The 265819-nt window shown below is 41.8% G+C and overlaps 1 protein-coding gene and 1 long non-coding RNA gene across 8 annotated transcripts; one reads left to right on the top strand and one right to left on the bottom strand.

Annotated features, from left to right (window-relative positions):
* The first annotated feature begins 12369 nt into the window (after nucleotides 1-12369).
* Nucleotides 12370-26741, top strand: LOC122462153. The gene is made up of 3 exons (XR_006284537.1): nucleotides 12370-12400; nucleotides 12896-13052; nucleotides 26616-26741. It is a non-coding gene; the product is annotated as an uncharacterized LOC122462153 (long non-coding RNA).
* Nucleotides 26742-48653: 21912 nt separating this feature from the next.
* Nucleotides 48654-254923, bottom strand: ERG (ETS transcription factor ERG). Of its 7 annotated transcripts, none has more exons than XM_043538222.1 (11): nucleotides 254646-254923; nucleotides 184137-184221; nucleotides 91427-91644; nucleotides 77271-77422; nucleotides 71692-71895; nucleotides 70664-70744; nucleotides 67584-67655; nucleotides 60786-60854; nucleotides 59300-59356; nucleotides 53642-53689; nucleotides 48654-50570 (listed from the first exon to the last, which is right to left on the bottom strand). In XM_043538222.1, exons 2-11 carry the CDS (start codon nucleotides 184173-184175, stop codon nucleotides 50050-50052), a joined length of 1461 nt encoding a protein of 486 aa, XP_043394157.1. In that variant the 5' UTR covers nucleotides 184176-184221; nucleotides 254646-254923; the 3' UTR covers nucleotides 48654-50049. The 7 variants fall into 7 exon arrangements, with proteins under 7 accessions (XP_043394157.1, XP_037759822.1, XP_037759834.1 ...); XM_037903894.2 differs by lacking the exon at nucleotides 254646-254923 and adding an exon at nucleotides 253673-253969; XM_037903906.2 differs by lacking the exons at nucleotides 70664-70744; nucleotides 254646-254923 and adding an exon at nucleotides 253673-254133.
* Between the last annotated feature and the right edge of the window lie 10896 nt (nucleotides 254924-265819).

Here is a 265819-nt window from a genome sequence, read left to right as displayed (position 1 = left end):
TGGCACCTTAGAGACTAACAAATTTATTTGAGCATAAGCTTTCATGAGCTACAGCTCACTTCATTGGATGCATGCAGTGGAACCTACAGAAGGATGATTTTCTATACACAGAGAACATGAAAAAATGGGTGTTACCATACACACTATAACGAGAGTGATCAGTTAAGGTGAGCTATTACCCCAGCAGGAGAGAAAAAAAAACTTTTTGTAGTGGTAATCAAGATGGGCCATTTCCAGCAGTTGACAAGAACATGTGAGGAACAGTAGGGGGGAAAATAAACATGGGGAAATAGTTTTACTTTGTGTAATAACACATCCACTCCCAGTCTTTATTCAAGCCTAATTTAACGGTGTCCAGTTTGCAAATTAATTCCAATTCAGCAGTCTCTCGTTGGAGTCTTTTTTTGAAGTTTTTTGGTTGTAATATTGCAACCAGTTGGAGAACACTTCAATCTCTGGTCACGCAATTACAGACCTAAAAGTCGCAATATTACAATCAAAAAACTTCAAAACCAGACTCCAACGAGAGACTGCTGAACAGGAATTAATTTGCAAACTGGACACCATCAAATTAGGCCTGAATAAAGACTGGGGGTGGATGGGTCACTACAAAAAGTAATTTTCCCTCTGCTGATACTCACACCTTCTTGTCAACTGTCGGAAATGGGCCACCCTGATTGCATTGGCCTCGTTAGCGTTACAAAAGTAATTTTCCCTCCCTTGGTATTCACCCCTTCTTGTCAACTGTTGAGAGTAGGCCACTTCCACCTTAATTGAATCGGCTCATTAGCACTGACCCCCCACCCCACTTGGTAAGGCAACTCCCATCTTTTCATGTGCTATGATATAAGTGCAGTGGAGCCCTCGCAGCCAAACCCCAAGAAAGGATTTGCAGTTGAGAATCCCAAGCAGAGGAAGGCGCCTCCCTGGAGCCTGGATTTAGGACTCTAATTTCCTGAGACAGGGTCGGGTTTAGGACACGTCCCCTGCCTCGGCATCTCCCATTGGCTAGTTTATCCAGGGAGCCACTTAATGTGCTGATTTTTGTGATTCCTGTTCTGAGGTGCCTATCTCTTTTCATTCAGTCTCTATGACCTGAGGCACCTATACCAGACTTTGTGAATCCCAGTGACTTTCTAGGCACCTAAATGTTGAGTATGGTGATGCTCAGCATCACCAGACCTAAATTCCTTTGTAAATCTAGCCCTTCAAGCTCAGGAACCTATTGGCTTGATTTTCCTTGCTTACCTCTACAAATAAATCATAGAGAGACACTAAGTTGATTTTTCCTCCTCTCCACAGCACTTGAGAGACAAAAGCAGAGGCACAAAATTTGGCTGGAGCAATAAAATATTTACGAACAACAGCTCAGCCAAAAAATAACTGAATCTGCTGGCTGGTGATTTTAAAAAAGGCTCTGATCTCCAAAATGGCTCTCTTCTGAAGCGTTGATTTCTCTGTTCACTTACAGTACTGAACCCACTGACCTGGACAAATGAGCTAAATTTGGGGAGGAACCAAACAGAACTTGCTTCCAGTGTGATTTCCCAATTCCCCCAGTTATAGATAACACTTGAGTTCCCCAGGCTTTTTCAGATTGTTGGTAATGGTTGTAGTTCCATTTATTGAAATGTTCCTTCACAGGAAAGATGCACTATTACTACATGATATTGTGAACAATGGTTCCTTATCCCCTGCCTGTGAGGATTAATTAAATTGACATATGCTCAACATACCAAGTCAAATTTCCTGGGTGTAATGCCACTGAAGTCAATAGGCCAGATTCTTGGGCTCACAATGGTCCTTTTGCACTGCTCTGGTGGTGCAAAGGTGTAAAGCCGTCGTAACAGTCCAGCTGAGAATTTCGCTGGCATAGATCAAAATAGCATGAAGACTATTCTGGGTCCACTGAAAAATGGGCCTCATTTTGATTAAAAAAATATATGCCTCAATTAAATCCTGTGCAAAAAATGAGTCCACAATTGAGATCATAACTAAATATGAAATACACGTCAGATAGTTTTGAATTTAATAACAAATATTTTGCCTAACTCTAATTCTTTCCTATGATGATAAATTGATCACAGATAAAGGTTTATCTAAATTCTCTCTCTTATGCCTTAAATGTAGATGTTTAGCTAGTATTTGAATTCAGATCTCTTCAGTGCTACTATTTAGCAGATGAGTAAACAAGAGTTGCTGTAGTCTGATAGTAGCCAGAAATGATCTGCAAGTGATATTTTCAAACCTGACCATCTGCTATCAGCATCCAGTTGTCCAAGTACCATTGTGAGCCCAAGAGGCTTGTCCAAGTACCCAGCTGATACCTGAATGCAGTTGCTATTTAATAACAATGCCTATTTCTTACATATCACTTTTCATCAGTAGATCTCAAAGCACTTATTAATGGGGTCAATATCATCATCCCCACTTTTACAGAAGGGGAAACTGAGGCACAGAGAGACGTGACTTGTCCAAGGTCACCTAACAGGCTGTTGGCAGAACTATGATTAGAACCCACGTCCCTAGCTCCCAGTTCAGTGCTCTATCAATTAGGCCATGGTAGGTATGTGACATTGTTGCTACTGTCTGTACTGCACACCACTGGAATCTGCTCTATCAGTAGATCTGGATGTTTCTATTCCAGTCCCTGTAAGCAGGGATATGTCTCTATTAAATACTTATTTTGTTTTGCATCATTTCTATCATCACTGCCAACCAGCATAGCCTCTCTCTTTTGCCATTCTTCTTCCACATGTTCCTGGTCAGCTCCGGTCCCTGAGCTCCCTTCCACACACACTAAGCTGCACACAGGCAGGCAGGAGAAGAGACACTCTCGCCCTCCTCCTGCAAACACTGCAGGACTAAGGGAGCCGTTGTGGCTTGCTGTGAAATTCTTCAGCTAACAGTCTGACTGGGGAGGTGGCTTGCTGACATTCTCTAGCAGAGCTATTCTGAACCCATATGTGATTCCCATAATGTGATTTTGGGATCCATTCCAAAGCATCTTAACGTACAGTTTTTGTAAAGCTTCACGTTGCACTGGGTCTGGCTGCATTTCTTTATCAGCTACAATTAGAGTAACTGCTTCAGTCACACAAGCTAGTGGCTGTAAACGTCTAACAATATTTTATAACAATGAGATCTACAAATAAAAGGTGTTAACTGGTAGTTAAAAATACATTTTCTCTCTCTCTCTCTCTCAGTTTCTTTTCACACCTAGCTTCTACCTAAGAACTTGTTTTGGGAAATTATTTTCATGGATAGGGTTAAAGAATAGAGAGCTGGTGCAGTGCAAGAATGCATTGGCCCATAATCGTATCTTTTCCGATGAAGCGTGATTCAAAATAGCCTTAATTTTTGTGTGGCTGCTGGTGAGCAATGTGTTAGGTGATGGGACAACACTTTGGCAGTAACTATAATGCAAGCAAATGGATGGTCTAATTATTAAATGGAATTACTCTAAATGTGCATTGACTAGTTATTGACCTGACCCTGAGATACAGAAATAGAACCACTAACTACTGGGTACTCCATTCCCACTCCTGCACTGGTCTGGGCTGCAGTACTATGTCTGGTCAACATGATGGTCTAGACCAGTGTTTCCCAAACTTGTTCCGCCGCTTGTTCAGGGAAAGCCCCTGGTGGGCCCGGCCAGTTTGTTTACCAGCCGCGTCCGCAGCTTCGGCCGATCGCGACTCCCACTGGCCGCGGTTCACTGCTCCAGGCCAATGGGGGCTGCTGGAAGGGGCGGCCAGTACATCCCTCGGCCCTCGCTGCTTCCGGCAGCTCCCATTGGCCTGGAGCAGCGAACCGCGGCCAGTGGGAGCCACTATCGGCCGAACCTGCGGAGGTGGCAGGTGAAACAAACCGGCCCGGCCCACCAGGGGCTTTCCCTGCACAAGCGGCAGAACAAGTTTGGGAACCGCTGTTCTGTAGGAATGGGAGGCTGCATCATTCATTTCAATAGCTGATGCGGTAATTACATTTTCATGCCCATCAGCACATAGACTACATTCTGTGCCCAATTACACTGTGAAGAAGGTTTTGCTTTTTCCCTCAATTATTTTTAAATGTGTTCTTGTGTTTCAGTGCATTGCTGAAACATTAACCATTTGCAAGTATACTTTTTATTCTTTTCCTTACATTTGTGAATCATGGTAGCCCCCTCTCTGTTAAACACTGGCAATAGAATAGCGTTGATTACATGATTATGATTTTCATGGTTTTCATTTAGTGGACTTTTAATAGAGGAAACATGAAATCATGTGGCTTGTAAAAGTTCTGCTTGGATATAATATGGGACTTTAGTAGACGTAGCAGAAATGTAGAGTTGTCTAAATACTGACCTTTCCAGAACAAGAGTCTTCATTCTGTGCATATATTAGAGGCACTGGTTTAGATTCACAAAAGGACTTACCGAATTGCTACACGAACTATTGGTATGCACAAAACCCCCACGCAGCTGCTGCTGAACCTGTAGGCACCGAAACTCACTTGGCACCTACATTTTTGCAGTAAACGATCCCTAGCGTTTCTGCAGTGTTTCTGCTTCGAGCACGTGCACTGCTGCCTCGCTCGAGGCACCTGAATTTATATCTCCTGGCTGAGCCCCAGTGTGCTCACAAACCTGTGCAAGATAGATAGGAGCTCCTCCACCTATCTTGCCTGGGAGGTGCAATCCAGTAGGCAGGCTCAAAGCATGCCTAACCCCCCCTCCCCCCGACAAAATCTGTCAGCCTAACTTCCATACCTGGAAAGATACAGGAACAAATTATTAAACCATCTGTTTGTAGGCATCTAGATCAGTGGTGGGTAACCTGCAGCCTGCGGGCCCCTCGCAGCCCGTCAGGGTAATCCGCTGGCGGGCTGCGAGACAGTTTGTTCACATTGACCGTCTGCAGCTCCCAGAAGCTCCCAGCTTCGCCATTCCCGGCCAATGGGAGCTGCGGTGAACTACAGCCACTGGGAGCTGTGGGCAGCTGTGCCTGCAGACGGTTAATGTAAAGAAACTATCTTGCGGCCCGCCAGCGAATTACCCTGATGGGCCGTGTGCGGTCCACGGGCCGCAGGTTGCCCACCACTGATCTAGAGGATGGTGAATTGGTTTGAAATCAACAAGATAATATTCAATAAAGACTAGTGCAAAGTTCTCCACTAAGGAAGGAAAAATGCACAACTACAAAATGGGGGGAAACTGTCTAGGTGATAGTGCTGCCGCTGAAGAGGCTTTGGAGGGTTACAGTGGATCACACATTGCATATAAGCCCATGATGTGATGCAGTTGCAAAAAAAAAAAAAAAAGACTAATATCATTCTGGGAGGAATTAACAGGAGTGTTATATGTAAGACACAGAGATAATTGTTCTGCTCTACTCAGCACTGGTGAAGCCTCAGTAGGAGTATTTTTGGGCATCACACTTTAAGAAAGATGTGAACAAACTGGCAAATGTCCAGAGGAGAGCAACAAAAATGATAAAAGGGTTAGAAAATCAGACAGATGAGGAAAGGTTAAAAGAACTGCGCATGTTAAAGGCTGATGTAAAAGGATGGTGATCAGTTGTTCACCATGTGCACTAAAGGTAGAACAAGAAGTAATGAGCTTAATCTGCAGCAAAGGTTACTTAGAAAGATTTTTCTAATATCTAACCTAACTACTTAACGAGCTTGGCCCCTTTAAAGCCTTACCCTGAGGCAGAGGAAGTGCTGGTTGTTTCAGAGGAGTGGAAAGAGGGAGGGTGATAGGGTGTGTGTGTGTCTGGAGCTCCAGACAAGAGGGCTGCAGCAAGCAGGGCCTTCACAGAGTGAAGAAGCCGAGAACCAGCCTGAAGCCTGGGATGGAGAGGGCCAGGGCCAGGAGGAGCACTGTCCCAGGGAGGAATCACCCAAGAAGACCAAACCAGAGCTGGACCCAGTATCACTGCTGCCCAGAGCTGTATGGGGCCGTGAGTACTGGGGCTTGTGACTTTGCACTGGGAATAAGGAGGGAGGCTTGGTGTCTGCCCTTTCATACTGTGGTACCACTGGGTCTGTGGGGCTCATTTTGGATATAACCCTATTTTACCGCTCCCCTTATCTCCCCCCACCCCCTGTTGTTTTTCTCCATTCAGCCCTCCGTAAATAAATATTTCCTTTTCCTATATTCAGTGTACTAGTCCAGTGTGTGTGTTCTCTCGGGGGGAGGGGATTGGAACTGATGCCCCTGGGGTGGAAGAGAGTTTCCCTGCTGCGTTCCTGTGTGTACACCGTCTCTTGGCCAGAGCTGCCTACAGAGCAGCCTCCATCTTGGCCACAAGGGCGCTATAGTTACACTATTGAGATAGTTAAGTACTGGAAGAGGTTGCCAAGGAAGGCTGTGGAGATTTTAAGAACAGGCTATACAAACACCTCTGCAGGGGTGGTCTAGATTTACCTGGTCCTGTGCCAGCACAGGGGGATGAAATAGTAGATCCCTCGAGGTCCCTTCCAACCCTATGAGTCTAATTGTTAATTTTGTAAACCATGTGTGATATTTACTCATGTGCAGAGAGTTTGCCCAAGACCCATCCAACATTAGACGCTACTTCAGCAAAGCAGTTAAGCACATGCTAACGCTGAACCTGTGAGTGGTTCCAGTGAAGTCAACAAGACTTATGTGCTTAACGTTAAACATTTGTTGAAGATGTTTTCTTGGAGCCAGGCTTTAAATCCCACTTAATCTCTCAAAATAGGTTTAAGTGAGACTGAAGTCGAGCATTGTCCTGGTGCTGATCCTCTGCACTGGGATGAATTCAGTCCTAAGTACATAGTCTGGCATTCACAACAATTCACAACATTCAGATCAGCAATGCCACATGCTTCCTAGTAATGTTCTTCATTTCACAATCCCGTGCTGTCATTAAAAAAAAAATCCTGTTTGTTCCTTCATCTGTTCAACCATGCCTCCATTTTTCATTAGCTATACTATTTTGCTGTAAGGGAAAGTCCCAGATCATATTGCCATCCAGACCAGGCTCCGGTCTCTAATTTTTCTGAGAAAAGCCTTGGCCTAGCAAACATTCTTGCCACTATTGATTGGAATTGTGCTTAGCTGAATAGAGTTCATAATGTGTTTGCTCGCTCTTTTTCTGAATCAACTGTTGGTGCTTAGGAGAGGCTGGTCTAAATCCCAAACTCTAACATGCATCCTGCTAGCTCAGCAGATGAATATTTTCCATTACTCTTCAGACTTACAAAGCCATGGACTGAAACATTCCTTCTCCATGCCCCCTTGCTGCAAAACATGGGGGCAGATCAGCCCTAAATAACTAGCTAATAGGCTCATCTGCCATTTCCTTTGTCTGCAGTTTTCTTCCCTCCCCTGTTCTCTATTCAGTATTGACTTGGTATGGTGCAATCTTAACATGTAGCTTGGATTGCTAGCAAATTACCTGTAAACTAGCTGAAAGAGGAAAAATCACTCCCAGGGAGATATAGCCTAATCCAGCTCCCATTGAGTCAAAGCAAGGTCTCTCATTGACTTCCATGGGCATTTGACTAGGCCCCTAGAAAACAGGCAGAGACTTTTTATGCAAATTGTGTTTGCTGAATGAAGTCCCCCACTGACATAATAGCTGAGCAAAAGTGCACCTGGTGCATACAATTTCCACAGTACATTTCCTGTAGGTTCCTGCATTTTTGCTAAATGTTGTGGAAGCATGAGGTAGGTTTTAGGTAGCTCACATTTCATTGGGTGAAATACATCTCTGAGCAACAGACCACCTGCAAGAGGCCCATCCACCTTTTAAGCCCTGAAAATAGGGTTAAATGGGACTCTTAAACAGTGGGAAAGCCTTTGTGCAGTCCCTCTGCACAGAGGTGAATTTCAACCTATTTTGAATATTTTGCACTGTTCTACCAGACACTGTGAGGGCAAATTCTTCCTGTGGGGAGCAACTCAGTATTGGAATCTCAGATGGAAATAGCTGATACTCTCACTCTTTTCCCAGGTTTAATGTTTCAGGTTTTGAGTAAACATTTTCTGCTCTGACCTGGCAACTGCCTGCACAGAGCTCCATGTTTGCACGTATTCTGAACTCTCTGACTCCAGGGTCAGGAAGCTACAGGCAATAAATTAAAGGCCAGATTCTGCCACTCTTACTCACAATGAGTAGGTCCATTGACTTCAGTGGTATTGCTCAGAGAGTAAACTACTACTCAGTGTGAGTAAAGGCATCAAAATCTGGGCCTCAGTAACCAAATACTACTACATGCTTGTTTTACCCACAGGCTGTTCCATGGCGATTTTAATGTACCACGGAGAATTCCAAAATTCAGCTTTAGAATTTTTTGGTGTTATGAATGGGTGAAGAAGCATGCTTGAATCCAGTTGGGGTTTAGGCGGGCATTGTGGCTCAAGGCTGACTGAGGGTAAAGTGCAGATCCATAGTTGAGGGAACAGCAATCGTATATGTTCATCTGATGAGATTCCTTACCAGGAAGCGGTCCTCGTGAGATTTCAGTCCCCGAGGAAGCAGGGTCATGATCCTACAGGGTCCTGAGTACTTCCAGTGTAATGCTGCGTACCCTCAACATCCATGAATTTCAATGGTATGACTCCAGCACTTTGCCAAGTCAGCCCCTGGAGCTGCAATACAGGACCCTTGTGTTTCTAAACCCAGTCCAGAACTAGAACCATAGAAGCAGATTTGGATTTGAGAACTGAATGTGAAGTCCCTGGAAATTCAAAAGAGATTCTGGTTTCAGGCCCATGTCTTGTTATGCCCAGCCACGTAAACATGCATTGTTACTTATTTAGAGCTTGATTCTGCAAGGTGCTGAGCAACACCAGGAGGTGCTGGGATCTCTTAACTCCCATTGACTTCAGTCTCAGTCGAGGATGCTCAGCACATCCTAGGGTTGCTCAGTTGCTTACAGGTTCAGGCCCTTCTTGGACAATTTTTCCTCAATATCCTGGGATAGTTTAATTCAAAAGTAGATTCTGTCCTTAAAAGTGCCTACCTTGGCCCCCTCTTATCTTATACAGTAAATGTACATTTTAGCAGGAACAACAAATCCTGCATGCAGACAAGCAAGTTCATTTGAAATACGTACTAGACCTTCCCACCTGATATGCTTCATATCACAAGCTGATGCTGCCATTAACAATGGCTGATGCTGCCGTTGGTTTGCGCTTTTATCTTTGCAGTGCATAGCACCAATTTTCCATTACTTTCACTACCTTTTGCCTTTAAAATGGTTATATTGAGTTTGCATATTCCATGCCCAGAGCACAAATATGGCTGGAGCATCTTACAGTTGTTTAAGATCTTAAGTGAAGTTTTGCTAGGACCCAACATGTACATTCAAAAACCAGGAGTCATGCCACCAGAAATCAGAAGATTGGCTTAAAAGTCATGAGACATTTACAAATACTAAGTGTTTTTGTGCCCTTCCCATGTCAGTATTGGTGCACAGGGCGGAAACCAGTCACTTCCTTTCCTCTCGGTCATTGGCTGCTGCTGTTTCCTCTTGCTCTAAACATACACACCCAAGAGTTTACAGTCCAAACGGACAAGACCACCAAAGGGATGACGAAAGGAAGGATTATCAGTCCCAATTTTCAGAGGAGGACCTGGCGCACAGAGACTTGCCCAAGGTCACACAGGAAGTCGGTGGCAGAATGGGAACTGAACCCAGATACTGAGGATGTGTTAACACTGCAATCCAAGGTGTGACCGCATCATGTATAGACATACCTGAACTAGCTTTACAACCTCCTTCTATCCATAAGCCAAACAAACCATAGTGATTAACCAACCAACAGCAACCTCAACCTTGTCACAGTATAGCTTCTCTACACATAGGACCTGGTATAAAAATGGTATAAATAAAGTAGGCTTGCAAATCTTGGAGGTTGGCCAGCACAGTCCCTGTATGGGGCTGAATTACATTCTGTACAAGCCTCAAGTGAGCCTCAGCACAGCATTTGGCTCAATACCCATAGTTACATGCCTGAAGAGAACAGGTACTAAGACCTATGGAGCAATTTCATCTGTGCGTGCGAAATATTGTCCACGGGAGAAGCTGTTGTTGAGATCAATTGGTGAAGGCCTCCCGCAGCCTGGTACAGCCTCCCACAGGTGGTCGAATGAAATACCTGTATCAGTCTCTGGTTCAATCAGAGGCAAGGTGACTCAGCACCTCATAGGAGGCACTTGCAGCATCTTGCAGGCTCAGGCCCAAGTCGGGGACTGCTGTCTGGAGTCGCTTTCCTTGGTTGTAACATTTGAGGAGATGCCGTGTTACACTGAGAGAAAACTTCACATTCTCACAAACATCAGTGTATGCTATACCAAATGGAGACTTTCGGGATTCTGTTTCAATTGACATTCAAGGAAAAGCTAATGAATGAAGTGGTCTAGATGAAAGTGTCTGCACTATAGCCTTCGCAAGTGATCAGAAAGTTGAAAGGGTCTGTGATGGAGGTATTCACCCTACAACATTCCTGAAGGGGTGAAGGTAGGCTAGACAGGCCAATTAACCAGCTAGGCTGAACTTGGAGGGGAACCAGGGATCAATAACGTTTTATTAAGGATGAACTCACCTGGGCAGGAACAGGTAGAGCTTCTATAAAGCGAAGAAGCTGAAACCAGAAGGAGGCTGCAGGGGGAAATAATCTGCAATCACTCCATGACAGGAGGGAGGTTTGTTAGAGATTACAGGGTCTGACACGAAGCCAGAGGGGGAAGTAGCCACAGGGAGTGGAGGAAGCTTGGGTGGGTGCTAAACCCAGAGAAAAGAAAGAGGGGGTAGGACAGAGCCCAGGGAAGTAACAACCAGGTCTGGGAGTCAGCAGAACCATAGTTGCGGAGTATAGGGTGTGTGGGCTGGAACCTGGGGTAGTGCGTGGGCCTGGGTTCCCCTACCAGCCACTGGGTATGTGGCACAGCTTTGGATGTAGAACAGAGGACTGCTTGAAAGGGCAGAGGAATAGCTTGTCCAGAGAAACATTGACAGACCCTCTGGAAGGGGAGAATTAAAGTGTCCTGGCCGGAGGGTCGAGTAACAAAAAAGAAGAATACCCAGACCTGGAGGGTGAGATGGGGACAACAAGCTGAGTGACCGCAGGAAGGGGTGTCTGACCAGTAGCGAGTTAATCCCCAGATGAGTCACGAGGTGGCACGCCAGCAGTGACTAGCAACCCCATTACAAGGTCCAAATGATTAGGTCCCCCCGTAACCTGAGCTAGAAGTTGGTAACTACCACTGATGTGCCTAGTTTTGAGTTACAGTGGAAAATAAACAGGAAATAGTTCAGTAACTGGAGCATGACTGGAACAAACTCTACTGTGGTTAAAAGCCTGTGCATTGTGGATACATAACACTACTCTTCAGGGTTGGCAGGCGTTTTGCTTTGATAATGAAAAATGTTTGAAACTCCCCATAGTTTAAAGAATTCATATAATCTATCAGAAATTATAACCAACCTTTGAGCACAAGTATAAAAAGACTATATTATGTTTGGCATACGCAGTAAAACCTTCCCACCTACAGTCCCCTAATGCAACCCTTTACCCTCTTGTATAAAGAACTACTGATGCCTCTGTCACTCTGTGAGAGAAGTAGAGCTGATACATAGACTCATAGATATTACGGTTAGAAGAGACCATTATGATCATCTAGTCCGACCTCCTGCACAACGCAGGCCACAGAATCTCACCCACCCGCTCCTGCAATAAGCCTCTCACCTATGTCTGAGCTATTGAAGTCCTCAAATCATGGTGCAGACTTCAAGGTGCAGAGAATGTTCCAGCAAGTGACCCGTGCCCCATGCTACAGAGGAAGGCGAAAACCCCCCAGGACCTCTTCCAATCTGCCCTGGAGGAAAATTCCTTCCCAACCCCAAATATGGCGATCAGCTGAACCCTGAGCATGTGGGCAAGATGCACCACCACTGTTATGAATACTGTTGGACCTGCTAGGTAAGCATTTGAGAATAGTGGTATGTAGCCTAGCTGTTATTGAGGGAGGCTGTATAATTTATAATGGGGTAGTAGCATAGTTATTGAATGCAGTAGGGGCTGCACACAGCACATCAGGGTAATCCACTGGCGGGCTGCAAGATAGTTTGTTTACATTGACGTGCTGGGCCCCCCAGCGGATTACCCTGACAGGCCACAGGTTACCCACTGTAGCAGGGCAGTTACCTCACTCCAGTAGAAATAGGGCTAGGCTGATTGGGGAAGCAGCCACAGCTGGGGCCATGCCCCAGTCAGGCCACACCTCGCCCTGTTATAAGGGTTCAGGGAGGAGCTGGGTCTGTCTCTCTCTCTAGCTGAGGAGAGAGAAGGACCTAGCTGCCTGGGAGCAGGGTACCAGGTGCAGAGCAGTGCTGGGGAAAGGCAATAGGAGCTTGGGAACTCCCCAGGCTGAGGCCTTGGGTAAGGCCAAAGAAGGTACTGGGGCTACAGAGGTGCAGCCCAGAGATAGGCAGAGGCAGCTGGTCCAACCCCCTTGCCAATGGTGAGTGGCCATTACGAACTGCAGTTTGCCCCAGTGAGAGGGGGCTAGATGATGACTGGCAGTAGCCAGTGAGGCAAGGTGGGTGTAGAGGTTTGGGGTTCCCCTGGGAGGGGAGACTTGGCATGTGGGGTTACTGTGGTGGGCAGAACCCCAGGGTAAGGGGCACTGGGGTCTGGGAGGAACACGGGGGTCCTAAGGCAGGCGAGACACTGGCCTGCAGAGGCTGCTCTGGGCTGGACAAGAGCTAATTCCCAAGATGACCAGCAGGAGGCGCCGCACCAGTGAGTCTTTGCTTTGCTACACCCACCACTGATCTAGGTGCACTCTAGAAAAACAATGAGTCAAGCTGTTAGCTTCAAAGAACCTATGTTGAGTCTCCCAACACCCTGTAAACATTGTTTTGCTGGAACTAGGAGGCTGGAGAGCAAATGGAGACCGAAGAGTTAAAAAGCACTTCCTGAAGGTGAGAAGAGGAGTCACTTATGAGCAGCCATCTAGGCAAACAGGCTGGCACAGACAGGGCTGTATGGAGGAGTCTGAAGGAATTGGGCCTTCTAGACCCAGGGAATGGTAAGTCTTAGAAAAGAACTAGGTATGTGTACAATAGGCTTTATTATTTTTAAGATATACTTTCTCTGAAATGCTTTTGTTCTAAATAAATGATCCTTTCCTTTAAGGAGGCTGTTTGGTCACTAATGATCACTATTATTGCCCCAGGGGAATGGAATTGCATAAACCAGACCTGCTGAGGTGATCACAGTTGAGACTCAGGGGACTGCAACCCACCACCTGATCTGAGAGTGGAGAATCATGTCATCCTATCCCAAGAGAGGAGACAACCCAAGTCCTGAGACCTAGAGGGGTGTGCACTGAGAGACCAGGAAGGCTCAGAGGCACAGTTTACCTGGTAACTGTTAAAGCTTTATGGGCAGTTTGGAAAATAAAACTGAAAGCAATCCTGTGGACACACTGCTAGATCTTGTCAGCACTCCTCCACCCTTTATTAACAATAAACACTCTCCCATCTCCGGCTTACTGACTAACTCAGGGACGTTCCTTGCAGCCAGCACCCTCTGCTCCCCACATCCACACCATCTGCAGCCTATTGCAGCTTCATGAATTTGCATGGTTCTGGGTTCCCAAAGAAGTGGATTAGGTTTAGCATTTGCTTTCTTAAGGATTTTAACACACTTTGTCACTGTAGATTACAAACAAAGCTGACTCCAAGTCAGTTTCTTTTAGTTTTGTTAACATGCAGATAATTTTTCAGAGTTGAGATAGCCACTGTTGCCTGTTGAGCTACGGACTGTAAATGCAGCTCCCTTAGGTGGAGCGGGGGCCCATCTGTGGAGCAAGGGGCTGGGGTGGGGAAATCGGGACACAACAGGGCGGTGGGAGGTCCCCAAAGCAAGGGGCTGGAGTGGGGAAATCGGGGCATGGTGGGGGGGTGGGGGGGGCAGACAGGTTACACCTGCTTGGATGGTACTGGTATCTAATTTGGAGCCCAGTTCAGAAGCCAGCCAGGCTGTGGGGTGGGAAAAGCAGCAGCTGCTAAGCAGAGCCGCTCCTCCAGCAGCGGCTGCTGTTCTTCCCTCCCTGCACCCCCGGTGGCGGAGGCTGATTACTGCAGGTAACCGGACTGCTGACCAGATGTTGTCAGTTTCCCTTTTTGGCCAGATGTTCTGGTCAAAAGCTAGATACCTGGCAACCCTTGAACTAGTATATGCAAATGTCTCCAGGAGGTGGCTTCAAAGGGCTGATGACTGAAAGAATTACATACAGTCTCACAATAACACATAAACAACTGAATTTTTAATACAATGGGCCCCAAAGGCATTAAATTCAATTCAGTAAGGTTTAACTCATTTCAGTAAGGTTTGTCCAGGATATTGTTATATCTGTCACACTACACTCAGTGGACATGGAGAACAATGGATCAACACTCTCTTTATTACAACTTTTTACAAATTTGTAGACTGTTGTCCTAGAAATGCTTTGTAGGGTTGGGCAAAAATGAATAAGTCCCACTAGCAAAAATGGCAGAAAATAATATTTGATGTACTGTGTAATACCTATGTAAAGAAATAAATACAAGGGGTCCCCAGATTTCCCTGCTCGTATGAGGTCCAAAGCTCACTGCAGTCAATGGAAATACACTCATGATTTCAAAGGGCATTGGATCAGGCTCACAGAGGTCTGTGGAAATGAGCATTGTTTCTTCCACAGTGGTTGCAAAGGGCCACATCCATGGGGGAAATAGCGTGGATCTACTGTACAGGGTTGGGTAGATGTAGGACTTGAGGACCCAAGGCAGAGTGTGCATTGCACCTGAGCGGTACAGCTCTGTGAGGAGCATTGTTGCTCACAATGTTTTGGGGCAGGGGTAGGCCAGGGAGGAACAAGAAAATGAAATTTACAGCAGCTTAAACAGCTCCCCTAGAGCTCTGAACTGCTGGAGGGTTTTTCATTACGATTTTAGAGGGACAAAGACTGATCTCCAATAAATTCTTCTAATTCAACAACATGACTATAATATGGCACATACTATACCTTTTCCATTCTGCAATCACTCCGTGCTGATAATTTCCAAAGGAGTATTAGTCCAGCAAAATTGTTACAAAATAAACCTCAGTCGGTTTTTTTGTTAACCTACATTCCTTGAGATATCAACATTCTGCTGCAAGAACTGTTCTTTAGAATTAGCTAGGCAGCTATAACCAGGCAGGTCCAGGTTTCTTTTCAAATGCAATCCAATCCCAAACCCATGCAAAATGAAGATTATGGTGGTGGGCAGAGGAAAGCACTCTGAAGTGTTTGTAGCGATGGTGCAGTCTCCTGTGGATGAAGGAACACAGCTACAACTGGTCAATTCAGTCCATAGTTTAGGAGGCTCCTGGATTCCTCACTGACACTGAGATCTCACATGGCAGGACCCACAAATAACTCTCTCCATGATCGCTGGTTGGCTAGGAGATTGCATCCCATCCTGATGGATGATGACTTGGTCTGGGTTATAGAAGCGCCGTTATCACCTGCTGTTTGGACTACAGCAATTCATTATACCTAGGAATGAAGCCATCAGCTCTTAGAAAACTCCAGCTAGTACAGAACATTGCAGCATATCTCCTCAGCAAGATGGATTATCATGAGCAAATCAGACCTGTCCTCCACCCTCTGCATTGGCTTTCCATAGACTATCGAGTCAAGGTCTTGGTCCTTATTTCCAAGATGCTCAATGGCTTGGGCCTGGCATATCTAATAGATGACCTAAAGCTCTGAGATGCTGACTGTGGTTGACAACTTCACTCCTCAGGCACTATGAACTTTCCTCCATAAAGTTAAAGCCGGTCTGTGCGAGAGACAGAGTTTTCTCAGAGGCCAGTCCAAGACTGGTAAACCAATTCCCACAGGAAGTAAGGACCATCACAGACTTCACCACCTTCCATTCCAAGTACAAGATGCACTCCTTTGACCAAAAACAGAGAGCAGGGTGTGTATAAGAAAAAATCCAAGCCTACCACATCAAAACGTTCCACTGCATACACAGTTGTCCCCGGGGAGAGGATCAGAACAAGAACGAACCACGCAAGAGATATTAATTATGTCGCTTAATGCACTACTGGAAAGCACTCAGATAGCGTGGGGATGAGGGCAGTATAAGAATCTATAAAGAACAGAATGCTCATTGAAGGCAAGAGTGTCTTTCCATTACCTGCAATGGATGTTGGCTCAGGCCGTTAGAAAAAAGGGTTTTCTGGTGGGCGCCATTCCCAAAGCAGAACCAAACCTGCAGCCAATGGGGGAATGAGCTATATGAAATGAAATTTGGCTAAAAAAAATAATCAGCTTTTGCTATGGCTCATTCTGGTAGCATCATTCAAAGATCAGACATGAAGAGAAAAGAAAACTTGTTACTCAAAACATGCATCACAATATGTATGAAATGTTAGGTTTTGCAGTTGCAACGTGTATTAGCAGAATGAAAGATGATAACTTCCTATGTAGTAATGGGAACAGGATGAGAGCATGGTAGGCCTATTATCTGTGTAAATGTAAAACACTCAGACAATGACTCTGAAAAGCAGCTGAGCCCTCCTGTTTCCTTTGATGAATAAACACCTCTGCTTCCTCTTCATTCACAAAAACAAATATTTGGCTGACAAATGCCTCAATTTCCTCATAAGAGATGAAGAAAGCCTAGGTATTTCCCAGTTGCGTACATTCCCCAATTATAGAGCTGGCATGCATCAAGGAATCGTTTCCTCTTGCAACAGCTAAAACTTCACACAATGGGTCAGGTCCTCAGCTGGAATAGATCAACTTACTTGCACCAGCTGAGGCTGTGACCCAGTGTGTAGATGGGAAAATTCAGAACTGCATTGCTCCATCAGTGATAACAATGGTAGAAGCTCTAGTCTAAAGGGGGCTCAGGTGTTTCTGTCACCATTTAGTCTAGCCCCAGTCATGCTGTTGAATAATAATTCATTCTCAATTACTCTTATTCCCCCACACCTGCCTCCCCATTCTGAATAGGGTTAGACAGTAGTAAAATCTCCCATGCCACATCTTCTACCACTGCTACCACAAATAAAGGTCCATTAGTATCTAATTACATCTGATTTTTCCTAGAGCAGACAATAAGAAAAGCCCTAGGATTGTTAGAAGCAGCAGCCTTTGTTAGCAATCTTCTGGCAGAAATCAGAGTCCCTGGTCCCCATTCCTCTCTCTACTTGAGCAAATCTGACAATCCCTGACAATCATAACAAAATTGTAGGTTTATAGGTTAATTATAGGTTTCAGAGCGGTAGCCGTGTTAGTCTGTATCAGCAGAAAGAACGAGGAGTACTTGTGGCACCTTAGCGGCTAATGATGAAGTGGGCTTTAGCCCACAAAAGATTATGCTCAAATAAATGGGGAGTAGATGGCCAGCCCTCTGTGGAGAAAGAGGTGGTTAGGGACTATTTAGAAAAGCTAGACGTGCACAAGTCCATGGGGCCGGACGAGTTGCATCCAAGAGTGCTAAAGGAATTGGCGGATGTGATTGCAGAGCCATTGGCCATTATCTTTGAAAACTCGTGGCGAACGGGGGAAGTCCCAGATGACTGGAAAAAGGCTAATGTAGTGCCCATCTTTAAAAAAGGGAAGAAGGAGGATCCTGGGAACTACAGGCCAGTCAGCCTCACCTCAGTCCCCGGAAAAATCATGGAGCAGGTCCTCAAGGAATCAATCCTGAAGCACTTACACGAGAGGAAAGTGATCAGGAACAGTCAGCATGGATTCACCAAGGGAAGGTCATGCCTGACTAATCTAATAGCCTTCTATGATGAGATTACTGATTCTGTGGATGAAGGGAAAGCAGTGGATGTATTGTTTCTTGACTTTAGCAAAGCTTTTGACACGGTCTCCCACAATATTCTTGTCAGCAAGTTAAAGAAGTATGGGCTGGATGAATGCACTATAAGGTGGGTAGAAAGTTGGCTAGATTGTCGGGCTCAACGGGTAGTGATCAATGGCTCCATGTCTAGTTGGCAGCCGGTGTCAAGTGGAGTGCCCCAGGGGTCGGTCCTGGGGCCGGTTTTGTTCAATATCTTCATAAAAGATCTGGAGGATGGTGTGGATTGCACTCTCAGCAAATTTGCGGATGATACTAAACTGGGAGGAGTGGTAGATACGCTGGAGGGCAGGGATAGGATACAGAGGGACCTAGACAAATTGGAGGATTGGGCCAAAAGAAACCTGATGCGGTTCAATAAGGATAAGTGCAGGGTCCTGCACTTAGGACGGAAGAACCCAATGCACAGCTACAGACTAGGGACCGAATGGTTAGGCAGCAGTTCTGCGGAAAAGGACCTAGGGGTTACAGTGGACGAGAAGCTGGATATGAGTCAGCAGTGTGCCCTTGTTGCCAAGAAGGCCAATGGCATTTTGGGATGTATAAGTAGGGGCATAGCGAGCAGATCGAGGGACGTGATCGTTCCCCTCTATTCAACATTGGTGAGGCCTCATCTGGAGTACTGTGTCCAGTTTTGGGCCCCACACTACAAGAAGGACGTGGATAAATTGGAGAGAGTCCAGCGAAGGGCAACAAAAATGATTAGGGGTCTGGAACACATGACTTATGAGGAGAGGCTGAGGGAACTGGGATTGTTTAGTCTGCGGAAGAGAAGAATGAGGGGGGATTTGATAGCTGCTTTCAACTACCTGAGAGGTGGTTCCAGAGAGGATGGTTCTAGACTATTCTCAGTGGTAGAAGAGGACAGGACAAGGAATAATGGTCTCAAGTTGCAGTGGGGGAGGTTTAGGTTGGATATTAGGAAAAACTTTTTCACGAAGAGGGTGGTGAAACCCTGGAATGCGTTACCTAGGGAGGTGGTAGAATCTCCTTCCTTGGAAGTTTTTAAGGTCAGGCTTGACAAAGCCTTGGCTGGGATGATTTGTTTGGGGATTGGTCCTGCTTTGAGCAGGGGGTTGGACTAGATGACCTTCTGGGGTCCCTTCCAACCCTGATATTCTATGATTCTATGATTCAAAGAAAGACACCCAGGGAGCGAAGAGATTCAGATCAGCAGGGGTACTCCAGCATGCACATGTATGTATCCTTGTTGACTCCCTCCATTTTAAAGGAAGGTCAGCTGTGTATGGGATGTCTTTCACCTGTCTCCCCAGAGAACAGTGGCATGAGTGGGCAATGGTGTGCTGTAGATGGATACACTGCCAGAAGTAAGGGATGGAGTGAGTCCATAGAGAGCTTTGACAACCAGGAGGGTCACTCCAGGTTGGAGTAGAAGACAGGTGTAAATGATGAAGGATGGGTTTATTATTGTCTCACTTCCTGGAGGAAGATGGAGTAATATGATCTCACTTCCTCAGTTTGTGGATCCCCTGAAGTTTTTTGGCACCATCTATGCTACAAAAATAATCATATTTAAACAGTGTTGGGGATCAAACACGTTCACATTCATTCTTGCCTCTGTGGATGAAGATGAGTTATAATCACATGAAGAAACCACATTTAAACTTTGGTTAATATATGTTGTTGTATGTTTTTTCTGTCTACTCAGGCAAGAATACACCATGCACTAACATGGTTTAGCCTCAGCTATGTTTCATAACACAGTTGAAACAGAGCTGTTTGTGCAGTGTGGACAGGCCCTTAGAGAGTATAGATTTAAGCTTGCCATAAAAGAGGGACTTGCAATAGGTGAGTGAAGAAGAGAGTGAGGATGTTAGCAGGAGGGTCAAGGTAAGGTCAATTCTTGAAATGTTCTGAAAGTGGTAAGAGACTCCTATAGCTAGGGGAGATTTGGGAAGAAAAAGAAGACAGAAGCAGTTAACAAGTTTGCCTTTTGTCTGGGGCTAAAGCTGCTGTTGTACCCCCTATATTGGCATAAATGCAGTGGGTGCCCTGGAGCTGAGGAATTTACCAGTGTGTCATGTATTGCACCTTGCCTTCATAGAACTTCCCATAGTCAGCACAGTACAGAACACTCATGAAGTCAAAGTCTATAGTTACTCCAGCTGGCTAAGTATTTGACTAGCTGAATATATAAAGCAGCATGTCATTCTCAGTGGATCAAGTAGGAGGCAATAGTGACAAGGTAGAATTCCAGTTTTTATTGCACAAATGTAAACAACTTAGGTAGATAATGGAAGTGTCATAACAGTTGAATAGGTCAGAATGTGGGACTCCATTTCTGGACCGTATTGTTATTATACAACATGTTCTGCAGGGACAGAGAGATCAGTGGTAATAAGGCAAATAATTGTTCCCAGTATAGTCTGGTGGAGAACAGAAACTACAGAAGCAAAGGGGAAATACAACTCAGAAGCTGTAGTAGCAAACAGCAGCAATACACTGCAATGTGCAAGGGAAGCATGGACACTGCTACACTTCTTTAAGGGGTGCATCGTACTCCTTGTCTTGCACAGCTGGCTAGCTCCACCCCTCTCTGTCCCCTTCAGTCCTCCTCTTACTCACCCTGGGTATAGCTACTCAGATTCAGTTTAAAACTAGATGCTTTAAGATGTAGCCTCCCTTTGCCTGTCACCTCCCCCGGCCCTTTGATTGCATAACTCCACAGGTGCCTGGCTATCAGTTTAGCCAAGCAAAAATATCTTTTTTTTTTTTTTTTGAGGGAAGAAATTTGAAATGTGATTTTTTTTTTCACCATCTGTGAAAATATGAAGTAACTAAGTAAGCCAATTTGACTACACATGTCACCTTCCTCCTCCTGATGCATGGGCAAAAGTCTCACTGAAGGCAGTGGGAACACTTGCGTGCATCTAAATGCAGAATATGGCACCACATATATAATATCCTTCACACAGCTGTAGCCGAGGCAGAGTTAGTTGCCGTTTCACTTTTTCTTTAGAACATTTCCTCTGTTATCAAAAATGACCCAGCCTGGAAACCAGCGAGTGAGTGGAGTGTTTACTTGATTGCTGAATGCTGATCAAGTGCTGGCTGATGCATGATTTTTGGCTGAAGTCAGTGGTTTACAATGTTGTCTGATTCTGAGATAGCACCAGAAACCATGGAACAGGTGGCAGTTCTTGAACAATAGTCAATTACACTTTTAGTCAAATATTTGTTCACATGTCCAGATAATGTTTTCTTGTGGAAATGGGTTTACACTGTGTCCTTGACATCCCATAACGTGGACAGAGTTACGTGCAGTTTTGGAACAGTGTAACAACACACACATTTACTTCTTGTTTCAGACAAAAATCTAGCTACTAAAAAAATAAACCACCCAGGAGACAAGAAAAATGCCATTGAAGCAAATGGTAATTATTTAATTTTTACCTGTAAAAAAATCCCCAGAAGTGTCAATCTCCGTGTTTTAATTAGAAGCACCACCTCCTGCTTTAGATTGCATTGGATTGAATTATTATTTACAAAAAATGATTTTGTGTTTAATGCACTGAATTGGGACCCTGGGTTTAATTCCTACATCTACAATGTGTTTCCTGTATTACTTTGATCAATCAAAGTCTCTTAGGGATGGATTTTCAGACGTACCTAAGTGACTAAGGAGTACTAGTAAATGGGATTCGACATTAATCTCTCTATGACTTTATTCTCTGCTTATAATATGAAGATAATAATACTTCCTTTCTTCTACCCTTTGTCTGCCTTGTCTATTTAGAGTGTTGAAATACTGAGATGGGAACTTGCTTTCTCAAGTGCACTAATGTGTTGCACATTAATTAGTCTGTAGGTCCAGATGGCACACAATAAAGTTTCCCAAGGCTGCTTTAATGTGGTATTGCTTCCAACAGCATTACATTAAAGCACACAAGCAGGGTCCACACAGCCCAATTAATGTGCAACACATTTGTGCCCTTGAGAAATCACACCCCCCGGAGAGTGCATTACCCCATGGTGTAGACAAGCAAGCCCTAAGTTGTTTTTTTACCCCAAGCACTTAGCGCAACGGGGCTTTAATCTTTGTTGGGACCTCTAGATAGTACTATAATGCTACTAAAAAGTGACAGTCTAGCTCTTTTGGTTGCTGAATTATTCACAAACTCCTCCTCCTTTCCTATGCATGTATTCCTTATTAAATATTTGCTGAATATTTTGGATAAATAATTTTCAGCCTATAAACTATTCACTTCAGCTATTGGCAATTGATTAGTTATGAAGTGTGTGGGTCACCTAAGTTACAGGGTATATTTTTTTCTGCTTCCTGAGTGGAAGACGGATACTTTTTAAATGGGATAATAACAAACAGCAAATAAACTATGCATTGGATGAATTTTCAGATGGCTAAACATTTGTGCTAAAGTTGGTGAAACAAGGAATCTGTGAAAATTTTCACAGCTACTCTGCAGTTGTCTGAATACTCATAAATAATAATATGACCCCGTGATTACTGGTCTCAATACAGGGGTAACTGGATGAAATGCTCTGGCCTGTGTAACGCAGGAGGTCCAATTAAATGATCGAACAGCCCCTTCTGGTCTTAGAATCTGTGAATCAGAACAAGCCAAACTCACTTCCCTTTTTACAAAAATATTCCTGAGTCACTTTTTTTACCCGTCTAGATGTACTCCATAAGAGTGGCTAAATTGCTGCTGCTGCAATCCTGATGGTGAAATCAGATTTTAGCTCAATCGTTATTTTATGTCTATTCATGCAGGGGATGAGGATGAGCAGCATCAGGGCTGGGAGGAGCCTTTGCAAGGGCTTTCCTAGCCCGTTCCCTGCTCAGGAAGTTCTATCAGGAGCTGTAGCTCCCTCCCTGTGCCCCAGCATAGCAGGCGCGTGTGGCCTCCCCATCACAGCACAGGGAAACGGTGACTCATTGAGCAGCTCTGCTCTAGTGAGTGACTGTCAAGCCCACCTCACGGGGCCCTGGAGTCATCGTCTCAGTGGCACAAATGCCTCAAACGCCCAGGCGCTGGGAGTCATGCTAAGTCATGCTAAGACATGATGCCAACCTTGTAGCATCAAAACAAGAATGATTCGTCAGGCCACATCCTGACCTCTAGTATCCACCCCAACTGTTCTATCACCTTCAGCTCAGACCCACAGGTGACCCGTGTACAGTCACATCCTCTTCCCCCTTATCACCTTTGGGTCCTGCCCTAGGTGAGGCCCACACAGCCCTAACCCCATTGCCTTCATTAGATTGCCCACGTGTAATCAAGAGCACGTGGCCCAGCTAACCATCCTGCTGGTGATGTGGGAGCCAGACAGCCTCTGGTTTCCTCTCCTGTCACTGGGCTGAGTCTATGGGGCTAACAGGAGGTTTTGTTTCCCTGGGAGCCGGTAGCTCTGACTGTTACCTCCAAGGGGCATTCTGTGGAGCACAAAGGGGCTGTTCTGACAGAGCTAACTGCAACTGGTAACGGAGCTGACCTCTTCCCCTCCTTTCTGTAATGCCAGGCTTTTGGGAGCACGTGGCCCTGGTAACCCCCATGTCCCCTCTCAGCAGTGCTACATGGAGGTTCCTTTTACCCCTTGGGTTTCAGCATTTCCAGACTCTGGACGTGTTTTTGTCGGGTTGGGAGATTGACTCCTGGGAGGGGGAGATGTCTAGCTTGCTAGCTTAGAGGTTTGTCCTGCTGTCCATCACCTTAGTATCTGAACGCCTTCCACATCAGATCAATAGCAATAAGGAAGTCCCTAGTGACAGGCAGCCTAAGTAGGGAGTTAAGTAATGGGCAGGCCCCAGGGGCACCCTCACAGGTGAGGATCAAAGCAGCCATTCCATAACAGATCAGTGGACTCCGTATACTTCATGAGCCCATCCTGGCCTCCAGCGTAGCAACAAGGAGACGGGGAAAGAACACACCCTGAGGGACTGGCCCATGGTTTGTGGGGGCTGAAGAGATGGGAATTAATGATGGTGGGTAAAGGGCCCTGGTGAGGAGAGTCTGTACAGAAGGGGAAAATAAATAAAATGCTCTAAAAATAATGGGCCGCAAGCCCAGGGTCACTTGTTCCTGGGGTGGGGTCTTGCGGGAGTCCAGGGGATCTGGTTTGATAGGGAACTCTAACAATGGTATTTTAAAAAATATACCTGCTTTGGGACCCGCCTGTTGTCAGGCTTCCAAACTGCAAGAGTCCCTCATCACAAGCCTCCTAGCATCCATCCCGTTCACTTGTTGTGTTGGCTTTTAAGAATGATTGGGGCCATCCTTTAGTCTGTGATTGTGATGTCTATGTAGTCTCATGAAATGGAGCCCTGATCCTGATTTAAGCAAGGGAACCACAGGGTTAACCCCCTGCAGAGCCAGAGAAGAAGAGATGCTGAGATTGTGAATCACTTAAGAGCTGCCCAGGGAGCCCGGGTTACCGAGGGTGGGGGCCTGGGAGCCCTGAGAGGAGCCCCCAGCCTATGTCCCTTCCTCCCAGGGCACACTGCCCAGGGCAGATGGAGGGTCCAGGGCTCCCCACAGCGACCCGGTCTCCATGGGCAGCTCTTACCACGGCTCGGCTCAAGCTTCCGGCCAGGCCAGAGGGTGGGGCCTTGGGGGGAAGGGAAGGAGCAGAGGGTGGGGCCCTGTGACTGGGGGTCGGGGGGCAGCCAAATGTTCTTTATGCCCAGGGCCCCAATAAATCTTCACCTGCCTCTGCTCAGCTCCCCAAGAGGGACAGCTGCCTCCTCCCCATGTCTGGCCACAACTGAGCTGCAGGCCCCTCCACTTCCTGAGCCCATCAGGGGGAGTTAACCTCCCTCTGTACAGGAAGGAGGCCACTCTGCCTCACTACAGACTTCCACCCAATCTTCCTGTGAAATCAAGGAAGACCAGAGCTGGCATTTCTAACATTTATAAAGTGAAAAATAGCAGATAAAAGCCTTAAGAAATAAAAGCCAACCAAGCTGTCAGACCTAGTTTCTACATCATAAAGAAACCGAAAAGCACACAGGCCTAATTATGTAAATGCACTTCTCTAGTTGTCTTTGACCAGAGAACCTGTAGATGCTTACAGGAGGTTTAACTAGAGATGGGTCTAAGAAGACACTGGTGTTGGATCCAGTGTCAGATTAGGGTTAGGCTTCGGTTTTGGTTCAGGTTACAGGCCCAGACAGAGCCAGGGTTTGAGGATGGATTTGATATTGCCAAAATTCTCCTGAAAGGTTCTTATGAGATTTGGCCACTTTCCAACTTGATGCCAGCTTACCCCTCTTTTACACGTTGAGTAATACCTTACTTTGTGGGTTTAATAGGGCAGTTCACAGGAGAAAGGGAGTTTTCAGGGGCCAGAACCTGGATCTTTATCTGGAAAGTAGGAACCTTCCACTTTTGGCTACTGGTAAATTCTTCTATGTCTAGGAAGAGCCTAGCACTCTACTGGCAGTATACAAATACCAATGAAGACTAACCAGACCCATCGGGTAGTTTCAGCTCTAAAGATTCAAAGGGATTTGGATGTAATGTTCTGATTTTGGCCACTCTTGCCACTAAGCAAAGGATGGCCTAACAAATGAATATCAACCTTCTATTTATGTTTAAAATACATGGAGAATATTTTCCAGATAGAAGGTGGGATTTTCAGACGTGCTTAAGTGACTTAGGACAGTGAGTTGGATGAAAAGTCAATGGGACGTGTGCACCTAATGCAGACTGGCACATTTGTAAATGGCATCCACCTAGCTGGATTGTGCCCTGGGTGCAGGATGGATGCAGGGGGGGCTGCTCAGGCCCAGTTCAGTGCCAGATCATTTGTTTCAATTATTATGATAATTTGTTACCCTGCAGATTTTCAGAGCCCTTGATATACTGTTCAACATAAGGAAACTCTTCTATTATAATAATATTTGAGTGTCCCCATACTCAATTGCCTCTGAGCAATTAACAAAATCTAACTAAAATATATATTCCATTAATTACTGTACTTTGGAAGAAATGCAGCTATAGAAATGACTGAAAGAAAAGGAGTACTTGTGGCACCTTAGAGACTAACCAATTTATTTGAGCATGAGCTTTCGTGAGCTACAGCTCACTTCATCGTAGCTGTAGCTCACGAAAGCTCATGCTCAAATAAATTGGTTAGTCTCTAAGGTGCCACAAGTACTCCTTTTCTTTTTGCGAATACAGACTAACACGGCTGTTACTCTGAAACCAGAAATGACTGAGTATGCCAAGGCAAAGGTATTCAATCCCCTGTGCCAAATCTTGCTTTCAGTTGCTTCCATGGCACTACATTAAAAGCTCTAGCCTGCAAAGGGCTGAGCAATCCTGTGAGGTGCTGAGCCTCTCTTCCCATTAAAGTCAATGGGAGTAGCAGGTGCTCAGCACTCCCAGCAGTGTGCTCAGCACCTGCAGACCAGCTCTTTGGCCATGATTCAGTAAAACAATTCAGCGTGTACTTAGGTAGAAGCAAGTGCATAGTCCCATCAAAGGCAATGCGCCTTACACACGTGCTTAATTGGTTTGCTGAATAGGGCTTGATTTAAGCATATGCTTAAAATTAAGAATGTGCTCCTGTGCTTTGGCCTCAGAGCATTCTTATTTGACTCCTATGTTCAGATTAACTTCCGTGGTTGAAAGAGGACAGGCCTAGGAATGATTAAATGCAACTATATCCATTTTGGCCAAACAATGCAACGGGAGTGTGGTGCCTGCTGCGGGTTTGTGTTTGGGCTGTAGAGTTACGGTGGATATTTTTGTTTTTAGCTTCTGTGCAACGGTATTGCTAAGGAAGGGGAGCGAATGAGAGCAACGTCTTGAGCCACGATTGCACGCAGACATCATTGCAAGCAGCTGCTCACAGCTCTGCCGAAGGACCTCAGTCCAGACCTGCAATGCACTGCTAGTTCAGAGCCTGGCTTCTCTTCAGCAGAAGCTGACACTTCTGTGCACAGTCTTGCCAAATTGTAGGATGGTCCTGAAATGTGCATAAAATGAGGTTTCCCGAAGTGAAAGGCTCACGTTCTAACCCACTGTACCATCTAGTGTCTGGACACTTTAAAACACCCACACTTTTGCCCCCAGAGTGTACCTTGTACTCCCAAAATTTACACCCTGAATTCAGACTCCTTCCACGTGCTGTATATGCCTGAGTGGTTTGAAAATATGCTTTATAACCTTAGTTATCTATCAGTTATCTGCACATATGGATTTATCAAAGTCAACAAACCTCTGACCTCTAGAAGGGCTGTAGAAGTGATTCTGATGCAATGAACGATTATCCCTAGAATAGGGCAGACCTCTCCTTGAAGTCTGCACCACTGTCATCAATATCGTCTTCTTTGTAGTGATCATTTCCAGTGCCATCATTATGCATGACAAATGTAGAGACATATGAGAAGACCTATTCCCTGCCTTGAGGAACTTAAGGTCTGTAACAGCTTTGCTGAACATAATACACAAATTAACAAGATGCTCTGGCTTATTAAAAAAAACATGAGCATTTTAGTAATAGGGCAAAATGTATCTTGCATCTCAGAATCAAAGTAACAGTGCTCAGGTGTAGTAATGTCAACTGAGTAGTGCGTGACATCTTTAAGACTATACTCTTAAAATTATGTATCTATGACTGGAAATTCACATTACTGCTGGCGCTGTATTCACATATTTAAGGACCCCTCATACTCCGGGTTTAATAATAGTTCACAGATCACGTTTCACATTTATGTCTCTAATAACATGCAACTATTTTAGTGACAATTCTTAATCATCTTGAGAGATGAGTCTTTGGGCTTATTTCTGAGTGCTAGTGTGCCAATCACATGTACATTATTACTCCTGGGGGAATTCTGTGCCAAAAAATTAAAAATTCTGCTCACAATATTTTAAAATTCTGCATATTTTATTTGTGAAAATAACACAATATAATCACACCAGTTTCAATTATTTTGGTAATTTATTTCAAAATACATGTCAGTAAGTATGTTAGGAAGTATTTCTTCACACAACACACAGCCAACCTGTGGAACTCTTTGCAAGAGGATGTTGTGAAGGCCAAGACTATAACAGGGTTCAAAAAAAGAACTAAATACATTCATGGAGGATCGGTCCATCAATGGCTATTAGCTAGGATGGGCAGGGATGGTGTCCTTAGCTTTTGTTTGCCAGAAGCTGGGAATGAGTGACAGGGAATGGCTCACCTGATGATTACCTGTTCATTCCTTCTGGAGCACCTGTCATTGGCCACTTTCGGAAGATAGGATACTGGGCTAGATGGACCTTTGATTTGACCCAGTATGGCCATTCTTATGTTCTTTTGTCTGTAACAATATAGACAAAAAAAGATTCAGGAAATGTTTTTCTGACAGAGTCCTTACTAAGCATATTAATACAGAACTCTGAGTAATAATTCATTTAAACTACAATACAGAAATGTATTTCCCACACCCCTCAGAAGCAGTGCAAAGACTTGGTGGAGATAGGGGTAATGGAGAAGCTGAGGGAGAGGGAAGTAATTGCTGGGAAGAAGCCTGGGTATGAACTTGAAAGGTTGTTGGGTATGGGTGGGGAAAGTATAGAACAGGGGTTTTTTGGGGGGGCGGAGGGAGAGGAGGGATTGTTAGGGAGCTTCCCCTGTGCAGACCCTGGCTGACTCCCTAGCCTTTCCCATTCAGTCAGACACATCTGCCCCTGTACCCATGTGTCTCTGTGCCCCCATTCAGCCATCCCCCTTCCGCCCTGTAGCTCTGCACTCCTCCCCCTCTGCCCATGTGGCCCTACACCCTCCCTCCACCCTGTGGCCCTGCGCCTCCACTCCCATTCAGCTGCTGGCCCAGTCTGTCCTCCCCCACTAGCACTTAGGAACCCTTGTCTGACCCCCCAGCAACTGCACACAGTCTTTCTCTGCATATCCCCTGTCTCCTGACCTGACCTGACAGGTGCTATGAAGAAGGCAGGCTCTTTCTCTTCCCTATCTAGCTGAGGCTGGCCAGGAGTAGCTGCTCTGTTCTAGCGCCAAAGCACCCTCTGGGGAGCAGAACTGCAGCAACTTTTCAGCAGAAGCTATTTTCTGCAAAAAAAAAAAAAATTAAAAGTATGCGCAACACATGAAATATGCACACACAATGGTGCAGAATTCCCCCAGGAGTAACATTATCCTCGCCTTTTGAACCCATGTGAGTGGGATAGCTACCTTTCAGAAGATACCAGCCCACATTTGTAAAGTACAGAGCACTTATCCTGCAAGGAGTGTCTATAGCTTGAGGTTCCTAATTAATAGTTGCCAAAGCAAACAATAGTATATGAATAGCTAGGACTGGGACCGCCCAAAGATCTAGTGTTTCTGCATCTATGTTGGCTGTTGAGCATCACTCTAAGGTGGATCTTTTCTACAAAGTATGACCTGAATTTTTAAAAATGTTGAGACAATAGAATTGGTGGTACAGTGTATCAAACACATCTTTTTTCAGCACAACAAGGAGTCTGGATAAACCTTTTCTCATTGCCAGAGTTATGTTCTTGTCCACTTATCTTTTGAATGTTCCAAAGTCTTTCTAAATACTATGATGAGGGGTATTGCAGTTATATGGGTTGGCATGGAAGTTGGCATTTATTCTGTCCTTACAGCTAAAAACTACTGATTTACTAAACTTAGTTTATACTTTACAAAAACTGCAGGAGAGTGCAAGTCCCCAAAAATATTTTATTATTTTAATCATGAACATATTTTATAAATACTATTATGTAAAATAATTTGCGTTTTCAGAAACTTAAATCTTGGGCCTAAACTACCAGACAGACCCTGTCACTTAAACTACAGGCTTATGAACAGTGATGCTATAATAAAACTACTCAGTACAAAACCTCGTAGCATTAGTATTTTGTAGCAGATAAGAGCAGATCTCAGTAGCCTGATTCTCACCTTCCAATATAATATATTTCTAAATCTCACATATATTTCACATTTTTTCTGCCTTATAAACAAAGTTCAGATATCGTCAAAAACAATCAGTTCTTCTCATATCAGAGAAGAGATCCTTCCTCTGTCATGTATTCCTCTGTCTTACATTCCTCAGCATATGTAAATCTCGCCCTGTCTTACTCTGTCATTATTAGCCATAACTAAGGGCCCTTTAGCTATGGTTTGTCCTGTTTCAGTAATTCTATTTCTTGCAGGAGATGCTTAGCTATCTGTTTTATTGGAGGTGGAATTGTGGAGAGGGCAGTCCAAGGGCACCAATGGAATTTTTGCACAGACATAAAATCTTCAGACAGGAGATTCACTCTTTTTCAGTGAATCCTAGTGCCATCTTTTGGGGGAAAGTTGTATATGCCGTGACAGATGAAGAGAACACAAGTAGCAGAGTTATTCCAGTTATTTTATCTCCCAGTCTATTTCGCATGGGACCAGGTTGTTCCTGGCCCTTGAACTGGTGCCTACTGAGGAAAGGGTGCAAGGAACCTCATCACTTACATGCCCGTGCAAGGGTGCAGAACAATTGCAATCCCTTCACTAAAGGAGTCCATGGACTACTCCCTCCATGTGAACCCATGGGCACAAATCACACCCAAGGTGGTGATGGCTGGGAACAGGGGGTCGGGCTATTTAATTTGTCTCTCCCTCCTAAAAATAGTGCAGTTTGAGCACTTTCTTTGTGCCACTGAGGCATTGTGAATCAGCACTCCTGCCTACTCTGGGCTGGGCCAAAAGGCACATTCTAGATTTCAGGACAGGCATTTCAGGATTATTAGCTCAGGTGACATCTTAAAACAAACAATGTGACCTCCTTTCCCCACTGTCCAAGCTTTGCTCAGCCCAAGGAGGTGGGGAGATGGGAATGGGGAGGGAGGTACCAGAGAGATGGTTATGCCTCCTTTTACAAAACCTGATCCTCCTAAAATCTATATTCCTTTAGAATATTAAATAATAGGTACAACACCAGTAAAGTGCTATCAGGGAAAACACAAGTCAGATAGAGTCTCTCAAGTGACTTGATTAGCAAGTGTATTAGAGGAATGTAAACAGAGTAACTTCTGACTTGCTGCTCAGAACACCACACTCCTAGGTGTAGGGCAGAGGCTGGCAAACTACAGGCCACATCCGGCCCATGGGACTCTCCTGCCCAGCCCCTGAGCTCCTGGCCCGGGAGGCTAGCCCCTGACCCTTCCCCTGCTGTCTCCCCTCCCGCACAGCCTCAGCTCACTGCACCGCTGGTGCAATGCTCTGGGCGGTGGGGCTGCGAGCTCCTGCCAGGCAGCACAGCTGCAGAGCCTGGCCTGACCCGGTGCTCTGTGCTGTGCGGTGCGTGGCTGGCTCCAGCTGGGCGGCGTGGCTGCCTGTCCTGGTGCTCTGGGCAGTGCAGCTCTAGTGCCGCAAGGGGGCAGGGAGCTGGGGAGGGGGGTTGATAGAGGGCAGGGAAGTTCGGGGTGGTGGTCAGGGGGCAGGGGTGTGGACAGGGGTCGAGGCGGTCAGAGGGCGGGAAACAGGGGGGTTGAATGGGGGGCAGGGGTTCCGGGGGGGCAGTCAGGAAGGAGAGGGGGGTGGGATGGAGTGGCGGGGGGCAGTGGGGACAGGGAGAGGTGGATGGGGCAGAGGTCCCGGGGGGGCCATCAGGGGACAGAGAACAGGGGAGTTGAATGGGGCAGGAGCACCGGGGGGGCTATTAGGGGGCGAGAAGCAGGGGGGGGGCGGATAGGGGGTGGGGGCTGGGCCACGCCCAGCTGTTTGGGGAGGCACAGCCTCCTCTAACCAGCCCTCCATACAATTTCCAAAACTCAGTGTGGCCCTCAGGCCAAAAAGTTTGTCCGCTCCTGGTGTAGGGAGTGTAGCGATTGTGATATTACTGCTACAAGAGCTCTGGCAGGCTTTGCATGTGGAAAAGATACATCAAGGGGCTACAGAGGGAGCATGTGGGAGTGCAGCTCACCCCCTTTTGCTAAAAGCAGAAGTAAAGTTCCCCCTCCTTTCCCTCGCCTGTACTTGGGGGAGCTCAGCGCCCTCAGATTTCCTCCTCCTCCTAGCCTTTTGCTGACTGGTGAAATGAGACTACATCTGGCAGAAATATTGGCAGTGGGAGCAGCAGGAGGAGCTGTACGTGGCTGGCCACAGACTCTGATTAGCCTGTGTGCACTGGCACAGGGCCCCATTTCAGGGAGGCCCTTGCCCATGGGATTTAGGAGGGTGGTGTTAGGACCTGATGCGTGGGATTGCAGCGCCATTCACATTTGGCCTGGCCACCTCTCCATCATGATGGGGGGCAAATTAGAATGAAGGTGGGAGCCCCCTAATTTCCACAGCAAACAGGACCCAAAAATTCTTTAATCCAACACCGGAGGGAGTTAATGGGTTTCCAGGCACCACTAGGTGGAACAGCACCAGCAGCTGATGGGAGAAGAATTGTACAAGCCTGGGGACCCCATCAACTCCCACCTCCTTTTTCCTTCCGGAACACCTGTCCCTCTACTGGTTCCTGCTTCCCCTCTAGAGGAGAAAGAAAGGGGGAGGCAGAATCTGCCCCCTCCAACAGTCTGTTCCCTCCAGGGGAAGAAGGAGATCCTGCCATTGCTTTCCCTCCCCTAGACAGAATGCAAGGGGAGAAGAATGGCCTTGTCAGTTCCCTCAGCCCTCTTGGCTCTCCATTAGGGTTTTTTTTTGGGGGGGGGGCGAGGGGGGGGTAGATGTCCCCCTACAGAGTTCCAAACTGTGCATTTGCCTGTGCACATACCCCGTTCTCCATTTGCTACACACACACGCACCTGGTGGCTGGCTGGCTGGCTGTGGGCCTGCTTGAAGACAAAGACTCCTTTCAGAAACATGTATGGCCTTGTCCCCATGTCTTCCCCTCACCATGTCCCTTTGCACAAGACGCTGCAGGGCATTTCATCACATCATCCCCTATGACGGCAGAATTGGTGAGCACCTCCTTCCTATCCTGATTAACTGTATCCACTGCTACGGACCCTGGCACCACAAAAAGTTCTCAGCCTTGGCATCATTCCAGCCAGCTAGAAGTGCTGAGCGGGAGACCTCCTAAGAATCTGGCTCTTCCCATAAATTTAGAGGTGCTAATACAGTGACATCCCAATGGCCTGTGCCTTGACAGCGACCCAACGAGCTTCAGGTGCTGAGCCAATGAGCTGACAGAGGCCTGTACTTTGCCATCAGCCTAAGAAGCTTGAGGTGCTCCGCTCAGAAACCTGTGCCTTGAAATTAGACCAGCATGACAGAGGGGCTGAGTTCACAGGTTTGTTTCTTCACACTGGCCCAGAACGCGAAATAAGCTGAGCCAGAGACCCCACCGAAACTTGTGAAATTAAAATCAGCCGGCAAAGCAGAGGTGATCCAATGAGCTCATAAGTCTTGTGCCTTACCAACAACCCATGAACATAGAGTTAGTAAGTCACAGGGCTTTGAGAGGCATCACTAGCCCAGCCAACTAGAGATGCTAAGCAGGGGCTAAGTAAGGGGAAGTGCAGCTCCTCCTCCTCTGCTCAAAGAGGGAGTGGAAGGCCCTTCCACTGAGAATTTAGAGTATCTCCATGGAGGGCTCTGCCCCCAGCCATACACATGTACCAGCTGTCAGCACGGTCACCTTAACTGGCCTCGGCTTCCTGGGTAGAACATGAGGAAAGGCAGTCACTGAAGACACAAACCAGGTAAGACTTCGGAAATCAAATCCAGCCCCCTTGATTTGTACCCCAAAAGGAGTTGGAGCTGGTGAAGAACTTTTCATCAAAAAGATTTTCTGACCAAAAAAAGTCATTTTTGCAAAATCAGCATTTTCCACATGGAAATTTCAGTTTTCCTTCAGGAACATTGAAATGGCAGCTTCCCAGCTGCAGGCCTCCAAGGCTTTTGTTAATTTCACTTTCTACAAAAGCTTTCCAGGAGGGATGCTGGCGCTGAGTGGCCTGATTTTCTGCCTCCATGCCTTTCAGTCTCCCCATCAGCTTCAGGGCTGGAGAGGCAGAGAGCTGAGCGCTCAGTCTCCCCGCCTCTCATGTTGGAGGGTCCAAGCACCCCGGGCTTTCTCTATTTCCAGGAGCCAGGCTGGAAATTGACAAGAGCCTTCCAGGAGAGGAAGTGGGAAGCCAAAAAAATTCTATTCCAGGTCTCCCACCGTGGATTTTTTCTTAAAATCCCTTCCTGAAAAAAAGCCATGGTTTTCTTTTTTTCACCCCAAACCAACATAAAATGTTTTTCAAATATGTAACATTTTTCACAGAAAGGAATTTTCATTTTCCAGACAGCTCTAGAAGCCAGTGCAGCTTATGGAGCCAAGGTATCCTATGTTTTCCCCATGAAATGTTGAAGAATAAACTACAAAGAAGGGAATTTGGGAGTCACTACAAGGGAAGAGTTATGATTGTTTAGGTGACCTCTGCTGTGACTTTCCTTGGTCTCATGCATATAGGTTTCAAATTTTAACCTTAACTTATAATTTCCTGTATTTTTAATTTTAAAAAAGCTACTTTTCTTGTAACGTTGACACTGAATTTCCTGTTTTTCTTGGGTTTTTTTCTTTTAAATAACTCCAATACTCTTGCAACACTCAGTTTTACCTGGGGAGTTTCCCTTTTCGCAAAGGTACTGCAGTAGAAGCTGGAATCTGCTCTAGAGCAAGGGAAAGATTGTGCAGTGTGAGATCTGGGGCCCACAGTCCTTTGTTCCATGTAAATACTATTAGCTCAGAGGCAGTGATTATTTTACATTCTGACATCTGTCTCTCCAGGAGCATGGCTAGAGTCAGGATATTCTGATATCCAGTCAGAACCATCATTCCATTTTGACATTACTATTTAAAATCAGAGCTTAGGGTAGGTTTTTCAGTAGTGCTTGAGTGACAGGTTCACAAGTCCCATGGAAAGTCAGTGCAACTTGCGCACCTAAGATACTTTGGTGCTTTTGAAAATCTCACCGTCAATCAACTAACCTTTGGTTCTGGGCACTAGCCCTTGACTAGCCGAATCTAATAAGCTGCTTTAATTCTCTCCCCTTCCTTTCCATATTTATGTTACACACTGGCAAAATGAAAGCTAAAAGACATTTTGGACTCTGATGAATATATTTTTAGCATCTTAGAATTAATGAAATCATTGCCTGATTTGTTTCAGACTTGGCAGAAAAATTCTAGAATAGCCACAGACAAAATGTGCCAATTCTCGGCCAATATTCAATTTGTTGTGCATTTTAGGGAATTTAGTTTGTAATGGAACCTAAAATGCCACATTAACTATAAGAAGTCTGCAGTGGCTCCATAATGAATTCCATCTTTACTAAGCAGTACAAGCAGCATCCATGGTATTTACTATGCATTCTCCACAATCGACACAAAAAACAAAAGCAGTGTATAGTTTCCCCCTATCTATTGCAATGTTAAAATTCTTCATCACAATTGTGAAAAAGGAGACCATGTTCCTTTGAGGAGAACACATAGGGTCTGGCAAACAATGAGAGATATGCCATTGTATATGGTAAACTCCACAGTTGTTTGGTATACAGTTAAAATGACAAGATCGACCCAAGCAATTTACTGAAGGCTGAGTCAGTATTTTATACAGCTTATGACAAAACAACAAAGCTGTATCAGCTGATGCTTTTTACAAAGTCAGGACTGATTTATTATGTACTCTAAAGGTAGCATTGCAATACGACGTCTAATTGTTATGATAGGTTGTTAGAAAAATGAAAAAAAACCGTTGTTTAACTTATTTTGCATAGAACTCTTCAGTGGTTGGTAACTGATTAGTAAATTTGCAGTGGAAATTATCCTGCACTGGGAAGGCTATTTTAGAGCAGTTCTGCTTGCAATCTGCATTGTAATGAAATTGCGACATGAAATGTTTGTGGAAATTATAATGAAATGTTAGATGAAAATACAATAAAGTGGCCAGTGAAGAAAGAGAAATCATGTATAACTTTTATAGAATCTTCAATCTCGTCAGCTCACGCAGGTTCAGATATCATTTCTAGGATGATGACTTGCAGATATCCACCGCTAACTTTTCTCCTTCTATCCAATCTTGTATCCGACCTTGTCTCTCCTGTTGGATGTTGTGTCGTCATCTTAAGCTGATCTTGGCCAAAATGGAATTCCTTATCTTCCCAACAACCCTTTTCTACTCTCTGCCCACCCCCTGTCACTTTCAAAAGCGCCAGCATCCTCCTCCTCATTGACTTTCACTGCCTCAGGGAAAGGCTCTAGCAGTGGGGAGGCAGTCTTGGGATTATTTTTGACGTCTCCCTCTCCCTTAGTCGACACACCCTGCTGCGCCTTCCTCCTCCTCACATCTCCAAGATCCTTCCCAGACTTTTCATTCCTACAGCCTCTGTCTCAAAGTTCCCAGGCTTTTCCATCCATTTATTAGTTTCTTGCACAATCGTCTCTGTAATTTCTTCCATCCAGCCCCCTATGTATGGTACAGCAAGGCCCCTACTCTGTCCAAATTTGAGTCCCTCTTAAATACTTGCTGCTGTGCTGCTACAGGAAACGGAGTTGCTTTCTGTATAAATTGCTATTGTTGTTTCCCTTCACCTAACCTCTGTTAAAATAGCAGCGTAGATGGAGTGGCTCGGGTGTGTAGAGAGCTGTGAATGGTGTATACCGTAAGGTTCTGGCATGACTTTACTCACCTAAGCAGTGCCTCACTATCTACACTGCTCTTTACACCTGTGCTAAGGCAGCCTGCAGTGTAAGTGCTCCACACGCCACTATAAGGAGTGTGCAGTGTAGACACACCCTTTTTCTCCTCCTCTTGTCCTTGATGCTTTCCTGACACCCATTACCTATTGAATAGGTTCCCAGTTACTATCACTGTGTGCCTGGTGTGGATCACAGCTGAATGCCAAATTCAGGACAGACTGATAAAAACAGGGCAGACACCCTAAAACTGGTTGCTTATTCTATAATTAGATTTCACCAAGCCAGTAAGTAACAAAAGAGAGCTCCTGCGTCACCACTCTGGTTTAACAAGAAGCTAAAAACACAGTCCCCTAGGCCTCCAAGCTCCTATCACCACCCAGACATCTGGTCTTTATTCTGAGAGGTTACTGGAAACCAGATTCATCATCCATAAAGTTCTTCTAATCCCAAAGGATCGGCCACTTCCCAGGTCAATATATATACACCTTAGATCTTACCAAATACCACGGTTGTAGCTAATTCTGTAGTAACTAAAAACTAAAGGTTTATTAATATAAAAAGAAAAGAAGAGAGTTGTTGATTTGTTAAAGGAATCACATACATTACAATTGATTTCAGAGTTTGCAGGTCAGGATAATAGCAGTGATGTTAAATTGGCTAGTTTCTAATAAGTCTCTCTGGTTCATCCATCAGATTGGGGATCATTAGTCCATTGGTCAATGTTCTCCTTTGTTAGAAATCATGTCCAGAGATGTGGAGCAGGAATGAAGGCAAAGAAGTGATGTCACAGCCTCCACTTCTATATCCTCAGCCCATGTGCATGGAAAGTTACTGAAAAAAGAGGGCGGCTTAGTTCACATGTCCTTACATGCCTTGCTGAATCACGGAGCAGTATTGCCTCAGTGCCCTCTGAAACAGCTCCATTAGGGGATCTCTGGGCAAGCTTATTGTCCTTAATGGGCCATCAAGCAGGCAGGCGAGCCTTGATGTAAATCTGTCTTGGGGCGTCACCCAAGAAAATAACATGTTTGAGATAAAAACACATAGCCAATATTCATAACTTCAGATACAAAGATGATACATGGATTTAAACAGGATAATCATACTTAACAGATTATAATTTTTCCATTGATACCTTACATGAAATACTTTGTACAAGATTTATTGCAACTGTGGTGACTGAACTAGTGATCTTTCCTTTTATACAACATCCCAGTTACTGTATGAGGAGCCATCTCTCTCACCTTCATAACAGTTCTGAGGACCAATCTTTTCCATGGAACACTGCAGCTTGGAAGGTTATGGTGGGTCACTGATTTGTTCTGAATCTGCTGCCTTTTGACTGTAAATTCTGTTTGGCAGGGACTCTGATTTGCTTGGCACAGTTCAGCTGTTGCAGAGAGCCACTTACAACCACGCCACTATGAAAGGCATGAAAAATAATAATTTATAGAAAACAGAAAATCCAGTCCAAGGAAGGGCTGTGAACTATCTAGCTAGGTACTTATATGGTCTCATCACCGCAGTATCTGAGTACCTCCCAAGTATTTTCTGGATTTATCCTCGCTACCCCCCGTGAGATAGGGAAGTACTATTATCCCCATTATACAGAAAGGAAAAATGAAGGCAGCCCATTCAGTGGAGCCAGTGCCCCAGGGAGAGCAATCTGTTCCAACCTGGAGAGGCTAAAGAGCACAAAATAGCCGCTGAGCAAAACATGTCTGCCAGACTACCACTGATTTTGGATCAGGCCCAGTATGTCTGCCATAGGTACAATTTTTTCAGATGCTCCTCCTGGAATGTGCAACTTCACCCTACCCCTTACCTAGGGCAGTGTCATGAATGCCATAGTTTTAGTCCAATAATAGTTATCTAAAAAGCAATACCAATGGAATAAATTGGCTAGCGTAAGTGAATGCACAGGCACTCACAGTGAAGGGCGCCAGTTCCAAAGGTTCTACAGCGACTAAATAGGCAAGAGGCAAACTACTGACGTGTAACAACAAAAACCACAAACAGGTATAAAGCTTTTCAGAAATCAGCAAGGGACTGTGTTTAATGATCTTTATTATCGCCATCACCATGCAGCTTCCCTGAAGATGACGTGATGCAGGGTTAAATGCTGTGGGTTAGCGTCTGTGTGTAGGATTTAATGTGATTATGGGGCAGACAGCAGTCTCCCTTTCAAATATGTGGCTTTCCTGTTCCAAATAGTGTAAGTTTCCAATTCAGCATATGTCTGGTGAAAGGGAATTGACATCTACCCTGAAAAAGGGCCACAATTTATGTAAAAATATGGGGAATTTTAGATTAAAGGTAGGATATCTACAATTGCAATCTATAAATACTTTCACAAGTGGACGTTATCATTGGCAATGGGAGGCAAAGTTTAGACTGCAGCATATCTTGAGATATGGAGCCAATAAGCAGATGGGTTTCAGAGTAGCAGCTGTGTTAGTCTGTATTCGCAAAAAGAAAAGGAGGACTTGTGGCACCTTAGAGACTAACCAATTCATTTGAGCATAAGCTTTCGTGAGCTACAGCTCACTTCGGTTAGATACACCAAGGGAGTGTGAATAGCAGTGCACACCAAAATGCTGTGCTGTAACTCCCCCTTGTGGATGCCGCAGGCACAAACTTTAAGATCCCACGTTTGCACTAAGACTCATACTCACTAATTAAGTCCCACAAAGACTCTTCAACTAGGACTACATTAGTGTAACCTTTTAAGTTCACAGCTCTTTGGGGGAGTTACACTGCAGCACTTTGGTGTCCAATATTATTCACACCCTCTTTGTCTGAACTCAGGGCAGTGTGGACATGCCCTCAGACACTACAAACTCAGATACTACTGAAAAGAACAGTCTTGTGGTTACCATACTGCACAATGACTCGGGAGAGCTACGGTCAGTTCCCAGCTCTCACAGCCTTTTTGTGTGACCTCAGGCAAGTCATTTAATCTCTCTGTGCCTCAGTTATCCTTCTGTAATATGGGGATAATAATTAAAGTTGGCTGGAAGTTAGTTTGTTTTTTCTGCAGAAAATTTCATCTGTTTGGCAAAATATGGAAAACCAAAATATTTTGTCTGAAAGGCAAATAGTTTGATTCAGTGCCTCATGGGAGCTGTAGTTTGGGTGCCTCATGCTCCCATTATCCTCTGTAGGCTGGGCTCTCACTAGTTGGACTACATCTCCCAAAATGCTCTACAGCCTTCCCTCTTGGTGAGGGGAAGCAATATAGCATGGGAGCCCCTGGCTGTAGTGTATCATGGCAAATGGAGTGCAGCCAAGGAGCTTGACCCAAGGAGGAGAATGGGACATGAGACAACCAAACTACAAAAAACAAAAGCAGTGTTTTGCCAAATCAAATTATTTCAGTTTTCATCTGGAATATTTTGGTTTGTGGCTGAAAACTGAAAACTTCAGGTTTTGGGAATTCAGTTTTGATGAAAAATAAAAAAATTCCAGATACTTTTTGCGAAAAATGTTGTTTACATGGAAAATCCATTTTTCTGTTGAAACACAATTTCAATTAAAAAATTTCAACCACCATTAGTAATAATACCTCCTTTCTTCCAACCTTTGCTGGTCTTGTGTATTTAAAATGTAAGCACTTTGAGGCAAGGACAGGCTCTTACTATGTGCATGTACAGCACCTAGCACAATGGGGCCCTGATCTCAGTTGGTGCTTCTCAGTGCTACTGCAGAATACTACTAATAAATAATAACTGCAGGGCCCAGGGTAGGATAGATAGAATTTTAGTTCTATTTTAAATTGACGTGCATACAGGAAGTAGTTTTCACTGGGCCTTCACTTATTTTCCACTTTTGTGGATGCAGGTTTGAAATTGTGAATTACTGTTGCCTGTGTTTTTGAGGGCCTAATTATTAGTACTTAGATGTCTAAATACCTGGCCTGAGAGTACAAACTGACAGTTATACATATTGCTACAAATATCTGTATCTACAATTCATTACAGATGCAAAAATGGGGTGTGTAAGTTGCACCCACAGAAACAGAGTGCATTTTGAAAATCACGCCTATAATTTTTAATTCAGTTCTCATATTTTCAGCAATACGTAGATTTGAAGGCCAGAAGGGATCTTTATGAGCATCTTGTCTGACCTTCTGCTGGTTAAAGGGAAATGGTGCCCTTTTCCTCAGAGCAGCAGTGAAATTTCAAGATAAAGGAACAATTCATCATGAATAAACTCATTTACATCATGATTAAATTCATCATGAATAAACTCAGTTTATTTGGAATCACTATTTTATCTATTTGTGCTTTACAACAAAATAAGAATACACAGTCTCTGCCTCAAGGAGCTTACAATCTGGTTGGGATGCAGACAAAAGAGGTCAGAAATGAACAATACATGACATACTAACATGAGCTGGAGGGAGCATAAGGATCTTGCAGTAATCACTTGGAAAAGCTTAACAGAGACTGTGCTGGGAGGAGGGATTTGAAGAAGGAGAAAAAGGTTGTTTTGTGTACAAGAAAGAGTCTGTTCCAGATGAAAGGGGTGGCATGGAAGAAAGCACAGGTATGATGGGGGTGGTTACATCTACAGCTGAGTTACTCTGGCTACTCAGAGTGGAACATTCATAGAGGCCAAAAGGAGTTCTGTATATGGTGTAGCCACAGGATCAAGATCAGCAGCATTAGCATGAAAGCCACAAAGGACGAGGCTATAGTGAAAGACGAGCAGATGACCAAGTCTTGATCAAGTGCAAAGCCAGCAAAAATCATCATTAACAATTATCAGGAGAATAAATGGGCTGCTTTGCAAAGCGAAGTATGTCTAGTTTGCCTAAGTGCCAGTCAAGGGGGACATGCTAACATAAGAATGTCCATACTGGATCAGACCAATGGTCTATCTAGCCCTGCATCCTGTCTTCTGACAGTGGCCAGTGCCAGACGCTTCAGAGCAAATGAACAGAAGAGGGCAATTATTGACTATTGTCAATCCAAGTTGCTGGCAGTTGGAGGTTTAGGGTCACCCAGAACATAGAGTGAAACAAGATACAAATATTTGAAAAATGTGAACATTAAGGAGGGATAAACAATTATTTAGTGTGATGAATGGAGGCATGGCCGGGTGGTAGTATTGCTGAAAAGGATCTGGAGGTTATGTTACCCGGGGTTATCTGAATCTAAATCTATGGTAATGAATCTCTATTTTCCAGGTAGTGTCAAGTGTCAAGACATAAATCAATGAGGACGCAGCACTGCCATCAGATAAAAGAGTGCTTTCACTCAAAAATCTTTTTTAATGAGTCTAAAGCACACATAAAAACCTAGCAGTTGTCTCAGAGCACCCCAAAATATAGTTACCCAAACTCTGAGGTGGTATGAGTGACAACAGCAGCTCTCAGGTGGCCAGCCTTCTGCCACACTGGGGAGAAGGGTGTCAGTGTATCCTGACTTGCAGAAATCCAAAACTTCTCCAAAGTACACGCTCTGACTAAACTCTTTGATAGATAACTTAAAACAAAACTACAGCTCATAATAACCCCTAATGGGCTGACTGTTTCCCTAGCAACAGCAAAGAACTCATAATCTTTCTTTAGCAGCAAAAGCAACTTCTCAGCAAGAAACTTACAATCAGAGGCACAGAGACTCAAAGTTAGCTATCCTTGTTAGTAATACTGCCACTGCAGTGGTTTTTGTCTGCCTAAGCAAGGCCAAATTCTTTCTTGCTACGTGGTATCCTCACTTCCAGCCTGTGGTGGCTAGTTGAGTAGACAATATGGCTGCAAGTTATGTCAAGTCCAGGTCATTTGAAATCCAGGTTCTCTTGTAACAGTTATAGTGGATCACAAATTGAATATGAGCCAACAATGTGATTCAGTTGCAAAAAAGGCTAATATCTTTCTGGGAGTATTAACTAGTATTAACATACGTAAGACACAAGAGGTAATTGTACCGCTGTATTCGACACTGATGAAGCCTCAGCCGGAGCACTCTGCCCAATTCTGGGTGCCACACTTTAGGAAAGATGTGGACAAACTGGAGAGAGTCCAAAGGAGAGCAATAAAAATGATAAAATATTTAAAAACCTGCCCTATGAGGAAAGGTAAAATCATTGGATATGGTTAGTCCTGAGAAAAGAAGACTGAGAGGAGACCTGATAATCAGCACACTTAAACTCTGTGGGTCTGAGCCTGGGTCAGCTGACCTGGGCTCTAAGGCTCAGTGCCGAGGGCTTTTTATTGCAATGGAGACATACCCTGTGAGACTAGGGGAGGTGAATTCCAGAGCCCAAGGTCCTATACTGAGACTGCCTTGCGTAAGTGAGAGTAACTCCTCTCCTGTTTAACTCTGCGGGTTGTAAGCTCCAGCACCTCAGATGCTCTCAACCACCTTGTATACAATTAAGGCAGTGGCAGTTCCTAAGGCATGCAAGAGACTAACGACTAAGTACTTTACATAGATCAAAACATGCACTTGAAAATGAAATGGAGGCCAGTGCAGTCTTCAGCAAAGTGTAATGTGCTTCCTGTGAGAAGCCCTGCGAGCATGTAGGCAGTTGTGTCCCGCTGTAGCTGAAGTTTTGGAGTGGCCTTCTCCTATAGCTCAGAGAAAGCAATGCAGTAATCCAGTCTGTAGGTGACAAATGCATGGAGAACTGGGGTGAGATCCTCCTCCTGAAAGAAAGGATGCAACCTCTTAGCTAAGAAGAGAAGACCAAGTGCTCTTGGCCGCTTCTGAATTTGAGCAACTAGGAGCAGCCAAGAATTTAACTAGCCCCTGAAATTGCAAACCTAAGTGACAAAAGGCAGACAAAACATTACCCACACTACTCAAATATTACCCACACTAAACTACTCAAATACTCACATCACTACTCAAATATTACCCACACTATTTCTACCAAGTGTTTCTGCTAACCTAACTGCATTATTTATCTTTCCCTGATGGTAACTCATTCTGCCAGTTCTCATTAAAATCTCCATTTTGGCTAAACTCAGAGCCTCTGAACTGCATAATTCCAGTTTTGTGACATGGGGACATCACACGTGGGGATAAGAGCATTGTCTGCATACTGAAAACACTACAAATCATATCACCTCTGTGTCCTCAAGCAGCTTCTCATACAGGTGAGCAAGATGAGTAGTAGATAACAATAGTATTGAGAGGTGTGAAGCGTCCCATTACTCAGAGAGAGTGGTTAACGCGGAAGACCAGTGATGATAATTGTCAACATTTTAAATGATTTCATTCCTCATGAAAGCAGGTAAAAAAGCAGATCTGCACAATCTACTGTGAGTGATGGATCAGTTTGGTACCACAAGTAGTTGGCATTTGGGAGAATGCCACCACTTTTCCTCCCCTCCTGATCAAGAAGCAGCCCAGGTCAAGGAATCTGGCAGAATGGAGCCCAGAGAGCGTGCATGATCATATTTTGAATATCTCCACAATCTGCTATGAGGAGCACCTCATTTGGCAACTAATGTGACCTGAGTTTATTTTGTACGAGGCGCTTGGAAGATTCTTGTTTCAAATTCACCCTGTGTTAGAATGAAAAGAGAGGTGTAAAATATACAAAGGCTCATTTAAAGGTTAGGTTTTGTTTCTCTTGCTCTGTTTAGAAGTTTACACAATTTAAGCCTAATTGTAAGAGTTTCCTTGCTCAGTTCATATTGTGCTAAATGTTCAGCACTCACTCAAAATCACTGAGTCCTATGCTGTGCATGTATATACCTCCCTAATGTATGTTCCACTCCATGCATCTAATGAAGTGAGTTCTAGCCCATGCAAGCTTATGCCCAAATAAATTTGTTAGTCTCTAAGGTGCCACAAGGACTCCTTGTTGTATTTGCTGATACAGACTAACACGGCTACCCCTCTGAAACCAGAGTCCTTTTGTATCCATGCAGAATATACAAAGAATCTAGGGCTTTAGGCTAAGAAGATCTGCAAGATCCAAATGGTGGAATATGCTAGACACAGAAAAGGAATATAAAGGTTGCTGAGGAAGCTCTTAGAAGTTGGTAATTGGAACCATCTGTGCTGTGGGCTGAAATGGCATTTAGGAATCATCCACTGAATGCACTGGCCATACTCCTTATCCTCTGGCCACGTCACTTACACCAGTAACAGAGACAGAGGGGTGGCATTGCTCCTATACTGAAGCAATCTTCCTATGGCCAGTTCAACTGGATTTACAAGCAGAATCCCCTGGGAAGGCACACCCAAGGATCTTGCTCTTAATTGTTAAGATGTGCAGCCTACACTGGCCACAGGTTCCAACATGTGACGTGATGCTCCATCTTGATCCAAGCAATCTCTGCAAGCATCAAAATGGAGGCATTAGACCCTTCGTTCCTGTTGCAGATGAGAGCAGCAAGGAGACATATTCTAGAACTCTATGGGCACTATTGTGATCACTCCCTCACTCCCACGCCCCTTCCAGATGATTTCTTTAAATACAGCTGCTGTTTTATTTGGATTTTAAAAATATTTAATTAAAAGGTGGTTCAATAATAAACATATCTTTTTTTTTTTACTCTAGAGTGCACAGTGTAATATCAGACATTTGTAGAAATGAGTTTCCACAGAAAAGCAAACTATTATTCTTATATACAGAATGTAGGTGTGCCTGACTTGACTTTCTAAAATAGCAAGTGACTAACCTTTTCCAGTAGCATAGTTCTGGTAACCTTTCAGTTAGTTTTTCTTTTTTTAAGAGCTGTGTGCTCTGAATGGATCTTTTCCAGGCTACTACTGTATGACTGATCGTGCTGTTGCTTTCAATCTGAGTAATGCTCAAAGTCTTAAATGTAATCCAACATTTACAGACTATTGCCAAGTTACCCAGAACATGGAGGTCTGGCAACTAAGTTCTTGTTGCACTGCAAGGATGAACAAAATGAAAAATGGCTATGCAAAATATTCACAATATGAAACCATACCCATTCTAATTAAATGATGCAGAAGAAAAGCAAAGAAGGGGATATCATTTGAAGTCTCAATTGCATTTTCCACAATAAACACTGTCTGCTATGGAGAGCCATTCATAAATGACAAGGCCAGCTCCTCAGTTGGTGTAAAAAATGGAGTTATGCCATTACAGACTAAATGTGGATCTGGGCCCCCACGTACAGTGTGGAAATACTCTAAATCTAGAATATAAAGAAAATAGTCTACCCAGTGTAAACACTAAAGATGGATTGTAATGACAAACTGAGAAGCTATCATTCACTCAATTTTGAAGTGAGGAATAATGGAAGTTATTCATTCTTCATTTTATTTACTAATAAGAACATAAGAACGGCCATACTGGGACAGACCAAAGGCCCATCTAGCCCAGTATCCTGTCTTCCAACAGTGGCCAATGACAGGTGCTCCAGAGGGAATGAACAGAACAAGCAATCATCAAGTGATCCATCCACTGTCACCCATTCCCAGCTTCTGGCAAACAGAGGCTAAGGACACCATCCCTGCCCATCCTGGCTAATAGCCATTGATGGACCTATCCTCCATGAATTTATCTAGTTCTTTTCTGAACCCTCTTATAGTCTTGGCCTTTACAACATCCTCTGGCAAAGAGGTCCACAGGTTGACTGTGTGTTGTGTGAAGAAATACTTCCTTTGGTTTGTTTTAAACCTGCTGCCTAGTAATTTCATTTGGTGACCCCTAGTTCTTGTGTTATGAGAACGAGTAAATAGCACTTCCTTATTTACTCTCTCTACACCAGTCATGATTTTATAGACCTCTATCATATCCCCCCTTAGTCATCTCTTTTCTAAGATGAAAAGTCCCAATCTTATTAATCTCTCCTCATATGGAAGCCGTTCCATACCCCTAATCATTTTTGTTGCACTTTTCTGAACCCTTTCCAATTCTAATATATCTTTTTTGAGATGGGGTGACCACATCTGCACGCAGTATGCAAGATATGGGAGTACTATGGATTTATATAGAGGCAATATGGTATTTTCTGTCTTATTATCTATCCCTTTCTTAATGATTCGCAACATTCTGTTCGTTTTTTTGACTGCCGCTGCACATTGAGTGGATGTTTTCAGAGAACTATCCACAATGACTCCAAGATCTCTTTCTTGAGTGTTAACAGTTAATTTAGACCCCATCATTTTATATGTATTAATTGGGATTATGTTTTCCAATGTGCATTACTTTGCATTTATCAACAGTGAATTTCATTTGCCATCTTTTTGCCCAGTCACCCAGTTTTGAGAGATCCTTTTGTAGTTCTTCGCAATTTGCCTGGTCCTTAACTACCTTGAGTAGTTTTGTATCATCTGCAAATTTTGCCACCTTACTGTTTACCCCTTTTTCCAGATAATTTATGAATATAATGAATAGGACTGGTCTCAGTACAGACCCCTGAGGGACACCGCTATTTACCTCTCTCCATTCTGAAAACTGACCAATTATAAGTCTCTTTTAACCAGGTACCAATCCATTAGAGAACCTTCCCTCTCATCCCATGACAGCTTACTTTGCTTAAGAACCTTTGGTGAGGGACCTTGCCAAAGGCTTTCTGAAAATCTAAGTACACTATATCCACTGGATCCCCCTTGTCCACATGCTTCTTGACCCCCCTCAAAGAATCTACTAGATTGGTAAGGCGTGATTACCCTTCACAGAAACCATGCTGACTCTTCCCCAATGAATTATGTTCATCTATATGTCTGACAATATTGTTCTTTACTATAGTTTCAACCAGTTTGCTCAGTACTGAAGTCAGGCTTACAGGCCTGTAATTGCCGGGATCACTTCTTGAGCCCTTTTTAAAAATTGGCGTCACATTAGCTATCTTCCAGTCATTTGGTACAGAAGCTGATTTAAATGACAGGGTACAGATTACAGTTAGTGGTTCTGCAATTTCATATTTGAGTTCCTTCAGAACTCTTGGGTGAATACCATCTGGTCCTGGTGACTTATTACTATTTAATTTATCAATTTGTTCCAAAACCTTCTCCAATGACACCTCAATCTGGGACAGTTCCTCAGATTTGTCACCTAAAAAGAATGGCTCAAGTTTGGGAATCTCCCTCACATCCTCTGCTGTGAAGACCGAGGCAAAGAATTCATTTAGTTTCTCTGCAATGGCCTTATCATTCTTGAGTGCTCCTTTAGCATCTCGATTGTTCAGTGGCCCCACTGGTTGTTTAGCAGGTTTCCTGCTTCTGATGTACTTAAAAAGTTTTTTGCTATTACTTTTTGAGTCCTTGGCTAGCTGTTCTTTAAATTCTTTTTTGGCCTTTCTAATTATATTTTTACACTTAATTTGCCAGAGTTTATGCTCCTTTCTATTTTCCTCACTAGGATTTAACTTCCACTTTTTAAAGGATGCCTTTTTGCCTCTCACTGCTTCTTTTACTTTGTTGTTTAGCCACAGTGGCACTTTTTGGTTTTCTTATGTTTTTTAATTTGGGGTATACATTGAAGTTGAGCCTCTATTATGGTGTCTTTAAAAAGCTTCCATGCAGCTTGCAGAGATTTCACTTTTGGCGCTGTACCTTTTAATTTCTGTTTAACTAACTTCCTCATTTTTGTGTAGTCCCCCTTTCTGAAATTAAATGCTAAAGTGTTGGGCTGCTGTGGTGTTTTTCCCGCCACAGGGATGTTAAATTTAATTATATCATGGTCACTATTACCAAGCAGTCCAGCTATATGTACCTCTTGGACCAGATCCTGTGCTCCACTTTGGACTAAATCAAGAATTGCCTCTCCTCTTGTGGGTTCCAGGACCAGCTGCTATTGTACTGTAATGATACAGTATGTGTTAATAGCAAGATTCTATGATAGTTCAACAAACTCTAATATAGTAGTAAGATGTAGGCTGGGATTTCTCATATGATGATGAAAAAAGAATTTCTGGATCACAACCTTCTCCCAGTTCTAGACTTCATTTTCATGTTTGGCCACAAAGTCATCAAAAAATTTGGCACAGTTTACAATCTCCACTCAAGAGAAGCTCAGGACAGGAACAAGAGAGGTGCTGTACGGCAGAATTCAGGTGTATTAACAGAACTGTGTGGATTTGTCCCTCATTTGCATGATTGCTAAAATTCATAAATAAAAAAAAATTTAAACCGAATATTTTAAAATATTGAAACCATTTAGGAAGAAGATCTAATAGGCATCTTGGTCACTACAAATGCAAATACAAATACAGACTACAGTGTAAATCTGAATTGCCATGCTAGGCCAAGCTTATTTTATTACATACATTCTGCATTCTAAGTACTAATAAGTTCATAATGTAAACATTAAGCATACAGAGTTAAAATTCAAGGCCACAATATTTTTGATTGTCCCTTTTTTGTGTCTTTGGTTGGCCGAGATCAACTCGTAGTGTATAAATGCATAAGTTATATAATTATTATATAAAAAGGAAAAAAATAACATTGACTTGTATACTTCATTCTGACAAACGCACAGCGTTCGCGACTCGAAAAAGAAAAACTGGCGCCCGCCTAACAAAAATACTTACATGATATCTGATTTTGGCAGTCGGGGGTTGTCTCTTACCTTAAACCAGTAGAAAACAAGCTCCCTTAATAATGATGAGGTCCTAAATGTTACTTTTAAATATCAGACAATTCCAGTTTTCCCTTTTTTAAAGAGATGCATATTCTGATTTCTGAATTCTACTGCTTTTCCCTTTCTCCACTTTAAAAAAAAAAATCAAGTCTATTCCTTCTATAATACTGGGAATGGTATAATACTGATCAAAATATTTCTCAAGTCCAAACAAGTAATTCTTTATAGTCCCAACACTACCAAGTTTTCAGTCTCTTCAGTATCTACTGGTAAAGAAGTTTCTTTTCTCCCATTCTCGTCTTCGTCCTCCTCTTCCTCCTTTCTACTTCCTGTATCAGATGCAGGCCCTTGATCTACAATCATACTCTTGCCTTTCAGTACATTCTCAATTCCAATGTTTGGCTCAGGGTTCCTGTAGTATTGTCACGGAATCTTAAAGCTTGGGTTGTCTTCACAGTTTGAAATAGCTGATACCTTTACAATGAATGGAATGCCTTTTGAGTTTAACCAAAACCAACGCTGTTGTATTCCAAATCAACTTCCATATTCAACCAGTCTTTTTGATATGTTTCCATTTTTTTAAATACAGGTGGTTTTTTTGGTTTGGGGTTTTTTTTTTGTTTTGTTTTTTGTTTTTAATGAATGCATATACTGTATGTTAGGTCACTATAGAATGATCCTTATATTGCTGTAGTATAGTCCCAGTTTGCATTAGCAAGATATCAAACTTTACACAGAAGCTTATCAAATTTTTAAGACCACTTTCTTTTGTAGGTTGTCCTTATCATTTCATGCTTTTACCTACAACAGTCTTTTGTTGTTTGGTCCACAGATTCGATGCCCATATACATTACATTTTAGCATCTTTATACTTCTTGAATACTTTCCCTACTACAAAGCGTCTTTTGACATTTTCCCCCCAGTCAAACTTTTTCATGTCACTTTTAGGCATTTTTAATTCATGTTCTCCAAGATAGTTCATCATAATTAACTGGGTACTATATTCCATGGAGAAGTGTCTCTTATTTTTTTCCTCCTTAGTAGTAGGTGCCAAGGTGAGAAGGCATATGGGTGGCTGGAAGCCTCGTATTAGGGTAGATGCTTCCAGTTGGTGAATTCCAGTATGTAGAAGGGGCAGCAAAAAAGCTGGAGGAAGTTACGGGTAAAGCAGGAGGATGTGGAGCTACAAAGTTCATCTTCTGAGGGTGTGCATGGTAGGGGCTCATGTAGGGTAGGTCTGTTGGATACTTATACATGGATGACTCTGGAGGATGAGGCTGGAGGGCCTGAGCTATTCCATGGAAGTCAAACTTGTAGGCATAACGCTTACCATGGACTTTAGTCATAATATTTTTGTCATAGTAATAACGGAGTGCACGACTGAGTTTGTCATAGTTCATGTTGGGTTTGCTTTTCCTTTCTCCCCAGCGCCGGGCTACTTCATCAGGGTCAGTCATCTTGAACTCTCCATTGGTGCCCTCCCAGGTAATGCAGTTGGAATTGGAGCTATCAGACAGGAGTTCCAGCAGAAACTGCCACAGTTGTATCTGTCCACTCCCTATGGTTGGGGGGTGAAAAAGTGAAGAACCAATGACTAACAACATCAGGACATCAACACTTCCCGACTTTCACATATGAAATCCAAGTGCATTTTCACCACAGAGCCCTAATTAGGAAATGTTGCAACCTCTGCGCCTGTCTCCCAGTCTAACTAATGTCTCTCTCTCAAAAAAAAATCGGCACAGCAGGGGCCATAATTTAAAGTATTGTTTTCCCTATTTTGAAAGGCAAAATGCCATTATGTGCATATTTAATAATTACCTCATGTCATTTACTTTGGAAAATTGATGGTGAAATAATACAACACAGATATAGGAAACTAATACCTAAAGTTCAGGACAAACAGCTTTCGCTTGCATAATAATTCCCACAATATCATTTTGCAACTACATTTTCTCCATTATGGAATAAACCTACACAAAATGGAGAAGTTTAGAGAAAGCTGGATCTTTTCCAAACCATATCGCCCATTTCCAATAGTTAGGGAAATGTAGAATGGAAACTCATTAGATTGCTGTTGCATTGCATCTGTCTGCCTTGCACAGCATTTGAGAAAGAAATTAAAAGGTCTATAAAGTGAGTTCTTGTAATTGTTCTCTGTCAAACAGGAGTGAAAGCGACTGCTGAAGTTATGATTCCAAGCACTGGTATTTCTCCCTTCTTTGGAAATTAAATCTTAAAGAGAAAGAATTTGTGTTGTTGTTGACAACTTTGCAGTAGGGCTCTACACAACATCATAAAAATAAAACACAAACCTTTTAAACAGTTGGCAGTAGTATTAGATGGGTCCTGCCACCGACATTCATGTAAAAAAGTAGTATTTTATGACAAAGCAGCACTGATACTCTGTAACAGCATTCAGTGCTCTGTATATTGCAGTCGCAATGTCAGCAGAATTTGCCAAACAGATTTTTGGTGCTAACGTCTAAGTACTGTATATCTCTGTCCAAAAATTAGATTTTTTTTAAAAAGCAGATATATGGGTCTAATAAATGAGCATTTCTTTAGAAAGTTTATAAGGGTGGACTATCATATCAATCTAAAGTCACATCTGAAATATATTAGCAGTTTATACTTCAGTGCAACTGAAACTTTTATTCCTTTAAATGATATTTATGCAAACTGTTCTTAATGAATTTCTTCTGTTCCATTAACATGTTTAAATAAACAAACAAACAAAAGAATCCGTGGTATGAGCAAAGCACGCACTTTTAATACATGAAATATAACTAGAGGATTAGAGTTGGAAAATCAATAAACAGTCCAGCACTGGACAAAACACAAATTTCTGAATAAACAATCCGACATATGTTTTAATATAAACACTTGCCTTCCAAATGTAATATATAGTCATAGGAAAATAAATGGTTTCTGTCAATTTCCTTTTAATGAGAGAGTAATTTCACCATTTTATAAATACACAAAACTTGTTAAAGTGCAGGAATAATAGTTTATAGAAATTCCATACCCGTGGCTCTCCCCAAATGTTAACATGTATCTCTATCCAGGACATATCACATTAGCTCTTTTCACAATGCCATAGGCACAAGGCTAGCAAAAGTTGATGCTATATGTGCTACGCTGGGATTTGCAAAGCAGTTTAAGGGAGTTAGATGCCCAATTTCCAATGAATTGTAATGGGATTTGGACACCTAACTCCCTTAGCCCTCTTGAAAACAGCTGTAATTCTCATTTGGTTTTTTATGGCATACAAAAATCTTTATCTTAAAATGCAAACTAAACTATAACTTTGATGTAACTATACCATACAGCTAAATGACAGGGAAAAAGAGCCATTAGTGTTGAAATACTCCTAACCTAAACAGGTCACAACAATATCATCAAAAGAATCATCATGATGAATTGATCATTCTTACAGAACAAAATCTTACTAACAATAGAAAAAGGGAGTAGAGAGAAAGGAGCATTCTACCCTTTGGCTGCTAAAGAAGGGGTAACAGTATTTGGCATATGCATTGCTAGTCTGTTGGACCAGATTTTGATCTCAGGTATATTGTTGTAAAACCAGACGGACTATAGTGGAGTCAGATGAACAGTTAAATCAGTCTGGTCCATAGTATATCAATAACAGTTTACCAGGAAGCTCCCTGACCTTCTCTCCCTCCCCCTGCCCTCGCCTTTTAACATTATAGGCCATAGTTCGGATTGCGTTCAATAAGATATTCCTGGATGGAATTCCATATTTAAACAACATCTTCTGATTTTTCTTGGAACTATAGCCTTGGGAGAATGTCTCTGAGACTTCTAACCCAGTTGTTTCTTTCCAGAGGGGATTCTGCTTTCCCATTTTACTGCTTGTCAATTCATAAAGTTGTCTGTTTAAAAGTCTCTTGTATTTGTCTAGTCTAGTATGCGGCATCATTTCTGCAAATAAATAAAATTGGTGTCAAAAAGAAAAGCTCACTTTAGTGATTTTACTTGTGACATGAAACCAATATTTTCATAGCTGAGGACATCCTGGGCCAGATCCTCAGTGAGGGTAAACTGGATGTTAAGCTTCACCAGCTGAGGATCTGGCCCCCTGTATAGAACATTTGAATGAAATGAACTGCCATTATTTAATAATTTGAATAGCATTTTTTATGGATTAAATATATTTCTAATAATGAAAAACACAGTTTGACTATGTGGACAGGGCCTAGGTCACTGGAGAAATCTGTCACGTTACACACTGGCCAAATATTCACTGCTCTCTCTTCCTTTCTAATCTAATAATGGGACTAATTTTACTTGCCTTGTTCTCTTTGGATGAAATTCAGCCCTGTGCAATGGGCCACTGCAAGTCCAATGCACTGCTTAAATCCCACTTAAGCTCTCAAAATAAGGCTTAAGTACTGCATATGCCTTGCACTGACCCTCTTTGAATTCACTAAGACTACTCATATGATTACAAATCTTGCAATCCACTAGCTGCCATCAGACTCCACTGATTAATTCCTATTGATTTCACTGCATTCTGAACCTTGCCTTCAATCTAAAACAAGTGATAGAGATAAAATGTGAAATTTGAAGAAAAATCATCCCTCGGGCAGCAAAACTCCTTCTCACCTGGATTTGCAAGACGGCTGCTGGTTGGTCCAAGAATCTGATAGGGATCTACAAAAATATGGACAAAAGAAATGAATTAAAAGGTTGTAATTACATAAATCATTTTTGAAATTCCGATCTTATTACAAAAAAGGCAAGAAACCCTACTTCAGAGTCTTGTTAAGTTGCAATACTCTGCATTTGTTTGCCAACAAAAGGACTATTAAAAACTGAAAAAAAGTGAAATTATCACCCAGTTGTATTAAAATGATAATTGATTTACTTAAGAAAATTATTTAATTATTAAATAAATTAAAATTATTTAACTCCCTGCTACAGCACGGGAACAAATCTACACAGACACACCCCTAGAGCCACGACCAGGGGTATTTTATCTGCTACCCAAGATCCATAAACCTGGAAACCCTGGACACCCCATCATCTCAGGCATCAGCACTCTTACAGCAGGATTATCTGGCTATTTGGACTCTCTCCTCAGACCCCACACTACCAGCACTCCTAGCTATCTTCAAGACACCACTGATTTCCTGAGGAAACTACAATGCATTGGTGATCTTCCTGAAAACACCATCCTGGCCACCATGGATGTAGAAGCTCTTCACACCAATATTCCACAAGAGGATGGACTACAAGCTGTTAAGAACAGTATCCCTGATGAGGCCACAGCACACCTGGTGGCTGAGCTTTGTGACTTTGTCCTCACCCACAACCATTTCAGATTTGGGGATGACTTATACCTTCAAGTCAGTGGCACTGCTATGGGTACCAGCATGGCCCCACAGTATGCCAACATTTTTATGACTGACTTAGAACAACGCTTCCTCAGCTCTCGTCCCCTAGCACCCCTCCTCTACTTGCGCTACATTGATGACATCTTCATCATATGGATGCACAGGAAGGAGGCCCTTGAAGAATTCCACCTGGGTTTCAACAATTTCCACCCCACCATCAACCTCAGCCTCGGCCAGTCCACACAAGAGATCCACTTCCTGGACACTACAGTGCTAATAAGTGATGTGATGGTCACATAAACACCACCCTATACTAGAAACCTACTCACCACTATACTTACCTACATGCCTCCAGTTTCCATCCAGGACACATCACCAGATCCATTGTCTACATCCAAGCCCTAAGATACAACTGAATTTGCTCCAATCCCTCAGACAGAGACAAACAAGATCTTTATCAATCATTATTAAAACTACAATACCCACCTGGGGAAGCGAGGAAACAGATTGACAGAGCGAGACAGGTACCCAGAAATCGCCTACTACAGGACAGGTCCAACAAGGAAAAGAACAGAACACCACTGGCCATCCCGTACAGCCCCCAGCTAAAACCTCTCCAGCACATTATCAACGATCTACAACTTATCCTGGAAAACGATCCCTCATTCTCACAGATCTTGGGAGGCAGGCCAGTCCTCGCTTACAGACAGCCCCCCAACCTGAAGCAAATACTCACCAGCACCTATACACCACATCACAGAAACACTAACTCAGGAACCAATCCCTGTAGCAAACCTCGTTGCCTACTCTGTCCTCATATCTACTCTAGCGACACCATCAGAGGACCCAACCACATCAGCCACACCATCAGAGGCTCATTCACCTGCACGTCTACGAATGTTATACATGCCATCATGTGCCAGCAATGCCCCTCAGCCATGTACATTGGCCAAACCGGACAGTCCCTACGTAAAAGAATAAATGGACACAAATCGGACATCAGGAATAGTAACATACAAAAGCCAGTAGGAGAACACTTCAATCTTCCTGGACATTCTCTAACAGATTTGAAAGTAGCTATACTTGAACAAAAAAACTTCAGAAACAGACTTCAAAGAGAAACAGCAGAACTACAATTCATTTGCAAATTTAACACCATTAATTTGGACTTGAATAGGGACTGGGAGTCGCTGGCTCATTAGAAAAGCACCTTTGCCTCTCCTGGAATTGACACCTCCTCATCTGTTATTGGGAGTGGACTACATCCACCCTGATCGAATTGGCCCTGTCAGCACTGGTTCTCCACTGTGAGGTAACTCCCTTCTCTTCATGTGTCATTATATAATGCCTGCATTTGTAATTTTCAGTCCATGTATCTGAAGAAGTGGTGTTTTACCCATGAAAGCTTCTGCCCAAATAAATCTGTTAGTCTTCAAGGTGCCACCAGACTCCTTGTTGTTTTCTTGTGTTCTGAGTTCATTTTAATGAAAAGTGTTTTTAGAATAAGTTCAAAATGGCAAAACAAAGGATCAGATTTACAAAACATGGTCTGGATTGAGTGCACACAAATATGCATGCACACCTCTTTGCACATGTAACTGTCACAGATACATACACAAATGCTCAGTCTACCTAAGGACCTGCAAACTGTGTGGTATCACATGAGATCTCCCTGTCCAAGTCCAGTAGTTAAAGTACACTGAAATAGGAAGGCACCAGCCAAAGAGAAGGAAGAGCTGTTGAGGGAGTGCTGCTTATCCAAAGCAAGGAGAGGAAGGCGAGTGCCCTTCTAGATTTAGCAGAAAAGGAGGAGTTGCCCCCTTCCCATCCTTCCTTACTTTACATCAGTGACACTCAGACTTTGCGAGCTGCAAGTGGCTCTTTAATGTGTCTCCTGCGGCTCTCTGCAGCACATGATATTAACACACTCTGTGGTTTAATCATTAACCAACCAGGATGCTTTTACTGTGTTATTAGCCAATTGTAGCTCATAAGATAATAATACTTGGTCAGTCATTTTGCTGTGAGAATAATAGATGTGATGCTGTCTAGCAGTTGCCAGCTCAGATCAGAGCCATAGGCCAATTCACTTTTGTGTGACTCTCAAAGAAATGTTATGTGGGCTACTAGGCATAGGCCAATTCACTTGTTAGAATAGAACAAAGGGGTTGTTATCACTTACATTTACATAGCATATGCCACGGTAATTACATTTGCTTTAAATTAATGAAAACCAGTGAAATGCTAATGTTATTGTCTTCACTTATCTATAACCAGTTCTTGGCTATTACATAATGTATATCTCATGTGTCCCCTATGATTAGATAAACTTAGATGTAAGTGTGTGTCGATGTCAAATGTTTGATGTGAACCTCATGAAAACTAATGAAAGAATGTTATTTGCTGTTGCTCCTCAAAGAAACATTGCATTTGTTAATGAAGGACTTAATGGATGTAAATGAAGAAGCTTGTTCACTTCAAAGCCAGGGCCATTAAGTAACAATGGGAATTCACAGACTGTCTGCATTATTTATTCTTCCTCTAAGGAAGGACCTACATGGGTGAAGACACCTGTCAATTTGTCTTCTGGGTGAAAGATCTATAAATACTGGTTTAAGGGAATGATCCTGCATCTCTGAACTGTTTTGGATTCTAACAGGGTGGAATACTTAACAAGTGGACAGAGATGCCCAGAATTACACTGGGCAACTCCGAGGAACTTTTGGAAGTCTAGCAAATTACTACAACTCTCTTAACATTTTGGACTTATAAGCTTTGACTCACTGATTAATAAATTTTATCTGCTTTAACCTCTCAATTACTCTCATTTCTTTTTTTAGCTAATAAATCTTTAGTTGGTTTACTAGAGAAATTGGCTTCAGCATTGTCTTTGGTGAGATCCAGACTGCCAATTTGACCTGGACTAAATGACTGGCCCTTTGGGGTTGGGAGTAACCTAATGTGATGTGGTATTTGGCATAACATGACCAGTATCAAAGTCTAGTTTGTCTGGGTGGCAAGATGCACTGGAGAGCCTCAGAGAACTGTTTGTGACTCTATGGTAAGACTAATATAGTAATACAGGAATGCACATTTGTTACTGTCTTGGTGAAATCTATTATAGAATATACCACCAGTTTGGGGTGTCTGCCCTGTTTTCTGACAGTCTGACTTGAGACTGGCACTCTCAGTTCTGAGCCATTTATACTAGTTTAAACCTGCATGTGATCCATGTCCCACACTACATATAACAAAGTGACAGATTCTGCTCTAATTGGGCTGTGGCCTCTATTTCTGTGTGACCTAGTTTGTTTCACATCACTCATTTTTGTGCACTATTTTTGAATAAACAAATAGCAGAATTTACGAATGCAAAGCAAAACCTTTAATGTACAAAAATAGCACCCACTAAGTGCTTTTCAAGTACATAGCTGAATGCATGCAATGGAGGTTGGGTTGAATCGCCTATGAAAATTTGATCCATTAAGGAATATCCTATATAAGACCCATGGGTGGGATTTTCAAAGAAGCCAAAGGGAGTTAGGCACCCAGCTCCCATAGCATTTCAATGGCTCTTGCATGGAATTCCTTTAGGCTCCTTTGAAAATCCCAGCTCAAATCAAGAAACAAACAGAAAAGGGATTCTGTTCCACAAATATCAAAGCCAAAACTAGAGGGCAGTAGAAGAGCTTCAAGTCTTTCTCAAGGCCCTGAGTTCTCTGACCACTTGACAGCTGCTCTCAGTTGGCTTCCAGTTTTACAGCCAAGAGAATACTCAGACTGTGTTCTTTATAAATGTAAAATACTAATCATAGCGCACACACAGCAATTAAATGTTCTCAAAAAGTTTACATAAATTACCAATATATTTCTTGAAAGCCTTTGGAGGCACAATTATATTAAACTAAAAAATGCTATTTTGACAAACAGCAATAATAATACTTCTCAGACCACATACATATAAATAGTTCAAGCTAATGGAATGCAGTCATGCACATATTCTTATTTAGCTATAACAAAATCCAGAATAATGAAAAGTCCATTTCAAAAACATAGAATCCGTGTCCATCTGAATCCAGATTATTCTGCAGGTGTACTTCATCTCCCATTTCTATCATTTTGCCATTAGTAAAAGCCATTAGTGCTTTTGTGATGTACTTTCTCATTCAAGGGACAATCTAACTTAATACTATGGGTTTCTGTCCCATATAACGAACTAATTGCTTGCCAGCCACAAAACTCTTCTGCCTTTCAAGATTACTTGAACATAATCTGATAAAACTGATACTTTCTCCTGATGGTTACCCAACAGAATGGAAATCCTTCCAACTTTCAGCCCTGTGTTTCAGTAGTCCAGGATTTCAAACTCTAGTAGGATTATGTGAGGAATTCTAGTTCTATCTATATTTCTCCTAGATATTTAAATCTTCACTTCTGTACATTTTTCTGATGCTAATACTCCAATCAGCCATTATGAACAGAATTCTTTGAAATCCTTAGATTCCACATTTTTGTACTTGAACTGAATATGTGTGCTTTGCTTAATAGTTCATTGATCCCCTTAAAGGCAACAAGACCCTTGTAAGAATTACTAAAAGGAAGTCACAATGAGCTGTGACAGCATGTTGGCAAATTGGAGGTCCACCACATCCAACTTTCCAGCAAATTGTTAATTTGTATTCTTGAATCTTTGATTTGTAGGTCATGGGGGTCTCAGTTTGAGTTAACTGTATACACAAGACACGAATACACAATTCAGCCACCGTGCAGGATGCTACAATGAGCTCAGCCACTATGAGGGGTTCTCTGCTAATTGCTTGTGTCTGCTCTCGCGGTTGGCTATTTGTTGGCAGACTACAGTGCACTTCAGATCACTTTCAATATATTCCATTTAACCCATATCCAACTTAAATAAAGTTACACACACCTAACTGAGGTCGCTGGTCTTCTGTTTTGGGTACTGTTGATGATGATGGTTGGGTAACTGAAAATAGAAAAATTTATACATTTATCTATTTTTTCTAATTTGAAAATCAGTCACCAAAACTGTCTTACATTGAATGGGCCAAAGTCATCACTGGCATAAGTAGAGACAACTCACTGGACTTCAACAGCTCAGCACTTGGTGATGTCAACTATGAGATTTGCCCTGATATGCCTTTATCAAAATAAACTGATCTGACCTGATCATGCTCCTATTAAAATAAATGCCAACATGCCTGCGACTTCAATAAGAGCAGGTTTGGGCCCTACAATCAGTACATAGTTGTTACTGATAATTACATCTCGCATAATATTCACATATTTATTGCACTTGTCTGCTAAGACAGTGTCAAATATGAGAAATTCTAAAGCAGAAAGTCTTCAGCTTAAGGCAAGTGCTGTCACTGTTTGACCTTTTCCAACACTACATATATCTGTTGGTTTCTGTCAGAGATACTGATGTAGGGTGGAAAAGAAACAATGAATTTCTCCTAAATAACGTACATGTAAAGTTACTTTTTGGAAGGAGCATATACTGTATAACTTGCAAAGAAAGGGCTCCGTTCTTCCTTATATGTGACTAACCCATGCAGGGGAGAAGAAAATCTATGAGTTCTAATGATTTACAGATAGTGTTTCTTCTGAATTCTTCCATTGTGGTAGAGGAGGGGTGTGAGTGTGGTTTTCCTCTCCCCCAGTAGAAGAAGCTAGTGTTTTGACCAGTTTTTCTTTGTGGATCTCATGGCATCCACTGGTGATAAGGGGCTTGCACTATGTTCTCCTGCAAGTCGGGATGGGGAGAATCCAGAGAAGTCCAACTGTGGCCTGCTTCCTCCAACTTCGTGGAGCTAGAATCCCAGATAGTCCCCATGAAGGAGCTTTCTTGCAGTAGAAAGGGAAGGGGACCATACCACAGAGGCAAAGGTCCTCCCACCCACGACTCCTCTCTGCATGCAGTCATAGAAGAGAAAATAGGACCCAAAACCTTAAAGAACAAACTTTAGAAGGAATACTCAAATCACTTTTGAAACATTTCAACCACTCAGTAAGTATTAATCTATTTTTTCTGCAGAGTCTACAGTGCTTCTGCTCTATATCTCTGTTTGATTTATTGGTAGAGCTAAGGATTTTACATTGATCCAAACTCTTGTTACTTTTCTTTCTTTGAGTGAGCTATATCAAAAATAGGCCTATTGTAGGCAGATTTTCAAATTTGGGTGCCTAAGTTTAAAACACCCAAATCCTTATTTTAATTCTCAGACCAGTCCTTTGATACCCAAGTACCAGTTTCAGACACCAAATAATAGTTTGAATACCCAAATGCAGAATTCTGTGGCATAACATAGGTGCTCAAGTTTGAATTCCATTTCCAGAGGAGATACACCTGACATGAATTGGGCCCCCATGCTGGAAAGTAAGCAGGTGCTTACCTTTTGTTTGAGGAGCAGGGTGACTATGACTTGTCCATGCTGACCTTCTGGCTTGTTCATACGATAAATCTGTAGAGAAAAATAAACTGTCTCAAATATATACGGCATAAAGTGTGACACATTCTTAGTGGCTAAATCACTGGACATGGGAAGGTTACTGAAATGAGAAGGATCCCCATTGCCAAGCCCCTGGTCCTTTTAGTCATCTCTCACCCTGACAGCTGCACCCTGGCCTCCCTAACTACCTGCCTCTTTCCTTTCTCCTCTGCAGTCTACTCAACACACCACTGCAAAAAAAATCTTCACCCTCCCCCACTGCTGTGGCAATGTCTCTTCTCTGGCTTCTTGTCTCCTTCCACCTCACATTCAAATTTATTGTCCTCACCTTCAAGTGTCTCCACAACTCTGCTCTTGCCTTTAATCTCCCCGTATCTCCCCCCCCATCCCCCCCACCAACACACTTCCACTGGGATGTAGGTGGGGGGACAGCGCAGGCACTTTGATAGCTCACACTAGAGCCTGGCTGACTAGAGTGGGTTCAAGGATCCATGGAGGTTGGAGGCAGGAGTAAGTGTTAGTTACTTGGGTAAGATCTCCCATCACAGTGCATCAGATGAAAGTCTCTTCTACAATTCATTGTTTTAAGAAAATGGACTTTGGAATTTTTACTGCCTTGTTAGTCTGCTGCTGTCACTCCTTGAGATGTGGAAGGCTTGAGAGCTACGTATGGTCCCATCCAGTGGGGATATTAGTGGGGACAGTATAGCACTGGTTTTGTTATTATGATGTTCCACTAAGTTACTACTAAGACTTTTGATAAACTTCATTTTCTTTTATTTAATGTTATGTAACTTTTTAATAAATAAATTATTTATTCTTATTAATCACAGAGCATTTGGAAGGATCTGCTCTGTAGCTGAGGCAATCACTAGTCCTGATATCCTTTGAACCCAGTGAGGCTGTACTAAATATCCTGTACCTCTGCTATACCCTACATCTCTGCCCTTGTCTGCTACTTTTCACTTTGCATGTGCCCTTTACTCTGTTAACTCCGCTGCTTTCATTTGCCTTTTGTTCTCCCACCTATGGATCCTTCTTTTATTCTTACACTTGATATAGCCTCTCTCACTCTCCTTTTTCAGAACCATTCACAAAACCCACCTCTTTCTGGCTAACAGTTAGCTGATGGCTTATACTTGAGCATTCCTCATTGCCATTCCCATAAAAACAATTTCAAATAGTTGCTAAAAGAAACTGAAACACCCTACAAGTTAACATGACAATGACAGCTCATGTGTCTGTAACCCTCAGAGTGCAATGCCACCCAACCGCTTCAGAGGGTGGGAAACAATGAGCCAGCAGTGATTGGGACAGCCCCAGTTGAACGGGGGTGGAGAACACACAATGAGGGGACACAGGAGTGTCCAACCACTCATTGGCTAGCTTGGGGATGAAGGGAGTGGTCCCTCGTCCTCCCCTTTCTATAATTTCAACCTTAGTCTGGGCCATGTGGAGCCTCTTTTTGCACTGCTCCAGTAGCTATAATATACACAATATACTAATTTTGGGCCTCCTTTGAGATCTCAAGAAAGGGAATAAAATACACCTGTTGCCAAATCAGTGCTGTATTAAGGTAGAAGCATAGACTCCTTTGAATGGATGGTAGATTCTTAATAGTGTCTTAGCTTTCTTTTAGAAAGGTTGTTTGACAGTCTTTAAAAATGAAATCAGGTAGGAAGTTGTGAACCCAGTTGAGAAGGCAGTTTGACTCTGAGTGTGGCTTTTGTATATCTACTCATTTTCAGACACTACTGGAGAGAGAATGGAATGGAAACAAAGTGTAATGTGTAATTCACAACCAAATTGCCTTTAATTTATTTAGTCTGTTTGGCTTGCGTGTATAACTGGCATTGCCATCGCTGTGGTCTGATGGAATCTTACACTCTCAAAATTTCGTTTTTGCTGGAATACACACTTTTTGTTCTGTATTATATTTTAAGTAACTGTGCCTTTTTATCCTTGATTTTTCTACTTTTATACCACATTCTTCTCTTGTGGAAACATGGAGAATTGGACAAAATAGCGCTAACTGTATAGGTATTTATCCCTGATCTGAGTAACTGTATAGGGTACTATTATAATTATTTATTATAGTATAGTCGCACCCAGAAGCCCCAATCAAATTGGGATCCAATTGTGCTCAGTACCATTAAAGCATATAGTTAGAGATAGTCTTCTCCCTGGAGAACTCACCATCTAAAAGGAAAACGAAGACAGACGAAGGGTCAAATTGTGTGCTGTGTGCAGTTTCTACTGCACACAGCAGAAACAGAGGGTGTGTTGTCAAGGAGCTGATCCCGATCCTCTGCCCAGCTCTGGATGACAATTAGAACAGCCTGGGGGCTACTCTAAACAAGCACTAGGTGGCTATGGTCCACAATGGATCATAAGCAGCTGAGGACTGTCAGAGTGCATGGTGGGAGGTGCACAAGCTGGCTATGCTGCACCTGATGAAAACCCTTCCATGCTGTGGTATTCCCAGCTTGGGGGTTGTGACCAGTGTGTGCAACATCTTGAGCTGGGCCAAGAATCTAGCCCAAAGGGAGGGGGAGTAGGACACAATATACAAGCAAAGGGGGGAAAGAGTGATGTCAGGTGCACATGTCGGTAATTCCAATTTTTCCTAACCCTTCACTCTCCCACAAAGGTAGAAAAGAACAACATGATACTGATGAGATATGTGCCTGTCACTAGCCAGTCTGCACTCCTTCCCATTCTTCATTTGTTTTTTTGAGAGGGATGGGAAGTGGGGCTCAGATTGTAAACTCTTGTGTAACTGTATATTAAGGGCAGTTGCATGGCACTTGTGCATTTGCATACTAGTGCTAGTTGTTAGGATTTTATTTTTAAAATACCACATACCTGAAATTAATTACGAAGTATAAATTTAGTACTGTGAGAAAACTCTTGAGTCAAGAGGCAAAACACATCATCATACAGTTGTGTGACTACGCCCTCTTTTAAAGGAAAGATCCAGCTCTCAGCCCTACTTGAAACAGCATCAAAATTAAGACTTCATTCTTAGTTCAGGATCTGGGAGTTTATTTGGACAATGATTTGTATTTTGTTAAACATATTGCTATCACAGATAAGCAGGTCTGTTTTTACTCATGAGAAATTGGTACAGTATGTCCTTATCTAGAACAGATCTTGTAATTCACTCTCATTTGATGAGACATTTAGGTAATCCCATATTAGTCCTTCCTGAGCTACTACAGTGTATCACTTTTAACTTGCAAAAAATTCCTGGTATTCTATTGTCAGGACAGCTGAAGAAATATGACTTTGCCTTTCTAATTCTTCAGGAACCTCACTCACTTCCTATTCTCCATTATATTCATTTAACAATGGTAATTGTTTAATTTTGAGTCACTATCTGGAATTGCTTCCCAATGTTTGGCTAATGCATTTTTACTTTAGCATCCTCTATCCCTCTTTTTCCTTTTACTTGTAATCAATGACTGCCTCGAGGACAATCATAGCTACTCCTGTTATTAGCAAAAGAGCATTTAGTTATGGAATAGCTTCCCTGTAAAAGTTAGGCTGTGTCAATTCTAGTTGAGATTTGGACCTTGTCTGAAAACTAGAGTTATCAGGAATTTTCTGCTGAAAGAAAACTAAGAAAACACCTGTACCCAGGAACCCTTGTACCCAGATTTTACTTAATTGTTTTTATTTTCTGTTGGGAAAATCAAAATTAAATCTTACATTTTAGGTCAGCTGGACCCAGACTGAAATATTTTGGTTGGTTGAACTGACCCAAAACATTTCATTTTGAATCAGGTCAACATTATACTGCATCTCCCTTTGGTGTTGCATAGCCTCATGGGAGCTTTAGTTCTCTCCTGGACACCCTGGCTAGAAGCAATGTAGTTTCCCTTCTGACCAAGCCCTGAGGTGTATCATGGGAGAAGGGGGTCACATGACAGTGGGCATAATAAAATTTTATTGTACAACTCGTGTATGTGTTGTTTCAGGGATCATATTAATGTATTTGATCACATTTTAAACATACCTTTATCAAAATTCTTGATTCACAGAATGAACAACAAATAACTAATAAAAATAGAGATAGAAAGGAAATACATATATAAGAAATTACTTTAATTTTATGTAAGGAAATTATATTTGATTCTTCTGTATTAAAAAAAAATGATGAATGAACCATCCAGAGGAGTATGCGCTAAGGATAGGTACATAGGAATTGTCATACTGGAAAAGTCCTGTGTTCCATCTAATCTGCTATCCTGTTTCCAACTATTCAGAGGAAGATTGAAGACTCCACACAGTAAGCAGATTTGGGGTAATCTTCCTACTAGAGATAGGATTAGTTAGAGATTAGTGAGAGCTCTGAAGGATCAGGTTTCATATCTGATATAAATTTGTGTTGGTAATTACTACTCCAACTGAATATTCTTGTTATCCATATAAATGTCCAATCTCTCTTTGGATCTTGCTAAGCTCTGCACTTCAACAACATCCCATGACAATGAGGTCCAAAGTCTACTTATGTGTTGTGTGAAAAAGTATTTCCTTTTATCAGTTTTGAATTTGCTTCCTCTTGATTTCATTGAATGTCCTCTCATTCTTGTATTGAGACACATGGAAAATAGAAGTTCCCAATCCACCTTTTCTAAGCCTCTCATTATTTTATAATAATTTTATCATGTACCTCTCATTGGTCATCTCTTATCTAAGGTAAAAAATCCCTGATTTACCAATTGCTCACCAGAGGAGAGCTTTTCCAGGGTTTTAATCATTCTCATCACTTCTCTCTGAATGCCCTCTAATTCTGCAAATATAATTCTGGAGATGGGGTGACGAGTACTGAACACAACGTTCCAAATGAGGCTGCACTGTTGATTTATATAGTGGCACAATAATCTTTTCCATATCATTCTCCACCCTGTTCCTTATGCAGCTTAACATTTTGTTAGTTTTTTTGACAGCAGTTGTACACTGAGCAGAGGTCTCCATTGAGCAGTCCATAGTGATGCCCAGGTCCCTTTTCCTGAATTAATAAGGTTAATTTAGAACTCAGTAAGGTATAGGAATAGTTCAAATTTTCCCCTCCAATTTGCATTATATTGCATTTATCAACATTCACTTTCATCAGCCATTGTATTGCCCATTCACTTAGCTTGGTTAATTCCCACTGAAGTTCCTCACAGTTCTCTCTGGATTTAACTAATCTAAATAATTTTGTGCCATTTGCAAATTTTGCTTCTTCACTTTTGTCACAGATTTTGTCACCATCCTTTTCCAGATCATTAAACATCAGTCATCCTAACTGTATTGTGAGGCGCCTACTGTTAACCTCTTGTCACGATAAGAGTTGATTATTTGTTCCTATTTTTAGTATTATGTCTTAGCCAGTTTTTGATCCATGACAATATTTTGCCACTCATCCCATTACTACTCAATTTCTTTAGTAACCTCTTCTGAGGCGCTTTGTCAAAGTCCTTTTGAAAGTCTAAATAAATTATGTCAACCGGTTCTTCAATGTCTAATACTTTATTGATATGTTCAAAGAAGTCTAATAGAACAGCGAGGCATGATTTTCCTTGCAGAAATTGTGCCGGTTAGACCCTATTATATTATGAACTTCTAGGAAAAACCTTCTAGAAAAACCTAGAAGATCATAATATAATAGGGTCTAATTGGCACAATTTCTGCAAGGAAAATCATGCCTCGCTGTTTTATTAGATTTATTGAACATATCAATAAAGTATTAGATATAGAAGAACCAGTTGTTGTTCAAATTTTAAACTATCATTTCAACCAGTGCAAGATGTACTGGTGATTAATTTCCTGGATTACTATCTAGAGCATTTTTAAAATATACATACACCATTTGCTATCCTGCAATCCTCTGGTGCACTAGCTGTTTTAGTGAGAGATTGCATATCTTTACTAGCAGCTCAGTAACTTCAATTTTAATTCTCTTCAGTACTCCTGGATATATACCACCTGAACCTGGTGACCTATTGCTTTTTAATCACTTTCTTCTGTTGCCTCAATCCCTGCTAGTACTTCCTCTTTATTATTGGAAAAGCAAAGGTCCAGGCTAGGTATCTTCCCAACATCCTCAGCGGTGAAGAAATCCTCTAGCTTCTCAGCATTGTTCTTTTCTTCCTTCATTGTGCCCTTTATCCCTGGTGATCTAGCGGACCCACATATTCTGTCATTGGCTTCCCACTTCTGATATACTTAAAGAATCTCTTGTTGTTTGTTTTTATGCTTTTATACCCTTGCATCTAGTTATTTTGTCTCAAAAATAAACAGTAAACAGAGAGAGAAGAAACAAATAATAATACTAATACCACACTCTTACATAGCACTTACTCCAGTAGATCTCAAAGCACTTTACAAAGGAGCTCAGTATCATTATCCTCATTTTACAGACGCGAAAACTGAGGCACAGACAGGTGAAGTGACTTGCCCAAGATCACTCAGCAGGCCAATGGAAAGTGCTGGGAATAGAACCTAGGTCTCCTGAGTCCCAGCCCACTGCTCTATCCACTAGGCCACACTGCCTCAAAAATAGATGGCTATGGAAAAACAGACTCATTAAGCTGCTCTTCCATCCCACTTCATCCCACACAGGGGACCATATATACCTATAGATATATATTATTCAACATTTATATACTGTGCTATTTTATAGGAGTCTGAGAAAGAGAGAGGGATAGTGAGAGTGAGCAAGATTGCATCACATAGTAAGATCATCATTCATACCTGGCCTGGTTGTAATTCTTTGTGTCGCTTCTGGATAAACTGAAGTATTTGGGAAAATAAAAGCTGCACCTCCTGCAGGAAAAAGTGGAGACAAAACACATAAGGACTGTTTTTTCCACAGTCAGTGCTGTCACTGGTAACTCTATTTCAGCCAGTCAGTATATTTGAATGAAGCATATGAATAAATGTTTTGTCACCCAGGAGTGAGGTTTATAGGGCCTGATTCTAGTCTCCTTTACATCAGTGTAAATCCATTCAAATTAGTGGAGATACCCCAGTGTAAACCAAGGTAAGTAAGAAGAGAATTAAGTCCATATTTTTTTAAATTTAGAAAAACTGGCTCCAGATTTCAGCAGGTTTCATAGCTGTTGTGAAGTGCAATTTATTTTGCCTTATCTTTATTTAGTGTGTACATCTCCCTAACCTGTGCATATTTTCAGCAGATAACCTAGGGCCTGATCCAAAGCCCATGGAAATAAGTAGGACTCTTTTCATTTACTTCCATAGGCTTTGGATCAGTCTCCCAGAGAATTAATTCTTGGTGTATAGTGAAACATTGTAAAAATAACCAGTTTGATGCAGAAAATGATGTCTGACTATTTCAGGAATTTAAATAGCTCTAACCATGCTAACAGATTTATAGTTATCATGGTTGGAAATCTGAAAGAAATCTAAGGGGATTATGTGACTTTTAAAAGAAGTAGGACACTAATCCCCTCAGGCTCCTTTGAAGTTCCCATCCCACATTTTTATACAAACAGAACCAAACCAAACAAATATTATTATTTCTTTTTCTTTCATACTGTATGATACTGCGGACATAAATGCTGTCTATGTAGCTGCAGTGTATCAATAATCCCAGTGAAGTAAATGCAGATTATTTTGTTTTGGGCAGAGAAACTAAGAAATCTCAACACCATTGCAATTACACAGAAAAAGGTAACAGGGATTCATTGAGAAACTACTGGATAACTGTGCGGGGAAGTTCTCTGCTAAATTAGGACTGTGACTCATAGAGATGGAAAAGACCCTCAAATCCATCTACTTTTAAAATGAAATTTAAGGGCTGTTCCAAAGTCCATTGAAGTGAATGGAGAGGCTCCCACTGACTTGAATGGACTTTGGATCAAACCTACCAGCCCTCGATAGAGGATATATTGGATATGAAACATTTGATCTTAGCAAAGAGCATTTAATGTTTGAGTAACTATGCTGTAAGTTTGCAGGGAAACAGTGCTAATTATGACAGTGAAAGAAAATTTGCAGAATATTTCACATTCTTTTTTGATATTAGCTTTTCCATTTCTTAAATAGTTGTTATTTCTGGTCACTGTAGGTAACTAATACCCTCAGGCATGATAACGTGCTGTTCAAAACTTGTATTTAATCAAATTATAATATATAGCATTCCATGTCACCCTCTGTTATGCAACTACTAGAACAAAACAAAACTTCCACTGATTTTTTTCATAAATATTTTGAGTGAAATTTTGTAACATCATAGAATTTTGCAGAAGAAATATACTTTTAAGGAGTGTTTCATATTCATCTCCTACTTGTCCTGGGTGGCTCATAGGAGGGTAAGTAGTAACTTTTTTTTTTTAATTTTAAATAAGATCAAACTTTGCTGAGACTTGGTGAGAAGCCCCATATTATAGACAATGTATGTGATGGAGGGTTATGTGCGTATCTATAAAGCATTGTACAGAGAGAAGAATCAGCACTTAGTAGGACTTCAGCACAGAACAAGACTCAGGGAAGCAGCATGAAAACCTGGGGACAGAAAGCAGTCCATAAAATACATTTTCTCCCTACCCCCTGACTTTCAAAAGGCCCAAGCATAGTAGTAGTAGAGGATAATGGCCTAGCATGGTAAAAAGGGATTTTTGCTTTAAAAAAAATCCCACACATCTTTTACATTTTGTGAGGTTATAACACCCTTTTTAATTTAGCATGTTTCATTTTATTATTGGTACAGTCTAAATTAAAAAATTAAAACTGGAAATACTCCACCAGCAAAATAGTCAGTATTGTCTTCTAAAATGGGGAAAAGTAAAATCCCTGCTTATCCAGTTCTTTTTGTGATAAAATAGTATTTAAATAGGGTTACCATATTTGAACATTCAAAAAAGAGGACACTCCATGGGGTACGTGTGGGGGGGTGTTTGCTTGCGCCTCCCCCGGCCCTGCCCCAACTCCACCCCTTCCCGCCCCCATTCCAACCCCTTCCCCAAAGTCCCCGCCCCAACTCCACCCCCTCCCTGCCCCATTGGGCCCCTTCCCCAAATCCCCGCCCCGGCCCTGACTGCACCGCGTTCCCCCTCCACCCCCCTCCCTCCCAGCTGTGCGAAACAGCTGTTTTGTGGCGAAAGCGCTGGGAGCTAGGGGGAAAAAGCGGGCACTCTCTCGAGTGATCAACATTCACTCTCTTTCTCAAATGATCAACATTCACTCTCTTTCTTGAATGATCAACTCTTCTTTGGGGAAAAATAATAATGGCAAAATCCCGGATGTTTTTAGATATTTAAAAATTCCTCCCGGACGGCAATTTAAGAACCAAAAAGCAGGACATGTCCAGGAAAATACAGACGTATGGTAACCCTAATTTAAATATCTGATACAATATACTGCATGGGAGAAATAAACCAGACTTAGGCACCAACACTGCAAGCTGATCTGTGCAGGTGGACTCCTGAGCCAGTACAGTGCTCCATTGACTTTAGTAGGGCTCCATGTGGGCAAAAGGATCCACCTGTGTGGATCTGATAGGATAAGATCAGAGCCTTAGAGACTAAGTGCAGTTTGTTGCATGTGGGTGGACCCTTGCGCCTCTGTGGGTACAAGAGTTAAATTGCACACAGGGATCCAATTGTAGAATCTGGTCCTAAATGATCTCGCCTCTGTTCAGTGTGTGTGTAGAAAACTCCCATAATTGCTAATATGAATCTTACACAAATATCAGGGGAGAATACACTGTCTCCCTGGTGATTTACCATTTCCATTTTTTAGCATGCAACTCAAACAGGAATCCTGTGTTTTTAGAAGATGACCTATAGGAATGGGAGTGATGCCAGCATTACCTGTGTTTCTAGCATGCATTAACCGTGGAGAGTTTTGTAAGGCCTTATCAACATCATCTGAAGTCAAATGTGGAAGAGGAGCTACAAAACAAAACAAAAAGCAACACCAAAATGAAAAAAAATTGAGAATTATCTTCTAAAGACATTTTTCCCCCGATAGGATTGTTTTAAAGCAAGTCTAGTAACAATCAGTTTAGTTCTGCTATTTGTGGGGGAGCTGTGTGTGTTAAAGCTTAAACTAGGGTATTCATTTAAATAATATTATTAATACATAATATTTCATTCTGATTGTGTGTGTGTGTATGTGTATGTAAAAGACTGCACCACACTGGTGTTGCAATGTTTGTTTGTTTTTAAAACCATATTCACTAATTTTAATGTTTTAAATTGTGCAAATTATGCCAAAACTACAGCCTTCAGATCAGTAATTCACTGTTCCCTTCTTCCCCCTTAGAATGTTAGTCATCTGCTACAAATCCTTTGGTTTCAGATTTAGGAGATTCTGTTCTCTTCTCCATGAATGTACATAACTCCTATTAATTTAAATGAGAGCTATATACACCTATGCAGAGTAGAACAGATGATATATGTTCATAGAATCATGCCTGGAATTTTCTTTATAAATCAATGTTTTTACTCTCATTTAGGGTTCTCAAACCTAAAATGGAAAGAAGAGTACGTGACCAGAAAAAACATCATCACCAAAAGTCCCTTTGATTTTCTTCCTACAGTATTGTGGATGAACAGGCTGGGTTTCAAATTAATTTTTGCCTAATATGGACATTTGGAGATATTCTTAAGATAATTTCTGAAAGTAGTCACAATGAGCCTGATCTAAGGCCCACTCCAGTCAATGGATGTTTTTCCATCAACTTAAATAAGCTTTGGATCAGGCCCTACATAATATTTTCTGAAGCAGTAATATTCGAGATAGGGAGATTTGAAATCCCAAATTGAAAAGGCACTACAACTGGAAATGCTGTTGATAGATTTGTTCTAACCATCATAAAGAATGGAAATTGTCTTACTCTCTCTGAGGTAGTGTAGATGTGAGAGGAGGATATCTGCATTATAGCTTGGGGTGAGTCTCTGGAAGTCATCTTTGGTCATTTTACACAGTTCCTTCCCATCAATGTTCTGGAACAACAAGATGTCAACGTCTGGAAGACCATATTCCTTCACGGCCCATTCCAACCACTGACGTACATGGTCTGTACTCCATAACGTAGGATCTGAATGGTTTCACAAAGCATAAAATTAGAATCATAGAAGATTAGGGTTGGAAGAGACCTCAGGAGGTCATCTAGTCCAATCCCCTGCTCAAAGCAGGACCAACTCCAACTAAATCATCCCAGCCAGGGTTTTGTCAAGCTGGGCCTTAAAAACCTCTAAGGATGGAGATTTCACCACCTCCCTAGGTAACCCATTCCAGTGCTTTACCACCCTCCTAGTGAAATAGTGTTTCCTAATATCCAACCTAGACCTCCCCCACTGCAACTTGAGACCATTGCTCCTTGTTATGTCATCTGCCACCACCTAATACAGCCTAGCTCCATCCTCTTTGGAACCCCCATTCAATAGTTGAAAGCTGCTATCAAATCACCCCTCACTTTTCTCTTCTGCAGAATAAATAAGCCCAGTTCCCTCAGCCTCTCCTCGTAAGTCATGTGCCCCAGCCCCCTAATAATTTCCATTGCCCTCTGCTGGACTCTCTCCAATTTGTCCACATCCTTTCTGTAGTTGGGGGCTCAAAACTGGATGCAATACTCCAGATGTGGCCTCACCAGTGCCAAATAAAGGGAAATAATTACTTCCCTCGATCTGCTGGCAATGCTCCTACTAATGGAGCCCAATATGCCGTTAGCTTTCTTGGCAACAAGGGCACACTGTTGACTGATATCCAGCTTCTCATCCACTGTAATCCCCAGGTCCTTTTCTGCAGAACTGCCACTTAGCCTGTTGGTCCCCAGCCTGTAGCAGTGCATGGGATTCTTCCGTCCTAAGTGCAGGACTCTGCACTTGTCCTTGTTGAACCTCATCAGATTTCTTTTGGCCCAATCCTCCAATTTGTCTAGGTCACTCTGGACCCTATCCCTACCCTCCAGCATATCTACCTCTCCCCACAGTTTAGTGTCATCCACAAACTTGCTGAGGGTGCAATCCACCTCATCATCCAGATCATTAATGAAGATGTAAAAGAAAACTGGCCCCAAGACCAACCCCTGGGGCACGCCACCATTGGGACCAATACTAAATTAACAAAGTACATTATTGTCAAACTGGAAGATGATAATCCGTGATGCACTAACTTCAGTGTAGTTATACAAAAAATGAATTTGGCCTATTGGGGGAAAGAAGACCTGAGAAAAAATGGCTGTCCAAAGTATGGTGGTGAGGTGGGACTGCTGTTTATTATTTATTACATACTTATTTTACTGTTAACTTGTCCTCCCACATCACTGATCTTCACCTGTTATGTCTCATCATTACCCTACACTATTGTTCACATAGTGATGTGAACCCCTGTCCATATGCAGAGGACCACTGGGTACAGGTGTTTGTATTTGCAGCACCTGTTGCAGGACAGAAGCCAATAACTATCATTTTCAAAGGTTTCTGGTGAAGTTCATACTGCTTACTCAAGCAAAATGCTCAGTGAAGTCAAGAACAGTTTTTTCTAAGGAAAGACTGAGTAAGGACTTCAGAATTTGCCCTGTTATTTAATAAGTTAGCATAGATTCAGTTAGATAGAGCATTCTTTTCCTAACCTTAAAAATACAAAGTGAAGAGGAGAAGAAAACATGCACTCACTGGTTGCTCAACCCTTACTCAAATGATCTAGAGCTTGAGCTTTTTCCAAAATGTATCAATTTTCAGCATTTATAAGATATTGTGACATGCAGGATAAGAGTGCTCTTGAAATCAGCAAATTTTTTCATGACAAAGATCTGAGTAATGTCTTCCCGAATATTTTCATTGCATTGAGACTGTATTTGAATGTACCCATTGCCAGCTGTGAAGCAGAGTAATTGTTCTCTAAGCTTTGTCTGAATGAAAAGTTGTCTTTGGTGAGCTATGGTAGAAACAAAATTTAATGCTCTTGCAATCATGTCAGCTGAATGGGATTTACTTCATTTACTGTCATTTGAGGATTCAAAACTGAATTTGAATCACGTAAAGCTCACAAGATGCCAGTTTAAACCTACAGCAATTCATTTGACGCTTAAAGTTTTCTATTTTTATGTTTATCCAGGCAGTATGTAACCTGTTCATTGTCTTCAATTTTCTTTTCATGTTTATTCAGTAATATACATGACTTGTTGATTGCCATAAGCTGGGTACGCTTTTGTTTTCATTAATACAGGGTTCACGAAAACGGGGCTTCAGAAAAACGTTAGCCCTGGGCCTGCAATCTCATTAATCTGGCCCTGTCCTAGAATGTTGTGATGTACTGCTGTATGCTGATAACCAGATCCTGTCTTGCACTTTAGAGAGTGTAGCTCACGAAAGCTTATGGTCTAATAAAGTTGTTAGTCTCTAAGGTGCCACAAGTACTCCTTTTATTTTTGTGGATACAGACTAACACGGGTGCTATTCTGAAACCTGTCTTGCACTAGTTTTTGTTAATTATATCAGATACTGACAAATCTGGCTGTGGGGAAAAAATGAACTGGTCCAAATCTTTGCCCATTCCTCCAAATCTTTGCCCATTCCTCTCCTGACCCGCCCCCTCCTTTTTTTTTTTTTTTTGTAAGAGCTGAGCAAAATTTGTGGACAAAAGTTGTTTCACCAAAAACTGCAAATGCATGTTGACTGAAACATTTTGCAAATTTGTGTTGAATTCGCCAAATTGCTTCAGTTGAAAAAAACCCTCAAAAAATAAAATTCCCCCCCAAAGTCAAAATATTGAAACACTTTGACTTTGTGATTTGAGAAACTTCTTATTTTGACTGTTACTTTAATTAGATCTATATAATTTTAAAAAGTTTAAAAAATCAAGATAAAGAAAAAACATGTTGCTTTGGGGTGAACAAAATATTTAGTATGAACCAGAATTAAATTCTTTCAACTTTTTTGATTCCCCCAAAATTTTCTAAAACTTTTGGTTTGAGTTGCCATGAAATGATTTTTTCCTCCAATTTTTCATTTCATCCACTGAACAAAAAAATCAGTTACTTACACAGTTCTAACCCCTAACTCCAACTCTACCATCGCTCTTCCCTCTGAATTCCCTCCTTCCATTACCATCCCACAGAATCCTATGCACGTAGCCCTTGACCTCTCTCCTCATTATTTATTTGTATAATAATAGTGTCTAGAGGCCTCTACCAATATTAGGTCCCATCAAGCCATGCACTCTACGTACAGATAGTAAGAGAGAGCTCTTGCCTTGAAGATCTTATATTTAAACAGACAAAAGATCATATAAAATACATTATTCCCAAAGATCGGGAACTGAGAAGAAAGAGATTATGTGACTTGCCCAAGCTCACACATTAATCCCATGGTAGAGCTGGGAATTGAACTTTGATCTTCTGTATGCCTGTGCAGTGAGTGTCTTAACCTCAAAACCTCCCTTCTTCTCCTAATCAGTCTTAACCCATTCTGCTCCCCAAAACCATTCTCAAAGGTCTATGGTGCTCCTCAAAGTCTTTCAGACTACGTGCACCTGCTCACTTCAACTTCCATGCATCCTGGGCTTCCCGTTTAGTTAGGCTACATCCATTTTAAGACTTTGAAGGTCTGAAGCCCTTAGCTCTCGGGAACTTTAGAGACTCTTCCTATATTTTGAAGCAGCCCGAGACAGAATGATCAGATTACTGGGAAGTGTGAGGCAGCCCACAGCCTAGTGGGCATGGATGATAGTCTGAGGGACCTTGATGATCTTCATGGATAGTGGGTCTGGTTACTGAGGGAGGAAAGGGTGCGTGGGTGGTGTGGGGCGCTAGAACTAGTGTTCATGATGAGAGGATCAGTAGTTGCCCAGTCCTGACTGGGATAAAACAAGAAGTCCATCAGTTAAATTCAGTTTAAATTGAAGTGAACATCCAAACCTTCAGAGGTTCGCCAACCATTTTATTATATGTACAAATTTTTGAAATGCTTCTTATTTTTGGTGATGAATTTGAATAGGAGTTCTGAACTCTTGTCATTAGCTTAACTGTGAGTTATAAATCCTGTGTTCTGATTTTCCTAAGCTTTGCCACATCATCGTGTACACTGCACTTGTGGAAGAGAAATGAAAACACCTCTAGCTGTCTGACAGATGAGCTTCACCCAAGTATTTTTTGTACAGTTTACAAAATAACTGGCTGTAACTATGATCATCTTGCTCCCTAGCTCACATTTAGATTCATCTCAAGGGAGATGCTAAAAGGAAAGACATCTTTATCACCTTTACAAGCCTATGGTAATTAAAAGATCAGAAAAGTCAAGAGCTACCATTGAGAGAAGTGTTCATTTTGCAAAGTTACATATGAATGCTATCATGTTCAGTGCTGCTTGTTTCCAATTTTGCAGAAGACTTTATCACTGAAAGAATCTCTTTGCTACAGTTCAGAAAAAAGCCCTGTCTAAATACATGTGGAGGATTGTGCAATGTGTGTGTGTATATATATGTGTGTGTGTGTGTGTATGTTGCTTGACAAATAACTGATGTAATTACAGCTTGCAAAATTAGCCACAGCTAGTACTCTTGCAGACCTTAGCAACTGAATAACTGTAAAAACATTATGCAATGTGGTAGCAGCAGGAATGTTTCACACAAAGTCATTTCTGCAGATCAATAACTAATAGCAAATTATACTCTTCTGTCTACGTGATGCAGATGTCCTGTGTATATATTTACATTGTAACATGATTGTCTGTTGTTTTGAGTTTGGGCGTGTGCATGCTGATCATTCTGTAATATGAAGCATATTCCCAGCATTTGAGGTACCCAAAGAAGACAGGGCACAAAGTAGTGAATGCCTCCCTGTCCAATTACCTTCTGAATTCCATAATAAAGGTTGCTACCAGCTACTGAATGTAACAGCCATGCCATTGTCTTGCAGGGAGTTGTTAGTTTGCTTATTAAAATTTATTACACTGCTCAAACACAGAGAATAATCTAGACAAATGGATTCTTATACATTGTTTAATTTTGCAAATTGGGCCTCTTTTTATTATGCTTAGGACCAGACTGCCTCTGTCACTTGCAGAGGGGCGGAATTGTGCAAGGAACATTTCCTCCTCTTGTGTATTCTGCACAAGAATCAGTGACAGTTGTAGCCTCTATGGTTGGGAGAGAGCAAGGGGATTCTAGGAAAAGCACCCCAGGCAGGAGGCATCTGAAACCTCCAAAATGCGGGCAGCATTGGCTGATGAGGTGGCTTTATTGTTATATTTCTCAACTCATTCTTCATAACAATTCTGGGAGTTTAGTAGTCTTTCTTCCTAATCTCTCTTATCAGACTGTCTTTGTCTTTTACATGTAGCATATCTAGTTTAATAAAAAAAAACTTGGGTAATCTTTCAATCTTATCAGGTTAACAGATTTCCTAGTAATATCAGTAACAGATTTTGCTACTTAAAAGTGTGTGTGGGGGGGTCTTTTAAAGCTTCTAACCTGCCGGAACAATCACTCTTCGTTCATTAGTTGTCATGTTTGGTGGTGGAACATGTTTCTCTTCCATATAGCTTCCATAGTTCATCCCGACATTGTCTGAGCCACTGACCATCTTCCCTCCTTTTGCCACACTGCAGTCATCAGGGGAATTCCTAGAAAAACAATCACAATTTGCCTACATTATTATAACACCGTCACTAATATTTTTATTAGTATTCAAATTGCATATGAGAGAGAGAGACTTTATTGTAAGGGCTGAGCAGTCATCTGGGAAGACCCCGCTTCTGGTCCATTAATTGATTTTGCTCTGAAAATATGATTGACTTAAATGAAACTACACCAGTTTACACCAGCTGAGGATCTGGCCCTATATTTGCAAACATACTATGGCCAGTAATTAATTTATTTTAAGAGGTGAGGCCTGACGATTTAGACTGGACTATTACAGGCAGTGACCCTGCTTCTCTCTCTAAATATAAGATATAGAGAACATGGCAAAATAGACAGATATACTTAAAGCCAGAGTTATTACTCAGCTTTGGAGAACTTTCTACCTCCATGGTTGCCATTGTTTCACTAGGTATGTGCTCAGTTCCATTAGATGTATATCACGTAGTGCAATGCAGACACTTCTATGTATGCCCATATAAAAGGGGCTTTTGCCAAAGCCATGATTCAAAATACCACATGCATGACTGGGAAAGACTTTCAGCTCCTGCCTAACACAGTCTCCATGGTACTGTAGTCAAGCAGTGGACGTCTGCAGAGGATCTGCAACCAGACACCTTTTTACTTTTGGCTTTGCTTTCTGAATAGAGCCTTTAGAGTTTAACGTTCCATAGGGGGTTCCTTAATGGCCTTTTAATGGCATCACAATTTTCTTCCTGCCAGACACAGGCATATTTGACCCTTAATTTAATGTCTTCAATGTGTTTCATCATATAGACAAATATTGCTTCAAAAAATCAAAAGAAAGAGCATAACCACAGGGGAATATCTTTAAATGTAAAGAGGGTGGGTTTTTTAAAGTTATACAGTACTAATATCTTAAGCATTCATTTAATTCTGCTATTGCAATAATGCATCTGTACTGTGGATGTATGTAATAGGCAGCAGGTCAGGTTGATTAGAGAGACATTCTGTTTACATGAAAATTACACTCTTAAAAGATTTTCTTTTCCTGGACATTTTAACCCCATAAATATAGTTGCACCTCAATCCTGACTTCTCCCAAACCCGATCAGTTTACATTCCACAGAACCTACAGTGTCCTCCGTGTATTAAATCATGGGGGTCCATTTCAGGATAGGGCAAAGTGGTCCTGTGATATGGTCCATGTGTTTTAGCATGATCCCTTCAATCTACCCATGGACACTGTGTGCCCTCCCCAATTCGGATTATTTATGCTTCTGGTACAAGCAATTTGCGTGGGTGTCAATGCAGAAGATCACACATGACCAGATTATGCACGCTTTCACACCTCTATTTTGCATTTGTATGGGGACAAAAGTTGGAAGAGGACCCACAATTTGGCCCAGAGTCTATACACCATATGTAGGAGAATGAGTTAAATGGGATAGTTCCTAAAGGTTATCTTAATGTGTACCGCTATATGAAAGTATAATTTTCAATTAAGGATTCATTTAAAAAATGCTGATATTTTTAATGTTCAAATATCAATTAATATCTAAATAAAAGTCCAACTATGAGGTCCCAATTCAGCAAGTTGCTTAAGCACATGCCTCACTTTTCGCTCAGGGGTTCTCAAACAGAGGGTCATGACCTCTCAGGGGGTCACAAGATGGTTACGTGGGGATTGCGAGTGGTCAGTTCTGTGCGGTTGATGGTCCACAGCCCCCATTCAATTAAATTAAATTACCCCTCCTCATTTTTAATGTAGAAGGATGGGGGGGTCATACTCAGAGGTGTGCTACGTGAAATGGTCACCAATACAAAAATTTTGAAAACCACCGGGCTCATAAATAGTCCCACTGAAGGCAATGTTAGGCATGTGCTTAAGTTCCTTGCTGAACTGGGGCCAGTATCGCCAAATTGTTTCAGTGGGTATAAAAAAAAGTTTTGCGCTGAACTAATTTAATGCTTGGTGGACCTATTGTTTTGCCATTACTGTGCTGTGGCTATGTCATTACAATATACAGTCTACAGCATACAATTCAGCAAGAGAGAAACTTCTTGAGATAAGGCTTTTGCTTTTGCTACTTTTGTTCCATTCAGTTTGGAGCTCTTTTAGGCTGGTCCTGGACAGGAAATTAGGCCATAAAAAGCACAGATTAGGCATTCAACACACTTCTCAAAGCAACTTTTGTGGCAGATATTTTACCCTATGTCTAAATTTCACAACCAAACTATTAATATAGGTTATCTATATGTACTTTATAATAATCTCATGTGTGCATTTCAATAATACCTAGCAATTATATAGCATTTTCCACCATAAATTTGACAGAATTTAACCAAGAATGATTTATACAAGAGGAGAGGAGGTAGAAAGAAGTTATAGCCCAAATTTTCAAAGTGTCCACAAGTTATTGGTGTTTCCATTTTTATTTTATATTAAATTGCATTTGTGCAGTACTTGAATATGGCATTTGATTTTCCAAGATGCTGAGTACCCACATATCCAGTTGAGGTCAACTGCTATTGTGGGTTCTTGCATCTCTGAAAATCAGGCCCTCACATACATGTCTCAGATTGCGGTTTCCCATAACAAGATACACTTCTGAAAATTTTGGCTAAAGTGACTTGCCCAAGGTTATATACTGCCAGGAAAACCCCTCCAGTCCTCCTGACTTCCAGTCCCATTTTGTATCCATTGGAACATATTGTCTTCCAGATCCCGGAATGTGATTTCAGTAGATCTTGGGTGAATTCTGTAGCTGTTTCTTATTTAATAGATAATCTTTCAGTAACAGCGCAATAATCTGAGCCTTAGATAGAGGACATTGCTTTAGCTGAACTTCCTATTTTTTGACAGATGCACATGCCATGCAGTAAAGTGCTAGGTTCCCGCAACCACTATGCCAGGCCACGGGCCTGAATAACAGCTATGTGTGTGGATGTTGGAGTTTCACAGCAGCTCCTCACCCAGGCCTCAGGTTGGGTGATGGTGGATTTTACCACCGCCCATACACAGTCAGAATACTTGGGCATTTTTTAAGAGAGTAAATTTCTCCCCCATGCACACCTCAAAATATAAATTGAATTAATTACTGCAGCCTGTTAAACATTACTTCTACTACACAGAGGCAAACAGACCAAAAAAAAAAAAATATTCCAGACATAGTTACATGTTGTGAGAAAGTTTCTTAGAAAATCTTTTTGTGGCTGAAATGTTGGCTTTTTCTGTTTACCGATAACAAATAGAAATGGCACCTATGTATAAATGAGATTGCACACTTAACTACATTTATAGTCAGAAACACAGGCCAAATTCTGCCCTTAGTCATCGCTGCGACCCTATTGAAGTCAACGGCATTACATGGATGTCAGTGAGGGCAGTTTGGCCTGTTCATTGATTTTTTTGTATGATGAGATTATTTTCAATGGTTTTGTGAAACAGACTACAAGCCACATCCTCTGGTCTAATTTGCAAAGTTACTTAATTTTCTTTTTCTATAAAAAGAACTTGGAATGCAAAAGGATTTAAGCAGATTGTTGTATCTATAAAACACATCAGTTTTAGCCTGCACCATTTCCAAAGGCAATCATGCCTTAAAAAACTACTGTAAACACTAAACAATACATGATGTGAAAGATCAAGTAGCAGCAAAAGGCTTTTGGCAGACTGACAGGACTGCTCGGGTGGTTCTCTGATCTGACTATAAACAGAGCGGGGGCGGGGGGGAGATCACAATTTAAGTTAGCATATTTCATTAAAATCCAGAAGCAGATGGTCAAGAGTTTGGTCCCTTACTCGACTGGATAAATGACCGAAGCCCCCATTCAGAAAGCATTTAAACCCAGGCTTAACTTCCAGCAAGTACCGACAAAGCTAAAGGGACTACCCAAGTCCTTAAAGTTAAGCACATTCTTTACTGCTTTACTGAACCGGACCTAATTCAGCAAATTAAATTGACTTTCATAATATGAAGAGTAGACCTGAAAACATAAGCAGGGCAGCCACCAGAAGAAAATATTTTTACTACACAGAACAACAAGAGAGGGATTGTCTTTAAAAGGTTTTTTTTAGGACATTTTGTAAGTCTGCTTTATTTCTGAATCATCAGGGGACTGAGGGCAGTGGAAAGTTGCCTTCAGAAAGTGTGCCCAAGTACAAATGGTGCAGCTTTGCAGTGATTCATTGTGAACTGCAGGCTTGAACTGAAACCTGAGATGTTTTTCTTCACAGCTGCATGTTATTTTTACCCTTTGTAAATATACTTTGTTACACCTGGAATTTACAAAAGCCCCCAAAAGGCTACAATCGTAACAATACTCACCAAGAACAGTTAGCAGAGCTCTTAGTCTTTTGTTAGGGACTGAGCTAATTCAATTCTTACGTTCTGCTAAATGTTTGTTGAGAAAAAATTTCTCCATAGGCTTTTGGAACTGGGACTATTCCCTTTATTTAGGAACATTTAAAATCAAGATGATTTTATAGGGGAGATTTAGAGCCCATTCCTGCTCTCATTGAAGCCAGTGGGAGGTTTGCCATTCATAGATTCTGATGGAAGCAGGATTGAGTCCATAAATAAATATATGAAGTACAATTTTTATTCTTCATTATTCAAGGAAATATTTATTTGTGACATAAAATACCTATATTGTGTGTAAATGCAAGAGATGACAAATGAAATATAATGTATGTAATTTTGATTATAAACCCATCTCCTTGTAGCATTCTGATGATTTGAAAAAACAACAACCTATCTTTCATTTACCAGAGGGAAAAAATAAAACCAACTGTATTATGGAAATATCTGTATAGTGCTTGGTTTGATTAATTTAATAACAGCCTGGATTATTCCCTCCCATGGCTATTTGCATGGGGGGGGGGGGCCTCACGAGAGTAGAATTCTGAGAATCTCCTTGCAGAGCTTCCTGTCAGAACATCCCATGTGCTGGGAAGCAGGGGGTTTCTCTCCCCTACATTCTATGGCATGAACCATGGTTCCATCCCAATGTTTACAGATCCCCAGGCTGCATTACTCGCTCTGCTCCCAGCTCACCCTTCCCCCTTAAAAACCAGGCCCACCTAATTCCTGCTGCAGGCTCACATAGTCCACACTCCCTCTTTAGGCTGTCCCAACACCTGAAAGAGCCTTCCACAGGCCTCCTTTCCCACAGAAGGCAGGGGCCATCCATGCAAAGAAGTATCCCTCAGAAAGGCAGGGCCAATAAAAGTCAATTATATTTGACCAAAATTACATCATTTGAAGATCAAACTATATTTAGTTTGTTCCAAGCTATACTCAGTTTATTCCCCTCTCTCTGCACAAACGTAAATTCTACTGCATAGAGGTGCTCAACATTTTTTCAGACAAAAGCATTGTCTTTGAAAAATGGCCTTTTTACAAAGCAATTGTTCCCTACCAGTGTTGATTTTTTGACACTTTTCCCAAAATTTTTCACGACATTTTTAATCAATATTTTTCATTGCAACAGTTATGTAAACTATATGGCCAGTTATGTGTCTAAATCTCACACACATGCATTACTGTGGAAACGTCCACGTCAGCTGCGAATCGCCTTAGCAGATGAATTTGAAAAACACTGCTGGGTACCAACACTGCTTGGGACACCAGGAGCAATCAGGGAACCAAAGCTATTCCCATACTGCCAAAATCTTGCAGAAAGGGTGAAGAAACAGCTAGAAACTTTGCAGACCCCAGAGGCTGGCTCCATTGGCATGAACTGCAATTCCTTTGCATGTGAACTGAGACTATGAAGCCAGACTTCAGTAATGATATCAGAAGATCAAACTAGTTGACACAGTACAATTAATGCCATCTATGTTCTTTCCCATGTCAAGCATAACTGAAGTTATGGCTAATTGGTGTTATATGCGCATAGGTAGGCAAATACTGTGGTTCTTATTCAATTCTTACTTGAGCAAATTCCCACTGAAGTTTGCTGGGTGTGAGCTGCATTTGGCTCATTGAAAGAACACACTCCTATTTTTGCATAGCCTCTTTCTTACAAAAGCTTCATGCCATTCTTTACACATGATTGTAATATAACAAAGACATGAAAATACCAAAAAATGCATGTACGTTATAATATGTCCTACCAAGCACTCTGAGCCCATCCTGTTCCCACTGAAGTTGATGGGGTTTATGCCACTGAATTTAACAAGAACAGGTTTGCGCCTTGTATAAAAGTGCTTTAAAAAAATTTTCCCTCCTCCATACCTTACTAAACTATTTCCCAGGAAACATCCTTCATGGTAGTTCCACTGCTGGCACTTTTCAGTGCCCACAGAAAAGAATACCATCAATGGACTCATCCACTATTTACCATTAACTTAGTATTATTCCTCTAAAATGACAACTCTTGGCTCTGCACACTCTCTGGCCAATGCCCTTTGCAGGTGAGCATTTCATACAACTATGCTTGTACACTTTGATTCGCCGTGTGTTTGTTTTTTGCTAACCAGGATAAGTCTACCCATTTTTGGAGCGTATCCCAAATAAGAACATGGAACTCAGGGTGTTGCTATAACTGGGTCAAATCAAAACCTTCTGTTATTTCATATAGCAGAAGGATAAAGCAAACTCCACATATCAACACATACAACCTCATTGACATTCTGCAGGCAAAACAAAAGATGCTAATTTACCAAGATGTATATGCAGCAGCCATACATTTTCAATCAAACAATAACTTTTTGCTAATTGACACAATCTCCCCTCCCCCACCCCTGCCTTTTTCTGGCTATCTCACAATCCACAGCTGCTTCAAGCCTTAAGGCCATCACAGCAAATTAAGGCAGTCAGCATCTAGCTCACTAGAGGCCAGGCAAGCTATAAATATTACCAGCCCTGCTCTTTGTGTTCACAGTGCAGGGAAACAGCTGGTTTAAGTTTGACTGCACGTTGTCATTTCTCCATTAGTGCAAACACTTCAATATTTCTTATGTGTGAGGTTGGAGTGAAGAAAGGGAAAGGAGAGGGGGGCACTAACAGCCAAAGCTAAGAAATGATGTTGTGTATATACATAATTTACAATTAGATTACTGCCAGGGAGAATTCTGAAGTCTGATACAGTGTTAGTCAAGCCAAAGCCACAATAACTTCCCAGTTGGCCTATACCTTTCAGGACCCATTTTCTCTTGTTTTTCTTTTATTATTTTTATAGAAACTCTATTATAATGGTAATGGATTACATTTCTCAAATTGTATTTCATTTCAAGAGCTTATAAGCCTGTTGTGTTTGCGGTTTCATAAAATACTAGTGTGTTGGAAGTTGGGGCCCTTCCCAAAACACATATTCCTTCTATTGTGGGCAGGGATCATATAGAAAGCTAGCAATGTACAGAATGCCATGCATACATAGAAATGACATCTTGTATGGAAACCACAATCCCCAGTGTCTGTGGAATGTCTGCTGATTTTAGTGATTAGCATATTTGTGCTGTGAAATTGATGTGCACAAACATGTTAAGTTAAAAAAGATTAACCCATTTTCTTTATCTTAGTAAACTTAAATTCATAACTTGATTAGACACCAAAAGCCATGGACTTAACACAGACACTGGTTTTATGGTTCATTACAACAACTTGTAACACACCACACTGCCTCCCACCCTTAACTGACCACTTCAAATCCTTTATACATAACAATCTAACTCCAAATTGCCCACCTCATTTCAACTGATTGCCTCCAGCATGTGTTACCCCTTCTGCTTAACAATCTCTCTCAATTTATATTTACCTCAGACACTCTGCTTCCTTCCCCTCACCTGAAGGAGAGGCCTGTGTAGCTTGAAAGCTTGTAACTTCCACCAACAGATGTTGGCCCAATAAAAGTTATTACCTCACCCACCCTGTCTGTCTCATATCCTTTGACCAACACTGCAAACATAAAATTCTTTCTTTTGTCTTTAAAGTACTATTATCTATTTCTCATTAAACACAGTAGATACTATTTATATTTTATGGATTAAACTGTAAATGTTCAACAACACACTGTATTGGTATCAGAGTAAGGTGCCACGTGTATTGGTATGAGCCAGCAGGGTTTTACACACTTTAAGGCCCTACAGTTCTCTACTGGCGAAACTGACCCTGGTGCTGAGGGCTACCACAAGGCCTATACATCACTTAAGATTTCAAAATACGGCATCAGTGAGATTTAAATGCTGCATAGGCCTTATGCTGCACCTCTGACCATGGGTGCATACGACCCAAAAGGAATGATCATGAAGGGGTTTACAGAGCTTTAGTTCAAAATTTTCAGGAGACTGCGATTAAGGTCATAAATCTAAATGTAGGTGCCCATTTTTGAAAAATCTCAGTCTAAATTTTCAAAAGTGAAAAATGCAGGCATATTTAGCTACTCTTCTAAATTTTTATTTCAGTAACAATTGTCAATCTGAGATACATCTGTTTCAGTTTAAAGTAAACCAGTCCTATTGGATTGGAGAGTCAAGTGATTTCTTCACAGTTCGCACCTGCCAGACCAGAACCACATCAACCCTGCTAAGAAGACAGTGTGGTGACATAATTAGCTTCTGAGCTGCATCAACCAGCCAAAACCACACCAAAAACCCTACTCTAAAGATGAGCTGGCTAGACCATTTTTTCCCCTCCTTGGCAGTTTGTTTGTGCCAAAACCACAGCCAAATCAGAAACAATGCTAAACTGGTGCTTTTCAGAGCAATGAGCTGCTTCATAAAGCGGACAAACACAAAGCTCTCTGTGAAGAAGATACTGAAGTTTCAGTTTTCTCTGTCTGGCCCACAGCCACCAACATCAACCACCCAGTCAGTGGGAATAAAAAGGTATCTGAGTAGGGATATCCAAGACCAAATCCCTTTCCCAGGATTGCAGCTGCCTTATGGAGCCTGCTCAAATAAATAATATTAGATAAGTCATCCCATTAGATAATTCTCTCAGTTTTGTTGTGAAGTGAAATAGGACCTGATCAGCCTGTTGAAGTCAGTGGAAACACTCCCATTGATTTCAGTGGGCTTTGGATCAAGTTCATAGTTTAGTCTGTGCCAAGGTTTTAACCAGAATACTAGTACTGACTGCCAGCAATAAACTACCCAATGATGGAAAGGACGGCGTCAGACACCAGCTGAGTGGCTGTACTTCAGCTATGGAAAAAACATCCCACTGAAAAATGAATGGTATTAAAATTATTTCTGCCAGGTGGATTTTTTGTTGTTAATATTTAAGATGGATAAAAAGTATCTAAATAATAAAATTAGATCTACCACCCAGTCAACTTAATCCCAGTTATTCTCTTTCTATCCTTTTTGTATGTAAAGTATCAAACAAACAGCTATTATTCAGAAGATCTTAAAACAAGGTTCTAAGGATGATAAGAATGTGAGGCAAAATACTGGGGACTGTAGATTAAGAGAAGTCTTCCATTGTACAGTATGTGTTCAGACTTGCCAAGATGTTTGAGGCAAATGTATATGTAAGGATTCCCAAAAGAGCCAAGCAAAAAGATGTATAAAAATGACATTTTCAGTTTCAAGTGTTTTTCAAGCAACACTAGAACACAACTGGTGATATCTGAAAAATAATACTTTGCAAACGATATAGACCTTAATGCCAAATAATTATTTCTGGCATTTGTTTAAAGCAACTAAATCAGCAAAGCTAACTCTGGAAAACTTCTGCTGGGATTTCACTACAGCTAACTTTCATAATGCTTTTTAGGAAATCATTACATTTCATAATAGGTGGAATTCATCCCAGCCCTAAGGGTCACAGAAGATACTATACAACACCTAGGCCCCATTTAAAAAAGATAGGCCATTTATCAGGTACCTTAAATCCCTTAAGTAAGAATATAAAGAGGCCACTGAAGAATCAGGGGATTTAAGTGACAGGTTTCAGAGTAACAGCCATGTTAGTCTGTATTCGCAAAAAGAAAAGGATTCAGAGTAACAGCCGTGTTAGTCTGTATTCGCAAAAAGAAAAGAGTACTTGTGGCACCTTAGAGACTAACCAATTTATTTGAGCATAAGCTTTCGTGAGCTACAGCTCACTTCATCGGATGCATACTGTGGAAAATACAGAAGATGTTTGTTTTTATACACACAAATCATGAAAAAATGGGTGTTTATCACTACAAAAGGTTTTCTCTCCCCCCACCTCACTCTCCTGCTGGTAATAGCTTATGTAAAGTGATCACTCTCCTTACAATTTATTTGAGCATAAGCTTTCATGGTATACAGGTCCTTGTACACAGGGCCATCAACCTATTTTTATGTTTATTATAAATTATGTATTATAATTATAAATAATAAAATGATTTAAAATAAAAATATGCAGATTTCCATGAAAATTAATTTATACAGGCCACAAAACTACATAGAGGATGAAATTTACTCTGGTTCAAATTTCCTTGCTTCATTTGGTTTAAGGTAAGCCCTTAGGGCTAAATTTTCTAGTGTTGTGGACTGGGATTTAGTCTTACAAATACTGTTATTGTTAAAGGAAACTGCATATCTAATTCCCTGTGCAACACACTGCAAATAACTCCTTAGTGTTACTTTAATGTAGTTTCTTTGGTATTTAACAGTAATAGTTTTGGAAGCCAAATTTTTCCAATATAATCCACAAGTGCCCTTATAACAGGGACCATTTTGTATTGAGGTTGAATGCAGTGTAAGTACAGCAAAGTTGCTGAAGCATTATCAGGGAAAGAAGAGTTAAAGTGGAGTATATTTCTTTTTAGAAAGCATACTTTGTTCTTGTGTTGTTAGAGTGTCTGTACACGCTTAACATTTTATATCCTCATCCAAACGATAGATTATATGGTCAGGAAGATGTATAATATCATGAGAAAGAACTTTTCAATGATTGTCCTGCTACACACAGAACAATATGAAACTAACCACATTGTTTGTGCTCCTTTGTAGCATCTTGCACTCTCTTTTGCATGCTCTACCTCTCATGCTATACAGACCCAGTCTCCCTTTTGGAGATATAATTATTAGAGGATATTCTGAAGATCCCAGATGAACCACTTAAGAAACATAATCCATAAATAAATAAGCACATTATATACATATACAATCTTATTCTCACATACACTACAGATTTACACTGATCTGGTAAAGTGGCCTTTAAGTGGGTGTAACTGTAACTAGAGCAGTGTAAAGGGCTTCCATGTAAATGAGAAACAGAACCATGCACTCCATTTACTATGCACATTTATTTTTTGTATTTATTTGGATTACTTTTAAGAACTGGATAATTAAAATAAGGAAACAAACCTCTGGGCTGCAAATCAATGTGGAGAGAAAAGACATCTGCAAAAGAGTAAGCCCTGGTCTACGCTACATGTAGGATTCCCGAAAGAGCCACGATATAACTACATTGCTCAGTGGTGTGGAAAATCTACTTCCCACAGCCCCCATTGGCCTGGAGCGGTGAACCACGGCCAGTGGGAGTTGCGATCAGCTGAACCTGGGGACAAGGCACGTAAACAAACCGGCCTGGCCTGCCAGGGGGCTCATCCTGGCGGGCTGCGTGCCAAAGGTTGCAGATCCCTGATCTAAGTAAAGGGGCCATGATTTTCAGAGGTGCTGCTTTCTACCTTATCTGTTAGAGAATCTCTTCTGCAGTTATGCAGTGATATGAGAAAACAACATGTAGCTGGTTTTCTCTCATTTCTTTCAAGCATCCCAAAATCTGTGGGAATTCTAATGCAGAATTTTGGTTTGGCCCATCATAGAAATGGAACTAACTGCAAAATTCAGATGGACTCATATTATCCAGATTCCTTCTCACTGTGGGAGTGTTTGAAGCTAAGATTTTGCAGCCCTAGTTATTAATAATACCACAGACAATTACAACAAATCTAAATAATCACTAATGCTATTTGTTTACTCTTGAGCATTTCACTGAGCTTGGCCAGAGAAACTATAACCACCAATGCTCATAAAGAATCTACTAAAACTAACGGGGAATATTTAACTGTAATATTTGGGAGGAGGAAAAACTGCTTATTTTTTTAATTGACAAAAACATTTACATTCTTATGTATGAATAAACCTTTTTAATACACAAAACTAGAAATTTGTCTCTAAATGATTGGACTTACAAGAAGACTACATATAGTTACCATTGTATAACTTATATTTCAGTTAATTGTTTGTTAATTTCTGTTACACAAGTTTTTGACAATTTAGTGGAAATTCAGATTTGATCTGAGGCAACTTTTCTCTCCAGTTTTGAAAATGTATTTTATTACATTAATGATACACAATTTATTGTACAGAATTCCCCTCTGAGTATCCATGGCTGCTGGACTGCTTCATCATACCTATGGCACTGATGTTTGGCAGTGCAGCAAATATGACCAGAACCACAGTACATGTGACCTTTTGGAGGTGGGGGGGAAAAGAGTGTTTTGTTTTTCATTTTAGATTTTGTTTTTTGTTTTGAATAATTTGAGTGTAGGAGATCAGATTAATGTGTGAATAAATGCAGGTGCTTTTTTACAAGGTGATGGGAATTTGTACCCTCTATTTATACACAGTTAGCAATTTTGCATAAACTGTTTCTGGAGTGAGGCACTTTAAACATGAGGCCTCAGGTCACCCCGTGCAGTCTCATGGGAACGGGAGTAAAGATCAACAGCTCACTCTGCTTGTCATTATAAGGACTTGCTTCTTGCATTGTCCTGTTACATTTCTGGCAGAGACAGCAGCTCAAACACCTAGCTATTTGTTACCACCATTTTCTCATAACAAGATCAGGTCCCAGACGTGTTAGTCTGTATTCGTAAAAAGAAAAGGAGTACTTGTGGCACCTTAGAGACTAACCAGTTTATTTGAGCATGAGCTTTCGTGAGCTACAGCTCACTTCATCGGATGCTGCATCCGATGAAGTGAGCTGTAGCTCACGAAAGCTCATGCTCAAATAAACTGGTTAGTCTCTAAGGTGCCACAAGTACTCCTTTTCTTTTTAAGATCAGGTCCAGATCACAAACCCAAGAAAACTCTTCCAGGGCCCCTTTTGGCCCAATGTAACCTTTTAAAAATAACACAAAGACATTTTTAGCTAGCCTGATTAAAATAAGATACTACCTGTAATAATTTAACCACAAAAATATACTGGATGAGACACTTATCAATACAGCTGGACAAAACTATTCACTGGAAATAATTAGCCTGTTTTCAAATGTGGCTTGCAAAATAGTCTTTCAAAGTCCAATCAGCCAATCATAACTTTTAATTTAACTACAGTGACTTTAATTGGATGAGGACAACAACAGGTGGCTTTTTGGTGGGACACCTACTCCTTTTTTTAAAGTTCACAAACTTTTTGCACAGAAGTGGCTTTGTAAATAAAGTCTCAGGGGGTAGCAGTGTTAGTCTGTATCCACAAAAACAACAAGGAGACCGGTGGCCCCTTAAAAACTAACAGATTTATTTGAGCATAAGCTTTCGCGGGTAAAAACCTCACAGGTGCATCTGAAGAAGTGGGGTTTTTACCCACGAAAGCTTATGCTCAAATAAATCTGTTAGTCTTTAAGGTGCCACCGGACTCCTTGTTGTTTTTGTAAATAAAATCCTTTTTCCCAAAATCCCATGATGAAAAATTATGTGAAACACATGGGCAAAACACTCTCCAATTTAGTACAGCTCTATTTATCAGACAATAAAAGTTCTTAAAGGTATATTCTCCCACTAAGTCCCTTTAGTGTCTCAAAAGACACTTAGTAAATACATTGTATCAGATAGATTTGCTACATCTACCATCACAATACTATGAATAAAACTCGAGTCAGTAAAACAGCAAAAACTACACAAGCCTCACATTGTTGTGATGTCTTTTCCCCTAAATTCTATTTTTGACATGGATTGATATTTCCACATTATATTGGTGGAAGATACTAGGAGCTCAGATCCTACAGTGGTAAGGACCATATAAGTACCTTGACAGGTAAGATACACACAGTAGTAAAGCATCATTGCTAGTAATTTTAAACTCTGGCCTCATTACCTTGAGCCATTAATCTGATTTGGGTTACATTCCATCTTGATGGTGACTCTGGCTGGTGGTTGCGATAACCAGTCTTGCTGGGGGACACGTGGACTCATCTTTGACGTCTGCCCATATTCGCTGGAAGAGGAGGCAGTCATCTCTGTCTTAGTAAGATGTGGTGTTCCGTAGGCACACTCAAACAAGGACTGGTCTTCGCTCACTACTGATAATGCTTCCTGAAAACCAAAGCGGAGAAATCAACATGACACTGTGTCAGAGAAGACATACAGATACTATAAAATCCTTTAACAGAATGAGATAGGTCTCAAAAGTCTTGTGGGGTATATACATCAATTGTTTGCATGCTTATTATTATTTATTTGTTTTACAGTAGCAGCTATAGGCCAGGGCCCTATTGTGCAAAGCACTGTACAAATCTATAACAAAAAGACAGTACCTGCCCAGAGAACTTACCTATTTGACGTTTCCAATCAGGAACTAAAATGCGCCATGTCCAAGGCTTTATTAAGAGTTCAGAAAAGATGACAGAAAGCTAACGACTAAATAGAACACTGCAGGAGTAGCACTGAACTTAAATCTTTTACTTCTAAGGCTTGAACTTAGAGGCCAGATTCTCAGATGGTGTAAACTGACATACCCTGCACTGACTTCAACAACTTTACACCAAATTATGATCTGGTCCTTGAAACTTCTACTCTTGGAATCCTGGTGTCTTCGTATCCTGGCATTCTCATATACCATGAATGGACTGGATGGCTTAGGGGATGTGTAATGGAATACTGAGCCTTTATCTGTACAATAGGTCATCAGATCACCTCTGTCCCAGATTAAGTGACCAAAAGTCATTACTGTCTGCTCTGTTTGGAGGTCTTTCTGAAATGAGTAAATGGTCTCTATTCAGTTGCTATAATGAATTTTTGACATCAGAAAAGCTATCACCACAACTGACAATTTTTTTGGTCTCAGTAGAGTGGCCAAGGATTGGAGATGCCTGGAGAATATACTACATTGTTGCCCTCAAAGTGCTTTCTACATAATGATTCAGGCACTGTGATGGGATGAGTGTGGTGGGGAAACATGCTCTGCCACTGTGCTTTTTGGTAGAGAAACAGAGAAGTTCAGTCTCCTGAGTTGTTTAACTAGCATCTTTAACCAACACTGAATTAATTAAACCTTTAACACATTTAAAATAAAGAAACTAAAAAGCCATCTTTGGAGAAAGAAACAATGAGTACCATGCATTAACTCCCCCTGTAAGATGAATAAGGTTTGGTTTTGCTGACTCCTTGGGAGTTTCTCTTCATTCTTGCCTATAGAATTAGGACCAATTTCTTTCCTAGATAATACAGTGATGGAAAGAAGAGATATAGCTGGCTCCAACCTCTGTTTCAGGGATCCTGCTCTTCCTATGAGTAGAAACAAAATGCAAGCCAGCCTAGCACTTGTTGCTGGCTGCAGAATGGGTGCTAACCAGCTGGTGGGCTGGACACCACCCCTAAACCACAAACCATACCACCTTGAGGATGTGGCATGTTGACCACCCCCCTTACCCATCTCTCTCTCTCTCTCTCAGAACGCTTCCTCAAGCAGTGTATATAGATCCTACTTTGCTGCATGTGTGGGAAGAGATTCTCTACAGTCTCTTCCCCCATTGTGGTGACAGCGTGGTTACTGCACCTTTATGGCCTGCAACGTTCTGGGTGGCAGAGTTCAAAAGATTTGTCATTTTGAAGGCAGCTGCAGCTCTAGTAAGTTGGAGACTGAACCCAACAATGAAGCAGTGCTGCATGTAGTTTATAAGCAAAGACCGTCTCTCTTACTGTGCCATTGCAGCTAATGTGGTTACTTTATTTCTTCTTGTTGTTATTATGAACTAATTAAAGTCACTGTAGCTCAGTTAGAGGGCATAATTGGCTGACAAGACTTTGGGGGACATAATACCAACTTTGTGCACCCTTACAGCCCAGGGCAGGTTTGAACCCTTTAGTGCCAAATTCTGCTCTGGCTGATACAGAACTGAAGAGCACAGATACTGCCCAGTGAGTCCTTTGCCCCAGGGATCAATGGCAGGTTAGCCCAGGATTCTAGACAGAGATCCAAGGTACCAAATGGAGGTGATTGCTAGGCTGATCCTTTGGACATTGAGCAACACACAACCCCAGCTGACAGCAGCATATGAGCTACCCAGCTAGCAGTTCCTGGCCAATGGGAGTCTGTAGCTGGTGCTCGGCGTGGTGGCAGCACGCGGAGCACCGTGCCCCCCAACCTAGGAGCCGGATCTGCTGGCTGCTTCTGTGGCGCAGCGTGGAGCCAGGACATGTAGGGACAAGCCTGCCTTAGCTCCGCAGCACTGCCAACCGGACTTTTAATGGCCCGGTTGGCAGTGCTGACTGGAGCTGCCAGGGTTCCTTTCTGACCCAGCGTTCCGGTCGAAAATTGGACACCTGGTCACTCTAATTTCTGCTGGGAAAGTCTGTGGAGGGCTCCCGCCTACATGCTGTTCCTGGAGTGTGGGTTATCTGCTGGGGCCTTCTGCCCTCAAAGCCTGGCTCCACAGGGGTTGGGCCTGAGGGAGAGCTCGGGGGAAAGGGTTGCGATCCCTTGATGCTGGCTGCTGAGTCAGTTACTAAATTAGCTAGGGATCCTTAAATCCAAGTTTTTTATTTTCATATAACAAGATTTAAAGTAATAAAGTTACTCAGGAGAAAAAATATTTTGTTTTACAAAGTTCTGAGTAATTTTCCATGAAAATATACACACCCCTGACCACGTACCCGCAGCACTGAATGGACTGACATCCAGTGTCTGAGACTGTTTTCTACCCGCTTCTTTCTCCTCTGCTCCACTGAGGAGTCAGTACAGGGACTAAATAAGAATAACATTATGTAATGTTAACTTTGGCAATACTGATTACCATAAATATGTATAAGAAAGTGTGAATTATACAAGAGAAACCAGAAGCAAAATTGCAAATATGGCAAGCCAAGATGTTGTTATATGTTGCTTACAGATTAAGCTATCTTCAGAAGTGGCATCAAAATGTCACTCGTTGATTTTATTTACTTAATCTCCCACCCACAATTGAATAAAAAACATGATTTATTCAGCATTAAAACAAAATCTGGCTCTAAATCACATAAATGAAGACAATTTTGGACTAACTATAGAAAACAAATGGAGATGGTAAAAGATGAGATTTACTAAATTTGCATATATTGGGATAAATAACTGCAATACAATAGTATCTGCCTCACATCTTAATTATTTTTCAATATGCTACCAATGCACAATCTAACACATTATATCACACAAAGGAAAAAAAAGTACACGTATTTCAACTGTGTGTGCAGGTTATACTGACCACCGGAAAGACTATGCCAATTAGTTAGGATTACAGTGGATAATTGAGAGACTGTGACAAAAAAACAAACAAACCAAATAACCCAACCCACAAACAAACCCAGGAGACTGAGTCTAGCTTCATATGTCAAGAAAATATTCAATTATATATGATTTCAAAAGAAAACATCACAACTCACTATAGGAATTCCTCATCTAATTTAGCAGTCTATACCCCATCTTGTGATTTAGCAGTTATTACATTTGTATAGGACTATGGAGGCAATGTGGGAATATCTGTGCTTCTGTCATCGTCTGAGACTGGCTGCTGGGGTACCTGATGTGGAGGGCTTAGCGGCAGAGTGAGCTCTCCGTTACAACTATTCAGTCTCTACTGGCTCCCTTGATGTTTTCCTATTGAGCCCTGGGTGACACCACATGCCTCCTCTCTCCATTGGGAAGGATGTAGGGACACAGGTGGACAACAGAGTCAGTCTTATTTCATCTCTGAGCCAGAATAAGTTGCACAGGTTGACAAAGCATTTCCATGAGTCTGTGGAGTCAACATATGTAAAAGCATGACCTAAAACAGACTATCCTTACTTCCTCCATGACTCATCATCCTTCTCCAGCACATCAATGGGGCCAGGATTTCACCCCAGAGGTCGATGGGAGTTTTGCCACTGACTTCAGTGGGGCTTGGATTTCACCTCTGGAAATATGCAATATGCTTAACTGCCATTCCACAACTCCTCCCGTCTGCCAGGATTCATGCAATCATACTTTCTGCCATCTGCTTCTTTTCAAAGTACAGTGGCTGCAATTGAAATTTCATGATGTGTCAACAGCTACCACACAATTATATCTGAGACTACCACAGCTTTTCCCTGTATTTTAAGTAGAAGATACCTGTGGTACATGTGTGGGCACTGTGTGGTGAGAATTGGCAAATACTGACTTTTTAATGGCGTTTGTTGTAAGCTAAATCCCTGTGGTGGTTTGAGCAATTAATGGCCAAAGGCACTTCAGCATTTAGCCAATCCTCAGATACTGCACAGACGAAGCAATACCTAACAATTTAAGGATGGTTCACAATAATAAGAGAGACAGCCTCATATTAAAGACTAATATTCATACTGTAGAAAATACAAATATTATATTAAGAAATATGGAAATTGTCTCTTGATTACATAAAATCTTCTGATTCAACAAGCAATATGGTATATAAAAACAGACAGTAAATAGCCTTCATCTGTTCCTCCTATACTTCTGCCCATACTATTTATCCTTGATTTCTCTCTGTTGACTAAGATGGTGATCCTGAATTTTTATGTTTTCTCCATTTTTAAAAAGCTCTATAAATGACTAAATAATAGTAATTAAAAACATTATTCACTAATTCCTTCCTTGTCAAAGAGGTTATTTGGGAACAGACTTTTTATTATTTAAACAGCTCTAAATTGCAATGAGTAAAAATGACTTTCATATGCCATTCACCTCAGTCATGAAGGCTAGGAAAGGAATACTCTAACTGCAATTTCTCATATTTGATGTAACATACTTTGTCATTATTTTGCAAATACAAATGTAAAGTAAAAAACTTTAAAAGTTTAAATGTAAAAAATTCACTGCAGACTAGACTGTGCAACCTTGATTATATTGGTGAGCATTTACTCACACAAGCAGCCCTGTGTACTCAGCAATGTGAATAACAGTTGCATGATCTAGCCTTACATGTATAAATACTGTAACTGATCAACAAAATGTAATTTTGACTATCAGTTATATTTCTATTAACTATTTTCATTGCTCATTTTCATGCTAATTTTTTTCACACCCATATGTTGTTACCCAACCAGTTTAGCATCTTCAAGGAGGTCAGTGGGGTAAAGCAAAATAAATATTAATATATTCGTAAACAGACCCATTAATAGACTTCCTTTAAAGTCGCCAAGTTTTGTACCCTTATGGGAACAGATACTGTAATGGATGGATCATCTTCCTGGATTTCATGACACCTCAGAAGTTAAAGCTCTCAATTCCAGTAACTAGTGGTTGACATGACATGGCATGAAGAGACACACGCTACCATGGCAGACAGGAAAGATTATTCACATATGTGCATGAAATATAATGCTTTGATAAATTATGAAAAATAAAATTCATATTAGACAAATATTTTCAATTTGGGGGGCATAAAGTCCTATGAAAGTATCACCAGCACAAAAGAAAATACATTTTTTACAGAGAGATTTTTTTTCCCGCCAACTCCACAATACTTGGCTTTTTGCTTCTCCCTTGGACTTTTTGTTCTAGTGATAAAAGCACTAAATGTCTTTTTGTATTTGTATTTGGGTTTGGTTTATACTTTGCTGACAAGTGAAAAAGACAGAATAACAGACTGACAAATAACTAGAACAATAGATACAGTAATGCCTTTAAAATAGGATAAAATAATTAGGACAAAGATGTTTATTTAATCAAATGCATAATTACTTGGCCTGGAAAGTAGAATATAAAGGAAACGTGACTGAGATGCTCAACGTTATGAAGGGTATATACAAACTGATCAATTCCTTCTTTTACTCCAATCTCAGAAATTGAGGACACAGGGAAAGATTTTTTTTAAACCAGTAAAATTTAAAACCAATAGAAGAATATACTTCTTAATGTAGCATACCATTAACCAGTGTAATCTACTAATGCAGGAGATTATTGAAAAATATACTGTAGCAGGATGTTAAATGAATTTGGGTAATGTTATGAAATAATGGTATTATCTTTATACCAGGTACAGAACATACCCCTCTTTTTCTGAGACTCATTTATGCAGTCTGCTCCCATATCATCATATGGTAGACTGTTCAACATTCCAATAACATACTAAGGGCCCAGTCCAACTCCTATTGAAGTCAGCTGTAGACTTTCCATTCACTTCGATAAGAGTTGGATCAGACATAAGAAAAGGAATTCTTAATATTTAGCTTCACTCTTTCCTCCCATTTTTTCCAAATATGGCCATGATTTGGACCCCCTTTATTACAGGTAGAACAGATATCCTAGATCTTTTTTGGCCCCTTTAGCTACCTGAAATCTGTAAGGAGATGATTTCTCATTCTCCTTATGTCCCAGAAGAAACATATTAAATCTTTTGAGCCTTTTCTTGCAACACAGACCTCCAGAACCACAAAATGAATTTGTTGCCCTCCACTATACTTTTTCTATAACCTGGTCATAATTTCTTAAAGTATATCAGCAAAATGTAAATAATATTCCAAGTGCAGCCTTTTTTAGCCCCTTAAATATAGGAACTGATTGCTTTTAAACGTATTGACTTAAATACATAAACTTTTTGTGGCCCTATTTTCATGATATTCCTCACCATCACTATTAGTTCCTTTTCCCCTCATCTAACTTGAATCCATATTATAATGCTTACTTACTTGGATATTCTCAGATGCAACAGCTTATATTTCCCAATATTGGAAATCATGTTCTAGACATTTTCCATTTCCCTTGCTTATCTAAACACTACAGTTGGTCAGAAAATGGAATTTCTGTTTTGCAGGAAATTCTGACATTTCAAAAAAAAATTTTTTTTTGCTCTGAATCAGAACAAATAGTTGAAATTTTTTTTTCACAAAATGGAAATTCTGAAAAAGTGACTGAGAGATCGAAATTTTTCATTCCAATAATGTCAAAATAAAACATTTTGACAATACCAAAATATTATAAGACAACAGAAAATATTAAATATCAATCATATACAAATATAGTATAGTATTAAAATTAGTATTTTAATATAATGTAAAATTCTAAACTAAATGAATCAAAATAATAAAGTAAATATGAAATATTTCATCTATGAAAACCAAACATTTTGTCGTTATCAACATGAAAAAGTTTAAATGATTTGATTTGACATTTTCCCAATGAAAATGTCACCATTGACATGATCCGGAGAAATGTTTCAGTTTTGACAAACTGCATTTTTCGATGGAAAACTGTTCTGTCAAAAATTTCTTGACCAGCTCTGCTAAATACTTCCTGTTATTCCACTCTTCACTACACTAATCTTCTTACTTACATTTTACAACATCTGAAGATTTGGACAAATGTTTCCGTAGCTCCATTTTTCATGTACTAATGAACATGTTAAGTAGGCTTTGTCCCTGCACTTCACCTTATGAAACCCCATGTTTGCATCTTCTCTCCATTCCCCCATCCATCTGTCTATCTAGTAGAATTTATAGATGGTTTAGGTACAATAGTGATAAATGATGTATATGAATTCAAAAACATACAGATGTATGTGAAGAGTCAGTTCTCCTTCTTGCTTGAATGTTTAAAAGGATCTAAAAAGGAGCCTTCCAAACCTTTCCAAAAGAAGCTTCATGTTCAAGAGCCAGGTAGCAATAAGATATTTCTACCCAGTCACTTTCTATCTTCCCCATTTTTGTGGGTGGGAGCAAGATAAAAATGCAGTGAAAATGAAAATGTTTTCAAATGTTGGGGCAGATGCTCAGCTACTGTAAATTAGTATTACTCCACTGATTTCAACGGAGTTACATCCGTTTAACCTGGCTGAATATCTGGCCCACAATAAGTTAAATATCATTTTTCTGAATCAAGAGTCATTGCATGGAATTGTGGTCATAAAAATGAGTCAAACAAAGATCAGCCCATGCTAGGATACGAGCACACTGTACAGACTAATGTAACCATTTTAGGAGATTTTTAGCAAAGCTTTCAGAAATTCATCACTCGATCTTGCTACTTTTATTGCGTTCTTTTACATACGTTCTTTTTTTAAAAGTTTATTACACAGCTTTAGGAAGTAGTTCATTGGGTAGTAAAGCTTCATCTCAATCAGGCTAAAGAATGTCATTTCTACATTGCAACAGATACCATAGGAGGGGCCAGTGGCCAAACAGTCAATGATAGCTCACAGGACATTGGGCAATCTTTCAGGCTGACAACTCCACACTATTCAGGTCTGAAACATGCAACACAGGGTGCTGGAGTAGAGCCCTATGCAGGACTATATTTTTAATCCAACTTCTGTCCCAACCTGCAGTACCCATTCCCACTCACTACCGCATTGTTTCTTGCATTTTTATCTTGCTCCCACCCGCAAAAATCTTAGATCCTGCAAATCCCACGAGAGAGAGAGAGAGATTCCCCCATGCTGCTTTAAAACCAAACCAAACCACACCAAAAAGGTCGGTTAATATATTATATATATAAATTTTACCACTAAAAGAAAACAAATCTTGCTTAAACCACGTAAAAATACTTTAACTCCTGTTATAATAGACATCAAATCTCTTTCTAGCTCTCACTTAAATGTAAGTATTAAAACCTTTATTTAAAAAAAAAGAAAAAGAAAAATTGCTTTACATTGCTGAAATTATATTTATGACAAACTGACGAGAGTTTTAGTGTTTTCCTGCAATTTCCCACAGTCTGTTTTTCTGCCCACCCAATCCTGCCCACAACATTTTACCCGCTCCCTGTATTATGGCAGCGGGTCCTGCGGGATCCCAGTCCTGCTGCAGGGCTCTACACATGCTGAAGGCGTTTCAGCCTAAACTTGCAGCCTAGTTTACAGCCAAATCTTTGAGCCTTGAATTCATTGCATAAGGCAATAGTAAGTGAAACGAAAGTCTAATGATTAATGCTGAAACCTTGCTACAGCTTATTAGATCATGCCATTCTTACAACTCTATTCTGACCATCCTCAAAAGAAGCATCATCAACAGATACACAATAGTCTGTGAGGAATATGCCTGAAAAAGTTACAACCTCAAATACAGCCACCTGCTTCAGGAGCTGCAGCACACATCTGGAATGTGTTTTACCCATACACCTCTGAGACTTGGGATCATTTGAGCAGACTGAAATCCACAGATTATATTCATGAGAGTGTTCAGGAACAACAAAAAGCCTTGGCTAGTACAAGATAGGAAAGACAGGTGTCGTCCTCACCTCCACCCATGAGAATCTTATTTCCAGTTCAGTTAACATCCTCCATCTATCTGAAAAGGGCACTTGAGAAGCCAGTGGTAAGCCAAGTAAAGGCCTGGTGCTGCCACTTATCTAATTTCTTGACCTCTTGCTGGGAAAAATACAAAGGATATTTTGAAAGCAAGGGAGAGACATTGCTACAGTCCCACTTGTAAATAATAATAATGAAAATAATAAAATCCAATCCTAAATCAAAACATGTTTATGAAATTTAAGGCCAGATTTATCTAAGAGAAAAAGCCCTGGGTAGGTGAGGTCTGATCCTGCAGCCCTTATTATGTGAGTCATTCTCTTCACGTCACTGGAACTAAGATTGTGGTAAAGGCTGAAAGACTAAACTAAGGCCTGGGCTACACTATGGGGGGGTTCAAACTAAGATACGCAACTTCCGCTACGCTATTCGCGTAGCTGAAGTCGAAGTATCTTAGTTCAAGTTCCCTGGCCGTCCTCATGGCGGCGAGTCAACCGCAGCGGCTCCCCCGTCAACTCCGCTTACTCCTCCTGCTGAGGTGGAGAACAGCTGTCGATTTGGGGATCAATTTATCACGTCTAGATGAGATGCGATAAATCAATCCCCAATAGATCGATCACTACCCGCCGAGCCGGTGGGTAGTGAAGACGTACCCTAAGAGGTTTTATATTTTGTATTGTAATGAAAATATTGTTTCTCTAATTACTAGAAATGCACAAAGCTTCAGTATAAATTATCAGATAATTTTATTGTACAGAATATCATTTCCAGAACATCCGCAAGCCCCATTTTTGCCAAAGACACTGCTACACATGATTTTGTCTTAACATCTTCTCCCTGAGATAATATTTATAGCATCGGGCATTCACCTATAGCTCTCAAAAGTTCTTTACAAAGAAAGACAATTATCATTTATACCCATTTTAGAGATGGGGAAACTGAGGTATAGTGACCAAGAATCTGGGACTAGATGCTAGGTCTTTCTGACTCCTAGTCTAGCACCTTCTATTGGGCCATTCCTGTCTCCAGTACATAGAGACAACAATATAACATCCAGGAGATTTGTGAACAAATCATCTCCATAGATCAGAAAGTCTAAATGATTGCCTGACTTAAAGACCTCCTTTTTCACAGTGCAGTGTTCCACAAACCACCTGAGAATAATTTTAAGCAACATACACATTTTTAAAAACTAAGGTCCCAAACAAGAATTAAATGATGGAAATAGAGAAACCGTTTCACTCATGCCATGTTCATCATACAACATAAACACTGTCTCATAAACACAGTGTACGGCGTTGTTATGTTTTCTTATAAGATTATACAGCAGTCTTGTTCAGCTACAAAGATTAAAGCCCCAATCCTACAACTGGCTTGGTATAGGCAGACACCTGTAGAGCCCAAATGATCTCTTAGCATGATTTCAATAGGGTGCCCAAGGGAACAGGGTTCTGCTCACACAGAGCAAGTGGCAGGATCATGGTACGAGGCATTACATTAGGTCTCTGATAGGGAGCTGACCTCAGAATTCACAAGACTGGGGAATAGGCATCCCATGATAAAACAAGACATTCTTCCAGCTATGCACAGGTGGATCTAGTGCCTTCATTTCTTCCACACAAACAGCAAGGTCTATTGGTCAATCCTTAATGGCTCAGATAGCTCTAACCTTCATGTATTAATTGGCCACTTTGCTATTCAAGCAAGTGGCACATTGCGGCTTGTGACTGGTTCAACCCTGCAGTAGTATCATCATCATCTTACTACATAAAATCTCTAAAGTGGGCAAAGGTTTATGGCCTCGTGCACTGATGTCTGTGAGCACAAACATGTTTCCTATACAAAAACAAATTGCTGATTATTGAGCTATTCTGGCCAAATATCAATGACATGACAATGGCCGAGTATTCAGATGTTGCCTGCTCATCTAATTACATGATATTTCAAGAATAAGAACTAAAAAATATAAAATACAGCAGAGGAATAAGGGGCAGGTCTTATCTTATTACCATGGATTATAATAGTTATAAAGATACTAAATGGAAAAATTAAAAACACACACCTCAGATACTGAAAAGAAAAATTAGAGAGATTTTCAAAGGCAAAATGAGAATTAGATACCCAACTCCCATGACTTCCAATGTGAGTTAGGCATCTCACACGTTTTTAATCTCTCCTTTAAGGAACAGAAAGCCTAAAATCAACATAGTTAGACTGGTTCAAATCTGGAGTAACACAATGATCAATCAGGCCCAGAATATTTATCGCTAAACAATTAGGTCCACACAAACTCGAGTGCCAAAAAATACAGTTGTATTCTTCAGTAGTCCCATTGTATATTGTATGTGTAACATTAAAGAATATCTCGCTTTGAATGTTTATTTTAGTACTTCCATATTGTAAAACACTGTAACACTGAGGCATGTAGGGCTATTTCTTTAAGCGATTTAAACAGATTCCGATATTCCTTTTCATTCTGATATTATTCTCAGCTATGAACTTTGAAAGCCATCAAACTATTTTACCCTTCAGTTTTGTTGATAACTTTTGGGACTCCAAAAAAGCTAAAGAACTGAGAGTACTTGGATCAAAAATTCCTTTTAATCTGTCGGACCAGTGCCAACACGCTGCCTCTCCCGCACTACTCCAGCATTGGACCTTATCAATCTGAAAGAGCAGCCAGCCTTCTACTTTGTTAAAAAGTACAAACATCTGTTTTTGTCTCAGTCTTCTTTCAAGCAAAGATTCGTTTGGCAAAATGGGTGGCAGGTTTTAAAGTGGGCCACAGCCCAAAAGGAAATGAGCTTAGGCTGCATGCCGCACTTGCAAAGAACTTTTCTTGCTATTAGATCAAAATGATATTGTGAAATTTAGTCTCTTGGCCAAAATAGCTGCACTACCCTATACACAGATATCATTCTAGTCTTACAATCCTATTCTTTCTGAGCGTCTATACTGCATTGTTGGAAACAACAGGTAGCTTCAACAACCTAAATACCATGTCTTGAAGAACTGTGTTTTATCAAAGCTACTCATCTCAATATGGAATTACAGTTTGTATGTGAATGCAGTTTGAGACCTTGTGTTTTTGAATTTGCAATATTTACCCAGGAAATCTCAAAACAAAGACATCATGTGATTTCTTTTATCTTATTTAAGATTCCAGTGAAGCTGATTAAGCGAGGAGGGGTTCCAGAGACATGCTCAAAGTTACATAAGATTGCAAACATTAACAACTGTTCTTTCCACCACTTAACCATAACCTACGACCACTTATTATATCCACTATGGGTGGGACCCACAAAGGGACTTAGGGGCTGCAATGCTGAGCATCACGGTGCCTACTTGTAGGTGACTAGAAAATCACAGGAACAACATTGCGATCCACAAAGCCTGAGTTAGGTGCGTAGGGTCCCTATACAGTAAATGGGGAAAGGTAGGCGCCTTAGAACGTGATCTGCAAAAGCCAGTATGCTAGGTGGGGGCTGCCTAAGGTAGCCAATGATAGATATTGATGAGAGGGGTGTGAGCTAAGCCCTGCCCCTCTCTCAGAGATATGTTTCTAAGTGTGGACTGCAGCGAGGTGCCTAGCTCTGCTTAGTGATCCACAAATGGAAACCAGCTTGGAGTCAGGCAGGTTAGGTGCCTCAGCAGTTTCTTGTAGGAATGGGTTAGATGCCTGCCTCACGCTGCACAAAATGGCCAGAGGAGGCGTAGGTGGTGGTGCCTACCTTATAACTTTTAGCCTAATGACTATTTAGGTATTTATCCAAAGTGAAACAGTCATTAGGCCAGAGAGAGAGAGAGAGAGAGAGAGAATGACTCTGTAGTCCAGTAGTTAGGGCACCCATCTGAGAGATGGGAGACCTGGGGGCCAATGCCTCTTGGTGCAATCACTCTTTCATTATTTATGGAACAGCTTCAACAGGGGAGATGGAGAGAGCCCTGGAACAGATCATCTCATAGCTTAGTGGTTAGAGCACCTGCCTGAGAGAAGGAAGACCCAGGTTCAAATTCTTTCTCCCCTTCGGGCACAGAGGGGAGGAATTGAACCTGGTCTCCCCCATCCCTGGGGAGTGAGGTGAGCACCTCCCTCTGTGGTCAAATTTTGAATTGGACGGGATCTGGTAAGGGGCCTCTGAGCATGCCTCCTGGATTGGGGATCCTTAGGCGGCTGTCTATTTTCCCCAGTTCATGACCATTCTGGGGCTTAGGTTGGAGATGTGTGTCCAGACACCTAGAGGGAGACAGCAGTGCACTTGCCCGGGGCAGAAACACAGATGCCAAGGGAAATTTTACCCTGAAAAATTAGGCGCCGAGTGAATTTAGGCACATACAAGGTTTGGTGGGAGTTTTGTGGATTGCAGTGGAGCTACAGCTGGGACACAGGTACCATCCTAGACCAGCAATCGGGGAATCACACACAACACCTGCAAAGGAGGTGTAGAAATGGCCCTGAAGCATTCTCTAAAACCAGAATGAATTTTTTAAGTGGGCCCACTGTATATGTGCAATATGACCGCCTGTCATGATAGCTTTCACAGTATATAGCGTAACATACCCTCCCACAATAGTTTGTAATCAGTATCTTAATTTGTACTTAAGTACATTTTAACTTTGTCTTTGGCTCTGATCAAATGAATATCAAGTCCAATGCTATAACAGTAAAGACCTGATTCAGCCACAAACACAATTAAGTCCCAATAGGACTTCAGCACATGCATCAAGTCAAACAAATGCTTAATAGTTTTGTGCGTATAGATTTATGCATGTGTTTAACTTTAAGCAATAGTTTGTTGAATCAGGGCTTCAGTTCAGTACAAACATTTTTTTTAAATGTAGCCAGAGTACAGTTAGAGGGTTATCTACAGGATACAACTGGGTGAGATCAGGTATTACATATATGACTAATTAAAGAGGTCTGGCTTGTAAATATATTGTAGCATACATGTAAAAGAAAGAAAATGTAGGTATAGATGATCACTGCACCAAGAAATGGATATGAGTAAACCTCAGCAAGCTGTGCATATTTGTATCCATAGCAGATGTAGACAAGCATAGATTAGCTGAGCTTCTGATGCTTGATATAGTCAGTTCAATTCGAAGAATTGTCTGCAATTCTGCTTCAGAACGTCTTACCATTGCAACATCACTAACCTCTATAGTCAACAGAAAGGACCATGTACTGCTTTAGACTGACATCAGTGATTCAGTTGTGGAATGAGAGAAATACATAGCCCAGAGCATTTAGATATTTATATTAGAGTAGGGAACATTAAAGGTACTTCTCCCACCCCCCACAACTCAGGGCACAATGGAGAAATTAGAAATGTAGTAAAACTAGATGACTAATAGTCATTTGTATGTGAAATGAAGCAGTATTCATACAAAGCTTAAGATACTTCAAAAGAAAATACTCTGATTTGTTTATCTTCCACTTGTTTTTATAAATGCCACAGAAAATATTGCATGTTATACATTAAAACATACATCTGGGAGGAATGCAATCAGTTGCTCTTTTATTGTTTCCCCAAACAAACCCATTTCCTACAAGCTGTTCCCATATCTTTTGTGCCATATCCAACTTCCCAGAAAAACAGCAGGAAAACAAAGTGTGAACTCAAAACAACCCATTTCCACAGAACAATGCACTATACCAAGAAGAGAGGGGGAAAATAAAACAAAAACAAAGCAAAACAAAAAACCCGCTGTTTTGGTACCGCCAAGGGACTTGAAGAAAAAAGGAAGGAGGAACTTTAAAAGTCACAAAGAGGAAGAGTTGTGCAACTGCAACTATGCAGTAAGCATATTGCCAACTATTTCAAAGGATTTGAGGTTTCAAAATCATCCAGAAGCTTAACTGATTTTCACCTTCGGTTTTAAGGTTCCAGGAACACCTTTATATGTCCAAGAGCCAGAAACGGCTGTATCATTTTATACAATGTACAAGTCATGATTTCAATTGCTTCAGTAATGAATGTAAACAAATGCAGTTTATGCTTCCAGCAAAAATAGAAGTTCATAACATAATGTACGGCAAACGACACACATCATTCTATAAGAAGAATACAAAACATTTAATTAATTTAATTTATTTCCTGGATGAACTGTGTAATCTTTGAAGTTGATGAGACCCATTTAAACGAGGAAAACCCAAGCACTGAGCTCCTGCAGGTATTCTGCACATAGTTCATGGAGACACATCTGATAAAAGCCAGTGAGAAATGTCAGTGTTGTTTCTAACTCCTGTTTCCATATCTGGGTTGTCAAGGACATAAAAACAGAAAATAAGGAACAGAATTAAGTGACAAAGTATTTTAGGTGCCCTACCCAAAATAGTGTTGCAAGTCAGAAGACTCCATTTTTAGAACAAACTTGACAACCAGTGCCAGCACTAGGCATAAGCAGACTAAGCAATTGCTTAGGGCCCTGAGCAGCTCAAAGGGGCCCCCATTCGCTTTTTAGTATGTGTTGTGCGGGGGAGGGCACAGAAATATTCCTGCTTAGGGACCCCAATGGGTTAGCACTGCCTCTGTTGGCAACTATAATACACTTTCCCCATTAATTAATCTGTACACTCTGATAAAGGACTTGAAGTTGAGCCCATTCTGTTCTTTCAGTTAAGAAATGTGGTTGATATTTGTTTTCTATAGATAGAAGGTGTAACACAGATTTTGTAATCATTTGCAATGAAAACCTATTGTCTAAAATAATACCATGAATTAATGCTAGCTTGATATGTATGTGAAATATGTACTCTTTGGGGAAGGTGATACAGGAATTCACCCAGGGTATATGTTGACTTCCCACTGTGGACTTTTTAACAGCATGGGTGTTGTATCTAGAAAGAGGCTTTCCTCCTTCTCTTATTATTAATCATGATTATTATAATAGTGTCTAGGGACCAACCAAGAATGTGGACACATTGTGGTGGGCACTGTACAAACACAGAGTAGCAAACAGTCCCTGCCCCAAAAAGCTTACAACTGAAATAGACAAGGCAGACATAGGGTAGGGGAAGGAGTCTACCACACAAGCAGAGAGAACAATGTGATGGCAGCAAATGGCACATTAGTTTTAATTTTTGTCTTTTTAAGTGGATTTAGTTTGGAGGGGATCAGTTAACTGGAAAGAAAAAGGAAGGAAAAGGGGACATTGAAGGGAAAGGGGTGAGGGAGGCAAGGCATAGGAGAAGAGGGTAAGACGGGCAAGCATGGAGAGAAGCTGAGCTGGAAAGACCTTGGGTACATCTACACTGGAAAAAAAGACCTGCTGCATGGCCATGGCTGGCCAGGGTCAGTCGACTCGGGCTTGCAGGGCTCAGGCTGTGGGGCTAAAAATTGCTGTGTAGATGTTTGGGCTCAGGCTAGAGCCTGAGCTCTGAGACCCTCCCCCATTCTGGGATCCCAGAGTCCAGGTTCCAGCCTGAGCCCGAATTGCTACCCCACAATTAAACAACCCTGTAGCCTGAGCCAGCTGACACGGGCCAGCCTTGATGTTTAATTAGGAAAGAACTGGAGCAAACAGTCAATCAGCACAGGGCAGAAAAGGTCATCTCAAAACTGCAGAAAGTTCTCTGATTCTGAATGTCTGAAGCTGCCTGCTTTGGCTGCTTCTGCAGCCGCTCCTACTGGCTGGAGCCACTGGCTTGTTCTTCTCTGCATTTGCTCCCAAGGCCACAGGGCAGGGCACAGGGGAGGTACCTCCTCCTTCCTGAGCAGCCTGCAGCTGGCCAACACCACCTTAAAAATGGCTGATGCTATTTGGTGGGAAGGGTATGTCTGGTTAGAGCAGCTGGGCGATGCATTAATTCAATACATGCCATTGGCAGTTACTCCTTATAGCACTCTTCCTATGGAATCCCGCACTGAGATTAAAGCTCCCCTCCCCTAGCAGAGATTGCAAAGAAGTGCAGGTGGCAGCATCCTGGCCTGCACTTCCTGGAGTGAATTTCCCAGCCAGCACATCTATAAAAGTTAAGATGTTTCTACACTTCACCTGAAAGAATCCCCATCTTTTAGTGTAACTGCTGACTTGACTTCTTAGAAAGTAATGAACCAACCAACACTGAAAACAAACCAAAGGCTATTAGTCAATGAAAGCTAGAGTGTTTTTGTTTGTTTGTTTGTTTGCTTGTTTGAACCACATTTCTTTCCCATGACAGCCTGAAGGTTGAAATTTCACAGTGTGAATTTTTAGCAGGAGTTTTCCCCATATAGTAAACAATTCATTTAGAACAGGTCAGCGGTATCTGTGGGTGCTTAACAAGTTTGCAATCAAGCCACCACTTATATATGCCTAAATATGAATTTAGGTGCCTAGCGTTAGGTACCCAAGTTTGAACTAAGCATCAAGCATAGGCCTAAATTCATTAGGGCTATATACTGTAGAACATTTGGTGATAAGTAACTACTGGTGATATAAATATAAAGGATTACAGGCCAATCCTGCTCCTATTAAAGTCAATGACAAAACGCACACTGACATCAGTGAGACAGAATTGGACTGTCTGGGTGTCTTTTAAACACCTGAAAGCCATCTGAAGCCTTGGACCCAAACACATCTCCTGTAAAACTGTAAAAAAAGAGTACTGCCTTCAAAACAAGGTATTTTGTAAGACAGAGGCAATCAGATCTGATGCTTCAATGAGACAACTGATCACTCTGGGTTAACAAGGATAATTTTGCTTCCTCACATACAGAACTGCACCACTGCCCACATACATTATAGACCTGTCACGTTCCTCTGAAGCATCAGGTAAAGGTCACTATTGAAGGCAAGACGCTGAACTTGGGAGTGCAACTCCTGTTGTTGGTTAGTTGTCACTGGAATAAATAATTTGCCTTAGCTACAATGTGCTGTAGCTCCCATTACAATGTTAAACATTTTTGGTCTCAAGGATGTCTACGTATGCCACTTACTTAATTTCTGCCATGCCTTGCTGTGTTTGTGCTTTCTCTTACAACCATTTTGCATGTTTCATGTACTACATGCTAGCAGAAAACTTACATACACAAATACATATACTATAAAATTAATAATCTGAAAATCAAGTCCTGGGTTCTGCGTTTCGCCAGCTACAATTCAAGGCATCACTAACACCAAATGCTCTGATTAGGTGTTAGCGCTGAAATCAACTCTTGCAAAGAAAACCATATTGCTGATCTCAAAACTTGGCAGTTAAAACATCTTCCATTTTGCCTTTAACACTTACTCTTGTGAGTATTTGTATTGACATTAATGGGACTATTCTCAAAAATAATTATTAATAATCCTCTGTATTTGTATGCTTCTCAAAACACTTAATAAATTAAACTTCATGATGGTCTGTAAAGTATCAGTATCTGAGTATTATTATACCTATTTTTACAGATGGGGTAAAGTATAGAAAAGTTAATGCTTACACTGACTTCAGTGGAAGCTGTGTATGTTCAGCACCTCTGAAAGTCAGGCAGTAGATGTCTCAGGTTGAGCACTCAAAATTAGTGGACACTTGAAAATTCAAACCTTGGTGACTTGCCCATGGTCAAACAGTGAATCTGTGATAAATCTGTGAATATATTCCAGGAATCCTGACATCTAGTCCTCTGCTCCAACTACTAAACCTGTATTTAGATAACCTATTTTGACTCATGAATTTAAAAAAAAAAATCTACCTGCCTCTATTGCATTACGCAACCTATTAATTAAAATACAAAATGTTCCATGTTCCTGCCCAAATTAATTGCCAACAGTTATATGAATTCATCTCTAAACAAAAATATACAAAGGTTAAAAGACAACTAATAAGTAGCAGGTTAATGAGTTAAAATATTGAAAGATGTTTTGGGTGGTTTGATCTATTTTTCTTTTGGCATTACGATTGCTCGGGTGGGTGGGGGGAAAGAGACCTAGCTTAGTAAACAAGCTCCTCTAAAAAAATATGTCACCTAGATGCTAATCCTAGATCTAGGGTAAAGCTAGGTAAACTGTGTTATTGTGTATATGTCGGGAGCAGTGGGGGATGGTTAGAGGGACTGATTGTGTAAGACCAGTATAGTCCTGCAGAGGCAAGTATTAAGAAGCCCAGAGAGGCTAAAGGGAGATGGAGATTGCAGAGCCAGAAAGCAGCTAAGGAAAGAGGTGAATTGAGAAAGAATCTGAGTAATTTGGGTGAGACAGGAGACAGAGGTGGCAAAATCAAGTCCTAGAAGAGATCAGAGTGATTTGGAGAGGCCCCAGAAGGTGATTAGAGCGCAGGCTGAAATCTGTGAGACTGGAAAGTCCCAGTAGGGAACAGGATATTAGAAAGACCTTGAGAGTGAAGAAAGGAGATCAGAGGGAACTGCAGAAATCAGAGAGAGTCAAGGTAATATCTAAGTGGATTTTGGTGCATTGGAGATATTCAGAGCAAGCCAGGGAAAGGAAAAAGGAGTTACATGAGAGTCTATTTGTTAGTACATATTGCAAAAACTCAGCATGCAAACAGAAAGCTTGCAAACCATAACCACCTTCCTCTGCTGCTCCCTAAAGTTTCTTGGAGAGGTATATAAGTTTACAGGCTTCTGCATTAAAGTTCCCTTGGGCTCCAAAAAAATTATGGAATTGGCATTTGGTATTTTAGAGTAGTATTGCATAACAGAGTAGAATAGACTTGATATGGTTTTAATTTCCATACTGCACTGCTAGAGAAGATAAAGCATGAGAAAAATACAAGTAATTTGTGAAATAAATTCTTCAGCTCAGATTTCTTCTGCTCTTCAGATAGACTAGGAAATCATAGTGCCGTCTCTACTAAACCAGTTATATTAAGAAATGTCCTTGTTATGATATGTGAATCTCTGTTCTACTGGCACTTTTATTAAATGATCAGTCTACTACAAAAATTGGAACTGAAATGGTGTGTTCAGGGAACACAGCATGCATTAAAATCCATGAAATTAGGACTCATTCTGTGTATTTTGTTGAAGTTTAAAAAATCTGTCAGAAACCACATCCAGAGAATAATAATATGTAACTGATCCTCATACAAATATGTTTAGCATACACCAGGTTTAAGTACTATATTGTTAAGAAGACTCTGAAAATGTGAATGTGAGATATTAGACCAGATTGTGCCTGGCTGTTCCACAGCTGGGTAAGGGTGGGTGCAAGAAACCTTCATTGCCCTCCTGGGCAGCAGCTGGGCACAACTGCAGGTCCTATACTCCTAGGGATACAAGCACTACTCCCTCTGCTCATCTGCTGGGGCTCAAGACACCCCAAAGCAGGGAGGGTGGCACTGGAAGGAGGCAGGGCCATAGCTCTAACCCTCACATACAGGCCAATGAATCAAGGGGGAGTGGCAACAAACATACTCCTGCATGCTAGTGGGCTCCCCTAGTGCTGTGGTGGCCCCATCCCACCCTCAGTGCAGGACTATGATTAAGCAAATAAGACTCACTCTATGAGACAAATCTTTTTTAAATGGAGACTCAAGGTCTACCCAGCTGCACACACAAAAATACAATCACAAATTGCTAGTTAGGTGCTTGACCGTTGGTTTGCTCATGGATTTGCCCGATTTACACTGATAATCGTGAATCACAGGCATAATTTGCGTGGCTCCTATTTGCTTGTGGATATACACCTTTTGAAAATTTAGCCCTCTATTTTCTCTGTGTCTGTTAATAGATTCTCATACACACTGGTCCCATTACAGCAGTCTGGCAGCATAAACACGTCTTAGAGTGGGTGAGACTGTAATTTACACTCACTTTAGTGTAAATGAGAATTCAGGATTCAGGCTATAGCATCTTCTTTCCCTTTTTAGATGTCTGCTCTGTGGTAGGGTGATAATTTCAGGTAATTTTTTCTGCAAAAAGTCCAAATCCTTTCCCCCCCTTCAACATGGGGATGATTCATTCCTTCTCCCAAAAATTCCCTTGCTAGGTTCTTTGCTCCCTGAATAATCGCTCCGTGTTTAACACCACTGTACTGAATTTATCAGTGATCGCTCCAGTCACCTGAGCAATCTTTTGCACATCTTTTTTAAACAAGTTATGTTGTTCCTCTTCCTGTTTAGTCTTGAGTTCTAGTGTTATCTGCAAACTTGGACATTTCATTTTCAATACGATCCAAATTCTATTTTATATATCCTACTGTATTCTATAACAAAGGTCTTAAGAGGCTAATTCCTAGGAAACCTGACATCCAACTTGCTAAGTTTCCACATATGGCTATTTTTTGACTCCTGCTATAGACACTGCAGTGTAGCCAACTCTCATGATTTTATGTCTCACAATATTTGGTGTTTTTCTTAAAGCCTAAGTTTCTAGAGTCAACTGAATACACGAAGCTTCATCCGATGAAGTGGGTATTCACCCACGAATGCTTATGCTCCAATACGTCTGTTAGCCTATAAGGTACCAGAGGACTTTTTGCTGCTGAATACACGAGAATCTCAGCTTTTACTTCAAAACAGCCCCAGAAAGCAAAGGTACTTTGAATGGAACTGAGTATGGTATATACTCCAAAAAGTTTACTCATAGTATGTGATGACTGTTCTCAGAAAAGTAAAGTGAATCTGGAGAGTACCATGATGTATAATCCAGGTAGCTTGGAGAGGACCTAGGCACCATTATGAAGCACGGGGACTGAAAAATTAAATGTCTGTGACTTGAATATAATTTTATAGATGATACTATATTTAAAAAGGTATTTAACATCTATAAACACATATTCAAAAGGGAAGGGTCTATACCTGCCCAATCTCCAGCCTACTTGCCAGCTCCGCAGTTTCAGAATTTATAGCCTACTGCTTGTCCCTGCTTCAATCCTGATCAAAATCAGGCCACTTATCAAGGTGCCTAAATATGGCTTTAAGAACCTAACTTCAGGCTCCTATTTTTGAAAATATTGGCCACTGTTTTTAAATACATCCTAACCACCCTGAATTCTCAGGCAAGCAACTCTTACAATACAGTTAGAGATGGAGAGGTTTATCAGCCACTTTTCTTACCTTAATAGAACCAGAGATGGCCCCAACCTGTAAAATTTGGACCTGGATCTAAGCTTCTGCAGAGTTCTGCAGAGTTAAACTCAGGCCCATATTTAATTTCAGCCTGGCAGTTATAAAAAATAAATGCTTGAAAGCCTAGAGATTCTAAATTAAGGTTAAATTTGTGGGAAAAAAATCCCAAATGTTTGAAACTCGAAATACAGGGTTAAGATTCCACAAATAAACTTAACTCCATATCGATACCAGATAAACCTATACAACCACACTTTGCACTCTTTTATCAATTTCTGTATGAGCCACATGCTCCCACTTTAATAGCCCATGCTTTACCTAATCATTGCAGCTGGTTAAAACCAATAATCAAACCTTCTTTGGATGAAAACTGGCTTTTCAACAAAATGGAAATTTTTGTGAAGAAAATTCTGATTTTGTTTAACTTTTTTAAGGGAAAAGAACATTTCTGACAAGCTCTGCTAACACCATGTGAACTACAACCTCACTGCACAGGAGCCCTACCTTCTAGGAAGGAGCCATTTAGAGTTCATCATCTTGCTTCTTACCTACCAGACACAGGGCAGGTCTACACTGGAAGTGCTACATCGGCATAGCTGCTCTGCTGTAGCGCATCTGGTGAAGACACTCTATTCCGACAGGAGAGTGCTCTCCTGTTGGCATAATTACTCCACCTCTGCAAGCGGCGGAAGCTATGATGGCAGGAGAGCATCTCCTGCCGACATAGCGCCGATGTGGACAGCGCTTAGGTCGCTGTAACTTCTGTCGCTCAGGGGGGTGTTTTTTACACACTTCTGAGTGACATAAATTAGATTGATTTAAGTGATAGTGTAGACCTGCCCACAGATCAATGACCAAACCCTCCCACTCCAGTTAGGAGACAACGCTTTTTTCATATCTCACCATGTACGTATGATCCGCAACCACCTGTACTAGCTAACATTCCACTACCTTTTTCATACACATTACAGACACCACTGTACTTAAAAGTGTACAAGTAGTGTTTGTCTTGTTAGTTCGATAAAAATATTTAGGGAGCAAAACCTCGTGTTTAAATTCCATGGGCTTTAATACAGCAAATCATGGGAAGCATGTAGTTAACTTTAGGCATCAAGAGGACCATTTAAATTTTAAGCATATGCTTAAGTGTTTTTCTGGATCAGAACTATAATGCCCATGCACTCACAAGTCTCCCTCCTTAGACCCTCCTCAGAGCTCTCGTTTTAGCTGGATCTACAGCACTGAATGACCCAAAGCACTAGGAGTCTCATTCAAAGCCCATTGTAGTCAATGGAAAGACTCAGCACCTTAAATGGACAGGGATTTTGCTGATCAGAAGCCAGGACAGGAAGCTCTGAGGAAACATAAGAACTACCCTGTTTGTTGGTTTGAATATTTGTTTTTTGTTTTGGAATTTACTGATTGTAAATCTGCAAGGAAGAAACTTGGTAACCAGAGACTTTGCCAAGTTGTGTTATTTTGGTTATATCAGAACTCCTGAAATAAACCCAAACTCCAGAGAGTTTTCTGTGTTTAGATCTGTGCCTCCTGTGAACTCACTCACTCTGTCTAGCTGCTCAGAACCTCGCTGAGTTTCCCACACCATTACAATGCTGGATAAAATGGAGATTTGGTTACGTGTCCAAGGCTACATTACGGGCCTGATTCTCCTCTCACATCCATTTTACACCACTGTAGCCACTTTTACTTCAATGGATTTAATTCTAATTTAGACCAGCATGAGGGAGTGGAAAATCTGATTCAATGAGTTTAGTTGGCAGAGTCAGAAATAGATTCCCAGAATTTCTGATTTTGAATTCCGTACTCTCACCACTGCGCCACATTGCCTCCTGCTTAAACAAATATTGATTGAACCACTCAAACTTATCATTTGTTTTCTTAAAGAAAAGGGTCTGATCAAGCTTATTTTGAAGTCATCTTTATAGAGTACAGTAGCACACCACAGACAATACACAACTCAGAAATATCAAATTGTTCATCTGAAATGTCAACAAAGAGATACAGTTTGGGAACTTAAAAAAATCATACATTTAGAAAAGGCCTGACATGCAAAAAGGGGCCTCTGGATGAATCAGCTAGTGTTTGTGTTCATTAAGAGCATCAATTCAAATACTCCTGATTGTTTCAGTTGTTTATGAATCTCGACCTTCGTAAGGCACGAAAATGTGCTGTCCCCTAAAGATGTTCCCTGCCGATATGACACACACTTTGTATTGTTTTGCTGCACACAAGCATTAATATCCCAGAGGTAATCCACCCTTCTTTTAACGGCCGATGACAGGTCCAATGGCTGAGCAAAAATCAGTTGAAGGAAAAGGAAGTCTTGTCGGAAATGAGATTAATCTTGTAACGAGTGTTCAGCCCTGATAACCCATCTGTGCAGAGAACTGCTTTAACTGGAGAGCAATTAACCTTCACCTGACAAGCTCTATCCAACCGTTATAAACAGCATTAAAGGCACAGGATCCCCTTTTCTTTCTGTGTAGACTAAATAATCAGGTTTTTCATTCCATGAAAACTGTATGTGCAACAGTACACCCATGCCAAATCTCAGGAAAAATTATGAAATGGTGGTGGGCTTATGGATTCGCTGTGAACTGTATCTTTGACTTTTGCCTTAGGTGGCCGGTCTAGTTAGCAAAAAGAAATCATTCTGACCACTTCCAGCAGCTATTGTACCAAGGGACTATCCTACATATAAGTTATCAGCGAAGTTGGTGTGAGTATATCAAAGATTAACAACAACAAAAATCTTTGCAAGTTGACGAGAGTTAGCTCAGTCTGCTTATGTTAAATCCCTTTTAGTTTAACAATCCTGGCAGGATGGATTGTGTCATTGTACGACCGTTGTGCTCCTCAAGGCTCACATTTAGAAACAACTAGTTTTTTGCCCTGCGGACTGGTGGAGTTTAGGTATGCTCCAGAAGTTAGCAGGTTTGAGGTTAATGTAACTGTGAAGATTGCTCAGTACATGACTGCCTTCTTCTGCCAGATAATACCAACAGATTGGTTGGAGCAGAGGTTATGTTTGAAAATGTCTATAAGTCTAACTCTAAGAGCTGGAGTTAAAATGCCACGGTCTTTTAAAAAGTAATATTAGTTTAAATAACTGTCCTTCTAAACATGACATCCATCATCATGGTAGCAGTTTAGGGGTAGCAGAACTTGGGTCTATTTTTCAAAGACAGGGCCACAATGCGTATGATATAGATTAAACAAGCTCAGTGGCATAGCACTGCTCAACCTTGTAGGCAAAGGCTAAAATACTGGTCTCAGTTATACTGGCAGTAAACTGGAGTGATTCCTTGGAAGTCAATGAGTTACTGGCTGAACAATTATCAGAATCTGGTCCAAAGACAGGAAGCAGGTTCTAAATCCCAAGGCCCTGAACAATTAACATGAAATCCTTGGCCTGTTGAAATCCATGGCCAAATTCCCATTGACTTCAATATGGCTGGGATAGCATTCTAGGTTTCTAAAAGATTTGTCCTTTCTATTCATGTATCTGAAATTACTTACCTAAATATTACTATTACCATTTGAGTTTTTATGCCTTTGTTTCTCTTTCCCTTGATCCATGTTTCTCTAAAGTCCAGACTTGCACGTCAGTCATTGCCTAATTTGTCTGCCCAGTAAGGCAAAATTTCCATTTCAGTTAGTTCAAATGAGTGTACCTTGCATAGTAGATTACAAGTGCCATCTATAACTGAGTAATGTATCTAGAACGTGCCCTAAGCTACATATTGGACACGCCTGTGTTAGCTCTGGTTAGAGGTGTTAACTGGGTGGCAGAAGCACATAAATAGGGAAGGTAGGGAGTATCCCTTCCAAGTCTCCTCAGTTCCTCATTCAGTCTACCTGGCCTGCCACCAAACCACCCATCCCAATGCATAGATCCCCTGCTCTACAGAGGGCATTCCATGTGGCTGCTCCCTTCCCATTTCCACATGGGCAGGGAAGAGCCTTTGATCAATACAGAACCCATGAGAATAGATGTTCATGTAAGAAATGAGTACATAGAATCGTAGACATCAAGGAAGGAAAAGATTCTTCTAGTCCATCCCGCCACCAATGAAAGATTGTTCCTACAGTATACTTTCATAACTTTGTCCACATGTTTTTAAAGATTCAAGATCTCTAACCCATGAGGTAACGAAACAGAATAAAACGCAGTCTTGGTATTATTACTACCACAGCACATGGGTGAGGGTAGGGGGGGTTTCAAAGAATCCCAAAGTACTTTACAAACATAGCACAACATACAGGGCCACCAATGCGATAAGACAGAATTTGTAGTTGAATGCAGTAACGGCCGATCCCTGGTCTTTACGTAAACCAATCTGGTGCACTGTGGTTTAAATTGAAACAGCGATAGCTAGAGAATTCCCATTATATTGAACACTTAGTGGTTAGTTCCTTTTAATGAATTAGATATTAGCAGATAGGAAGTTCCTATTGAAAGCATTTCCTGTATTGGTACTCCCTGATTTGGCAAGTTATCAGGGTAGGAAATGAACACAGGAAGTATCTGTCTACAGACCTTTTATCATCAAGGTAATTGCTGTGGCAGCATTTTAATGTTTATCAAGGTAATAAACATATAGTCTAAAAAAAGATGTTTTTCAGCTCTAAAGAACAAGGCTTCAAAAAAAATCTTATGTGATATCACTGTATTTAATCATAAACTTCAAAATAGAGCTCAAATACCATCATCTCTTCCCTTTCAACAAAATTGCAAATGGTGATTAAAGTGAGAAATTTCCTTTTTCTAGTGGGAGTGTGGTTTCTAGGGGGAGTGCACTAACGATTAGGGAAGAGGACTGGAATCAGAACTCTTGGGTTCTCTTCAGAGCTCTGGGGCTGACTCTCTCATTCTCTCTCTCACGGTTGTAAAGTCCTTTATGGCCACATTTTCGGGTGATACCTTCTCAAATAATCATTCTCCCTCCTTGGAATTTACACACTCCAAATACTTGTAATTTATCATCTCTCTCTTAATCAAGCTATATATATTCTGCTCTTAATAAACCATTTTTTTAGCTGGTGTAAATTGGCATAGTTCCATCAAAACCAATGGAGCTACACCAATTTACACCAGTCAAGGGTTGCTGTTCCCATCAATGGAGTTATGCCCTGGATGAACTTAACCCATTATATCTACTGCATTCTCTCCAGCCACTGATTTTCAAATTCTATTTAAAAAACAATTTAATTTGTCTGGCACAATGCATTCTTTACACACTACTTAGTGCCCAGGGTTCTTGTAATCTTTAGATGTTTAATGATGTTGTTTTTATGTTAATATTTGTTCCATTATTTTACTAGTGAGAGAAGTGAGACTTGTAGGATGATCATTTCCACAGTGTCTTTCACCTCTAGGTCACTAGTTCAAACTAAGCACAGGCGAGCAGATTGAAAATCATTACCAATATCTATATCATGATCTTCATAAAATAAGTTATTGTTCTCATTTCTGTTCCTAATGGGATTGGTATCCACATAACAAAAACTGTCAGCACTGTTCTCAAGGGAGCTATGCATGCCAGGGGAGAGAGAACATGGAAAGCAGTATGAAGAGTCTGCCCCTTGTGTGATGGGAACTTTCTCTTACTATTGATTTCCAAGACAAATCTCACCAAATATCCTGCAGCCTCTATTTCCCCACACAACCTGATGGGTATTACTATGGGACTGTACAACTCCCTTAATTACTAAAGTAAGGTGGGGGTGAGACAATTATCCAGTCTGAAAACAGTTTATTCACAATGCTGCAGACTAGGTCCTGACCCCATACACACATATCCCATACTTAGGTATAAGATTCAGCAACTGTACATGTAAACTCCTCATGGCCACTTCTCTGTTCTGTACAGTGATGAGCACACTCAGAAATCAACAAATAATTTAGAAATAAATAACAATAGTAAAATAATCAGAGTATATGGCAATTTGCTCAGGCCATTAGCATACACCTTGCCAATGCTGACAGTTGAAATAACTGCAGGTATCACTCACCCTATTCCATCACTATCCAGCAAAGGCTATGAGGCTGATCCAAAGCCCATTGGAAAAATTCCCACTAACTTCAATGGGCTTTGGATGAGACCCAGTGTGCCCCACTATTTAATTTTACCTTGCTAAAAATGATAATATAAGTGACGTAAGCCAATTTTTTTCCATTTAACTGATTTCCTAAAGGAACCTGCTGTGTTGCTTTAGAAAGCTAAATTATATGGAGTAATCCTTTTTAAATGAATGGTATGATATATTCTTATTGGATTATGTATTTGCCACTTAAAAATTAAAAATTTTTGTTTTGCCTTAACATTTCATTAAAATGCCTCTGCATTTCACAGCAGAAGATCTCCAGTGTGTTCAGAATGTTTAATTCTACCAACATTACCGCTTCAAAGGCCTGCTGAAGTCTCATGGAACTTTTTCAAAACCATGCTGTTTAGAGATAGCTTAGCTTCTGTTAAAACCAAACCAAACAAAAAATCCATTAGGTATTTTTCATCCCTTCTTCTTTACTCAAAGAGTCATTTATATAGAAACTGTATCTTTGGATCAAAGTCAGGCTTGACGCAGGCAGGCATAAATCAAGTGGAGTTACAACAGGGCTGAATCTGGTCCTTTTTTGTTGTTGTTTATTTTACAAGATTTAATCTGCTTCGACTTGATGTCATAACTTTATGTTTGTGGCACTATACTTGTTTGTTCTGGAAATAATTGTGGGCCTGATCCTGCAATCCTCATTTGAGCGAAACTCCAATTTAAATCAATGACAATTTTGTCTGAATTAAGGAGTACAGTATCAGGCCAAAAGACTTTAAGGCCCTGATTCAGCAAAGCATTTAGCTGTGTGGTTAACTTTATGCAGATGAGTAGTCCCATGGAAGTCAATGGGGCTATTTACTTGCTTATAGTCAAGCACATGCTTGAATGCTTTGTTGGACTGAATCCAAATGAGAAACAAGCAACAAGGACCAATGAACTTTTAATATTTTGTTTTCATGCAACTAACAGAAATACACAATACTACACAAATGATGTTTGCTGTAAAGTAATCACACCCATCTCTAAGCAGAATATTTCTCAAAGCTTTCCACAAGACGTCAGTCAGCAGGGTTTGAAACCGCCTTCAGTTTTGCATGGTTTCAAAAATATTTGAAATCAGTATTTTGCCTTTCAAAGGTGGGGAGGGGGGCAACAATGCTATATAGAGTAGCTTAGAGTTGAAGACTAAGATTTCTGATGAAAGGTTCTTGTATTGTATATATTGATTTAATCAGTACACCAATGGTCCGCGGAGACCTACAGAATTTGTAACACAAGCCTTGGCAACCTCAAGTATTCCAAATTCTTATATCAAATATGTAGACACTTTATCTCACAAACAATAGCTTCCAAGTCAAACCACACAAAGGAAACTAGTCATAAAAAGGAGACTGCAAATATATTTAGAGGTAGATTAGCTTAAGAGAACTGTCCACATGTGTAATTGATAAGCCATTATAAAATGTCGATTATTAATTACTCAATAGCTTTTTCTTATTCAAAATAACTGTAATTGCACTGGCAGGCAAGGAGAACAAAATAAGTGGGCCTGCTGTAGGTTGTGGAATTCAAATTCCCGTTGAAAACAGACATTTTTGCTTTTGACATTCCTTCCATTACTGAAAGGTGATAGAAAAAAAGAAATTCAAGATAAGTATGTTAATATCAACCACAAGGTGAGATTGGATTATTTTTTCATGTCATTCTGAGAAAGAAAAATAGAAGCCTACAATCAATGGTACTTTATTTATTTTCTAGCCCTCATTTTCTGTACATTGTGTTCTGCATGCACTGCACACATCTTCAGGTTACAATTTGCGCTGGAAGAAAACACTGCTTCTTAGTATTTAATATCCCAATTGTCAGGAGGACTTCTCTGCCTGATGGAGCATTTTATCCTTCAGATGCCAAAAAAGATTTAGCCATTTATATGAATAATGAGAACATCCATAGTTAGACGGGTAACATAAATAAACAAATTAGAAATATAACCCCTCATGCTTCAGGGTTTAAACCAACTACTAAATTATGGGGGTTAGGAAGAAACTTTCTCTGAACGCAGATTATTCTATACTTTTCTATTACATAGAGTTTCTTGCACTTTCCTCTAAAGCAGCTGATATTGACCACTGGTGGAGACAACATACTGACCAATATGGACAGCTGGTTTGATCCTGTATAGTTATTCCTCAAGTACAAATGAAATAATTTATTCAAAAGCCCAGGATTGCTGGCAAAAAAGCTTATGAATCTATTGAGTTTTGCCAGTTAGTTTGACAGCTCATCCCAGGACATTGTGCTTTCCATATAATCGGGGGAGAGTTATTATGAGATACTAGAGAGTTAGAACTCATGAGCGCATCCACATATTATTAGCTTATTTACAGGATCACAGAGATATCACATTCGTGACATGGGCCCCTGATCCTGGAAACATGGACATACATAGTTAGCTTTAAATATACCAACTAGTCCCAATAAAGTCGATTGGACTACTCCTGTGCTTAAAGTTAAGAGTGTTAAGTGTTTTCAGGATTGGGCCCTTAGGCATTTTAAAGAAAAATGAATCAGTGAATTATACTGAAAGTCCATCTCTCTGTGTGTATAAATCAATAACAATTTCTACTCAGTTCTAAATAAAAACAAATATTCTGAGCCAAACTCTCACCTTTGATGAACGTGTAAGGCTCCCATAGAAGTGACTAAAAGCCACATGCATAGATCCAATTTGGACTATTTAGAAGGCTTTCAATCTTTGGCCCAGATCCTCCACTGGTGTAAATCAATGTAGTCCATCAATGGAGGTACACTGATTTACACCAGCTAAGGAGCTGGCTTGTTATTCTGAAATGGCAAAAAAGTGAGAAATTATACAGTTCCTTTTTTCATTTTAAGCCTATAGACAGAAATGTTTATTTCTGATTACTCTCTGAGTCAAATACTTGCTTCTACTTTATCTAGAACAGAAGTTGAACCGCTTGGGACTGGAGATGATCTTCATGTTAAATATACTTTCTTAGTTTAGAGTCTAAAACTTTTATAATTTCTCCCCCAGTTAATTTACATTGTGGACAGACATAAATGAAATCCTGGCATCAAAACTAAGGACTTTCCAGCAGAATGGGGCCAAAATCCTACAGGCCTTAATCAGGCAAAACTCCACTGTAGGATTTGGCCCAAAATGCGGTGGCAAAAGCTAATTATTATTTCACTTAGGAGATCTTTACTCTCTCTACTGAAGCTTCAATTTAAGGAACTGCAGTGTAAAATGCAACTAGTTCTTATCACTGTGCTGGAAGGCAGTAATATAACAGCAACATAATAGTGTTATAATAGTTGTTAACATTGACCTCACTATAAATATACTAAAGAAAAATACAGAAATAAAAAAAACCAAAAAACCTTATACTGCATCTAGGCATAGGTTTTAAGCAAAATTTTTAAGCAAATTTTTAAGCAGTTTTTAAGCAAAATTTCCCACTCACATCAGGAGGACCGTCCTGCTTAAAAGAAATGTCAGTTCACCATTACTAAATGAATACACAGCACTTTCTCTTAGCAGCAAACATGCTGACTCAAAGAACCTCAAAATTTTCATATAGAACCTGATTCTGTAAAGTGCTGAATGTCTCCTGCCAGGTGCTGAGTGCCCATAAATTGTCACTGAAATCAATGGGAACGCAGCTGTTGCAGTGGGTACTCAGCATATGACATGTATTGGCCCACAATGCAAAGTAGATTCATATTTTGATCTCTGTAGGTAGACTCTTGAAAGCATCCCTCATTACAAAAGGATAAGAACAGACAGCTGTATAAATACAGACACACACATGCATACAATTCAAATAGTCCTCAGGCAAGATTTTCGTATTACAAAATTTTAAACAAAAAGAGCATCAAACACCTAACAAATTCAAACAACAAAGCAGAAGGTATTCAGGAATCAAACATCAGCTTCAATTATTTAGTGGCCTAGCATTGCTGCTGTCCTATATCATTTACTATATCTCCATCATAATTGGAAAAGTATAAAAATACATAATACCTCAAAGCGATTAAATATCTCGGTTCTGTATCTGAAACCTCCCCCCACCCACTAATGCAGAGTCCTTATTGTATGTGTAGTTTTGTACTTCACATAAAACTGGTTTCATTATCACCAGGCATTCAGTTACAGTTAGCTTTCTTCTGCAATTAATCATAGCTATTGCTATATCTGTAACTGCTATCTATTGCAACATAATACAGCAAAAATTAGATAGATTTATTCAGCTATCTGAGCAAAGAAACCTGCAAAACTCAGCAAAGCAGTCATTTAAACAGCTGTTAAAATAATGCTTACTCATAAAAGTTAGTTATGAACCAATGACAGATTTTTATTGTCCAAAAAATAAAGACAAAAAGCACGCACCAAGCAGAATGCCACCACTATTAAACAACATTTAAGAAAAATCCTGAACATCAGTATAGAGTTTCCACAAAAATAAATCTGTAACATCTGCATGACTCAAAACAAGAGCTGATGTCTCTTCATTTCCATTTGCAAATGTTTGTGTCCCTGTCAATACGGGAAGCATTTAAAAGTATCCAAAGGTTCAGCATTCTGAGGAACCCTTTTTTCTTTCTTTCAGTGAACAACCTATCCCCTTACGGCAATCCAGATACACATCCAAGTTGTCAGAAATGATACCTACAAGAAAATTCGAAGCTCTCATAAAAGGGCTTTGCATATGCAATCCACAGCACTGAACAGTGAATTTAAAAAACCCAATTTTTTTTCCGAGTTAGAAGTTTTTAAGCCTTGCGGATGGTTGGAGTAGGAAAAAGGAAATTTACTAGGCAGTACAAAGGAAATCTTGTTGTCCTCTATTGTGGCAGTGGGGGTGTTGCCCAATTCTAACTTATCTGTGTTGATAAAGGAAACCAAACAACATATTATTGAAAAAAGGTCCAATAAAAATGTACCCCTTTCTTACCTTAATAGTGCTTGCCATAATTTGATTAAGATTATTGATCGCTAATAATTGTTAATAATAATTATTGCTTCGCTCTGACCAGAAAGAAGTTTTGATGAGGTTGTTTAGAGCGGATGAGATTGTGCTAACTCTGGGAAATGAAGTCAGCCAATGGCAGGAAGAGGTTTCTATTGGTCCTGGCTACTGCAGCTCGAAGAAACAGGATATTTGGGAGCGAAGAGATAAGAGGTCCTAAAAACAATGTTGTTTTTCTTGATGATATGCGGCTACCAGATTTTTTTTTTAAACAAAAAAAAAGTCAATTGCCTATGACAGCTTAGGCAGGTGTGATCTGATGTGCAGTAAGTGTGACATGCCACTCTGAAGCAGGATGCAGATGTCAGATGAAATGGGCCAAATTCGACAGGGTTTCATATAGGCTATCCCCTGGGGATTTACCGATTCAGGGCCAAAGACAAACTTGGTGTATGCGGGTGCAACTCCATTGACATCAGGGAAGTCTAATCTGTTTACACCATATCTGAATATGTGCATTAATCTCATGCCTAGTTACCTGAGGTACTGTATTGACAGTTTATATCTTGTCTGATCTATTATACTGTTATTTTTAGCTATAAAGCAAATGAACTGGAGCCCATAATTTATTCCCCCTCTCAACTGAGTGTGTACATGATGCTGCTTTGTTCTTAATTATTATTTGTTATATTATCATAATGCGTAGGAGCCCCACGCATGGCCCCAAACCCCTTTGTGCTAGGTGCTGTACAAACACAGAAAAAAAGACAATCCCTGCCCCGAAAGGGTTGCTCATGAGTGCTGAGCTGCTGGCAGTTTTTTTTTTTATGGCCTTGGGGAGGATGAAAAGGTTATACAGTATGGACAAAGTCAAAAAGCATGTACACAAACACTCAACCTCAGTGTTCCCACTCTTGTGTTTTTATTGTAAGTCTCAAAACATTTGATGTTTTTGTTAAAGCCCCAGCTCCTGGAGGCAAGAGGTGATGTGAAAATCTCAGCTTTCATAAAATAAAAAATAATACCAAAAACAAACAACCCAACAAAAAATAAGCTTCTAGCCTCCATGGTTTAGGAGACAAGCTATAAAATATGACTCATAAAGGCTCAAAAAACAGAAGGAAAAATAATAAGCACCCAACATAGATTACTTTTAAAACTCATGAATTTTTGAGCCAATCTCATGGTGTTTTGGAGTCCTGACTCATGCTTTCTGAATGCTTGGGATGACAATATTGAACTACGGAAATGTGCAGTTTTTTTAAAAGTAAAAGCTGAAATTGTTTTGGGGACTATCGTTTTGCCAGTTTCCCCTTTGTTAATGACATTGGGGGCTGTACTGTAACGAGGAAACAGATTTCACCTTTCACACAAGGAAAAATATGCTCTGCCCCGCTGTTGCGGACATTGTAGCAGATGCAGGCAAAGCAGAAGAACTGGTGTGTAAGGAGGGACAGGATTCTCAAAGATATGGCACGGAGTTTCTACCAACTATGCGCTATGGAACACAGCTCTGTAGGGTTGACTGCATGTGTTACAGGGGCAGGTTGGTGGCTCTGTGACCACACTAATTCACACTAGTCATTACCCTTGTGGAAGGCGAGCAAAGAGCCCATGGAAGCTACTACAGCCTCACAGCCACTCCATGGGCTGGGAACAGGATTCCTCCTCCCCTGGACATCTCAGATCTCTCCAGTAATTACCCAGGCTGAATGGTGGGAGCAGGATTTACCCCATAAGGCATATTTTAAAGGACTGAATAGATTAAAGGACTGATGAGATTACTGGTTCTGTGGATGAAGGGAAAGCAGTGGATGTATTGTTTCTTGACTTTAGCAAAGCTTTTGACACGGTCTCCCACAGTATTCTTGTCAGCAAGTTAAAGAAGTATGGGCTGGATGAATGCACTATAAGGTGGGTAGAAAGTTGGCTAGATTGTCGGGCTCAACGGGTAGTGATCAATGGCTCCATGTCTAGTTGGCAGCCGGTGTCAAGTGGAGTGCCCCAGGGGTCGGTCCTGGGGCCGGTTTTGTTCAATATCTTCATAAATGATCTGGAGGATGGTGTGGATTGCACTCTCAGCAAATTTGCGGATGATACTAAACTGGGAGGAGTGGTAGATACGCTGGAGGGCAGGGATAGGATACAGAGGGACCTAGACAAATTGGAGGATTGGGCCAAAAGAAATCTGATGAGGTTCAATAAGGATAAGTGCAGGGTCCTGCACTTAGGACGGAAGAACCCAATGCACCGCTACAGACTAGGGACCGAATGGCTAGGCAGCAGTTCTGCGGAAAAGAACCTAGGGGTGACAGTGGACGAGAAGCTGGATATGAGTCAGCAGTGTGCCCTTGTTGCCAAGAAGGCCAATGGCATTTTGGGATGTATAAGTAGGGGCATAGCGAGCAGATCGAGGGACGTGATCGTTCCCCTCTATTCGACATTGGTGAGGCCTCATCTGGAGTACTGTGTCCAGTTTTGGGCCCCACACTACAAGAAGGATGTGGATAAATTGGAGAGAGTCCAGCGAAGGGCAACAAAAATGATTAGGGGTCTGGAACACATGACTTATGAGGAGAGGCTGAGGGAAGTGGGATTGTTTAGTCTGCAGAAGAGAAGAATGAGGGGGGATTTGATAGCTGCTTTCAACTACCTGAGAGGTGGTTCCAGAGAGGATGGTTCTAGACTATTCTCAGTGGTAGAGGAGGACAGGACAAGGAGTAATGGTCTCAAGTTGCAGTGGGGGAGGTTTAGGTTGGATATTAGGAAAAACTTTTTCACTAGGAGGGTGGTGAAACACTGGAATGCGTTACCTAGGGAGGTGGAGGAATCTCCTTCCTTAGAAGTTTTTAAGGTCAGGCTTGACAAAGCCCTGGCTCGGATGATTTGATTGGGGATAGGTCCTGCTTTGAGCAGGGGGTTGGACTAGATGACCTCCTGAGGTCCCTTCCAACCCTGATATTCTATGATTCTATGATTTCCCAAACAGCTATTTTAAGTTTGAACCAAAAATCTGATGAAACAAGAAACATTCCCACTGTTAGGATGTTAGCTAAGAATGGCCTCAATCTTGCAATAGGCAATCGGCATTGCAGGTTCGGGGCCCAACAGGATAACAATAACTGTACACAGTCTTTTTGCCACCTGAGCACATAGTGCCTCTCATAATGGGGCACAGAGCTCTGCTTGGGGCCTCTAGGTGCTACCCCAATTAACAAATAAATAATAATGTGGTGGCAGGAAAGTAGATTGGAAGCTTCTTGGTCGGTGCACAGAAATATCAGACAGTAGAGAACCAAACAGCCAGTGCCTGCGAGCCCATCCTCTCTCACTGCCCCACTACCCTCTCATTTATGAAACAAAGGGAAAGTAAAGCTTCACTGTGTAACTGATGACCATTTGCTTAGTACTGCCCCCTTTGGCATTTTTCACAACACAGTGCAGCACTAGAGAAGTAAACAAAAGGGGCCAATTCATGGTGCGGGATTTGTTCCAGGCCACACTGTGGGAAGATGGTAGGTGTTCAGGGGAGTAGGAGGGATTGTTGTCAGGGTAGCCCTGTACCTCAACTAATGCCTGAAGAGCCTCCGGGCTGCCCTAACAAGAGTTAGAGGCTGAACAAGCCTTCATTACCCTCCCTCCCCTGATGGGCTCTGCACCAGCAGAGGGATAAGTTCTGCCCATAGTTTTAGTTATGATTCCATCTTTCACCTAAGGGATTCATACAGAGCCCCATATTCCTTCCAGCATTTCCTACCTGGCTTTGATTACTCATTCGCAGGCCTCTCCTCTGCTAGACATTAAAAGCGACCTGCAAGCAAGCTGCAACTGTAGACAGGTGACACCAACAGGCTGGTAGATGTGACAAAAAGAATGAGGGGATGATTTAATGTTCGTGCAGCATGTCTACTGGTAACATCAGAATAGTTCAGAGTTAGTCTTGTGATAAGATAATGTACTGTCTGCCTATGGTAATTTATATATATAGTCCAATTGTACTGCACGGTATCTTTTCACAATCTATGTCAATTTAATTTCATTATTGCGCCTGTGCAGAGTAGGTAAATTGTGGTTACTTTCCCATTTTCGTTATGAACAGTAAGATAAGAAAGCAATTTACAGTAATTGTACTTCAGGGGAATGTTGATTTCCTCCCTTTTCATCTCCAAACAATGAGCAAGACATCCAAAAGATTAGAACCTTTTTGTTGAAATTTTCAAAGCATTGTACAATGCTTGCGCTGGGTGACTTCCCCTCTAATTAACTTCATAACTTAGTTTACGTTTGTGCTCAAAAATATTATGTAGCTTGAAATATCAGTTCCAGCTCTCCAACATGCGTAGAGTCTGAAGAAGTTCCCACGCATCCATTTAAAAGCATGTGTCAGTAATAATCCCTCTCCAGCCTACCCTCTTCATTCACCCAAACCTTCTGTTGACTTCAGTTCATTTCAGTGCACAACAGATGAGAGATTAGATCTTACCAAGTTCTACTATTATGTAACATTTGTTATAGAATCCATAGCGTGCTAGGAATTTTGCAGATTTAAATCTTCACCAGAGAATTTACGATCTACTTTACAAGCTAATAAGCACAGGCAGAGCCCTGAGCCTATGCAGAGCCTTTGACTTCATTAGGGCTCCCCACTGGCACAGGGATCTGCCTGTGTGGATTTGATTGCAGGGTTGGGCATTGGTATTGAACAGGCAGGAAAATATTGGCCCATCAAATCACAGCCCACACAAAACAAAAACAGTATAAACATTTTTATTATTTTTTTTCTGAAATTGTTACGATTAAATAGAAAGTAAGTTATGTTACATTATATATTATTTATCATTTTCAATAATGGTTCAAAGATTTTTGAAATGGCAGCTTTTGTCAATGAATAAAATAAAGACATAAAAAAGTGCTAGATGGGGAAAGACTGCTAGGACCAGCAAATACTCCCACTTCAGATTTCTCTCTTAACCCTGTCTCGTCTCTGTGTTTTTCTTTTGAAGTTTTCATTCACATTGAAACCTGCAGCTATAAACCCCAGCGTACCAAAGCACTTAAGCATATGCTTAACTTTAAGCATGTGCCTAACTTTAAGCACATGCCTAAGACCCTTGACCTCAGTGGGATCTAAGCACATGCTTAAAGTTAAGGATGTATGTAAGTGCTTTCCTGAATTGGGATAGACATAAGCATTTGCTTAAATGCTTAGCTGAGTCAGGATCATAGTGAGTAAGCATTGATGCAGTCTTTTCTAAACTTAAACTTCTTATTTATTAGAGGGGACTCAGAGACCTGACTTGACAAAGGCTCTGACCTTGAAAGTTACTCCAGATCCTGGTAAAGCCAGTGGAGCTTTACACATGCCCAGGAATCTAACCATGCAAAGTTATGTGCAAGACTGAGACCAAGATGGGTAAAAAAAATTCCAAAATAGAAATAGGTTTCATATCTTACATGTCTCATAACATGGACTGCACATATTTTTAAAACACATCGAACCAGCTGAATAAAGTGTACAGTTAAAACATTCCTAAACTAGGGTTGCCAATCCTCCAGGATTGTCCAGATTAATCTTTAATTAAAGAGTATTTGGTGTGATGAAAACTCCAGGAATATGTACAACCATAACTGGCAACTGTATCCTAAATTGACTGATTTTCACGCTATAGGTAGGATTGTTTCAGACCCTGGATTCTATAAATCATGAATATGAGAGTGTTAGAATGTGGGAAATATATATTTTAACATGAGATGACACACATGTTTTAAATAGATCTGCAATTTGTCTTCTTAAGGCTGCTGTCAGGGAGTTTAACCAGGAATGTTGTCCTGGGCCCAGCCTGACTAGGAGGCCTCAGATGAGCTCTTTTTGCCCTCTTCAGGGAGGCGGTAATACCACAGCACACTTTCCCTTCACACTCGCTGTTCAGCTGTTTAGCAGGGAGTGGGAGTAATGCCCCCATAGATAGCACTGTTTTTATGGTGCTGTTAATTTCTGGATATAGCTTTACATGTCAGTTTTGCATTTCCACTTTTAGCTGTCTCCAAACTCCACCGTCAACCTAACCCCGCCCCCCGGCCTATTAGATCCCACTCTTACACAACATCTTCCCATTCTCGACTCAGCCTTAATTAATATCTTTTGAGAATGATAGGCATCTGCTCTGTGAATGATACTTATCTAAGAATTCAGTCAGACAGCTGAGACATATTTCATCATGAAAAATATAGACAGAGTCTATGTAATGACTCTATAGTCTGGTGTGCCAAAGGACTAAAGTTTGCAGAAGGTGATACATGATTTGCACAAATGCTGATTGGTGTAAGGTGGGGTTTTAGTGCTCACAAATCTTCTTACTGGAGTCAGATATCAGCCCTAAGTAAAGAATCCCCTATCAGCTAATTTAAGGATTTCTTATATATATATAAATAAAATTAATCGCGGTTTAAAATGTTAATTGTGATTCATTGCACTGTTAAACAATAGAATACCAATTGAAATTTATTAAATATTTTTGGATGTTTTTCTACATTTTCAAACATATTGATTTCTATTACAACACAGAATACAAAGTATGCAGTGTTCACTTTATATTATTTTTATTACAAATATTTGCACTGTAAAAAGATAAACAAAAGAAATAGTATTTTTCAATTCACCTCATACAAATACTGTAGTGCAATCTCTTTATTGCGAAAGTGTAATTTACAAATGTAGATTTTTTTTGTCACATAACTGCACGCAAAAACAAAACTATGTAAAACTTTAGAGCCTAAAAGTCCACTCAGTCCTACTTCTTATTCAGCCAATCCCAAAGACAAATAAGTTTGTTTACATTTACGGGAGATACTGCTGCCTGCTTCTTATTTACAATATCACCTGAAAGTGAGAACAGGCATTCGCATGGCTCTTTTGTAGCTAGCACTGCAAGGTATTTACGTGCCAAATATGCTAAACATTCATATTCCCCTTCATGCTTCAGTCACCATTCCAGAGGACATGCTGATGATGCTATTTAAAAAAATAACGCATTAATTAAATTTGTGACTGAACTACTTGGGGGAGATTTGTATGTCTCCTGTTCTGTTTTACCCACATTCTACCATATATTTCATGTTATAGCAGTCTCGGATGATGATCCAGCACATGTTTGTTTTAAGAACACTTTCACTGCAGATTTGACAAAACACAAAGAAGGTACCAATGCGAGATTTCTAAAAATAGCTATAGCACTCAACCGAAGGTTTCAGAATCTGAAGTGCCATCCAAAATCTGAGAGGGACGAGGTGTGGAGTATGCTTTCAGAAGTCTTAAAAGAGCAACACTCAGATGTGGAAATTACAGAACCCGAACCACCAAAAAAAATAAATAAATACTCAGATGAACACTGCCACAGATGATTAAACTGAACATGCGTCGGTCTGCTCTGAAGGGACAAATGAATCTTTAGCGCATCTGGCACATAAATATCTTGCGATGCCAGGTACAACAGTGCCATGTGAACGCCTGTTCTCACTTTTAGGTGACACTGTAAACAAGAAGCGGGCAGCATTATCTCCTGCAAATTGTAGCCAAACTTGTTTGTCTGAGCGATTGGCTGAACAAGAAGTAGGACTGATTGGACTTGTAGACTCTAAAGTTTTACATTGTTTTATTTTTGAATGCAGGGCTTTTTTTTTTGTATAGAATTCTACATTTGTAAGTTCAACTTTCATGATAAAGCGATTGCACTATAGTACTTGTATTAGGAGAATTGTAAAATACTATTTTTGTTGTGTACAGTGAAATATTTGTAATAAAAAATAAAGTGAGCACTGTACACTTTGTATTCTGTGTTGCAATTGAAATCAATATATTTGAAAATGTAGAAAATATCCAAAAATATTTAAATAAATAGTATTCTATTATAGTTTACCAGCACGATTAATCGCACAATTAATTTTTTTAACTACACGATTAATCACGATTAATTCTTTTTAATCACTTGACAGCCCTAATATAAATAAAAGTCCGTCTTGATATGGGTAGTTTTAAAGCATCTATAGTAGCAAAGTCTCTTCTACCAGTCAATCTACTGCACCTGGGCATGATGCTAAGTAACTTATGGTTACTTCAAATTTTGGGTTGAATTCCTAGTTAAATGAAAGGACATTCCAAAGTTCAATTTCATCCAAAATTTAAATTTTGTAAAAACAAACTTTTATAAAACCTAAGACTAGCAGAAATGAGTCCACAATTTTTTAAAACAGTTTTTAAACAGTTTTTTTAAACTGTTGTTTTAAAACATATAATCATTCCTGTGCAGTGTTTGAAATCAAGTCTATCCCAAAGGTGCTGAAATGACACCACTGAAGTTAACAGGAACTTTGTCATTGACTTCAGTTGGCAATGGATAAGGATCCAAGAAATTAAGGCTCCAATCATGCAAATTACTAAATGCTGATTAATTATATGCCTGGGCAGAGCCTCAGTGACTTCACTGAAGCTCTGTAAGAGCAAAGCAGTCCCCCTCCACATGCTGTCAATTGTCAGTATATCCCAAAGTAGCATCAGACTGCATACAAAACAAGTAGAAAGGAATAAAAACAGTTTTCATTGCATTATGTTTTAGATGTAGATTTTCATAAACAGAAGGATTTTTTTGATCCAATGCATGACACATCTGGTCATTCCATCACAGCAATATGCTTACTCAAATAATTTTTTGTAGAGTTTTTGTTCTTTAAAAAAGCACAGTATTCTGATTAAACGTAGCTCTGAGCCTTTCATTCAGTTTGGCCAAGCTAAACCTACACATTGAGTGAGGGAAAAATGTATTTTTATCAAGTTTTCACCAAACTCTCCACCAGGACTTCCTCTCTCTAACTCACTGTTTTCCACTGACTCAAAAAAACAAAAAACAAAACCAGTAAATCTGTTCACAGGAGATTAAATTCATCCCCTCACAAAAATAAAACTCACATAAATGGGCTTTAAGCAGGGAATTAAGTGGCGGTGCATCAGAAAATAATCCACCTTCACAAACCAGGGACAAACAGCAGGGCAAGCCTTCCATGCCTGTTACTTCAATCTATAGTCTAAAATGGTAGCTGCTGTCCCTCCATACCCCCACGCAGGTGTTTCCAGCCACTGGATCCATGCAACTTCAGATCCAATGTAGCTCTATGCCTACATTTTCCATAAAAAGTTTCACATTTCTAATTTACTGCATTATCAGATTTTAAATAGCAGAGAGAGAGAAAGAACTCATCAATCTCCTTTTGACATCTTCTCCCCAAACACAGAGATTTTGTTTGTAATACCAAACGATATCCTTATAAAAAGGAATATGCAGTGTGGAATTGGGACGGCATGCAATGAATGCCTTAAGTAGCGTGCACTACTTGTTTGTTTCAATTAGATTACACTGAACTGAATGTGAGCTAGATGAGAATTCTGGCTAGTGTTTTTTTGTTACAGTAATTGTCACTAGATGGTGCTCAGTGCCCCTCTAAAAGAAATGCATTGGTTTGTCTCATCAGGCTACTTGCATTGTTTGGTACACAATTATAGGAAGTCTCTCTACCTAATATCGAGGATTACACAAAAGAGAATGTTCTACCAGAGCAGATTTCTTCCCATCAAAGAATCATATTCAAGCTCCTTGTTTTTGCCTTCAATGCTAATCACAAATTAGCTCCTTTCTACCTTTCTGTCCTTGCCTCCTCTCTTGCCCCCTCTAAACCATCTTCACTCATCCCAGCTTGCTTAGCGGACCGCTCCGTTCAAATCCTTCTCCTATGCCCATATGCCTTCTTTCATGCTAACCGTATACAAGGAACTCCCATCGTCACCTTATCTGCCATACCTCTGCCCTCTCCTCCTCTGAATCCTTTCTTAAAATCCACTTTTTCAAGGGGGCTTCTCAGTTATAGTTTTTGATATATATATATTATATATATATATATATATATATTAAAAAAATGCTGATATGAGAACAGCACCCTGTCTTACTGTCTTCATCCTTACACTCAGCCACTCTCAACTGCTTACAGGCCAGCTCTCTCTCACTCATGAAAAATAACACAGGTGTGGGAGTCCCGAGTATATCCCCAGCTCTGTGTACCTTAGCTACTTGTACAGCACCCATTATTGTTGTAGCTGAGCACCTCACAATGTTTTAGGTATTTAGCTCCACTATGCTCCTGTGATATAGGGAATTTCTATTATCTCAGTTTTACAGATGGAGAACTGAAGCACAGAGGGACTAAGCGACTTGCACAAGGTCAGAGGAGAGGAGAATTGAAGAGGGACTCCCAAGTCCCAAGCTAGCAATGTAATAATTGGACCTTTTTTCCCTCCCAGCTTTGCCACAGACGTCCTTTGTGATCCCGCATAAGTCACTACGGGTATGTCTACACTGCATTGTAAACACATGTCTCTGGGTCCTGGGCTTGTGGACTCAGTGTTTCTAAGCCTGCACTTGAGCATCCACACTGCACTGTAAACCTAGGTTTACAATTGCTGGACCTAGCAGTCTCACAGCCGCACTAATGTAACCATCTTGCACTATGCAGACTTCTGTCATGGGTCCGTGGCTTGACATGCATCCACACTGCAAAGTGACAGGGCTTGGACTGAGTCACAGGGGGACTTGGGCTCTGACCCACCCCGTCAAGGAGGGTCCTAGGACCCAGTTCCTGAGTGCTTGCTGACCTGAGTCAGACTGATTTATATGTGGACAGAAGGAGTAGCCTGGGCTCAAACCTGAATTAGATCCCTGGCTTAGTGTGCAGTGTAGACATACCCTTAGCCTTCCTCTGATTCCTCTTCTGCCTCAATTTCCCCATATGTAAAACTATGACAATTATACCTCCCTATTTCAAAAGAGTGCTGTGAGGATTAATATTTATTAAGTGCTTTTAGATCCTTGGTTAAAAGACACTGTAGAAGTGAAAGCTATTAGTTATTATGTTAGATGTTAATCTAATGATTTTATATGTGACAATCATACCACAAATCAAAAAAGCAAATTTTATGCAAGAAGAAAAATAACAGTGAGGTCAAAGGTAATGATTTTTGTCATTTTTTCACAAATATTTTTTTAAATAATTAGGTTGGATTTTTTTAAACTCAAATATAGAACACAATTTGAATATTTTAATATTGAGCACTGCCCTTCAGGTCTTTTCATCCCTAGATAATAAGCCATTTCACACAGATAATATGGCTGGCATATTGGATTTCAATACCATATTAGTGAAGCTGTTTCAAGATTTTCATCAAGAATGGAACCCATTAAACTGTCTCGTGTATTACTTTGGCTTTTATGGCACACTTCGTAGAACTGCAGGACTCTTTTTCTTTCCTCCCCAATCAGGAAATCCCTAGAAAATGCTTTCAACGGCTTTAAATGACCTTTCACCTCTGGGCTTTTGCCTAATCTATATATTTGAATACAAGGTATGGCTGTACTTTTTTTAGTAGCTAGCTCAGTTCCTTAAAGGATCAGACATGCATCTAAAATTGTGACTGTGTACATATTGTGCTTCTTTGTTAGTGACTGTGAACAAGAAACAGATGTGAAATATCTGCGTTTGGAACCTAGTGACCCACAGAGACTGGGGCTAATCCAAATCATTCTTAATAACTCAAAACTGCCACCCTTTGACCACCTAGACCTACCTACCTACCTACCTTTTTCTTTCTCTTTCTCTTTCTTTCTTTCTTTCTATTCAAATGCTAAGGGACTTGCACAATGAGCATTTACATCCATTGCTATTATCTATGTACCCAGAGCTGGTCAGATTTAAACCAAAAGTAGGTGGAGTCTTCAGGGGCATGAAAAAAATATTCCAACCTCAGAAGAGCCTGTTTCAATTCATACAACTATCTTCAAAGAGAGACAAACTTTTCAGTGGTGAGAAAGAGACACAGAAATAACAGAAGCCATAGGTGCATACAGACAGTGTTGCCTTCCATTTTATGTCATGCATATGGCTATATTATATGCTTAGATAAAACGTGTACACTCCTTCCTGACTTAAAAAACACAGTTGTGGTGGCCTTTAGTGGTTGTGTGTAGGACTTGCAGCTAAAAAAAGGTGATTGGATGATACATTTACTAGCCTCCCTTAAAAGTACACATTTTTCTGGTCAAAACCATAATGTACAAATTTTAGCTCCATGGGGAGCCATTCATGTCCCTGTATTCCCAAACACTAAACACATGTTGCATACAGTAAAAGTAGAACCTCTTCACGTATCTCATAACCGCAAAATGAGTGCATTCCAATTAGGAACATATTTACTCACTGTATAAACTACAGTGATACAATTAACTGGAGTTTTTTAAAGCATGGAAACAGGAAGACAGGATAGCCATTGCACAATTCTGTTGTGGCAATGTGATGAACACAAAGTAAATTGAAAGTCTGCACCCAGCCAGTAAATGTGACAGTAGCTTAATTCTTCTAGGAAAGATGCCTCAGGCCAGACTTGTGTGGCCCACAAAGAAAAACATTCACAATTTTCTAAAATTCTCTAATCCGGTTTCTGTGCTACTGCTGCCTAGCATGTTTTGCTATCCCTCCCACTGCGAGAGATTCAAAGCCCCTGTGCCACCATGTCACTTGTGATCAACCAATCAATACTAATGAACACACCTCAAATTCTGAACATCAAGTAATGAGCTAAACTATTACTATTCATGATCTATCCATAGAGCAAAGCAAAATAAATTGGTCGAGTCACAAACAAAAAGTTTGTGGAAATCGCAATTTGCTTATGGATACTTCAGGACCAGGAATAAGTTATGTGCTGCAAATTATTCACTGCCTCTACTCTAAGTAAAATCCCATGTGTTGGAGCTTTATAATATATGTGTACGGCTGCCCATGTCTGCCTTGTTCACATAGCATAAAGTGCTTTTGTTTGGTGATTGCGGTAGTTCACTGTACTCGGCATCACCCAAACAGTTTACGAAAACATTTTATACTATCAGTATGGAACATCCCAGGGAACTCTTATAAGTTTGTAATAACATGACATCGTGGGTGTGTCAGACATAATAATAATAATAATAATAAATACTGAGTGCTTCCAGCATCTACGAAATGTCACTTTGAAAAAGTTGTTCCTGACCTGATATGTGTATGATCATTTTACTAAAACCTCAGTGTATTTGTAAACACATTTTAAAAATAGACAGAAGAACATCATGTGACTATTTTAGGAAAGTCATGGTGAAATGAAATGCTTTGGTTACCACAAAATAGAATATCTGATCATAATGACTACATGGATCTGCAATGAAAGGAGTAAAAAGATGGCTAGAGTTCTTGATCACTTGAATGGAAGTAGTTGAATATAGGAGGTTTATCTGGTTTAAGAAACCAATGCACCCAGTTACCTGCCATTGTAATTATAATACAGGGATTTTCGAAAACTTGGAAATTATTATAATTTTTTTGCATGTTTATAAAGTATGGGTAGCATACCCGATGTTTTACAGAAAAGTAAAAACACACAAATAGACGAGCTGACATCCTGACCCCGTAGAAATCAATGGCAATACTCCTGTTAACATCAGTGAGCCCAAAATTTCACTCAGGGCATATCTACACTGCAATTAGACACTCACGGCTCGCCCATGCCAGCTGACTCGAGCTTGCAAGGCTCAGGATGTGAGGCTGTTTAATTACAGTGTAGACGTCTGGGCTTGGGCTTGAGCCCTGGGTCTAGGACCATGTGAGGGTCCCAGAGCTCAAGCTACAGCCCAACCCCAGAAATCTACACTGCAATTAAACAGCCCCACAGCCCGAGCCCCATAAGCCCATGTCTGCTGGCATAGACCAGCCGCAGGTTTTTAATTGCAGCGCAGATATAACCTCAGAGTCCTTGCCATGAAAATCTTATTATCTAGGTTAGACAAGTATATGCATATATGCACACACAATGCACATACACACACCTGGTATGAATAAATATATATATACTGCATATGTGTGCAAATATATATGCATACTTTTCGCTGACATGTCAATGGTAATATAACAATATTGCAGCTTTTTAGGAAATAATCCCAACATATTGGAAGTTAAATGGAAGTTATGCCTCATAAAGACTATCAAATCAAGTGCAAAATTAAGTCTGAAGGGATCAAAACAAATTGGATACAAAGACAAATATGTTCAGCAGAAACTAAAATTCAGGCTTTCCATAAAACATTGCAACAGAAAACCACATAGGATAAACACACTGCCCATTTTTCAATCTATTCTTGTGAATTCCACCAGTCTCATTTCCAGGGTCAACCTGGAAACTAAAGTGCTGCCAGATACCTCCACTGTAATAAGATTACCAGGTTATTACATTTTTTTGTGACTTGTAAGGTTAAGATGAGCAGAAATGGATAAATCAAAGAGTCAGTAATCGATAGAGTTTAATGCGTGATCTGAGGCCAAAGAATACATCCCTAAATCCTTCTTCCAATATGAATGGCTCATCAGACATGCTAAAACACATCTGCCAAATTACCTCACAGCCCAGAATTTTCCAGCAATCAGAACTAAGAAAGAGATGCATAATATTTAGTTGGGATAAAATGGAGCTGAAGTTGGATTTTATATTCTATATCTACTACGCGCTAAGAACAGCATATATACTAACAGGTTTGGTATTTTGGGTCTAATCCTGCAAAGTCCTGATAACCCTCAACTAATGGCCCTCAGCACCTTGCAGGGTCTAATCCATAATTGCCAGATTCTCACAAAACTCTACATACCAAAAGTTTCAAACACCATTTTCCTTCTTTGCTTGGGGCCTGCTCCTGCTTCCTCTGATGTCAATAGTAAGTCTTCCATTGACTTTAACAGGTGCAGAATAAGACCCCTTTCCACTAAAATGTTAGATTTTCGTTACTCCACAAAAGAAAGAAATTATATTTTTAATAATCTTTACATAAAGTATTACTTCACATCTCCAAAAACAACTGAAGACACACCATGCCAGTAAATATTCACGTAAAGACCACGCAACATTCTGTTCTGTACAATATTGTATAACCATTCACGCCTTTAAAATTTTAGGCAGGGAATCTGCTATTTGTTTGATATGTTTTTCCTCCTTATACAGCCTCATGTACACTTATTGCTTTCTGATGGAGAGGCAATAGCTTCCATTTACACTTACTACCAGTTTCCATTATATAGTCCTATTTTAGTCTAGAAACTTATGCTTGAAAAATTTGTTTGGCTTGTGAACTACAAAACTTGCTCTGAGCAAGAAGGAGAGACACATTAGTCAAATCAGTGTCAATTTTAATGACCTGATACCCAAAAAATGGTTTGGCCAGTGTTCTTCAATCTTAGTGGGAAAATTTTCCTTAGAGTTCAAATTAACCAAGATTTATTGTTTCCTTAACTATTAATATTTCATTGCTTCTAAGTTCTTAAGTTTAGTAAATGACATGACAGGTAACTGCATTGTTGTCACTTAGAAACATTAACTGTACTTTTTAAAAAAATTTCTTTTGGGGATTTTGGAAATACTACAGTTTTAGGCTTGAATCCAGAAGAGACTTACACATGTGCTTAATTTTATACAATGTATTTTTGACACGACAATTCCACTGATTCAATGGGACTGCTCACAGTGTACAAGGTTAAGCATATGAATACGACTTCACATATTAATAAGGCCTTAGTTGTTTAAAACAAATTAGTGCCAAATTTTCACCCATACCACAACTGGGCCTCCATTCAGGCAACCCCAAATTGAAGGTGCAAATAACTGAAGACACTGTTTTGCACTCCCATTTTAGGTCATCTACCTACTTGATTTATAAGTGCCATCAGGTACTTAGATTTCCAAGTGATCAAAACTGCTGGTGCAAAACTGGCGGCAAGATTCTGAAAATCCAGACCTTCCCTGGCTGATTTGGAAAGCAGTGATGTATTTTTCCGAAGTTAGAAAGATAAAGATAACACAGAGGAAAAACTTTAAAACAGTCTCCGTATCAGCTTTTTAAAAATTGTAATCACGGTAGAAAGAGTTAATTTTCCTAAATTTGATATACATTTCTCCACAATTATTTGTATCTGAAATTAGTGACTGGGTTTTTTGAAAAACACAAGAGCCCCTTTCAAATCCAGTCCTGTATAGATATGGTAGTGCTGTCTTTCTAAACTGAGTTGAGCTACTAGTAATAGTCTCAGTATCTTACAAGATAATGACACCGAATATACATCATTTTCTTAGTAGTCACTGGAAATGTATTATGTATTTCGATTTGATCGCACCAATCTAAAATGCTTGCAGCTTCAGACAATTTAAAAACAAAAATACCCAACACGAAAACAGCCAGACATTAAAAAAACTGTAGAAAAATCCCAGCTCAACTCCGCACACCCCAATTCAAACTCAGATATTAATGGTCTTTTACACATATTGAGCTGAAAGACCAATTATCTACATATAATCAGTATTCAAAGAACATACAGTAATGTAACAGCTGGAAGCAGCTAGGCAATTTTATGTCTCTTAAAGGTACTTAGTAATGTGTTATGTCAGGTTTATGCAATCTCTCTTCTGGATCTTCTAAACCTAAGATCAAAATCAGTCATTGAGAAGATAGCCTTCTGATTCAATACGCTATCACTCGAGCCCAGTGCTTTGTCCAAGGGCAAAGCTCTGGGCACCATCTTGCAAACTCTTCCCATATGGATAGTGTTTATCAGACCTTAGTAGGGCTGCTATAATGAGTAGAGGCTCTTTTGTGGGAAGAATTTGCAGGATCAAGCTGCATATTTGTACAGGTTTTGTTTTTGCAACATAGTTGAAGGCAGAACAGTTTCAACCAATCCAGTTCTCTGTCATTTATCTTGTAGCGAAGTTGGGGGAGAGTTGATATTCTTCATTTCTTTATAGGAAAACAAGCTGTTAGGTGATTTGAAATTATTAAGCAGTGCACATAGATAGCCCATGTAATACCATTATCCTCTGCCCCAACCACAACCAAAATGTGAGATGCAATGAGTAACAAAAATGAGGTGAAAAAAACAAGGAGGAGTCCTTGTGGCACCTTAGCGACTAGTGCCACAAGGATTCCTCGTTGTTTTTGCTGATAGAGACTAACACGGCTCCCACTCTGAAAAATGAGGTGCACAACAAAGATATTCGGGCAGGAAAGTTAAAATGCTCCAGTGGTCCTTCCTTGAATTTTTCTGTAACCTCAGCTTCATCATGATCCTTTGTTTCTGATATAAATGATTTTGAACACTAGAAGTGGAACATAAGGAACTTTAGGAATGAAATGAGTGACATCTCTTGGAATGAAAAATATTTGACAGGTATGTGTACATCCTTCCTATTGGTTTGTTACACTCCATTGGAGACTTCTCCTCCTCCTACAGAAGTCAACGGCAAAACTCTTATTGATGCCAATGGAGTTAGGTCAGGCCTTTCTTGTTCTGGGTTTCAAATTACGCCCTGATTCAGGAAAATACCCCTGTTCAGGAAGGGCACTTAGGCACATGCTTAAGTGCTTTCCTGGATCAAGGCCTTAGATTGTAAACTCTTCAGAGCAAGGACCACATTGTCTTATGTCTGTACAGTGCCTAGCACAATGCGGCCAAATTGTTTCTGGGGGCCTTTGGGTGCTATTGCAATACAACTAATAAATAACAGTAATAATACTAAGAGTATTTCTCTAGAAAGAATATTTGAGCAGGCTTCATTCAAGTCAACCATTTGCAGATCACAGCTGTTTTTCTATCAATATCAAAAGCATAATCCATTCTAGGCAGTGCAAAGTTTGTCAGTTCTCTCCATGACAAAAGAATTTGAACGTAATATTTCACTTAGAACCACATAACAGCAGTGTCAAAAATCTTGCCAAGTGGTTCTAATCAACTGCCAAGAAGTGGGGCTTTCCAGCTTGAACTTCTATTAGAAAAATAAATTAAAAAAATGCAAGAGTAAAGTATATATGCTGTAGTACCTTTTAATCTGAAAACAGCTGGCCACCTTGGAAATAATTAGCCTGTCTATGAAAAAAATCTAAAAGCCAGCAAATAAAACTCCACTCCACTTAGCTGATTATTAATGAGAGGCGCGTGCACTAAAAAAGTGGTTCTCAAATTAGGGCCGCCGCTTGTTCAGGGAAAGCCCCTGGCGGGCCGGGCCGGTTTGTTTACCTGCCATGTCTGCAGGTTTGGCCGATCGCGGCTCCCACTGGCTGCGGTTCACCGCTCCAGGCCAATGGGGGCTGCGGGAAGCGGCGTGGGCCGAGGGATGTGCTGGCTGCCCTTCCTGCAGCCCCCATTGGCCTGGAGCGGTGAACCGCAGCCAGTGGGAGCCGCGATCGGCCGAACCTGCGGACACGGCAGGTAAACAAACCGGCCCGGCCCGCCAGGGGCTTTCCCTGAACAAGCGGCGGCCCTAGTTTGAGAACCACTGCACTAAAGCACTCTGTAATTGACAGCTGTATGTGTATACGCAGCTATCTTGTTTCGGGCAGGGATCTCAACAGTTACCTAGAGTCAAAACTGGTCAGTACGTGGATAGAAAATCTCCAAAGAAAATTCAGAACGTAGCAGAAAAAAGGTTAGTGATCCAGTAGGTGGCACATATCCTTCTGAATTAGATATATACATAGTAGAACCTCAGAGTTACGAATGCCAGAGTTACGAACTGACCAGTCAACCACACGCCCCATTTGGAACCGGAAGTACACAATCAGGCAGCAGCAGAGACAAAAACAACAACAACAAACATAGTACAGTACTGTGTTAAACAAAAAAAAATAAAGGGAAAGCCGCATTTTTCTTCTATAGTAAAGTTTCAACGCTGTATTAAGTAAATGTTCACTTGTAAACTTTTGAAAAACAACCATAGTGTTTTGTTCAGAGTTACAAACAACCTCCATTCCCAATCTGTTTGTAACTCTGAAGTTATATTGTATTTGGTTGAGTTTATATAGTGTTAGCGAGCAGAGGTTTGCTGAAGTAGCTATCTTTCAAAAGACATCAGTTTGAGTTATTCTTTGCTGCCTATGTAAATTTCCCTTTTGTTTTCAACAGGACAAGATATTATTCATACCTTGCTCTAAACTGCAATGTAGTGTCGCTGTGCAGGGCTGAACTGCTGCTACTTTTGACACCATAGATTTCTATATTTCAGTGGCAAGTTAAACCTACATTTGTATTTGATGTGGTGTGGGAAAGATTACCTGAATGCGGTTGTGACGGGTTCCCCCTGGAACTGGGGTGTCACTGAGCCCCCCAGCGGTGCAAGTAGAAATAATTTTTGCCAGTACACTGAACTCATGGGAGGGACACAAAAGGGGGGGACACATGACCTCCCCATGTGACTCTTCCCTGCCCCACCCCTAGTCCAGGGCCCCCGCACTCTCCCCATCTCCTCCCTATGATCTACATCCGTCCCATGTTACCGGGGGTGGGGGTAGGCTCTGTCCTCCTCCTGCTGTGCCGCAGACTTCTGCTGTACAGACCCCAGGCAGGAGGACTCAGGAGATGCAGCCGTATGGAGGGGCCGGGGGCCAGGCTGGGGGAGGTACAGCAGCCATGCTGGAGGAGCCTCACGTTCTGCTCCTTTCGCCGCTGGGGTTCCTAGGAGAGCCCTGAACCACAGGGCTATTCCAGGAACTGCAGCAGCGAAAGAAGCAGAATGTGGGGCCACCGGGCAGCCCCATGCCAGCAGCTCCTCTGGCACGGCTGCTGTACTGCCCCTAGACCTGTCCTCCGGTGGGGTTGCTGTACAGATGTCAGGCAGAAGGATGCAGGAGACATAGTTTGTGGAAGGGCTGGGAGCGGGGCTGGTGGCAGCTCCTCCTGTGTCTTTCTGGTACACCGTACCAGCTATAAATATCTTACTGGTACAACGTACCGTACCGTACCACCATACTTGCACCACTGGATCCCCCTGACCACCAGGCTAAATTCCCTCCCACACTGTGCTGCTGAGACAAGCTGCAAAGCCCTCCAGCCTGAACTTTCACCAGCATTCACACAGGTAGGGACATACCCAGCTGCAGTTACACACAGGCTCTCTAACTACCAACTTCCAAGCCTGGGACCCCAGAGCAGTACCATCCTGCCCTGGTCAAATCTGGCCAGTATATAGGTTTTTATATCCAGTCCGCCTCTCCCTGAATGTGAGGAGAACAATGCACACTTGTAGTAACCAAACAGAGATTTTCCCCATGCACTCTAGTCAAAGCTCACTGGTTTAGATTAAAACAAAAACAAGTTTATTAACTACAAAAAATAGATTTTAAGAGATTATAAATGATAGTAAACAGATCAAAGCAGACTACCTAGCAAATAAACAAAAAATGCAAACTAAGCTTAATATACTAAATTGGATATGAATTAGCAGATTATCACCCTAAGAGATGGTACAAGCAGGCTGCAGATTCTTAAGGGACAAGCTGCACTTGCTTTACAGCGTGGAATCCCCAAGTGTTTCATTCACAAGCTAGAATGCCCTTTAGCCTGGGTCCAGCACTTTCCCCAGTTCAGTCTTTGTTCCTCGGGTGTTTCCAGGAGTCTTCTTATGTGAAGAACCACAGATGATGTCACTCCCTGCCTTATATAGCTTTTGCAAATGGTGGGAATCCTTTGTTCCAAAGCTTGGTTCCCAGACCAGTCGGTGGAAAAATACTGACATTCCAGGATGGAGTCCAGAATCATGTGGCCTGGTCACACATCCTTGTAGAGTCATAGCAGCCATTACTTACAGGCTGTTTGGAGTGTTCTCAGGAAGGCTCCCCAAGTGGGAGATAAGCTTCTTCTAAGGCCTATTGTTTTTCCTGATGGCTCATTGTCCTGAATAGGCCCTTCCCAACCAGCTATCTAGAATGAAAGCACCTTGCATAGTGGGCATTACCCAGGTGTAACTACATTTGAAGTACAGATACATAGTCAATATTCATAACTTCAGATACAAAAATGATACATGCATACAAATAGGATAATCATATTCAGCAAATCATAACTTTTCCAATGACACCTCACATGACTTATCTTGTACAAAATGCATCATAATTATGTCATAATCCTATCATAATAATATCACTGTGAAGAATGTAAGGTGCAGTGTCACAGTGGTATTTCTATGATTTCAGAGGGTTACATGGTGTGTTCCCTGCCCTAAAGGGGACAGAGTGTAGGGCATGCAGGTGTCTGTGGCATTTCTTGGTTTTCTAATGTTTGTGTTTTGTTGTATACATTTCCTGCTTCTTAGAGATTTCAGTTTTCATCTGCCAACTTCCATGTTCTGGAAAGGTAACACAGTGCTACTAAGCAACATCAAATCTGTGTTAATGATTTTTGGTACAGCATTAGGAAATGAAAAAACACCCATGTTTCTAAGTTGAAAACTGTTGGAATGATAACACTTGAGCATAGGCAGAGGCAAATCAAGTAGGCTGAAACTGAGGGAAAGTAGTGGTTAGTTTAGAAAAAGGATTGGCAACCTTTGGCATGTGGCCCATCAGGTCCGCAGGTTCAGCCGATAGCAGCTCCCACTGGCCGCAGTTGGCCCTTTCAGGCCAACGGGGGCTGCGGGAAGCGGTGCAGGGATGTGCTGGCCGCCGCTTCTCGCAGCCCCCATTGGCCTGGAACGGTGAACCATGGCCAGTGGGAGCTGCAATCGGCCGAACCTGTGGACGCTGCAGGTAAACAAACCGTCCCGGCCCAACAGCGGATTTCCCTGACTGGCCGCATGCCAAAGGTTGCTGATCCCTGATCTATAAAGACAAGACAATGCACTCAGGCCCCGAGTCAGGAAAGCATTGCTATTTAGGAAATATATGCTTAAATTTAAGCACACATTTAAGTCCCATTCAAGTCAGTGAGAATTAAGCACAAGCTTAAAATTAAGCATATGCTTAAATGATTTCCTGAACCCAGGGTTCAGAGAGTACAAATGGAAGCTGGGAAGTAGACTGATAATGATAAGCTTAGAAACAAGTGAAAAAAATTCAAACTAGGATTAATGGAGGATGATAAAAGATATTAGGAATGTTCCCAGAAAATCCATAAAAAAAAACATGATTGCAGCTAGAGGAAGTAGAAATTGAAGAAGCCCCTGAAGAAAACCTTGGAGAATGAGATTAGAGAGAAGTGGTTGATTTGCTCTCCTAAAGAAGCACAAACTAATGAAAAGGAACAGAGAGCAACAAAACAGAACAGAAATACATGGTGCTGCCCCAACATGATTCACAGGAGAAATTAGTACAAACTCTATTAATCTACTTTTTTGATGTTGTGAAATGATCTGGCAAAAATCCTGGCAAGTCACTTAAGTTGAAGAAGAACCACTGAGCACAGAGAAAGGTGCATTAAAGTTTGTGGACCATATCCCAAGAGGTGCTGAGGATTTGCACTGTCCATCAATTCCACTGAAGTCAGTGGGTATTGCGAGTCTTCAGCATCTCTCAGGATCTGGCCCACTAAGAGTTACAGCTGGATGCCTCAATAAAACAACAACAAAAGTTGCAGCTTCATAAAAGCAAGGCAATCCTTATAAACAAGAACATTTTGTTGGAAAATACCCAGATCCGACACAAGTTTGGATATCCTCCAACAATGCTTAGAACAGCAAATCAATCATTTGAAGCCACATAATTCCGAGGAAAACCAGCTTTGCCGAGTCCAAAGCTTAACATAGCTGGTGACCAATGGTGCAGAGTTAGCCAGCCAGGATGCCAAATAATCGTTATATAAAGAAATGTAGAAATCAGGTTCATTAGAAAATTTTGTGTGGATACAAATCAATCTTTTGATCTGTAACAGGCAACTTTTACATCTTGGATAAATACTCTTTCCATTAATAAATCGTTCTGATAGTTGCTGGTGCTACTGGAAGGATGAATATCTAGTTAAAGAACAAATACAAAATATTTAAAAAAAAATATTGACTACTGAAGACATCGAAGGCAGTGTATCCAATCCAATAGCTCCCTGTTCATCTTGCTAGCTATGTGCAAGTATTGATGATAGAAATGGGCCTGGGCAATACAATTCAGCTCTGGATTCAGATTTTGAATTCCACAAAGTGCGGCACATTTAGGTCTTTTTAGGTTTTGCCCATTGCCCAGATAAGGGCTGGCCATGATTCTGTAGTCAACCCAACTCCCTACAAATTTCAATTGTGTCTGAAGGATCCAAGGTTTTAGTCTGTGCCCATCTCTCTCATGGATGTGAAGGCAATGTATCACCAAACACGAATACAAGGCAAAGGAAGAAACATAAACCAAAAATACTGTGTAAATTTGTCTTAGATTTATTGGCAATGGGCCTTATCATGCCCTCTCACTGAAAACCCCATGGGCAAAGCTCCAGAGATAGCATGTTATCAGTTGGGGGCAGGAATGTGTGCGTGCGTGAGGGGTGCTGGGAGCGGGGGGCAGGGATTTGTACCCATGAACAATGCAAGAAGAATGGTTCAGTTCTCCAATCCTGAAGCATACTGAGATCCAAAATACTGTATGTCTGCAGAGGGCTGGAGCATTTGCTCAGAGGCTGCACTAGTCCTCAGGCTTCACCTGTCTTTTATGGTAGCCTGGTTCCGTCAGGAATGGGGCTCCCTGCCTGCAGCTAGAACTTATCTCTGCGTGCCCAAACCTCTCCAAGGGAGATGACTGGCACAGAGTGGAAACAACAGATGTTATTTCTGTCAGAGCTATTCAATTATCCCCTAAGGTATTTTCCTCTACCTTAGTAGGTTTACTGGGGGGATGATGCTATACAGAGTGGCCAACCCCAAGCAACATGCTTCTGCCTGGCAATGACCTCACCTTAACTTGCAGAGAACGATTGCATGATATTTTCACAGAAGCCCTTCCACGGGATCAAAGGGAGGGGAACGATACAACATTCTGAACAGGGACCAGCTACTACTCCATACAGTGCCTAGCACAATATATACCTATTCTTGGTTGGCCACTAGGCACCACTGTAATGAACATGATGATGATGATGAATAATACCACCATCCATGCTGGGGGGCTCTCTATTTGTGGGTTTCATCCTCTCTGTGCCTGAGAAAACCTGCTCTGCTGTACCTCAAACTGCTGATATGGGTTAAACATCAAAAAATAATTATAGTGTTCTTGTGATTTGCTTAGGACTGAGAAAACTTTAATTCAGTTTCAGTACAGCATAATGCAACATGTGATACAATAGAAGTTGATGAAATATTAATATTTTATTTCCTCAACTGATCTTATCACACACGTTTTAAACTGCTTTTGTGGCTCCAAAATCATTAAAAGCATACCGAGAAAAATAAATGATTATGTGGGTATTTTAAACTGAGACCGAACTTTAAGAGGTATAAAATAGAATATCATTTTCCTTTCTAAAATTAGTTCTGTTGCCTTGATAAGAACATAAAGTCGGATCATTGGCCCTGGTCAGCTGATTTATGCTCTAGCAGCAGCACAAAGCAGCCAAAAAGCTGCTTTAAAGGGGTAACTGAGGATTCCCTTTGATGTAGAGCAGGGGTCTCAAACTCAAATCACCACGAGGTCCACATGAGGACTACTACATCAGTTCAAGGGCTGCATCACTGACACCTTTTCACACAGTGATACAAAAGTAGTCAAAAATGAAAAAAATGAAGAGTAATATAGCATGCTATTAAAAGTCAATGTATTAACTTTTTAAAAACTTGCAATGCAAAGAGGAGTTTTAATAAAATATAAACACTTAGTAATGCACCTTACTCAAATGACAAAACACACATTTACTTTTAGAATTACTTCGGTTAAAGCCCCCCCCCCCGCCCCCACCCCTACCCCTACCCCTACTCTACCCCTTCCATGAGGCCCTGCCCCTGCCCAGCCTCTTCCCACTCCTTTCCTGCCCCCATTTCAACCCCTTCCCCAAAGTCCCACCCCGACTCCACCCCCTCCCTGCCCCTATTCCAATCCCTTCCCCAAATCCCCACCCTGGCCCCGCCTCTTCTCCGCCTCTTCCCCTGAGCATGCTGTGTCCCCGCTCCTCCCTCCCTCCTGGAAAGTCCTGAGTGCCGCCAAACAGTTGTTTGGCAGCTGGAAGTGCTGGGAGGTAGGCGGAGGAGCGGGGACGCAGCGCGCTCGCGGGGGAGGGGGGAGAAGGGGGTCAGGGGGAGAGGGGAGCTTGGGTGCCAGTGGTGTCAGCGCCTATGGCGGGCCACAGGAAATAACTCTGTGGGCCGCATGTTTGAGACCCCTGATGTAAAGGAACCTTCAAGTAGCATAGAACCAGCATCTATTGATCCACAGCTAGCCCAATGGTTCTTATGGGATCGCTGCAGCTGGTGCAAGTTAGAGTATCCCATAGGCTGTTCTAAGTTACTCCTGCCACCATTTGGGAACCAGCCAGCCCAGGATCAGGTGAGCAGGATGGCAACTTATAGACACTTTCCCTCCTCCTTCAGCTGTGCTGAGCAGTTAGTATTGAGCCCATAGGGTTTAGTACAACTTCTCTGGCTCTGTACCAGCAGCAACCTAATAATGGGTTCTATTGTGCAAGTTGTTGAGAGGAGATGAGCACCTTGATTCTCACCGACATGGATGGGTGCGGACGTTGCTTAGCATATTGAGAATTCTGGAGCTTACCATGTCCCAGAGCTATGCTGCCATGGGATGATACTATTGTGCAAAGATGTTCAGACGAGACAAGGTGCTATTGGTATGTAAACTGACATGGGTGTTCAGAGAAAACAGAAGAGATCACAGTCTCTCTACTTATGCACAAGGGAGAGAATATCCCAGTTTTGTCAACTGGAAAAGGACACGACTGATTAAGGGGGAAAAAGCATTTTCAGGTTGATAAAAGTATGACAAAGAATTGACATAATAAAGACCAGTTTGTCCAAAGTGCTCAGCATCCACCACTAGAACCAGATTTTAAATGAGCTCAGCCTGCATCTAGGCACCTAAATGAAGTGTCCAGATGTTCATGAGCGTTCAGTACCAAACAGGGTTGTTGGGGTTTTTTTGTTTTTGTTTTTTTGTGGGCAATGGGATCTTCTGGACAGTAAGCTCTTTGGAAACCTAGGACCAAAAAACTGTGTAAGGCTCTTATCTGTGTGAAGGGGATTTCATTAAATAAAAAATGCTGTCTTGTGCTGGCTCATGTCAGCATTTGTTTTATTTTAAAGAGCTGCTTCATAGACAGTTTACCTCAGGATGCTTCCTGCAGTGACCAGAGTGCTAGATTTTCAATATTTTACAATGAGACACATTGTAATATAAAGGGGTACATTTGCAAACTATCTCCTTTTAGGTCAAACCCCAAAAGAGGTCACCAAAATGATCAAAAGGTACTTTTTCGTGGGACTCCCAAATGTACATACCATCAAGATCTGGTACACAGAAATAATTTGAAATGAATCTTCTAAAAAAGGTTTTGAAGATGCTTGCCAGTAGAACATTGTGCCTCACAGCTATAATATCAGAAAAAGCCATTCAAGTTAAATTAATATATTTGGCCAGACAGCTATATTAAAATTCTTGTTGTTTTTTCTGTAATAATGGTAACCTGTGGTATGACTAGCCCTCTTCAAAAATCTGTATCGTTTTTGCCTCTCTCTTGCCTAGGGTGCATCATATGGTTTTGATTTCAATGAGCTGCATTGGGCTACCTCATTAAAACGAACACTTATGCAAAACAAAAGGCTGTGTATCATGACATAGTGTATGTAAGCCAGCTTTGAAGACTGCAATGTTTCAAAGTGTGTTTCAAAAGGAAAATGTCCATCTACCCAGCTCCACTTGTATGTAACATTTGTGGATGGTGTCAGAAACATTCAGTGCTTCACTAGATCCTACAGCATTGGCAAGTGTTCAAAATAACACAGATTGCAAATGAGCTAGTTGAAAGGGGGCAGGAAAGTGGTAGGAGAGCATTTCTTTCTCACTCTCTCTCACTCACACTCACTCCCCACCCCCCCCACCCCCCCCCATGTAACAGGCTGTTTGGTTTCTATATCCCCAAGAAAATTTAGTATCTTTTGTCTGCACTGCTGGACAGCTCCACTTTTTCTACAATTGAACATAACACAAGGAAACCCCTTCCCCACACACAAAATTTTAAGGAGTCACCATGCCCCCCTACCCCTCAAAACTGAACATCTTTGGAATGGCCCCCTCTGCAGTCTCATCCCAAATAGCATTGCCTTCTGCATCTTTGCCATGTAGGCCCCCCTTTTCACAGTGAAACACTGCTCATAGAGTTTTTTTTTTTTTTTTTTCATGAAACTATGAGGGTCCTGCTCCACGTGAATTGTAGCCAATGCATTGGTGTAGGGAAAGCAGCATATATCAAGAACAATAATTTTTGACTTAGAGAGAGCTGTTTTAGGATAGATCTCCTTATAGTGTCTGTAAGATGAGGCACTACAACTTTTTAAAGGCTTTTTACAGTGCTTTGTCTACAGCCATGCCACCTCTGGCTCGAACCCTATCTGACCTCATAAGACAAGCAGGGTGTGGCTTGGTAAATGCATTGATGGGAATTTTAAAAGGAATACACAGCATCTGTAAGAGGTGCACGCTTTTTTTTTCCTGAGTCAATTTAAACCAATGTGCCACCAAGGTACTGAGCAAACTGTTGTGAATGTTGGGACTAAGATTTTGAAAGATGCCTAGGGGATTTGGATGCCCAGTCCCCATTAAATTTTAATGAGAACTGGGCATCCAAATCTCTTTGGGCCAGAGTGAGATGCCCTTATCTTTATTATTATTTGTCTTGTGGTAGCACCAAGAATCCCTAGTCAGGGACCAGGACTCCATTGTGCTAGGTGCTGTACTAACACAGAACAAAAAAGACGTCCTCCCTGCCCTAGAGAGCTCTGATTAATACCTCGTAGGCACAAATTGTTGAAATGTGTGACTTTTCTGTGTGTACATTTTTGGTGGTTTGTTTATAAACTGTAGCGCAAAGGTTGATATTTTTCATCCAAAGCCCTCAAACTGTTTACAAGGCAAATTACATCATTGCTACTACAGGCTTAACAGTGTTTACATCAGCTGGATTTTGGAAGATCATCAAGATGTAATAGAATCTCAGTGGTTATCGCAGTTGTTTAATATGTTCCTGATGTTGATGCAATTTCATTATGTGTCAAAATACTTAGATTTACGCAGGCAATGATACAAATATTTGCATATTTTAAAGAATGTTAATTGTGGGATATTTCTAACACACAGTCATTTTTGATCACTTTGAAATGAAGTTCACGACTCTGCAAGCAAATTAAGGAATTACTACTGGACAAAACTCAGTAGGACTTTTGTCAATTCCTTTAAAGCATGCTACTAATGGAGACACCAATGGTAAATCAATAATAGTAAGAATTACCTAGGAAGCCTGTGTGTTAGGCCCTTCATTAGAAAGAACTATTGCTGAGCAACATGCCCCAGTAATTTTAAAATCAGACACATTTTTATTTTAAGTCATTGCCATAAGAGTATAAATAGCTTAGTGAAGTGGTTCTCAATCAGGGGTACTCGTGCCCCTAGGGGTATACAGATGTCTTTCAGATTCCAGAATCGTCTAGATTACTATTTCTCAACCTGGGCATCGTGACCCCCAGGGGGTCATGGGACAGGATAGGAGGGTCACAAGTGCAGGGCTGGCATTAGGGGGTGGTAAGCAGGGCAACTGCCTGGGGCCCCATGCCAGAAATCTAAGTTACATGCTTCAGCCCCAGGAGGCGGGGCTCACACTTCAGACTCCTGAAAGAGATACAGTAATCTGGAAAGGTTGAGAACCACTGGCTTAATGCATTTGGAATCTGGGGGTGCAAAGGAGGAGTGTTTCAAAGCCTAGCCCAGTGTATGTCCTCCTACCCTCACAGATGCCTTCATTCTTGGAAGTTCTGTCCCAAAAGAGGATTAATTCTGAAAATGGCAGGGAATTGAGCAATGCCACTTTTGTTTCTGGATGAAGTGTTTATAGAATTTCAATCACCTATTCAAGAAACAAAAACAATACCATGTGATTATGGGGACCAGTCATATAGCTTGAATACTGAATTGTAACTATCATAATGAATAGTTATGAGCAATCCATAGACAGAAATTTGCTCACACAAAATTTTGAACAATTTCAGAGAGCAAATACATAGAAAATTGCTGTATGTCCACAGACAATTCACAAACAACGGAAAAAAAATAAATGTACTGAATACATTGTTGTCTCAAAGTGTTTGCCCAGAGCTAGCCTAAGCCCTCTCTCACCTGTTTCACTTGTTATCCTCTGGTTTAGTCTCACTATCTCTTAATTTTAATTTAACAGTCCTTATTAAGGCAGATTTTGAGTGTTCTTCTTACACTTAGAAGAGCATGCTTAGTCTCTCTTTTCAAATTCAGCAATCTGAGTGCAAAAAATACACACTATATCTTTAAAAACAACTGAACATTTTTAATGATAGGTCTTGTTAAAACACAATGAAAGCAATTTAAGTAATGCAATTCACCATCTGTAAAGCAATAGTCATTTAGGGTGAAATCCTGGCCCCACTGAAGTCAGTGGGCATTTGTACAAATAGCTAGGGTGAAATCCTGGCTCCAGTGAAGCCAATGGCAAAATTCCCACCCACTTCAATGGGGCCAGGATTTCATCCTAACTATTTATACAAATGCTATTCCTTAACTAGGGTGACCATATTTCCCAAAGAGAAAATGGGACATCCTCAGCCGCTTGCCCAAGGCCCCTCCCCCATTCTGTTGCTGGCTGGACCCCCTCTCACAGCAAGGTTGTTGCTCGGTCGCTACAGGGCCCCCTCAGGAGGCTGTTGCCCAGTTGCTAGAATCCTGGGGCGGGGGAGGAAGATACTGGAACCCTGCTCCCCCTCCAGCCCTGCCTCCCCCCTGTGGGAGGCTGGCATCTCCGCTCATCTCTTCCACACTGCAGTGCACTTTTTTGACAAAAGTGGGCATTTTTCCCATTTGCTTTTGCCAACTGATCAAGTCAGCAAGAGCAAACGGGACAAATGCCTCCTTTTGGGAAAAAAGTCAGGACGGCTAGGACAGGGCTTAAAAAAGGGACTGTCCTGGCCAAAACGGGACGTATGGTCACCTTATCCTTAACTAGTAAGGAAGGACTTCAAATTATAATTTTGGGAGGAGGTTTTCAAAAGTGCCTAAGAGAGTAAGGCAGCAATCGATCCAGTGGGGTTCTAGTATAGACATGATAAATCGACCATTGAGCACTTCCGTCCGATCCAGTGGGGATCTAGTATAGACACGATAAATCGACCATTGAGCACTCTTCCGTCGGCTCCGATACTCCATCAGAACAAGGAGCGCAAGCGGAGTCGACAGGAGAGCGTCAGCTGTCGACTTACTGTAGTGAAGACACCACGGTAAGTAGATCTATATACACAGACTTCAGCAACGCTATTCACGTAGCTGAAGTCGCGTATCTTCGATCAACCCAGCGAGTTAGTGTAGCCAAGCCCTTAGGACCACAAGCCCCATGGTGCTTGACTCCCTTAGGAAGCATGGAAAATCCCACCCCTCAAGACTAAGTTAGGATCCTAAATCCTAATGTGAGCACATAAATATAAGTGGCCTGGCCTGATTTTCAAAGAGTACCCAAATATCCTAATGAAGGCAATGGGAGCTTTGAAAATCAGAACATTTATATTTATATTAATTACGAGCCAAATTTAGGCACAACATTTTGGCCATAAACTATAGTACATTGTGGGAAGAGGAGAATGCCTTACACCATGAAAAATGAGCATATCCCTTTCCTCTTTTCTCTTCCTCACTTAACACAGGCAAAAACAACAATGTAAAGCCAGATCCTGCAATTAGATTCACACAGGCCCAGGAGTACACTCATCTGGATCCGAGTGCAGAGCTCAGTCTTTAGGGCTCATTGCTGCAAGAGGCTGGTTGTGGTGTTGAGGAATCACCGAGTGCTTAGGTCCTTGCAAGACATCTGCTTTACTCAATGTTTGGTTCTAACCAGCTGAGCCTAACAACAAGAGCTGCAGGGTGCCCCACCCAATTTCCATTTGGGAAGCTCAGCCCTTAAAGGCACAGAGCCCCCAATACCACATTATTTACTTCTGCTAGATGCTTAGTGCCATGAACTCCCATTGCAATCAGTGACAGTGGAGGACACTCAACAATGTACGAGAATGCTCTGCATCTTGCAGAGTCAATCTCTTAATCACTTAGACCTTGATCTTGCAACATACTCCATGCTGCATTCATACCAAGCGGCCTCTGTGTAGGCACAGAGCTCTGTTTGGGCTAAGTTCATTGCAGGTTCAGGGCCTTAGTCAATCAACTTGCTGGATTACTTCCAAAAAGCATTGGCACACCCACCAACTATCAAAAAGCATAATTACATAATCCAATTCACTTGTGAACAGGCAAGAGGCATTAATGTAGGTCTCATGTGACTATCTTTTTACTGTGAGATGTTAATCAATTTTATTAATCATTTATTTTTTTAAAATCATAATTATTTCCTCCTCTGGGTTTCCTAGTGCATTCTGTCTATGTTGTGTCTATCCCATCACAGGACAGAACTCTGCAGGGCAGGGAACTCTGTATTTTGTGTAGGTGACACCCCCGCCACTCTGGGGTCACTATGGTCCTGGAGGAGCTTCCTCATCCCCCCACCATGTGGCTTGGGGGAAAACTGCAGAGAGCTGCCGGCCAGAGACTGGTAGGACCAGAAGTAGCCTAAGTCGGGACCTCCCGATTGCTGGACATTCCAGTCAAATGGAAGACGTTCCATTTATAGAAAGTTCTTTGCCTTTCTCTGGCCTGTGCTGATTGGCTCTTTGCACCAACCCTTCCTACCTCCTCACTGTGTCCTCTTTCCAGTTAGCCAATCTCTTCTGAAGTCAACACACCAATAAATAAATAAATAAATCATGCAACTAAACGTGATATTTGCCACCATCACACTGCTTACTCTACCTGTGTGTTCTATCCCTTCCCCCACCATGATTGTCTTGTCTATTTAGACAATACTTTCTCATTTTTCCTTGTACTCCCCTATCCACCTGTCCATACCCATCTGTTATCTCTTGTCTTAGACTTATATTGTAAGCTCTTTGGGGCAGGGACTGTCCATTTTTCCAGGTTTGTACAGTGCCTAACACAATGGGGTCCTGGTCCATACCTAAGGCTACTAGCCACTACAATAGAAATAATAAATTATAAAAGTGTGTGTATTATGCAGCACTGAACACATTATCAGATCTTAATAATAATAATAATTTTATGCTCAGCATCTCCTAAAGAATCCATCATCTTTGATTAGCTTCTTTAAACAATGAGCTACTCAGTTCTCATATTTCTAGAAATATTTCTTATAAAGTTTTATTTTGTTTATAAATGTAACTATATAGGAATATGAGGTCAACCTTTAAATATTTCCACATAGACAGAACCTAAAACAATGAAATCCGCACAATACTTCAATGCCCAACCTTCAGTCACCACTTGAAGATGAAGATCTTTACTATTGGCCCCTAGAATTAAACTGACATGTAATTATTAGGGCTGTTGATTAATCTCAGTTAAGTCATGTGATTAAGTCAAAAAAATTAATTGTGATTAAAAAAATTAATCACGATTAATCACACTGTTAAACAACAGAATACCAACTGAAATTTATTAAATATTTTGGATGTTTTTCTACATTTTCAAATATATTTATTTCAATTACAACATAGAATACAAAGTGTACAGTGCTCACTTTATATTACTTTTTATTAAAAATATTTGCACTGTAAAAATGATAAAAGAAATAGTATTTTTCAATTCACCTCATATAAGTACTGTAATGCAATCTTTTTATCATGAAAGTGCAACTTACAGATGTAGGTTTTTTTTGTTAAATAACTGCACTCAAAAACAAAAACAATGTAAAACTTTAGAGCCTACAAGTCCACTCAGTCCTACTTCTTGTTCAGCCAATCGCTAAGAGAAATATGTTTGTTTCCATTTACGGGAGATAATGCTGCCCACGTCTTAATTACAATGTCATCTGGTAATGAGAATAGGCATTCTCATGGATCACAGAAAACCCCTTGGGAACTGCCAACTGATGTGCTGAGACTTCCCCTGAGCCTGTTTCCCCTGGCAGTTTGGGACTTCAGTCCCCTGCCTGGTTTGAGCAAGACACGCTCGCTTGCTGCAAACCCAGACCCAGGTCTGAACCACATCCCCTAAAAGCTGAAGGCTTAACTGAAAATGGCTTAAGAAGTGTTCTTGTCTTCAACACTCAGATGCCCAACTCCCAATGGGGTCCAAACCCCAAATAAATCCATTTTAGCCTGTATAAAGCTTATACAGGGTAAACTCATAAATTGTTCACCCTCTATAATGCTGATAGAGAGATATGCAAAGCTGTTCTCCCCCCCCCCCCCAGGTATTAATACATACTCTGGGTTAATTAATAAGTAAAAAGTGATTTTATTAAATACAAAAAGTAGGATTTAAGTGGTTCCAAGTAATAACAGACAGAACAAAATGAATTACCAAGAAAAATAAAATAAAACATGCAAGTCTAAACCTAATACAGTAAGAAGCTGAATACAGATACAATCTCACCCTCAGAGAGACCAGTAAGTCTCTTTTACAGACTAGCCTCCTTCTAGTCTGGGTCCAGCAATCACTCACACCCCCATGGTTACTGTCCTTTGTTCCAGTTTCTTTTAGGTATCCTTTGGGGTGGAGAGGCTATCTCTTGAGCCAGCTGAAGACAAAATGGAGGGGTCTCCCAGGGGTTTAAATAGACTTTCTCTTGTGGGTGGACACCCCTCCCTTCCCTCTGTGTAGAATCCCAGCTACAAGATGGAGTTTTGGAGTCACATGGGCAAGTCACATGTCCATGCATGACTCAGAACTAACAGGTAGCAGCCATTGTTCACATGCTACCTTGAACGTCCTCAGGTAGACTTCTTATGTGGATTGGAGCCTTTCAAGATCCATTGTCCGTTAAGTGTTTCTTGACTGGGCACTTAACTTGGAAATTCCTTTCTAAAGAAGCTGCCCAAATGCCTTACTAAGGCTACTTAAAATCAAACAAGTACATAGCCAATATTCATAACTTTGAATACAAAAACGATACATGCATACAAATAGGATGAATATATTCAATAGATCATAACCTTTGCAGAGATATGTTACATGGCATATGTAGCATAAAACATATTCCAGTTATGTCATATTTACATTCATACGCATATTTCCATAAAGCATTATGGGGTGCAATGTCACAGATACCAATGTGAAATTTCTAAAGATAGCTACAGCACTCGACCCAAGATTTAAGAATCTGAAGTGCCTTCCAAAATCCGAGAGGAACGAGGTGTGGAGCATGCTTTCGGAAGTCTTAAAAGAGCAACACTGATGCAGAAACTACAGAACCCAAACCACCAAAAAAGAAAATCAACCTTCTGCTGGTGGTATCTGAATTATGATGATGAAAATGAACATGCGTCGGTCCGCACTGCTTTGGATGATTGTCAAGCAGAATGCGTCATCAGCATGGACTCATATCCCCTGGAATGGTGGCTGAAGCATGAAGGGACATATGAATCTTTAGTGAATCTGGCATGTAAATATCTTGCGACACTAGCTACAGCAGTGCCATGGAAACGCCTGTTCTCACTTTCAGGTGCCATTGTAAACAAGAAGTAGGCAGCACTATCTTCTGCAAATGTAAACAAACTTGTTTGTCTGAGCAATTGGCTGAACAAGAAGTAGGTCTGATTGGACTTGTAGGCGCTAAAGTTTTACATTGTTTTATTTTTTAATGCTTTTTTTTGGGTTAGAATTCTACATTTGTAAGTTCAGCTTTCATGATAAAGAGATCGCACTACAGTATTTGTATAAGGAGAATTGAAAAATACTATTTTTATTGTGTACAGTGCAAATATTTGTAATAAAAAATAAAGTGAGCCCTGTACACTTTGTATTCCGTGTTGTAACTGAAATTAATATATTTGAAAATGTAGAAAACATCCAAAATATTTAAATAAATGATATTCTATTATTGTTTAATAGCGCGATTAATCATGCGATTAATCACAATTAATCTTTTAATTGTGCTATTAATCGCTATTAATCTTTTTAAATCCCTTGACAGTCCTAGTAATTATTGACTCGATCATCACTTTGCAATCTCTACACATACTAAACAGACAGTTTCTTGTGTTCATTTAAGTGAGGTATTTCACAAAACAATCCTACGAGAACTTTGCCGATGGACAGAGGTCTCTATATCAACCGGGTGCGTAATTGGTTTACGCCTACACACGTGACACAGATCCTTAACGTCAATGTTCAAGTAGATTTTTTTCTTTTTTGCAAACTATTTGCCTGTCATAAATGAAATAATGTCTTAAGTTCTACCACATGTAGAGTGAGACAGATAGAGGAAATTCTACCGCCATCCAAGTAAGTCACACTTTTGGCTCTAGAACAATTTTCCTGAGTCTATAAAGCCAAAAACTCAAATACTAGCAGTCCTACTGCTATAGGCAGGAATTCCAAGATTGAATTCTCATTAAAATAAAGTCATTCTAACTCACTCAAAACACACACACACACAGAGTAGATTGTAAAGCTTACACTAACTGTAAAGCAAACAATAGGTGAGCATACATACTATATGAACATCAGTCAGGAGAGGAACAAAGAGCGATTTGTTCATCAAGATCACTAGCAATATACAATAAAGCATCTGAAATCATGAACTCAGACTCCAGTTTCTCGTGGTGGGCCGGGGGGGGGGGGGGAACACTTATATGCACATGTCCTATTCAACACAACTCCACTCACTGTGTGATGGTCCTCATTCTTGAAGTCTCTCGCAATAAAAGCCTTCAGAAGAGGACAACTAGATCCAGTGGAAAGTTCCTGGATTATAGGAACTCAGAGACTAAAAATATGTTTTGGAGAGCTTTCTGTCGTGTTATTTATTTTACTAGATCATAAGACTTCGCATACTTTTTAGAATAAAAACATCATTGCTGAAAGGGAATTGTTGATTCATTTCCTCAGAATACAATTTCCTTAGCATAGAGCCCAAAGTTTGTAGCATCTATGCAAATCGTTCAAATCATTCAGTCTTTACTCAGATCCCATTTATTTTAATGGGAGTTTTGATGAAGTGAGGAGTGAGTTAGAACAGCAGAACTGACCAGTATTTGCAGACATTTGAATGAATAACAAACAAAAACAAAATAGCCCTCTGGCAAACCAACAATCCAACACTATCTAGGATGCCTAAACTACAAAATCACAAATTTCTTTCATATCTTAAAACAGAGACAAAGCCAAAAACTACCAAAGTGCCTGTCATGGCAGTTTTTGAAATCTATCCATAGAACTTATACAATCTTTAATGCATTTATCCTCACAACACTCAGGCAAGTTAGGGAGCACTGATATCCCCATTTTACAGATGGGACTGAGGCACAGAGAGACTAAGTGACTTGCCCAAGGACACACAGGAAGTCAGTGACAGAGCAACAAACTGAATCCATGTCTCCCAACTCCCACACTAGTGCCCTAGCCACTGGACCATCCATCTAGTCTTCTCATTATCAAACATCTTTTACTTAAAATCAACGTAAAGAGGTCACCCTAGTTATGCCCCCTTCCTAGCCTCTGCTGTCTACTTTCTGGGCTGGGCTGCCCTTCTACGTGTCCACTTGGTGAAAGCAAGGATATGTCTGCTTTGTTTTCTGTCATCCTAAAACGAGCCAGTGTGGACTCTGAATGTGGCCCATTTTTTGTAAAGTGCTATAAAAGTGCAAAGCATATTAAGGTCAGACAGTAGCAGAGGTGAGAATAGGAGTCAGGACGTCCTGAGCTGTGTGCTCATTCCTCGATGTTGCAGCCCTCTTCTTCTGGCAGCTGCTGCATAATTCACAAGTGTGAATTTGAATGGAAGTGGCTTCTGAAGTTCTTGAAAACCTTTATATAGTGAAAAAAACACTTAGGGACAGCTTGTCAGCTGGTGTACATCAGTGTAACACCACAGAAGTCAATGACACTAAATGCCGGTTTACACCAGTTGAGGATCTGGCCCTTAATGGGAACTGTCATCAAAAATGTTGAAATTCTGTATAATTGTTCCAATTTAGCAGAAGTTTTGCAGCTTAAATTATTGTTGAACACTTGCCATGTTAGACCCCAGAACTGGCTCCATTTCCGTGATGAGTGAAGTGATTCCTATAAAAATAGTTTGTAAAGCAAGTTGGGATTCCTTCAGGATAAAAACTACACTATAAATGTAAGTTATTCACCATATATTGCAAATAGCCAAGAATGCTTTGCCTCCTTGTCCACAAAAATTTCACATCTGTAGGAGGCATATGAATACTAGTTAGCAATGATACCATCAGTATAAATAATGAGGTTGTGAATTTGAACCGCCTTTAAGAGAAACTTGGTTCTTTCTTTTTTTCGAAGAACTGATTCACATGTATTTACTTAACAGGCTCAGCCAAGCACTGACACAGCACTAAAGCAGAACATTCCAGACTCTTAGAACTACAGGATGGTTATATATGCTTTCTAAAATTGCTTGTAAACCTATAAGTACTAGTGAAATGAAAATTACTATATAAAATAGAGTTCTGTAACTTTAAAAAGTATCATGTCCCATGAGACCAAAAGCTACATTTTTCACATTCCCCGGAATCATGAAAACACAGCTGCCATCTTGAATTTTGTAAACCTAAAAAGCTAATTCCTGTGCATTTGAAAGCATCACTGTGTATTAGAACCACAGATTTTATTGTTCAAAACACATTTTAAAGCTGTAAAACTTGATTACTCAGATGGACCTAATCCAAGATAGTAGCTGTAAATACATTTGGTGAGCTTTTTCACCATCTATTTTTTTTTTTTTGTTATGGCTGAGGGTAGTAAGTGTCTATTCCTTTTCAACATAGAAGCCCCTTAAAGAGTGACTCTCTCTCTCCACTAGAGAAGCAGTCAGCCTAGATGTATGCAAGTCATTTAGAGTCAGGTTCAGGAAACAAGTATTTGCAAAGAACAAAGAGAGACTGAGCTAGAGAGGGCTTCATAACTAAAGACCTTACCTAAGGGACATCATGAACAGATAGAACTAATCAGAGATAAGGTTTCTCACTGTAGAAAGTGAAAACCTTTACTCTAAAGCAAGAAACAGCTGCATCTTAGAAGGATGGTGTCACTGAGTGGACAGTTATAGCCATATAGCCTCACTGATTCAAACCAAATTAAATAACATGGATGATTTGACTCAAATCACTTAGGTTGAACAGATGTAATCGAGAGCAGAATTTGGCATGGTCTGCATAAACTAATAGTAATAGAGACTGAAAGAAAAGTGTGGTATCGGTATTATGTGGGTTTCTTAAGGAAAGATATGATATTGGAGCACAGGTTAGCTTGGGAGACTGGAAATGGGACACAGCCTTCCACAACGTTATTTTAAATCCAGCTCAGTGCAGTATTGATCAAAAGCTGTTACCAGCAGATGGCTGGATATTCACTGGCTTATACAACATGCATGTGACCGTCTTGGATCAGTTAAAACACCACTATACATTTAAAAAACACCACTATACAAGTATGATTCTCTGTAGCAGTAGCTAGTTCCATACCCATCCCACTCAACAAACCATTAACAACCAGATAAACGTAGAACAGACAATGATAGTGGCATCAAAAGCAAGTATGGCATTATTATTATTGTTATTTATCAGGTGTAACTGCAGTGTGTGGGTGAGTGTAGTTTTTTGAGATGGGGAGACCGGATGGCCCCAAGTACTTGTAGTCCAGCTTCATGGATGGACAGGTGGATCACAGGTTTTGGGTGGACAGCCAAACCTTATCCCCTACCTTGAGGTTGGGGGTTAGCTGACTGTGTCGGTTGGCATGGCACTTGTACGCTGTTTTCACCTCTTCTAACTGGTTCCTGAGTTCTTGATGTACTTGGAAGATGTGCGCAGCAATCTCAGCAATGGTGGGTATTAGCAAGTCAAGGGGGATTTGGGGGTGATACAGATTGTAGAACCCATACTTTATGAAGAAAGGGGTCTGCTGCATCGCAGCATGTGTGGAATTGTAGGCAAATTCTCCATGGAGAATGAGTGCCAACCAATTGTCTTGGTGGTAATTTAGGAAGCAGCATAGGTACTCCTCCGGACCTGATTGACGTTGTCTGCCTGACTGTTGGCACTTGGGTGATAAGCAGTTGAAGTACAAGGTTAGAAGCCCAGGAGGCACAGACATTCCCACCAAAAGCAGGAAATGAACTGGACACCCAAGTCAGATTTTAAATTTTTTATTAATGTTAATGTTAAAATTATGTAATACACAGGTTAAGGAAAGAGTGTCTGTACATCTGGGTATAATGCTTAAATTATCCAAAAGTACAAAGTTGTGGTTTGAAAGTCATAAAATACATATAGTACATAATCTGCAATATCCCAAATTAAGGTGAATACATTCAGCAATATAGTTGAAGTATTGGCATCCAAATATTCGGGTACATCACTCATAAAAGGTTATACTAAGAGTAGCTTGTGGAAAGCAAATATAGCACTGACTGTAGATGGTCCCTCAGTAATTAAGAATTTAGGATAGGCTGTCCCTCAGTAAATATAATCAGAGAAGTATTTCAGTTACTTTCCCAACTTCACTTCTCAACAGCATTCCAGCTCCTCTCTCCTGGTATTGCTGATGTCCAGTGATGTATTCTAAATTAATGTCCCTCGACCACCTGATGGCATCCAATACCATGAGTTGCCACATCAGCTGAGCATAGAGCTGACCGATTCGGCATTTCCACAGCACTCGCTCGTTACTGGGGTCCCGTTCACCCAGAGCTCCGATGACTAGCGTATGTGTTTGAACCTCGTAACCCCTAGCTCTCAAGGCATCAGTCAGAGATGCGTATTTCTCCACCTTTCAAGCTCGGGCACAACCCAGGAAGGCAAAAGATGTTGTCTTTGAATAGACGGGCTGTTTTCTGGGCAGTGGAGAAGCCGCAACATAGTATAAACTGTGCTATCTTCATCAGGTGATTGACTACTGTTAGAATTGTGGTGTACTCTTGGGCTGGTAGCTCCATGAGGAAATCCATTGATACCATGGCCCAAGACCAAGATGGAGTGGAAAAGGGCTGAAGACAACAGTGGTTTCATACAGCAGGTTTTGGTCTGACTGCAGAGGTCACAGGACCAGACATAAGTTGCTTGTGAAGCACAGAGGGCCAGCCACCAGAAACTCCTTGCCACCAGGACTTGGGTCTTGAATCGACCAAAGTGACCTGCCAGAGGAGTATTGCAATAGATTTGCAGGACTTGCAGTCTGGGTCAGCCAGGCTTTTGTAATCAGTGAGGACTTGGATTGGGAAATTGGAACCTTCAAGGAGAAGCCACCACTCCTCAAAGGCTGCTTTGATGGCCCATACATCTTTATCAAGGATGTCATAGTTTTGCTCCACTGGGGTGAGTTTGCATGACTAAAAAGCACCAGGATGAAGCTGACCATTGGAGAGATTTGCTCCCAGTGCAAAGTCTGAGACATCTGCTTCTACCATAAATGGCTGGCCTGGGTCGGGACAAATGAGGAATTTCTGCTTTAGGAGCTAAAAAGCCATTTGTGCCTCTGGGGGCCAAGAAAAATGGGCTCTCTTCTGCAGGATGGCTGTGATTGGGGCAACCATTTCTGAGAAACCCTTGATGAACCATCAGTAGAAATTGGCAAAACCCAAAAAGCATTGCACCAATGATGGCTGTCACTTTGTGTGGGTCCATAGCCAGCTTTTCAGGATAGATGATGTGTCCAAGAAGCTCCTGGTAAAACTGGCATTTCTCTGGCTTAGCATACAGGCGGTGTTGGCGAAGCCTTTCCAAGACACTCCATACATGCTGGCTTTGCTGTGCTTGGTTGTTTGAAAAAATGTCATTGAGATACACAATAATGAACTGATCTAATATGTCCTAGAAAATGTCATTGGTAAAGTTCTGGAATGTCACAGGTGCATTACATAGATGAAACAGCATGACCAGGTATTCAAAGGGTCCATACCGGGTATGGAAGACAGTTTTACACTCATCTCCTTCCCGCCACGATACCAGGTTATAGGCCCCACAAAGGTCTAACTTTGTAAAAATTCGGGCAGAGTATAATCGGTCTTAGAGTTCATGAATGAGGGGAAACAGGTAACAGTTTCAATCTGTCATCTTATTGAGGGCCCAGTAGTCAATACAGGGCCTCAGGGAACCATCCTTCTTTTTAACAAAGATGATCACAGCCCCTGCTGGAGAGGTGGACAGTTGGATAAGCCTCTTCTGCAGACTAAGGTGAAAGGCCTGGAGCTCTGGTTTGGAAAGGGCATATATACAGCAGAAGGGAATTTCGGCGCCTGTCTGAAGGTTGATTGGACAGTCGTATTTGTGGTGTGAGGGCAGTATATCCTCATTTCCCTTGTCAAATGCATCTGCAAGGTCATGGTACTTGTGAAGTATTTTAGTGGTGGCAGGCGGAACGGACAGAGGCATGTCCAACTTATGTGAGCCTGTTCCCTCACAGCAGGGATTCCTTGAACTATCACAGGATCTACAGTGGACACTCGTTCTTTCTTTGGCCTTGGGAAACAGAATCATTGACAGTATAGGGAGAAAAACTGTATTGTTCCTTTTCATCAATGGATACAGGGGTCATGAGCAGTGACCCAGGGCCTTCCCAGGATGACCTATAACAGGGTTAAAAAAAGAACTAGATAAATTCATGGAGGATAGGTCCATCAATGGCTATTAGCCAGGATGGGCAGGGATGGTGTCCCTAGCCTCTGTTTGCCAGAAGCTGGGAATGGGTGACAGGGGATGGATCACTTGATGATTGCCTGTTCTGTTCATTCCCTCTGGGGCACCTCGAATTGGCCACTGTCAGAAGACAGGATACTCGGCTAGATGGACCTTTGCCCTGTTCTTATGTTCTCATGATCAGAGAGTGTGGGGCCTGAATCAACCCAAACTCAAGAGTCTTCCAGTGCCTTTGAAGGGTAATAATCCCATAAGGGGGTGGTCTGGTTGGGTACTAGCCCTAAGACCAGTAGCAACTCATCAATGGTTTTCATCAGATCTAGGGGATTTTTACGCACAGAAGGGATCTTGTCGGCCTTAGCCACATGCTGCTCCATAAAATTACCCGAGACTCCTAAGTGCACAAGAGCCTCTCTCCTTTGCATTGAGCTGCTCAAACTGTAGCTGACCAGTCCATGGGCAGTCAGGCCTAGTAGTGGAAGCAAGAATTCACCTACTGGCAGTAGTGCAAGTACAGTGTACGGTATGGTACGCCGTACTAGTAAGGTATTTATAGCTGGTACTGTGTATCGGAAAGACAGAGGGGGAGCCTGCCCCAAGCCCCATCCCCAGCCCTTCCATGGAGCTGCATCGCCTCCATCTGTACAGCAGCCCTGTCAGAGGACAGGGCTGGGAGAGTGGTGCTGGGGGTGGTGCCGCTGCACTAGAGGAGCTGCCAGCGTTCTGCTCCTTTCCCCACTGTGGTTTCCAGCGGAGAAAGGAGCAGAATGCCGGCAGCTCCTCCGGTGACTGTACTGCCCCCAGCCATAGGCACCGACTCCGTGGGTGCTCCAGGGCTGGAGCATCCATGGGTAAAAATTGGTGGGTGCTCTGCACCCACTGGCAGTCAAACTCCCTGCCCCGCCGCCCCAGCTCACCTCTGCCTCCGTGCCCCCTCCTCCCCTGAGCATGCCGCGTCCCCCGTTCTCCTCCCAGCGCTTGCCACCATGAAAGAGCTGTTTCGTGGGGTAACAAGCTCTGGGAGGGAGGAGCAGGAATGTGGTGTGCTCTGGGAAGGTGATGGGAAGAGGCAGGGCTGGGTTGGAGACTTTGGGGAAAGGGGTTGGAATGGGGTCGGGGCAGGGGTGGAGTCAGGGCAGGGGTGCGGGTCAAGCACCCACTGGCACCAGGAGAAGTTGGCGCCTATGCCCCCATCCCCGTCCTTTTCCTCTGGCAGGGCTGCTTTACAGACGGAGGAGACGGAGCTCCATGGAAGGGTGGGGGGCGGGGCTGGACCACAGGGCTCTCACAGGAACCGCAGCGGGGAAAGGAGCAGAATGTGGGGCCGCTGGGCAGCCCCACGCTAGCAGCTCCTCCAGCACAGCTGTACTGCCCCCAGCCCTTCCACGCAGCTGCATCTCCTGAGTCCTCCTGCCTGAGGTCTGTACAGCAGAAGTCTCCGGCGCAGCGGAAGGACATGTAGATCATGGAGAGAGCGAGGGGGCCCTGGGCTGGGGACAGAGAGGAGTCACATGGGGAGGTCACATGCCCCCCCTTTGTGTCCCTCCTATGAGTACAGCAAGAAATGATTTCTACTTGTACCAATGCCTACTGGTTAGAGCTGGGTTCAGGGTGGGCAGAGGCCAGGAAACAAGCTGAGGGTCAGTACCAGAGAGAGAGAGAGAGAGAAGCCAAATGCCAGAGCTAGGGGTTAAACCGGAGTCATAAGCCAGAGACAGAGCCAGGGATCAATACCACAGACACAGAAGCTGAACGTCAGCGTCATAAGCCAAAGGCACAGATGGGGATTGAAGCCAGAAATCTGAAGCCACAGGAGAGCAGGGGCTGGAGCGGAGTAGAGCAGGAGCAGGGACTGAAACAAGGGCTGGAAAAAAGCAGGAGCAGGGAATGGGAGCAGGCTGAAGTAGAGACTGGAACAAGGGTAAGCAGAGCTGTGGGCATGCAATACGTTGAGCAGCCACTGATCGTGACCACTCTGTCAGTTCCAAGGCAGTGTAGTTCGACCCGTTGATTGCCTAGCAGCACAGCCAGTCAGGGAGCAGGCCAGCAGCTGGCCCTAGCTGGTCTGGTCCTTGACAGCATCCTACTTACCTCTACCGGTCATATGTTTCTATGAAAACTCTCAGAATGCTCAGCAAGATATCTACATCTGGAATTTTGATTCTCATTGAAATCACAAGACTTCTCACAACTCCTGTTTAACAGATAACCTAACTGAAAAAAATTATACATGGACAATCTATATAACATTTTGATTGCTTATTGCAGCCATAGTTCTTTTTGTGTATTTTCAGATGGCCTTTCCACAGTAAATTGTAACCAACATTGATATAAAGTAGCTCTGGATCCCTCTGTCTAAAATTTAACCAAAATATGCTCTATGCAAATTTTCCTGTACCTGGGGGGGGGGGGGTGTGTCTCACTTTCTCTGATAACAGGAAGTACAGCAGCCTCTTCTTATCAAGGACGAGTGAACATGAGGATAGCAACATTTGAATGTCAGAATCAATTTATGTAAATATTGCATTCCCGGGGCCTCATACAAGATTTACAGTCAAGACGAGCAACCACACGATTTAACTCTTTGAAGTTATGTTGATTCACAGACGCTCTCCCTTGCTGTTGGGATTCCCATTTCACGCCAACAGCGCATGACTTTTGCTGTTGCTGGAACCTTCTGAAGTCAGGACCCTGCAAAGAGCTCCAAGCAGGTGGGGTCTGTCCCCCACTCCACGAATCCCACTGAAATCAAGGAGGCTCTGCACCCCAGTGCCAACGTTCCCTCTACTTTTAGACAGGCCGTGCGCGCAAAAAATTTCTTCTGTCCAAATTTTTGTGCTTCTGTGCAAATTTTGTGCGCACGGTGTTTTGCCATGTGCGTGGGGTTTAGGATCTGCGTGCGCATGCACACGCACACGTGCACAACTTCGAGGGAACAGTGCCCATGTGAAGCTCACTGTGGGAGCAGGGCCACAGAGACCAAGCATAACAGAGAGAAAGCCAAGGGGTGTGGTCTCTCCTCCCTCCCCCCCAATTGATGGGGAGAGAACCATCACCACCCCATGATGGGCAGAACTGGGACACCTGCAGCCACTCCGCCAGAAGCAGAGGGACAGGACAGGAACCAGAACTATAAAAGGCAGGCCCTCCAGCTCAGTTGGGGAAAGGAGCAGGACCTCTCTCCCCCAACCCCCTGGCCTGCTGCTGGAGCCCGGACCTGACAGAGGCCGCTATACTGCCAGAGACCTAGAGGAGCTGCTGGAGCTGCCAGACACCAGGGACACCAAGGAGCTGTTGCGGCTGCCACTAGCTGTCTAACCCAGCGAGGCGAACGACGATCCCAGAATCCAGGTATCCCCAGACCGGGAGCATAGGAAGGAGCCCAGGGAAGCCAAATAGGGTTCGGTTGTGTTACTGACTGCAAGCCAGCCAGCGCGTTGTGGCCGGATTACTCCGCCACTATTAGGGCCCTGGGCTGGGATGCAGTGGAGTGGGTGGGCCTATGTCCCACTGCCACCACACCATCAGGGGTGGCAACCTCCCCACCTTTAGGGCTAGTCTACACTGGCAATGCTGAAGCGCTACCACGGCAGCGCTTTAACATGCCTTGTGAGGTTGCGGCGCAGCACTCTAAAAAAACCATCTCAACGAGGGGCATAGCTCCCAGCGCTGGGGCATTGTTTACACTGGCGCTTTACAGAGCTGCAATGTGCTGCGCTCAGGGGGGTGATTTTTCACACCCCTGAGCGAGAAAGTTGCAGCACTGTTAATTGCCAGTGTAGACAAGCCTTCAGGCCAGGAGGACTGCATTGGTTTGACGCCCACCCAAGCTAGGACGCCAGATGGTTTCGCTGACTCTCCCATCAGAGAGCTAATCTCTCCTAGACTGCTGGGTTCCTTGGCCTAACGGTAGGCCAGAGCCCTTACCTGATTGCTGCCCCGCCATAACTGAGGGCCTTGGATAGACAGACAGCAGGCCAGAGCCCTTTAGCTGATTACGGCCTCTCCTGATTGAAGATGCTGGGCCTAGAGACATGCCACTACCCTGCCCAACTGCAGGCCAGACCCATTAACTGTGTGCTGCCCTGCTCTGGCAGTGTCTGAGCTACCAGACCCAATTGCTGCCTGGCCTGGACTGAAGGCCAGGGCCTATTAACTGTTGGCTAATTTCCCCCCTGAACAGAGCGGCTCTAGGAGTATTACAGCAAGGGGGCATGGTCTCCCCCCTTGATTGACAGGGAGAGAACCAGGACCACCCTACACGTCTATAAACATTATTTGTGTGTATACAACCCATATTATACTTAGTAACTCAAAGCCCTTGCTTTCAAATTACAAATATATTACAAATGCCATCAGTAATTTAGATTTCCATCTAATGGGGGGAGGAGAAGTACATTTCATTTATTTATTTAAGCTTAATTTATGTTGATTTATTTTGATTGTCACTTCAAATATATTTCTGGATTTACAACTGACATATTTGAGTGAAAACAGAGGTCATGTTGGGTTAGGAATCGGTGGAAGGGGACCAGAAGAAATCCCAACAAGTTTTGAACATGTACTTTGTCAACTCTGGACCCAATTGGCAAAATAACACAAGTTATTCTTCAGTTTATTAGAGCTGATCTGAAACATTTTAAAAAAAGTGTATGTCATTGCTTATCCTGAGGCATACCAGTGTTAAAGTTGATAGGTAAGTTTAAGTTAAAGCTAAAGGAAAATGAATTTGTACTTGGAAGATGCACAGAAAGATACACAAATAATAACAATAATAAGAACTGTGTCTAGAATTAGTAATAACATTTAAAAACCCAGAGCATTCTTTAAAATTACACTATTGTATTTTTAAAAGTCTGGTAACCTTAATTTCAATGTTGGAATTTGATTTCTTCTTAAAGATTTTTCCCTCACAATCCTTGCCATAGAATCCATCCCAACATCTGGATAACAGAATCCATGCTGACAGACTAATGCACATGTGGAAGACTGTGCTGCTACTTTGCTGCTCCTCAGAACAGACATACTGTCTCTGTCTCTGACTGTCTGTGTCCCCCTCTTTATTAAAAAAAATAAGACTGCACGTCTCTGGTGTGAATGTGACCAGCTTGCAATATTGCATTCTCTCTACACAGAATGTCTGGTTTAGGTGATACCAAGTGATCCCTACCCTAGCTTTGGATGTTTGCTGGATTATTAACTGGCACATCTGGCTCTCTCCCTAGGAGGGTGAGTTCTGCACAGCCGCAGGAATTTCTTTCATACACCATTTTTATTAGCTTTTCAAAAGAATAGGGATTACCACTGGAAAGGAAGACATCAAGGGCATTTGCTGGGATATAGGTCCCCTACCTGTTTACCACATAAAAAGAACTCTGTCTTTCTTTCTTAAGAATTAATATTTTTCACTTTTTATACCAGCCCTTATTGTTTCCTCATATTTGACAGGTCCGTTTCATTGAGAAATGGCTTATGATTTGTGATCTTATGAGAGCTGTAAGGAAAATGTGTTTTCAGAAAACCCTGAAGACAAATGAATCTAGAGATTGGGGCATATCTTAAAGTACTCATCTCAGATACTGTTCTTCCCATGTAGACCACTACATCCACAGACTTCACACGACAAAAATGAGGTAGATTCAGTGGAAAGAGAGGAATGAAATAGTAGCTGAAGAAAGCACATTTGTTGACTTAGGGTTAGTCTACACAGGATAGTTACACTGGTATAAGATAAAATGCTAAAGCGCTATAGTTATATTGGTGTAACTCCCCGCATGGATGCTCTTATGTACGTACAAGATGACCTTTTTCCAGCTTAGTTTATGTCATTTTGGAAGTGGCTTAAAATAAACTGAAAATAGCCACTCTTATACTGGAATAAGAGTATCCAGGTGGGGGAGTTATACCAATGTAACTATAGCACTTTAACTATGCCTGTATAATTATACCGGAATAACTGGAAATATCTCCTGTGTAGCCCAAAGGAACCTGGAACTCAGTGTTCCTAAATGAAATTTTCCTCTGATCAAGCGGTTTTCAACCTGTGGTCTGTGCCACCTTAGGGATAGACAGAACATGATTTCCAATGGGGTCCACAGCACTATTTGAAAATTTTTAGGGGTCCACAAATGAAAAAAGATTAAAAAAATCTGCGCTGATCTAACAGCTATCTTGTTCCATTGTTTCCTTGTACTCACTCCCCAGTAGTCTGTCTCCATCTGTTGTCTCCTGCCTCATACTTAGATTGTAAACTCCTTGGGGCATGGAGTGTCTTTTTTGTTCTGTCTTTGTAAAGCACCTAACACAGTTCGGTCCTGGTCCTGGTGCCCCTACATGTTTCAATTATACAAATAAATAATTAATGATAATAATATAGAGAACCACTCTTCATTATTTACCACTTCCTAATTTTAGTGCCATCTGCAAACTTTATCAGTGATGACTATGTTTTCTTCCATAAAATCATGGAATAACAAAATCATATTAATCATGTGTGTCTCTAAGATCCATGTGGAAAATGCAAAGACCATTGACAGAAATCAGCTCTGAAATCTGCACACACAAAGACTGCATGTAAAGGAACAGAAAAAGCGGCTAAATTCACCAGATATTTTGATTTATTTCAATATATACAAAAGAAAACAGGGGCACCTTTGCAAAGCCTTTTGGTTTCTGGAAAACTTACACCCAGAATAAGGGTATAGTGAAACAAAAATTGTGCTGGTTCATCATGGAATAACCTTAATGGACCACATTTATTTCATTTAGTAATAGCATTTCACTTAAAATAATATTTTACTGAATTTGAAATAGCAGATTTCAACATCTCACAAAACCTTACTGTTATGAGAGCAGGTGCTAATGACTGCCATTAAATCAGTCTTTAATCCAAAGACAATCACACACCTTGTTAAAGTTAATGCATGTGCCAAGCACTCTTTCGGACTCAATGGGAAAAAGAATTGAGTCCCTTTTATGTAGTAAAGACAGCTGGAAACAATGGAGGGACTGCCCAAGGCACATGGAAGGTCAGAGCTAAACTGGATGGACTGAGGGGTTTGCTAGGTTGCAAATGCAGGGGCTAAGGCTTAGATTCACTGTAGGCACCTACGTCCAACTTTTAGGTGCCACAGACATTCTCAAAAACACTGCTGAGCTTCTGCTAACCCTGTAGAGGCCTAAATTTCTGCCAGTAGCCATGTGCAAACCTGAATAAGTCCTGAAGCCAGCCCACAGCTATTAAGCTGCTTGGAGCCATAATGCAGTGGCATTTCAGACTAGACATTCCTCTGCCTATGTTGCCCACAGGTCCCAATCCAGCCTTAATTGTTGCATTTGCTAACTTTTGATTGCTTGACTTTGTGACCTTAATGTTTTTTAACATTTTTTTTTGTGTGTAATTTCTTACATATTCAGAAAAGCAAACTAAAAAAACCAAAAGAATTTCTATCATGTGGAACCATACTGACACCCACATGGGTCATCAGCAGGGCTGGAACATATAGATTCACAGCAAAACCCCTGCCATGTGAGCTAACGCTGTCACTGAAAACAGTGGCCACGCATTAGAAGAGGACGAGACACATAGTTTGTCAGGAATGATGAGACTCAGGAATCCGGGGTTGCATTCCAGGTTCCGGAAGGAAGCGTGCTCTAGTGGACGCAGTCCCCTTTGCCTCTGTTCACCTCACTCCTGACCCCTTCTGCTTCCAGGGAGTAAAGAACAGAATCCTACATTATTAATGCAGCAGTTTCCTCCCACTCCCCTGCAGCCTGTCCCTGTCTCAGTCTTCTCTCTTCTTCCCTCACCACGGTTGATTCTCTCCACAGCTTAGCCATCCCAGTCAGACTCTGTTAGGATATAGATATTCAGGCCTGTCGGTAAAGGCCTGTACTCTAAGAATGTAGGTGTATTCTTATCACTTGGCTAGTTCTAGAGCTATAAAAGAAAGAATCAAAATCACTGTCTGCCAGTGTAAGGTCCTTCTCTTACTGTGACAATCTGAGGCCCTGTGCTTAGGCTAAGGCCTTTGGCTAAGCAGCAGAGGCAGCCATAAGCTGGGAAGCGACCGGTCACATCCTCACATTCCAAACTAGCCACATTGAAAGAAGGTGCTATTGGGCTGTTAGGAATACAATCCTGTCCTGATAGTGCCTATCGCCTCCAGAGAAAGGGAAGTGCCTAGAAGATGTAAAAGGAAACTTAGTTTGATAGCATCCTGTCTGGCAAGAACTCACTTATCAATAGGTGGGATGTGAAATCCTCATTTCTGTATTGTTTTGTCATTATAGTTCCCACTTTGCTATTCTTTGTCTGTATAATCTCTGTCTGGTTCTGTGATTATTCCTGTCTGCTGTATAATTAATTTTGCTGCGTGTAAACTAATTAAGGTGGTGGGATATAATTGTTACATAATCATGTTACAATATGTTAGGATTGGTTAGTTAAATTTCAGGAAAATGATTGGTTAAGGTATAGCTAAACAGAATTCAAGTTTTACTATATAGTCTGCAGTCAATCAGGAAGTGAGTGGGTGTGGGGGTGGGTGTATGGGTGGGGGAGATGGCAAAAGGGAATGTGGGTAAGGAAATTGGAATCATGTTTGGCTAAGGGCAGGAATGGGAACAAGGACACAGGTGTAAGGCTCTGTGGTGTCAGAGCTGGGAAGGAGGATACTGAGGAAGGAAACTGGAATCATGCTTGCTGGAAGTTCACCCCAATAAACATCGAATTGTTTGCACCTTTGGACTTCAGGTATTGTTGCTCTCTGTTCATGCGAGAAGGACCAGGGAAGTGAGTGGGTGAAGGAATAAGCCCCCTAACAGACTCCATCCCCTTTGGCTTCAAAACCATAGTCTTCTACAATATGAGCTGAAGGAGAAGCTCCATCAGTTGTAATAGCATTTGAAAGTATCTGATTCCATCCAGCACAGGACAGTGGAAAACATACATGCTAGCCAGTGCATTAAAAATGCATTAAGTACTTTGCAGTATGCCCCTTCCTGCTTATGAAAGAGATAATTGTTGTTTAAAAGTGGTTGTATTTAAGGAATTATCCATGCTATTTGTCCCCCGAATAATAGAGATTAAAGTCTCTAGACCATCTCCTATCAAAATAACATGCTTCCCTTTGAACATGTCATTAGCACTGTTTTTCCATCTGGCTGTTGGCAAAGATCTTGGATTTGCTCAGAAATGCTGAAAGTTCATCAATTACAGCACACAGAAGCCATTATTTCTCTTTTATTTTACCAAGATGATGTTTGCTTGGGGATGAGAGGGGGAGACTGGTGTTCAAGAAAGAAAGAAAGGTGTTTGACTGCTGTAATCTCTATGTCAATAATTATGTCTCAGTCCTGAATGTAAAATGGATGTAAAGCATAACCTCATCTTTGAGAGTAAGGAGGAACCAGTATCCAGATACACGTAATAATGCCAAGATAACCATTGTAACTCACCTATGTTGACAGGTGAGTTACATGTAAGTAACTAATATGTAAGATACCTCCATCTGAGGCATTAGGAGGTACAGTGGAGGGATAACGTACCAGACTTTACCACCAGCAGACTGGGGGTCACATGAATGAACCAAACTATGGAGCACTGTCAATACTGCACTTCACCCACATTCACTGCTAAACCTGGTCCTCGTCAATGAGGTTGCACAGGTGTATGCCCGCAGAATGTGGCCCATGGTTTAGAATGTTTCTTGACAAGTCTCCAAAAAAAGTGCCACCATTGACCTAGGAGATAAAGCATCCCTTTTGTCTTCAACTTCTCAAATGTTAAAGCACACAATACAATCAACAAATGTCTCTACTACATTGGAACTTTTCAGATGTCAGTGAATCCTGCATCTGATAATGACTACTCTGAAGATCACAGCTGAAAAGTACCCAGAACAAAACATCAAAAATAAACGTTTCCCCCCCAAGACATTTATCCCTCTCTTCTTGTTTTATCATCCAACAAAAAGAAAATTTTGAACCACGTAGACATACGTGGGCCAGACCCTCAGCTGATGCAAGTCAACCTTGCTGTGACTTTAGTGGATCTTTACCCATTTACACCAACTGGGGATCTATCACGATAAATGGAGTAACCCCACATGTCCTCAGAAAACCAAGTGAGGCATCCAAATTAGAGGATCCTGCAGGAAAGAGAGAAAGGACTTAAATATCTTTCTTGAAATATGACTCCAGAAATTCCCCCACAGCTGTGAAACATGTTGAATGGATCATATCCAGGCGGCCAGAAAAACACCAGACATTTGCAGGCCAGGCTGCTGAAAACAGAATTTGGCTCTTAAAAAAATACAGCCTTTATTTTAACTATTGGTGTTTTATAAGTATTTTCCTTTAAAAACAAGCCATGCTCATCTGAGGTAGCATTTGCACAATGTGTTGCTATGGCTACTATTACAAGTACTTGTTTTTAATGAATAGTAAAGCAAAAAAGTCAAGTAAAAACCTATGTAAATGGCAATTAGTCTTGCCCTTGCAAAGAGATAAGTTAAGCTCTGACCTTTCTGAAAACATCCATAACCTCTCTTTTGGATATGAATAGATATACTGTTAAGTTAAAAATCTTTTTTTAAAAAAACCCTTACTTGGCTCCTTGTTTAGCTTCTCCACCCTTAAATGCTAAACAGTGAGATATCCACTTGTCACGGAGGAAAACAAGTACACCAAGCAAAGCAAAGGCTCTGCTTCTCTGAGAAAAAGAACATTCCATGTTTTCCACGTTCCATATTTTCACTCCATAAAAAGCTAATACTAATGGTGTCTTTTCTGGATTTGAACCTTAATACATATGGCACAAAGGAACTTTTGGCTGAGTTTGAACTCTTCTGTGTCAGGCCTGGTCACTGGCAGTCCAGCTCAATAGTTAGAACAAGGCCAAGGGAGCTGGAAACCAGAGCCAGGAGTCAGCACCCCAGTCAGGAACCAGAGGCAAGGGTCAGAGTTAGACTCGGGATCAGAGTAGGAGCAAAGGCTGGAGCAGGACCAGAGCAAGGCAGAAGCTAATGCAGGACAGGAGCAACCACAGTCACAACTGTAGGACAAAGCATTAAGCAGCCAGCAACTGCTGAGCTTCAAAGCAGGCCTGCTGGTTCCCTTTGGCCAATGAGTGGGGTGGGGGCTGGCCAATCAGGCTGTCCTACCACAACCCAGCTGAGATCATTAATCTGCCGGGAGGCTGTGCTGGCTAGTCCCCAAACTCAGCTGAAGGTGCCCAATCCTGATATTCTGTTAATATCAAAACACATCTTGATTATGTGCTACCATGGACAATATCATCTTTTATATCATATTTTGCATCTAATTCCTTACAGCTCCATCTTAAAACAATACCCCTCTTCCAGGAATGAAATATAAAGGAAACCGGTGCTCTTTCAAACAGTACTGGATGTCATCATCTTTTCAGCACACAATCCTCCTACAGCAAAACCATTTTGGAAGAGTCAGGGCACACAAGCTTTGTCATAAACGCTTGGGCATGGTACCACAAGATTTTCAACAAATCAGAAACTCTACAAATGACTGTCCAACATGAATTCCTTTGTATTAATTGAAGCTTTTTGAATCAAGAGAATTTCTTGACCTTATTTTAAATCAAATAAACATCTTTATTGTTTATAGTTACCTATTACACCAATCTCATGTGACTAAGCACTACTTATTTGCCAGTAATAACTCTGTCTAAATGGCAAACTAAGGTCCCACTCTTGCAAACAGTTATGCACATGATTAACTTTACCATATGAGTAGGGCCCTACCAAATTCACAGTCTACTTTGGTAAATTTCACGGTTATAGGATTTTAAAAATCATAAGTTTCATTATTTCAGCTATTTAAATATGAAATTTCACCATGTTGTAATTGTAGAGGTCCTGACCCAAAAGGAGTTGGGGGGGGGGGGAGGTTGCAAGGTTATTGTGTGTGTGGGGGGGGGGGGATTGCAGAACTGCTACCCTTACTTCTGTGCTGCTGGTGGTGGCGGCGCTGCCTTCAGAGCTGGGCAGCTGGAGAGGGGCGGCTGGTGGGTGGGAGCCCAGCTCTGAAGGCAGAGCTGCCGCCAGCACCAGCACAGAAGTAAGGGTGGCATAGAATGGTATTGCCACCCTCACTTCTGCACTGCTGCTGGCAGGGCGCTGCCTTCAGAGCTGGGCGCCCGGCCAACAGCCGCCGCTCTCCAGCCGCAGAAGTGAGGGGGCAATACCATGACCCCCCTAAAATAACCTTGCAACCTCCCTGCAGCTCCCTTTTGGGTCAGGACCCCCCAATTTGAGAAATGCTGGTCTCCCCTGTGAAATCTGTATAGTATAGGGTAAAACCACACAAAAGACCAGATTTCACAGAGGGAGACCAGATGACGTGTTTTTCATGGCCGTGAATTTTGTAGGGTCCTACATATGAGTTGTCCCATTGACTGTAATGGGACCACTCTCATGCACAGAGCTTAAGCACATGTATAAATGTTTGCAGGATCTGGACCAAATTTCCAAGCCATTCATTCTCTTTGTATACTCCAAGCTAGAACTGAATACATTCATGGTACGTTGTCCACATAAAGTATCCTTCTCTTTTCATTCCTGCCAAACAATTTTGAATGAAAACACAAAATTGTGGTTTGGGGCAACTGCACTTTTAGAATGAACAGGAAAATAACGATTAAAATTAAAAATGCTTCAATCAGGCGGCATAATTTCAAATCTCAACGTTCATCAGAGATGGGCTTAAACTGATCAATCTGGATCCAGACCAAGATTCAGATTTAAAACACTCCCAAAGTTTGATGGTACATGGGTTTTGGGATCAGGCAGTCCTCAGTTCTCGTTGTAAAGTGCAGTAATCACAGAATTATAGACTCAAAGGACTGGAAGGGAACTCAAGAGGTCATCTAGTCCAGTCCCCTGCACTCACGGCAGGACTAAGTATTACCTAGACCATCCCTGACAGGTGTTTGTCTAACCTGCTCTTTAAAATCTCCAGTGATGGAGATTCCACAGTCTCCCTAGGCAATTTATTCCAGTGCTTAACTACCCTGACAGTTAGGAAGTTTTTCCTAATGTCCAACCTAAACCTCCCTTGCTGCAATTTAAGCCCACTGCTTCTTGTCCTATCCTCAGACGTTTAGTAGAACAATTTTTCACCCTCCTCCTTGTAACAAACTTTTATTCACTTGAAAACTGTTATGATGTCCCCTCTCAGGCTTCTCTTTTCCAGACTAAACAAAACCAATTTTTTCAATTTTCCCTTGTAGGTCATGTTTTCTAGACCTTCAATCATCTTTGTTGTCCACCTCTGTATGTTCTCCAATTTGTCCATATCTTTCCTAAAATGTGTCACCCAGAACTGGACACAATACTCCAGTTGGGACTGAATCAGCACAGAGTAGAGCAGAAGAATTACTTTTTGTGTCTTGCTTACAATACTCCTGCTAATACATCCCAGAATTATGTTTGCTTTTTTTGGAACAGCGTTACACTGTTGACGCATATTTAGCTTGTGATCCACTATGACCCCCAGATCACTTTTCCACAGTACTTCTTCCTAAGCAGTCATTTCCCATTTTGTAGGTGTGCAACTAATTGTTCCTTTCTAAGTGGATTACTTTGCATTTGTCCTTATTGAATTTCATCTTATTGACTTCAGCCTATTTCTCCAGTTTTTCCAGAGCATTTTGAATTTTAATCCTATCCTCCAAAGAACTTGCAATCCCTCCCAGCTTGGTATTGACTGCAAACTTTGTAAGTGTACTCTGTATGCCATTATCTAAATCAGTGGTTTTTAAACTGCGGGTTGCGACCCAGTACTGGGTCACAGAAGTTCTGGTCAGCACCACCGACCGGGCCATTAAAAGTCCTGTTGGCAGTGCTGCCTGGCTAAGGCAGGCTAGTCCCTACCTGTTCTGACACCACGCTGCACCCCGGAAGTGGCCAGCAGCAGGTTTGGCTCCTAGGCGGGGGGAGGGGGCATGGGACTCCACACACTGACCCACTCCGAGCACCGGTTCTGCATTCCCATTGGCTGGCGGGGGAGGGGAGACGGTGCCTGCGGGCGAGAGCCACGCGGAGCCACTTGCACACCTCCGCTTAGGAGCCGGACCTGCTGCTGGCTGCTTCCAGGGTGCAGTGTGGTCCGTAGTACCAGGATAGGCAGGAAGCATGCCTTAGCACTCCCATTGTACCGCTGACTGGGAGCCGCCCGAGGTAAGCCCACGCCCCAATCCCCTGCCCCAGCCCTGAGCCCCCCCTCAAACCCAGAGCCCCCTTCTTCACTCCAAACCCCTCATCCTCAGCCCCACCACAGAGCCTGCACCCCCAGCCCAGAGCCCTGACCCCCTCCTGCACCCCAATTCCCTGCCCCAGCCCAGAGCCCCCTCATACACCCTGAAGCCCTCATTCCTGGCCTCAGCCCTCACCCTTGCCCCTCAACCCTCTGCCCTGGCCCTGAGCCTCTCACACATCCCAAACCCCTCCTCCCCAGCTCTGTTGGGTTATGGGCATCAACAATTTTCTTCAACTGGGTCACCAGAAAAAAAAAGTTTGAAAACCACTGATCTAAATCATTGATGAAGATACTGAACAGAATCAGACCCAGAACTGATCCCTGTGGGACCCCACTCATTATGCCCTTCCAGCTTAATTGTGAACCATTGATAACTACTTTCTGGGAACTGTTTTCCAACAGTTATGCGCCCACCTTATAGTAGCTCCATTTAAGTTGTTTATGAGAAGATCATGCAAGACAGTATCAAAAGCCTTACTAAAGTCAAGATATACTACATCCACTGCTTCCCTCCATCCACAAGGCTTGTTACCTGTCAAAGAATGCTATTAGGAGGTGATCTGGCATGATTTGTTCTTGACAAATCCATGCTGACTGTTACTTATCACCTTACTATCTTCTAGGGAATACAACAGTGAAAATGATTAATTTTTTTTCTTTGGCAACTGGGGCTTTTTTCTGTATATCTAATGTAAAAGATCACATAATGAAAAAATAGTCACTCTTATTGCAAAGAAATGTCTACAAATATTCACACTGGCCATACATCCTCTCCTTTTGTGTTCACTATTAACAAATGTACAAGTTGTCAAATTGTAGTCACGTAGACATTCCTGGAAAGTGAACTTCAAAGTTGCAATTTTAAATGTGCATGAATGAGTATTTTCTCCAGAAGTATATGAGCACACATTCAGTGAGGTAAAGTAATAGTTACAACTGAACAACACTATAGCAATAACTAAATGAAGCCAAATTACTCTAGCCATCTGAAAGAATAGAAATTAGAGATAAAAAAAAAAGACATATTAGGCCAGTTATTTTATTCCCCTGCCAATACATGATTGCTCCCTGTGGTATATTTTAGGTAATTCATCTAGTCCATTTTTAAAATCTTGACCAATGGATCATCCCCTAGGTTTTTTTGGAGAATATGTTTCTACAAAAGTAAATTCTATCATTAATGTGGAGGAGCTGAAGTTTTTTTTAACTAGTACTGATTTCATTCTCTCCCCTCCACTTCAACAAACATGATAAGCACATGGATTGGCTAAACTACTTGCAGAAATTGGTTATATATTAACATTTGGGCATTTTTTGCTGCTGCAAACAGACTCCATTTCTTACTCCTATAACTATACAGTTTGCTTGCTCAGTAGTGCTAGGTTGACAGAATAACATAAGTCTTCTGTGTCTATAGTAAGTGTTTTTGGAGCACAGTTGGATATGGACATGTCTCAGACCTGGTTCAAATTTAGTTTATAAAAAGCCTAGTAACTGTTGCTGGAAGATGTAGGACCTAGGCTTGTATGTTTTCTATACACGTAGGAAAAATGGTTGATTACAATTGCCAGCCTGTCAGAAGCATTCATTATTAGACTTGCCACAAAAGTCACACACAAACACAACCCCCCCACACCTCCCACCCCTTTGAAATTCAATTCTCAGTGTGAAAAAAACTGCTTCTGATGCCATTTTTGGCAAAATATGTGAAATTCAGTTCTTTTTGGTGTTATCTTTGGCTCTGAAAATACCAACACTCTGAAAAATATATTTGATGCCTTAAAAACATTTGAATTATTACCATTTTCATATCAGATTATTATGCACATCAATATTTTACTGCTCATATTCCTTAAAAACATCTGAATACAAGAAGACTGTGAAAAGTGGCTTTTCCCACAGCCATATACTTTTGTTTTAACTTACAACTCAATAAAAATAAATTTCAGAAGTGTAGTTATTCTATATTGTGGCTGCTGACTAGTATTTTTCAGTTGACTGAGTAGGAACTCCACAAAAGGTAAAAAAGCTAACAGAACTATAAGAATACGACCAAGCAAACAGAAGAAATTGAATCAAATACTGTAAAACCCAATGTTAAGATACCAATAAAACCCAGAAGATTTTAATACTCAGAACTGGATATCAAAAGAAACATTACATTTCATTTAAAATCAGCTCAGCATCAAACTACATATCAATCTATTTCTCTTACTGCTGCAGTTTTATTTTTCAAGTGATATCTTTCGGTGGCTGGAGCAGCGATAACCTAAACAACAGAGTCTTAAAGTATTGGATGTAAATAAATATCAGTCGGCTTTTGACATTGGTGTGGATGCATTTCTTTACTGGACAATGACAGTTCCAGCAGTGTTCTTTAGGAAGTAATCCTGTCATTTCCGAAGCAGTTATGAAACTCTTCCCAAACAAGGCCTTTAAAATGATATAATAGGCAGAAATACAGTATTCAGTGTTAGCTTGTTGGGCTCAAGTGGTGCAGTATTGCATATGTTCTATTTCCAGAAATGTAGTGTTCTTAATAATACAGCGGTTGGCTACATTTGTAAGTCTACTTAGATAAATATTATCTGTTCCATGATAGAAGGGTAAGAAAATGCTTTGGGCTCTAATACGATGTACACAGTGGAGCTCAAAAAATATTACCGTTTTCAAGATGTAGAAAAGCAGTGTTGCATTTTGGACTACATCCCAGTCCCACTGAAGTTAGTGGCCAAACTCCCACTGATTTATAAACAACTAAGAATCTACTCTTTTTTATGGGTTTTTGGTTTGCTTTGTTTTCTATGTTATGTGCAGTTTCCTGCTGCCATAATGTCAGTGGAAGTATTGCCATTTACTTCAACGGAACAGGATCTGTGCTGTGTGAGCTTTGTATTTTCCAGGTGGATTCACTTATTGAACATCATGAATTTTAAGCAAAAAAAGCACAGCTCTATAATCCACAGAAACTTATCCTCAAAATTCAATGTGATAGGACCAACTGAAGTCTATTTCAGTCTTTGGAACAAGTACCCAAAAAAAAGTTAATTTTGTGAAGTATTTGAGGACATACAAATATAAAGGAATGAAAGAACAGTAAATTGTTAGAATTTAAAGCCATACAGAAGGCATGTAATACGAATATACAATCCTTAACATTATTATTTTCTGAACATTTAAAGATTTACAGTCAACAGAAAAATTACCTTGATATGAGCTGCTGGATCTGGGACAGTCTGAATCATGTCCTTTAAGAGGCCAATGTGTTTACCAGTTCAAACCCCAGGGCAGCTGCACAAACAAGAAAACAACATCACATAAGAGTCTGTATGCTTATATTTATTTTCAATAGGACTCGATTTTCTTTTCTGGAGAAGTAAGTTCTTTTCCCCCCCATAGCAAATATAACTGATGCTGTAAGTAAGATATTATTGGTTCCATAGGTTTACTTCTTAAAGGAGAGAACAATCTCAGGGGTTGAACCTGTGTTCCTTATTCAGGAAAATTCTCCTTTGAACTTAATGGGCAATTCTCCCTGAATAAGAACTGCAGGATTGGGCTCTAATTATTATAGCACTGGTATTCTTAATATAGGGCAGAGTTGCTCTAGAATTTCTTCTTCCCCTGCAACATAGATGCAATGTAATTGGGGCAGATCCTCAGCTGACATAAATAAGCATCGCTTCAGTGGAGCTGTGCCCACCTACAAGAGCTGGGGCTCTGGCCCATCATCTAGTTCAATAGCATTTTAAAATGCAGAACTTTTGAAATTCCCAATATATAATTGATAGTATTATTTAGATAATTTTTTTAAAGTAATGTCTCATCTAAAATAACATATTGCTCAATAACAGGAACATTAGCTATAAAGAGTCATGGTTTGTAGTAAGAAAACAAAATGCAAAAACATAATTTTAGTTTCATTTAAAGCAAAAGATAACTCATTTTATCTGTTTTCCCTTAAAAGCCTGGAAAATCCCCATTTTCCATGCAGAGTGATTCCTTTAGATTCTTGAACTCCTTTTTGTCTTTTAAAGTGACACAATAATATTATTAATAATACTGTTCTTACAGCTAAGATATTTTGAGGCTCGAGCTTCTATTTACTTGTCACGGCCAAAGACTGATACCTTTATTCATTGTGTTGCACCTTAATGGGACCACTTGTGGAATAAGGTATTACTCAGTGTGATTAAAGGTATCAGAATTTGGCCCTTAGTGAATTTTCCCTTTACTACCCAAAGGGCCCAGCCTTACTCCCATTGAAGTCAATGGGAATTGGATTAGTAAACTTTAAGACCCAATTCGGAAAGCCCAATGCAAGCAACATTTACAATTAGGTGAACCATTGGTGCAGTTTCCCCAGCTAGCCATGAAAGATAAAACAGGTTGTTGGAGTGACTGTGTTCTTTGGAGATTTCTCTCCCAAGTGATTTGAAGTGTTGGTACAAATACATGCAAAACAGATGTGCAATTTTTAATTTTTTTTAAAAAGTTAATTATTGAACAAATGAACCTAACTGCAAACCCCTTTTCAAACATCAGCAGCATTATCCAATGTGTTTTAAGGGATGAAAACTTTAAGATCTCAAAATGTCATATATTAAAATATTAGAGTTGTATAAATTGTAAGATTTTATTTCACTCCCTCTGTCGTCATGTTCATCGTTTTTACAGCCACTGGAAAAATGTGAAAAATTATCAAAGAAAATTTAGAGTTTTGCTGTATCAGTGCTTATTTTTGTCAGCCCAAAGCAATGCAGGTTTGCCTGACACGCAAATACATATTATTTCCCCAATCTATTTTGAAATGTTTCATTCAGGTTTTAGGAAGATAGCTAGACTCAGTCAGGTATTGTGACTGAATTGCTAACAAAGATAAGACCTGAAAACATTTGTGACCCTCTCCCTGGCAAGGTGCTAATTTGCTCTTGGGAAGTGCAACTACCATTTAAGTCAATGGGATGTTTAGGTGTTCTGCACCTTGCAGGACTAAAATCATGGTGAGCGAGGCTAATGGGAGACATAGAGAAAATGGACAGGGAGTATCCACGATAAACAGCTGAACATGCCCATCAGGTACCAAACTAGAATGCCACTTCATGAATCTGACCGGGGAGATCTGCAGTGTGTGAATTTTGCAGGTTTGGGTGGTGAGTGCCTGGTTAAGGGTTTTGCCTAACTTGCCCATCTCCTTTACCGTATATACAGAAAAAGCTGCCTCAATTTAGCCCATAAAATAAGATTTGGGGGCAATTTTTCAGAGGTATTTAGGTGCCTAAATATGCAGATAGGTGCTTCATGGGATTTTCAAAAGCACCTAGGTGTCTAACTCCAATTGAATTAAATATGAATTAATCACTTAGGCCCTTGGTAAATCTTACTAGGCTCCTATCTGCATCTTTAGACACCTAAATATGTTTAAAAATCTGGCCATTGGTAAAGAATTTAAATACATCTGTTCACTAATTTACCTGTCATTAATATATGTGGGCTTCACTCTACATGGGAAAACTATGACAGGAATCAGTTTAGTACTTTTGGAACAGGATCACCAGACTTCTTAGGGTATGTCTACACTGCAATTAAAAACCTACAGCCAGACTGTGCCAGCCAACTCAGCCTCATAGGGCTCAGAGCAACAGGCTGTTTAATTGTGGTGTAGATGTTGGGGTCAGGCTGAAGACCAGGCTCAAGGAACCTGAGAGATGGGAGGGTGCCAGGCTCGGGCTGTGGCCTGAGCCAGAATGTCTATACTGCAACTACACAGCCTCTTCGCCTGAGCCCTGCAAGCCCACCTCAGACATAGCATCAGAGCTTAAATTTACCTGGAGCGAACAGCCTGGGGCAGTAGCTTAGGCAAAACTGACTGGATTATGCTGGTACTCTTTCACTCTACATCTAGACACCAGATCAGAGAATTCTTTACAAAAGAGAGGGTGGGAGAAATTTGTAAATCAAACTGGAAATCAAAGAAAATGTTTGTTCAGTCTGAGTTTGAAACATGGATAGGTTATGGCAATTTTATATTTTTCGTCTTTAAGGCACTCGTCTGTAGCAGTGCTCCGAAATGGAGGTTGCTGTTTCAATAACATATGTCACAGTTCAGGGCCACTGCCCCTGAATTCCCCACTTGTGCTCTACCGAAGGCACCCACTCTAGGGCTACGTCTATACTATGGACCTTACGACGGCACAGCTGTACCAATGAAGCTGTGCCGCTGTAAGGTTTCCTGGATAGCTGCTCTATGCCGGAATAATTAAACAACCCCCAGTGAGTGGCTGTAACTATGTCGGAGGGAGACAGTCTCCTGCCGACATAGCACTATCCACACTGGCACTTTTGTCGGTGAAACATTTGTCAGTTGCGGGTCAGTCATCACCTCTGTTGGGCAGAGACCCATATCTCTCTCCCTCCTAACCAGAGGGTTTCCAGGCGGCACACTTCCCAGCCTACACTGTGATATTCCCACAAGACTGACTGCCTAAAAGACCAACAACTTCACTTTGCTTTCTCTCCAGACTCTATGGCCAGCGTATTGCCTGCTGTGATAGGGCGTGCTCCTCACACTCACATTAACCCTAAAGGGGTTAACATAGACCAAATGGGCCAATGAACGTATTAGGCTGCAAACTGGGGAATATTTAGGCAGACCGGAGAGCTCTAAGTAAGGGAAGGTCACCTGTGCAGGAACAGTTGGGGCTTCTATAAAAATAGGAAGCTGGTAGGAGAAAAGAGACTGCAGTCACTCTCCCTGGAACAAGGGAGAGAAATGGATTTGGACTCAAGAGGAAGGGTTTGTCTATCAGAACCAGGAGATAGGGGTTTGGCTAAAAGGGTGGAAAATAAGAGCCTGGGACAGGCAAGGTAGGACGGAGTCCAGAGGAGCGGCAGGAAGGTTTGTGCTCGTACAGACCTTGGGCACTGGAGACAGGATTTCTGGTCTGGAATCCAAATTAGAGGGAAAGGCTGGGTTCCCCTAACAGCCACTGAATGAGAGGTACAATCTGGGCAGTGAACTTTAAGACTGTATGGGTCCATTTTTTCTGGCTACTAATGGAGTGGCTCAGCCAGGGCACTTAATGACCATCTGAGATGGTGGGAAGACCTTAACAGTACCCTGGAAGGGGAGGACTATTTGTGACTTGGCTGGACGGCTAAGCCATGAAGATGAGGTGTGGCAGCTCCTGAGAAGCAAGAGAGAGGCAACAGAGTGAGACAGCAGGCTGAGGAACTGCAAGAAGAGGGTGTTGGGCTGGCTGAGCTAATTCCCAGACACGGCCAGCAGGAGGTGCTCCGATAGTGAGTAGAGACTCCCATGACACCCTCAGTTATGTTACCACGCAGCACTAAGCAAGCATTTTCACCTTAAGAATAAATGTATTACTGAGAAAACATATTAAAAACAAGAAAACACACTTGCTAAAAAGTTTGCCAGACATCACCTCAACTCCACCTTGGGCTCTGGTAGATGTCTGTCCTTCAAAACCCTCCAATGGACAGAAAAGATATGTAAACTTAATTCAATAAATTCTCTCAAGGGCATGGCAGGAAATTGCCATATCTGTCACAGCACAGTCTTAATTCTGACCTGGATAACCATTTACAGCTTCATCGGGCCAGAAATGGTGCCCTTCTAGATCCCAGACTACAGAAAGCACAACTTTGTATTTCTACCTAAGCAAATTATTGCCTAAAAAAACCCTTCATTATATTTCTTGTTTTCTTTCCCCCCCAAAAATAAAACCATTATTTAAATCATTTCACATCCACCTTTACTGGTTGGATATAAAAGTTTCAGACATCTGGTACTAAGTTTCTGAATCAGACAGTATTTTTTGTTAGAATTCCCCCCACTCCCGAGTTTCATGCATGTCATGTTTGTGCATCACAATCAGTCAAAGGGTCTGCCCTTAGATTACAGTGCAAAATATACAGCTTTGTTAAGCATGCCTCTAATTCTGGGACTGGCAACCTTTGGTATGTGGCCCGTCAGGGAAATCTGCTGGCGGGCCGAGCCGGTTTGTTTACCTGAAGCGTCTGCATGTTCGGCCAATTGCAGCTCCCACTGGCCGCGGTTCACCGTTCCAGGCCAATGCGGGCTGCGGGAAGCGGTGTGGGCTGAGGGATGTGCTGGCTGCCACTTCCAGCAGCCCCCTTTGGCCTGGAATGGCGAACTGCAGCCAGTGGGAGCTGCAATCGACCGAACCTGCAGACGCTGCAGGTAAACAAACAGACCCAGCCCGTCAGCGGATTTCCCTGACGGGTCACGTGCCAAGGTTGCCGATCCCTGCTCTAGTTTAAAGGCCTGATCCTGAATGGTGCTGACCACCCCCAGAGGTTGCTCAGCACCTTGCAGTAACAAGCTCTAAAGGCTGGATTCAGGAAAGCATCTCTGTCCAGGAAATCACATAAACATGTGCCTAACTTTAGGCATGTATGTAAGTCCCAAGTTAATGGGACTTAAGGACATACTTAAAGTTAAATATGTGCTTAAGTGTTTTCCTGAATCAGGGCCTAAATAGGTGAGCCATAGCATATTTTAGTGTCTACAGAGCAGTTCTTTACATTAAACTGTACTTCAGCAAAATTCTTATAGTTCCAGGGGTCCCTAGTTTACACAAAGTTTCACTCACTTTGTTTTACAAGCACATATACAGAACATAACAAAGTAGCATTTGTTCATTAGATACTAAATTAAGGGGGACAAATTCCACAGTGTTGTTCAGGTCCATTGGAACTCCAATGAGAAAAATAAAATGATGGCACAGAATGCAATCAACCAAACCTGGATATGCATTTTTACTGTCATACTCCCTACCAATAACATATAAATTCTGTATTTGAAGAATGATATAAACTATAGACTCTACTACCCTTTCCATTCATACTTGCAACTCCAACTGGAATATCTTGAAGTTGTATGCATACATCAAAGAGCCCTGGAAATATGAACAGATGTGATTAAATTGTTTTTCCCTTTTATAGTCATATCAAAAGGATCAGACTATTTAATATACACAATGATAAACTCTTAGTTATTTCACAAAGTCTTCCCTCTACTCTAGAGGGTCTACTCACCTACTGTTACATTAGTAGGTGTTTCCCCTGTGTAATCTTTCCCTTCATGATGACAGCATAAATTATTTTTTTCACAAATTGGCACATTATGCTTACCTAGATGCAGGTTCTATTAAGTCCACTAAAACAAAGTAAGACAGTATGTCCTGCAATTCAGTTTAACAAATGAACTCAGATTTAGGCCCAAATTCCACTCTGAGCTACATATACTGAAACTCAGAGTCAAATCTGGCCCTTAGTATAATTTAGAGAGTTATATTCTGTCAGTGATTATTTTTGTCAACTCAAAGCATGCAGTTATACCAGGGGTGAATTTGGCCTACAATAGCTATCTGCAAAATGTATAATATGTAAACTCCAGCTTGTTGCATCTATATTCATCATTAACCATAATGGAATCCTTGGTGTATGAAAACTGACCTGCTAAATTTCATGGGCCAGATTCTCAGCTGGTGTAAATTGGTACAGCTCCACTGAATCTGATGAGGTTCAACAAGGACAAGTGCAGAGTCCTGCACTTAGGACAGAAGAATCCAATGCACCGCTACAGACTAGGGACCGAATGGCTAGGCAGCAGTTCTGCAGAGAAGGACCTAGCGGTGACAGTGGACAAGAAGCTGGATATGAGTCAACAGTGTGCCCTTGTTGCCAAGAAGGCCAATGGCATTTTGGGCTGTATAAGTAGGGGCATTGACAGCAGATCGAGGGACGTGATCATTCCCCTCTATTCGACATTGGTGAGGCCTCATCTGGAGTACTGAGTCCAGTTTTGGGCTCCACATTACAAGAAGAATGTGGAGAAACTGGAGAGAGTCCAGCGAAGGGCAACAAAAATGATTAGGGGTCTGGAACACATGACTTATGAGGAGAGGCTGAGGGAACTGGGATTGTTTAGTCTACGGAAGAGAAGAATGAGGGGGGATTTGATAGCTGCTTTTAACTACCTGAAAGGTGGATCCAAAGAGGATGGATCTAGACTATTCTCAGTGATAGCAGATGACAGGACAAGGAGTAATGGTCTCAAGTTGCAGTGGGGGAGATTTAGGTTGGATATTAGGAAAAACTTTTTCACTAGGAGGGTGGTGAAACACTGGAATGCGTTACCTAGGGAGGTGGTGGAATCCCCTTCCTTGGAAGTTTTTAAGGTCAGGCTTGACAAAGCCCTGGCTGGGATGATTTAGTTGGGATTGGTCCTGCTCTGGGCAGGGGGTTGGACTAGATAGCCTCCAGAGGTCCCTTTCAACTCTGTTATTCTATGATGGCAATGATCATATTAAAGGAACACCCCAAAACAGCCAGTTATAGAGAGAGGGATGGTGGAATTTTATTCAACAGCCCGCTTCCAGCTGATAATTACACTTTGGGAACAGCCTCTTATCACCCCTTCAAAAGGGCATAGTCAAACAGCAATACAAAAACTTACACTTCATAAATATGTAAGTATGAGATAATATGAAAAGCTATGAATGGTAGACAGCAGTGTAAATTTTACTTAAGCACACACGTGTATAATGTAGTGAATAATATGATGTGGTATTGCACAGAGGTTTTATTAGCATGAGGACTTTGGGATCATTACTATTATTCACAGGGGTGAATCCAAGAGTGAGTTATACAAATCAGTCCAAATGAGTGCCAGTAAAGCCTTTAAACCCTACCACACAATCATGTAGCCTGCATATGCCATATATTTTACAGGAATCTATTTTAAGACATTTGAGCATTTTTAAAATGTGGAGCTCTATTCAATCCCTAGGTTCTATCAGCATCTGCCAATGGAATTCAGGCTAATCTCACTCTATCTGGGCACCTAGATCTAGCTGGCACTGGTAAGGCAGTGTTTACAGCAAGACAATGCTAGAGTACCCAGCAGATGTGATGATTCAGCTGTGTAATTGGAGCATATGGCTACTGCCAGAAATTAAAGCTGCTCTCCCTTGGTAAGTGAATGCCCTAGGTGACATAGTTGTTCTGCTGGTGCAGGGGGTGCAATTTTCACTTCACTACTGCACACAGAGGTGAATTACGTCCTTTACTGGTACTCTTAAAGTTCAGGGGTGAAGTCCTCACCTATTGTAGTCAATGAGATTTTTGCCATTCACTTCATTGGGGCCAGGATTTCACCCCGACTTAGTTACCATGTGCAAGGCTCAGAAGGAGAAGAAAATGATTTAATATATTTCGGAATCCATGAAAGAAAGAAAAGGAGCTGTTCTGTACAGAATAATGTTCCAGAGCCAGAAGCAATTGTTATGGATTCCAGTGAGCAAATGAGACTCTTCTCTTTCCACATAGGCTTGTGAGATACTACCAGGCACCTCAAAGGAATATTTTACAAGAGGTAAATTCCTCACATGACACAGTTCATGACAATTAATAGTGTCTGCTTGAGAAAATCCCAGAATTGGAATCGTAGGTGTGTTAATAAATCAAAATTTATAAATCAGGGATAGTTTGGGCAGACTCAGCCAATGTGCAGCCTACAAACATCCCTGCTCTTCTAGTCCAGTGGGCTTTCTTGAATGGAAAAGGCAGATCTCCACATTGAGTTGTATAACACTGGCTGAGGATTTTCTGTTTATTTTGTGGTTGCGTAAAACCATTTTAATTTTTGTTTCTTTTGTCATAATCCCTGCACTCTAGAAACCTCAAGAATAAAACCATGCAGAGGGAATATGCTGGATGAAATATTTTCATTGCAGAGGCACCTGCTTCATCCACACCAGTGGTTTTCAACCTGTGGACCATGGACCCCAGGGGTTCCGCAAACTATGTCTAAGATTTCCAAGGGGATCCACACCTCCATTTGGAATTTTTTAGGAGTCCGCAAATGAAAAAAGGTTGAAACCACTGATCGACACTATCAATTTACACTATTCAAATGAGATTTCATCACTCTAAATGACGGGAGTGAGTAAAACAACAATATAGAACCAGAGGACCAAATTCAGAAGCGATACATAAATCAGAACACCTTACAATCCCCCACAGTCAGTTAGATCTCCTTACACCCACTCAACCACCCTATAAGGGAACACAAATTGATATAATTTACACCTTCCTCCAGCTCCTCAGAATGTAAGTTACACCAATATATACTGATTTTCACAGCACTTGTGGTGGAAGTCAGACAGGGATGGGAAGGGGTGTCTAATATCACCTAACAAAACGCCTGTGAATTTTGTCCAGAAATTTTAGTAAAGTCCATTTTTGAAAATATATTAAATAAATAGTAAATTCTTTGGAAGCTGTATTTAAATAAAGTATTTTTCTTTTTTAATTTAAATTTGTGCTTCAAGTAGAGCTGGTTGACCATTTTCCCTCAATGTTTTTTTGAATGGAAAATGGCTTTTTGACAAAATAGAAATTTACACACACACAACTTAATTTTCAACAGAAAACAAACAAAAAATTTTGACGAAAACCTGAAAAGCTTCCAAAAGAAAATTTTCAGCAAAAACAATTTTTACAAAATTATTTTCTTTTCTTTTTGGGATACAACATGTCAGAGTGTTGGCATGAGAAAGGTAGTAACTGAGAATGGAGACATATGTGATCATTCTTCAGACAACTTTCACAAGCTAATGACCTGATTTTGTAGGCTCTTGGATGACCCTATCTATGGTGAACTCAATACTATCAAGTATCAGAAGGGCAGCAGTGTTAGTCTGGATCTGTAAAAGCGGCAAAGAGTCCCGTGGCACTTTATAGACTAACAGACGTATTGGTGCATAAGCTTTCGTGGGTGAATACCCACTTCGTCAGATGCATGTATTCACCCACGAAAGCTTATGCTCCAATATGTCTGTTAGTCTATAAGGTGCCACAGGACTCTTTGCCGTCAAAACGATCAATGAACGCTTTATGCCCTTAACATCTGTATGTGCGAACAGATGCTTGTTTCTCTACCTCTGCAGCAGCCCTTAAGCAGCAATTAATCCATCTAGGAGATGGTGCATCCTTTTTATAAGGCAAAGCTAAGCTGCACACATTTTGAAGAAGTAAAATCAATATTGTTGGTAGGTAACAAACTTCCCTTTTTGACCTAACAGTGTCCCTTGCTTGGAGATCCACAGGGACCAATGGAGCAGTATGACAGAAGCTGTGGAAAACCCTCTTTAGAGCATGGAAGCGTGTTGAGAAGTCACATTTCCACAATGCAACACAGATAAAGTCATTTTAGCTGCTACTTACTTTTAGTTCTAACCCTCCAATCTCATGGCAGGTTATAGCCCTAAAGCCCTAGCTATTCCACAGAAGGACCAGCCAAAAATGTTTTTATTATTATTAGCTCCAAATATAATATGCTTCTGACCAATAACATTTTTTATTTTTTGGAAAAATACCATGTCTTTATTCAAACCTATAACTTGGATTATGTATCAATGTGGAATGCAGTGCAGCTATTCCTGAACATTCCAACTCTGTATAACAGAGTTTGGAATTCCCCAAACAGCATCTCTTCACTCCAGGCCATTTACAAATGTGGTTAAAATGAATGAAGTAATATCTTCAGAAAGGAAGGAGACTTTTGAGTCACGTCTGACACATTTAACTACGATAACTGCTTTCCATAGTTCAAGGTTTTGACTGTCTATTTCAATACAGTGTAGAAGTGTTTGATAATGATTAGTCCCTGATGCTTATCCTGTTACAGGATACTTATACACATGCATGAAATACCTTGGAGAGAGTAAAGAATGTATCCACAACTTTGTGGATTCCAAGTGGAAAACCACAGAGTTCACCAAAAAAGCTGCTGGATTGAATCAAACTCTTGCTTGGTCTGTTTTATTGCCATTCTGTTTCACTCCAGATCAGTTGTCATATTTCTATATCTACATTTTCAGGCTATCTGCTAACCTGAAGGTACAGAGCAATAAACTCCACAAAAACAAAACATACCACACTGGAGTGACCGCCATCTAACTTCTGTCTGAAGGTTACAATTATGCACACAAGCACTCTACAGAAATACAACTTTCCAAAGAAAAACAGGGCCTCGCCTGAAAGTAAGGTGACATCAGGACAGGAATACATCTCCAAATGGTGGTTCTCTCCGATTTATGCTTAGCTCACTGTTAAAGGCAAAGCCCTATTCAAAAGCTTTAACCATTGCAATACTTAATCTCAGCTGACGCAACATTCATACATACAATAAAAGGGAAAGAAATACTGAGAGATTATTCCAAGGCAAATCACAAACTAGGGAAATGGAATATCTTTTGTTGAAAGGTAAAGTCAAATAAGAGTATTTTTGAATGCATAATTATGAAATCGTTCTCAATAACAATGGCTAAACAAATAGATATTCTGTAGGTGGATACCATGTATCCGTTTCCTGCAAGCCTTCTATGGGCTGAACTCCCTTTGAGTTTAAAACAGTTCTACACATAGAGGACTTGCATAATCAGCCCCAGACTTGGCGTTTGAAACCAAAAAGTCTATGACTTCAGGCAGCTCTCCCCCACTAATCTGGGCTACCTAGGAAAGTAAAGGAGAATTATTATTATTTCTCAGCTTTCTATATTTTTAAGTAAGTCTACAGTACTTTTCATTGCAAAAACAACTTTGAAAAATGTAATCAGATCACTGGTTGGAAGTTTATTATGGATTTTTTCTGAAGATCACATGTTTTCATCGGAGCCAAGTTAGGGTCCACGAACACCATGGTGAGAGCTCCTTTTGTGAGGACCCTGGATCGGTTTCTATCAGATATCTATATCACTGTTTTTTCTTCACTTAAGAGAGAACTGATTTATATATACTCACTGAAAGTGCTGGATAAAAGTCAAATTGGCTTTGCTTTACACAACATTGCGATTCAAATATTAACATTTTCAGTCATATTTAAGCACTAACTATAATGTTGATGCTATCTAAATAAGAAACAAGAAACAATAACATTTTAAAATATCTAAGGATGAATACCTCAAATTTTCTGGGAATATTTACTTGATTAAATAATTGAATTTGCATAATCAGGAATGGTAGAAACCACACATTTTAAACTAATATTAGAAAAATAAATTAGATAAATATAGATTAGATTTTAACCTCAAACTTAAGTAATTACATAAGAAAACTAATTTTAAGAATTAGTCACTCAATTCTGCAGCATGCAATACCATGTTATCTATGTATCCAATCAAAATTACACAGCACTGTTTAGATTTTGAGTACTTGTAATGAATGATTCCACAAACTATGAACAGACCAAATATTACTCATAGAAATTGAGTGAATAATTTTGAATAGCATATTCAAAGTCATTGTATGCTGTCTGCAGACAATTCATGAACCAAAGCAGAGGCTAGGTTTATTGAGTAAATTATCTCCTGCAAATTATTCACCCATCTCTGTCAAACACGGGAAAGTTCTATCATTTTATAGGTTAACATGAGTATATAATGACTTAAATTAGTTTTATGTGAGAAATAGAGTGCAAGCTCTAAGCAGCTTAGCTTAGATATATATAAGCAGGAAATAAAATATAGTTAACATTTGCTCTATTTCTCTTATATTTCTCTTCACTGTCATATTTAAAAAATACCTATTGTTCAGCAACAGAATTGTTGTATTATGGAAATGAAGGGTTTTATGACAGGAGGTATGTCTCAGCGAAGAGAAAAGCCAATCTCCTAGCCACAACATTTTCTATGAGCAGTGTTGTTTTCTCTTACACTTTGATCACATTCACTCGTTAGTTTAGGGTGGTGCAAACTGCACCTGTCTGCAACAGCCTTGGCCACCAAACCCCAGGAGATTCACCCAAAGGAACACTGTCAAATCATACCTTGTCCTCTTTGGGGGAGTCTGAACAAGGAGAAAGCTTAAAGTTCCTTCAGGACCTTCAGAGGAGGAGAGAGCTGTGGAGATGTGCTCACGTAGCACATCCCCTGACTGCCCACACCAGATCACCTCTCCCGCCACCACTTCCAGCTTTATTGCTGGAGTAGCCCAATGGACCTTTTGGTGGCAAAGAGAAAGTTTTAACTACTTTGCACCATTGTAGCCTTCCCCCGGAAGGCTTTCTACCAATGGAGTCTGTAATGGGTTCAGTCACAGAGGCTCCCTTGGGACTATCACCTGACGTGCTGAAACTACCTCTGAGCCCGTTTTCCACTGCCAGCTTGGGACTCCAGAACCCTGCCTTGTTGAACCAGACACACTAGTCTGCTGCAACACAGACCCAGGTCTGGTCCACGCCCCCAAAGCTGCAGACTTTAACCAAAAACTGCTTACAAGTCACTTATCTCCAGCATCCAGACACCCAGCTCCCAATAGGATCCAAATCCCAAATAAATCCATATTACTCTGTACAAAGCTTATACAGGTGTGATAGACCCAGGCCAGCTGGGTACAGCAGAGTAGCCCCGTTGGGATCCGGGAAGTGGGCAGGCGAAGCCCGCCCACTGCTAAAGGATCCCCCCGCACCCCAGCCTAAGAGGGGGATCCACAGGACCTGGAAAACCAAATAATTACGGGGGACAACTAATGAACAACAGGGACAGGAGTGCGGTCAAAGGGTCAAACGAAGGGAACTGGACAGGGACACCGAGCAGAGAACCCCGGACAGCGCCCACTGCTCCTCGAAGGCATCAAGGGAGTCAGTGGATGCCGCCCAGAGGAACTCTGCCTGGATGCGTGAACGGACGGAGGATCGGAATTTGGCCCCACAGTCACAGGAGACTCCATCGGCCAACCTCCTCACCCTGGTTTTATAGATGGCCACTTTAGCCAGGGCTAGGAGGAGGTTGACCAGGAGGTCCCGCGACTTAGTGGGGCCACGGACAGGGAGTGCATAGATAAGGAGGTGAGGAGAAAAGTGCAACCAAAACCTTAACAAAATATTCATGAGGAGCCGGAATAGGGGCTGCAACCTGGCGCACTCCAGATAGACGTGTGCCAGGGTTTCCCTCACGCCGCAAAAGGGGCAGGTGTCTGGGATTGGGGTGAACCGCGCCAAGTACACGCCCGTGCTCACGGCCCCGTGAAGGAGCCGCCAACTGATATCCCCGGCGGGCCTTGGGACCAGGGTGGAATATAGGCTGGCCCACTGGTACAGCAGAGTAGCCCTATTGGGATCCAGGAAGTGGGCGGGCAAAGCTCGCCCACCGCTAAAGGATCCCCCCCCAGCCTAAGGGGGAGATCCACAGGACCTGGAGGCCAAAAAATTACGGGGGACAACTAATGAAAAACAGGGACGGGAGTGCGGTCAAAGGGTCAAAAGAAGGGAACCGGACGGGGACACCGAGCAGAGAACCCCAGACAGCGCCCACTGCTCCTCAAAGGCCTCAAGGGAGTCGGTGGACGCCGCCCAGAGGAACTCTGCCTGGAGGCGTGAACGGACGGAGGATCGGAAATAGGCCCCGCAGTCGCAGGAGACTCCATCGGCCAACCTCCTCACCCTGGTTTTATAGATGGCCACTTTAGCCAGGGCCAGGAGGAGGTTGACCAGGAGGTCCCGCGACTTAGTGGGGCCACGGACAGGGAGTGCGTAGATAAGAAGGTGAGGAGAAAAGTGCAACCAAAACTTTAATAAAATATCGGTGAGGAGCCGGAATAGGGGCTGCAACCTGGCGCACTCCAGATAGACGTGCGCCAGGGTTTCCCTCACGCCGCAAAAGGGGCAGGTGTCCGGGATTGGGGTAAACCGCGCCAAGTACACACCCGTGCTCACGGCCCCGTGGAGGAGCCGCCAACTGATATCCCCGGCGGGCCGCGGGACTAAGGTGGAATAGAGGCTGGCCCACCGGGGCTCCTCACCCTCTAGAGGTGGCAGGAGGTCCCGCCACTTTGTGTCAGGGCGGGACGCGAGGGTGAGGACATGAAGGGTGTGGAGCACGAGCGTGTAGAGATGTTGTTTTGGCGCGGTCTGGAACCGGACCGGCTGCAGCTGGTGCAGCCGGCTCACGGTGAAGGGGCGGGGGGGGTCGGTCGGGTCCACGGGGCAGGGGCCCGATGAAAAGGTCCGGAGGGCCTGGGGTGGAGGGTGGGCGGGGCGCGCCCTCTCGCAGGACCCGGTCGAGGTAAACCCGAGCAGCGGGCGGCAAAGCGGCCCTCACCTCGTGAAGTACGCGCAGGGCAGTACGAGGTCTGGAGAGCCCCATGCGCTGAGCGAGCGTCAGGGGATCCAGCCAGTCTCCCCGGTCATAGTCCAGGAGGTCTCCGACTTTGGTGACTTCTGCCAGGACCAACCTCTGGCGCACCGAGGGGGACTCCGCCGCCTGCACACGGAGGTAGGGGTTATGTAGCAGGGGCTCCGCGAGGAGATCTTCCCCCACGGAGGCCGTCACGGACCTGGTCGCTGCAAACAGTTTCCGGGTCCGGAGGAGGTCCTGGTAGAAGACCGGCAGCCCGGAGAGGTCTCGCGGAAGACCCCTCGGATGGAGATAAAGGAGCTGCCGGTCATATCGGAGCCCTCGGAGGCGGCGCAGGAAGGCGTGCGCCAATATGCTCCACGCCGGACTACCTGCACCATAAAGGAGCCTCTGCAGGGCTTGGAGGCGGAAGACATGGACCTGAGTGCGGAGACACGTCAGGCCCTGCCCTCCCTCCTCCAGGGGCAGATGGAGAACCCCTGCAGAGACCCAGTGCAGTCCTGACCAGAAGAACTCCAGAATCAATTTCCGGAGGTTGGCCAGGAAATCCGGGGCCGGGACCAGGGTGTTGAGCCGGTACCAGAGCATGGACAGGACTAGTTGGTTGAGCACCAGTGCCCGCCCTCGAAAGGACAGACACCGGAGCAGTCCCGTCCACCTCCGGAGCCGCTCTACCACCCTGCCCTCTAAACCTTGCCAGTTCTCCGGCGGAGACGGATGCGTGGTGGAAAGGTAAACGCCGAGATAGAGCAGCGGACCCGCGCTCCACCGGATGGCTTGAAGCGCGGGTGGGAGGGAGCTCGCCTGCCGCCAGTCCCCTACCACCAAGCCAGAGCTCTTGACCCAGTTGACCCGGGCGGAGGAGGCTGCCGAGTACACAGCCTGGCAAGCCTCCACCCGCGCTAAGTCGCCCGGGTCCTGGACCACGAGGAGTACATCGTCGGCGTATGCCGACAGGACCAGCCGCAGCTCCGGCTCCCGTAGCGCCAACCCCGTCAACCTCCTGCGGAGGAGACAGAGGAAGGGCTCGATCGCCAGAGCGTACAGCTGACCCGAGAGGGGGCACCCCTGCCGTACTCCTCGCCCGAAGCTGACCGGTTCGGTCAGGGTCCAGTTGAGCCTGACCAGACACTCTGCGGAGGCGTACAGCACCCGGAGAAAACCCACAAACTGGGGACCCAAGCCAAACGCTCGCAGAGTGCCCAGGAGATACCCGTGATCCACCCTGTCGAACGCCTTCTCCTGATCCAGGGACAGGAGGGCAAACGACAGACCGTCCCTACACCCGAGTTCCAAAAGGTCCCGGACCAGATACAGGTTGTCGAAGATGGTGCGGCCCGGGACGGTTTAGGTCTGGTCTGGGTGGATCACGTCCGCCAGCACGGACCCTAGCCGCAGCGAGATGGCTTTCGCTACGACCTTGTAGTCCGTGCTGAGGAGCGAGATGGGACGCCAATTTCGTAAATCGCGGAGGTCCCCCCTCTTTGGCAATAAGGCGAGCACGGCTCGCCTGCACGAAAGAGGGAGGACCCCGCTCTGCAAAGACTCGGCCCAGACGGTAAATAAGTCTGGGCCGAGGACGTCCCAGAATGCGCGGTAGAACTCCACGGTCAGCCCGTCCATGCCCGGAGATTTATTGGTGGGCATGCGGCGGAGGGCTTCCGAGAACTCGGCCAGAGTGAGAGGCAGCTCTAGCCGGTCTCGGTCGCCCGCGCTGACCGTCGGGAGTTCGTCCCAGAGCACTCTGCAAGCATTAGGATCGGTCGGATCCGGGGAGAAAAGGCCTGCGTAGAAGGCTCTGGCCCTCCCGCACATCTCCACCGGATCCATGAGGGGGGTGCCGTCCTCTGCGAGGAGGCAAGTGATGTGCTTCTTGGCCCCCCTCCTTTTCTCCAGGGCGTAGAAGAAGCAGGAGCCGCGATCCATCTCCCGAAGGAGGCGGATGCGGGATCGAACAAAAGCACCCCGGGCCCGATGGTCCTCGAGGGCCCGGAGCTCCTCCCGCTTCTCCCGGCACGCTCCGCAGAGGGATGGATCCTCGGGGCTGGCGGCCAGACGCCTCTCCAGCTCTAAGACCTCCCGCTCCAACTGCCCTATCGCCGCATCTCTCCGTCGGCTGGCGCCCCGGGTGTAGTCACGGCAGAAGAGCCGGGCGCGTACCTTCCCTAGGTCCCACCACCGCCGCGCCGAGGGAAAGGCACGCCGCTGCCCTCGCCAGGCCAACCAGAACTCCCGGAAGGACACCACGAAGCCCACATCCTCCAACAAGCTGTTATTAAAATGCCAATAGGCCGGCCCCGGCCTCTCTGCACAGAGAGAGACCGTCACGGTAGCCAGGTGATGATCGGAGAATGGGGCCGGCCGGATGCTGGAGGAGTGGGCCTGTGAGAGATGGAAACGTGATAAATAGATGCGGTCCAACCGGGAGTAGCGCGACCGACGGGCCTCCACCCGGACAAAGGTAAACGTCGAGGCGTCGTCCGGGTGGTGGTCGCGCCAGACGTCCACCAGGGAGTGATGGTCCACTATCTCCCGGAGGACGTCCGCAGCGGCCGGGCACTGCTCGGTCCCCGAGCGGTCCCGCTCCTCGAGGGTTGTATTGAAGTCCCCGCCCAGGACCAGACACTCGTGAGGATCCAAAGTGCCGAGGAAGGCGGACACCTGCTGAAAGAAACGTAGCCGCTCCGGGCCCGATGTCGGGGCATAGATGTTGACAAGATTGACCACGAGCCTCTCCAAATGGACCCGGAGGTGCAGCAGGCGGCCCGGCACAGCCTCAGCGACCCCCAGCACCTCGGGCCATAGGTCGGGGGAGAACAGGGTCGCCACTCCAGCCGTACGAACTGTGAGATGGCTAAAGTAGACCCTGTCCCCCCATTCCAGCCGCCAGCTAGCTTCGGCGGCCGGATCCGTATGGGTCTCCTGCAGGAAAATCACAGAGTACCCCCCCTCCCGAAGGAAGGAGAGCACCTGGCACCTGCGGAGACCCATCCTACAGCCCCGGGTGTTTAACGTGACGATGGTAAGGGGTTCCATGAGGAGGACTGGGGGGGATCCTCACCGGCAGGGACTCTCGCGGTTCCCAACGGGCCGCACAACAATCCGTGACCTACCCCGTAGGTAATTAGGGAGTCACGGAAGAGGCGGACCCGCTGGTAAGTCGTGGCAGCCTGCTTCCCGGTCCTTTTACCTTCCCCCATGAGGGCCCTCGCGGCCCGGAGGATGAGATGGAAATCCCCCCATCGCTGCAGGGCGAGTTGCACCTTATTACGGGAGCCCCGGATGTCCTCAAGAAACTCCAGCATCTCCTCCCGCAGCGTATGGGGGGCCGGGGCCACTAGCCCCCGGCTGTCCTCTGGAGGGATTACTGACACAGCCCCGTGGCCCACCGAAACGGGTAGACAAGGGGCAGACCCCCGACGTGGCGCCTGATGGGCTGGCGCCACGCAGCCCCCCTCAAACCCTGGCTCGAGTGGGGGCGGCGGAGGGAAGGTGGCAGCCCCTAGTGAGTCGGGACTGGGGAATACAGAAGCCGCTCCCTGGGGGCTATCCTCTAGGAGCGAGGCGATGACGGCCCCAGGGGCGGCAATGATAGCATGGGAAGTGGGGGGAACAGGTGCGGGGTTGACATCAGGGGCAGGGCAGGGATCCGGAGTGAGGGCAAGGCAAGGGTCGGATGCAGAGCCAGGGAGAGGGGCAAAGGTGGGATCCAGGGCCCCAGGAGCCAAGCCCTTGGAAAATGGCCCCTCTCGATCAGGCTCTGAGGGGTGGGGGTGGGGCAGGGGACCCTCTATGATGCTGGGCTCTGGCACCACGGCTGGCATAATAGTCCCAGCACCGTCAGCGGGGTCCTCGCCTAGGGAAGAGATCGGTCGCCCCACGCCCTCGAGGGGCAACTCATAGGGCTCGGGTCCCAGCCGCAGTGCACCAGCGGTCGCCTCGGTGGACTCGGCGGCTAACAGCATGGTGCCACCCACGGCCGGGCAGATGGAGGAGCCCTGGGAACCCTCGGAGGCGGGAGCAAAGGTAGCGGTTAGGGGAAGGGGACATGGGGAAGGCGGGGCCGGGGTGAGGTCGCTCAGATCGAGGCCCGCTAGCAGAGGGTCGTCCTCCCCCTGGGTGACTGGGGTCAGACCCAGGGCCTCGATCTCCTCATAAATGGAGGGGAGCTCTCCTTCCGCCACCCCGGAGGTCTCCCCGCTAGTGCCCGAGGCGACACTCGCCCCGAGGCTCACGGGGCTTGTGGATGGTAATGGGGCAGGTGGGGCTACATCGGGGTCCTTGGGGGGAAGGGACTCTAAGGGAGGGACGGTACTGCCCTCCCGTGCTGCCACGTCTTCCCCAGCCGGCGCCAGGGGATGGTATACGCCCGCGGGCAAGGCAGAAGGCTCGGCATCGGCGCCCCCCCTTCTGGTCTTCCGGGGGGCTTCCGCATCGGTGGAAAGGAGCTGAGCTCGAGCCTTCCGCTTGCCCCGCTTCCCCTGGACTAGGGCCCAGCCCTCCATGGCATCATCGGGGGGCTGGCTAGCAGGGGTCGGGTCAGGGGGCAAGGATGATGGCTCAGGGACCGTGGGAGGCAGCGGTGGGGCGGAAAAAGGGAGGGAAGAGTCCCCCTGGGGCGGGCCCTCTCCCACGCTAGGCGGCATCCCTGCCGCACCCTCCTCTAGGGGCCCCGCCGAGTTGCAGGCAGCAGAGGCGGGGCTCTCCCGCTCGTCTGGGCGTGCTGGGGGCAGTGCCCCTTGGGCCCAAGCGGGAGCAGTGATGGACTGGATGGGAGGAGGGGCGGCTTCGGGCGCCGGGCAGCCAGGGGCGCTGGCGATGACGGGGCCAGCGCCCTGCCGGGGCTCGGGGGTCCCGGATGCCTCTCCCTGCCGGGCCAAAGGGCAGTCCCTCCGGACGTGCCCTGTCGCCCGGCAGAGGTAGCACCGGGCCTCCCCTGTGGAATAATGCACCCGGTATTGGGCCCCCTGGTAGGGGATCAAAAAGGACCCCTCAAGCACCTCTCCGTCACGCGCCGCCAGCGGCAGTTGTAGCTGCACTTGCCGGCGGAACGAGAGGACGTGACGGAGGGCGGGGTCCTTGCAGCCCAATGGGAGAGGGCTTAAAACCGAGATGGGCTTCCCCAGGGTAGAGAGGGCAGGTAACAGGGCAGCATTAGGAAGGAAGGGAGGGACGGAAGTCAGGACCAGGCGGACGCCCAGGTCGTCCAGCGGCTCGAGGGGGACGAACACGCCTCCCACCGCCAGGCCCTTCTCCACCGCCTCCTGGGCGGCGGCCTCCGATGCCAGGAAGAAGACCACCTTCCCGTACATTTTGGAGGCTGCCACAATGGCTGTGGGCCCCACCACCCTCGCCAACGCCCGCACGTAGGTCTCCACGTGGGGCGAGGCGGGCACTAGGAGGCAACGGATGCCGTGCTTCCTGGTCATGGTGGGAAAGGGGCCCCGGCCGCTATAGATGGTAGCGGAGGCGGCGGGGGGGAGAGATGATGTAACGGTGGGCGCGAGGGCTGCCGCCACCTGGGCGTATGCCCTGGGGGCCGGGGGAGGAACACTCGCAGAGCTGGCGGAAGGAGCAGCGGGGTGGGAGGCTGCGGCCGGTGGCGGGGCCGCGGCAGTGGGGGCAGCCCCTGCCATGGAGGGCCTGGACTTTTTGGCAGGGCCCTTCCCCTTCTTCCTACCCCGGCCCTTCCCGCCTGCTGGTGGGGCTCCCCCAGAATCTAAGGGGGGGAGGGACGTGGCAGCAACGGAGGTCACCCCGGCGCCCGCCGCTGCCAGCGCCCCGGCGGGGGCGGTGCCAGATGGTTTGGCAGCGGCGGCTGAGGTAGAGGCTCGGGGGGGTGACGGAGGAGCAGGTGGGGGAGGGGTATCAGGGGCTGCTGGAGGGGCCCCACCCGTCGTATCCCCCGCCATAATGATCAGGGAGGGAGGGAAGGACACTGGGAAGAGAAGGGGAAAGGGGAGGCAGGTGAACCACTCCTCCCCGCTAGGCTGCAGGCAGGGGAGGAGGGCACCAAAGGGGATGGGCTGGACAGGGGGGTTTCCAAGGGCTTGTGGGGGACAGTCACCGACTCGGGGTAGAAAACCGGCTCCTCTAGCTGCACTAGGGGAGGGGGGTCATAACATTTGGGGAGTGTAGTGAGGTCGGGGCAAACTCAAACGGGGGAAGGGCACAAGCGCATGGGAGGGGACATGGGCGCACTGAATAAGGGGCCAATTGGGGTAGGGCTATCACATGGGGGGGGGGGGAGCCAGGCTGGAAGCAGGACACGGAACCTAGGGGCTGACTTCAGAGACAAGGGCGGGGCAAACATGCAAGGGCTGCAGAGGGAGAAGGGCGGGGCAGGCAAACAAACTGAAGTCAGCCAGGTGCTGGGGTAAAGGGGAGGGCAGAAAGGCTGCTAGGGGAAAAAGGGGGTAGGGAGCCAGGGACAAGGCTGGGGGCTGTGGAAGGGGGTTAGTCCAGGATGGGGCAGGGGGCACGTGCGCCCACGTGCGCTTGCAAAAAAAAGAAAAAAAAAGTCAATGCGGGCTGGCTGCCGCTGCAGGCCCCAAAGGTGGTGAAAGGGGGCAGCAGGCCCAACAAGCAGCGGAGTCCCAGAAGCAGGAGCTTGAGGCAGATGGTGAGTGTCCGCTGGGGGTGGTGGAGGGGGCAGCGCCGACGGTGGTGGTGGCGGTGGTGGTGGTGGGGGGGGGGACACACTGATGGACTAGGGGGCAGGCTCCACACCACACCCCCTGAGTCCCTGCAAACACAGTCAGCACCCCCACCACAAGAGCACAGTCCAAAAGTCACTCAGCTTTTCTGGCCCCCTCCACAGTGGTCTTCAGAGTCCGTGTGCGCTCCCCCAGCAGCAGATGGCCTTGTCCCCTCCTCCTTCGGGGTCCGGCAGCTCTCAGGCAGCAGCAGCAGCAGCCGCCCCAGGCAGCAGCTCGGTGGCCAGGCAGGCAGAGAGGACCCCTCACAGGTGGTGTTGATGGTGGTGGTGGTCTTCACAGCAGCGGTAGCAGCAACGGCTGGGACAGGGGTCCCTCACTCCCCCCCCTCTGGGGAGCGGGCCAGCAGCCCCCCCCCAAGGGGCTGTAATTGGAATCGAAGCAGCAGCAGCACCCAAGGGTGGGGGGATCTAGCAGCTGGCCAGCAGCCAGGTAGGGGAGATGGTGTCCGGCCCGGCCAGGGGAGCAGCTGGAGCAGGGGCAGGGGCAGTAGTGGCAGCAGCAGCAAGGGCCCAAGGCCAGCAGGAGCAGCAGTCTCCCTCCAGACTAGTGGGGTACAGGAGTCTGGTAGAAGCAAATATACTGGCCACTGGATTAACATTTTTTTGTTCCGGGACTGACCAGAGCAGGGGCTGCACCAGGCTAATGAGAACACCTGACTCCAATTAACCTGCAAAGAGTCAAGTGAGGCCATTAAGCTAATGTGACCACCTGACTCTAATTAAGGCCCCTCTGATAATATAAAAGGGCTCACTCCAGTCAGGCAGAGAGAAGCCAGAGGAGAGGAAGTGTGGCTGAAGGGCTGGTTAATGAAGACACCCTCAAGTCATTGGTAAGGGAGCCTTAAGGTAAGTGTGAAGAAGGGAGAAGCAGGAGAGCTGTGGGGAAGTGGCCAAGGGAAATGTAGCAACTCTGGCAGTGAAAGGTTGGCTGCCAACAGCTGCTACCATTAGGGTCCCTGGGCCGGAAACCGGAGTAGAGGGCAGGCCTGGGTTCCCCCCAACCCACCACTACAGAAACACCTCCTGGGAGGGGAAAACAGGCCCCTGTCAGGACAGGAGGCTAAACTGTTTTGGCATGAGGCCATAGGAGCAACAGAGACTGTAGGAATTCTCTCACCAACCTCCATTGCTGGCTTATGACGAAAAGGGCTCAGTAGACTGTACCCTGGCCCTAGAGAGAGATGGGCTATGTGGCAGGTCGCAGTGAGCCTCTGAAGCTAGCATAAACCACCTGGAAGCATGGGACCCACGGGGACAAGGTCAGAGCTCTGCCACACAGGGTAAACTCATAAATTGTCCGCCCTCTATAATACTGATAGAGAGACATGCACAGCCGTTTGCTTCCCCAGCTATTAATCACTGACTCTGGGTTTACTAATAAACAAAAGTGATTTTATTAAGTATAAAAAGTAGGATTTAAGTGGTTTCAAGTAATAATAGACAGCACAAAGTAAGTAAAATAAAACAAAACATGCAAATCTAAGCCTAATACATTTAAGAAACTGAATACAGGTAAATCTCACCCTCAGAGATGTTCCAATAAGCTTCTTTCAGAGATTAGACTCCTTCTTAGTCTGGGCCCAATCCTTTCCCCTGGTACAGTTCTTGTTAGTTCCAGCACAGGTGGTAACTAGGAGATTTCTCATGACTGGCAGCCCCCTTTGCACTGTTTCACCCCCTTTTATATCTTTGGCACAAGGCGAGAATCCTTTGTCTCTCTCTGGGTTCCCACCCTTCCTTCTAAATGGAAAAGCACCAGGTTTAAGATGGATTCCAGTATCATGTGACATGTTCACATGTCCTGTGAGACTTCATTACCCACTGGCTGGCGCGCACACACATACAGGAAGGCTTGCAAGTAAACAGAGCCATTTACAACCAATTTTCCTAGTTAATGGGAGCCATCAAGATTCCAAGCCACCATTAATGGCCCACACTTTGCACAGTTACAATAGGACTTCACAGTAATACTTCATATTTCTAGTTTCAGATACAAGAATGATTCCTTTATACAAAAAGGATGAACACGCTCAGTAAATTATAAACTTTGGAATGATACCTTACAAGAGACCTTTTGCATAAAGCATATTCCAGTTACATTATATTTACACTCTAGCATATTTCCATAAAACATATGGAGTGCAACGTCACCAAGTCCTCCTGGGCCTGAGGTTACAGCAGCTGAAATACGGGGCTTGTTATAAACATGTTTTTCTGAAACAGTTAACTCAAAAGCAGAATATTTTAGTGTAAATTGTATTGCATGGCCTGATTGAAGCATATTCTCCATATCACACAGAATCTGTTGCAGATACTCCATATGGACACAATCTTTTCTTTTATTTATGGACCCAAAGTCCTTCAGGGAGTGTGTGACAAATCCAAATGAATTTTTGCATCTTGAGTACTGACATAGTTGGAAGATACATAAACTCATATATAATCAAAACACTCCGTACTGAATATGCACCTAAGGCAGCGCATGCATGTTTTTCCAACATGGGTTTGGATTAAGCAACACTCATTGGGCCTGATCATTCCCATCCTAGAGCCCTGTATGGAGGGTCCCCTCCACATACAAATGGGTACTGAGCTGATTCTGCATCACTATCCCCTGCTGGGAATACACACAGGACTGGGGTCCACAACAAGAGAGTGGATGACAAATAGGTAGGCTGAGGAGAGATGCAAATTACCCCATCTGGTGATGTGGAGATTCCCTGGAAGAAATAATACAGCCTGATGCTGTATTATTTTATGTTTATAGCCCTATTGTGAAAGTGCAGAGAGACTGCTGCCAGGCACAGCAGGAGCTAAAGAAAACCTCTAGGTTCAGCTAGCCCCGCCCCATTATACCGCCAACCAATGCCAGGCCTGGAGGGGAAAGAAAAGAAGGGAGCCTGGCTGGCAAAGAGGCAGGAGCTCTTTGTATGCCTGCCTGCAGGCACAGACCAGTAAGCTGCCTGCCAATGCAGCCACTGGAGGCAAGTAAATCTTCCCCTGCCAAGGGGAACCTACAGATGAGCCCCAACTGTGGGGCAACTGGACTAGTGGGGCCATGCCCCAACCTAAAAGGACTCACATAGGGAGCAGGCCAGGAAAACAGGCCCTGCACCCCACACACACCCCCTCATGGCTGGGAGAAAAGTCCATCTTCCCTATTTAGGAGTTTGTGCAACACAAGAACCTGGGCCAGGACCTAAGGGAGAAGGAGGGGTCAAGTCCCGCTACAGCTTCCCTAACCAACGATCTAGCCATTAAGCTGCCTGGCCACTGAGGGCCCTATTACACCCATCTTGGGGATTCTGGGGGCATCTAAGACCAGGAGTTTGCTAGGAGGCCAGAGCCAACACAGTGTCCTCCATGCAGATGTCTCTGGTCTCCTACAGATCACTGGTGGTCAGCCCAGGGGACCTAATCAATGAGGGAGCAAATCCCTCCTAAACCCCAATAGAATGAGATTTTTCCTCCATACTCCCTTCCCACAATGGAGTGGATGATCCAACCTCCTGAAAAATGTTCCTAATACATCTATTCCAGAAATTAGTAAATTAGAGAACTGACGGAATATGGGACCAGTACTTCCTAATTTTGGTGAAATCACATCCCACTTTGTTGTTTTTCAGACACTGATATGCATCCTTAAATGTTTGGGATTATGCTGTCACCAATATTAGCCTGTCTGCAGTGACTGGCAATACTTATTTTTTTATTTCAAATTTATTTATATAAAAAATCTAAATACATATGGTGATGCCTCTCTAAAACATTTATCAAATAAAAATGATGTTTTTGATTGCTGTTTTTATGCAGAACAAATATATGACACAAAACACAGTCCATTAGTAGGTTTGAAATTCTTCTGATCCATTTGCCCTTATGTTCCTTTATGCTTTTCATCCTTGTTCTTTGTCTTTGGCATAAACCCCTTATTTCTATTAGTTTAATTTCTGTTTTTAACTTTTGGCACCTCCATTTCAAATGTATGAATTTAAAAAAAAAAAACCCACAGCTGTATAAATACCAGACATTTAGAGAGGAAAGTGACTTTCAATAAGTGTTGACTTTTATTGCAGAAAGCTCTGGAAAAGTATGTATCAGAGACTGGCATTTGCATTGCAATTCAAATCCAGCCTTATTAATAAAAATCTGAATACATTATAAAAATATAAATATGGTATACCTTTAGCAAAACCAAGTATGTTGGAAGGATATAAGTCATCTTTAATAATACTTTTGATTTGTGGCCTTCATAGCTTTTTCATTTTATTTCAAATCCATTTGAAGAATGTCTATAAATAGCTAACACTGAATATATAATTTTAGACTTATTTTTTTCAGCATCTGGATTCTGCAGCAGTTAGTGGATGGACACATGGACCCTTCATTTGTGAAGCTGTAAATTCTAAATAAATCCTTAGAATAATTTTTGTGTGTATAAATGTACTTCCTAGCAGCGAATGGAAACCCACATCATAAAATTTACAACACATTATTTCACATCTACCCAGAAAAGGTGCAAGGTTGGGTTAGAAACGTACAGGAATTCCTTTCAAGTTAGTATGAAACTCATTAGGCCTAATACTAGATAGCTTACTTCTTTATTCCTCAAAAGTAGTGTCAATGATTTCTCTAATATTCTATTTAGAAACAAAAAACAAGAATAATGTACTCAGAGTACTGAGTCCACTCACCCATTAGGAGAAAAGTAAAGAAAAAACAAGTGGAATTTCTGTAGGTTTGGCATTTAGATTACAAAGAATTGTTAAAAAGAGGCGCTAAAACAAAAATTCTAAGGATTATTGTTTAAACTAAGATAATAAAGGAATTCAGAGTTAAGGCATTTTCAACTCACTCTGGTATGCATGAGTGAGGAAACTTACATATTCCCCAACCCTGCAAAGACTTACACACATGCATAAGTTTACCCACTGAGTGAAGTTTCATAGAAGTGAATGGGTCTACCTACAGTGCGTAAAGCATGTGCATAAGCTTTTGCAAAACTAGGGCTATAGTTGTCCCTCTGTGACTCAGAAGTTGGGTGGTTTTCATTCATGCGCAGGACTCAGTGGGATAAATTAAGTCTATCTGTCCAGGGTTTCAGCTGACCTTTCTAATTATAAGAAGTTTGTAGACCTGGTCAGAAATTTTCCAACTAAAGCTTTTTTCATAAGAAAATACCAATTCATCACAACCTAAACTGTTCACAGGAAGGGGTCCATTTCAACAAGTTTGCCAATAAAAAACATATTTTTTAAGTTTCACAATTATCCAAACATCTCATTTCAACATTTTTAAAATGCTAACTTTTGTTTTCCAGTTCAAAATAATTTTATTTTAAAAAATTAGTTAATGTATACATGAACCAGTTAAAAAAAAATAAAAAGGTCAAAATTGAAATGAACATTTCAAAATTATTGAAACAAAACATTTCAATTGACTGAACGTGAAAATGTTTCTGATTATCGGTTTGTGAAAAATTCCAGTATTTTGACTTTTAAAATTATATTTGATTTGGGATGGGGAAACAAATTTGAAATCTTCAAAACTTTTACAAGATAGGAAAACTGTTTTCTACCCAGCTCTAGAAGTTTGGAGGTTGGATGAGAGAAAGGTTTGTTAACAAGCAGAGTGTCCTTTTATATTAAGTTGATTTCTAATTGGTTGTTTTTGCAGATAGGCATCAACATACATTTCTAAAATAAATAAGACAATTTCACTATTGCTGTGCCTTTCATCCTGCTAGATTTCCAAAAGCACTTGATCAACAAAGGCCTGTTCACATTAAAGTGCATGGCAAAACTACCATTGACTTTAATAGTGCAGCATTGGGACCTAACTCCCTATACAGGAATCACTTCACCGACTTCTGAATACAATCATCTCTGCAAAGAAACAACAGCTGTTTTAACAGGCCATACTAACCCTAAAAAACAGTTTAGGCTAGGAAGTGAAGGAAGATAGTTAACTGAAACTACACTGGCAATTTTAGAGACAGTAATTATCCAAAATGTAATTTTAGCTAGGACATCAAGATTAAAGCCCTTATCACTTGTGAAAATGGTATGGAATCTTTAATAATCACAAGAGGGCAAGACCTGTTTTATATCTTATCTGAAATTTGGCCCCTCCGCAAGCACCGGACACTATACCCATACAACCAAGGAAAGAGCAACAACTCCTATTTTAGGCACTTATATGGCTAAGTGTTTAAGGTACATAAATACATTAAGGATTATGAGATACTAAAATATCATGGTATTTAAATACCTCATAATCCTTAATGTATTTATTTTGCAAATAGCCCTGGGAAGTAGGGAGCAGAGACACAGAGAGACTAAGTGACTTGACCAAGATCACATAGGAAGTCTGTGGCTGAGCAAAGAATATAATATAGGTCTCCTTAATAGAGGCTAACAGGCTATCTTTCCTCTATGGAACACCAGTACCACTTCCTGCAGAACCTTGTTTTATCCTTAAAGATCTCTCATCAAAGTATGAGCCTGACCTGACTTTGTTTAGCTTGTAAGATCTAGTGAGATGACAGCTTCAGGTGCTATATCTAATATTGCTCCATATTCCCACTCCGTCCCCTGCCCTCACCACATGCCCTACGCACACTCTTCCCCAAACTGCAGAATCAGATCTTTGATCTTCAACCCTGACAAACACATGTCCAGTAAATAAACCTCTCTCTCTCAGGAGTCCTTTTCAGATGTACTTGCCTTCCCCATCTCTTGATTTGAGCAAGGACTATTTAAATGCTTACATAATAAATGTTTCCCTTTGCTTTGTTCCTCCAAGATACAAATCCCACATTTATTCCCCTGCTAAATTATGATTAATTCTTGTTTAATGTCTAGATGGCCCCGAAACAGAATCCCTAAAATTAGGGATGTAGACCCGGGTCCAAAACTGTGTCGCTTTAACATATCTCCAAATGAAAAAACAAAATGGTCTTTATGTTATGGCCCCTCTCCCACATAGCTGCAGTTTTACCTCCAAACCAAGCCATACTTTGCAGAATGAAATGAATACTTTCCTTATTTTCCTCCTATACTTTCCCCATTCTGCTACAGATTTCCCCAACTCCTCCTCACCACGCACACAATGTGCCCACGTTTTTTTTGCAATGATGATATCTAAAATCTTCTCTCTCACTCCAGGGTCTCACTCCCATCCCAGTGTTCAGCCAAAACTGAGAACATTTTTGTCCAAAATTTATGCAGTCTCTCCCAGAGCTTCTTCCAAAATCCAGCTGCACAAATCCTTTGTGCTGATTCTAACCAGCTTCTACAACACTCAGTAGTAATGAGGTAAACTGAGCATACAGTCCTGTATGTCAGCTACAGAGACACTGTCAACAGTGTTGGAACGTCTAGGGAGACTGTTCACAATCATTACAGCTTTGCCTCTGGTGTCTCAAGCACAATGAACTCCAGGCTCAGTAGGGAAACAGAGCAAGCAAGAAAGGATTAGGGTCATTCATCTTAGAAAAGAGACAACTGAGGAGGGATATGTTAGAGGTCTATAAAATCATGAACGGTGTGGAAAAGGTGAATAAGGAAGTGTTATTTACCCTTTCTCACAATACAAAAACTAAGGTTCACCCAATGAAATTAATAGGCAGCAGGTTCAATACAAACAAGAGCAAGTACTTTTTCACACAATGCAGAATTAACCTGTGGAACTCATTGCCAGGAAATGTTGTGAAAGCCAAAAGTATAACTGGGTTAAAAAAAAAACAACTAGATACATTCATGGAGGATAAGTCCATCAATGGCTGTTAGCCAAGATGGTCAGGGATGCAGCCCTATGCTCAGGACAACCCATAACCTCTGACTCCCAGAAGCTGGGAGGGGAAGACAGGGGTGGAACTCTCCAAAATTGTCCTGTTCTGTATACTCCCCCTGAAGCTCTGGTATTGGCTACTGTCAGAAGACAGTAACTGGAAACTGGGCTAGATCACCATTGATCTGACCCAGTATGGCTCTTCTGATGTACTTATGTTCTTTATCTAATCCAGATGAGACTGCACTAAGCGACCTCTGTTGTACTGAACTGACAACTTCAAAAAAACAGGTTGACATTAGCTCAGCTATGGTCCCACCCAGCTCTCATCAAAGTCCATATAAATCTTTCTGTAAGCAGAGTCAGGATGAGCTCCACCCTGATATCTGGTGGTGAGGTGTGGCAAGTTGTGGAAAAGAACTTCAGGGGCTGATATCATTTGCATAGACAAACCCTCCCCGCCTAGAATGAGGCCATAGCTGCCCAAATGGTCACTTTTGCTGTTGTGGGATCCCCAGTGTCTCTGTTATTGGGGCAGGAAGAATAAATTGTTATTACCCTGATTATGGGAACTGTGCTTGGAACTGTACTTGGCCTTTTGTTATGATGGAGGGACTCACCATCAACTAAGTAGCACTCGCTAGGCAAGGGACATGGGTTCCAAAACTCTGTGAATTGAGAGAGGCTTGAGACAGGTATTAATACCTGGTGGTTTGGGCCCCTTTGTGAGGGCGTGAAACACCAATTGCACCTCTGTCTCTCTCCACTGTGGAATGTCAGAGCTAAATTTTGGGTCAATTAAGAGTCTTGCTACAGGTACTGTGCTACCTAAGGCTTCCTAAGGCTTCACTAAGGCTCCCACTACTATGAGCTGAAATCACTGAGCACTGTGTCAAGTAGTGGGGAGCCGGAAGATCTAGAGTGCAGTGGTGCTGTTTGTGGATAGGCTGGCAGAGCGTTCGTGAGACGGCGAGCTGTGCAGAGCAGAGCCCTGTGGGGCAGTCAGCTTCAGGTCACGTAAGGCTCCCCCTTACCTCTTTCCCCCTCCCGCCCACAGGCACATTTTAGCCAGACTGGGGAGTAACACTCTGCAGATGAACTTTTGAACTCTGGGGCTGGACTTTTTGGACTTTGGGTGATTTTTGGATTGCTGGACTCAAGAGACGTTTGGGTTCTGGGACTCAAGAAACTGAGGGAAAGATGTGGACCAATTTGCTGGGGTGGGTCTTTGCTCATGGTTTGGTTAATGAACACTAGTTGTGGTGTTTCCCCAATTTAATGCTGATGTCGTTTACCTCATGTTATTAAAGATTCTCTGCTACACCGAGACTCTGTGCTTGCGAGAGGGGAGGTATTGAGGTGCCCAGGGAGTGTGTAAGATTTTCCCAGGTCACTGGGTGGGGGCTCGAGCCAGTTTTGCATTTGCTTTGATGAGAGGGAACCCCTGTGTACTGAACCCGGCCCTTGCTGCTATCAACTTGGCCTGGCAGAAGGGTTACATTTCCACTAACTTTCAAGGGGATTGGATCAGGCCCCAGTCTCCCCGGTGAGGGCACTGGGTTCACTAGAATGAAATGATGGAGTGATTTTAAGAAATGAATGCCAGCCAGGGGGACTGAGTAAAATTTCAAGACTCTGTTACCTAGAGATTAGCACTATACTCAGACTGCCTCTTGTGGAGAAGAGAGCCTGATTAGCATATATCTTGGGTACAAAGTAGCTGATGGCAAAGACAGGATCTGATAAAGCCCAAAAACAGTGGTTCTCAACTCTGGTCCACCGCTTGTTCAGGGAAAGCCCCTGGTGCACCAGGCCGGTTTGTTTACCTGCCGTGTCCGCAGGTTCAGCCGATCGCACTCCCACTGGCCACGGTTCGCTGCTCCAGGCCAATGGGGGCTGCGGAAAGGGCAGCCAGCACATCCCTCGGCCCGCACCGCTTTCTGCAGCCCCCATTGGCCTGGAGCAGCGAACCACGGCCAGTGGGAGCCGCGATCGGCCGAACCTGTGGACGTGGCAGGTAAACAAACTGGCCCAGCCCGCCAGGGGCTTTCCCTGAACAAGCGGTGGACCAGAGTTGAGAACCACTGCCCTAGAAATAAAGACTAAAAGTAGCGTTTTCAAAAATGCCTTGACTTTCAAGAGACTCAGGCTCTTAAGTCATTTAGGCACTTTTGTAAATTTTACCCCAGACACATTTTAGTCACACTGAAACAGACTCAGCTATGGTATACACCAAGAAGGAATTTGGCCCCACCTTTCTGACTTATTTTAATAATTCATCAGATTTATAACATCCATTTTATTAATACAATCACAACAAAAAGCCAAGGAGTCACACTACTTTATCTTCCATCTACAAAGAAGTTTTGGAGAATGCCATCAGTCAACATTTAAATACCACATTTCAGGTAAGATTTTAGAAAACAGGTGCTTAAGGTTAGGCTCATAAATCCTTAGGCATTAAATAAATTGCCTGATTTTCAAACATATTGAGCAGTCAGTAGTTTTCATTAAAGTTAAAAGGAGCTGCTGGGTTTTCAGCACCCATGAAAATCAGGCCACTTATTTAGGTGCTTAAATATTCCCATAGAAGCCTAATTTAAAACTCCCATTTTTTAAACCTTGGCCTCCTTCTTTAAACATATCAGTATGTTGTAAAATTGGTAATCAAGCAGCAAATGGAGACAACTACTGTAATACCTATGATTTACTGTCCAGATAAAAGATTAGGGCTGTCAATGCTGCTGATCTTCACTTTCAACAGTACAATGACTCATACCAAACCATCCACCAGTATTTAGTTTAAAATATTTCCAGAACTTCTGAGCAGGAACTCATGGAGTTGCCACCACTTGGTCTCTTAGTGGGATGGAGGGCGAGTAGCTATTAGTGGCTGTACAGGAGAAGGAGGCCTTAAAACTATTCAGCACCCAAAGATTCACACAAACTTTTTCAGTCCTCATCAATGGGATGTCTGTGCAAACAGATAGCACACACTCCCTCTCCAATCCACACTGCATGAAATTGCAACAATTTCCATGCACATTTTTGCTAGGAAATCTACCAGTTTGCTAGGTGGACATACTGCACGGGGTGATTGCTCCCAACTCTACCCTCCACCACTCTCATCCCTGCCTTACCTCAGTGATAGTCTTCACATGGAGGAGCATCCATGGGTTCAGGAAAAGAGGAATCATAGAAATGTAGAACTGGAAGGGAGGTCTTCTAGTCCATCCTCCCATGCCGAGGCAGCACTAAATATACCCAGACCATCTTTGACAGGTATTTGACTAAATAAAAACTTTTAAGGACGGGGATTCCACAGCCTCCCTTGGTAACCTATTCCAGGGCTTAACTACCTTACAGTTAGAAAGTTTTTGCAGAAGATTAAGTTAATTACTTCTTGTCCTACCTTCAGTGAACATGGAGAACAATTGATCACCTTCCTTTTTATAACATATTTGAAGACTTATCAGGTCTCTCCTCTGTCTGCTTTTCTTAAGACTAAACATACTTAGTTTTTTAAACTTTTCCTCATAGGTCAGGTTTTCTAAACCTTTTATCACTTCTGTTGCTCTCCTTTAGACTTATAGATAAATAGATTCTAAGGCCAGAAGGGACCATCATGATCATGTAGTTCACGGGCCGCACGTGGGCCGGCAGAGTAATCCACTGGCAGGCTGCGAGACAGTTTGTTTACATTGACCATCCACAGACACGGCCGCCCACAGCTCCCAGTGGCCATGGTTCGCCGTTCCCGGCCAATGGGAGCTGCAGGAAGCAGCATCCAGGACATCTCTGTGGCCCATGCCCACTTCCCACAGCTCCCATTGGCCAGGAATGGCGAACCGCGGCCACTGGGAGCTGCGGATGGCCGTGCCTGCAGACGGTCAATATAAATAAACTGTCTTGCGGTCTGCCAGCAGATTACCCTGATGGGCTGCGTGCTGCCCGTGGGCCGCAGGTTGCCCACCACTGATCTAGTCAGACCTGCTGTATAACACAGGCCATAGACTTTCCCCAAAATAATTCGTAGAGCATAGCTTTTCGAAAAACATCTAATTGTGACTGAAAAATTGTCAGTGATGGAGAATCCATCACTAATGGTTAATTACTCTCACTGTTAAAAATGGACACCTTGTTTACAGTCTCAATTTGTCTAGCTTCCACATCCAGCTCTTGGATTGCTAGTTTGAAGAGCCCATTATTAAATATTTGTTCCCCATGTAGGTTCTGATAGACTAGAATCGTCACCCCTTAATCTTCTTTTTGTTAAACTAAATAGAGTGTGCTCCTTAAGTCCATCATTATAAGGCATGTTTTCTCATCCTTTAATCATTCTCATGGCTCTTCTCTGAACCCGTTCCAATTTTCCAACTTCCTTCTTGAATGATGGGCACCAGAACCGGGCACAGTAGTCAGCAGCAGCTGCATCAGTGCCAAATACAGAGGCAAAATAACCCCTCTATTCCTACTCAAGATTCCTCTGTTTGTGCATCCCAGAATCGCTTTAGCTCTTTTAGCCAAAGGGTCACACTGGGAGATCATGTTCAGCTGATTTCCCACCACAAACCCCAAATCTTTTTCAGAGTCACTGCTTCCCAGGATAGAACCCCATTCTACATATATGGACTATGTTCTTTGTTCCTAGATATATATTCATACATTTAGCTGTATCAAAATGCATATTGGTTACTTTCACCCAGCTTACCAAGTGATCCAGATGGCTCTGAATCAGTGACCTGTTCTCTTAATTATTTACTACTCCCCCAATTTTGGTGTCATTTGCAAAACGTATTAGTGATGATTTTATGTTTTCTTCTTGGTCATTGATAAAAATGTTAAATAGCATAGGGCCAAAAACAAATCCCTGTGGGACTCCACTGGACACAGACCCGCTCAGTGATGATTCCCCATTTACAGTTACGTTTTGAGACCTATCAGTTAGCCAGTTTTTAATCCATTTAACGTGTGCCATGTTAATTTTATATTGTTCTATTTTTTTTAATCAAAATGTTATGTGGTACCAAGTCAAATGCCTTACAGAAGTCTAAGAATATTACATCAACCCTATTACCTTTATCAATCTCATTTGTAATCTCATCACAAAAATTTCAAGTTAGTTTGATAGTATCTACTTTCTATAAACCCACGTTGATTTGCATTAATAATATTACCCTCCTTTAGTTCTTTATTAATTGAATCCCATATCAGCCACTCCATTATCTTGCCCAGGATCATTGTCAGGCTGACAGGCCTATAATTACCTGGCTCATTCCATTTACCTTTTTAAAAAATTGGTACAACATTAGCTTGCATTCAGTCCAGTAAGCTCCTCAGCCAGCTCTTTTTGGACTGTCTCCAATTTGTCCAGTTCTTTCTGAACTGGACACAGTACTCCAGCTGAGGCCTTATCAGTGTTGAGTAGAGCAGAACAATTACCTCCTGTGTCAAATATACAACACTTTTGTTAATACACTCCAGAAAGATATTACCCGTTTTCATAACTCCATCACGTTGCTGTCTTATGTTCATTTTGTGAGCCATTATAATCCCCACATCCTTCCCCAGCAGTACTACTGCCTAGCCAGTTATTCCTCAGTATTTCTGAATTTGATTTTTCCTTCCTAAGTTTAGTACTTTTCACTTGTCTTAACTGAGTTTCATCTCGTTGATTTCAGACCAATTCTCCAATTTATTAAAATGTATCATTTTGAATTCTAAACCTGTCCTCCAAAGTGCTTGCAACCCTTCCCACTTTGGTGTCATCTACAAATTTTATAAGCATATTCCTATGGCAAATGGCCAGTGTTATTATTGTGGGTCCCGTGCTTTCTCTTCGTGTGGTGGGTCAGAGCGCCGCCTCTTGCCTCTGTTCTTGGGTGTCAAGGGCTCCGCAAGTGCCCTGGTGGGAGAGAAAGGGGCGAGGGGAAGGGACCCGGGCTCGTCCTCTACTCTGGGTCCCTTCATCTTCCTGGGCTTTCTGCCCTCTACTCCCTTGGGCAGGGTTTCTCTCAGTCCTTTGTGTCTGGGGAGTCCCTCTGCTCTGCTTGAGCAGAGTTTCCCTTCCCCTGGTACTCTGATCTTCTGGTTAACAACAGTGCTCCTCCAAACTACAGGAGAGCTCTCCTTCCTGCTTCCCTCTCTGACTGAAACGGGTTTTGATTAGGTCTTTGGCAGGGCCTTAATTGGCTCCAGGTGCTCTAATTAACCTGTAGTAACCTCTCCTCAGTCCCCAGGGAATAAGGCTCTGATCATCTTGAGGCTTATGTATCTCCCATCTATCACGCTTCTGCTGCCCTCTCGCCCTGCTGTATCACACTCCCCACTCCATTATCCAAGTCATTAATGAAAATATTGAATAGTACTGGACCTTGGACAGACCCCTGTGGGTCCCCACTAGATATGTCCAGCCAGTTTGACAGTAAATCACTGATAACTATCCTTCAGTGTAGTTTTTCAACTAGTTATGCACCCGCTTTATAGTAATTTCATATAGACTACATTTCCCTAGTTTTCTTATCAGAATGTCATGTGGGACTGTGTCAAAAGCCTTACTAAAATCAAGATATATCACATCTACTGCTTCCCCCCCCAAATCCACTTGGCCAATAACGCTGTCAAAGAAGGAAATTAGGTTGCTTTGGCATGACTTGTTCTTGACAAATCCATGCTGGCTATTTCTTATAATCCTTTTATCCTCTGTTCTTACAAATTGATTGTTTAATCATTTCCTCCAGTATCTTTCCAGGTATCAAAGTTAGACTGACTGGTCTATAATTCCCTGGCACCTTTTTGTTCTCCTTCTTAAAGATAACTACTTTCAAACAATCAAACAAGATACTATGTTTGCCCTTCTCAAGTCCTCCATGAGTTCTCAAAGATTATCACTAATTGTTCCAACATTACATCAGCCAGTTCCTTAATTACCCGAGGGTGAATTTCATCAGGCCCTGCTGACTTGAATACATCTAACTTATCTACATATTCTTTAAACTGTTTTTTTCCCTGTTACGGTTTGTGTTTCTTCCCCTTGTTAATATGAATTGTGTTAATCATCTGGTCACAACTTCCCCTCTAAGTCGTGGACCTATACTTTCTTTCATCTCTTTCTTGCTCCTAATGTATTTATAGAACCTCTTCTTGCTTTTTATGTCCCTTGCTATGTGTAATTCATTTCATGCCTTTCTAATTTTGTCCCTACATGCTTTTTCAGTTCGTTTGTACTCATCCTTAGAAATCTGTCCATATCTCTACTTTTTGTAAGATTTCTTTTTGATTTTCAGGCCATTAATCATGACACAAAGTTTCCACTTCTTCCATTTCTGCAAGTTTTGGCCCCTTTTCATTTTCCTGCACCTTTGCTCATCCTTGCACTGTACAGAAGGGTCTGGCTGTTAGTTCTCATTGCACTGACCTGACAACAACATTATTCAGTACAGCTAAAAGTATACATTTTAAGTACTCCAGTGTGTCTTGAGAGAGAGAAAGAGAGAGAGAATATTAATCCTTTACAGGAACATTATTGATTTAAAAGGGTAGTCAAGTTCAAAAACTGAATTAAAGGTAGTTTCAGGTATAGCACTTGCTGCTGTGAACCCCTGACAATTTATGTGGTTTTAGAATCACATTTTCCCATATTAAAAATGTTTTTGTTTGTTGTTGTGTGAAAAACCCACAACAACAACAGGCTAAACTGACTGATTATACAGGGGTAACAGTGAAAGGGACTGCACACAAAGTGGTGTCGAATGCACAAAGTAAACAAACTGGAAACACATGTTTCCTCTAATCTCTGTCATTTATAATCATCATATATATTACTTGTAAAGATAGTAAGTGATTTTAAAAAATCACACAGAAGTGCAATTTTAAGCTGAGATATCCTGTTAAAGAAGATACTTCAGGCTTCAAAATGTAAGCTGATAGTACTCCTACAGTTAATTCTACATTACAATCCAGTACCAAAGAAAAATTGACTTTTTTCCATTCAATATACTGTTACAGCAAGACCCTGCTCTCAGTTACACTAGAAAAAAATCTGGAATAATGCCACTGAAGTCAATCCATCTTTGAATGAATCCTTTGAGACTCAAAGAAAGAAAGAAAGAAAATTTCCTGATCTTAGAAGAAGCAAAGAGTAAAAACTGCTATGGACAACTAGTTGACTATTTCTTAATGTAATTAACACCAAGGCACTTCAGGGATGACCATTCAAGGAATAATTAAAATGGCTAATTAAATAAATTAGCCCCACCAAACTAGATTCCCAGCTTAGACTCAGAGAAGAGGCAAGACTGGAGAACTGCAGAAATAGGGTAAGGTGTATGTCTACTCTTCAGTAAAACATGCGCAGTTGCCCCGTATCTACTGATTTAGGCTGGAAGAGCTCGGGCCGCAGGGCTATAAAACTGTGGTGTAGACATTTGGGCTTGGGCTGGAGTTGATGCCAGTTCAGCCAGTAACTTGAGGACTGGTCTATACACAAACTTGTACCAAAATAATTAAATCCATTTTAATTCACACCTTTTGTTTAATTCACACAAGTCTGTATGAGGACAGTCTCATTTCAGAATAAAGGTGTCCAATGTCAATTTAACTTCCATTTGGTTTACATGGGGATAAACATCAGAAGCTGGGACTGGATGATAGACAATGGATTACTCGATAATTGTCCTGTTCTGTTCATTCCCTCTGAAGCATCTCTCACTGGCTTCTGTGGGAGGACAGGATACTGGGCTAGATGGACCATTGGTCTGACCCAGTATGGCCACTCTTATGTTCTTAGAACAAAAAGATAGTCTCTACCCCCAAAAAGCTTGCAATCAGTAAGAGTCTTTCTATTAAGTTCAATGGGAGTTGGCATAGGGCCAGAGTAACCCACTTAAGGAAACTCGCCAAAGTACAAACATAGTCCCAACATCTGGAATCAAAACCAAACAGAAGTAGAATCATAAATATAGCATTTTACATCTTGAGCAAGTCACATGGACAACTGAAGAAAGTTGCTTAAGAAAACAAAACAAAACATTCATGGTGCTGAAGAAAGCACTCACCTCTATAGAAAAGAGTTTGCAAAATAAGACTTTCTTGCATTTAAGGATGAAAACATATGCATTCTGATAAAAGAGGAAATGACCTAAATTGTCTCTCTCTCTCTCTCTCTCTCTCTCTCTCTCTCAAAAAAAAAATCAAACTTCACACAAATCTTTAGTGAGGTTAGGAAAAGTTCAGTATTGTTTATTTAAATGTATGTGCTTCTCTGCATTTCCTGATTTTGAAACCAGACTTGTTGAAAACTTCATGGAAAAAACTCATCTCAGGGCATTTCTGGCCTTCATTTTCTCAACTGAAAAGTGTTCAGACATGTGCTGGATGAGCATGCTTATCTAAATAACCTCTGAATATTTTGAGATTTGAGCATTATCACTAACAGACCACCCATATGTATCACATTTCCTCAGAGAAGTGGAGATGCTCAGACCTATTGGACTTGATTCTCCATTGCCCTTCACTTAATATAGTCACGTTACCGCGCAGTTGGTATAAAATCCTACCATTCTCATCTAGTAGTGTCTTGAACTGGATGACTACATGGGATGAAGGGCAACAGAGAATCAGGCCCAAGGTTTTCAAGTGCCCAACATGAAGTCTCAATTTTTATTTCAGAATCTCTCACTTCACAACCATGTGGACCACTCTGATCAGTTATTTCCCTTTATTTAACAACTCTTAATATACTGTGCCTGGTGGCAATCACTCCTGTATTCAGAATATCAGAACTCAGAACTCTTTCCATGTAACTGCTGTACACAAAGACAAGGTGGTACTAGGAATCCTGGAAGAATTCATCCTCAAGAGGAGTCCAATGTTCCGCAGAGCCCAAGATACAGTACTACCTTATTTCTATGACACTCCACAACAAAGGTAAGAAAAAATCTGGCAAGATCTGGGTGTTCAAAGGGCACTGAAAAAATCTCTCTCTACAGAACACAGCAGTTCAGGAAATCTAATTTCCAATTTGTGACCTTCTAAGTATGAAACAGAGAAGAGAGAGAACACATGGGCGACATTTCTGTTTGGATTCACAACTGCATTAGAAAAGCATACAAAGCAGAGAATATTCTTATTTAATTATTCAAATATTTTAAAATACACCACATAGGCACCCATAGGCTCTGGATGTCTATCGCATAAATTAAAAGTTCACAACATAAACAAACTAAAGGACGGTCCATAACAATATCCATCTCATTCCACACCCTCTTCACCAGCTTTAACATATAAGGGGGAAAGATGATTTTTGCAGCATGCCCAAGGGATTAACAAACCTGGGCTCTGACAGACAGGGATGGGAACAAAGATCCCTCCCAGAGAACACCCCGCCAGCAGCTCCTCCTAATTTCTATTGAGGCAGCCCAGCACCTTTGTTGATCTCAAGTATGGCGGTATATAACAAGGAGAGAGATGAGATCCTTCCCATAACTGCCTCAAATTATCTAGGGCTTTATAGGTTAAAATCAACACCTTAAATCCACCCAGAAGCTTTTATTAGAAACCAACACAGATCAGAGCACTGGTCTAGTGTGGTCCAAGTGTGCGCACAGGTACAAATAAAAGTTAGCTGATGACCAGGTTAACCATTTTGTTGTTGTTAGTTTTGGTAATCTTTGGAAGAACTCTTTGTGGCAGAAGTTTAGTGGGCAGGTCTCCTCCTCCACTAACCTACCAGAGACACAGCTCTAGATGCTTCTAGTTCAATCACCAGATGGAAAGTGACCACAAGTAGAGAATACGATGAGAAGAAAAATTGCTAGGAAAGGAACAAACTTTTTCTTTAAAGAAAATACTCGTTTTCTTAGGAACACAGGAAATGACAAGGATAAAAGAGGAGCAGGTGACACATTCATGTCTGTTCCTATTACCAGAACCACTCAGTCACATTGTGAAACAATCTGTAGCATACAAAGTGTTCTAGTTTCAACCTCTCAAGCGTTACATGGTGCGTGAAGTTTCAGTACAGGGTAACAACAATACAATGTGCTCTTCACTACCAATGTGTTGTACAGTTATAGACAATGTGGGTCACCTATTTAAACCCTCTCTTCTCTTGGAAAACAGCTTTTACACTGTGAAAGGCATTTATAGAGTGATCACTGTAGAGAGCAATGTAGAGAGCTCTAAGAACAGCTTTGAATACCCTTCTCAAGGCCCCACGTTTGTTCTGCCTAAAGGGATGCAAACTCTTGTTTTAGATTGAAAATGAGGTGCATCTCCAACCACATCCACACAGACTACTACAAGAGAAAATATATACACAAAAAGTTCCCGTAAATTTGCCCAACATATGAACAATTAACTTGCAGTGTTTTGTCATATTAATCCAAAGCAAAACGGGTCTTTAATAATTCAGTGCACCAGTCCCTGCATTTTCTACACAGACATTTGCATTGTTTCCATCTATTCTGGTGCAATATTCTTTTTCATCACCCCCATGTAACCTCTTATGGAGAAAAAATAAGTCAAACCAACTTGTTTCACTTTAATGAAAACACTCCCTTTTACTCTCATTTACCATTTAACCAATGTATCCCAAGTAGGGCTGTCGATTAATCGCAGTTAACTCATGTGATCAACTCAAAAAAATTAATCATGATTAAAAAAATTGTGATTAATCACATTGTTAAACAATAGAATACCAATTGAAATTTATTAAATATTTTGGATGTTTTCTACATTTTCAAATATATCAATTTCAATTACAACATAAAATATAAAAAGTGTACAGTGCTCACTTTATTTTTATTACAAATATTTGTACTGTAAAAATGATAAACAAAAGATATTGTATTTTTCAATTCACCTCATACAAGTACTGAAGTGCAATCTCTTTATCATGAAAGTGCAACTTACAAATGTAGCTTTTTTTGTTACATAACTGCACTCAAAAATAAAACAATGTAAAACTTTAGAGCCTACAAATCCACTCAGTCCTACTTCTTGTTCAGCCAGTCACTAAGAGAAACAAGTTTGTTTACATTTATGGAGATAATGCTGCCCACTTCTTAGTTACAATGTCACCTGAAAGTGAGAACAGGCATTCACATGGCACTGTTGTAGCTGGTGCTGCAAGATATTTTACATGCCAGATGTGCCAAAGATTCATATGCCCCGTCATGCTTCGGCCATCGTTCCAGAGGACATGCTTCCATGCTGATGACGTTTGTTAAAAAAAAAAATAATGCATTAATTAAATTTGTGACGGAACTTTTTTGGGGGAGAACTGTATGTCTCCTGCCCTGTTTTACCTGTATTCTGACATATATTTCATGTTATAGCAGTCTCGGATGATGACCCAGCATGTTGTTCGTTTTAAGAACACTTTCACTGCAAATTTGACATAATGCAAAGAAGATACCAATGTGAAATTTCTAAAGATAGCTACAGCACTAGACCCAAGATTTCAGAATCTGAAGTGCCTTCCAAAATCTGAGAGGGATTAGGTGTGGAGCATGCTTTCAGAAGTCTTAAAAGAGCAACACTCTGATGTGGAAACTGTAGAACCAAAACCACAAAAAAAAAAAAAATCAACCTTCTGCTGGTGGCATCTGACTCCGATGATGAAAATGAACATGCGTCAATCTGCACTACTTTGGATCGTTATCAAGCAGAACCCGTCGTCAGCATGGATGCATGTCCTCTGGAATGGTGGTGCTTTAGCGCATCTGGTATGTAAATATCTTGCAACGCCGGCTACAAGAGTGCCATGCAAACGCCTGTTCTCACTTTCAGGTGACATTGTAAACAAGAAGCATGCAACATTATCTTCTGCAAATGTAAACAAACTTGTTTGTCTGAGCAATTGGCTGAACAAGAAGTAGGACTGATTGGACTTGTAGACTCTAAAGTTTTACATTGTTTTATTTTTGAATGCAGCAGTTTTTTGGACATAATTCTACATTTTTAAGTTAAACTTTCATGATAAAGAGATTGCACTACAATACTTGTATTAGGTGAACTGAAAAATAATATTTCTTTTGTTTTTACAGTGCAAATATTTGTAATCAAATATAAATATAAAGTGAGCACTGTACACTTTGTATTCTGTGTTGTAATTGAAATCAATATATTTGAAAATGTAGAAAACATCCCAAAATATTTAAATAAATGGTATTCTATTGTTTAACACCGTGATTAATCGCATGATTAATCACAATTAATTTTTTTAGTCACTTGACAGCTCTAATCCCAAGGCAATGTTCCTGGGTGGATACTGAGAAAGTTTGCAATCCTTTTCTTTTTTTAAAAAGAACACACAGAAACATTTATTGTGCTATAATGAAGAACAATGAGTAGGAGACTCTCCCAAATCAACTTCCATAATCAAGAAGACAAGTCAAATCTGTCCACAATTCCACTACAATAATGATGGGATTACAGGACAAACAGTCAAAGGCAACAATTAAAACAATTGCCTTCCTGCTGAGAATGTTTAGTCCAAGCAAGCAACTAACTATCTGTATCTTTTTAATTTTTCCCCTAATATATAAATGTTCTAAAAATAGACCTGGCTAAGATTTTCAAAAGTGACTTGTGATATTGGGGGCCCATCTTGAGTCATATTAAAGGGGCACGATTATCAGAAGGGTCTGGGGACCCACCTTCCCAAAAATAGGTTTCAAGTTGGACACCCAAAAATTGAAGCACCCAAAGTCGTTAGTCACTTCTGAAAAATCTTGGTTTGGATGCATTAGTTGGGGGTAATTTTACTTAAGGGAAAAACTAACATCCCCACACTAGTTCATATAAGTCTCTATCTATATTTGTATGCAGATAAAAATATTTTTCTTGCACTTTATATAATACAAAATCTGAAACAAAATTATTTAGCAGCAAAGATCTTAGGGCTGACACTGCTGGCTGCCAAACCCATGGATAAAATATCTTGAGGAACCAGAAGAATTGACAGAATATGGGTCACCAGGTGCTCCAAATTTCTTTTTCCATGCCATGCTACACATTTGTCCCAAGTGGTTGTGTAGATCCATGATACAGAACATTTTCTGGAGACCAATAAGAAGTTAACGACCTCAATGGATTAACCATTTATTTTTATTCTGCTCCTTTCAGCAGCCGTGCTGCTATGTACAGGCTTCTTGGATCTTTGTGGTTGTTTGGAACCTGAGAGAGAAGGTCAGTTGTGATGGCAATGGGGGAAGAGGGTGAGTTGGTGGATGTGTGATCTCCTGAAATGAAGGTTGGCAATGACGGTTTCTAAATCTTGAAAAGTACCCATGCAGTTGAGAGGTCAAATGGAAGCACCTTGAGCTGATAATGTGAGTGACCATGGGCAGCCCTAAGGAATCTATGTGTCTGACTGACTGGAAAGGATAGCTATGCCTTTGAGATCCATTAAGGTGAGTAAATCCCCTTGGTATCTACTCACCAGCATGGAGGAGTCCCCATCTGGAACGATCTGTAGCTGGTGCCGTTGTGGAGGGCATTGGGGTCCAGCACAGCACTGATCTCTCTATATCTCTTCTGTATGGTTTTAAAAAATGATGAAATAAACTCCAAGCAGCTTCTCCTGTGGGGGAAACTTGTTATATCATTTCTAAGGAAGGTAGGTCCTTTGTAGTCCTTGACTGAATGAACTTTTCCTGTGTAATCAAATTTCTGCTCTTTATTAACCTGAATATCCATTTGTTTTTGGTGAAGTTCTTCTGATTTGTAAGAAAATTAAATAGATGCCCTCCAGTCACACAGGGGTCCTCAGCCTCTCCAAGATTGTCAGGCTGAGGGTTTGTTGTTTAAACCAAAGAAAGATTGTCCAGGCTTCTGGTGGAATTTTCCTCCCCCGAAACTCTTGTTCCCACACCTCCCTCTGTGCTGGAGCTTGATCTCTTCCATTGGCCCTGGTGTCGCCATATGAGAGAAAAGAAATGTGACTTCCACTGAACTATTTGAATCCCCTTTGTCATCCCTTAAAGAGGAAGACAGAAATTTCTTCTTTTTTCAAAGGTCTCCACCAACAACTTGTCTAAAGATTCTGCCACACAGATGGCTCTCATGCCAACCCCAACCTTAGAATTAGTGGGTCAGTTGGGAGCATGGCTGGAGAATCTCTGGTGATCCTCAGCCTAGGTCCCAGCCCAATTGGGGTCATTGCCAGCTACTGTAGTTTACAGCAGAACTGAGGCTGTTTTAAACTATACTAGAGATTGATTAATGGAGGATTGGCTCCAAGTCCGGAGAGCTACAAATAGCTCTTTATTTACAGCTCCCGCACCCCTCAACTGCTCCCAGTACTTATTTGGCACAGCTGAGGATGGAACCAATTTTTTTGGTCCACGATGGAGCTGATTCTGCAAGGAATACACACTCATAGATTCATAGACTTTAAGGACCATTATGATCATCTAGTCTGACCTCCTGCACAACGCAGGCCACGGAATCTCACCCACCCACTCCTGTAACAGACCCCTGACCTATGTCTGAGCTATTGAAGTCCTCAACTCATGGTTTAAAGACTTCAAGGTACAGAGAATCCTCCAGCAAGTAACCCATGCCCCACGCTGCAGAGGATGGTGAAAAACCCCCAGGGCCTCTGCCAATCTGCCCTGGAGGAAAATTCCTTCCCGACCCCAAATATGGCAATCAGCTAAACCCTGAGCATGTGGGCAAGACTCACCAGCCAGACACCCAGGAAAGAATTCTCCGTAGAAACTCAGATCCCACCCCATCTAACATCCCATCACAGGCCATTGGGCATATTTACCGCTAATAGTCAAAGATCAATTAATTGCCAAAATTAGGCTATCCCATCATACCATCCCGTCCATAAACTTATCAAGCTTAGTCTTGAAGCCAGATGTGTCTTTTGCCTCCACTGCTCCCTTTGGAAGGCTGTTCCAGCACTTCACTCTCTGATGGTTAGAAACCTTCATCTAATTTCAAGTCTAAACTTCCCGATGGCCAGTTTATATCCATTTGTTCTTGTGTCCACATTGGTACTGAGCTTAAATAATTCCTCTCCCTCCCTGGTATTTATCCCTCTGATATATTTATAGAGGGCAATCATATCTCCCCTCAGCCTTCTTTTGGTTCAGCTAAACAAGCCAAGCTCTTTGAGTCTCCTTTCATAAGACAGGTTTTTCATTCCTCGGATCATCCTAGTAGCTGTTCTCTGTACCTGTTCCAGTTTGAATTCCTCCTTCTTAAACAGGGGAGACCAGAACTGCACACAATATTCCAGATGAGGTCTCACCAGTGCCTTGTATAACAGTGCTAACACCTCCTTATCTCTACTGGAAATACCTCACCTGATGCATCCCAAGACCACATCAGCTTTTTTCACAGCCATATCACATTGCCGGCTCATAGTCATCCTGTGATCAACCAATACTCCGAGGTCCTTCTCCTCCTCTGTTACTTCCAAGTGATGCGTCCCCAGTTTACAACAAAAATTCTTGTTGTTAATCCCTAAATGCATGACCTTGCACTTTTCACTATTAAATTTCATCGTATTACTATTACTCCAGTTTACAAGGTCATCCAGATCTTCCTGTATGATATCACAGTCCTTCTCTGTATTGCCAATATATCCCAGCTTTGTGTAATCCGCAAACTTTATTAGCACATTCCCGCTTTTTGTGCCAAGGTCAGTAATAAAAAGATTAAATAAGATTGGTCCCAAAACCGATCCCTGAGGAACTCCATTAGTAACCACCTTCCAGCCTGACAGTTCCCTTTGACTTCAGTGAGAGACCACAGAGCTCATTTAATTGTACTGGAGGCACACAGCTTCATCCCCCTCTCCACCCCACCCTCCCCACCCCCAGAATCAGGCTCTTACAGTATCTGCACCAATTAAATCAATAGGCGGTTTGTCAGTGACTTTGCTGGGAGTAGGATTGGGCCCTGAATCAGCAAAATAACTGAATGTATAAAACTCATACAACCTTGCAGTTCATAAAGTAACGCAGCCTTGATGGTGCCAGATAATTCTAACTGCTCTCTGCCAAGGTTTCACTCTGGTTATGAATACACAGTTTATCCAAGGGAGCAGTATACATCATCTTTAGTAATTTTATTTCTCCTCTTTAGATTCACACGGCTCAGAATGAATCAGACCCTAAAGGAGATATTTGTGACCTCTAAAAATCAATCAATATATTTATACTTCCAATATATTGGCTCCTTCTGGGCTGAAAAGACCATGAGATCCAACATATAGTTGTATAAATAAATGAATACATAAGATTTACTAATGTGAGCTCTTCTGACTCATGGAAATCTGGAAAAATCCCCACTGGTTTCTTAATAATAAAGCATCAGTAATACTCAAAATTATAAACTCCTGCACTTCCTATCTTTTTAAGGTACCAGAGAGACATTTTTGCTTGTAACAATAGCATAACCAAGACCCTATATGCTCTTCAGCAAGCTTAACTTGAATTCTGCAGCAAGGCAGCTCAATTCTCTCACATTCCAATACAGGAGACTGGACATTCTACAACAGCTTGAATTTAAATTTAAAAAGTGAGATATTTATTGAGGTAAATATGAAAGTGCCCAATATAGTAATGATCAGCTGAGAAATAGTTAACAATGTTGACATTCACACTGTTAGCATAAGGTTTCAGAATTAACTCCCCCAGATGGATGAGGCACTCCATGCTTCTCAGAACTTGTGTTTCATGTTATCCGCAGACTTGAGCGGACATAACTGCATTGGTGTACACTCAGTTCATATTTTTAAGGTTATCTTTGCAATCATAATGTTTAAAGACTTTGGGTTAGATTCACAAAGGGACTTAGGCACCTAGAAAATCACTGGCATTCAGGAAGCCTGAGTTAAGCACTCAGGCTTCCAAAACAATGAATGGCAGGAGATAGGCACCTAAGAACGGGATTCACAAAAGCCAAACACACTAGGCAGCTCCCCACCTAAGCTTGTCATTGTGAGAAGCCAAGAAGCCCTTATGTCTGCTTTGGATTCTTAGCTGTGCACCCTCCCTTAGAGTTCAGTGCCTAAGGTGTTTCTTGCAAGAAGCAAAGGAGGAGGACCATCTTCATCTAACTTTTAGCTCAGTTGTTAGAGAACTCACCCAGGATGTGAGAGATCCTCCCCCTCCAGTTCAAGTCCCACCTCCACCTGATGAGGAAAAGGGATTTGAACAGGGATCTGTTACGTCTCAGGTGACTGTCTTAACCACTGGTCTATGGCATGTTCTGATGTAGGTCTCCCTCAACCTCTCCTGTTGAAGCTGTTCTACTGTGGATAAATAGTTAAAGCCTCACTGGAGCTAGAGGAGTGGAACCTCAATCTCACACATGCTGGGTGAGTGTTCTAACCACCAGGCTATAGAATCAGTCGTGTGTGTGTGTGTGGTTTTTTGCTTGTTTTTTCCTCTCTCTCTCTCTCTCTCATATATATCCAATTACTCTTATTAGTTAATCCATAATGGAACAGCTTCAACAGGAGAGACTGAGGGAGGCTCACGTCAAAATACCCCATAGCCCAGTGGTTAGCATACTCACCTCAGATGTGATAGAGCCCTGGTTAGATCCCTTCTCCTTGTGAGGCAGAGGGGTGACTTGAAGTGGGTGTCTCCCACACCCTGGGTCAGTACCCTACCTCCTAGGCTAAAAGTTGTGAGGGAGATTGTTCTCCCCACCCCCATTTCACATGGAGGTAGGTATGCTCAGAGCATGCCTACTGGATCAGAGCCACAAAGGTGAGGAGTGCCTACCTTACCCCAGTTTGTGAATTGTCCTGGGGTTTAGGCATCCTGATGTCTGAAGTGAGGCAGCAGTGCACATGTCCAGAGACAGAAACATAGGTGCCTAGGGAACTTGTACTGCAAACGCTTAAGTGCTGAAGCAGGGTAGGTGCTCTACAAGATTCAGCAGCAGCTGAGCAGGGGTTCTATGAATACTAGTGGCACCTAAATCTGGGTATTTAGGTGCCTGAAGTGGCAGTTATGTGCTTAAGTCCCTCTGTGAACTTAACTCTTTAAGCTTAACATTTTGATCATGTAGTGCAATTTTACAGCAAGGACTGGATTCTGGTGCAAATTAGATGGCCAAGAAATTGCAGAGTACACAGGCTCTGAACATACACAAGTGCTATTAGTTACTCCCATATACTGTGCACAGTTTTAGATAAAGAGATAACTTCATTATAGAAAAAGCATCTGTTTTTCCCCATTTCCCCTATTCTCTGTCTACAAGTCTGTCTGTCTTCATTTATGAGCTCTTGGGGAGGGACCATTTCTTTCTGTCTGGCTAGAAAACATCTATTACATTGTGGATCTTACAATAAGCACCTAAATAATATTACATGGAGATTTCAGATATCATTTCCTTCATTGTTGAAGAGACACTATCATGGCAGGTAGGCCCTAATTTTGAACACCCTTTCTTTTTTCTTTGCTTTGTTAGCACAGCCTATTTTATTCTTTATAAGTGTTTTACTTTTTAAAAAATGTGTCAGTGATCATTCAGTAAGTGAAAAACTCCCCACTCATGAACAGCCCTATAATAATAAACAAAGCGTGTGCATGCAATTAAGATAATTTTAGGAACGAAACACACTTCAATTTATATATACATATTTGCTTATATAAAAGTGGTGCTCTTTATACAATTCAATAAAACAACTCTGCACTTATGGGGATTGCACTTATTGCATCTACAGTCCATCATAGCAACACTACAAGACTTATTGTGTAATGGTGCAAAAGCTGCAAAAGAGTGTTGTCACATGTAGTTCTACATAAAGTGTACTAAAGTAATCCAGCCTAGAGGTCAAAAAGGCAGTGATCACGAAGGTTAGGTCTGTGAGTCCAATCCTGTACATGAGTAAATTGATTCACAGAAGTAGTCCTTTTGCTTTCAATGTGACTATTTACATCGGCAGAAATGTACAAATGTTAACGTTAACAAGACTGGGCCCTATGTCGTGAATTAAACATTACAGCTTCTTGTTACTCTATTCTGGAGATGAAAAAAAGTCATTCCTGACTCATCACTAAAACTTGGATTTCCATCTTCAGCTCATGGTTCAAAACCATCTCAGCGTTGCAATAAACCCTGTCAACCTGCTTGGGGCAGTAGATAGAACCACATTCGAATAGGCAAGATCCTGCAAGGATGCAAGATGCAGTGAGGTGTTCTTAAGTTTTCCCAAGCACTTTAGAACTTGGAGGAACTAGTTCTTGCCAAAATACCAGAGAAATATTTGAATCTATTAGGAAAAAAGAAGTTAATTTTCTTAGTATTTGGACCCCAATCTTTTCCTAAGCTCCACACAGGGAGAACCTTGCATTCGCATGGAATCCCGGTGAAAGAAATGCTCCATGAAAGTGCAGAGGTCCACTTGCCCAGAATTCTTTACAGGCTCAAAGTCTGAAACCAAAAGGGTAAGATCCTCCTCCCCCCCCCCCCCCCACATTGCATAGCACTTTAGTTGACAAATGGGCCTATGTTATACTATTTATTGTATGTATTACTATACCACCTAGTCATGGACCAGGACTCCAATATGCTAGATGCTGTAGAGAACACAGAACAAAAAGACAGTCTCTTCTCTAAAGAAATCAATGAGACCATTTGTTGAGTAAAGTGCTGTTCAGCATGAGAAAGGTTAGCAGAATGTGTCACTAAGAAAATAAACGCTATCTGGGGAGGGCTAATACATTTGGATTTGGGCAAAAAGAAAAAACTACGGTAGTTAATTTTCAGATGGTTTTCATCTTACATTTTAGGAATGGTATAAATGTGTTTGCCTTATCAGTACAGTCTTTTACAAGAGCTACCTAAGAACTAATTATGAAATATTATTTTAGCTGTGGCTGTCAGGTTACTGTTTCTCTCAATCCACATTTTAATAACTTTTTCTCCCACAAATAATTTCTACAGAAGAATAAATTACAGATGTCTAAGTTGCAGCCTTACAAAAAGTTTTAGCAACTAAAAGGTAAAAGATAGCCAAAGAGAATTATAATCAAATTCTACATATTAAAAAAGGTCTCCACATGTGGCCTAGAAAGAAACAGCCAATTCACTACAATTGTCTGCTTAACAGGTTGAGCCACTATCCAACTGGTAGCAATCAGGCAAGACACTGGAGAGGGCAGGAAATCTAAAATTAGGTTTTACTACCTATAATGGAGGATTTATGGGATAATTTAATTGGCAGTCTTGGGACTGAAACCCAAGGTGGGGGAACAAAAACATCTTTCTGGACACACTCTATGAACTTTCCTGTGGTGGGCTGAAAAATGTAGGCACGGGAGACTTAGTTTAAAGATGCAATATCCCTTTTCTAATGCCTAGTATGAAGGGAGGTAGGGAAACAAAGCATTGATACACACTGATTTTTCTTCTTTTTTAGGAAAAACATTCTATTAATTGTTTCTTGTAGTGAAACAGATCTTCAGCTACACACAGGATAATAAATGGCTCCAGAGTTAACAGAAGGCTATAATTCACTCCAATGCACTTCTGACATCATAAACCACAAGAGCACTGCACTAACAGTTTACGGACTGAAGCAGATTGAACTCAGCCTTGTATTCATTCACTCCAAGACAGCTATTGTTATTTATAACATCTGCCGGGCCATTTTTATTTTTTCCCAGTGACATTTACATATCTTTTAAATCTAACTCATAATGCAACAGTAATAAACTGGTGGTATTTTTTTCCTGTGACATCATCTAAAGGGTTAATATTCTGTTCTGTGTTGAATGAAAGGGTGTTGTGAACCTTTGGTAATAGAACCCCTTTTCTCAGTCATCACAAGTGTTCCATTGATGTCCATGGCATTTTACATTTTAATATATGGACTAAATGCTGACTTGGATGGTTCAGTGACAGGGAGTATGGGCTCTGATCAGTGCATCTATTGCAGAAAGAAAAGGAGTACTTGTGGCACCTTAGAGATTAACAAATTTATTTGAGCATAAGCTTTCATGAGCTACAGCTCACTTCATCGGATGCATCCGATGAAGTGAGCTGTAGCTCACAAAAGCTTATGCTCAAATAAATTTGTTAATCTCTAAGGTGCCACAAGTACTCCTTTTCTTTTTGCAAATACAGACTAACACGGCTGCTACTCTGAAACCTGTCATATTGCAGAAAGACTCCTGGAGGACAGGGATTTGCTTGTGGCGGGACAGAGATATATTCTTTTGAGTGTCCCTACATGATGCCAGCTGTTGCTTTCTGTTTACATCATCATGGCTCAATCCTACAAGGTGAAAAGCAATCCTGTGAGATCCTGAGCACCTGCAAGTCCCACTGACTTCATCGAGAGTATGCTAAGCTCCTCAGAGGATTGACCCCTAAATACATTAACTGTCTGGAGTGGTGGGTGAGAGAACGAACATGTGTCAGATGCTAGTCACGTTACAAAATGCACTACAGGAAGGCCCTCAGATACTACGGTGATGAGCGTGGTATAAGAACCTATATAGCAGTGGTTCCCAAACTTGTTCTGCCGCTTGTGCAGGGAAAGCCCCCGGCGGGCCGGGCTGGTTTGTTTACCTGCTGCGTCCGCAGGTTCGGCCAATCGCGGCTCCCACTGGCCGTGGTTCGCTGCTCCAGGCCAATGGGAGCTGCTGGAAGTGATGTGGGCTGAGGGACGTACTGGCCGCCGCTTCCAGCAGCTCCCATTGGCCTGGAGCAGCGAACCCTGCGGCCAGTGGGAGCCACGATTGGCCAAACCTGCGGACGCGGACGGTAAACAAACCAGCCCGGCCCGCCAGGGGCTTTCCCTGCACAAGCGGCAGAACAAGTTTGGGAACCACTGCTATACAGAATATAACAGAAGGGAGAGTAAATAAATCAACATGGGCAAGCCATGCAGGGACTAGTTCATTATCTGGGCATGATTTCTAGTTCCTTTGAATGCCATGGAGGGAGGAAAAGATTCCTACCCCCTATTTCCCTTTTTCCTCTGTGTACCAACTCAACAGAAGTCAGGATTTACTTCTTAGTACTGAAACTCAAAGACTCAGAGGCTGATTCTCAGCTGGTATGAATTGTCATAGCTCCTCAATGCATGTGAGTCAAATACCTGACTATGATTATTTTGCTAAAGTTACTTTCATAGAAGTGTTAATATATACACATCTACATTTTTACCTATCCTTAACTAACATCTTTTTTTTAAAAGTATACTCTCTATTTGCATATATTTGCATAAATTCAGTCTCAAACCATTAGTAGCATATAACTACCAATTTTAAAGTTATGCTATAACAAAACCTCAGTGTGGTGAGAGAATTGTATGCCTTTAGGAAGAGGCTAGAATACTTGTTAAGTGCCACTGTACAAAGAAACTAAACCATACATTTCTATACCATACTCAAATGTTGTTCCTATTCTGCTTTCTGGTGATGAATTCTAAGATGGTAGAGCAATGTGATTAGAATTTTTAACTAACTTATTACTTGAAGTGTCAAAAGCAAATGCAGAAAGTCAAGTCAATTTCAACAACTCTGTACTGATATTCTTAGAAGAACAGATAATTACATCTTAAGACTTGTGCACTGGAGAGTCATGAATACAAAAATGCATTCCTATTTCTTCTGCAAAAAGGTTTTCTCTGACATAGTGGAATAACCTGGTAAATTCAGAACGATCTCCATGGGTAGTTGTGGGCAACTGCTCCTCTTTCCAAAGCTTTCTTAAACATGAGGTGTCACAGGGTACCAGTCTGTCGCCTCCACTTGTCTATGGGTCCATTAAGAGGGTTACTAAGGAAGCATGAGGTGCAGTATTTTCAGTATGCTGATGACACCCAACTGTATGGCTGTATCTCATTCAATTCGAATGACAGAGTTCAGCACCTCAACCAGGCCCTCACTGAAATTGGGTCATGGGTAAGAATTAACCAGCTGAAGCTCAATCCAGACAAGACTGAAGTGATGACGGTGGGTTAGGGGAAAGAGCCTGAGGAGATACTGGAGGTAATATCAGTCCCTTTGATTGACAGAGTATGTCCTATGTTCATTACCAGTGTGGTCCAACTTTGGGGTGATTTTTAGGAACCCCCACCCTCTCCAGCTGCTGTTTGATGGTCATGTAACAGCAGTAACCCACTCCAATTTCTATCCTCTGCCTCTGGCTAGGAGATTACAGCTTTTCCTTTCAGCTGCAGACCTAACCATTGGTATCGATGGCTGTGTCACTTCACAATTAGACGACTGTATTGCACGTTATATGGGCTACACCATAAAACCATTAAGAGACTGAAGCCAGTACAGCAACAACTCACTTACAGAGCAGGGCATCTGGCTGGGATCACATGACACCAGTTCTCCATGAGCTGCACTGACCACTAACTGATCTCCAGAAGTGAAATCCTGGTTCCACTGAAGTCAGTGGCAAAACTCCCATTGATTTCAATGGCCCAGCATTTCATCCCAGGTAGAGTTCAAAGTGTTGGTTATGTCCTATACAACCCTAAATGACCTGGGGACTGAATTACTTACAAATGTGGTGACCCTCCATGCATGGTGCAAAGAACATCTATTTGATAGGGTTTTTGAAGAGCAATGAAGGGGTAGAAAGAAGCTTCTTGGGAGGAGAGGGGGGGCAGTTTCCTGTCTGAATGATTGTTCTATTAGAGCTGGTTGGAAAAACTGCAACAAAACTGGGTTTTTTTTCTGTCAGAATTTACCAATTTGTTGAAATCTAAGCATTCCATGGAGATTCCTGATTTCAATAAAGTTCTTCTTCATCAGAATTAATCCAAATTGCAAAATATCAAAATCCTCTATGAAATGGAATTACCTTTCTTTGCACAACTCTAGTTTTAATGCTACTGGGGTTACGTTATAATTGTCATTAAGAGACAGAGTGCCTAGAGCCTTTGTGTAGGCATCTTTTTAAATTATTTAAATCAAAATAAATTAAATACATTTAATACAAATCTAGGAAACAACTAGTTAACTTTATCATCCATACAACTCCCATATGACTTAGCATCACAACCACACAATACACACCCACAATGACATCCTACACACCACCTCAACTTATTTCCTTCCAATACAAACTGACACCCACCCTTAGACACACAAAGTCAAATGCATATAAGTAGCTTATGTTGGAGATTTACTCTAGAGCTGGATGAATCTAAACTTTGAACTGTCATAATAACCCGGCTACTTGTTAGCTAGAGAGAGCCAAATAAATGTCAGACTCAAATTATAAGTTTTGAAAAGGAGTTATTTTCACTTGCTAACTCCTAAACTACAGAACAGATTTAGGCCCAAATCCTGCAAACACTTACATACATGTCTAAAGGCTTGCAGGAACAGAGTCTCACTTATGACTGCCCTGAAAATTCAGTCTTTACACAAAGAGTAAATGTTATAAATTTGGTGTTGACACATATTTGTTATATATTAGACTAAGGGATTTAATCCCCAATCCTGCAATGAGTTCCACACAGGCAGGCCTCTGTGCTTATGCAAAACTTATTGTAGAATCCAGGCATAGAACTGCAAACCTCAAGGCAACCTCAATTATGGAGCTACAACTGATGCCTCCATCATTTTATAAGCAGATAGAAAGTGAGAGTCCATAGAAGATTTTTCTCTTTTCACAAAACACCCCAAAATGTACTTTCCCCCACTCCACCTCTTCCTCTCAGGCCCTGCCCCCACTCCGCCTCCTCTCCCGAGGCTCCCACTCACCCACAACTTGCTGCGCTTCACCCTCCCACAAGCGCCTCCCACCAGCCACCAAACACTGATCAGCAGCACCCCCAATCAGCTGTGGCTGGTGGGTGCTGAGCACCCACTATTTTTTTCCCGTGGGCACTTGAGCCCGGGGCATCTACAGAGTCGGCGCCAATGGTTTTAACAGTTTTACATTTTCGTATTTTTTAGACCCAATCCTACTCCTGTTGAAGTGAATGACAAAAGGCCCCTTGACTTCAATGGAAACATAACTGGGCTTTTTTAGGCCACTCCTGAAATCCTTCACTGTATGAAACTCCCACTGAATTAAACAGAAACTCTATGCATGGAAAGCTTATGAGACTTAAGTGTTATATAATTGTAACATTATTCAAAGGTAATGTTGTGCTTTTTATAATATTGCAATTTTCCATTTCAATAGCTCATTCATTGGTGCAATTTTATATTTTAATTTTTCTTCCATAAAATCAATTTTTCCTGGTTTACTTTTTCCCTCTTTGGGGATAACTTGATTATATCACAGTAAAGAAGAAAAGCTTTGTGTCTTAAACATGGCCTCCTTATTGCCTAATTTTAAAATATGTGAAAAGTTATACACCATGTCAGCGTCAGGGTGTGGTACATTATTCTCTGTCTCACGAAAAAGCAGCCTCCATCTGTGAGTGAATAAGTTGCCTTTTCATGGAAATACTTCAGAGAGCATTTCCATAAAAATCTGCCCTGGCACAGTTCTGTTTCTTTTGCCTTTTACCCAAATGTGTTTCTTCTTTGATTTTTGTTTTGAATAAGGCACAATGGTCATTTTAAGGGGAAAAAACACCCAAACTTTCCATTTTTGCGTAAGAGAAAACACTATAGTCAATGTAATGCAGCTGCATGAAACCATCAGTAATAGCTACTGTATGTGTATTTAGAATCAAGGCTAGTCTGAGGAAACATTACCACTAACATCTGCCTTTATTAAAAACAATCATCACCCCAAACACTGCAGTAGCGCACTGACGTATGCTGGAGTGTTTTGGACCATTCCTGCAGAATCCTGAGGTTTTTTTATAGTTTTTATTATAAGGGTGTAGCTCCTCAAAACCCTTTTTTCTCCTCCAAAGCACATGGCCCCTAAAGCCACTGCTAAAATAGACTTCAGAGTAATAAAAGGAAGTACTTTCTATGGGTCTGATCCAACTCCCATTGAAATCAATTTAATCCAACTCCCACTGAAGTAAATGAGAGTCTTTCCATTAACTTTGGTGACAGTTAGATCAGGCCCCAGTTTGACTAGCACATTTTGGGGGGGGAGTGGCAGGGAGCAAGGGTTGTTCCTCCAGGCACACACTCAGGATCCGATCCTATGTAATTCTCATTTATATCACTGGAAGCAAGACTAAACCCCTCATTACTGGAATTCTGATACATTCTGTGAGTATTTTGATTAATTGACTCCAATGCGAATACTAAATTATTATGTAAATTCATGAGTTTCAGATTTTCAGGAGTGTTTGCCCTTCATAGAGGCTGAAAAAGGACAGTATGGGGTCAGTTTAATGAAGTTGCTTTTATTCTTTGGGAACCAAAATGGCAAACCACTAATCACTGATTTTTCTCATTATCACTTATGAGTTTAATGATTTTATCTGAGTAATAATTCAAAGCCAGGTATGCTTTAATGTTCAATTATTACACTGTCTGATTGTAGTGTCTTTCCTTAGGAATGCTGTTGTGTAATGTTACATGGAAGAAGCATTTCTGAGATCTTGCAGTAATTTACATCCCAATGAAAAATGTTACAGGCTCTTTACTACAATGCCTTGAAAAAGGCCAAAATTTTGATAACTTGAATAAAAATTGATGCACTCCAACTCTCCAGTCTAACTTAAAATAACTGATCAATTAAAGATGTGGTCTAGTAGTCTAAGCTCAGGACTGGCAGCCATGAACTCCTGAATTCTAATTCCCCCTCTAGTACTGAGCTCTCCTCTGTGGTCTTATGCAAGTTACTTAACTAGTTCTTTGTCTCAGTTAATGTTTATAACGAACTTTGGAGATATTTGCCCTCATCCTCAGTTTGGCCTAGGAGTGCATTGCATTGCATTGCATTGCTGAGGAGGATTTGGCATAGAAAGGTAGTTTTAAGCCATGTTTTCACCTCCATGATCCTGGAGCCACTCAGCAATCCTCAAGAGGCTGTTTAAGCTGACTTTAGAGCAGCTTTGCAGAAGCAGAGCAGCACAAACTTGTCATACTGCAAGAGTGGAACTGGCCTGTTAAGGACTATTATTACGGCTACTCATAAATATGGCTACTCACTGCATTAAAGGACACACACAGCATATGTGCTGAATGGGAGTGAGCAAGTCAAAAAGAGGATGGAGAAAAATCATTAAAGATCTGTCATGAAAGAGCAAGTTACATTCATGCAAGGACAGCAGACGTTTTGAAAAATATCAAGTGCACATGCAGAAGCTACAGAAGGCTTGCTGCCATCTCCGTGACTTACAACTTATGCAACAGATACTTCCTGTGGAAACTGATCCTGGCAGGACAATGATGGTCATAATTTTAAGGGGTAGGATGGAGAGTTATTCTTGACCTCTCACTCCAAATGTTTTCCCCTTCATAACAGGCATGAATGTTTTCTTGTTGCATCCATTTTTTTTTAACAATCTAACATGTGGCCTGCATAACTAACTTCATTTTTATTTGAGATCTTCTTTCAAGATATTGGGGTCATAACTGGATCTTAATTTAAACAGAGGGCATTTTTGTAGGGACTTGGTCAAGCGATGTCTAATGTTTAATGATTTTCTGCACCACTAGTTTCCCCCTAATTGTGAAGGAAATGGGTTTGCCTTAGTCCATTTCCCCAAAGCATTCATTATTACCAACAGCACAGGATGTAGGAACAGCATCCTTTAGACCATCACATGCCTCAGAAGCATCAACATGAACAAACTGTGTTGCGCTAACGCCTGAGCCACCTCTGTGAGCACTGCACACTGATACAGGCTAACTTTTGGTTCCTGACTAATATAGAGAGTAGGGACACTTCAATTAAACAGCAAGGACAGGTGACTCTGTAAAGCAACAAAATGTTTAGCAACTATGTGAGCCTCATTCCAGGCTTTGCGAGAAACTCACTAATTGGTTGGTCTTGGACAACTGAAAGCCTAGAGTTAACCCTGTTGCAGAAAGCCTTGTGTTGAGGCACTCAGTTCCTCTATGTGCTCAAAAGGAGGAGATCATTCCTGCTTGTATTTGAAATCTGTAGTCAAGAATGCAGTCTATATTATAAGGCAGATTCAGATATATGATATATGAACAATGCAAACCTGTGTGCTTTGTAACTGTTAATTTTGTCATCTCTTAAATGCCTTTCCCATTTTAAAGTGACAAAACAAGCAGTATTCTGCAGTCGAAGTGCTGCTGGGCCCCAAGGCAGAAGGCTAGGGGAGGGGATGTTAGAAATCCATGACAGCACAGCTCTACTGAATCTTTGTGGAATGGGGCTGGAAAATGACAGGAATAGTAGGAGGCACAGAGCCTGTATGCATATAGTCCTGTACTTTTAGCTACAGGAAAAGAACCCATACAGAGGCCTGGAAACTCTGCACATCTGTACTGGGGAAATTCCTTCTAATTCTTCTGTAGAAAAGGCAGGATTTGCTTCCTGTGTGAAGATAAGTGTGGAGGTTCACCTCCCAAATTCTACAGATCTTGGGGGATCTGCAGGATTTCACGTCTGAAGCCTCTGCTACTTCCAATGGAAGAATTAGGGTGAAATCCTGGCCCCTTCAAGTCAGTGGGGAAATACCCATCACTTCCATGGGATCAGGTTTTCATCCACAGAAAACACATGCAAAGTTTCCAAACCCCTTCATCCTGGGTTATTTTGAACTAGGGAAGCACAGGGACCCTTTGGTATATTTTTTATTTAAAACGAACTAAAAATGTTGAATATGGACAGAACCTGTAACAGGGTGGCTTACCTCTGGGCTGGAGAGCCTAGAGCTAAGCCAGTCCTGATTACAAGATGAGCCAAACCTGGGTTGATAAGGTGATTCCCCATATATAAAAACAGGACGTTACAGTAAAAAGAGGGGGGGTAGAGCTTAGAAGATTTCAGAGAGCAAGAAGGCCCCTGAGTGACAAGGAAAAAGCTGGAGTGAGCGGGAGAAAGCTCTCCAGGCAGGGAAGCTTGGGAGTGACTGCAAAGGCCAGCTGAGCTGAAAACTGTTAATTTCTGCTTTGTTATTTTGGGTTAATCAGGAAAGAGGCACTGAGCTGGGCTTAAGACCTAGAGGACTGGAGCGTACCAAAGGCCTCAACAAAGTGGGCCAAGAGGGGATTTGTTTGAATGGTGTGTGGACGGTGAGTTCTTAAAGGGCCCTGAGGAGAGGGGAAAACAGAGGGAGGGTGCTGTAGAATGACCTCTAGCTGTGAGTGGGTGTGGATGATTGCCAACTCTGTTACAGAACATTTAAACACTTCTGTCTTTTGATAGGACTACTGCTTTGAGAGTGGATAACGTGACTAACAAGTCCACATTTGTGGTCGAAGTGAAATATATGAATGGGTTTGAATTGTCACAGGCCAGCAAGGATTCTTAGGCTCCCCACTTGCCACTTTTAAAACAGACCAGTGCTCAGAAATGTTCGACCATGTATTTAGGAGTAAGTAGCCTTTTGTGAATCCATTTCTCTCTTTAACCTGGTTGCTGATTCCATGACAGATTGTGAAATAGGGGCCAGATCCAACTTCTACTGAAATCAATGGAAAGTCTCATTTGGGGCAGATCGTCAGTTGGTGTTAATCAGCATAGCTCCATTGACTTCAGTGGGTGCTGGCTTAGGCCCCAGGTGCACAGAAGCAGTGAACATTTTATTCTCACTTGAATATCAGCATTACCACTTCAGGGTTTTGGTTGCCAGTGATTACATCATTTTCTCAAAGACCATAAACACTCATGGCTTACGTCACTGTGGTTCCAAACTAATTTTTAGCTTAGACCGCTCACTTTGCATATTCTAAGTGTAACCTTCAGTGAATGATTACAAGAGTCTTAATACAAATCTCACAAATTTACTTGCAACGCCTATATTAGAACTTTTACTGGGAATCTAGGATGATTGAGACTTATGATTCATTTTACCATTAACATACAGACTTAAGGGAAATGGGAGTCACACTCCCCCCAATGTTGAAATGATCCAAACAGGAATCCCCTTCCCAGTGAGTTCAAATAGCTTCTTTCAATATTTCTCTTAAGTGCAGTATGGTCTGATGCCATATATTCATTACAAATATCACATAAAATTTGTTCAGTTTTGAAGTGGATGCTGAAATACAGCAAAGCAACCCTCTCTCCCACTCACATTTCAGCTTTCCAAGAGAAGTGCCAGAGCAAGTATGTTATTTTAGTAAGAGTTTAAAGGGCACTTATGGGCAGAAAACTGTGTAAAAATGGCACCTTTTTACTCAACGGATCTGTTCCCTGTGAGTATTCTGAGTCATGTCTGCTTACTTCAGTGACTGAAATAGATTTTTCACTACTTTTCAGTCCTCTTTAGTCCTGCAGAACCACCACAGCAATGAGAGAGAGACTTAGTGGGATTCTAATCTGGCTAACACCTCATCAAGAAATTTGTTCACCAAATTCTAGTTGCAGAATCTTTACCACTGGTATTGTTGCACAAGCCAGAAGGAATAGTGCTCAGCATCTAGATTAAGTTTGTAAAGCTGGCAGTTAAACCCTTTTCCCCAGTAAACTGCCATGGAACTCACTGAAAGCCAACAAACCATGGAACATCCCTACCCCCCGCTATGCTAGCTCTTACAGAGTTACTTTTCAAAATATAACCGCAACTTCAGAGCTGCACCTAGTTGCTCAGCCAACACTTTGAGGAGTCACATGATAAGATACCACTCACTGAGTAAAAACAACTCTATGCAGAGGGCCAGCACAAAGCTTATATGCTGCTTTAGCCCTGCTTTGAGAGTGCAAGTGGGGCTTGAGAGATTTAAGTGGCTCAGAGGCCTTCTGCTGGCCCTCTGCACCACAGAGTGGATGAAATTCACTCAATGTTTAAAATGTCAAACACACTTGAACACCTCTTTAAAAAAAAACAAAAAACACACAAATTGACATTTCAAAGCTATCTTAGTTCTGTCATCAGCAGAATGGAATCTCAGTAAAGTACAGTATATGTCTGTCTTGTTTCAGAACTAACTTAACACTGAAACATTTTATGGATAAAATATTCACATTTTTGACTGAATTTAAAATACATATCACACCAGAAAGCATAAAATAGCTTTTCCTTTTCTTGGTGAAAGTACTATAGAATAAGGGTGGATTTAGCATCTGTTTGACTGGCAAACGTTATTGCTGTTTTGGTAGTCTATATGCATTTTTAAGCAGTGATCAGCTCCCAAGCCATATTGCATTGTGTATCTGTAGAAACAAGACTATTATAGTACATGCTATTAAAAACATAATCTGCTAACTTTAAAGCAATTGTATTATTCATTTTAAAATATGAAGTTAGCATTCTGTTCAGTTGATTTCCTTACAGTCAGATGATTTTTGTTCAATCTCTTTGAAATCAGCTGCTAGTGTTCTAAGGCCGGATCCAAAATCTATTTAAGTCAATCAAAGTCTTTCCATTTACTTCACTGGGCTTTGGATCAGTCCCTAAGGGTGCAATTCTCATTTCAGTAAAACTGCTATTGAGTCAGTGAGGGATTTACCTGAATAAGGACAACAGGATCAAAATCTTAAATTCTGATTTAGCAAATCACTTCAGCATGTGCTGTGCTGAATTGGGGCCTTAGTGATATTTATTTAGATCTGTTCCTCACAGTTTCAGGATGCTGACATACATATTGGTGGCAGATGATTTAGGTTGTGTTGTTTGTAAGAGATGCCGAGTATCGTGTGGATGGTTGGCTGTAAAAATACTAGATAACTTGTAAATGGAAAGAAAGTTATTGAACCATATTCTCTGAATTTCACTCTAGGCAAACCTAATGAAATCAGTATGTGCATGGGGTGTAAATCAGAGCAGAAGTGGGCCCTTGATTTTTTCATCAATTGTTTCTGTTAATGTCTACTTTTAATGCCACTGGAACAAATGTATTCTAAGAAAACCTATAAACTTTTGAACAGTCAACTACGTTCAGAGCAGCAACTGTGACAGTAAAAGTTTCTTTTGAAAAGTCATGGCTTAATTTTATCATATCTATTTTACATGGGGTTCGACAAAAAAAAAAATCTGATTCTTTCTAAAGCAGACTTTGAAGTCCAGTCCCACTATATGTTGTAATGAAATATATCACGTTACTTTTGAAGTAATGCCATAAATCCTCAGTAGCTAATTTCTGTATTCTATAGAGAATAGTCCATTTCATAAAGTGAATTTTAAATCAAAATTTAAATCTATTAGGGAGTTTATCCAGAACTGACCACGCTTCCTTAGAAAACTGAAATTAGCTTAGAAGCCTTTGCTTCTGCATATCCAGTCATTTCTTTCCTTATACAGACCATTTTAATTTTCTAAATAATACTGGAAAGTATAAAACTGTGCTGTATTGTGCTGTGCTTTTAAGTAGAGCTTAACTTTTTTAAGCATTTCACTGTACAGTTCAAGAAACTTATGTGACTTTCATGCATAAATTCTATTGTGTTAAGATAATCATTTATTGACTGAATACACTGAAACTGTTGAATGAAAGAAAATAGTTTTAAAAAACAGTTCGATTAAAACATATCCCGCATACTAAATATATCTACTTTTAATCAGCAAAAACAAATTAGCCAACATACAGCACTACCGCTAATCACAACACTTTCCTAGCTTTGCTAAAGTTTGTAATCTGCATAATTTAGAAGATACGAATATGTATAGCAAGTAGCACAACAGGGCCCTGATCCTCACCCAGGACTCTCAGCAGTACCACGTAATATAAACATGAAAAATAATTCGATCTGACAATTGTCACAGACTTAATAGTGCAGGCAAACAGGCTGGACATAGCTGCTACAGAAAAGAAGACAGGCAAGACCATATTAATTGACATTGCCATGCCAACAGACAGAAACAGAAAGAGAAGATAGCAAAGTATGGAGAACTCTGCCACGAAGGGGAATGTTTATGGAAAACTAGAACAAAGACGACCCCAGCGATTACTGGAGCACTTGGAGCAATCCCTACGGGGCAGCTCAAGAACATGTTAGGAGTGCAAGACATCATGATCAGTGACTTCCAGAAGACATTCGTGCTCTTGGGCACTGTGAGAATTTTAAGGAAACTCAAAGAAGACTGAGTGCATTTGAGCACCTAAAATGCTGGATTTCTGTGGACAGTTTAACAAAACTCCAGACTGCCCAATCCTACAGAGTCAGTTTGTGGACAGGGTTGATTGGTGACTCATGGTGGTAGCTTTCCCCCTTTTATGCTTAAAGATCTTGTATGTTCTGAAGGCTGTTTTTTTTTTTTTTTTTAAATCCCCATGATGCAATACTGAGGGATAAAAACAACAACAACATTTTGCTAATTACACAAAGCCTTAGAACAAATGGCAGTTATGGCCAATTCATGGTGTTTAGTGCATAGCTTGAAGTAAAAGACATTTGTGCAAGGGATCTATGCTTGGGCCTGACAGGGAATAGAATCTTACTCCTCACCAGCCTGGTCAAGACTGCTATTACCTGCGGGGTGGGAGGGTACCAGAGCCTGAGTCCAGAAGTCTACACAGCAGTGAAACAGCCCCACAGCCTGAGCCCAAGTCAGCTGGCCTGGGCCTGCCAAGGTGCTGCTGCTATTACAGCCCAGCCCATTTGCTATAGCTGTGGCTGTAACCTGCTATGTCCCCTTGCTGTAAATGCGGTTGTGGTATTATTCTCTGATGCACTGGCCATGCTCTGCTTCCACTCTGCTGTCCCACCCACAAACTCTTGCCCCCTGATCTCAAGTAGAGGTCACCTATTAAGCCATTGCAAAGCCCTCTGAACAGCCTATCCAGTACCTGGCTCCTTGTGAAGTGATAATACATCTGCACTCCATTTTGAACCTTCTGCAGAATCTGCTTTTTACTCCAAAATTTTCAGAATTGGGTTTAATCCCTATTTAGCATCTCTGGAAACCAAGCCCCTCATCTGAGAGCCTAAACATGAATTTAGCTACCTAACTTTAGGCACCTATGGTTGAAAATTCTGGGTTAAATGTCAGATCCTGAAAAAGGTCCCAAAATGCAGTGAAAATCAGTGAAGGGAAATCATGCTTATCTTTAGGCCTGCCCTTTTTTAAAAGGTAACCATTTTAATTATTTTAACAATACTACACAATGTCAGAATATATGAGCAATCTACTGGTTGTTATATTAAAGGCACAAATACAAGCATGTCACCAATAGATGGATAATTAAGAAATTGGAAGACATGACAATGAAAGAATACTTTAACAGCCACCCAAACGCCATGATGATGGGCTCCTAATGGATTAGATCCTCTGTTTTAAAACATCCTTAACTCAAAAATAAAGTCCCAGTTCTGCAATGGCACACACACACAAGTAACCTCACACATGACTCCAGGTCACATGGAGTTCAATGGAGCTACTCCTGTGTGTAGTAAGTAGTTACAAGCTTGTGGCCTTAGTTTAAAACTACTCTCCATCAAGGCATACTTATGACTCTTTGTGTATTGTACCTCAAGATAAAATGAAAACATATGGTTATTGTCTTCTGTTTGATAATGCAGCATATAAATATTAATTTTCTTATATAACAACAATAACTAGCGATTTTGTTCTTTTTGTCTTGGAGAAAGTTTTTCTTATTGGAATGAAGTTGTGCCAAGAAGAGATTTCATCTGATGCAAGCAGCATGCAAGAACAATCTATTTCTCCTAACAAATTTCTAAATTAAAAAGCACTAACAGAGTGTAGTTGCAATGTAACTTTGAGAAAAAAAATCTTTAGGACACAATCTCCTACTCTATACAGGTAAAATAGTTGTTGAATTTAGTGGGAGTTTTGCCTGCATTAGATATATGGGAATCAGACCTTTAGTGAATCCATTCATGTTTATTCTAGATCAAATATCACTTTAGTTCTCCAGTCAACATAAAAAATATCTAACTCAGATATTTTATTTTTCATACACACATCTATGTTAATCAGCCGTATGCATGCATGTTCTGTATCTAAAGAAGTGTATACCCTTTAGTTTTCATTCTTAAATTACTGTTTCCTATACTCAATCAAGTCCAACAGATTATACACACACCACTATCTATAAATAAAAGAGGTTAAAATGCAGGTTAAATATAACAGATATGTCCACAGCTCCATATTTAGACATACCCTTTAATTTTTTTTTCTATTGCCTATTTTTTACTTACATTTAAATTTAGCAAAGTAATTTTAGACTGCCAGCTTTCTACCTACACTAGTCTTACTATGCTACCAAGTAAGCATATTAAATTTTGCCCTCCTACTTCATCATCTTGCAGAATGCCAAATTAAACGTGAACCCGTAGAGCTCAAACCTGAATTCTATATTCAGACAAAATTCTCAGAGATGTTTGACGTCAGTGGGAGCTTTGCCTGAGTAAGAAGTGCAGGACCAAGTCCACAAGAGGAAAAAAAATACTCTGTTGGTTGTGAAAGTGAATAGTTGCAGGCTATAATGAAAACCAGAGTAAGACTTTATTGCATGAAAGGTAATTTTTTTCAACCTATGGATGAACATTATATTGAAAGTGTCTTGCTAAAATGTATTTTATGAACAAAATCTCTTTAAATTAACAGATGGGAAAGTTGCAAATATAAAATATAGACTAAAAGAGCAACTGCGTGTTAGAAAAATGCACGGTGCAGCATTAGTTATGCAGGGCTTGATCTTGAACCAATGACCTCAATGGAAGCTGTATCAGGCTCACAGGACCCTTTCTTGCAAACACTTCATGTAAACAACTTCTGTCTGGAGTAGGGTCCCATTGACTTCCACATAACTATTTGCATGATTAAAGGAAGTAAGGCATAACCCTACATTTGCCCATTTGCCTTTTCCAGAAAAATGTATTTACCGCAAAAATAACCAGTTCCACGGTAATTAAAACATTTCTAAAAGTTGTTGTCAATTAAAAGGTCCTTTTCGGTCTCACTGCATTAAAAGACTCTGCTAACCCATTCTGTTAAGTTCTCCAGTATTTAAGAATTGCACACACAAGTAAAAGGAGGGGAAAGAAATGTAACATTTTGGTATGCCCAGATACCATCATGACTGCAAAAGATTTTGGAGTTCTTTAGCCCTAACTAAGTGCATATAACTAGGAAAGAGATGAAACAGTGCTTTGCTGAGCGCCTGGACACGACTGACAGTGCATCATTAATGAACTACTCTGGTGAGAGACAACCAATCAAATTAACCTTACATCTAGGTAGGGGAGAGTTAGCATTTTGCGTGAAGTGCAATAGAAAGGGTTTTGCCTCATCAGTGGTTAGTTATTTTGCTCATGCGATGTTGTTGGATCACAGATTGTTATCGAAAGATTTTATATTTGTTTACACACGAGCATAGTGCACACACAAAATACGTTTTCCATATAACAGCAGATAGCAAAGTCACATCAGTGCCTCGTGTCATAATACCAATAAGCAACCATGATTTTAGATTTGGAAATTAAATTGGCATTTCAGATCGAAAAAATTTAACCTGATAACATACAAATAACAAATTTGCAACAACAAAGTCCATCTTGAAATTTGTGACAACCTGCATTTTGCTCTCATGGCTTATTTCACTTAAATCCCTCTATGGAATTAAAGTCTTGTATTGTTTAAGAGTATGACACAGAATTCAAAGCAAACTTCATTAAAAGTATTTCAAAGAAGAGAAATAAAAGGGATGGGAAGACACTACTACAAAAGTATAAGGAGAAAGATGTGTCTAATATATAAGACACATAGTTAAAATATGTATTTGGGGACTAAAGACTGCCCAACATATAATCAAAACTGAGTAACATTTTAGCAGCACTAAAATCCTAAGGTAGAAACACACTAAACACATCTAGAACTTACACTGACAGATCATTTATAAAATTCTTGTAACATGTAACTCTATCCAGTACTATATGATTTGTTTAACCTTTGGGAATAAATTGGTGGAAGGTGGGGGTGGATGCTATTCAAAACTAAATCCTGAAATGCTTTTTGAGTTGAGGATTTTTTTCCTGCAAAGATTTGTACAGATTTGTAGCAAGTTAGCCAGTGTTTGTGCGCGTGTGTGTTTGAAACAGTAATATAAGGCCTGAATTATAACTTAATTTACAATATCCCTATATTTAAAAAAAAGTCTTCTTTTAAGAATTGGATAAGATATTCAACACCAAAATATCTTTGTATCACGTCACTTTAATGGTGTATTGGTTTGATTTGCCTTTTCTTATTTATTTTAATTAAGAACCTGTCAAACACTCAATTTAAAGTCCCTTCCCTCCCCAGTTAATCAGAATGTATTTATCAGGTATGAGTTCAATAGTACCTAAGCTAATGTAATTAAAGTTTTGATTTCTTGTCTTAGCCAGAAGCAGTCTGTTCAGTCTGCTCCATTTGCTTGAATGAAACTATGCAAGTGGATAAAGGGTTAAAACTAAGGAATGTGACAGTTCTCCATGTGCAGTCCATAGACCTAAGTATCGCACTTTCCCTAGTGAACTCAAAATTACATGGACAGAATGTAAACTACAAACTATTACTCCAACACTAATATACAGTAGGATTAGAATTTTGACTAAGAAGTAAAAGTTTACTTGCTGTTCTGTAGATTCATAGTAAATACAGTCATGAATGGAAGTCTATGCTAATTTTATCTTGCCGTTTTAGTTTTATAACTATGATTATTTATATTCAAATAGGGCTAGGAAGTCATCTGATCACTAAATATATTTATATCAGTGCACTTCATCTAAAATGTACTACAACCAGTTTTGACTCTCACTAGATAATCTCAGTTTAATTAAAGGTTTAGGAAAATAGATCTAAAACACCCTTTAACTTTTTGCAAGAGCTGTACAACTTAAAAGGTACCATTGATACCACTTAATTGAATCATGGATTGTAGGAGGACAGAAAAATATTGGCGCTGCTATTATGAAAAGGAACAAAATATGGGAAAATCGTAGGGAAATAGCCACAAAGCCAACAGCCAGGCAGAAAATAAAGTGTATGAAGAAATTAAAACTAAAGGAAGTTTAAAAGGATAAGTGTGGCAGAGCGGATATAAAGACATAATTCTCCTGCTACCATTCAGTATATCTAATGATCAAACCAAAAATAATAAGCACTTAGAAGTTGATATATTCAAAGTATACAAGTGCTTGAAAAGGTAAAACTGGGGGATTACTGAGAAATATCAGTAATAAACACGCAACTCGGAAGGCACAAAACTTCTCTTGCAACTGTTCCACGTACAATCTAGCCAAGGTGATGATGGCGAATATTTCACAGCTGTGTGCAGTGTGTTATACACACATGCATGGGCTGCACAGAAACTCCCTCCGAAGGCTGTCTTTCAGCCATTCAGCCAAAACCAAGGCAGCACCTTAATTCAACCCTTATTGCCGGGCAAACACCACCGAGCACACGTCCCAGGTTTCGGCTGCCCTACGGAAAGCTCCACATATTTTATCAATAAGCAGCGAATCTAGCCCCATGACCTTACTGGTGGCAGCACGATGTTAGCGGATCCTTAACCTCTTCTGGGATATCTCCCTCCACCCACACCCACCTGGGGAAGTAACGTTACCCACATTACACACACCCCCATCCCAGAGGCAGGAAACTTCCCCTGCGGAGCCTGTCGCCCTGCTCGCAACCAGCCCAGCCTCCTGGAGCAGCAGCTGGCCCCGCGCTTTGCCGCCAGCCTGCGCCCACAGCCGCCAGCGCCCGCACAGCCGCCCCCTGTGAACCCGGCGCGGGGCTGGGGGGACACGAGCCAGGCGGCGGCCAGGCTGAGCCGCCGCTTGTCCCCGCGGAAGCGCAAGCGGGGAGTGCGCCCTGCTGCCAGCGCTCCCGGCCCCGCCGTGCCGCCCCGGGGGGCATCTCCAGCCTGCCAGCGGGCTGAGCCAGCCCCTCGGGCGCTCCCCGGGAGGCAGGGGAACTGCGCCCTGCTCCCTGTCAAACTTTTCCTCCCGCCCCGCCCCACCCCTGTCCCAGCTGCTGCCGCCGCCGCTGCTGCTGCTGGGGCGGGGGCGCCGAGGCCGCGTCCCGTGCAACCCCCCCCCCTCCCCCGAAAAGCCGCCAGAGCGGGAAGGAGAAGGGACTTACCGGGAGAGGCCGGGCACGGGGCGAGTCCGGGGCTGAGGGTGAAGCCAGTGGCCGCCGCCGCCTCCAGCGTGTGAGTGAGTGAGCGAGTGCACGGGGGAGCCGCAGGCTGCACTGACTCACTTCACTCGGAATGGGCTCGGCCCAGAGCGCGGGCCCCGGGCTCAGCGAGCCTCTCTCCTGCTCCAATCATGGAGCAGGGCCACTGCCCAGGCTCTCCCCAGCTCCCTCCGCGCGGGGGGACCTGCCCCGCCGCGGCCAGCCCCGGGCGCTCCGAGCCCACGGCACGCGGCCGCGGCGGGTGGGCACGGACCCAGCAGATGGGGGGAGGGGTGAGAGAGACCTGACGGGCTCGAAAGAGCGGGCCCGGGGAGTCCCCTCCAGCCGGGCTGCCGGGTGCTCGGAAGGGAGGGAGGGAGAGGAACGAAACCTGAAAACTGGCCAGACTGGGCTGGAGGAGAGAACCCAGGCGTCCGGGGTATTTCCCCCGGAACACCGAACTTTACAAGGCATGGCTGTCTGCAAAGACTGCCCTGAGATTAAAGACTGCGCCCCGACCCGGGGGAAAGCCAACGTGAAAGTGTAAAAAACAGATACCTCGATTCAGTGCAAGACAAGTGAGGGGTGGGATGCAGGGCAACTATTTAAGCCCGACGCCCTTAACCGGCCATAATATTGTTCCGCTCCTGTAGAGACGGGAGGGGAGCGTGAAGGCACTGATGGGGGGTGTGATGTTAAAGTTGAGGCAGTGAAGGGGACGCAGGCACAGCTATGGTGAGGACAGTTAATTCATTACAAAACCCGAGAAGAACGCATCAGCAATGGAAAGGATGAAAAAAACACCAGGGCAAAAAGACAAGGGGTGAAGTGAGAGCCATCAAACCACGTGAGGGTCCCCTCAGCGTCATTTCGATTCTAACCTGCCCCCACCCCACCACAAAACAAAAAAGAATTTTAAATTCAAAAGGGTCCTTACCGAGGTGTCTTTTCTCCCTTATCTCCGTGCTGAAACTGCATTTTCCCACTTTATCTTGCGCAATGTTCCTGCCGTTCATTTCATGTTGCTCTCACTCCTGTTCCGAAAGTCACCTCTCCTGCACTTTCCCAGCTTGGTACCCCAGCTGACAGTCGGAATCGAGAGCAAAGCATGCAAAGAAGAAAATCGAGTACTCCTTTAATGATCATAACAATAATCATAATTAAAGGTGTCTCGGTTTTTAAAGCTGGGCTACATAATGTATTAATTGCTTACTATTAACGTGCAGTTTTATGGAGCAGCGCACACAGAAGTCTGATTGTGAGTGAGGCGTGTTTTCAATGAAAGTGGAGTTATTTTAGCTGCAGACATGTTTACATTTCTGTGGTTTAGTCTATAACTTTCTCTTTTTCTTGCTTCAGAATTCTGCTCTATGAAGCAAAGCCCTTAGCTCCCAGACATTCCAAAAAGTCTGCCAAAATAATGGGGGGGAACCCACACAGAGAGACCCCCAAGTCTGGGTCAGGCTCCGGGCTGGATATGGGCAGAGCTAGTATACCCCCTCCCCACTCTCTCTCTCTCCAGTTAAAAAGCCTTCAGGGCTCCATTTCCTGTTTTTAAGGAAAAAATAAAGTGGGTCTAGTACTGATTTTAGATACTACCTAGACCAGATCTTATAGGTTCTGAGGACCTTTAACTCTGTAGATGCCAGACGGTACTTGGCAATGCATGAATCTAGATGTCTCACAAGTGTCCTTCCCACTAAGACTAGTCATATGAGTGAGATCAGTTTTAGCACATCATAGATTTTTGAATTAAACAAAAGGTGGGACAGGACAGGACACATCTATCCCAGACCTGATTCACTTTAATCAATTTATGGAGATCAGATAATGCATCTTTGTTGGTAGCTTGAATGCAAAATAAAATGTTGGATTAGGCCTATCTGTCAGTAAGAAGTGTTATTTAATTGGCCCTTCCTTTCTATTAACCACTATTAGTGCTACAGATAGTTAAGTGTCTACTGAGTGGCTTTACTGAGTTATAACAAGAACACATGGGCTTTGGGGCATTACATTCACCACTTTCAAGAAAAGCAAAAAATAGCAACTGGTTAACATTTAGGACCACACACTGGTGAATAAAAGAACAGATGAGGGTACATCTCCCCACAAAACCACAGAGTCCAGTTTTCCACTTTAGATGATTTAGTATATTACCTAGATAGACACAAACCAATCAGAATACACTATTTCTGTAATGAAAGGTTGCATCTCAGGGGATCTAGAAACAGAAGAAAGAAAGATGCTGCTTCCATCACGATCAAGGTGGAGTACGCACACACAAACCTGGTTTGGCGGCTGTCAATAATCTGGTTCTTTTAAGTCCCCCCACTGGCACTCCCCTGGAACACCTAGCCCTGTACTAAGAATAATCTGACTCCAAAGCTCCATTCAAAGTGCTATTCCATAAACTGTGTTAGCTGCTTAGTCTGTGGTCCATTGTTTCTAGTTTGGTCCATTAGGTAGTGTGCAGATCTATGAATGAGACAGGAAAAGAAAATGCAGAGCTACTCTGCTTGCTGTAAGGCAAATGGCCAGTTACCCCCACTCTTTGTCTCCCCAGTCCTACCAAAGTCTTTTTGTTTTAAACTCCCCCCTTCTTTTTTTTTCTTTTTTACATACCATTGACTCATGTATATTTGGACCTTTCAGGTTTGAAGGAGCCACAAAGTGGTATAATTTCCTAATACTTCAAAAAAGAAAAGAAAATCCACTTCCCCCCCAAGATGTTTTATATTAATTTAAGTATTTGTTGCTGGATAATGTCAGGCTCTTTCTCAATGAAATGTCCTGCGTGGGCTGTCACACCTGCTAAATATAATCCTCTCTTTCTTTTGATATTCTGTAAAGGGCCTTTAAAGGATCACATCCTCCAATCTGGAGCTTTAATTGCTTCATCTAGGTTTTTTAAAAGCCTTGTAAATTTCTGAATTTGGTCTATTTCAAAGCTGAAAGGGAGGCTGGATGAGGGTGCCAAGGCTGCAATTCAAAACAATAGTCAATGTTCAATGTTTAATATAACATCAATACTGTTATGAGTAATAAAAGCTCCTTTTTATCAGCTTGTATGTTCAGTTCTTTGGGCAGACACTTCTTGAGCTGATTTTATGACTTACCAGTGAGTTAAATATGAAAATAGTAGCCCATTTCGATATGGTAAATGCACACCAGGGAGGAAGTCACAGATTCTGTTTTATAGAAGGTAATGGAGTGCGATTACCCATACTAATATACTTAAATCTTCAGAGAACATAAATCTACCACGAAGAGGGCCCAAAAGAATCTTTCTTCGACACAGAAAGTAGCACAATATATTAAGGTAGTTACAGATTTTATAGTTACTTTGTATGGGTGGCTACTTATAATGAAAGAATACTAAGAGTCAGTCATTAGATTGACAAATGAAATAAATATAATTATTTGTCTTTATGATTGATAAACCAACTAAAATGTCCAATAGTTGATGCTCTTTATTCCCAAAGAATGGTGGCTAGGCTGGAATATAGACAATTTCATGCAAACTGGTACTCAGTCTAGAACTTTTGCAGCGTGTGTCAGATGCAGTTCTTCTGTTCACACAGCAGTTCTTAATAACACATGGTGACCACAAACTGCTTCATAAAATTGCATAATTCCTATCAACTTACATAACGCACAGAATAAGATGATATTGAACATATTGTGCATCTGTCACAGTGTTCTAGTGACAAAGTTTCTACAAAAATGGATCGGGTATACATACGTGTCTACCAGGATCACTAAAATATTTTCAGTTTTAACTAGGATATTCATTAGTACAATTACATTTGGGTAATTTACTGCAATCTGCAAATATGTCTGAGTTTTTTCTGAATCGTTTTTTAAATGGAAACATCCAATAGTAGTGCAATTACTACTCTAATGAGAAGATTGATTGGTTTGTAAAAAGATTGTGGAGATTTTTGTCTACAATTACGAACTGGTTTTCATTGTCATTCCATGTTGCAGGCAGACGTATTAGTTGAAGTTTTAAAAAACAAACTACTGAAATATTTTGTTGGTCTTCACAAAATCTTATTTGCATAGCCTACAATCTTTAGCCACTGAAGCTACTTCGACCTCATTAGAACAAGCTTCCATCCCGAGACTACTTTCACAGAATTAACCACACTTCCTTCTTCAATAGGAATTTAGGGTGTAAAAGAAAATAGAAATGGGCCCTGCTAAGTTAAAGATTGCTGGCACCTCCATGATTGTTCCAATTTCCCTTTTCTCTAACCTGGTGGGAGATGGTTCTACTCTTCGTTGGATCAGAGTTCACATTGCCAAACACTGGTTAATTTACTGCCATTTAGACTTTAAGGCTTTATACACTAGTTTAAACTTGCAAGTGACCCATGCCTTTTGCTGCAGAGGAAGGCAAAAAAGACCCTAGGGTCTCTGCCAATCTGATCTATGGGGAAATTCCTTCCTGACCCCAAATATGGTGATCAGTTGGACCCTAAGTATGTGGGCAAGACCCACTAGCCAGACACCTGGGAAAGAATTCTCTGTAGTAACTCAGAGCCCTCCACAACTAGTGTCCCATCACTGGCCATTGGGGATATCTGCTACTAGCAGTAGCAGCTCAGCTACATGCATAATATGGGCCAAAGACCCTCACCCAGTAATTTCAGAATCAAGCCCATAACTTCTGTTTAACTATATACTGATGGCTTAAGAGTTTTATAGAATTGCTGCCTATTTAAGAACTAGCAGCATGGGATTGGATGGGGATGTCAAGGTTCCAAGACTACTTCCAGTTATGTCACCACCTCATTGTATGGATTTGGGCAAATCACTTAACCTCTCTGTGCATGAGTTTATCCCTCTGTAAAATCTGTATATTTATTTACTTTACAGAGATGATGTGTCTAATTTATTATATAGATCCTGAGATGAAAGGAAGATCTATAGAAGTTAAAAGTTATTGATGATGATGTGTACAGTATTACCAATACAAATAAAAATATGCATTAGAAGCTTTCCTGTTAGCATATGAACCAATGTACAAAAGGTAAACATTCATCTATAGATGAAACTCAAACGTACATGGGAAAAATCATTTTTTCCACTATATAGAAGACAAAAATAACTTCAGTGGTTACCTTCCACATTAAAATCAAAAGGGTTAACATTTTCCCTAGGTAAAACCTAACATCTAACATCAAGCGCTTTTGTGATAAAAAGGTGACACATCTATCAATATCACCTCTCATAGGTATGGATGGCATTCATTAGAAAAGGTTTTCTCTTGTAAAAATGACATTTAAAGCAAGACAGATAGGAGGATATTTTCATACATCCCTCTCTCTACATACAGCCAGATACATTTTAAAAATAGTTATCAGAAAAGATGACTATTGGAATGTTCATAGATTCCCTTAAGTCACAATTTGGACATTTTGACAATCTCTCTGACTTTCTTTGACAGGACTCTAAGAACATTGGGATTATGTTTAACAGAAGGATGACTTTTAATGGCAAAGAGATGTATTCCTTGTGTGTTAAGAGTACTAATGAATACTAAAAGAAAATACTTCATTAGAAGAAAAATAAAAACTCATCAGATTAACGGTATAGCAGACAATACTCATCATCAACCTGATATGCAGCCGTCATGTCCCATTTTCTTTAAAAAAAAAATCAAGCAATTTTCATATAATCGTGTAAGAGGAAAAAGGTCATTTCTTCCCTTGTTCAAGCTGCTGGCTAGGTTTAACTAATAGGAAATATTCTGTAAAGGCCTGGTTCAGTGTTCATTGAACTCACTAGAACGACTCCATTAACTTCAACAGGCTTTGGATCAGGCCCCAGACTAGTGATGGATGAACCTCAGAAGCTTGAGAGGTTTGATTTGGAAAATAATCTGGAAGTTGGGATGCTTCCCTGAACATTTTCTAAACTATCTAAATATCCTAAATCAGAAATCTGAGCTACAACTGTCATGTAAATCAGTAGTTCTTAACTTTTTCAGACTACTGAACCCCTTTCAGGGGTCTGATTTGTCTTGCGTACCCCAAGTTTCACCTCACTTAAAAACTACAAAATCAGACATAAAAATACAGAAGTGTCACAGCACACTATTACTGAAAAATTGCTTTCTTTCTCATTTTTACCATATAATTATCAACTAAATCACGACCCCTGGGGTGAATAACACTGATACAGTATATAGAGCAGTATAAACAAGTCATTGTCCGTATGAACTTTTAGTTTGTACTGATTTTGCTATTGCTTATTCTGTAGACTTTTGTAAAACCAGGCAAATATCTAGATGATTTGATGTACCCCCTGGGAGACCTCTGCATACCCCCCAGGAGTATGCATACCCCTGGTTGAGAACCACTGATGTAAACAACTCTTCTTGTGGTTTTTTTGGCACTTCTGCTTCCTGACCTACCTAGAACTAGGAAGAGCAGATTCCTGCAAACAAGAATAATGAAAAAAACAAACTCAGCAACCTTTTTTAGCTGTTGGAAAAATTCAGTTGTTCTTCATTTTGAGTCAGAGGGTAATTGCTCGTGTAATTTCTTATTTTATACAAAACATTTCCCTCACTCCCAATTTCAAACTAACATTTTCTCTGCTCGCTCCCTGGATTAAAGGAATAACTAATACTCCAATGAATCACCGCAGAAATACTGATCACTGGCTGCATCTTCTCAAGAACTATGAACTTCTTCAACCACAAGGTAAAAGTTAAAAAATTTAGAGCCAAACAATTAATACACTTTCGGAAACATTTGAAAATTCAACCCAAAAAGACTTAGATCACGATTTTTAAATTATGACTTTATTTATTAAATAAAGTTCAGAATTTGAACTTGCATTTAAATATAAAAGGTCCTAACTTGCCCTCATCTGAGTAAAATAAGGAAAATTCTGACTTCTTACAAATTTCTATAAAGTGTTTGATAAAGAAAATTAATAATCTTAAGTACAATAAGGTTACTTGTTTATTTTTTACACATATACTTTATTCTATTTCCATTGCCTTTGATTATCTGGTATATTATAACCTTTGAAGAGACCATGGTTTAATAAAAACTAAATTAAACAAAGACTCAATATGCACTTACATATACTTTTTCTATCATTTAAATAAATGCACTTTCTGGATCTTCTCTCTTCTTTAAATTAATCTCCTCTATTTTCTGTATTTCTCATGTTCCACTGCTATTGGCTAAATGCTGCCTTCAAGTCTATGGTCTTTGTTCCTATAAGGGCATAAATGCAATGATGCAATTCTATACACGGCTCTGCCTGGCAGATCTGTGAATAACTGGCAGTGAATGGGGTTTCAGTAGCCAGGCTTCTGGCCTATATGATCAGTGTTTTACCTATTCTTAGGTCTATGTACAGATCTGTATTTACATAGCTTTGTTCTACCATGTGCCACATCTGCCTTGTTAATCCAGCACAGATTTACAAGTCATTTATTTACTGAATTAATCATAAACCAGAAAAATAACTGAGATTATTATTAGAGGAGGAATAAACAATCTTTGCCTGAAACTTCAGGCTACAAAGAGCGTGGCCAACATATGCAATGTATGAACAGGAAATGCCATGTGTGGGGATGAGTATTATATATAGCCAGACATACTTTTCATATCAAATTTGTGACTATAGTGGTCACAAGTTACATATATCCTGAATTGTATTCATATATATATATATATATACACACACACACACACACACACCCCACCAAAGCAGCAAAAAGTTATCATGTAATTTGTGTATATTATATATATAATACACACAAATTACATAACTTTTTGCTGCTTTGGTGGCAGCATTTGGGGACATGTCATGGATCTCAGTGAAGTAAGACCACAAAGGAGGTTTTCCAATGGCATCCTACCTATGCATAGCTCACTATCCAACCAGTGTCACATTCCCTTTACTTCACTGAGTCATGCCACAATAAATTGCAGTTTTCTTTAGTATAAGCAATGTATATTCGATTGCATTCTTTTCACACATGGTTTTCTGAACTAATGAACATGAAGAATGTGTTTAATTTGTAGTAGTAATTTGTACTGGATTGTGCTTGGATTAGCTATTAAATGAAGACTCTTCTATCTGTCACAGATTTAAAAAAAATACATGTTGGAGGAACATAAGTCACTTGTTGGTTTATAGTCTCAAAATATCCCAAATCTACATGATATTCCTGAGTACTGGTTTTGCATTTGGATCTCTGAATTAACTGGAAAATATTTAAAATCACTTGTACACAGACAGCTCCCCCGATTCTGAATTTGAGCAGGTTCACATGCATTGTTTATGCAAAAAGTACATTCAATATATTGCACTCATGACACGTGCTTCTAATACTCTGCTTTCAGGTAGATATATAAGAGCGGGCGATTAAGACCAAAACCTCCCTCATTTTGTCTAATCACACAGATAGCGGTGTTAGACATCATAACCTGTCATAATATGACCCATCGAGGATGACAGTATTGCAGGGCAACTACAATTTTGTATGCAGGCTGATGAGAAACTCTCACATTTGTACATTCTACTTTTTGGTGCTCAGCATGTGTGGGATGGAGCTCAGAATCAGGCCCTTAATGATTTATCACATATTACAAGGAATGTAATAGCAATGAACAATATTACAAGATACAAGCCAGAATGGAGGTGTTACCAAGTAAAATTCTATGGTCTGTGCTATGCAGGTCAAACAAGAGACTAGATTATCAGAATGGTCTTTGGGCCTCAAAAACTATGAAATCTGTACAATGTGGGATAGACCTCCATATGAAACTCCACTAGCAATGCAAAGTCTGCCTAGACACATTGGTCCAAATTCTGCATTGACTTACAACCTGTGCAATCCCTATTTTAGTCAATTGGGCTGCAGGAGTTGTAACTTAGTGCAGAATAGGGTCCTTAAAACAACAATTGGGATGGCCCTTGTATATCTATATCTAGTCATGCTGATATGGTTATTGAAATTAAAATGGAAAACTGAATGGGGATAGGTAATGGTCCACAATAAACCCAATGTGTTTTAAATTTAGCAGCACAGTGTAGTTAATAGGGCACCTGTCCAAGAGTCAGGAGTTATGAGTTCTATTCCCCTTGACTCATTGTGTAGCTGCTTTAGCCCCAGCCCTTCATTGTTCTGTATCTCAGTTTCCCCATCTGTTCAAATAGGGATAATATTACTTATTCACCTTTGAAAAGTACGTTGAAATCAGTGGATGAAAAGCACTAAATATGATAAACAATAATCCTCAGATCTCATCCTAAAGTTAACAAATCTTGATTTTACTGCAAAAATTGATTTAAAATACCTTAATTAGGACAGAATTTCTGTGAAATGTCTGGTTCACTTTCTTTCACTGTTTGCAATTGCATAGAAATCTTCATCTAGGAATCAAATTTTTGGGTTAACTTTCTTGTAGGTTTGTGAGAAAATATACTTAAGAGCATTCACAATGACTCAAAATCTCAACAGTTGCAGTTTCCTGTTAATAAAAAAAGGGCCAATTTTTTTTAAAAAAAAGTTTGCTACAGTATGTGAATTTTTAATTTAAAAATGAGCCACTTTTCCAGCAAGCATGGGCATTTTTGAGCCAACACAATACACTTCCATTCAGAAATGAGTGAAAATAGGCCTATTTTTCAAGCCAGAGTGCCAGTCACCTAGAAAATAGCCAAAAAAGCACATTTTCACTGGAAAAACAGCCATTGCATTGAGACCTCAAATAAAGCATAATTTAAGGCATTGCAAAATTGCATAAAAGGAACAGATGAACATTTTTTCAAAAGAAATCCCATGAAACAAAAGAAAATGTGAATTTTCTAGACTAAAAGACAGAGCAACTGTACTTTGAATACTTTTTGGAAGGCACAGCAATTCCAGCATACAAAATCTGCAGCAAGTTTTCAGGACGAATGGTTCAGAAATGTAGTTCAAAGAAAGAAAACCTAGTTTATTTCCTATGTTACACGAATGCATCTTTCCTTGGAACGGAATCATTTCTTTGGACTTTTTATCAATATTTGACACAGCTGAAATAAAATAAACTGTCATCAGATAAAAAGCTGATAACAGAATATGTTGTTTACAACTATATAAGACCATATACAGTTCCTTGAAATTATCTGTGAAATCATTTTAACTTTATTTTCTTTTTGGTAAAGAACTCTTTATTGAGGACATAATGTACAATTTCTCAGGATTAAGACAATGTACTTAAGCTGCAAGATTCTCTTAGAGAATTTGTTCTAGTATAAATCTGCTATCCTTTAACTCTGATTATAAACACTCTCTACAGGATATGCACCTGGTTCTGGCCTGGTGTATATTATTTCACTCCCCCAAAAAACTTTATAAAGAGAATATACCACATTTCAACAGCAATATAAATAATGTTGCAGTTTGGGATCTCTTGTGCTGCTTTAATTTTTTTCTTTCTTTTTCATCTGAACTGAACCACACCTCTCTAAAAATACTCATTTTCTTAATGAAAACCATATTTTAAGCATTTTTGTGTGTGCATGACCTGCTGACATGCCTGCACAATCTTTAATGTCAGTTTCAGATGACACGTGTCTTATGAAAGTCTGGGACCCAGCTCTTGTCTGGGCCTGAGAGATCTGTCCCACATCTTTATGAGAAAGAGGGACAAAAACTTCTGTTTTTGGCATTTCATATTGGAGTCTGTTTTAAGCTAGGAGGGAAAAAAAATAGCAACGTAGAGTCTAGACAGAAGAGATTGGGTTGAAATCTGGAAGCTATTCAGTGAGGCTACGGCACATGGCAGCTTGACTGCAGCAAGGGATCACATTACACTGCCTAATTACACATGAAAAATGTACACATCACTTTTCTTAAATGCTTGGAAAAATAGATGTTCAGATGGCAATTGTGAACTGTAGTAACTGAGCCAGTTGTACATAGTTGGAACATTTCACAAATGGCATTTCAAAAGCCTGCATGCTTTTTTACAATGTGATTTTTTTTGTATGTTCATAAAATAAATTCTAAAAAAAAGGTAGTCTAAATTTAGCAGATGGTTGCATTGTAAACGAAATACTTAAAAATACAACATGTGAGACGGAAGAATAAGAGCCTGATCCTGATCCCTTTTAATTCAATAGCAAATATAAATAGACTTCCACGGGACAAGGGTTGAACCCTGGGTCCCCATCTAGCACATATTTATTCATGTTCTGAACTGTACTTACATAACCCCCAAAACATTTCCTCACTCAGTGTTAGCAAATCACATTTTAGATCTTCAGTGGGACTACTCAGATGAATAAAGTTAAGCACATGCCTAAATGTTTGTAGAATCATGTCCTGAGATTGTGTGTATGTACTTGTCTATGAAATGTCTAGAATAGGAGAATCAGAAGAGCATGCACACATGCAGCCACCCACCCTCCTCTCCACCCATTAACTTTAATAAGTTTGATATTTTTAGGCATTGCTTGTCTATTATGAACTCATCAGTTTCAGTGATAAACAACAACAATTTAGAAATGTTATGATGTATATGAAATATACAATATGAAATATGTATGAAATAATATGTGTCATTTAATTTGGTCTGAATGGTCCTTGTTCCTCTCTAGTATAAATAGAAACATTTAAGACGACGACTTTCAGGAAAAAAAAATGCCATTCTTCAAGATATTTTCAGCGATTACCTATTTAAATTCTTCATCAATAGCAAAATATAAAACATTAGATTTGCAGGAGAAAATGTTTAAGGTTATATCTTTCTGTGCATACTTCAGTCTTTTCTAGAAGAATCCACGGCAACACAAAATGAAGATAAAGGTCCATTAGATCCATTAGGGCCCGTTTCTCTAACTTTTGCATTGAATGATTTACTCCTGCAAGTAAGTATTTGAACAACATGACTTAGGGTTCTTCATGGGTTTTGGTTCAGATCCATTTTGAGAGAATAGCTTCCTTAATGATGTCTATATAGTATCTTTTTTTTCTAAAAATCATTCTTATTTAAAATGCTTCCATCAATTTACCTCCTTAAAAGTAGGAAAGGCAGGCTGGCAAGGAAAGACCCAACTGACAGACTCTTCAGGCATAAGGGTAGGACA

Source organism: Chelonia mydas, chromosome 1 (assembly GCF_015237465.2).
Source record: "Chelonia mydas isolate rCheMyd1 chromosome 1, rCheMyd1.pri.v2, whole genome shotgun sequence".
NCBI classification, from domain to species: Eukaryota; Metazoa; Chordata; order Testudines; family Cheloniidae; genus Chelonia; species Chelonia mydas.
The sequence above is the reverse complement of the archived record's forward strand: the minus strand, read 5'-3'. Positions and strand labels throughout refer to the sequence as shown.

Coding starts and splice junctions, on each gene's coding strand:
- ERG (XM_043538222.1), bottom strand. CDS start 184,175: ATGATTCAGACTGTCCCAGATCCAGCAGCTCATATCAAG. Junction 60,855..67,583: donor AAGAATTACAACCAGGCCAG/GTATGAATGATG, acceptor TTTTCTCTACAG/ATTTATCGTATGAACAAGCC. Junction 50,571..53,641: donor CAGCCGTCTTGCAAATCCAG/GTGAGAAGGAGT, acceptor CCCCAACCATAG/GGAGTGGACAGATACAACTG.